Source organism: Schistocerca nitens, chromosome 6 (genome assembly GCF_023898315.1).
Source record: "Schistocerca nitens isolate TAMUIC-IGC-003100 chromosome 6, iqSchNite1.1, whole genome shotgun sequence".
Classification (NCBI taxonomy): Eukaryota; Metazoa; Arthropoda; class Insecta; order Orthoptera; family Acrididae; genus Schistocerca; species Schistocerca nitens.
In genome coordinates this window covers 768,997,121-769,285,478 of record NC_064619.1, presented here as the reverse complement: position 1 = coordinate 769,285,478, position 288,358 = coordinate 768,997,121, and positions in this window count along the sequence as shown.

Here is a 288,358-nt window from a genome sequence, read left to right as displayed (position 1 = left end):
TGCATCGGAATTAAATATAAGAGACACAATGCCGACTTAAGTACAGGAAGACTGAGTCTTCCTACTGTCAATGATTTGAGCGTTTCCTGTGTCACCAGTTTTACATTCCGATGCACCTCTGCAGGTTTACTGTTTCCCTTGGACCTTCCCATTGACGACGAAACACAGAAATTGCATCGAAATTAAATATAAGAGACACAACGCCTACTTAAGTACAAGATAACAGTCTACGTACGGACAATGTTTTGAGCGTTTCCTGTGTCACCAGTTTTACCTTCCGATGCACCTCTGCCGGTTTACTATATCCCTTGGACCTTCCCATTGTCGATGCAACATAGAAATCGCATCGGAATTAAATATAAGAGACACAATGCCGACTTAAGTACAGGAAGACTGAGTCTTCCTACTGTCTATGTTTTGAGCGTTTCCTGTGTCACAAGTTTTACATTATGATGCACCTCTGCAGGTTTACTGTATCCATTGGACCTTCCCATTGACGATGAAACACAGAAATTGCATTGGAGTTAAATATAAGAGACACAATGCCGACTTAAGTACAGGAAGACTGAGTCTTCCTACCGTCTATGATTTAAGCGTTTCCTGAGTCACCAGTTTTACATTCCGATGCACTTCTGCAGGTTTCCTGTATCCCTTGGACCTTCCCATTGACGATGAAACACAGAAATTGCATCGAAATTAAATATAAGAGACACAATGCCGACTTAAGTACAAGAAAACAGTCTTCGTACGGTCAATGCCTTGAGCGTTTCCTGTGTCACCAGTTTTACATTCCGATGCACCTCTGCCGGTTTACTATATCCCTTGGACCTTCCCATTGTCGATGAAACACAGAAATCGCATCGGAATTAAATATAAGAGACACAATGCCGACTTCAGTACAGGAAGACTGAGTCTTCCTACTGTCTATGTTTTGAGCGCTTCCTGTGTCACCAGTTTTACTTTCTGATGCACCTCTGCAGGTTTACTGTATCCCTTGGACCTTCACAGTGACGATGAAACACAGAAAATGCATCGGAGTTAGATTTAAGAGACACAATGCCTACTTAAGCACAGGAAGACTGAGTCTTCCTACTGTCTATAATTTGAGCGTTTCCTGTGTCACCAGTTTTGCATTCCGATGCATCTCTACAGGTTTACTGTATCCCTTGGACCTTCACAGTGACGATGAAACACAGAAATTGCATCGGAATTTAAATATAAGAGACACATCGCCGACTTAAGTACAAGAAAACTGAGTCTTCTTACGGTCTATGTTTTGAGCGTTTCCTGTGTCGCCAGTTTTACATTCCGATGCACCTATGCCGGTTTACTGTATCCCTTGCCCCTTCCCATTGTCGATGAGACACAGAAATCGTATCGGAATTAAATATAAGAGACACAATGCCGACTTAAGTACAGGAAGACTGAGTCTTCCTACTGTCAATGTTTTGAGCATTCCTGTGTCATCAGTTTCACATTCTGATGCACCTCTGCAGGTTTTCTGTATCCATTGGACCCTCCCATTGACGATGAAACACAGAAATTGCATCGGAATTAAATATAAGATTCACAATGCCGACTTAAGTACAGGAAGACTGTGTCTTCCTACTGTCTATGGTTTGAGCGTTTCCTGTGTCACCAGTTTTACATTCCGATGCACCTCTGCAGGTTTACTGTTTCCCTTGGACCTTCCCAGTGACGATGAAACACAGAAATTGCATCGGAATTAAATATAAGAGACACAATGCCGACTTAAGTACAGGAAGACTGAGTCTTCCTACTGTCAATGATTTGAGCGTTTCCTGTGTCACTAGTTTTACATTCCGATGCACCTCTTCAGGTTTACTGTATTCCTTCGACCTTCCCATTGACGATGAAACACAGAAATTGCATCGGAATTAAATATAAGATACACAATGCCGACTTAGTACTGGAAGAATGAGTCTTCCTACTGTCTATGTGTTGAGCGTTTCCTGTGTCACCAGTTTTACATTCAAATGCACCTCTGCAGGTTTACTGTATCCCTTGGACCTTCCCATTGACGATGAAACATAGAAATTTCATCGGAAATAAATATAAGAGACACAATGCCAACCTAAGTACAGGAAGACTGAGTCTTCCTACTGTCTATGTTTTAAGCGTTTCCTGTGTCACCAGTTTTACATTCCGATGCACCTCTGCAAGTTTACTGTTTCCCTTGGACCTTCCCATTGACGATGAAACACAGAAATTGCATCGGAATTAAATATAAGAGACACAATGCGGACTTAAGTACAGGAAGACAGAGTCTTCCTTCTGTCTATGTTTTGAGCGTTTCCTGTGTCACTAGTTTTACATTCCGATGCACCTCTGCAGGTTTACTGTATCCGTTGGACCTTCCCATTGACGATGAAACACAGAAATTGCATCGGAATTAAATATAAGAGACACAATGCCGACTGAAGTACAGGAAGACTGAGTCTTCCTACACTCTATGCTTTGAGCGTTTCCTGTGTCACCAGTTTTACATTCTGATGCACCTCTGCAGGCTTACTGTATCGCTTGGACCTTCCCAATGACAATGAAACAAAGAAATTGCATCGGAATTAAATATAAGAGACACAATGCCGACTTAAGTACAGGAAGACTGAGTCTCCCTTCTGTCTATGCTTTGAGCGTTTCCTGTGTCACCAGTTTTGCATTCTGATGCACCTCTGCAGGTTTTCTGTATCCATTGGACCCTCCCATTGACGATGAAACACAGAAATTGCATCGGAATTAAATATAAGAAACACAATGCCGACTTAAGTACAGGAAGACCGAGTCTTCCTACTGTCTATGTTTTGAGCGTTTCCTGTGTCATCAGTTTTACATTCTGATGCACCTCTGCAGGATTACTGTATCCCTTGGACCTTCCCATTGACGATGAAACACAGAAATTGCATCGGAATTAAGTATAAGAGACACAATGCCGACTAAGTACAGGAAGACTGAGTCTTCCTACTGTCTATGTTTTGAGCGTTTCCTGTGTCACCAGTTTTACATTCCGATGCACCTCAGCAGGTTTACTGTTTCCCTTAGACCTTCCCATTGACGATGAAACACAGAAATTGCATCGGAATTAAATATAAGAAACACAATGCCGACTTAAGTACAGGAAGACTGAGTCTTCCTACTGTCTATGTTTTGAGCGTTTAATGCGTCACTAGTTTTACATTCCGATGCACCTCTGCAGGTTTACTGTATTCCTTCGACCTTCCCAGTGACGATGAAACACAGAAATTGCATCGGAATTAAATATAAGATACACAATGCCGACTTAAGTACTGGAACAATGAGTCTTCCTACTGTCTATGTGTTGAGCGTTTCCTGTGACACCAGTTTTACATTCTGATGCACCTCTGCAGGTTTACTGTATCCCTTGGACCTTCCCATTGACGATGAAACATAGAAATTTCATCGGAAATAAATATAAGAGACACAATGCCGACTTAAGGACAGGAAGACTGAGTGTTCCTACTGTCTATGTTTTGAGCGTTTCCTGTGTCACCAGCATTACATTCCGATGCACCTCTGCAGGTTTACTGTTTCCTTTGGACCTTCCCATTGACGATGAAACACAGAAATTGCATCGGAATTAAATATAAGAGACACAATGCCGACTTAAGTACAGGAAGACAGAGTCTTCCTTCTGTCTATGTTTTGAGCGTTTCCTGTGTCACTAGTTTTACATTCCGATGCACCTCTGCAGGTTTACTGTATCCCTTGGACCTTCCCATTGACGATGAAACACAGAAATTGCATCGGAATTAAATATAAGAGACACAATGCCGACTGAAGTACAGGAAGACTAAGTCTTCCTACACTCTATGCTTTGAGCGTTTCCTGTGTCACCAGTTTTACATTCTGATGCACCTCTGCAGGCTTACTGTATCGCTTGGACCTTCCCATTGACAATGAAACAAGGAAATTGCATCGGAATTAAATATAAGAGACACAATGCCGACTTAAGTACAGGAGGACAGAGTCTTCCTATTGTCTATGTTTTGAGCGTTTCCTGTGTCACCAGTTTTACATTCCGATGCACCTCTGCAGGTTTACTGTATTCCTTGGACCTTCCCATTGACGATGAAACACAGAAATTGCATCGGAATAAAATATAAGAGACACAATGCCGACTTAAGTACAGGAAAAATGACTCTTCCTACTGTCAGTGTGTTGAGCGTTTCCTGTGTCAACAGTTTTACATTCTGATGCACCTCTGCAGGTTTACTGTATCCCTTGGACCTTCCCATTGACGATGAAACATAGAAATTTGATCGGAAATAAATATAAGAGACACAATGCCGACTTAAGTACAGGAAGACTGAGTCTTCCTACTGTCTATGTTTTGAGCGTTTCCTGTGTCACCAGTTTTACATTCCGATGCACCTCTGCAGGTTTACTGTTCCCCTTGGACCTTCCCATTGACGATGAGACACAGAAATTGCATCGGAATTAAATATAAGAGACACAATGCCGACTTAAGTACATGAAGACAGAGTCTTCCTACTGTCTATGTTTTGAGCGTTTCCTGTGTCACTAGTTTTACATTCCGATGCACCTCTACAGGTTTACTGTATCCCTTGGACCTTCACAGTGACGATGAAACACAGAAATTGGATCGGAATTAAATATAAGAGACACAATGCCGACTTAAGTACAGGAAGACTAAGTCTTCCTACTGTCTATGTTTTGAGCGTTCCCTGTGTCATCAGTTTTACTTTCCGATGCAACTCTGCAGGTTTACTAAATCCATTGCACATTCCCATTCACGATGAAAAACAGAAATTTCATCGGAAATAAAAATAAGAGACACAATGCCGACTTAAGTATAGGAAGACTGAGTCTTCCTACTGTCTATGATTTGAGCGTTTCCTGTGTCACCAGATTTACATTCCGATGCACCTCTGCAGGTTTACTGTATCCCGTGGAGCTTCCCATTGACGGTGAAACACAGAAATTGCATCGGAATTAAATATAAGACACACAATGCCGACTTAAGTAAAAAAAAATGGCTCTGAGCACTATGGGACTCAACTGCTGAGGTCATTAGTCCCCTAGAACTTAGAACTAGTTAAACCTTACTAACCTAAGGACATCACAAACATCCATGCCCGAGGCAGGATTCGAACCTGCGACCGTAGCGGACTTGCGGTTCCAGACCGCAGCGCCTTTAACCGCACGGCCACTTCGGCCGGCACGACTTAAGTACGGGAAGACTGAGTCTTCCTACTGTCTATGATTTGAGCGATTCATTTGTCACCAGTTTTACATTCTGATGCACCTCTGCAGGTTTCCTGTATCCCTTGGACCTTCCCATTGACGATGAAACACAGAAATTGCATCGAAATTAAATATAAGAGACACAACGCCTACTTAAGTACAAGATAACAGTCTACGTACGGACAATGTTTTGAGCGTTTCCTGTGTCACCAGTTTTACATTCCGATGCACCTCTGCAGGTTTACTGTATCCCTTGGACCTTCCCATTGTCGATGAAACACAGAAATCGCATCGGAATTAAATATAGGAGACACAATGCCGACTTAAGTACAGAAAGACTAAGCGTTCCTACTGTCTATGTTTTGAGCGTTTCCTGTGTCATCAGTTTTACTTTCCGATGCACCTCTGCAGGTTTACTATATCCCTTGGACCTTCCCATACACGATGAAACACTGAAATTTCATCGGAATTAAAGATAAGAGACACAATGCCGACTTAAGTACAGGAAGACTGAGTCTTCCTACTGTCTTTGTTTTGAGCGTTTCCTGTGTCACCAGTTTTACATTCCGATGCACCTCTGCAGGTTTACTGTATCCATTGGACCTTCCCATTGACGATGAAACACAGAAATTGAATTGGAATAAAATATAAGAGACACAATGCCGACTTAAATACAGGAAGACTGAGTCTTCCTATTGTCTATGTTTTGAGCGTTTCCTGTGTCACTAGTTTTACATTCCGATGCAAATCTGCAGGTTTACTGTATCCCTTGGACCTTCCCATTGAGGATGAAACACAGAAATTGCATCGGAATTAAATATAAGAGACAAAATGCCGTCTTAAGTACAGGAAGACTGAGTCTTCCTACAGTCTATGTTTTGAGCGTTTCCTGTGTCACCAGTTTTACATTCTGATGCACCTCTGCAGGTTTACTGTATCCCTTGGACCTTCCCATTGACGATGAAACACAGAAATTTCATCGGAATTAAATATAAGAGCCACAATGCCGACTTAAGTACAGGAAGACTGAGTCTTCCTAGTGTCTATAATTTGAGCGTTTCCTGTGTCACCAGTTTTACATTCCGATGCACCTCTACAGGTTTACTGTATCCCTTGGACCTTCACAGTGACGATGAAACACAGAAATTGCATCGGAATTAAATATAAGAGACACAATGCCGACATAAGTACAGGAAGACTAAGTCCTCCTACTGTCTATGCTTTGAGCGTTTCCTGTGTCATCACTTTTACTTTCTGACGCACCTCTGCGGGTTTACTATGTCCCTTGGACCTTCCCATTCACGATGAAACACAGACATTTCATCTGAAATAAATATAAGAGACACAATGCCGACTTAAGTATGGGAAGACTGAGTCTTCCTCTGTCTATGTTTTGAGCGTTTCCTGTGTCACCAGTTTTACCTTCCGATGCACCTCTGCCGGTTTACTATATCCCTTGGACCTTCCCATTGTCGATGCAACACAGAAATCGCATCGGAATTAAATATAAGAGACACAATGCCGACTTAAGTACAGGAAGACTGAGTCTTCCTACTGTCTATGTTTTGAGCGTTTCCTGTGTCACAAGTTTTACATTATGATGCACCTCTGCAGGTTTACTGTATCCATTGGACCTTCCCATTGACGATGAAACACAGAAATTGCATTGGAGTTAAATATAAGAGACACAATGCCGACTTAAGTACAGGAAGACTGAGTCTTCCTACCGTCTATGATTTAAGCGTTTCCTGAGTCACCAGTTTTACATTCCGATGCACTTCTGCAGGTTTCCTGTATCCCTTGGACCTTCCCATTGACGATGAAACACAGAAATTGCATCGAAATTAAATATAAGAGACACAATGCCGACTTAAGTACAAGAAAACAGTCTTCGTACGGTCAATGCCTTGAGCGTTTCCTGTGTCACCAGTTTTACATTCCGATGCACCTCTGCCGGTTTACTATATCCCTTGGACCTTCCCATTGTCGATGAAACACAGAAATCGCATCGGAATTAAATATAAGAGACACAATGCCGACTTCAGTACAGGAAGACTGAGTCTTCCTACTGTCTATGTTTTGAGCGCTTCCTGTGTCACCAGTTTTACTTTCTGATGCACCTCTGCAGGTTTACTGTATCCCTTGGACCTTCACAGTGACGATGAAACACAGAAAATGCGTCGGAGTTAGATTTAAGAGACACAATGCCTACTTAAGCACAGGAAGACTGAGTCTTCCTACTGTCTATAATTTGAGCGTTTCCTGTGTCACCAGTTTTGCATTCCGATGCATCTCTACAGGTTTACTGTATCCCTTGGACCTTCACAGTGACGATGAAATACAGAAATTGCATCGGAATTTAAATATAAGAGACACATCGCCGACTTAAGTACAAGAAAACTGAGTCTTCTTACGGTCTATGTTTTGAGCGTTTCCTGTGTCGCCAGTTTTACATTCCGATGCACCTATGCCGGTTTACTGTATCCCTTGCCCCTTCCCATTGTCGATGAGACACAGAAATCGTATCGGAATTAAATATAAGAGACACAATGCCGACTTAAGTACAGGAAGACTGAGTCTTCCTACTGTCAATGTTTTGAGCATTCCTGTGTCATCAGTTTCACATTCTGATGCACCTCTGCAGGTTTTCTGTATCCATTGGACCCTCCCATTGACGATGAAACACAGAAATTGCATCGGAATTAAATATAAGATTCACAATGCCGACATAAGTACAGGAAGACTGTGTCTTCCTACTGTCTATGGTTTGAGCGTTTCCTGTGTCACCAGTTTTACATTCCGATGCACCTCTGCAGGTTTACTGTTTCCCTTGGACCTTCCCAGTGACGATGAAACACAGAAATTGCATCGGAATTAAATATAAGAGACACAATGCCGACTTAAGTACAGGAAGACTGAGTCTTCCTACTGTCAATGATTTGAGCGTTTCCTGTGTCACTAGTTTTACATTCCGATGCACCTCTTCAGGTTTACTGTATTCCTTCGACCTTCCCATTGACGATGAAACACAGAAATTGCATCGGAATTAAATATAAGATACACAATGCCGACTTAGTACTGGAAGAATGAGTCTTCCTACTGTCTATGTGTTGAGCGTTTCCTGTGTCACCAGTTTTACATTCTGATGCACCTCTGCAGGTTTACTGTATCCCTTGGACCTTCCCATTGACGATGAAACATAGAAATTTCATCGGAAATAAATATAAGAGACACAATGCCAACCTAAGTACAGGAAGACTGAGTCTTCCTACTGTCTATGTTTTAAGCGTTTCCTGTGTCACCAGTTTTACATTCCGATGCACCTCTGCAAGTTTACTGTTTCCCTTGGACCTTCCCATTGACGATGAAACACAGAAATTGCATCGGAATTAAATATAAGAGACACAATGCGGACTTAAGTACAGGAAGACAGAGTCTTCCTTCTGTCTATGTTTTGAGCGTTTCCTGTGTCACTAGTTTTACATTCCGATGCACCTCTGCAGGTTTACTGTATCCGTTGGACCTTCCCATTGACGATGAAACACAGAAATTGCATCGGAATTAAATATAAGAGACACAATGCCGACTGAAGTACAGGAAGACTGAGTCTTCCTACACTCTATGCTTTGAGCGTTTCCTGTGTCACCAGTTTTACATTCTGATGCACCTCTGCAGGCTTACTGTATCGCTTGGACCTTCCCAATGACAATGAAACAAAGAAATTGCATCGGAATTAAATATAAGAGACACAATGCCGACATAAGTACAGGAAGACTGAGTCTCCCTTCTGTCTATGCTTTGAGCGTTTCCTGTGTCACCAGTTTTGCATTCTGATGCACCTCTGCAGGTTTTCTGTATCCATTGGACCCTCCCATTGACGATGAAACACAGAAATTGCATCGGAATTAAATATAAGAAACACAATGCCGACTTAAGTACAGGAAGACCGAGTCTTCCTACTGTCTATGTTTTGAGCGTTTCCTGTGTCATCAGTTTTACATTCTGATGCACCTCTGCAGGATTACTGTATCCCTTGGACCTTCCCATTGACGATGAAACACAGAAATTGCATCGGAATTAAGTATAAGAGACACAATGCCGACTAAGTACAGGAAGACTGAGTCTTCCTACTGTCTATGTTTTGAGCGTTTCCTGTGTCACCAGTTTTACATTCCGATGCACCTCAGCAGGTTTACTGTTTCCCTTAGACCTTCCCATTGACGATGAAACACAGAAATTGCATCGGAATTAAATATAAGAAACACAATGCCGACTTAAGTATAGGAAGACTGAGTCTTCCTACTGTCTATGTTTTGAGCGTTTAATGCGTCACTAGTTTTACATTCCGATGCACCTCTGCAGGTTTACTGTATTCCTTCGACCTTCCCAGTGACGATGAAACACAGAAATTGCATCGGAATTAAATATAAGATACACAATGCCGACTTAAGTACTGGAACAATGAGTCTTCCTACTGTCTATGTGTTGAGCGTTTCCTGTGACACCAGTTTTACATTCTGATGCACCTCTGCAGGTTTACTGTATCCCTTGGACCTTCCCATTGACGATGAAACATAGAAATTTCATCGGAAATAAATATAAGAGACACAATGCCGACTTAAGGACAGGAAGACTGAGTGTTCCTACTGTCTATGTTTTGAGCGTTTCCTGTGTCACCAGCATTACATTCCGATGCACCTCTGCAGGTTTACTGTTTCCTTTGGACCTTCCCATTGACGATGAAACACAGAAATTGCATCGGAATTAAATATAAGAGACACAATGCCGACTTAAGTACAGGAAGACAGAGTCTTCCTTCTGTCTATGTTTTGAGCGTTTCCTGTGTCACTAGTTTTACATTCCGATGCACCTCTGCAGGTTTACTGTATCCCTTGGACCTTCCCATTGACGATGAAACACAGAAATTGCATCGGAATTAAATATAAGAGACACAATGCCGACTGAAGTACAGGAAGACTAAGTCTTCCTACACTCTATGCTTTGAGCGTTTCCTGTGTCACCAGTTTTACATTCTGATGCACCTCTGCAGGCTTACTGTATCGCTTGGACCTTCCCATTGACAATGAAACAAGGAAATTGCATCGGAATTAAATATAAGAGACACAATGCCGACTTAAGTACAGGAGGACAGAGTCTTCCTATTGTCTATGTTTTGAGCGTTTCCTGTGTCACCAGTTTTACATTCCGATGCACCTCTGCAGGTTTACTGTATTCCTTGGACCTTCCCATTGACGATGAAACACAGAAATTGCATCGGAATAAAATATAAGAGACACAATGCCGACTTAAGTACAGGAAAAATGACTCTTCCTACTGTCAGTGTGTTGAGCGTTTCCTGTGTCAACAGTTTTACATTCTGATGCACCTCTGCATGTTTACTGTATCCCTTGGACCTTCCCATTGACGATGAAACATAGAAATTTGATCGGAAATAAATATAAGAGACACAATGCCGACTTAAGTACAGGAAGACTGAGTCTTCCTACTGTCTATGTTTTGAGCGTTTCCTGTGTCACCAGTTTTACATTCCGATGCACCTCTGCAGGTTTACTGTTTCCCTTGGACCTTCCCATTGACGATGAGACACAGAAATTGCATCGGAATTAAATATAAGAGACACAATGCCGACTTAAGTACATGAAGACAGAGTCTTCCTACTGTCTATGTTTTGAGCGTTTCCTGTGTCACTAGTTTTACATTCCGATGCACCTCTACAGGTTTACTGTATCCCTTGGACCTTCACAGTGACGATGAAACACAGAAATTGGATCGGAATTAAATATAAGAGACACAATGCCGACTTAAGTACAGGAAGACTAAGTCTTCCTACTGTCTATGTTTTGAGCGTTCCCTGTGTCATCAGTTTTACTTTCCGATGCAACTCTGCAGGTTTACTATATCCCTTGCACATTCCCATTCACGATGAAAAACAGAAATTTCATCGGAAATAAAAATAAGAGACACAATGCCGACTTAAGTATAGGAAGACTGAGTCTTCCTACTGTCTATGATTTGAGCGTTTCCTGTGTCACCAGATTTACATTCCGATGCACCTCTGCAGGTTTACTGTATCCCGTGGAGCTTCCCATTGACGGTGAAACACAGAAATTGCATCGGAATTAAATATAAGACACACAATGCCGACTTAAGTAAAAAAAAATGGCTCTGAGCACTATGGGACTCAACTGCTGAGGTCATTAGTCCCCTAGAACTTAGAACTAGTTAAACCTTACTAACCTAAGGACATCACAAACATCCATGCCCGAGGCAGGATTCGAACCTGCGACCGTAGCGGACTTGCGGTTCCAGACCGCAGCGCCTTTAACCGCACGGCCACTTCGGCCGGCACGACTTAAGTACGGGAAGACTGAGTCTTCCTACTGTCTATGATTTGAGCGATTCATTTGTCACCAGTTTTACATTCTGATGCACCTCTGCAGGTTTCCTGTATCCCTTGGACCTTCCCATTGACGATGAAACACAGAAATTGCATCGAAATTAAATATAAGAGACACAACGCCTACTTAAGTACAAGATAACAGTCTACGTACGGACAATGTTTTGAGCGTTTCCTGTGTCACCAGTTTTACATTCCGATGCACCTCTGCAGGTTTACTGTATCCCTTGGACCTTCCCATTGTCGATGAAACACAGAAATCGCATCGGAATTAAATATAGGAGACACAATGCCGACTTAAGTACAGAAAGACTAAGCGTTCCTACTGTCTATGTTTTGAGCGTTTCCTGTGTCATCAGTTTTACTTTCCGATGCACCTCTGCAGGTTTACTATATCCCTTGGACCTTCCCATACACGATGAAACACTGAAATTTCATCGGAATTAAAGATAAGAGACACAATGCCGACTTAAGTACAGGAAGACTGAGTCTTCCTACTGTCTTTGTTTTGAGCGTTTCCTGTGTCACCAGTTTTACATTCCGATGCACCTCTGCAGGTTTACTGTATCCATTGGACCTTCCCATTGACGATGAAACACAGAAATTGAATTGGAATAAAATATAAGAGACACAATGCCGACTTAAATACAGGAAGACTGAGTCTTCCTATTGTCTATGTTTTGAGCGTTTCCTGTGTCACTAGTTTTACATTCCGATGCAAATCTGCAGGTTTACTGTATCCCTTGGACCTTCCCATTGAGGATGAAACACAGAAATTGCATCGGAATTAAATATAAGAGACAAAATGCCGTCTTAAGTACAGGAAGACTGAGTCTTCCTACAGTCTATGTTTTGAGCGTTTCCTGTGTCACCAGTTTTACATTCTGATGCACCTCTGCAGGTTTACTGTATCCCTTGGACCTTCCCATTGACGATGAAACACAGAAATTTCATCGGAATTAAATATAAGAGCCACAATGCCGACTTAAGTACAGGAAGACTGAGTCTTCCTAGTGTCTATAATTTGAGCGTTTCCTGTGTCACCAGTTTTACATTCCGATGCACCTCTACAGGTTTACTGTATCCCTTGGACCTTCACAGTGACGATGAAACACAGAAATTGCATCGGAATTAAATATAAGAGACACAATGCCGACATAAGTACAGGAAGACTAAGTCCTCCTACTGTCTATGTTTTGAGCGTTTCCTGTGTCATCACTTTTACTTTCTGACGCACCTCTGCAGGTTTACTATGTCCCTTGGACCTTCCCATTCACGATGAAACACAGACATTTCATCTGAAATAAATATAAGAGACACAATGCCGACTTAAGTATGGGAAGACTGAGTCTTCCTCTGTCTATGTTTTGAGCGTTTCCTGTGTCACCAGTTTTACCTTCCGATGCACCTCTGCCGGTTTACTATATCCCTTGGACCTTCCCATTGTCGATCCAACACAGAAATCGCATCGGAATTAAATATAAGAGACACAATGCCGACTTAAGTACAGGAAGACTGAGTCTTCCTACTGTCTATGTTTTGAGCGTTTCCTGTGTCACAAGTTTTACATTCTGATGCACCTCTGCAGGTTTACTGTATCCATTGGACCTTCCCATTGACGATGAAACACAGAAATTGCATTGGAGTTAAATATAAGAGACACAATGCCGACTTAAGTACAGGAAGACTGAGTCTTCCTACCGTCTATGATTTAAGCGTTTCCTGAGTCACCAGTTTTACATTCCGATGCACTTCTGCAGGTTTCCTGTATCCCTTGGACCTTCCCATTGACGATGAAACACAGAAATTGCATCGAAATTAAATATAAGAGACACAATGCCGACTTAAGTACAAGAAAACAGTCTTCGTACGGTCAATGCCTTGAGCGTTTCCTGTGTCACCAGTTTTACATTCCGATGCACCTCTGCCGGTTTACTATATCCCTTGGACCTTCCCATTGTCGATGAAACACAGAAATCGCATCGGAATTAAATATAAGAGACACAATGCCGACTTCAGTACAGGAAGACTGAGTCTTCCTACTGTCTATGTTTTGAGCGCTTCCTGTGTCACCAGTTTTACTTTCTGATGCACCTCTGCAGGTTTACTGTATCCCTTGGACCTTCACAGTGACGATGAAACACAGAAAATGCATCGGAGTTAGATTTAAGAGACACAATGCCTACTTAAGCACAGGAAGACTGAGTCTTCCTACTGTCTATAATTGGAGCGTTTCCTGTGTCACCAGTTTTGCATTCCGATGCATCTCTACAGGTTTACTGTATCCCTTGGACCTTCACAGTGACGATGAAACACAGAAATTGCATCGGAATTTAAATATAAGAGACACATCGCCGACTTAAGTACAAGAAAACTGAGTCTTCTTACGGTCTATGTTTTGAGCGTTTCCTGTGTCGCCAGTTTTACATTCCGATGCACCTATGCCGGTTTACTGTATCCCTTGCCCCTTCCCATTGTCGATGAAACACAGAAATCGTATCGGAATTAAATATAAGAGACACAATGCCGACTTAAGTACAGGAAGACTGAGTCTTCCTACTGTCAATGTTTTGAGCATTCCTGTGTCATCAGTTTCACATTCCGATGCACGTCTGCAGGTTAACTGTATCCCTTGGACCTTCCCATTGACGATGATAAACAGAAATTGCATCGGATTTAAATATAAGAGACACAATGCCGACTTAAGTACAGGAAGACTAAGTCTTCCTACTGTAAATGTTTTGAGCTTTTCCTGTGTCATCAGTTTTACTTTCCGATGCACCTCTGCAGGTTTACTATATCCCTCGGACCTTCCCATTCACGATAAAACACAGAAATTTCATCGGAAATAAATATAAGAGACACAATGCCGACTGAAGTACAGGAAGACTGAGTCTTCCTACTGTCTATGCTTTGAGCGTTTCTAGAGTCACCAGTTTTTCATTCCGATGCACCTCTGCAGGTTTCCTGTATCCCTTGGACCTTCCCATTGACGATGAAACACAGAAATTGCATCGGAATTAAATATAAGAGACACAATACCGACTTAAGTACAGGAAGACTGAGTCTTCCTACTGTCTATGTTTTGAGCGTTTCCTATGTCACTAGTTTGCATTCCGAGGCACCTCTGCAATTTTACTGTTTCTCTTGGACCTTCCCATTGACGATGAAACACAGAAATTGCATCGGAATTAAATATAAGAGACACAATGCCGACTTAAGTACAGGAAGACTAAGTCTTCCTACTGTCTATGTTTTGAGCTTTTCCTGTGTCATCAGTTTTACTTTCCGATGCATCTCTGCAGGTTTACTATATCCCGTGGACCTTCCCATTCACAATGATACACAGAAATTTCATCGGAAAGAAATATAAGGGACACAATGCCGACTTTAGTACAGGAAGACTGAGTTTTCGTAGTGTCTATGTTTTGAGCGTTTCCTGAGTCAGCAGTTTTACATTCCGATGCACCTCTGCAGGTTTCCTGTATCCCTTGGACCTTCCCATTGACGATGAAACACAGAAATTGCATCGAAATTAAAAATAAGAGACACAATGCCGACTTCAGTACAAGAAAACAGTCTTCGTACGGTCAATGTTTTGAGCGTTTCCTGTGTCACCAGTTTTACCTTCCGTTGCACCTCTGCCGGTTTACTATATCCCTTGGACCTTCCCATTGTCGATGAAACACAGAAATCGCATCGGAATTAAATATAAGAGACACAATGCCGACTTAAGTACAGGAAGACTGAGTCTTCCTACTGTCTATGTTCTGAGCGTTTCCTGTGTCACCAGTTTTGCATTCCGATGCATCTCTACAGGTTTACTGTATCCCTTGGACCTTCACAGTGACGATGAAACACAGAAATTGCATCGGAATTTAAATATAAGAGACACATCGCCGACTTAAGTACAAGAAAACTGAGTCTTCTTACGGTCTATGTTTTGAGCGTTTCCTGTGTCGCCAGTTTTACATTCCGATGCACCTATGCCGGTTTACTGTATCCCTTGCCCCTTCCCATTGTCGATGAAACACAGAAATCGTATCGGAATTAAATATAAGAGACACAATGCCGACTTAAGTACAGGAAGACTGAGTCTTCCTACTGTCAATGTTTTGAGCATTCCTGTGTCATCAGTTTTACATTCCGATGCACGTCTGCAGGTTAACTGTATCCCTTGGACCTTCCCATTGACGATGATAAACAGAAATTGCATTGGATTTAAATATAAGAGTCACAATGCCGACTTAAGTACAGGAAGACTAAGTCTTCCTACTGTAAATGTTTGAGCTTTTCCTGTGTCATCAGTTTTACTTTCCGATGCACCTCTGCAGGTTTACTGTATCCCTCGGACCTTCCCATTCACGATAAAACACAGAAATTTCATCGGAAATAAATATAAGAGACACAATGCCGACTGAAGTACAGGGAGACTGAGTCTTCCTACTGTCTATGCTTTGAGCGTTTCTAGAGTCACCAGTTTTTCATTCCGATGCACCTCTGCAGGTTTCCTGTATCCCTTGGACCTTCCCATTGACGATGAAACACAGAAATTGCATCCGAATTAAATATAAGAGACACAATACCGACTTAAGTACAGGAAGACTGAGTCTTCCTACTGTCTATGTTTTGAGCGTTTCCTATGTCACTAGTTTTACATTTCGATGCACCTCTGCAATTTTACTGTATCTCTTGGACCTTCCCATTGACGATGAAACACAGAAATTGCATCGGAATTAAATATAAGAGACACAATGCCGACTTAAGTACAGGAAGACTAAGTCTTCCTACTGTCTATGTTTTGAGCTTTTCCTGTGTCATCAGTTTTACTTTCCGATGCATCTCTGCAGGTTTACTATATCCCGTGGACCTTCCCATTCACAATGATACACAGAAATTTCATCGGAAAGAAATATAAGGGACACAATGCCGACTTTAGTACAGGAAGACTGAGTTTTCGTAGTGTCTATGTTTTGAGCGTTTCCTGAGTCAGCAGTTTTACATTCCGATGCACCTCTGCAGGTTTCCTGTATCCCTTGGACCTTCCCATTGACGATGAAACACAGAAATTGCATCGAAATTAAAAATAAGAGACACAATGCCGACTTCAGAACAAGAAAACAGTCTTCGTACGGTCAATGTTTTGAGAGTTTCCTGTGTCACCAGTTTTACCTTCCGTTGCACTTCTGCCGGTTTACTATATCCCTTGGACCTTCCCATTGTCGATGAAACACAGAAATCGCATCGGAATTAAATATAAGAGACACAATGCCGACTTAAGTACAGGAAGACTGAGTCTTCCTACAGTCTATGTTTTGAGCGTTTCCTGTGTCACCAGTTTTGCATTCCGATGCATCTCTACAGGTTTACTGTATCCCTTGGACCTTCACAGTGACGATGAAACACAGAAATTGCATCGGAATTTAAATATAAGAGACACATCGCCGACTTAAGTACAAGAAAACTGAGTCTTCTTACGGTCTATGTTTTGAGCGTTTCCTGTGTCGCCAGTTTTACATTCCGATGCACCTATGCCGGTTTACTGTATCCCTTGCCCCTTCCCATTGTCGATGAAACACAGAAATCGTATCGGAATTAAATATAAGAGACACAATGCCGACTTAAGTACAGGAAGACTGAGTCTTCCTACTGTCAATGTTTTGAGCATTCCTGTGTCATCAGTTTTACATTCCGATGCACGTCTGCAGGTTAACTGTATCCCTTGGACCTTCCCATTGACGATGATAAACAGAAATTGCATTGGATTCTATATAAGAGACACAATGCCGACTTAAGTACAGGAAGACTAAGTCTTCCTACTGTAAATGTTTTGAGCTTTTCCTGTGTCATCAGTTTTACTTTCCGATGCACTTCTGCAGGTTTACTATATCCCTCGGACCTTCCCATTCACGATAAAACACAGAAATTTCATCGGAAATAAATATAAGAGACACAATGCCGACTGAAGTACAGGGAGACTGAGTCTTCCTACTGTCTATGTTTTCAGCGTTTCCTATGTCACTAGTTTTACATTCCGATGCACCTCTGCAATTTTACTGTATCTCTTGGACCTTCCCATTGACGATGAAACACAGAAATTGCATCGGAATTAAATATAAGAGACACAATGCCGACTTAAGTACAGGAAGACTAAGTCTTCCTACTGTCTATGTTTTGAGCTTTTCCTGTGTCATCAGTTTTACTTTCCGATGCACCTCTGCAGGTTTACTATATCCCGTGGACCTTCCCATTCACAATGATACACAGAAATTTCATCGGAAAAAAATATAAGGGACACAATGCCGACTTTGGTACAGGAAGACTTTTTCCTAGTGTCTATGTTTTGAGCGTTTCCTGAGTCACCAGTTTTAGATTCCGATGCACCTCTGCAGGTTTCCTGTATCCCTTGGACCTTCCCATTGACGATGAAACACAGAAATTGCATCCGAATTAAATATAAGAGACACAATGCCGACTTAAGTACAGGAAGACTGAGTCTTCCTACTGTCTATGTTTTGAGCGTTTCCTATGTCACTAGTTTTACATTCCGATGCACCTCTGCAATTTTACTGTATCTCTTGGACCTTCCCATTGACGATGAAACACAGAAATTGCATCGGAATTAAATATAAGAGACACAATGCCGACTTAAGTACAGGAAGACTAAGTCTTCCTACTGTCTATGTTTTGAGCTTTTCCTGTGTCATCAGTTTTACTTTCCGATGCACCTCTGCAGGTTTACTATATCCCGTGGACCTTCCCATTCACAATGATACACAGAAATTTCATCGGAAAAAAATATAAGGGACACAATGCCGACTTTAGTACAGGAAGACTGAGTTTTCCTAGTGTCTGTGTTTTGAGCGTTTCCTGTGTCACAAGTTTTACATTCTGATGCACCTCTGCAGGTTTACTTATCCATTGGACCTTCCCATTGTCGATGAAACACAGAAATCGCATCGGAATTAAATATAAGAGACACAATGCCGACTTAAGTACAGGAAGACTGAGTCTTCCTACTGTCTATGTTTTGTGCGTTTCCTGTGTCACAAGTTTTACATTCTGATGCACCTCTGCAGGTTTACTGTATCCATTGGACCTTCCCATTGACGATGAAACACAGAAATTGCATTGGAGTTAAATATAAGAGACACAATGCCGACTTAACTACAGGAGGACTGAGTCTTCCTACTGTCTGTGTTTTGAGCGTTTCCTGTGTCACTAGTTTTACATTCCGATGCAAATCTGCAATTTTACTGTATCCCTAGGACCTTCCCATAGACGATGAAACACAGAAATTGCATCGGAATTAAATATAAGAGACACAATGCCGACTTAAGTACAGGAAGACTGAGTCTTCCTACAGTCTATGCTTTGAGCGTTTCCTGTGTCACCAGTTTTACATTCTGATGCACCTCTGCAGGTGTACTGTATCCATTGGACCTTCCCATTGACGATGAAACACAGAAATTGCATTGGAGTTAAATATAAGAGACACAATGCCGACTTAAGTACAGGAAGACTGAGTCTTCCTACCGTCTATGTTTTGAGCGTTTCCTGAGTCACCAGTTTTACATTCCGATGCACCTCTGCAGGTTTCCTGTTTCCCTTGGACCTTCTCATTGACGATGAAACACAGAAATTGCATCGAAATTAAATATAAGATACACAATGCCGACTTAAGTACAAGAAAACAGTCTTCGTACGGTCAATGCCTTGAGCGTTTCCTGTGTCACCAGTTTTACATTCCGATGCACCTCTGCCGGTTTACTATATCCCTTGGACCTTCCCATTGTCGATGAAACACAGAAATCGCATCGGAATTAAATATAAGAGACACAATGCCGACTTCAGTACAGGAAGACTGAGTCTTCCTACTGTCTATGTTTTGAGCGTTTCCTGTGTCACCAGTTTTACATTCCGATGCACCTCTGCAGGTTTACTGTATTCCTTGCACCTTCTCATTGACGATGAAACACAGAAATTGCATGGGAATTAAATATAAGAGACACAATGCCGACTTAAGTACAGGAAGACTAAGTCTTCCTACTGTTTATGTTTTGAACGATTCCTGTGTAATCAGTTTTACTTTCCGATGCACCTCTGCAGGTTCACTATATCCCTTGGACCTCCCCATTCACGATGAAACACAGAAATTTCATCGGAATTAAATATAAGAGACACAATGCCGACTTAACTACAGGAAGACTGAGTCTTCCTACTGTCTATGTTTTGAGCGTTTCCTGTGTCACTAGTTTTACATTCGGATGCAAATCTGCAGGTTTACTATATCCCTCGGACCTTCCCATTGACGATGAAACACAGAAATTGCATCGGAATTAAATATAAGAGACACAATGCCGACATAAGTACAGGAAGACTGAGTCTTCCTACAGTCTATGTTTTGAGCGTTTCCTGTGTCACCAGTTTTACATTCTGATGCACCTCTGCAGGTTTACTGCATCCCTTGGACCTTCCCATTGACGATGAAACACAGAAATTGCCTCGGAATTAAATATAAGAGACACAATGCCGACTTAAGTACAGGAAGACTGAGTCTTCCTACTGTCTATGTTTTGAGCGTTTCCTGTGTCATCAGTTTTACTTTCCGATGCACCTCTGCAGGTTTACTATATCCCTTGGACCTTCCCATTGTCGATGAAATACAGAAATCGCATCGGAATTAAATATAAGAGACACAATGCCGACTTACGTACAGGAAGACTGAGTCTTCCTACTGTCTATGCTTTGAACGATTCCTGTGTCATCAGCTTTACTTTCCGATGCACCTCTGTAGGTTTACTATATCCCTTGGAACTTCCCATTCACGATGAAACACAGAAATTTCATCGGAAATAAATATAAGAGACACAATGCCGACTTAAGTATAGGAAGACTGAGTCTTCCTACTGTCTATGTTTTGAGCGTTTCCTGTGTCACCAGTTTTACATTCTGATGCAGCTCTGCAGGTTTACTGTATCCATTGGACCTTCCCATTGACAATGAAACACAGAAATTGCATTGGAGTTAAATATAAGAGACACAATGCCGACTTAAGTACAGGAAGACTGAGTCTTCCTACTGTCTATGTGTTGAGCGTTTCCTGTGTCACCAGTTTTACATTCCGATGCACCTCTGCAGGTTTACTGTATTCCTTGGAACTTCCCATTTACGATGAAACACAGAAATTGCATCGGAAATAATATAAGAGACACAATGCCGATTTAAGTACAGGAAGACTAAGTCTTCCTACTGTCTATGCTTTGAACGATTACTGTGTCATCAGTTTTACGTTCCGATGCACCTCTGCAGGTTTACTATATCCCTTGGACCTTCCCATTCACGATGAAACACAGAAATTTCATCGGAAGTAAATATAAGAGACACAATGCCGACTTAAGTACAGGAAGACTGAGTTTTCCTACTGTCTATGCTTTGATCGTTTCCTGCGTCACCAGTTTTACATTCCGATGCACCTCTACAGGTTTACTGTATCCCTTGGACCTTCCCATTGACGATGAAACACAGAAATTGCATCGGAATTAAATATAAGAGACACAATGCCGACTTAAGTACAGGAAGACTGAGTCTTCCTACTGTCTATGTTTTGAGCGTTTCCTGTGTCACTAGTTTTACATTCCGATGCAAATCTTCAGGTTTACTATATCCCTTGGACCTTCCCATTGACGATGAAACACAGAAATTGCATCGGAATTAAATATAAGAGACACAATGCCGACTTAAGTACAGGAAGACTGAGTCTTCCTACTGTCTATGTTTTGAGCGTTTCCTGTGTCACTAGTTTTACATTCCGATGCAAATCTTCAGGTTTACTATATCCCTTGGACCTTCCCATTGACGATGAAACACAGAAATTGCATCGCAATTAAATATAAGAGACACAATGCCGACTTAAGTACAGGAAGACTGAGTCTTCCTACTGTCTATGCTTTGAGCGCTTCCTGCGTCACCAGTTTTACTTTCTGATGCACCTCTGCAGGTTTACTGTATCCCTTGGACCTTCACAGTGACGATGAAACACAGAAATTGCATCGGAGTTAGATTTATGGGACACAATGCCTACTTAAGCACAGGAAGACTGAGTCTTCCTACTGTCTATAATTTGAGCGTTTCCTGTGTCATCAGTTTTGCATTCCGATGCATCTCTACAGGTTTACTGTATCCCTTGGACCTTCACAGTGACGATGAAACACAGAAATTGCATCGGAATTTAAATATAAGAGACACATCGCCGACTTAAGTACAAGAAAACTGAGTCTTCTTACGGTCTATGTTTTGAGCGTTTCCTGTGTCGCCAGTTTTACATTCCGATGCACCTATGCCGGTTTACTATATCCCTTGGACCTTCCCATTGACGATGAAACACAGAAATTTCATCGGAAATAAATATAAGCGACACAATGCCGACTTAAGTACAGGAAGACTGAGTCTTCCTACTGTCTATGTTTTGTGCGTTTCCTGAGTCACCAGTTTTATATTCCGATGCACATCTGCAGGTTTCCTGTATCCCTTATACCTTCCCATTGACGATGAAACACAGAAATTGCATCGAAATTAAATATAAGAGACACAATGCCGACATAAGTACAAGAAAACAGTCTTCGTACGGTCAATGCTTTGAGCGTTTCCTGTGTCACCAGTTTTACATTCTGATGCACGTCTGCAGGTTTACTGTATCCCTTGGACCTTCCCATTGACGATGAAACACAGAAATTGCATTGGAGTTAAATATAAGAGACACAATGCCGACTTAAGTACAGGAAGACTGACTCTTTCTACTGTCTATGTTTTGAGCGTTTCCTGTGTCACCAGTTTTACATTCCGATGCACCTCTGCAGGTTTACTGTATTCCTGGGACCTTCCCATTGACGATGAAACACAGAAATTGCATCGGAATTAAATATAAGAGACACAATGCCGACTTAAGTACAGGAAGGCTAAGTCTTCCTACTGTCTATGTTTTGAATGATTCCTGTGTCATCAGTTTTACTTTCCGATGCACCTCTGCAGGTTTGCTATATCCCTTGGACCTTCCCATTCACGATGAAGCACAGAAATTTCATCGGAATTGAATATAAGAGACACAATGCCGACTTAAGTACAGGACGACTGAGTCTTCCTACTGTCTATGTTTTGAGCGTTTCCTGTGTCACCAGTTTTACATTCTGATGCACCTCTGCAGGTTTTCTGTATCCATTGGACCTTCCCATTGACGATGAAACACAGAAATTGCATCGGAATTACATATAAGAAACACAATGCCGACTTAAGTACAGGAAGACTGAGTCTTTCTACTGTCTATGTTTTGAGCGTTTCCTGTGTCAGCAGTTTTACATTCTGATGCACCTCTGCAGGATTACTGTATCCCTTATACCTTCCCATTGACGATGAAACACAGAAATTGTATCGGAATTAAATACAAGAGACACAATGCCGACTTAAGTACAGGAAGACTGAGTCTTCCTACTGTCTATGTTTTGAGCGTTTCCTGTGTCACCAGTTTTACATTCCGATGCACCTCTGCAGGTTTACTGTTTCCCTTGGACCATCCCATTGACGATGAAACACAGAAATTGCATCGGAATTAAATATAAGAGACACAATGCCGACTTAAGTACAGGAAGACTGAGTATTCCTACTGTCTATGTTTTGAGCGTTTCCTGTGTCACTAGTTTTACATTCCGATGCACCTCTGCAGGTTTACTGTATTCCTTGGACCTTCCCATTGACGATGAAACACAGAAATTGCATCGGAATTAAATATAAGAGACACAATGCCGACTTAAATACTGGAAGAATGAGCCTTCCTACTGTCTATGTGTTGAGCGTTTCCTGTGTCACCAGTTTTACATTCTGATGCACATCTGCAGGTTTACTGTATTGCTTGGACCTTCGCATTGACGGTGAAACATAGAAATTACATCGGAAATAAATATAAGAGACACAATACCGACTTAAGTACAGGAAGACTGAGTCTTCCTACTGTCTATGTTTTGAGCGTTTCCTGTGTTACCAGTTTTACATTCCGATGCACCTCTGCAGGTTTACTGTTTCCCTTGGAACTTCCCATTGACGATAAAACACAGAAATTGCATCGCGATTAAATATAAGAGACACACTGCCGACTGAAGTACAGGAAGACTGAGTCTTCCTACACTCTATGCTTTGAGCGTTTCCTGTGTCACCAGTTTTACATTATGATGCACCTCTGCAGGCTTACTGTATCCCTTGGACCTTCCCATTGACGATGAAACACAGAAATTGCATCGGAATTAAATATAAGAGACACAATGCCGACTTAAGTACAGGAAGACTGAGTATTCCTACTGTCTATGTTTTGAGCGTTTCCTGTGTCACTAGTTTTACATTCCGATGCACCTCTGCAGGTTTACTGTATTCCTTGGACCTTCCCATTGACGATGAAACACAGAAATTGCATCGGAATTAAATATAAGAGACACAATGCCGACTTAAATACTGGAAGAATGAGCCTTCCTACTGTCTATGTGTTGAGCGTTTCCTGTGTCACCAGTTTTACATTCTGATGCACATCTGCAGGTTTACTGTATTGCTTGGACCTTCCCATTGACGGTGAAACATAGAAATTTCATCGGAAATAAATATAAGAGACACAATGCCGACTTAAGTACAGGAAGACTGAGTCTTCCTACTGTCTATGTTTTGAGCGTTTCCTGTGTTACCAGTTTTACATTCCGATGCACCTCTGCAGGTTTACTGTTTCCCTTGGACCTTCCCATTGACAATGAAACACAGAAATTGCATCGGAATTAAATATAAGAGACACACTGCCGACTGAAGTACAGGAAGACTGAGTCTTCCTACACTCTATGCTTTGAGCGTTTCCTGTGTCACCAGTTTTACATTCTGATGCACCTCTGCAGGCTTACTGTATCCCTTGGACCTTCCCATTGACGATGAAATACAGAAATTGCATCGGAATTAAATATAAGAGACACAATGCCGACTTAAGTACAGGAAGACAGAGTCTTCCTACTGTCTATGTTTTGAGCGTTTCCTGTGTCACTAGTTTTACATTCCGATGCACCTCTGCAGGTTTACTGTATTCCTTGGACCTTCCCATTGACGATGAAACACAGAAATTGCATCGGAATTAAATATAAGAGACACAATGACGACTTAAGTACAGGAAGAATGAGTCTTCCTACTGTCTATGTGTTGAGCGTTTCCTGTGTCAACAGTATTACATTCTGATGCACCTCCGCAGTTTTACTGTATCCCTTGGACCTTCCCATTGACGATGAAAAACAGAAATTGCATCGGAATTAAATATAAGAGACACAATGACGACTGAAGTACAGGAAGACTAAGTCTTCCTACTGTCTATGTTTTGAGCGTTTCCTGTGTCATCAGTTTTACTTTCAGATGCACCTCTGCAGGATTACTATATCCCTTGGACCTTCCCATTCACGATGAAACACAGAAATTTCATCGGAATTAAATACAAGAGACACAAAGCCGACTTAAGTACAGGAAGACTGAGTCTTCCTACTGTCTATGTTTTGAGCGTTTCCTGTGTCACCGGTTTTACATTCCGATGCACCTCTGCAGGTCTACTGTTTCCCTTGGACCTTCCCATTGACGATGAAACACAGAAATTGCATCGGAATTAAATATAAGAGACACAATGCCGACTTAAGTACAGGAAGACTGAGTCTTCCTAAAGTCTATGTTTTGAGCGTTTCCTGTGTCACTAGGTTTACATTCCGATGCACCTCTGCAGGTTTACTGTATTCCTTGGACCTTCCCACTGACGATGAAACACACAAATTGCATCGGATTTAAATATAAGAGACACAATGCCGACTTAAGTACAGGAAGACTGAGTCTTCCTACTGTCTATGTTTTGAGCGTTTCCTGTGTCACCAGTTTTACATTCCGATGCACCTCTGCAGGTTTACTGTATTCCTTGGAACTTCCCATTTACGATGAAACACAGAAATTGCATCGGAAATAATATAAGAGACACAATGCCGATTTAAGTACAGGAAGACTAAGTCTTCCTACTGTCTATGCTTTGAACGATTACTGTGTCATCAGTTTTACGTTCCGATGCACCTCTGCAGGTTTTCTATATCCCTTGGACCTTCCCATTCACGATGAAACACAGAAATTTCATCGGAAGTAAATATAAGAGACACAATGCCGACTTAAGTACAGGAAGACTGAGTTTTCCTACTGTCTATGCTTTGATCGTTTCCTGCGTCACCAGTTTTACATTCCGATGCACCTCTACAGGTTTACTGTATACCTTGGACCTTCCCATTGACAATGAAACACAGAAATTGCATCGGAATTAAATATAAGAGACACAATGCCGACTTAAGTACAGGAAGACTGAGTCTTCCTACTGTCTATGTTTTGAGCGTTTCCTGTGTCACTAGTTTTACATTCCGATGCAAATCTTCAGGTTTACTATATCCCTTGGACCTTCCCATTCACGATGAATCACAGAAATTTCATCGGAAATAAATATAAGAGACACAATGCCGACTTAAGTATAGGAAGACTGAGTTTCCTTCTGTCTATGTTTTGAGCGTTTCCTGTGTCACCAGTTTTACATTCCGATGCACCTCTGCAGGTTTACTGTATCCCTTGGACCTTCCCATTGACGATGAAACACCGAAATTGCATCGGAATTGAATATAAGAGAGACAATGCCGACTTAAGTACAGGAAGACTGAGTCTTCCTACTGTCTATGTTTTGAGCGCTTCCTGCGTCACCAGTTTTACTTTCTGATGCACCTCTTCAGGTTTACTGTATCCCTTGGACCTTCACAGTGACGATGAAACACAGAAATTGCATCGGAGTTAGATTTATGGGACACAATGCCTACTTAAGCACAGGAAGACTGAGTCTTCCTACTGTCTATAATTTGAGCGTTTCCTGTGTCATCAGTTTTGCATTCCGATGCATCTCTACAGGTTTACTGTATCCCTTGGACCTTCACAGTGACGATGAAACACAGAAATTGCATCGGAATTTAAATATAAGAGACACATCGCCGACTTAAGTACAAGAAAACTGAGTCTTTTACGGGCTATGTTTTGAGCGTTTCCTGTGTCGCCAGTTTTACATTCCGATGCACCTATGCCGGTTTACTATATCCCTTGGACCTTCCCATTGACGATGAAACACAGAAATTTCATCGGAAATAAATATAAGCGACACAATGCCGACTTAAGTACAGGAAGACTGAGTCTTCCTACTGTCTATGTTTTGTGCGTTTCCTGAGTCACCAGTTTTATATTCCGATGCACCTCTGCAGGTTTCCTGTATCCCTTGGACCTTCCCATTGACGATGAAACACAGAAATTGCATCGAAATTAAATATAAGAGACACAATGCCGATATAAGTACAAGAAAACAGTCTTCGTACGGTCAATGCTTTGAGCGTTTCCTGTGTCACCAGTTTTACATTCTGATGCACGTCTGCAGGTTTACTGTATCCCTTGGACCTTCCCATTGACGATGAAACACAGAAATTGCATTGGAGTTAAATATAAGAGACACAATGCCGACTTAAGTACAGGAAGACTGACTCTTCCTACTGTCTATGTTTTGAGCGTTTCCTGTGTCACCAGTTTTACATTCAGATGCACCTCTGCAGGTTTACTGTATTCCTGGGACCTTCCCATTGACGATGAAACACAGAAATTGCATCGGAATTAAATATAAGAGACACAATGCCGACTTAAGTACAGGAAGGCTAAGTCTTCCTACTGTCTATGTTTTGAACGATTCCTGTGTCATCAGTTTTACTTTCCGATGCACCTCTGCAGGTTTGCTATATCCCTTAGACCTTCCCATTCACGATGAAGCACAGAAATTTCATCGGAATTGAATATAAGAGACACAATGCCGACTTAAGTACAGGACGACTGAGTCTTCCTACTGTCTATGTTTTGAGCGTTTCCTGTGTCACCAGTTTTACATTCTGATGCACCTCTGCAGGTATTCTGTATCCATTGGACCTTCCCATTGACGATGAAACACAGAAATTGCATCGGAATTACATATAAGAAACACAATGCCGAATTAAGTACAGGAAGACTGAGTCTTTCTACTGTCTATGTTTTGAGCGTTTCCTGTGTCAGCAGTTTTACATTCAGATGCACCTCTGCAGGATTACTGTATCCCTTATACCTTCCCATTGACGATGAAACACAGAAATTGTATCGGAATTAAATATAAGAGACACAATGCCGACTTAAGTACAGGAAGACTGAGTCTTCCTACTGTCTATGTTTTGAGCGTTTTCTGTGTCATCAGTTTTACATTCAGATGCACCTCTGCAGGTTTACTGTATCCCTTGGACCTTCCCATTGACGATGAAAAACAGAAATTGCATCGGAATTAAATATAAGAGACACAATGCCGACTGAAGTACAGGAAGACTAAGTCTTCCTACTGTCTATGTTTTGAGCGTATCCTGTGTCATCAGTTTTACTTTCCGATGCACCTCTGCAGGATTACTATATCCCTTGGACCTTCCCATTGACGATAAAACACAGAAATTGCATCGGAATTAAATATAAGAGACACAATGCCGACTTAAATACTGGAAGAATGAGCCTTCCTACTGTCTATGTGTTGAGCGTTTCCTGTGTCACCAGTTTTACATTCTGATGCACATCTGCAGGTTTACTGTATCCCTTGGACCTTCCCATTGACGATGAAACATAGAAATTTCATCGGAAATAAATATAAGAGACACAATGCCGACTTAAGTACAGGAAGACTGAGTCTTCCTACTGTCTATGTTTTGAGCGTTTCCTGTGTTACCAGTTTTACATTCCGATGCACCTCTGCAGGTTTACTGTTTCCCTTGGAACTTCCCATTGACGATGAAACACAGAAATTGCATCGCGATTAAATATAAGAGACACACTGCCGACTGAAGTACAGGAAGACTGAGTCTTCCTACACTCTATGCTTTGAGCGTTTCCTGTGTCACCAGTTTTACATTCTGATGCACCTCTGCAGGGTTACTGTATCCCTTGGACCTTCCCATTGACGATGAAACACAGAAATTGCATCGGAATTAAATATAAGAGACACAATGCCGACTTAAGTACAGGAAGACAGAGTCTTCCTACTGTCTATGTTTTGAGCGTTTCCTGTGTCACTAGCTTTACATTCCGATGCACCTCTGCAGGTTTACTGTATTCCTTGGACCTTCCCATTGACGATGAAACACAGAAATTGCATCGGAATTAAATATAAGAGACACAATGACGACTTAAGTACAGGAAGAATGAGTCTTCCTACTGTCTATGTGTTGAGCGTTTCCTGTGTCAACAGTATTACATTCTGAAGCACCTCTGCAGGTTTACTGTATCCCTTGGACCTTGCCATTGACGATGAAAAACAGAAATTGCATCGGAATTAAATATAAGAGACACAATGCCGACTGAAGTACAGGAAGACTAAGTCTTCCTACTGTCTATGTTTTGAGCGTTTCCTGTGTCATCCGTTTTACTTTCCGATGCACCTCTGCAGGATAACTATATCCCTTGGACCTTCCCATTCACGATGAAACACAGAAATTTCATCGGAATTAAATACAAGAGACACAATGCCGACTTAAGTACAGGAAGACTGAGTCTTCCTACTGTCTATGTTTTGAGCGTTTCCTGTGTCACCAGTTTTACATTCCGATGCACCTCTGCAGGTTTACTGTTTCCCTTGGACCTTCCCATTGACGATGAAACACAGAAATTGCATCGGAATTAAATATAAGAGACACAATGCCGACTTAAGTACTGGATGACTGAGTATTCCTACTGTCTATGTTTTGAGCGTTTCCTGTGTCACTAGGTTTACATTCCGATGCACCTCTGCAGGTTTACTGTATTCCTTGGACCTTCCCATTGACGATGAAACACAGAAATTGCATCGGAATTAAATATAAGAGACACAATGCCGACTTAAATACTAGAAGAATGAGCCTTCCTACTGTCTATGTGTTGAGCGTTTCATGTGTCACCAGTTTTACATTCTGATGCACATCTGCAGGTTTACTGTATTGCTTGGACCTTCCCATTGACGGTGAAACATAGAAATTTCATCGGAAATAAATATAAGAGACACAATGCCGACTTAAGTACAGGAAGACTGAGTCTTCCTACTGTCTATGTTTTGAGCGTTTCCTGTGTCACCAGTTTTACATTCCGATGCACCTCTGCAGGTTTACTGTTTCCCTTGGACCTTCCCATTGACGATGAAACACAGAAATTGCATCGGAATTAAATATAAGAGACACAATGCCGACTTAAGTACTGGATGACTGAGTATTCCTACTGTCTATGTTTTGAGCGTTTCCTGTGTCACTAGGTTTACATTCCGATGCACCTCTGCAGGTTTACTGTATTCCTTGGACCTTCCCATTGACGATGAAACACAGAAATTGCATCGGAATTAAATATAAGAGACACAATGCCGACTTAAGTTCAGGAAGACAGAGTCTTCCTACTGTCTATGTTTTGAGCGTTTCCTGTGTCACTAGTTTTACATTCCGATGCACCTCTTCAGGTTTCCTGTATCCCTTGGACCTTCCCATTGACGATGAAACACAGAAATTGCATCGGAATTAAATATAAGAGACACAATGCCGACTTAAGTACAGGAAGACTGAGTCTTCCTACTGTCTATGTTTTGAGCGTTTCCTGTGTCACCAGTTTTACATTCCGATGCACCTCTGCGGGTTTACTGTTTCCCTTGGACCTTCCCATTGACGATCAAACACAGAAATTGCATCGGAATTAAATATAAGAGACACACTGCCGACTGAAGTACAGGGAGACTGAGTCTTAATACACTCTATGCTTTGAGCGTTTCCTGTGTCACCAGTTTTACATTCCGATGCACCTCTACAGGTTTACTGTATCCCTTGGACTTTCACAGTGAGGATGAAACAAAGAAATTGCATCGGAATTAAATATAAGAGTCACAATGCCGACTTAAGTACAGGAAGACTAAGTCCTCCTACTGTCTATGTTTTGAGCGTTTCCTGTGATACCAGTTTGACATTCCAATGCACCTCTGCAGGTTTCGTGTATCCCTTCTTGGACCTTCCCACTGACGATGAAACACAGAAATTGCATCGGAATTAAATATAAGGGTCACAATGCCAACTTAAGTACAGGAAGACTGAGTCTTCCTACTCTCTATGTTTTGAGCGTTTCCTGTGATACCAGTTTGACATTCCGATGCACCTCTGCATGTTTCCTGTATCCCTTCTTGCACCTTCCCATTGACGATGAAACACAGAAATTGCATCGAAATTAAATATAAGAGACACAATGCCGACTTAGGTACAAGAAAACAGTCTTCGTACGGTCAATGTCTTGAGCGTTTCCTGAGTCACCAGTTTTACATTCCGATGCACCTCTGCCGGTTTACTGTATCCCTTGGACCTTCCCCTTGTCGATGAAACACAGAAATCGCATCGGAATTAAATATAAGAGACACAATGCCTACTTAAGTACAAGATAACAGTCTACGTACGGACAATGTTTTGAGCGTTTCCTGTGTCACCAGTTTTACATTCTGATGCACCTCTGCAGGTTTACTGTATCCCTCGGACCTTCCCATTGTCGATGAAACACAGAAATCGCATCGGAATTAAATATAGGAGACACAATGCCGACTTAAGTACAGAAAGACTGAGTCTTCCTACTGTCTATGTTTTGAGCGTTTCCTGTGTCACCAGTTTTACATTCCGATGCACCTCTGCAGGTTTACTGTATCCCTTGGACCTTCCCATTGACGATGAAACACAGAAATTGCATCGGAATTAAATTTAAGAGACACAATGCCGACTTAAGTACAGGAAGACTAAGTCTTCCTACTGTCTATGTTTTGAGCGTTTCCTGTGTCATCATTTTTACTTTACGATGCACCTCTGCAGGTTTACTATATCCCTTGGACCTTCCCATTCACGATGAAACACTGAAATTTCATCAGAATTAGATATAAGAGACACAATGACGACTTAAGTACAGGAAGACTGAGTCTTCCTACTGTCTATGTTTTGAGCGTTTCCTGTGTCACCAGTTTTACATTCCGATGCACCTCTGCACGTTTACTGTATCCCTTGGACCTTCCCATTGACGATGAAACACAGAAATTGCATCGGAATAAAATATAAGAGACACAATGCCGACTTAAGTAGAGGAAGACTGAGTCTTCCTACTGTCTATGTTTTGAGCGTTTCCTGGGTCACTAGTTTTACATTCCGATGCAAATCTGCAAGTTTACTGTATCCCTTGGACCTTCCCATTGACGATGAAACACAGAAATTGCATCGGAATTAAATATAAGAGACACAATGCCGACTTAAGTACAGGAAGACTGAGTCTTCCTAGTGTCTATAATTTGAGCGTTTCCTGTGTCACCAGTTTTACATTCCGATGCACCTCTACAGGTTTACTGTATCCTTTGGACCTTCACAGTGACGATGAAACACAGAAATTGCATCGGAATTAAATATAAGAGACACAATGCCGACTTAAGTACAGGAAGACTATGTCCTCCTACTGTCTATGTTTTGAGCGTTTCCTGTGTCATCAGTTTTACTTTCTGACGCACCTCTGCAGGTTTGCTACGTCCCTTGGACCTTCCCAATCACGATGAAACACAGACATTTCATCGGAAATAAATATAAGAGACACAATGCCGACTTAAGTATGGGAAGACTGAGTCTTCCTCTGTCTATGTTTTGAGTGTTTCCTGTTTCACCAGTTTTACATTCCGATGCAACTCTGCAGGTTTACTGTATCCCTTGGACTTTCCCATTGACGATGAAACACAGAAATTGCATCGGAATTAAATATAAGAGACACAATGCCGACTTAAGTACAGGAAGACTGAGTCTTCCTAGTGTCTATAATTTGAGGGTTTCCTGTGTCACCATTTTTACATTCCGATGCACCTATACAGGTTTAATGTATCCCTTGGACCTTCCCATTGACGATGAAACACAGAAATCGCATCGGAATTAAATATAGGAGACACAATATCGACTTAAGTACAGAAAGACTGAGTCTTCCTACTGTCTATGTTTTGAGCGTTTCCTGTGTCACCAGTTTTACATTCCGATGCACCTCTGCAGGTTTACTGTATCCCTTGGACCTTCCCATTGACGATGATACACAGAAATTGCATCGGAATTAAATTTAAGAGACACAATGCCGACTTAAGTACAGGAAGATAAAGTCTTCCTACTGTCTATGTTTGAGCGTTTCCTGTGTCATCAGTTTTACTTTCCGATGCACCTCTGCAGATTTACTATATCCCTTGGACCTTCCCATTCACGATGAAACACTGAAATTTCATCAGAATTAAATATAAGAGACACAATGCCGACTTATGTACAGGAAGACTGAGTCTTCCTACTGTCTATGTTTTGAGCGTTTCCTGTGTCACCAGTTTTACATCCGATGCACCTCTGCAGGTTTACTGTATCCCTTGGACCTTCCCATTGACGATGAAACACAGAAATTGCATCGGAATTAAATATAAGAGACACAATGCCGACTTAAGTACAGGAAGACTAAGTCTTCCTAGTGTCTATAATTTGAGCGTTTCCTGTGTCACCATTTTTACATTCCGATGCACCTATACAGGTTTACTGTATCCCTTGGACCTTCACAGTGACGATGAAACACAGAAATTGCATCGGAATTAAATATAAGAGACACAATGCCGACATAAGTACAGGAAGACTAAGTCCTCCTACTGTCTATGTTTTGAGCGTTTCCTGTGTCACCAGTTTTACATTCCGATGCACCTCTGCAGGTTTACTGTATCCCTTGGACCTTCCCATTGACGATGAAACACAGAAATTGCTTCGGAATTAAATATAAGAGACACAATGCCGACTTAAGTACAGGAAGACTGTGTTTTCCTACTGTCTATGTTTTGAGCGTTTTCTGTGTCATCAGTTTTACATTCAGATGCACGTCTGCAGGTTAACTGTATCCCTTGGACCTTCACAGTGACGATGAAACACAGAAATTGCATCGGAATTTAAATATAAGAGACACAATGCCGACTTAAGTACAGGAAGACTAAGTCTTCCTAGTGTCTATAATTTGAGCGTTTCCTGTGTCACCATTTTTACATTCCGATGCACCTATACAGGTTTACTGTATCCCTTGGACGTTCACAGTGACGATGAAACACAGAAATTGCATCGGAATTAAATATAAGAGACACAATGCCGACATAAGTACAGGAAGACTAAGTCCTCCTACTGTCTATGTTTTGAGCGTTTCCTGTGTCACCAGTTTTACATTCCGATGCACCTCTGCAGGTTTACTGTATCCCTTGGACCTTCCCATTGACGATGAAACACAGAAATTGCTTCGGAATTAAATATAAGAGACACAATGCCGACTTAAGTACAGGAAGACTGTGTTTTCCTACTGTCTATGTTTTGAGCGTTTTCTGTGTCATCAGTTTTACATTCAGATGCACGTCTGCAGGTTAACTGTATCCCTTGGACCTTCACAGTGACGATGAAACACAGAAATTGCATCGGAATTTAAATATAAGAGACACATCGCCGACTTAAGTACAAGAAAACTGAGTCTTCTTACGGTCTATGTTTTGACCGTTTCCTGTGTCGCCAGTTTTACATTCCGATGCACCTATGCCGGTTTACTGTATCCCTTGCCCCTTACCAATGTCGATGAAACACAGAAATCGTATCGGAATTAAATATAAGAGACACAATGCCGACTTAAGTACAGGAACACTGAGTCTTCCTACTGTCAATGTTTTGAGCATTCCTGTGTCATCAGTTTTACATTCCCATGCACGTCTGCAGGTTAACTGTATCCCTTGGACCTGCCCATTGACGATGAAAAACAGAAATTGCATCGGATTTAAATATAAGAGACACAATGCCGACTTAAGTACAGGAAGACTAAGTCTTCCTACTGTAAATGTTTTGAGCTTTTCCTGTGTCATCAGTTTTACTTTCCGATGCACCTCTGCAGGTTTAATATATCCCTCCGACCTTCCCATTCACGATAAAACACAGAAATTTCATCGGAAATAAATATAAGGGACACAATGCTGACTGAAGTACAGGAAGACTGAGTCTTCCTACTGTCTATGCTTTGAGCGTTTCCTGAGTCACCAGTTTTTCATTGCACCTCTGCAGGTTTCCTGTATCCCTTGGACCTTCCCATTGACGATGAAACACAGAAATTGCATCGACATTAAATATAAGAGACACAATGCCGACTTAAGTACAGGAAGACTGAGTCTAACTACTGTCTATGTTTTGAGCGCTTCCTGTAACACCAGTTTTACTTTCTGATGCACCTCTGCAGGTTTACTGTATCCCTTGGACCTTCACAGTGACGATGAAACACAGAAAATGCATCGGAGTTAGATTTAAGAGACACAATGCCTACTTAAGCACAGGAAGACTGAGTCTTCCTACTGTCTATAATTTGAGCGTTTCCTGTGTCACCAGTTTTGCATTCCGATGCATTTCTACAGGTTTACTGTATCCCTTGGACCTTCACAGTGACGATGAAACAGAGAAATTGCATCGGAATTTAAATATAAGAGACACATCGCCGACTTAAGTACAAGAAAACTGAGTCTTCTTACGGTCTATGTTTTGAGCGTTTCCTGTGTCGCCAGCTTTACATTCCGATGCACCTATGCCGGTTTACTGTATCCCTTGCCCCTTCCCATTGTCGATGAAACACAGAAATCGTATCGGAATTAAATATAAGAGACACAATGCCGACTTAAGTACAGGAAGACTGAGTCTTCCTACTGTCAATGTTTTGAGCATTCCTGTGTCATCAGTTTTACATTCCGATGCACGTCTGCAGGTTAACTGTATCCCTTGGACCTTCCCATTGACGATGATACACAGAAATTGCATCGGAATTAAATATAAGAGACACAATGCCGACTGAAGTACAGGAAGACTAAGTCTTCCTACTGTCTATGTTTTGAGCGTATCCTGTGTCATCAGTTTTACTTTCCGATGCACCTCTGCAGGATTACTATATCCCTTGGACCTTCCCATTCACGATGAAACACAGAAATTTCATCGGAATTAAATACAAGAGACACAATGCCGACTTAAGTACAGGAAGACTGAGTCTTCCTACTGTCTATGTTTTGAGCGTTTCCTGAGTCACCAGTTTTACATTCCGATGCACCTCTGCCGGTTTACTGTATCCCTTGGACCTTCCCCTTGTCGATGAAACACAGAAATCGCATCGGAATTAAATATAAGAGACACAATGCCTACTTAAGTACAAGATAACAGTCTACGTACGGACAATGTTTTGAGCGTTTCCTGTGTCACCAGTTTTACATTCTGATGCACCTCTGCAGGTTTACTGTATCCCTCGGACCTTCCCATTGTCGATGAAACACAGAAATCGCATCGGAATTAAATATAGGAGTCACAATGCCGACTTAAGTACAGAAAGACTGAGTCTTCCTACTGTCTATGTTTTGAGCGTTTCCTGTGTCACCAGTTTTACATTCCGATGCACCTCTGCAGGTTTACTGTATCCCTTGGACCTTCCCATTCACGATGAAACACTGAAATTTCATCAGAATTAGATATAAGAGACACAATGACGACTTAAGTACAGGAAGACTGAGTCTTCCTACTGTCTATGTTTTGAGCGTTTCCCGTGTCACCAGTTTTACATTCCGATGCACCTCTGCAGGTTTACTGTATCCCTTGGACCTTCCCATTGACGATGAAACACAGAAATTGCATCGGAATAAAATATAAGAGACACAATGCCGACTTAAGTAGAGGAAGACTGAGTCTTCCTACTGTCTATGTTTTGAGCGTTTCCTGGGTCACTAGTTTTACATTCCGATGCAAATCTGCAAGTTTACTGTATTCCTTGGACCTTCCCATTGACGATGAAACACAGAAATTGCATCGGAATTAAAAATAAGAGACACAATGACGACTTAAGTACAGGAAGACTGAGTCTTCCTAGTGTCTATAATTTGAGCGTTTCCTGTGTCACCAGTTTTACATTCCGATGCACCTCCACAGGTTTACTGTATCCCTTGGACCTTCACAGTGACGATGAAACACAGAAATTGCATCGGAATTAAATATAAGAGACACAATGCCGACTTAAGTACAGGAAGACTAAGTCCTCCTACTGTCTATGTTTTGAGCGTTTCCTGTGTCATCAGTTTTACTTTCTGACGCACCTCTGCAGGTTTACTACGTCCCTTGGACCTTCCCATTCACGATGAAACACAGACATTTCATCGGAAATAAATATAAGAGACACAATGCCGACTTAAGTATGGGAAGACTGAGTCTTCCTCTGTCTATGTTTTGAGCGTTTCCTGTGTCACCAGTTTTACATTCCGATGCACCTCTGCAGGTTTACTGTTTCCCTTGGACCATCCCATTGACGATGAAACACAGAAATTGCATCGGAATTAAATATAAGAGACACAATGCCGACTTAAGTACAGGAAGTCTGAGTATTCCTACTGTCTATGTTTTGAGCGTTTCCTGTGTCACTAGTTTTACATTCCGATGCACCTCTGCAGGTTTACTGTATTCCTCGGACCTTCCCATTGACGATGAAACACAGAAATTGCATCGGAATTAAATATAAGAGACACAATGCCGACTTAAATACTGGAAGAATGAGCCTTCCTACTGTCTATGTGTTGAGCGTTTCCAGTGTCACCAGTTTTACATTCTGATGCACATCTGCAGGTTTACTGTATTGCTTGGACCTTTCCATTGACGGTGAAACATAGAAATTTCATCGGAAATAAATATAAGAGACACAATGCCGACTTAAGTACAGGAAGACTGAGTCTTCCTACTGTCTATGTTTTGAGCGTTTCCTGTGTTACCAGTTTTACATTCCGATGCACCTCTGCAGGTTTACTGTTTCCCTTGGAACTTCCCATTGACGATGAAACACAGAAATTGCATCGCGATTAAATATAAGAGACACACTGCCGACTGAAGTACAGGAAGACTGAGTCTTCCTACACTCTATGCTTTGAGCGTTTCCTGTGTCACCAGTTTTACATTCTGATGCACCTCTGCAGGCTTACTGTATCCCTTGGACCTTCCCATTGACGATGAAACACAGAAATTGCATCGGAATTAAATATAAGAGACACAATGCCGACTTAAGTACAGGAAGACAGAGTCTTCCTACTGTCTATGTTTTGAGCGTTTCCTGTGTCACTAGTTTTACATTCCGATGCACCTCTGCAGGTTTACTGTATTCCTTGAACCTTCCCATTGACGATGAAACACAGAAATTGCATCGGAATTAAATATAAGAGACACAATGACGACTTAAGTACAGGAAGAATGAGTCTTCCTACTGTCTATGTGTTGAGCGTATCCTGTGTCAACAGTATTACATTCTGATGCACCTCTGCAGGTTTACTGTATCCCTTGGACCTTGCCATTGACGATGAAAAACAGAAATTGCATCGGAATTAAATATAAGAGACACAATGCCGACTGAAGTACAGGAAGACTAAGTCTTCCTACTGTCTATGTTTTGAGCGTTTCCTGTGTCATCCGTTTTACTTTCCGATCCACCTCTGCAGGATAACTATATCCCTTGGACCTTCCCATTCACGATGAAACACAGAAATTTCATCGGAATTAAATACAAGAGACACAATGCCGACTTAAGTACAGGAAGACTGAGTCTTCCTACTGTCTATGTTTTGAGCGTTTCCTGTGTCACCAGTTTTACATTCCGATGCACCTCTGCAGGTTTACTGTTTCCCTTGGACCTTCCCATTGACGATGAAACACAGAAATTGCATCGGAATTAAATATGAGAGACACAATGCCGACTTAAGTACAGGAAGACTGAGTATTCCTACTGTCTATGTTTTGAGCGTTTCCTGTGTCACTAGTTTTACATTCCGATGCACCTCTGCAGGTTTACTGTATTCCTTGGACCTTCCCATTGACGATGAAACACAGAAATTGCATCGGAATTAAATATAAGAGACACAATGCCGACTTAAATACTGGAAGAATGAGCCTTCCTACTGTCTATGTGTTGAGCGTTTCCTGTGTCACCAGTTTTAGATTCTGATGCACATCTGCAGGTTTACTGTATTGCTTGGACCTTCCCATTGACGGTGAAACATAGAAATTTTATCGGAAATAAATATAAGAGACACAATGCCGACTTAAGTACAGGAAGACTGAGTCTTCCTACTGTCTATGTTTTGAGCGTTTCCTGTGTTACCAGTTTTACATTCCGATGCACCTCTGCAGGTTTACTGTTGCCCTTGGAACTTCCCATTGACGATGAAACACAGAAATTGCATCGGAATTAAATATAAGAGACACACTGCCGACTGAAGTACAGGAAGACTGAGTCTTCCTACACTCTATGCTTTGAGCGTTTCCTGTGTCACCAGTTTTACATTCTGATGCACCTCTGCAGGCTTACTGTATCCCTTGGACCTTCCCATTGACGATGAAACACAGAAATTGCATCGGAATTAAATATAAGAGACACAATGCCGACTTAAGTACAGGAAGACAGATACTTCCTACTGTCTATGTTTTGAGCGTTTCCTGTGTCACTAGTTTTACATTCCGATGCACCTCTGCAGGTTTACTGTATTCCTTGGACCTTCCCATTGACGATGAAACACAGAAATTGCATCGGAATTAAATATAAGAGACACAATGACGACTTAAGTACAGGAAGAATGAGTCTTCCTACTGTCTATGTGTTGAGCGTTTCCTGTGTCAACAGTATTACATTCTGATGCACCTCTGCAGGTTTACTGTATCCCTTGGACCTTCCCATTGACGATGAAAAACAGAAATTGCATCGGAATTAAATATAAGAGACACAATGCCGACTGAAGTACAGGAAGACTAAGTCTTCCTACTGTCTATGTTTTGAGCGTTTCCTGTGTCATCAGTTTTACTTTCCGATGCACCTCTGCAGGATTACTATATCCCTTGGACCTTCCCACTCACGATGAAACACAGAAATTTCATCGGAATTAAATACAAGAGACACAATGCCGACTTAAGTACAGGAAGACTGAGTCTTCCTACTGTCTATGTTTTGAGCGTTTCCTGTGTCACCGGTTTTACATTCCGATGCACCTCTGCAGGTCTACTGTTTCCCTTGGACCTTCCCATTGACGATGAAACACAGAAATTGCATCGGAATTAAATATAAGAGACACAATGCCGACTTAAGTACAGGAAGACTGAGTCTTCCTAAAGTCTATGTTTCGAGCGTTTCCTGTGTCACTAGGTTTACATTCCGATGCACCTCTGCAGGTTTACTGTATTCCTTGGACCTTCCCACTGACGATGAAACACACAAATTGCATCGGATTTAAATATAAGAGACACAATGCCGACTTAAGTACTGGAAGAATGAGTCTTCCTACTGTCTATGTTTTGAGCGTTTCCTGTGTCACTAGTTTTACATTCCGATGCACCTCTGCAGGTTTCCTGTATCCCTTGGACCTTCCCATTGACGATGAAACACAGAAATTGCATGGGAATTAAATATAAGAGACACAATGCCGACTTAAGTACAGGAAGACTGAGACTTCCTACTGTCTATGTTTTGAGCGTTTCCTGTGTCACCAGTTTTACATTCCGATGCACCTCTGCGGGTTTACTGTTTCCCTTGGACCTTCCCATTGACGATCAAACACAGAAATTGCATCGGAATTAAATATAAGAGACACACTGCCGACTGAAGTACAGGAAGACTGAGTCTTAATACACTCTATGCTTTGAGCGTTTCCTGTGTCACCAGTTTTACATTCCGATGCACCTCTACAGGTTTACTGTAACCCTTGGACCTTCACAGTGACGATGAAACACAGAAATTGCATCGGAATTAAATATAAGAGTCACAATGCCGACTTAAGTACAGGAAGACTAAGTCCTCCTACTGTCTATGTTTTGAGCGTTTCCTGTGATACCAGTTTGACATTCCGATGCACCTCTGCAGGTTTCCTGTATCCCTTCTTGGACCTTCCCCGTTGACGATGAAACACAGTAATTGCATCGGAATTAAATATAAGGGTCACAATGCCAACTTAAGTACAGGAAGACTGAGTCTTCCTACTCTCTATGTTTTGAGCGTTTCCTGTGATACCAGTTTGACATTCCGATGCACCTCTGCAGGTTTCCTGTATCCCTTCTTGGACCTTCCCATTGACGATGAAACACAGAAATTGCATCGAAATTAAATATAAGAGACACAATGCCGACTTAGGTACAAGAAAACAGTCTTCGTACGGTCAATGTCTTGAGCGTTTCCTGAGTCACCAGTTTTACATTCCGATGCACCTCTGCCGGTTTACTGTATCCCTTGGACCTTCCCCTTGTCGATGAAACACAGAAATCGCATCGGAATTAAATATAAGAGACACAATGCCTACTTAAGTACAAGATAACAGTCTACGTACGGACAATGTTTTGAGCGTTTCCTGTGTCACCAGTTTTACATTCTGATGCACCTCTGCAGGTTTACTGTATCCCTCGGACCTTCCCATTGTCGATGAAACACAGAAATCGCATCGGAATTAAATATAGGAGACACAATGCCGACTTAAGTACAGAAAGACTGAGTCTTCCTACTGTCTATGTTTTGAGCGTTTCCTGTGTCATCAGTTTTACTTTACGATGCACCTCTGCAGGTTTACTATATCCCTTGGACCTTCCCATTCACGATGAAACACTGAAATTTCATCAGAATTAGATATAAGAGACGCAATGACGACTTAAGTACAGGAAGACTGAGTCTTCCTACTGTCTATGCTTTGAGCGTTTCCTGTGTCACCAGTTTTACATTCCGATGCACCTATGCAGGTTTACTGTATCCCTTGGACCTTCCCATTGACGATGAAACACAGAAATTGCATCGGAATAAAATATAAGAGACACAATGCCGACTTAAGTAGAGGAAGACTGAGTCTTCCTACTGTCTATGTTTTGAGCGTTTCCTGGGTCACTAGTTTTACATTCCGATGCAAATCTGCAAGTTTACTGTATCCCTTGGACCTTCCCATTGACGATGAAACACAGAAATTGCATCGGAATTAAATATAAGAGACACAATGCCGACTTAAGTACAGGAAGACTGAGTCTTCCTAGTGTCTATAATTTGAGCGTTTCCTGTGTCACCAGTTTTACATTCCGATGCACCTCTACAGGTTTACTGTATCCCTTGGACCGTCACAGTGACGATGAAACACAGAAATTGCATCGGAATTAAATATAAGAGACACAATGCCGACTTAAGTACAGGAAGACTAAGTCCTCCTACCGTCAATGTTTTGAGCGTTTCCTGTGTCATCAGTTTTACTTTCTGACGCACCTCTGCAGGTTTACTATGTCCCTTGGACCTTCCCATTCACGATGAAACACAGACATTTCATCGGAAATAAATATAAGAGACACAATGCCGACTTAAGTATGGGAAGACTGAGTCTTCCTCTGTCTATGTTTTGAGCGTTTCCTGTGTCACCAGTTTTACATTCCGATGCAACTCTGCAGGTTTACTGTATCCCTTGGACCTTCCCATTGACAATGAAACACAGAAAGTGCATCGGAATTAAATATAAGAGTCACAATGCCAACATATGTACAGGAAGACAGAGTCTTCCTACTCTCTATGTTTTGAGCGTTTCCTGTCTCACCAGTTTTACATTCCGAAGCACCTCTGCAGGTTTACTGTATCCCTTGGACCTTCCCATTGTCGATGAAACACAGAAATCTCATCGGAATTAAATATAGGAGATACAATGCCGACTTAAGTACAGAAAGACTGAGTCTTCCTACTGTCTATGTTTTGAGCGTTTCCTGTGTCACCAGTTTTACATTCCGATGCACCTCTGCAGGTTTACTGTATCCCTTGGACCTTCCCATTGACGATGATACACAGAAATTGCATCGGAATTAAATTTAAGAGACACAATGCCGACTTAACTACAGGAAGACTAAGTCTTCCTACTGTCTATGTTTTGAGCGTTTCCTGTGTCATCAGTTTTACTTTACAATGCACCTCTGCAGGTTTACTATATCCCTTGGACCTTCCCATTGACGATGAAACACTGAAATTTCAACAGAATTAGATATAAGAGACACAATGACGACTTAAGTACAGGAAGACTGAGTGTTCCTACTGTCTATGTTTTGAGCGTTTCCTGTGTCACCAGTTTTACATTCCGATGCACCTCTGCAGGTTTACTGTATCCCTTGGACCTTCCCATTGAAGATGAAACACAGAAATTGCATCGGAATAAAATATAAGAGACACAATGCCGACTTAAGTAGAGGAAGACTGAGTCTTCCTACTGTCTATGTTTTGAGCGCTTCCTGGGTCACTAGTTTTACATTCCGATGCAAATCTGCAAGTTTACTGTATCCCTTGGACCTTCCCATTGACGATGAAACACAGAAATTGCATCGGAATTAAATATAAGAGACACAATGCCGACTTAAGTACAGGAAGACTGAGTCTTCCTAGTGTCTATAATTTGAGCGTTTCCTGTGTCACCAGTTTTACATTCCGATGCACCTCTACAGGTTTACTGTATCCCTTGGACCTTTACAGTGACGATGAAACACAGACATTGCATCGGAATTAAATATAAGAGACACAATGCCGACTTAAGTACAGGAAGACTAAGTCCTCCTACTGTCTATGTTTTGAGCGTTTCCTGTGTCATCAGTTTTACTTTCTGACGCACCTCTGCAGGTTTACTACGTCCCTTGGACCTTCCCATTCACGATGAAAAACAGACATTTCATCGGAAATAAATATAAGAGACACAATGCCGACTTAAGTATGGGAAGACTGAGTCTTCCTCTGTCTATGTTTTGAGCGTTTCCTGTGTCACCAGTTTTACATTCCGATGCATCTCTGCAGGTTTACTGTATCCCTTGGACCTTCCCATTGACAGTGAAACACAGAAATTACATCGGAATTAAATATAAGAGTCACAATGCCAACATATGTACAGGAAGACAGAGTCTTCCTACTCTCTATGTTTTGAGCGTTTCCTGTCTCACCAGTTTTACATTCCGAAGCACCTCTGCAGGTTTACTGTATCCCTTGGACCTTCCCATTGTCGATGAAACACAGAAATCGCATCGGAATTAAATATAGGAGATACAATGCCGACTTAAGTACAGAAAGACTGAGTCTTCCTACTGTCTATGTTTTGAGCGTTTCCTGTGTCACCAGTTTTACATTCCGATGCACCTCTGCAGGTTTACTGTATCCCTTGGACCTTCCCATTGACGATGATACACAGAAATTGCATCGGAATTAAATTTAAGAGACACAATGCCGACTTAAGTACAGGAAGATAAAGTCTTCCTACTGTCTATGTTTTGAGCGTTTCCTGTGTCATCAGTTTTACTTTCCGATGCACCTCTGCAGGTTTACTATATCCCTTGGACCTTCCCATTCACGATGAAACACTGAAATTTCATCAGAATTAAATATAAGAGACACAATGCCGACTTATGTACAGGAAGACTGAGTCTTCCTACTGTCTATGTTTTGAGCGTTTCCTGTGTCACCAGTTTTACATTCCGATGCACCTCTGCAGGTTTACTGTATCCCTTGGACCTTCCCATTGACGATGAAACACAGAAATTGCATCGGAATAAAATATAAGAGACACAATGCCGACTTAAGTACAGAAAGACTGAGTCTTCCTACTGTCTATGTTTTGAGCGTTTCCTGTGTCACCAGTTTTACATTCCGATGCACCTCTGCAGGTTTACTGTATCCCTTGGACCTTCCCATTGAAGATGAAACACAGAAATTGCATCGGAATAAAATATAAGAGACACAATGCCGACTTAAGTACAGGAAGACTGAGTCTTCCTAGTGTCTATAATTTGAGCGTTTCCTGTGTCACCAGTTTTACATTCCGATGCACCTCTACAGGTTTACTGTATCCGTTGGACCTTTACAGTGACGATGAAACACAGACATTGCATCGGAATTAAATATAAGAGACACAATGCCGACTTAAGTACAGGAAGACTAAGTCCTCCTACTGTCTATGTTTTGAGCGTTTCCTGTGTCATCAGTTTTACTTTCTGACGCACCTCTGCAGGTTTACTACGTCCCTTGGACCTTCCCATTCACGATGAAAAACAGACATTTCATCGGAAATAAATATAAGAGACACAATGCCGACTTAAGTATGGGAAGACTGAGTCTTCCTCTGTCTATGTTTTGAGCGTTTCCTGTGTCACCAGTTTTACATTCCGATGCAACTCTGCAGGTTTACTGTATCCCTTGGACCTTCCCATTGACAATGAAACACAGAAATTGCATCGGAATTAAATATAAGAGTCACAATGCCAACATGTGTACAGGAAGACATAGTCTTCCTACTCTCTATGTTTTGAGCGTTTCCTGTCTCACCAGTTTTACATTCCGAAGCACCTCTGCAGGTTTACTGTATCCCTTGGACCTTCCCATTGTCGATGAAACACAGAAATCGCATCGGAATTAAATATAGGAGATACAATGCCGACTTAAGTACAGAAAGACTGAGTCTTCCTACTGTCTATGTTTTGAGCGTTTCCTGTGTCACCAGTTTTACATTCCGATGCACCTCTGCAGGTTTACTGTATCCCTTGGACCTTCCCATTGACGATGATACACAGAAATTGCATCGGAATTAAATTTAAGAGACACAATGCCGACTTAAGTACAGGAAGATAAAGTCTTCCTACTGTCTATGTTTTGAGCGTTTCCTGTGTCATCAGTTTTACTTTCCGATGCACCTCTGCAGGTTTACTATATCCCTTGGACCTTCCCATTCACGATGAAACACTGAAATTTCATCAGAATTAAATATAAGAGACACAATGCCGACTTATGTACAGGAAGACTGAGTCTTCCTACTGTCTATGTTTTGAGCGTTTCCTGTGTCACCAGTTTTACATTCCGATGCACCTCTGCAGGTTTACTGTATCCCTTGGACCTTCCCATTGACGATGAAACACAGAAATTGCATCGGAATAAAATATAAGAGACACAATGCCGACTTAAGTACAGAAAGACTGAGTCTTCCTACTGTCTATGTTTTGAGCGTTTCCTGTGTCACTAGTTTTACATTCCGATGCAAATCTGCCAGTTTACTGTATCCCGTGGACCTTCCCATTGACGATGAAACACAGAAATTGCATCGGAATTAAATATAGGAGACACAATGCCGTCTTAAGTACAGGAAGACTGAGTCTTCCTACAATCTTTGTTTTGAGCGTTTCCTGTGTCACCAGTTTTACATTCTGATGCCACTCTGCAGGTTTACTGTATCCCTTGGACCTTCCCATTGACGATGAAACACAGAAATTGCATCGGAATTAAATATAAGAGACACAATGCCGACTTAAGTACAGGAAGACTGAGTCATCCTAGTGTCTATAATTTGAGGGTTTCCTGTGTCACCATTTTTACATTCCGATGCACCTATACAGGTTTACTGTATCCCTTGGACCTTCACAGTGACGATGAAACACAGAAATTGCATCGGGATTAAATATAAGAGACACAATGCCGACATAAGTACAGGAAGACTAAGTCCTCCTACTGTCTATGTTTTGAGCGTTTCCTGTGTCATCACTTTTACTTTCTGACGCACCTCTGCAGGTTTACTATGTCCCTTGGACCTTCCCATTCACGATGAAACACAGACATTTTATCGGAAATAAATATAAGAGAAACAATGCCGACTTAAGAATGGGAAGACTGAGTCTTCCTCTGTCTATACTTTGAGCGTTGCCAGTGTCACCAGTTTTACATTCCGATGCCCCTCTGCAGGTTTACTGTATCCCTTGGACCTTCCCATTGACGATGAAACACAGAAATCGCATCGGAATTAAATATAGGAGACACAATGCCGACTTAAGTACAGAAAGACTGAGTCTTCCTACTGTCTATGTTTTGAGCGTTTCCTGTGTCACCAGTTTTACATTCCGATGCACCTCTGCAGGTTTACTGTATCCCTTGGACCTTCCCATTGACGATGATACACAGAAATTGCATCGGAATTAAATTTAAGAGACACAATGCCGACTTAAGTACAGGAAGATAAAGTCTTCCTACTGTCTATGTTTTGAGCGTTTCCTGTGTCATCAGTTTTACTTTCCGATGCACCTCTGCAGGTTTGCTATATCCCTTGGACCTTCCCATTCACGATGAAACACTGAAATTTCATCAGAATTAAATATAAGAGACACAATGCCGACTTATGTACAGGAAGACTGAGTCTTCCTACTGTCTATGTTTTGAGCGTTTCCTGTGTCACCAGTTTTACATTCCGATGCACATCTGCAGGTTTACTGTATCCCTTGGACCTTCCCATTGACGATGAAACACAGAAATTGCATCGGAATAAAATATAAGAGACACAATGCCGACTTAAGTACAGAAAGACTGAGTCTTCCTACTGTCTATGTTTTGAGTGTTTCCTGTGTCACTAGTTTTACATTCCGATGCAAATCTGCCAGTTTACTGTATCCCGTGGACCTTCCCATTGACGATGAAACACAGAAATTGCATCGGAATTAAATATAGGAGACACAATGCCGTCTTAAGTACAGGAAGACTGAGTCTTCCTACAGTCTTTGTTTTGAGCGTTTCCTGTGTCACCAGTTTTACATTCTGATGCCACTCTGCAGGTTTACTGTATCCCTTGGACCTTCCCATTGACGATGAAACACAGAAATTGTATCGGAATTAAATATAAGAGACACAATGCCGACTTAAGTACAGGAAGACTGAGTCTTCCTAGTGTCTATAATTTGAGGGTTTCCTGTGTCACCATTTTTACATTCCGATGCACCTATACAGGTTTACTGTATCCCTTGGACCTTCACAGTGACGATGAAACACAGAAATTGCATCGGGATTAAATATAAGAGACACAATGCCGACATAAGTACAGGAAGACTAAGTCCTCCTACTGTCTATGTTTTGAGCGTTTCCTGTGTCATCACTTTTACTTTCTGACGCACCTCTGCAGGTTTACTATGTCCCTTGGACCTTCCCATTCACGATGAAACACAGACATTTTATCGGAAATAAATATAAGAGAAACAATGCCGACTTAAGAATGGGAAGACTGAGTCTTCCTCTGTCTATATTTTGAGCGTTGCCAGTGTCACCAGTTTTACATTCCGATGCCCCTCTGCAGGTTTACTGTATCCCTTGGACCTTCCCATTCACGATGAAACACAGAAATCGCATCGGAATTAAATATAGGAGACACAATGCCGACTTAAGTACAGAAAGACTGAGTCTTCCTACTGTCTATGTTTTGAGCGTTTCCTGTGTCACCAGTTTTACATTCCGATGCACCTCTGCAGGTTTACTGTATCCCTTGGACCTTCCCATTGACGATGATACACAGAAATTGCATCGGAATTAAATTTAAGAGACACAATGCCGACTTAAGTACAGGAAGATAAAGTCTTCCTACTGTCTATGTTTTGAGCGTTTCCTGTGTCATCAGTTTTACTTTCCGATGCACCTCTGCAGGTTTGCTATATCCCTTGGACCTTCCCATTCACGATGAAACACTGAAATTTCATCAGAATTAAATATAAGAGACACAATGCCGACTTATGTACAGGAAGACTGAGTCTTCCTACTGTCTATGTTTTGAGCGTTTCCTGTGTCACCAGTTTTACATTCCGATGCACATCTGCAGGTTTACTGTATCCCTTGGACCTTCCCATTGACGATGAAACACAGAAATTGCATCGGAATAAAATATAAGAGACACAATGCCGACTTAAGTACAGAAAGACTGAGTCTTCCTACTGTCTATGTTTTGAGTGTTTCCTGTGTCACTAGTTTTACATTCCGATGCAAATCTGCCAGTTTACTGTATCCCGTGGACCTTCCCATTGACGATGAAACACAAAAATTGCATCGGAATTAAATATAGGAGACACAATGCCGTCTTAAGTACAGGAAGACTGAGTCTTCCTACAGTCTTTGTTTTGAGCGTTTCCTGTGTCACCAGTTTTACATTCTGATGCCACTCTGCAGGTTTACTGTATCCCTTGGACCTTCCCATTGACGATGAAACACAGAAATTGCATCGGAATTAAATATAAGAGACACAATGCCGACTTAAGTACAGGAAGACTGAGTCTTCCTAGTGTCTATAATTTGAGGGTTTCCTGTGTCACCATTTTTACATTCCGATGCACCTATACAGGTTTACTGTATCCCTTGGACCTTCACAGTGACGATGAAACACAGAAATTGCATCGGGATTAAATATAAGAGACACAATGCCGACATAAGTACAGGAAGACTAAGTCCTCCTACTGTCTATGTTTTGAGCGTTTCCTGTGTCATCACTTTTACTTTCTGACGCACCTCTGCAGGTTTACTATGTCCCTTGGACCTTCCCATTCACGATGAAACACAGACATTTTATCGGAAATAAATATAAGAGAAACAATGCCGACTTAAGTATGGGAAGACTGAGTCTTCCTCTGTCTATATTTTGAGCGTTGCCTGTGTCACCAGTTTTACATTCCGATGCCCCTCTGCAGGTTTACTGTATCCCTTGGTCCTTCCCATTGACGATGAAACACAGAAATCGCATCGGAATTAAATATAGGAGACACAATGCCGACTTAAGTACAGAAAGACTGAGTCTTCCTACTGTCTATGATTTGAGCGTTTCCTGTGTCACCAGTTTTACATTCCGATGCACCTCTGCAGGTTTACTGTATCCCTTGGACCTTCCCATTGACGATGATACACAGAAATTGCATCGGAATTAAATTTAAGAGACACAATGCCGACTTAAGTACAGGAAGATAAAGTCATCCTACTGTCTATGTTTTGAGCGTTTCCTGTGTCATCAGTTTTACTTTCCGATGCACCTCTGCAGGTTTACTATATCCCTTGGACCTTCCCATTCACGATGAAACACTGAAATTTCATCAGAATTAAATATAAGAGACACAATGCCGACTTATGTACACGAAGACTGAGTCTTCCTACTGTCTATGTTTTGAGCTTTTCCTGTGTCACCAGTTTTACATTCCGATGCACCTCTGCAGGTTTACTGTATCCATTGGACCTTCCCATTGACGATGAAACACAGAAATTGCATCGGAATAAAATATAAGAGACACAATGCCGAATTAAGTACAGAAAGACTGAGTCTTCCTACTGTCTATGTTTTGAGTGTTTCCTGTGTCACTAGTTTTACATTCCGATGCAAATCTGCCAGTTTACTGTATCCCTTGGACCTTCCCATTGACGATGAAACACAGAAATTGCTTCAGAATTAAATATAAGAGACACAATGCCGACTTAAGTACAGGAAGACTGTGTTTTCCTACTGTCTATGTTTTGAGCGTTTTCTGTGTCATCAGTTTTACATTCAGATGCACGTCTGCAGGTTAACTGTATCCCTTGGACCTTCACAGCGACGATGAAACACAGAAAATGCATCGGAGTTTGATTTAAGAGACACAATGCCTACTTAAGCACAGGAAGACTGAGTCTTCCTACTGTCTATAATTTGAGCGTTTCCTGTGTCACCAGTTTTGCATTCCGATGCATCTCTACAGGTTTACTGTATCCCTTGGACCTTCACAGTGACGATGAAACACAGAAATTGCATCGGAATTTAAATATAAGAGACACATAGCCGACTTAAGTACAAGAAAACTAAGTCTTCTTACGGTCTATGTTTTGAGCGTTTCCTGTGTCGCCAGTTTTACATTCCGATGCACCTATGCCGGTTTACTGTATCCCTTGCCCCTTTCCATTGTCGATGAAGAGCAGAAATTGCATCGGAATTAAATATAAGAGACACAATGCCGACTTCAGTACAAGAAAACAGTCTTCGTACGGTCAATGTTTTGAGCGTTTCCTGTGTCACCAGTTTTACCTTCCGATGCACCTCTGCCGGTTTACTATATCCCTTGGACCTTGCCATTGTTGATGAAACACAGAAATCGCATCGGAATTAAATATAAGAGACACAATGCAGACTTAAGTACAGGAAGACTGAGTCTTCCTACTGTCTATGTTTTGAGCGTTTCCTGTGTCACAAGTTTTACATTCTGATGCACCTCTGCAGGTTTACTGTATCCATTGGACCTTCCCATTGACGATGAAACACAGAAATTGCATTGGAGTTAAATATAAAAGACACAATGCCGACTTAAGTACAGGAAGACTGAGTCTTCCTACCGTCTATGTTTTGAGCGTTTCCTGTGTCACCAGTTTTACATTCCGATGCACCTCTGCAGGTTTCCTGTATCCCTTGGACCTTCCCATTGACGATGAAACACAGAAATTGCATCGAAATTAAATATAAGAGACACAATGCCGACTTAAGTACAAGAAAACAGTCTTCGTACGGTCAATGCCTTGAGCGTTTCCTGTGTCACCAGTTTTACATTCCGATGCACCTCTGCCGGTTTACTATATCCCTTGGACCTTCCCATTGTCGATGAAACACAGAAATCGCATCGGAATTAAATATAAGAGACACAATGCCGACTTCAGTACAGGAAGACTGAGTCTTCCTACTGTCTATGATTTGAGCGTTTCCTGTGTCACCAGTTTTACATTCCGATGCACCTCTGCAGGTTTACTGTATTCCTTGGACCTTCTCATTGACGATGAAACACAGAAATTGCATCGGAATTAAATATAAGAGACACAATGCCGACTTAAGTACAGGAAGACTAAGTCTTCCTACTGTTTATGTTTTGAACTATTCCTGTGTAATCAGTTTTATTTTCCGATGCACCTCTGCAGGTTCACTATATCCCTTGGACCTTCCCATTCACGATGAAACACAGAAATTTCATCGGAATTAAATATAAGAGACACAATGCCGACTTAACTACAGGAAGACTGAGTCTTCCTACTTTCTATGCTTTGAGCGTTTCCTGTGTCACTAGTTTTACATTCCGATGCAAATCTGCACGTTTACTGTATCCCTAGGACCTTCCCATAGACGATGAAACACAGAAATTGCATCGGAATTAAATATAAGAGACACAATGCTGACTTAAGTACAGGAAGACTGAGTCTTCCTACAGTCTATGCTTTCAGCGTTTCCTGTGTCACCAGTTTTACATTCTGATGCACCTCTGCAGGTGTACTGTATCCCATGGACCTTCCTATTGACGATGAAACACAGAAATTGCATCGGAATTAAATATAAGAGACACAATGCCGACTTAAGTACAGAAAGACTAAGTCTTCCTACTGTCTATGTTTTGAGCGTTTCCTGTGTCACTAGTTTTACATTCCGATGCAAATCTGCAAGTTTACTATATCCCTCGGACCTTCCCATTGACGATGAAATACAGAAATTGCATCGGAATTAAATATAAGAGACACAATGCCGACTTAAGTACAGGAAGACTGAGTCTTCCTACAGTCTATGTTTTGAGCGTTTCCTGTGTCACCAGTTTTACATTCTGATGCACCTCTGCAGGTTTACTGTATCCCTTGGACCTTCCCATTGACGATGAAACACAGAAATTGCCTCGGAATTAAATATAAGAGACACAATGTCGACTTAAGGACAAGAAGACTGAGTCTTCCTACAGTCTATGTTTTGAGCGTTTCCTGTGTCATCAGTTTTACTTTCCGATGCACCTCTGCAGGTTTACTGTATCCCTTGGACCTTCCCATTGTCGATGAAACACAGAAATCGCATCGGAATTAAATATAGGAGATACAATGCCGACTTAAGTACAGAAAGACTGAGTCTTCCTACTGTCTATGTTTTGAGCGTTTCCTGTGTCACCAGTTTTACATTCCGATGCACCTCTGCAGGTTTACTGTATCCCTTGGACCTTCCCATTGACGATGATACACAGAAATTGCATCGGAATTAAATTTAAGAGACACAATGCCGACTTAAGTACAGGAAGACTAAGTCTTCCTACTGTCTATGCTTTGAACGATTACTGTGTCATCAGTTTTACGTTCCGATGCACCTCTGCAGGTTTACTGTATCCCTTGGACCTTCCCATTGACGATGAAACACAGAAATTGCCTCGGAATTAAATATAAGAGACACAATGCCGACTTAAGTACAGGAAGACTAAGTCTTCCTACTGTCTATGTTTTGAGCTTTTCCTGTGTCATCAGTTTTACTTTCCGATGCACCTCTGCAGGTTTACTATATCCCGTGGACCTTCCCATTCACAATGATACACAGAAATTTCATCGGAAAAAAATGTAAGGGACACAATGCCGACTTTAGTACAGGAAGACTGAGTTTTCCTAGTGTCTATGTTTTGAGCGTTTCCTGAGTCACCAGTTTTACATTCCGATTCACCTCTGCAGGTTTCCTGTATCCCTTGGACCTTCCCATTGACGATGAAACACAGAAATTGCATCGAAATTAAATATAAGAGACACAATGCCGGCTTCAGTACAAGAAAACAGTCTTCGTACGGTCAATGTTTTGAGCGTTTCCTGTGTCACCAGTTTTACCTTCCGATGCACCTCTGCCGGTTTACTATATCCCTTGGACCTTGCCATTGTCGATGAAACACAGAAATCGCATCGGAATTAAATATAAGAGACACAATGCCGACTTAAGTACAGGAAGACTGAGTCTTCCTATAGTCTATGCTTTGAGCGTTTCCTGTGTCACCAGTTTTACATTCTGATGCACCTCTGCAGGTGTACTGTATCCATTGGACCTTCCCATTGACGATGAAACACAGAAATCGCATCGGAATTAAATATAAGAGACACAATGCCGACTTCAGTACAGGAAGACTGAGTCTTCCTACTGTCTATGTTTTGAGCGTTTCCTGTGTCACCAGGTTTACATTCCGATGCACCTCTGCAGGTTTACTGTATTCCTTGGACCTTCTCATTGACGATGAAACACAGAAATTGCATCGGAATTAAATATAAGAGACACAATGCCGACTTAAGTACAGGAAGACTAAGTCTTCCTACTGTTTATGTTGTGAACGATTCCTGTGTAATCGTTATACTTTCCGTTGCACCTCTGCAGGTTCACTATATCCCTTGGACCTTCCCATTCACGATGAAACACAGAAATTTCATCGGAATTAAATATAAGAGACACAATGCCGACTTAACTACAGGAAGACTGAGTCTTCCTACTGTCTATGTTTTGAGGGTTTCCTGTGTCACTAGTTTTACATTCCGATGCAAATCTGCAGGTTTACTGTATCCCTAGGACCTTCCCATAGACGATGAAACACAGAAATTGCATCGGAATTAAATATAAGAGACACAATGCTGACTTAAGTACAGGAAGACTGAGTCTTCCTACAGTCTATGCTTTCAGCGTTTCCTGTGTCACCAGTTTTACATTCTGATGCACCTCTGCAGGTGTACTGTATCCCATGGACCTTCCTATTGACGGTGAAACACAGAAATTGCATCGGAATTAAATATAAGAGACACAATGCCGACTTAAGTGCAGGAAGACTAAGTCTTCCTACTGTCTATGTTTTGAGCGTTTCCTGTGTCACTAGTTTTACATTCCGATGCAAATCTGCAAGTTTACTATATCCCTCGGACCTTCCCATTGACGATGAAATACAGAAATTGCATCGGAATTAAATATAAGAGACACAATGCCGACTTAAGTACAGGAAGACTGAGTCTTCCTACAGTCTATGTTTTGAGCGTTTCCTGTGTCACCAGTTTTACATTCTGATGCACCTCTGCAGGTTTACTGTATCCCTTGGATCTTCCCATTGACGATGAAACACAGAAATTGCCTCGGAATTAAATATAAGAGACACAATGCCGACTTAAGGACAAGAAGACTGAGTCTTCCTACAGTCTATGTTTTGAGCGTTTCCTGTGTCATCAGTTTTACTTTCCGATGCACCTCTGCAGGTTTACTATATCCATTGGACCTTCCCATTGTCGATGAAACAGAGAAATCGCATCGGAATTAAATATAAGAGACACAATGCCGACTTACGTACAGGAAGACTGAGTCTTCCTACTGTCTATGCTTTGAACGATTCCTGTGTCATCAGCTTTACTTTCCGATGCACCTCTGTAGGTTTACTATATCCCTTGGAACTTCCCATTCACGATGAAACACAGAAATTTCATCGGAAATAAATATAAGAGACACAATGCCGACTTAAGTATAGGAAGACAGAGTCTTCCTACTGTCTATGTTTTGAGCGTTTCCTGTGTCACCAGTTTTACATTCTGATGCAGCTCTGCAGTTTTACTGTATCCATTGGACCTTCCCATTGACAATGAAACACAGAAATTGCATTGGAGTTAAATATAAGAGACACAATGCCGACTTAAGTACAGGAAGACTGAGTCATCCTACTGTCTATGTTTTGAGCGTTTCCTGTATCACCAGTTTTACATTCCGATGCACCTCTGCAGGTTTACTGTATTCCTTGGAACTTCCCATTTACGATGAAACACAGAAATTGCATCGGAAATAATATAAGAGACACAATGCCGATTTAAGTACAGGAAGACTAAGTCTTCCTACTGTCTATGCTTTGAACGATTACTGTGTCATCAGTTTTACGTTCCGATGCACCTCTGCAGGTTTACTATATCCCTTGGACCTTCCCATTCACGAAGAAAAACACAGAAATTTAATCGGAAGTAAATATAAGAGACACAATGCCGACTTAAGTACAGGAAGACTGAGTTTTCCTACTGTCTATGTTTTGAGCGTTTCCTGTGTCACTAGTTTTACATTCCGATGCAAATCTGCAGGTTTACTATATCCCTTGGACCTTCCCATTGACGATGAAACACAGAAATTGCACCGGAATTAAATATAAGAGACACAATGCCGACTTAAGTACAGGACGACTGAGTCTTCCTACTGTCTATGTTTTGAGCGTTTCCTGTTTCACCAGATTTACATTCCGATGCACCTCTGCAGGTTTACTGTATTCCTTGGACCTTCACCGTGACGATGAAACACAGAAATAGCATCGGAATTAAATATAAGAGACACAATGCCGACTTAAGTACAGCAAGACTGAGTCTTCCTACTGTCTATAATTTGAGCGTTTCCAGTGTCCCCAGTTTTATTTTCCGATGCACCTCTACAGGTTTACTGTATCCCTTGGACCTTCACCGTGACGATGAAACACAGAAATAGCATCGGAATTAAATATAAGAGACACAATGCCGACTTAAGTACAGGAAGACTAAGTCTTCTTACTGTCTATGTTTTGAGCGTTTCCTGTGTCATCAGTTTTACTTTCCGATGCACCTCTGCAGGTTTACTATATCCCTTGGACCTTCCCATTCACGATGAATCACAGAAATTTCATCGGAAATAAATATAAGAGACACAATGCCGACTTAAGTATAGGAAGACTGAGTCTTCCTACTGTCTATGTTTTGAGCGTTTCCTGTGTCAATAGTTTTACATTCCGATGCACCTCTGCAGGTTTACTGTATCCCTTGGACCTTCGCATTGACGATGAAACACCGAAATTGCATCGGAATTGAATATAAGAGACACAATGCCGACTTAAGTACAGGAAGACTGAGTCTTCCTACTGTCTATGTTTTGAGCGCTTCCTGCGTCACCAGTTTTACTTTCTGATGCACCTCTGCAGGTTTACTGTATCCCTTGGACCTTCACAGTGACGATGAAACACAGAAATTGCATCGGAGTTAAATTTATGGGACACAATGCCTACTTAAGCACAGGAAGACTGAGTCTTCCTACTGTCTATAATTTGAGCGTTTCCTGTGTCACCAGTTTTGCATTCCGATGCATCTCTACAGGATTACTGTATCCCTTGGACCTTCACAGTGACGATGAAAGACAGAAATTGCATCGGAATTTAAATATAAGAGACACATCGCCGACTTAAGTACAAGAAAACTGAGTCTTCTTACGGTCTATGTTTTGAGCGTTTCCTGTGTCGCCAGTTTTACATTCCGATGCACCTATGCCGGTTTACTGTATCCCTTGCCCCTTCCCATTGTCGATGAAACACAGAAATCGTATCGGAATTAAATATAAGAGACACAATGCCGACTTACGTACAGGAAGACTGAGTCTTCCTACTGTCTATGTTTTGAGCAATCGTGGGTCATCAGTTTTACATTCCGATGCACGTCTGCAGGTTAACTGTATCGTTTGGACCTTCCCATTAACGATGAAAAACAGAAATTGCATCGGATTTAAATATAAGAGACACAATGCCGACTTAAGTGCAGGAAGACTAAGTCTTCCTACTGCCTATGTTTTGAGCGTTTCCTGTGTCATCAGTTTTACTTTCCGATGCACCTCTGCAGGTTTACTATATCCCTTGGACCTTCCCATTGACGATGAAACACAGAAATGTCATCGGAAATAAATATAAGAGACACAATGCCGATTAAGTACAGGAAGACTGAGTCTTCCTACTGTCTATGTTTTGTGCGTTTCCTGAGTCACCAGTTTTATATTCCGATGCACCTCTGCAGGTTTCCTGTATCCCTTGGACCTTCCCATTGACGATGAAACACAGAAATTGCATTATAGTTAAATATAAGAGACACAATGCCGACTTAAGTACAGGAAGACTGAGTCTTCCTACTGTCTATGTTTTGAGCGTTTCCTGTGTCACCAGTTTTACATTCCGATTCACCTCTGCAGGTTTACTGTATTCCTTGGACCTTCCCATTGACGATGAAACACAGAAATTGCACGGAATTAAATATAAGAGACACAATGCCGACTTAAGTACAGGAAGACAAAGTCTTCCTACTGTCTATGATTTGAACGATTCCTGTGTCATCAGTTTTACTTTCCCATGCACCTCTGCAGGTTTACTATATCCCTTGGACCTTCCCATTCACGATGAAACACAAAAATTTCATCGGAATTAAATATAAGAGACACAATGCCGACTTAAGTACAGGAAGACTGAGTCTTCCTACTGTCTGTGTTTTGAGCGTTTCCTGTGTCACTAGGTTTACATTCCGATGCAAATCTGCAGGTTTACTGTATCCATTGGACCTTCCCATAGACGATGAAACACAGAAATTGCATTGGAATTAAATATAAGAGACACAATGCCGACTTAAGTACAGGAAGAGTGAGTCTTCCTACAGTCTATGTTTTGAGCGTTTCCTGTGTCACCAGTTTTACATTCTGATGCACCTATGCACGTTTACTGCATCCCTTGGACCTTCCCATTGACGCTGAAACACAGAAATTGCATCGGAATTAAATATAAGAGACACAATGCCGACTTAAGTACAGGAAGACTGAGTCTTCCTACTGTCTATAATTTCAGGGTTTCCTGTGTCCCCAGTTTTATTTTCCGATGCTCCTCCACAGGTTTACTGTATCCCTTGGACCTTCCCATTGACGATGAAAAACAGAAATTGCATCGGAATTAAATATAAGAGACACAATGCCGACTTAAGTACAGGAAGACTAAGTCTTCCTACTGTCTATGTTTTGAGCGTTTCCTGTGTCATCATTTTTACTTTCCGATGCACCTCTGCAGGATTACTATATCCCTTGGACCTTCCCATTCACGATGAAACACAGAAATTTCATCGGAAATAAATATAAGAGACACAATGCCGACTTAAGTACAGCAAGACTGACTCTTCCTACTGTCTATGATTTGAGCGTTTCCTGTGTTACCAGTTTGACATTCCGATGCACCTCTGCAGGTTTCCTGTATCCCTTGGACCTTCCCATTGACGATGAAACACAGAAATTGCGTCGAAATTAAATATAAGAGACACAATGCAGACTTAAGTACAAGAAAACAGTCTTCGTACGGTCAATGTTTTGAGCGTTTCCTGTGTCACCAGTTTTACATTCCGATGCATCTCTGCCGGTTTACTGTATCCCTTGGACCTTCCCATTGTCGATGAAACACAGAAATCGCATCGGAGTTAAATATAAGAAACACAATGCCGACTTAAGTACAGGAAGACTGAGTCTTCCTACTGTCTATGTTTTGAGCGATTCCTGTGTCACCAGTTTTACATTCTGATGCACCTCTGCAGGATTTCCGTATCCATTGGACCTTCCCATTGACGATGAAACACAGAAATTGCATCGGAATTAAATATAAGAAACACAATGCCGACTTAAGTACAGGAAGACTGAGTCTTATTACTGTCTATGTTTCGAGCGTTTCCTGAGTCAGCAGTTTTACATTCTGATGCACCTCCGCAGGAATACTGTATCCCTTGAACCTTCCCATTGACGATGAAACACAGAAATTGCATCGGAATTAAATATAAGAGACCAAATGCCGACTTAAGTACAGGAAGACTGAGTCTTCCTAGTGTCTATGTTTTGAGCGTTTCCTGTGTCACCAGTTTTACATTCTGATGCACCTCTGCAGGTTTACTGTATCCATTGGACCTTCCCATTGACGATGAAACACAGAAATTGCATTGGAGTTAAATATAAGAGACACAATGCCGACTTAAGTACAGGAAGACTGAGTCTTCCTACTGTCTATGTTTTGAGCGTTTCCTGTGTCACCAGTTTTACATTCCGATTCACCTCTGCAGGTTTACTGTATCCCTAGGACCTTCCCATAGACGATGAAACACAGAAATTGCATCGGAATTAAATATAAGAGACACAATGCTGACTTAAGTACAGGAAGACTGAGTCTTCCTACAGTCTATGCTTTCAGCGTTTGCTGTGTCACCAGTTTTACATTCTGATGCACCTCTGCAGGTGTACTGTATCCCATGGACCTTCCTATTGACGATGAAACACAGAAATTGCATCGGAATTAAATATAAGAGACACAATGCCGACTTAAGTACAGGAAGACTAAGTCTTCGTACTGTCTATGTTTTGAGCGTTTCCTGTGTCACTAGTTTTACATTCCGATGCAAATCTGCACGTTTACTATATCCCTCGGACCTTCACATTGACGATGAAATACAGAAATTGCATCGGAATTAAATATAAGAGACACAATGCCGACTTAAGTACAGGAAGACTGAGTCTTCCTACAGTCTATGTTTTGAGCGTTTCCTGTGTCACCAGTTTTACATTCTGATGCACCTCTGCAGGTTTACTGTATCCCTTGGACCTTCCCATTGACGATGAAACACAGAAATTGCCTCGGAATTAAATATAAGAGACACAATGCCGACTTAAGGACAAGAAGACTGAGTCTTCCTACAGTCTATGTTTTGAGCGTTTCCTGTGTCATCAGTTTTACTTTCCGATGCACCTCTGCAGGTTTACTATATCCATTGGACCTTCCCATTGTCGATGAAACAGAGAAATCGCATCGGAATTAAATATAAGAGACACAATGCTGACTTACGTACAGGAAGACTGAGTCTTCCTACTGTCTATGCTTTGAACGATTCCTGTGTCATCAGCTTTACTTTCCGATGCACCACTGTAGGTTTACTATATCCCTTGGAACTTCCCATTCACGATGAAACACAGAAATTTCATCGGAAATAAATATAAGAGACACAATGCCGACTTAAGTATAGGAAGACTGAGTCTTCCTACTGTCTATGTTTTGAGCGTTTCCTGTGTCACCAGTTTTACATTCTGATGCAGCTCTGCAGTTTTACTGTATCCATTGGACCTTCCCATTGACAATGAAACACAGAAATTGCATTGGAGTTAAATATAAGAGACACAATGCCGACTTAAGTACAGGAAGACTGAGTCATCCTACTGTCTATGTTTTGAGCGTTTCCTGTGTCACCAGTTTTACATTCCGATGCACCTCTGCAGGTTTACTGTATTCCTTGGAACTTCCCATTTACGATGAAACACAGAAATTGCATCGGAAATAATATAAGAGACACAATGCCGATTTAAGTACAGGAAGACTAAGTCTTCCTACTGTCTATGCTTTGATCGATTACTGTGTCATCAGTTTTACGTTCCGATGCACCTCTGCAGGTTTACTATATCCCTTGGACCTTCCCATTCACGAAGAAAAACACAGAAATTTCATCGGAAGTAAATATAAGAGACACAATGCCGACTTAAGTACAGGAAGACTGAGTTTTCCTACTGTCTATGTTTTGAGCGTTTCCTGTGTCACTAGTTTTACATTCCGATGCAAATCTGCAGGTTTACTATATCCCTTGGACCTTCCCATTGACGATGAAACACAGAAATTGCACCGGAATTAAATATAAGAGACACAATGCCGACTTAAGTACAGGAAGACTGAGTCTTCCTAGAGTCTATGTTTTGAGCGTTTCCTGTGTCACCAGTTTTATATTCGGATGCACCTCTGCAGGTTTACTGTATCCCTTGTACCTTCCCATTGACGATGAAACACAGAAATTGCATCGGAATTAAATATAAGAGACACAATGCCGACTTAAGTACAGCAAGACTGAGTCTTCCTACTGTCTATAATTTGAGCGTTTCCTGTGTCCCCAGTTTTATTTTCCGATGCACCTCTACAGGTTTACTGTATCCCTTGGACCTTCACAGTGACGATGAAACACAGAAATAGCATCGGAATTAAATATAAGAGACACAATGCCGACTTAAGTATAGGAAGACTAAGTCTTCCTACTGTCTATGTTTTGAGCGTTTCCTGTGTCATCAGTTTTACTTTCCGATGCACCTCTGCAGGTGTACTGTATCCCATGGACCTTCCTATTGACGATGAAACACAGAAATTGCATCGGAATTAAATATAAGAGACACAATGCCGACTTAAGTACAGGAAGACTAAGTCTTCCTACTGTCTATGTTTTGAGCGTTTCCTGTGTCACTAGTTTTACATTCCGATGCAAATCTGCAAGTTTACTATATCCCTGGGACCTTCACATTGACGATGAAATACAGAAATTGCATCGGAATTAAATATAAGAGACACAATGCCGACTTAAGTACAGGAAGACTGAGTCTTCCTACAGTCTATGTTTTGAGCGTTTCCTGTGTCACCAGTTTTACATTCTGATGCACCTCTGCAGGTTTACTGTATCCCTTGGACCTTCCCATTGACGATGAAACACAGAAATTGCCTCGGAATTAAATATATAAGACACAATGCCGACTTAAGGACAAGAAGACTGAGTCTTCCTACAGTCTATGTTCTGAGCGTTTCCTGTGTCACCAGTTTTACATTCTGATGCAGCTCTGCAGTTTTTCTGTATCCATTGGACCTTCCCATTGACAATGAAACACAGAAATTGCATTGGAGTTAAATATAAGAGACACAATGCCGACTTAAGTACAGGAAGACTGAGTCATCCTACTGTCTATGTTTTGAGCGTTTCCTGTATCACCAGTTTTACATTCCGATGCACCTCTGCAGGTTTACTGTATTCCTTGGAACTTCCCATTTACGATGAAACACAGAAATTGCATCGGAAATAATATAAGAGACACAATGCCGATTTAAGTACAGGAAGACTAAGTCTTCCTACTGTCTATGCTTTGAACGATTACTGTGTCATCAGTTTTACGTTCCGATGCACCTCTGCAGGTTTACTATATCCCTTGGACCTTCCCATTCACGAAGAAAAACACAGAAATTTCATCGGAAGTAAATATAAGAGACACAATGCCGACTTAAGTACAGGAAGACTGAGTTTTCCTACTGTCTATGTTTTGAGCGTTTCGTGTGTCACTAGTTTTACATTCCGATGCAAATCTGCAGGTTTACTATATCCCTTGGACCTTCCCATTGACGATGAAACACAGAAATTGCACCGGAATTAAATATAAGAGACACAATTCCGACTTAAGTACAGGAAGACTGAGTCTTCCTAGAGTCTATGTTTTGAGCGTTTCCTGTGTCACCAGTTTTATATTCTGATGCACCTCTGCAGGTTTACTGTATCCCTTGTACCTTCCCATTGACGATGAAACACAGAAATTGCATCGGAATTAAATATAAGAGACACAATGCCGACTTAAGTACAGCAAGACTGAGTCTTCCTACTGTCTATAATTTGAGCGTTTCCTGTGTCCCCAGTTTTATTTTCCGATGCACCTCTACAGGTTTACTGTATCCCTTGGACCTTCACAGTGACGATGAAACACAGAAATAGCATCGGAATTAAATATAAGGGACACAATGCCGACTTAAGTACAGGAAGACTAAGTCTTCCTACTGTCTATGTTTTGAGCGTTTCCTGTGTCATCAGTTTTACTTTCCGATGCACCTCTGCAGGTTTACTATATCCCTTGGACCTTCCCATTCACGATGAATCACAGAAATTTCATCGGAATTAAATATAAGAGACACAATGCCGACTTAAGGACAGGAAGACTGAGTCTTCCTACAGTCTATGTTTTGAGCGTTTCCTGTGTCATCAGTTTTACTTTCCGATGCACCTCTGCAGGTTTACTATATCCCTTGGACCTTCCCATTGTCGATGAAACAGAGAAATCGCATCGGAATTAAATATAAGAGACACAATGCCGACTTACGTACAGGAAGACTGAGTCTTCCTACTGTCTATGCTTTGAACGATTCCTGTGTCATCAGCTTTACTTTCCGATGCACCTCTGTAGGTTTACTATATCCCTTGGAACTTCCCATTCACGATGAAACACAGAAATGTCATCGGAAATAAATATAAGACACAATGCCGACTTAAGTATAGGAAGACTGAGTCTTCCTACTGTCTATGTTTTGAGCGTTTCCTGTGTCACCAGTTTTACATTCTGATGCAGCTCTGCAGTTTTACTGTATCCATTGGACCTTCCCAATGACAATGAAACACAGAAATTGCATTGGAGTTAAATATAAGAGACACAATGCCGACTTAAGTACAGGAAGACTGAGTCTTCCTACTGTCTATGTTTTGAGCGTTTCCTGTTTCACCAGTTTTACATTCCGATGCACCTCTGCAGGTTTACTGTATTCCTTGGAACTTCCCATTTACGATGAAACACAGAAATTGCATCGGAAATAATATAAGAGACACAATGCCGATTTAAGTACAGGAAGACTAAGTCTTCCTACTGTCTATGCTTTGAACGATTACTGTGTCATCAGTTTTACGTTCCGATGCACCTCTGCCGGTTTACTATATCCCTTGGACCTTCCCATTCACGAAGAAAAACACAGAAATTTCATCGGAAGTAAATATAAGAGACACAATGCCGACTTAAGTACAGGAAGACTGAGTTTTCCTACTGTCTATGTTTTGAGCGTTTCCTGTGTCACTAGTTTTACATTCCGATTGAAATCTGCAGGTTTACTATATCCCTTGGACCTTCCCATTGACGATGAAACACAGAAATTGCATCGGAATTAAATATAAGAGACACAATGCCGACTTAAGTACAGGAAGACTGAGTCTTCCTACAGTCTATGTTTTGAGCGTTTCCTGTGTCACCAGTTTTATATTATGATGCACCTCTGCAGGTTCACTGTAACCCTTGTACCTTCCCATTGACGATGAAACACAGAAATTGCATCGGAATTAAATATAAGAGACACAATGCCGACTTAAGTACAGCAAGACTGAGTCTTCCTACTGTCTATAATTTGAGCGTTTCCTGTGTCCCCAGTTTTATTTTCCGATGCACCTCTACAGGTTTACTGTATCCCTTGGACCTTCACAGTGACGATGAAACACAGAAATAGCATCGGAATTAAAAATAAGAGACACAATGCCGACTTAAGTACAGGAAGACTAAGTCTTCCTACTGTCTATGTTTTGAGCGTTTCCTGTGTCATCAGTTTTACTTTCCGATGCACCTCTGCAGGTTTACTATATCCCTTGGACCTTCCCATTCACGATGAATCACAGAAATTTCATCGGAAATAAATATAAGAGACACAATGCCGACTTAAGTATAGGAAGACTGAGTCTTCCTACTGTCTATGTTTTGAGCGTTTCCTGTGTCAATAGTTTTACATTCCGATGCACCTCTGCAGGTTTACTGTATCCCTTGGACCTTCGCATTGACGATGAAACACCGAAATTGCATCGGAATTGAATATAAGAGACACAATGCCGACTTAAGTACAGGAAGACTGAGTCTTCCTACTGTCTATGTTTTGAGCGCTTCCTGCGTCACCAGTTTTACTTTCTGATGCACCTCTGCAGGTTTATTGTATCCCTTGGACCTTCACAGTGACGATGAAACACAGAAATTGCATCGGAGTTAAATTTATGGGACACAATGCCTACTTAAGCACAGGAAGACTGAGTCTTCCTACTGTCTATAATTTGAGCGTTTCCTGTGTCACCAGTTTTGCATTCCGATGCATCTCTACAGGTTTACTGTATCCTTTGGACCTTCACAGTGACGATGAAACACAGAAATTGCATCGGAATTTAAATATAAGAGACACATCGCCGACTTAAGTACAAGAAAACAGAGTCTTCTTACGGTCTATGTTTTGAGCGTTTCCTGTGTCGCCAGTTTTACATTCCGATGCACCTATGCCGGTTTACTGTATCCCTTGCCCCTTCCCATTGTCGATGAAACACAGAAATCGTATCGGAATTAAATATAAGAGACACAATGCCGACTTACGTACAGGAAGACTGAGTCTTCCTACTGTCTATGTTTTGAGCATTCGTGGGTCATCAGTTTTACATTCCGATGCACGTCTGCTGGTTAACTGTATCGTTTGGACCTTCCCATTAGCGATGAAAAACAGAAATTGCATCGGATTTAAATATAAGAGACACAATGCCGACTTAAGTACAGGAAGACTAAGTCTTCCTACTGTCTATGTTTTGAGCGTTTCCTGTGTCATCAGTTTTACTTTCCGATGCACCTCTGCAGGTTTACTATATCCCTTGGACCTTCCCATTGACGATGAAACACAGAAATTTCATCGGAAATAAATATAAGAGACACAATGCCGACTTAAGTACAGGAAGACTGAGTCTTCCTACTGTCTATGTTTTGTGCGTTTCCTGAGTCACCAGTTTTATATTCCGATGCACCTCTGCAGGTTTCCTGTATCCCTTGGACCTTCCCATTGACGATGAAACACAGAAATTGCATCGAAATTAAATATAAGAGACACAATGCCGACATAAGTACAAGAAAACAGTCTTCGTACGGTCAATGCTTTGAGCGTTTCCTGTGTCACCAGTTTTACATTCCGATGCACCTCTGCAGGTTTACTATATCCCTTGGACCTTCCCATTCACGATGAAACACAGAAATTTCATCGGAAATAAATATAAGAGACACAATGCCGACTTAAGTACAAGAAAACAGGTCTTCGTACGGTCAATGTTTAGAGCGTTTCCTGTGTCACCAGTTTTACATTCCGATGCACCTCTGCCGGTTTACTATATCCCTTGGACCTTCCCATTGTCGATGAAACACAGAAATCGCATCGGAATTAAATATAAGAGACACATTGCCGACTTAAGTACAGGAAGACTAAGTCTTCCTACTTGTTATGTTTTGAGCGTTTCCTGTGTCACCAGTTTTACATTCTGATGCACCTCTGCAGGTTTACTGTATCCATTGGACCTTCCCATTGACGATGAAACACAGAAATTGCATTGGAGTTAAATATAAGAGACACAATGCCGACTTAAGTACAGGAAGACTGAGTCTTCCTACTGTCTATGTTTTGAGCGTTTCCTGTGTCACCAGTTTTACATTCCGATTCACCTCTGCAGGTTTACTGTATTCCTTGGACCTTCCCATTAATGATGAAACACAGACATTGCACGGAATTAAATATAAGAGACACAATGCCGACTTAAGTACAGGAAGACAAAGTCTTCCTACTGTCTATGATTTGAACGATTCCTGTGTCATCAGTTTTACTTTCCCATGCACCTCTGCAGGTTTACTATATCCCTTGGACCTTCCCATTCACGATGAAACACAAAAATTTCATCGGAATTAAATATAAGAGACACAATGCCGACTTAAGTACAGGAAGACTGAGTCTTCCTACTGTCTGTGTTTTGAGCGTTTCCTGTGTCACTAGGTTTACATTCCGATGCAAATCTGCAGGTTTACTGTATCCCTTGGACCTTCCCATAGACGATGAAACACAGAAATTGCATTGGAATTAAATATAAGAGACACAATGCCGACTTAAGTACAGGAAGACTGAGTCTTCCTACAGTCTATGTTTTGAGCGTTTCCTGTGTCACCAGTTTTACATTCTGATGCACCTCTGCACGTTTACTGCATCCCTTGGACCTTCCCATTGACGATGAAACACAGAAATTGCATCGGAATTAAATATAAGAGACACAATGCCGACTTAAGTACAGGAAGACTGAGTCTTCCTACTGTCTATAATTTCAGGGTTTCCTGTGTCCCCAGTTTTATTTTCCGATGCTACTCCACAGGTTTACTGTATCCCTTGGACCTTCCCATTGACGATGAAAAACAGAAATTGCATCGGAATTAAATATAAGAGACACAATGCCGACTTAAGTACAGGAAGACTAAGTCTTCCTACTGTCTATGTTTTGACCGTTTCCTGTGTCATCATTTTTACTTTCCGATGCACCTCTGCAGGATTGCTATATCCCTTGGACCTTCCCATTCACGATGAAACACAGAAATTTCATCGGAAATAAATATAAGAGACACAATGCCGACTTAAGTACAGCAAGACTGAGTCTTCCTACTGTCTATGTTTTGAGCGTTTCCTGTGTTACCAGTTTGACATTCCGATGCACCTCTGCAGGTTTCCTGTATCCCTTGGACCTTCCCATTGACGATGAAACACAGAAATTGCATCGAAATTAAATATAAGAGACACAATGCAGACTTAAGTACAAGAAAACAGTCTTCGTACGGTCAATGTTTTGAGCGTTTCCTGTGTCACCAGTTTTACATTCCGATGCATCTCTGCCGGTTTACTGTATCCCTTGGACCTTCCCATTGTCGATGAAACACAGAAATCGCATCGGAATTAAATATAAGAAACACAATGCCGACTTAAGTACAGGAAGACTGAGTCTTCCTACTGTCTATGTTTTGAGCGTTTCCTGTGTCACCAGTTTTACATTCTGATGCACCTCTGCAGGTTTTCCGTATCCATTGGACCTTCCCATTGACGATGAAACATAGAAATTGCATCGGAATTAAATATTAGAAACACAATGCCGACTTAAGTACAGGAAGACTGAGTCTTATTACTGTCTATGTTTCGAGCGTTTCCTGAGTCAGCAGTTTTACTTTCTGATGCACCTCCGCAGGATTACTGAACCCCTTGAACCTTCCCATTGACGATGAAACACAGAAATTGCATCGGAATTAAATATAAGAGACCAAATGCCGACTTAAGTACAGGAAGACTGAGTCTTCCTACTGTCTATGTTTTGAGCGTTTTCTGTGTCATCAGTTTTACATTCAGACGCACCTCTGCAGGTTTACTGTATCCCTTGGACCTTCCCATTGTCAATGAAACACAGAAATCGCATCGGAATTAAATATAAGAGACACATTGCCGACTTAAGTACAGGAAGACTGAGTCTTCCTAGTGTCTATGTTTTGAGCGTTTCCTGTGTCACCAGTTTTACATTCTGATGCACCTCTGCAGGTTTACTGTATCCATTGGACCTTCCCATTGACGATGAAACACAGAAATTGCATTGGAGTTAAATATAAGAGACACAATGCCGACTTAAGTACAGGAAGACTGAGTCTTCCTACTGTCTATGTTTTGAGCGTTTCCTGTGTCACCAGTTTTACATTCCGATTCACCTCTGCAGGTTTACTGTATTCCTTGGACCTTCCCATTGACGATGAAACGCAGAAATTGCACGGAATTAAATATAAGAGACACAATGCCGACTTAAGTACAGGAAGACTAAGTCTTCCTACTGTCTATGTTTTGAACGATTCCTGTGCCATCAGTTTTACTTTCCGATGCACCTCTTCAGGGTTACTATATCCCTTGGACCTTCCCATTCACTATGAAACACAAAAATTTCATCGGAATTAAATGTAAGAGACACAATGCCGACCTAAGTACAGGGAGACTGAGTCTTCTTACTGTCTGTGTTTTGAGCGTTTCCTGTGTCACTAGTTTTACATTCCGATGCAAATCTGCAGGTTTACTGTATCCCTTGGACCTTCGCATAGACGATGAAACACAGAAATTGCATCGGAACTAAATATAAGAGACACAATGCCGACATAAGTACAGGAAGACTGAGTCTTCCTACAGTTTATGTTTTGAGCGTTTCCTGTGTCACCAGTTTTACATTCTGATGCACCTCTGCAGGTTTACTGTATCCCTTGGACCTTCCCATTGACGATGAAACACAGAAATTGCATCGGAATTAAATATAAGAGACACAATGCCGACTTAAGTACAGGAAGACTGAACCTTCCTACAGTCAATAGTTTCAGGGTTTCCTGTGTCACCAGTTTTATTTTCCGATGCACATCTACAGGTTTACTCTATCCCTTGGACCTTCACAGTGACGATGAAACACAGAAATTGCATCAGAATTAAATATAAGAGACACAATGCCGACTTAAGTACAGGAAGATTAAGTCTTCCTACTGTCTATGTTTTGAGCGTTTCCTGTGTCATCAGTTTTACTTTCCGATGCACCTCTGCAGGTTTACTATATCCCTTGGACCTTCCCATTCACGATGAAACACAGAAATTTCATCGGAAATATATATAAGAGACACAATGCCGACTTAAGTATAGGAAGACTGAGTCTTCCTACTGTCTATGTTTTGAGCGTTTCCTTAGTGACCAGTTTTACATTCCGATGCACCTCTGCAGGTTTACTGTATCCCTTGGACCTTCCCATTGACGATGAAACACAGAAATTGCATCGGAATAAAATATAAGAGACACAATGCCGTCTTAAGTACAGGAAGACTGAGTCTTCCTACTCCTTATGCGTTGAGCGTTTCCTGTGTTACCAGTTTGACATTCCGATGCACCTCTGCAGGTTTCCTGTATCCCTTGGACCTTCCCATTGACGATGAAACACAGAAATTGCATCGAAATTAAATATAAGAGACACAATGCCGACTTAAGTACAAGAAAACAGTCTTCGTACGGTCAATGTTTTGAGCGTTTCCTGTGTCACCAGTTTTACATTCCGATGCACCTCTGCCGGTTTACTGTATCGATTGGACCTTCCCATTGTCGATGAAACACAGAAATCGCATCGGAATTAAATATAAGAAACACAATGCCGACTTAAGTACAGGAAGACTGAGTATTCCCACTGTCTATGTTTTGAGCGTTTCCTGTGTCATCAGTTTTACTTTCCGATGCACCTCTGCAGGTTTACTATATCCCTTGGACCTTCCCATTCACGATGAAACACAGATATTTCATCGGAAATATATATAAGAGACACAATGCAGACTTATGTATAGCAAGACTGAGTCTTCCTACTGTCTATGTTTTGAGCGTTTCCTGTGTGACCAGTTTTACATTCCGATGCACCTCTGCAGGTTTACTGTATCCCTTGGACCTTCCCATTGACGATGAAAAACAGAAATTGCATCGGAATTAAATATAAGAGACACAATGCCGACTTAAGTACAGGAAGACTAAGTCTTCCTACTGTCTATGTTTTGAGCGTTTCCTGTGTCATCATTTTTACTTTCCGATGCACCTCTGCAGGATTACTATATCCCTTGGACCTTCCCATTCACGATGAAACACAGAAATTTCATCGGAAATAAATATAAGAGACACAATGCCGACTTAAGTACAGGAAGACTGAGTCTTCCTACTGTCTATGTTTTGAGCGTTTCCTGTGTCACCAGTTTTACATTCCGATGCACCTCTGCAGGTTTACTATATTCCTTGGACCTTCCCATTGACGAAGAAACACAGAAATTGCATCGGAATTAAATATAAGAGACACAATGCCGACTTAAGTACAGGAAGACTAAGTCTTCCTACTGTCTATGTTTTGAACGATTCCTGTGTCATCAGTTTTACTTTCCGATGCACCTCTGCAGGTCTACTATATCCCTTGGACCTTCACGATAAAACACAGAAATTTCATCGGCAATAAATATAAGAGACACAATGCCGACTTAAGTACATGAAGACTGAGTCTTCCTACTGTCTATGTTTTGAGCGTTTCCTGTGTCACCAGTTTTACATTCCGATGCACCTCTGCAGGTTTACTGTATCCCTTGGACCTTCCCATTGACGATGAAACACAGAAATCGCATCGGAATTAAATATAAGAAACACAATGCCGACTTAAGTACAGGAAGACTGAGTCTTCCTACTGTCTATGTTTTGATCGTTTCCTGTGTCACCAGTTTTACATTCTGATGCACCTTGCAGGTTTTCTGTATCCATTGGACCTTCCCATTGACTATGAAACACAGAATTTGCATCGGAATTAAATATAAGAAACACAATGCCGACTTAAGTACAGGAAGACTGAGCCTTCCTACTGTCTATGTTTTGAGCGTTTCCTGTGTCAGCAGTTTTACATTCTGATGCACCTCCGCAGGATTACTGTATCCCTTGAACCTTCCCATTGACGATGAAACACAGAAATTGCATCGGAATTAAATATAAGAGACCAAATGCCGACTTAAGTACAGGAAGACTGAGTCTTCCTACTGTCTATGTTTTGAGCGTTTTCTGTGTCATCAGTTTTACATTCAGATGCACCTCTGCAGGTTTACTGTGTCCCTTGGACCTTCCTATTGACGATGAAAAACAGAAATTGCATCGGAATTAAATATAAGAGACAGAATGCCGACTTAAGTACAGGAAGACTAAGTCTTCCTACTGTCTATGTTTTGAGCGTTTCCTGTGTTTTCAGTTTTACTCTCCGATGCACCTCTGCAGGATTACTATATCCCTTGGACCTTCCCATTCACGATAAAACACAGAAATTTCATCGGAAATAAATATAAGAGACACAATGCTGACTTAAGTACAGGAAGACAGAGTCTTCGTACTGTCTATGTTTTGAGCGTTTCCTGTGTCACCAGTTTTACATTCCGATGCACCTCTGCAGGTTTACTGTATCCCTTGGACCTTCCCATTGACGATGAAACATAGAAATTTCATCGGAAATAAGTATAAGAGACACAATGCCGACTTAAGTACAGGAAGACTGAGTCTTCCTACTGTCTATGCTTTGAGCGTTTCCTGTGTCACCAGTTTTACATTCCGATGCACCTCTGCAGGTTTACTGTTTCCCTTGGACCTTTCCATTGACAATGAAACACAGAAATTGCATCGGGATTAAATATAAGAGACACAATGCCGACTTAAGTACAGGAAGGCAGAGTCTTCCTACTGTCTATGTGTTGAGCGTTTCCTGTGTCACCAGTTTTACATTCTGATGCACCTCTGCAGGTTTTCTGCATCCCTTGGACCTTCCCATTGACGATGAAACACAGAAATTGCGTCGGAATTAAATATAAGAGACACAATGCCGACTTAAGTACAGGAAGACTGAGTCTTCCTACTGTCTATGCTTTGAGCGTTTCCTGTGTCACCAGTTTTACAATCTGATGCACCTCTGCAGGTTTTCTGTATCCATTGGACCTTCCCATTGACGATGAAACACAGAAATTGCATCGGAATTAAATATAAGAAACACAATGCCGACTTAAGTACAGGAAGACTGAGTCTTCCTACTGTATATGTTTTGAGCGTTTCCTGTGTCAGCAGTTTCACATTCTGATGCACCTCTGCCGGATTACTGTATCCCTTGGATCGACCCATTGACGATGAAACACAGAAATTGCATCGGAATTAAATATAAGAGACACAACGCCGACTTAAGTACAAGGAAACAGTCTTCGTACGGTCATTGTTTTGAGCGTTTCCTGTGTCACCAGTTTTACATTCCGATGCATGTCTGCCGGTTTACTGTATCCCTTGGACCTTCCCGTTGTCGATGAAACACAGAAATCGCATCGGAATTAAATATAAGAAACACAATGCCGACTTAAGTACGGGAAGACTGAGTCTTCCTTCTGTCTATGCTTTGAGCGTTTCCTGTGTCACCAGTTTTACATTCTGATGCACCTCTGCAGGTATTCTGTATCCATTGGACCCTCCCATTGACGATGAAACACAGAAATTGCATCGGAATTAAATATAAGAAACACAATGCCGACCTAAGTACAGGAAGACTGAGTCTTTCTACTGTCTATGGTTTGAGCGTTTCCTGTGTCATCAGTTTTACATTCTGATGCACCTCTGCAGGATTACTGTATCACTTGGACCTTCCCATTGACGATGAAACACAGAAATTTGCATCGGAATTAAATATAAGAGACACAATGCCGACTTAAGTACAGGAAGACTGAGTGTTCCTACTGTCTATGCTTTGAGCGTTTCCTGTGTCACAAGTTTTACAATCTGATGCACCTCTGCAGGATTTCTGTATCCATTGGACCTTCCCATTGACGATGAAACACAGAAATTGCATCGGAATTAAATATAAGAAACACAATGCCGACTTAAGTACAGGAAGACTGAGTCTTCCTACTGTCTATGCTTTGAGCGTTTCCTGTGTCACCAGTTTTACAATCTGATGCACCTCTGCAGGTTTTCTGTATCCATTGGACCTTCCCATTGACGATGAAACACAGAAATCGGATCGGAATTAAATATAAGAAACACAATGCCGACTTAAGTACAGGAAGGCAGAGTCTTCCTACTGTCTATGTTTTGAGCGTTTCCTGTGTCAGCAGTTTTACATTCTGATGCACCTCTGCAGGATTACTGTATCCCTTGGACCTTCCCATTGACGATGAAACACAGAAATTGCATCGGAATTAAATATAAGAGACACAATGCCGACTTAAGTACAGGAAGACTGAGTCTTCCTACTGTCTATGTTTTGAGCATTTCCCGTGTCACTAGTTTTACGTTCTGATGCACCTCTGCAGGTTTACTGTATTCCTTGGACCTTCCCATTGACGATGGAGCACAGAAATTGCATCGGAATTATATATAAGAGTTACAATGCCGACTTAAGTACAGGAAGAATGAGTCTTCCTACTGTCTATGTGTTGAGCGTTTCCTGTGTCACCAGTTTTAAATTCTGATGCACCTCTCCAGGTTTACTGTATCCCTTGCACCTTCCCGTTGACGATGAAACATAGAAATTTCATCGGAAATAAATATAAGAGACAGAATGCCGACTTAAGTACAGGAAGACTGAGTCTTCCTACTGTCTATGATTTGAGCGTTTCCTGTGTCACCAGTTTTACATTCCGATGCACCTCTGCAGGTTTACTGTATCCCTTGGACCTTCCCATTGACGATGAAACACAGAAATTGCATCGAAATTAATATAAGAGACACAATGCCGACTTAAGTACAAGAAAACAGTCTCCGTACGGTCAATGTTTTGAGCGTTTCCTGTGTCACCAGTTTTACATTTCGATGCACCTCTGCCGGTTTACTGTATCGATTGGACCTTCCCATTGTCGATGAAACACAGAAATCGCATCGGAATTAAATATAAGAAACACAATGCCGACTTAAGTACAGGAAGACTGAGTCTTCCTACTGTCTATGTTTTGAGCGTTTCCTGTGTCATCAGTTTTACTTTCCGATGCACCTCTGCAGGATTACTATATCCCTTGGACCTTCCCATTTACGATGAAACACAGAAATTTCATCGGAAATAAATATAAGAGACACAATGCCGACTTAAGTACAGGAAGACTGAGTGTTCCTACTGTCTATGTTTTGAGCGTTTCCTGTGTCACCAGTTTTACATTCCGATGCACCTCTGCAGGTTTACTATATTCCTTGGACCTTCCCATTGACGAAGAAACACAGAAATTGCATCGGAATTAAATATAAGAGACACAATGCCGACTTAAGTACAGGAAGACTAAGTCTTCCTACTGTCGATGTTTTGAACGATTCCTGTGTCATCAGTTTTACTTTCCGATGCACCTCTTCTGGTCTACTATATCCCTTAGACCTTCACGATAAAACACAGAAATTTCATCGGCAATAAATATAAGAGACACAATGCCGACTTAAGTACAGGAAGACTGAGTCTTCCTACTGTCTATGTTTTGAGCGTTTCCTGTGTCACCAGTTTTACATTCCGATGCACCTCTGCAGGTTTACTGTATCCCTTGGACCTTCCCATTGACGATGAAAAACAGAAATTGCATCGGAATTAAATATAAGAGACAGAATGCCGACGTAAGTACAGGAAGACTAAGTCTTCCTACTGTCTATGTTTTGAGCGTTTCCTGTGTCTTCAGTTTTACTCTCCGATGCACCTCTGCAGGATTACTATATCCCTTGGACCTTCCCATTCACGATAAAACACAGAAATTTCATCGGAAATAAATATAAGAGACACAATGCCGACTTAAGTACAGGAAGACAGAGTCTTCGTACTGTCTATGTTTTGAGCGTTTCCTGTGTCACCAGTTTTACATTCCGATGCACCTCTGCAGGTTTACTGTTTCCCTTGGACCTTCCCATTGACGATGAAACACAGAAATTGCATCGGAATTAAATATAAGAGACACAATGCCGACTTAAGTACAGGAAGACTGAGTCTTCCTACTGTCTATGTTTTGAGCATTTCCTGTGTCACCAGTTTTACATTCTGATGCACCTCTCAGGTTTTCTGTATCCATTGAACCTTCCCATTGACGATGAAACACAGAATTTGCATCGGAATTAAATATAAGAATCACAATGCCGACTTAAGTACAGGAAGACTGAGTCTTCCTACTTTCTATGTTTTGAGCGTTTCCTGTGTCAGCAGTTTTACATTCTGATGCACCTCCGCAGGATTACTGTATCCCTTGAACCTTCCCATTGACGATGAAACACAGAAATTGCATCGGAATTAAATATAAGAGACCAAATGCCGACTTAAGTACAGGAAGACTGAGTCTTCCTACTGTCTATGTTTTGAGCGTTTTCTGTGTCATCAGTTTTACATTCAGATGCACCTCTGCAGGTTTACTGTGTCCCTTGGACCTTCCTATTGACGATGAAAAACAGAAATTGCATCGGAATTAAATATAAGAGACAGAATGCCGACGTAAGTACAGGAAGACTAAGTCTTCCTACTGTCTATGTTTTGAGCGTTTCCTGTGTCTTCAGTTTTACTCTCCGATGCACCTCTGCAGGATTACTATATCCCTTGGACCTTCCCATTCACGATAAAACACAGAAATTTCACCGGAAATAAATATAAGAGACACAATGCCGACTTAAGTACAGGAAGACAGAGTCTTCGTACTGTCTATGTTTTGAGCGTTTCCTGTGTCACCAGTTTTACATTCCGATGCACCTCTGCAGGTTTACTGTTTCCCTTGGACCTTCCCATTGACGATGAAACACAGAAATTGCATCGGAATTAAATATAAGAGACAGAATGCCGACTTAAGTACAGGAAGACTGAGTCTTCCTACTGTCTATGTTTTGAGCGTTTCCTGTGTCACTAGTTTTACATTCTGATACACCTCTGCAGGTTTACTGTACTCCTTGGACCTTCCCATTGACGATGGAACAAAGAAATTGCATTGGAATTAAATATAAGAGACACAATGCCGACTTAAGTACAGGAAGAATGAGTCTTCATACTGTCTATGTGTTGAGCGTTTCCTGTGTCACCAGTTTTAAATTCTGATGCACCTCTGCAGGTTTACTGTATCCCTTGGACCTTCCCATTGACGATGAAACATAGAAATTTCATCGGAAATAAGTATAAGAGACACAATGCCGACTTAAGTACAGGAAGACTGAGTCTTCCTACTGTCTATGCTTTGAGCGTTTCCTGTGTCACCAGTTTTACATTCCGATGCACCTCTGCAGGTTTACTGTTTCCCTTGGACCTTTCCATTGACGATGAAACACAGAAATTGCATCGGAATTAAATATAAGAGACACAATGCCGACTTAAGTACAGGAAGGCAGAGTCTTCCTACTGTCTATGTGTTGAGCGTTTCCTGTGTCACCAGTTTTACATTCTGATGCACCTCTGCAGGTTTTCTGTATCCCTTGGACCTTCCCATTGACGATGAAACACAGAAATTGCGTCGGAATTAAATATAAGAGACACAATGCCGACTTAAGTACAGGAAGACTGAGTCTTCCTACTGTCTATGCTTTGAGCGTTTCCTGTGTCAGCAGTTTTACAATCTGATGCACCTCTGCAGGTTTTCTGTATCCATTGGACCTTCCCATTGACGATGAAACACAGAAATTGCATCGGAATTAAATATAAGAAACACAATGCCGACTTAAGTACAGGAAGACTGAGTCTTCCTACCGTCTATGTTTTGAGCATTTCCTGTGTCACCAGTTTTACATTCTGATGCACCTCTCAGGTTTTCTGTATCCATTGGACCTTCCCATTGACGATGAAACACAGAAATTGCATCGGAATTAAATATAAGAAACACAATGCCGACTTAAGTACAGGAAGACTGAGTCTTCCTACTGTATATGTTTTGAGCGTTTCCTGTGTCAGCAGTTTCACATTCTGATGCACCTCTGCCGGATTACTGTATCCCTTGGATCGACCCATTGACGATGAAACACAGAAATTGCATCGGAATTAAATATAAGAGACACAACGCCGACTTAAGTACAAGGAAACAGTCTTCGTACGGTCATTGTTTTGAGCGTTTCCTGTGTCACCAGTTTTACATTCCGATGCATGTCTGCCGGTTTACTGTATCCCTTGGACCTTCCCGTTGTCGATGAAACACAGAAATCGCATCGGAATTAAATATAAGAAACACAATGCCGACTTAAGTACGGGAAGACTGAGTCTTCCTTCTGTCTATGCTTTGAGCGTTTCCTGTGTCACCAGTTTTACATTCTGATGCACCTCTGCAGGTATTCTGTATCCATTGGACCCTCCCATTGACGATGAAACACAGAAATTGCATCGGAATTAAATATAAGAAACACAATGCCGACCTAAGTACAGGAAGACTGAGTCTTTCTACTGTCTATGGTTTGAGCGTTTCCTGTGTCATCAGTTTTACATTCTGATGCACCTCTGCAGGATTACTGTATCACTTGGACCTTCCCATTGACGATGAAACACAGAAATTTGCATCGGAATTAAATATAAGAGACACAATGCCGACTTAAGTACAGGAAGACTGAGTGTTCCTACTGTCTATGCTTTGAGCGTTTCCTGTGTCACAAGTTTTACAATCTGATGCACCTCTGCAGGATTTCTGTATCCATTGGACCTTCCCATTGACGATGAAACACAGAAATTGCATCGGAATTAAATATAAGAAACACAATGCCGACTTAAGTACAGGAAGACTGAGTCTTCCTACTGTCTATGCTTTGAGCGTTTCCTGTGTCACCAGTTTTACAATCTGATGCACCTCTGCAGGTTTTCTGTATCCATTGGACCTTCCCATTGACGATGAAACACAGAAATCGGATCGGAATTAAATATAAGAAACACAATGCCGACTTAAGTACAGGAAGGCAGAGTCTTCCTACTGTCTATGTTTTGAGCGTTTCCTGTGTCAGCAGTTTTACATTCTGATGCACCTCTGCAGGATTACTGTATCCCTTGGACCTTCCCATTGACGATGAAACACAGAAATTGCATCGGAATTAAATATAAGAGACACAATGCCGACTTAAGTACTGGAAGACTGAGTCTTCCTACTGTCTATGTTTTGAGCGTTTCCCGTGTCACTAGTTTTACATTCTGATGCACCTCTGCAGGTTTACTGTATTCCTTGGACCTTCCCATTGACGATGGAGCACAGAAATTGCATCGGAATTATATATAAGAGTTACAATGCCGACTTAAGTACAGGAAGAATGAGTCTTCCTACTGTCTATGTGTTGAGCGTTTCCTGTGTCACCAGTTTTAAATTCTGATGCACCTCTCCAGGTTTACTGTATCCCTTGCACCTTCCCGTTGACGATGAAACATAGAAATTTCATCGGAAATAAATATAAGAGACAGAATGCCGACTTAAGTACAGGAAGACTGAGTCTTCCTACTGTCTATGATTTGAGCGTTTCCTGTGTCACCAGTTTTACATTCCGATGCACCTCTGCAGGTTTACTGTATCCCTTGGACCTTCCCATTGACGATGAAACACAGAAATTGCATCGAAATTAATATAAGAGACACAATGCCGACTTAAGTACAAGAAAACAGTCTCCGTACGGTCAATGTTTTGAGCGTTTCCTGTGTCACCAGTTTTACATTTCGATGCACCTCTGCCGGTTTACTGTATCGATTGGACCTTCCCATTGTCGATGAAACACAGAAATCGCATCGGAATTAAATATAAGAAACACAATGCCGACTTAAGTACAGGAAGACTGAGTCTTCCTACTGTCTATGTTTTGAGCGTTTCCTGTGTCATCAGTTTTACTTTCCGATGCACCTCTGCAGGTTTACTATATCCCTTGGACCTTCCCATTCACGATGAAACACAGAAATTTCATCGGAAATATATATAAGAGACACAATGCCGACTTAAGTATAGGAAGACTGAGTCTTCCTACTGTCTATGTTTTGAGCGTTTCCTGTGTGACCAGTTTTACATTCCGATGCACCTCTGCAGGTTTACTGTATCCCTTGGACCTTCCCATTGACGATGAAAAACAGAAGTTGCATCGGAATTAAATATAAGAGACACAATGCCGACTCAAGTACAGGAAGACTAAGTCTTCCTACTGTCTATGTTTTGAGCGTTTCCTGTGTCATCATTTTTACTTTCCCATGCACCTCTGCAGGATTACTATATCCCTTGGACCTTCCCATTTACGATGAAACACAGAAATTTCATCGGAAATAAATATAAGAGACACAATGCCGACTTAAGTACAGGAAGACTGAGTGTTCCTACTGTCTATGTTTTGAGCGTTTCCTGTGTCACCAGTTTTACATTCCGATGCACCTCTGCAGGTTTACTATATTCCTTGGACCTTCCCATTGACGAAGAAACACAGAAATTGCATCGGAATTAAATATAAGAGACACAATGCCGACTTAAGTACAGGAAGACTAAGTCTTCCTACTGTCGATGTTTTGAACGATTCCTGTGTCATCAGTTTTACTTTCCGATGCACCTCTTCTGGTCTACTATATCCCTTAGACCTTCACGATAAAACACAGAAATTTCATCGGCAATAAATATAAGAGACACAATGCCGACTTAAGTACAGGAAGACTGAGTCTTCCTACTGTCTATGTTTTGAGCGTTTCCTGTGTCACCAGTTTTACATTCCGATGCACCTCTGCAGGTTTACTGTATCCCTTGGACCTTCCCATTGACGATGAAAAACAGAAATCATCGGAATTAAATATAAGAGACAGAATGCCGACGTAAGTACAGGAAGACTAAGTCTTCCTACTGTCTATGTTTTGAGCGTTTCCTGTGTCTTCAGTTTTACTCTCCGATGCACCTCTGCAGGATTACTATATCCCTTGGACCTTCCCATTCACGATAAAACACAGAAATTTCATCGGAAATAAATATAAGAGACACAATGCCGACTTAAGTACAGGAAGACAGAGTCTTCGTACTGTCTATGTTTTGAGCGTTTCCTGTGTCACCAGTTTTACATTCCGATGCACCTCTGCAGGTTTACTGTTTCCCTTGGACCGTCCCATTGACGATGAAACACAGAAATTGCATCGGAATTAAATATAAGAGACACAATGCCGACTTAAGTACAGGAAGACTGAGTCTTCCTACTGTCTATGTTTTGAGCATTTCCTGTGTCACCAGTTTTACATTCTGATGCACCTCTCAGGTTTTCTGTATCCATTGGACCTTCCCATTGACGATGAAACACAGAATTTGCATCGGAATTAAATATAAGAATCACAATGCCGACTTAAGTACAGGAAGACTGAGTCTTCCTACTTTCTATGTTTTGAGCGTTTCCTGTGTCAGCAGTTTTACATTCTGATGCACCTCCGCAGGATTACTGTATCCCTTGAACCTTCCCATTGACGATGAAACACAGAAATTGCATCGGAATTAAATATAAGAGACCAAATGTCGACTTAAGTACAGGAAGACTGAGTCTTCCTACTGTCTATGTTTTGAGCGTTTTCTGTGTCATCAGTTTTACATTCAGATGCACCTCTGCAGGTTTACTGTGTCCCTTGGACCTTCCTATTGACGATGAAAAACAGAAATTGCATCGGAATTAAATATAAGAGACAGAATGCCGACGTAAGTACAGGAAGACTAAGTCTTCCTACTGTCTATGTTTTGAGCGTTTCCTGTGTCTTCAGTTTTACTCTCCGATGCACCTCTGCAGGATTACTATATCCCTTGGACCTTCCCATTCACGATAAAACACAGAAATTTCACCGGAAATAAATATAAGAGACACAATGCCGACTTAAGTACAGGAAGACAGAGTCTTCGTACTGTCTATGTTTTGAGCGTTTCCTGTGTCACCAGTTTTACATTCCGATGCACCTCTGCAGGTTTACTGTTTCCCTTGGACCTTCCCATTGACGATGAAACACAGAAATTGCATCGGAATTAAATATAAGAGACAGAATGCCGACTTAAGTACAGGAAGACTGAGTCTTCCTACTGTCTATGTTTTGAGCGTTTCCTGTGTCACTAGTTTTACATTCTGATACACCTCTGCAGGTTTACTGTACTCCTTGGACCTTCCCATTGACGATGGAACAAAGAAATTGCATTGGAATTAAATATAAGAGACACAATGCCGACTTAAGTACAGGAAGAATGAGTCTTCATACTGTCTATGTGTTGAGCGTTTCCTGTGTCACCAGTTTTAAATTCTGATGCACCTCTGCAGGTTTACTGTATCCCTTGGACCTTCCCATTGACGATGAAACATAGAAATTTCATCGGAAATAAGTATAAGAGACACAATGCCGACTTAAGTACAGGAAGACTGAGTCTTCCTACTGTCTATGCTTTGAGCGTTTCCTGTGTCACCAGTTTTACATTCCGATGCACCTCTGCAGGTTTACTGTTTCCCTTGGACCTTTCCATTGACGATGAAACACAGAAATTGCATCGGAATTAAATATAAGAGACACAATGCCGACTTAAGTACAGGAAGGCAGAGTCTTCCTACTGTCTATGTGTTGAGCGTTTCCTGTGTCACCAGTTTTACATTCTGATGCACCTCTGCAGGTTTTCTGTATCCCTTGGACCTTCCCATTGACGATGAAACACAGAAATTGCGTCGGAATTAAATATAAGAGACACAATGCCGACTTAAGTACAGGAAGACTGAGTCTTCCTACTGTCTATGCTTTGAGCGTTTCCTGTGTCAGCAGTTTTACAATCTGATGCACCTCTGCAGGTTTTCTGTATCCATTGGACCTTCCCATTGACGATGAAACACAGAAATTGCATCGGAATTAAATATAAGAAACACAATGCCGACTTAAGTACAGGAAGACTGAGTCTTCCTACCGTCTATGTTTTGAGCATTTCCTGTGTCACCAGTTTTACATTCTGATGCACCTCTCAGGTTTTCTGTATCCATTGGACCTTCCCATTGACGATGAAACACAGAATTTGCATCGGAATTAAATATAAGAAACACAATGCCGACTTAAGTACAGGAAGACTGAGTCTTCCTACTGTCTATGTTTTGAGCGTTTCCTGTGTCACCAGTTTTACATTGCGATGCACCTCTGCAGGTTTACTGTATCCCTTGGACCTTCCCATTGACGATGAAAAACAGAAATTGCATCGGAATTAAATATAAGAGACAGAATGCCGACGTAAGTACAGGAAGACTAAGTCTTCCTACTGTCTATGTTTTGAGCGTTTCCTGTGTCTTCAGTTTTACTCTCCGATGCACCTCTGCAGGATTACTATATCCCTTGGACCTTCCCATTCACGATAAAACACAGAAATTTCATCGGAAATAAATATAAGAGACACAATGCCGACTTAAGTACAGGAAGACAGAGTCTTCGTACTGTCTATGTTTTGAGCGTTTCCTGTGTCACCAGTTTTACATTCCGATGCACCTCTGCAGGTTTACTGTTTCCCTTGGACCTTCCCATTGACGATGAAACACAGAAATTGCATCGGAATTAAATATAAGAGACACAATGCCGACTTAAGTACAGGAAGACTGAGTCTTCCTACTGTCTATGTTTTGAGCATTTCCTGTGTCACCAGTTTTACATTCTGATGCACCTCTCAGGTTTTCTGTATCCATTGGACCTTCCCATTGACGATGAAACACAGAATTTGCATCGGAATTAAATATAAGAAACACAATGCCGACTTAAGTACAGGAAGACTGAGTCTTCCTACTGTCTATGTTTTGAGCGTTTCCTGTGTCAGCAGTTTTACATTCTGATGCACCTCCGCAGGATTACTGTATCCCTTGAACCTTCCCATTGACGATGAAACACAGAAATTGCATCGGAATTAAATATAAGAGACCAAATGCCGACTTAAGTACAGGAAGACTGAGTCTTCCTACTGTCTATGTTTTGAGCGTTTTCTGTGTCATCAGTTTTACATTCAGATGCACCTCTGCAGGTTTACTGTGTCCCTTGGACCTTCCTATTGACGATGAAAAACAGAAATTGCATCGGAATTAAATATAAGAGACAGAATGCCGACGTAAGTACAGGAAGACTAAGTCTTCCTACTGTCTATGTTTTGAGCGTTTCCTGTGTCTTCAGTTTTACTCTCCGATGCACCTCTGCAGGATTACTATATCCCTTGGACCTCCCATTCACGATAAAACACAGAAATTTCACCGGAAATAAATATAAGAGACACAATGCCGACTTAAGTACAGGAAGACAGAGTCTTCGTACTGTCTATGTTTTGAGCGTTTCCTGTGTCACCAGTTTTACATTCCGATGCACCTCTGCAGGTTTACTGTTTCCCTTGGACCTTCCCATTGACGATGAAACACAGAAATTGCATCGGAATTAAATATAAGAGACACAATGCCGACTTAAGTACAGGAAGACTGAGTCTTCCTACTGTCTATGTTTTGAGCGTTTCCTGTGTCACTAGTTTTACATTCTGATACACCTCTGCAGGTTTACTGTACTCCTTGGACCTTCCCATTGACGATGGAACAAAGAAATTGCATTGGAATTAAATATAAGAGACACAATGCCGACTAAAGTACAGGAAGAATGAGTCTTCATACTGTCTATGTGTTGAGCGTTTCCTGTGTCACCAGTTTTAAATTCTGATGCACCTCTGCAGGTTTACTGTATCCCTTGGACCTTTCCATTGACGATGAAACATAGAAATTTCATCGGAAATAAGTATAAGAGACACAATGCCGACTTAAGTACAGGAAGACTGAGTCTTCCTACTGTCTATGCTTTGAGCGTTTCCTGTGTCACCAGTTTTACATTCCGATGCACCTCTGCAGGTTTACTGTTTCCCTTGGACCTTTCCATTGACGATGAAACACAGAAATTGCATCGGAATTAAATATAAGAGACACAATGCCGACGTAAGTACAGGAAGGCAGAGTCTTCCTACTGTCTATGTGTTGAGCGTTTCCTGTGTCACCAGTTTTACATTCTGATGCACCTCTGCAGGTTTTCTGTATCCCTTGGACCTTCCCATTGACGATGAAACACAGAAATTGCGTCGGAATTAAATATAAGAGACACAATGCCGACTTAAGTACAGGAAGACTGAGTCTTCCTACTGTCTATGCTTTGAGCGTTTCCTGTGTCACCAGTTTTACAATCTGATGCACCTCTGCAGGTTTTCTGTATCCATTGGACCTTCCCATTGACGATGAAACACAGAAATTGCATCGGAATTAAATATAAGAAACACAATGCCGACTTAAGTACAGGAAGACTGAGTCTTCCTACTGTCTATGTTTTGAGCATTTCCTGTGTCACCAGTTTTACATTCTGATGCACCTCTCAGGTTTTCTGTATCCATTGGACCTTCCCATTGACGATGAAACACAGAATTTGCATCGGAATTAAATATAAGAAACACAATGCCGACTTAAGTACAGGAAGACTGAGTCTTCCTACTGTCTATGTTTTGAGCGTTTCCTGTGTCACCAGTTTTACATTCCGATGCACCTCTGCAGGTTTACTGTATCCCTTGGACCTTCCCATTGACGATGAAAAACAGAAATTGCATCGGAATTAAATATAAGAGACAGAATGCCGACGTAAGTACAGGAAGACTAAGTCTTCCTACTGTCTATGTTTTGAGCGTTTCCTGTGTCTTCAGTTTTACTCTCCGATGCACCTCTGCAGGATTACTATATCCCTTGGACCTTCCCATTCACGATAAAACACAGAAATTTCATCGGAAATAAATATAAGAGACACAATGCCGACTTAAGTACAGGAAGACAGAGTCTTCGTACTGTCTATGATTTGAGCGTTTCCTGTGTCACCAGTTTTACATTCCGATGCACCTCTGCAGGTTTACTGTTTCCCTTGGACCTTCCCATTGACGATGAAACACAGAAATTGCATCGGAATTAAATATAAGAGACACAATGCCGACTTAAGTACAGGAAGACTGAGTCTTCCTACTGTCTATGTTTTGAGCATTTCCTGTGTCACCAGTTTTACATTCTGATGCACCTCTCAGGTTTTCTGTATCCATTGGACCTTCCCATTGACGATGAAACACAGAATTTGCATCGGAATTAAATATAAGAAACACAATGCCGACTTAAGTACAGGAAGACTGAGTCTTCCTACTGTCTATGTTTTGAGCGTTTCCTGTGTCAGCAGTTTTACATTCTGATGCACCTCCGCAGGATTACTGTATCCCTTGAACCTTCCCATTGACGATGAAACACAGAAATTGCATCGGAATTAAATATAAGAGACCAAATGCCGACTTAAGTACAGGAAGACTGAGTCTTCCTACTGTCTATGTTTTGAGCGTTTTCTGTATCATCAGTTTTACATTCAGATGCACCTCTGCAGGTTTACTGTGTCCCTTGGACCTTCCTATTGACGATGAAAAACAGAAATTGCATCGGAATTAAATATAAGAGACAGAATGCCGACGTAAGTACAGGAAGACTAAGTCTTCCTACTGTCTATGTTTTGAGCGTTTCCTGTGTCTTCAGTTTTACTCTCCGATGCACCTCTGCAGGATTACTATATCCCTTGGACCTTCCCATTCACGATAAAACACAGAAATTTCACCGGAAATAAATATAAGAGACACAATGCCGACTTAAGTACAGGAAGACAGAGTCTTCGTACTGTCTATGTTTTGAGCGTTTCCTGTGTCACCAGTTTTACATTCCGAGTCACCTCTGCAGGTTTACTGTTTCCCTTGGACCTTCCCATTGACGATGAAACACAGAAATTGCATCGGAATTAAATATAAGAGACACAATGCCGACTTAAGTACAGGAAGACTGAGTCTTCCTACTGTCTATGTTTTGAGCGTTTCCTGTGTCACTAGTTTTACATTCTGATACACCTCTGCAGGTTTACTGTACTCCTTGGACCTTCCCATTGACGATGGAACAAAGAAATTGCATTGGAATTAAATATAAGAGACACAATGCCGACTTAAGTACAGGAAGAATGAGTCTTCATACCGTCTATGTGTTGAGCGTTTCCTGTGTCACCAATTTTAAATTCTGATGCACCTCTGCAGGTTTACTGTATCCCTTGGACCTTCCCATTGACGATGAAACATAGAAATTTCATCGGAAATAAGTATAAGAGACACAATGCCGACTTAAGTACAGGAAGACTGAGTCTTCCTACTGTCTATGCTTTGAGAGTTTCCTGTGTCACCAGTTTTACATTCCGATGCACCTCTGCAGGTTTACTGTTTCCCTTGGACCTTTCCATTGACGATGAAACACAGAAATTGCATCGGAATTAAATATAAGAGACACAATGCCGACTTAAGTACAGGAAGGCAGAGTCTTCCTACTGTCTATGTGTTGAGCGTTTCCTGTGTCACCAGTTTTACATTCTGATGCACCTCTGCAGGTTTTCTGTATCCCTTGGACCTTCCCATTGACGATGAAACACAGAAATTGCGTCGGAATTAAATATAAGAGACACAATGCCGACTTAAGTACAGGAAGACTGAGTCTTCCTACTGTCTATGCTTTGAGCGTTTCCTGTGTCACCAGTTTTACAATCTGATGCACCTCTGCAGGTTTTCTGTATCCATTGGACCTTCCCATTGACGATGAAACACAGAAATTGCATCGGAATTAAATATAAGAAACACAATGCCGACTTAAGTACAGGAAGACTGAGTCTTCCTACTGTCTATGTTTTGAGCGTTTCCTGTGTCAGCAGTTTTACATTCTGATGCACCTCTGCCGGAATACTGTATCCCTTGGACCGTCCCATTGACGATGAAACACAGAAATTGCATCGGAATTAAATATAAGAGACACAACGCCGACTTAAGTACAAGAAAACAGTCTTCGTACGGTCATTGTTTTGAGCGTTTCCTGTGTCACCAGTTTTAAATTCTGATGCACCTCTGCAGGTTTACTGTATCCCTTGCACCTTCCCATTTTTTTTTGACGATGAAACATAGAAATTTCATCGGAAATAAATATAAGAGACAGAATGCCGACTTAAGTACAGGAAGACTGAGTCTTCCTACTGTCTATGATTTGAGCGTTTCCTGTGTCACCAGTTTTACATTCCGATGCACCTCTGCAGGTTTACTGTATCCCTTGGACCTTCCCATTGACGATGAAACACAGAAATTGCATCGGAATTAAATATAAGAGACACAATGCCGACTGAAGTACAGGAAGACTGAGTCTTCCTACTCTCTATGCTTTGAGCGTTTCCTGTGTCACCAGTTTTACATTCTGATGCACCTCTGCAGGTTTACTGTATCCCTTGGACCTTCCCATTTACGATGAAACACAGAAATAGCATCGGAATTAAATATAAGAGACACAATGCCGACTTAAGTACAGGAAGACTGAGTCTTCCTACAGTCTATGTTTTGAGTGTTTCCTGTGTCACCAGTTTTACATTCTGATGCACCTCTGCAGGTTTACTGTATCCCTTGGACCTTCCCGTTGACGATGAAACACAGAAATTGCATCGGAATTAAATATAAGAGACACAATGCCGGCTTAAGTACAGAAAGACTGAGTCTTCCTACTGTCTATAATTTGAGCGTTTCCTGTGTCACCAGTTTTATTTTCCGATGCACCTCTACAGGTTTACTATATCCCTTGGACCTTCCCATTGACGATGAAACACAGAAATTGCATCGGAATTAAATATAAGAAACACAATGCCGACTTAAGTACAGGAAGCCTGAGTCTTCCTACCGTCTATTTTTTGTGCGTTTCCTGTGTCAGCAGTTTTTCATTCTGATGCACCTCTGCAGGATTACTGTATCCCTTGGACCTTCCCATTGACGATGAAACACAGAAATTGCATCGGAATTAAATATAAGAGACACAATGCCGACTTAAGTACAGGAAGACTGAGTCTTCCTACTGTCTATGGTTTGAGCGTTTCCTGTGTCACCAGTTTTACATTCCGATGCACCTCTGCAGGTTTACTGTTTCCCTTGGACCTTCCCATTGACGATGAAACACAGAAATTGCATCGGAATTAAATATAAGAGACACAATGCCGACTTAAGTACAGGAAGACTGAGTCTTCTTACTGTCTATGTTTTGAGCGTTTCCTGTGTCACTAGTTTTACATTCCGATGCACCTCTGCAGGTTTACTGTATTCCTTCGACCTTCCCATTGACGATGAAACACAGAAATTGCATCGGAATTAAATATAAGATACACAATGCCGACTTAAGTACTGGAAGAATGAGTCTTCCTACTGTCTATGTGTTGAGCGTTTCCTGTGTCACCAGTTTTACATTCTGATGCACATCTGCAGGTTTACTGTATCCCTTGGACCTTCCCATTGACGATGAAACATAGAAATTTCATCGGAAATAAATATAAGAGACACAAAGCCGACTTAAGTACAGGAAGACTGAGTCTTCCTACTGTCTATGTTTTAAGCGTTTCCTGTGTCACCAGTTTTACATTCCGATGCTCCTCTGCAAGTCTACTGTTTCCCTTGGACCTTCCCATTGACGATGAAACACAGAAATTGCATCGGAATTAAATATAAGAGACACAATGCCGACTTAAGTACAGGAAGACAGAGTCTTCCTTCTGTCTATGTTTTGAGCGTTTCCTGTGTCACTAGTTTTACATTCCGATGCGCCTCTGCAGGTTTACTGTATCCCTTGGACCTTCCCATTGACGATGAAACACAGAAATTGCATCGGAATTAAATATAAGAGACACAATGCCGACTTAAGTACAGGAAGACTGAGTCTTCCTACCGTCTATGTTTTGAGCGTTTCCTGTGTCAGCAGTTTTTCATTCTGATGCACCTCTGCAGGATTACTGTATCCCTTGGACATTCCCATTGACGATGAAACACAGAAATTGCATCGGAATTAAATATAAGAGACACAATGCCGTCTTAAGTACAGGAAAATCGAGTCTTCCTACTGTCTATGTGTTGAGCGTTTCCTGTGTCAACTGTTTTACATTCTGATGCACCTCTGCAGGTTTACTGTATCCCTTGGACCTTCCCATTGACGATGAAACATAGAAATTTCATCGGAAATAAATATAAGAGACACAATGCCGACTTTAGTACAGGAAGACTGAGTCTTCCTACTGTGTATAATTTGAGCGTTTCCTGTGTCACCAGTTTTATATTCCGATGCACCTCTACAGGTTTACTATATCCCTTGGACCTTCCCATTGACGATGAAACACAGAAATTGCATCGGAATTAAATATAAGAAACACAATGCCGACTTAAGTACAGGAAGCCTGAGTCTTCCTACCGTCTATGTTTTGAGCGTTTCCTGTGTCAGCAGTTTTTCATTCTGATGCACCTCTGCAGGATTACTGTATCCCTTGGACCTTCCCATTGACGATGAAACACAGAAATTGCATCGGAATTAAATATAAGAAACACAATGCCGACTTAAGTACAGGAAGACTGAGTCTTCCTACTGTCTATGGTTTGAGCGTTTCCTGTGTCACCAGTTTTACATTCCGATGCACCTCTGCAGGTTTACTGTTTCCCTTGGACCTTCCCATTGACGATGAAACACAGAAATTGCATCGGAATTAAATATAAGAGACACAATGCCGACTTAAGTACAGGAAGACTGAGTCTTCCTACTGTCTATGCTTTGAGCGTTTCCTGTGTCACTAGTTTTACATTCCGATGCACCTCTGCAGGTTTACTGTATTCCTTCGACCTTCCCATTGACGATGAAACACAGAAATTGCATCGGAATTAAATATAAGATACACAATGCCGACTTAAGTACTGGAAGAATGAGTCTTCCTACTGTCTACGTGTTGAGCGTTTCCTGTGTCACCAGTTTTACATTCTGATGCACCTCTGCAGGTTTACTGTATCCCTTGGACCTTCCCATTGACGATGAAACATAGAAATTTCATCGGAAATAAATATAAGAGACACAATGCCGACTTAAGTACAGGAAGACTGAGTCTTCCTACTGTCTATGTTTTAAGCGTTTCCTGTGTCACCAGTTTTACATTCCGATGGACCTCTGCAAGTTTACTGTTTCCCTGGGACCTTCCCATTGACGATGAAACACAGATATTGCATCGGAAATAAATATAAGAGACACAATGCCGACTTAAGTACAGGAAGACAGAGTCTTCCTTCTGTCTATGTTTTGAGCGTTTCCTGTGTCACTAGTTTTACATTCCGATGCACCTCTGCAGGTTTACTGTATCCCTTGGACCTTCCCATTGACGATGAAACACAGAAATTGCATCGGAATTAAATATAAGAGACACAATGCCGACTGAAGTACAGGAAGAATGAGTCTTCCTACACTCTATGCTTTGAGCGTTTCCTGTGTCACCAGTTTTACATTCTGATGCACCTCTGCAGGCTTACTGTATCGCTTGGACCTTCCCATTGACAATGAAAGAAGGAAATTGCATCGGAATTTAATATAAGAGACACAATGCCGACTTAAGTACAGGAAGACAGAGTCTTCCTATTGTCTTTGTTTTCAGCGTTTCCTGTGTCACCAGTTTTACATTCCGTTGCACCTCTGCAGGTTTACTGTATTCCTTGGACCTTCCCATTGACTATGAAACACAGAAATTGAATCGGAATAAAATATAAGAGACACAATGCCGACTTAAGAACAGGAAAAATGAGTCTTCCTACTGTCTATGTGTTGAGCGTTTCCTGTGTCAACAGATTTACATTCTGATGCTCCTCTGCAGGTTTACTGTATCCGTTGGACCTTCCCATTGACGATGAAACATAGAAATTTCATCGGAAATAAATATAAGAGACACAATGCCGACTTAAGTACAGGAAGACTGAGTCTTCCTACTGTCTATGTTTTGAGCGTTTCCTGTGTCACCAGTTTTACATTCCGATGCACCTCTGCAGGTTTACTGTTTCCCTTGGACGTTCCCATTGACGATGAAACACAGAAATTGCATCGGAATTATATATAAGAGACACAATGCCGACTTAAGTACATGAAGACAGAGTCTTCCTACTGTCTATGTTTTGAGCGTTTCCTGTGTCACCAGTTTTACATTCTGATGCACCTCTGCAGGCTTACTGTATCGCTTGGACCTTCCCATTGACAATGAAACAAAGAAATTGCATCGGAATTTAATATAAGAGACATAATGCCGACTTAAGTACAGGAAGACAGAGTCTTCCTATTGTCTTTGTTTTCAGCGTTTCCTGTGTCACCAGTTTTACATTCCGTTGCACCTCTGCAGGTTTACTTTATTCCTTGGACCTTCCCATTGACTATGAAACACAGAAATTGAATCGGAATAAAATATAAGAGACACAATGCCGACTTAAGAACAGGAAAAATGAGTCTTCCTACTGTCTATGTGTTGAGCGTTTCCTGTGTCAACAGATTTACATTCTGATGCTCCTCTGCAGGTTTACTGTATCCCTTGGACCTTCCCATTGACGATGAAACATAGAAATTTCATCGGAAATAAATATAAGAGACACAATGCCGACTTAAGTACAGGAAGACTGAGTCTTCCTACTGTCTATGTTTTGAGCGTTTCCTGTGTCACCAGTTTTACATTCCGATGCACCTCTGCAGGTTTACTATTTCCCTTGGACGTTCCCATTGACGATGAAACACAGAAATTGCATCGGAATTATATATAAGAGACACAATGCCGACTTAAGTACATGAAGACAGAGTCTTCCTACTGTCTATGTTTTGAGCGTTTCCTGTGTCATCAGTTTTACATTCTGATGCACCTCTGCAGGATTACTGTATCCCTTGGACCTTCCCATTGACGATGAAACACAGAAATTGCATCGGAATTAAATATAAGAGACACAATGCCGACTTAAGTACAGGAAGACTGAGTCTTCCTACTGACTATGTTTTGAGCGTTTCCTGTGTCACCAGTTTTACATTCCGATGCACCTCTGCAGGTTTACTGTTTCCCTTGGACCTTCCCATTGACGATGAAACACAGAAATTGCATCGGAATTAAATATAAGAGACACAATGCCGACTTAAGTACAGGAAGACTGAGTCTTCCTACTATCTATGTTTTGAGCGTTTCCTGTGTCACTAGTTTTACATTCCGATGCACCTCTACAGGTTTACTGTATCCCTTGGACCTTCACAGTGACGATGAAACACAGAAATTGAATCGGAATTAAATATAAGAGACACAATGCCGACTTAAGTACAGGAAGACTGAGTCTTCCTTCTGTCTATGCTTTGAGCGTTTCCTGTGTCACCAGTTTTACATTCTGATGCACCTCTGCAGGTTTTCTGTATCCATTGTACCCTCCCATTGACGATGAAACACAGAAATTGCATCGGAATTAAATATAAGAAACACAATGCCGACTTAAGTTCAGGAAGACCGAGTCTTCCTACTGTCTATGTTTTGAGCGTTTCCTGTGTCATCAGTTTTACATTCTGATGCACCTCTGCAGGATTACTGTATCCCTTGGACCTTCCCATTGACGATGAAACACAGAAATTGCATCGGAATAAAATATAAGAGACACAATGCCGATTTAAGTACAGGAAGACTGAGTCTTCCTACTGTCTATGGTTTGAGCGTTTCCTGTGTCACCAGTTTTACATTCCGATGCACCTCTGCAGGTTTACTGTTTCCCTTGGACCTTCCCATTGACGATGAAACACAGAAATTGCATCGGAATTAAATATAAGAGACACAATGCCGACTTAAGTACAGGAAGACTGAGTCTTCCTACTGTCTATGTTTTGAGCGTTTCCTGTGTCACTAGTTTTACATTCCGATGCACCTCTGCAGGTTTACTGTATTCCTTCGACCTTCCCATTGACGATGAAGCACAGAAATTGCATCGGAATTAAATATAAGATACACAATGCCGACTTAAGTACTGGAAGAATGAGTCTTCCTACTGTCTATGTGTTGAGCGTTTCCTGTGTCAACAGTTTTACATTCTGATGCACCTCTGCAGGTTTACTGTATCCCTTGGACCTTCCCATTGACGATGAAACATAGAAATTTCAACGGAAAGAAATATAAGAGACACAATGCCGACCTAAGTACAGGAAGACTGAGTCTTCCTACTGTCTATGTTTTAAGCGTTTCCTGTGTCACCAGTTTTACATTCCGATGCACCTCTGCAAAATTACTGTTTCCCTTGGACCTTCCCATTGACGATGAAACACAGAAATTGCATCGGAATTAAATATAAGAGACACAATGCCGACTTAAGTACAGGAAGACAGAGTCTTCCTTCTGTCTATGTTTTGAGCGTTTCCTGTGTCACTAGTTTTACATTCCGATGCACCTCTGCAGGTTTACTGTATCCCTTGGACCTGCCCATTGACGATGAAACACAGAAATTGCATCGGAATTAAATATAAGAGACACAATGCCGACTGAAGTACAGGAAGACTGAGTCTTCCTACACTCTATGCTTTGAGCGTTTCCTGTGTCACCAGTTTTACATTCTGATGCACCTCTGCAGGCTTACTGTATCGCTTGAATTTTCCCATTGACAATGAAACAAAGAAATTGCATCGGAATTAAATATAAGAGACACAATGCCGACTTAAGTACAGGAAGACAGAGTCTTCCTATTGTCTATGTTTTGAGCGTTTCCTGTGTCACCAGTTTTACATTCCGATGCACCTCTGCAGATTTACTGTATTCCTTGGACCTTCCCATTGACGATGAAACACAGAAATTGCATCGGAATAAAATATAGGAGACAGAATGCCGACTTAAGTACAGGAAAAATGAGTCTTCCTACTGTCTATGTGTTGAGCGTTTCCTGTGTCAACAGTTTTACGTTCTGATGCTCCTCTGCAGGTTTACTGTATCCCTTGGACCTTCCCATTGACGATGAAACATAGAAATTTCATCGGAAATAAATATAAGAGACACAATGCCGACTTAAGTACAGGAAGACTGAGTCTTCCTACTGTCTATGTTTTGAGCGTTTCCTGTGTCACCAGTTTTACATTCCGATGCACCTCTGCAGGTTTACTATTTCCCTTGGACGTTCCCATTGACGATGAAACACAGAAATTGCATCGGAATTATATATAAGAGACACAATGCCGACTTAAGTACATGAAGACAGAGTCTTCCTACTGTCTATGTTTTGAGCGTTTCCTGTGTCATCAGTTTTACATTCTGATGCACCTCTGCAGGATTACTGTATCCCTTGGACCTTCCCATTGACGATGAAACACAGAAATTGCATCGGAATTAAATATAAGAGACACAATGCCGACTTAAGTACAGGAAGACTGAGTCTTCCTACTGACTATGTTTTGAGCGTTTCCTGTGTCACCAGTTTTACATTCCGATGCACCTCTGCAGGTTTACTGTTTCCCTTGGACCTTCCCATTGACGATGAAACACAGAAATTGCATCGGAATTAAATATAAGAGACACAATGCCGACTTAAGTACAGGAAGACTGAGTCTTCCTACTATCTATGTTTTGAGCGTTTCCTGTGTCACTAGTTTTACATTCCGATGCACCTCTACAGGTTTACTGTATCCCTTGGACCTTCACAGTGACGATGAAACACAGAAATTGAATCGGAATTAAATATAAGAGACACAATGCCGACTTAAGTACAGGAAGACTGAGTCTTCCTTCTGTCTATGCTTTGAGCGTTTCCTGTGTCACCAGTTTTACATTCTGATGCACCTCTGCAGGTTTTCTGTATCCATTGTACCCTCCCATTGACGATGAAACACAGAAATTGCATCGGAATTAAATATAAGAAACACAATGCCGACTTAAGTTCAGGAAGACCGAGTCTTCCTACTGTCTATGTTTTGAGCGTTTCCTGTGTCATCAGTTTTACATTCTGATGCACCTCTGCAGGATTACTGTATCCCTTGGACCTTCCCATTGACGATGAAACACAGAAATTGCATCGGAATAAAATATAAGAGACACAATGCCGATTTAAGTACAGGAAGACTGAGTCTTCCTACTGTCTATGGTTTGAGCGTTTCCTGTGTCACCAGTTTTACATTCCGATGCACCTCTGCAGGTTTACTGTTTCCCTTGGACCTTCCCATTGACGATGAAACACAGAAATTGCATCGGAATTAAATATAAGAGACACAATGCCGACTTAAGTACAGGAAGACTGAGTCTTCCTACTGTCTATGTTTTGAGCGTTTCCTGTGTCACTAGTTTTACATTCCGATGCACCTCTGCAGGTTTACTGTATTCCTTCGACCTTCCCATTGACGATGAAGCACAGAAATTGCATCGGAATTAAATATAAGATACACAATGCCGACTTAAGTACTGGAAGAATGAGTCTTCCTACTGTCTATGTGTTGAGCGTTTCCTGTGTCAACAGTTTTACATTCTGATGCACCTCTGCAGGTTTACTGTATCCCTTGGACCTTCCCATTGACGATGAAACATAGAAATTTCAACGGAAAGAAATATAAGAGACACAATGCCGACCTAAGTACAGGAAGACTGAGTCTTCCTACTGTCTATGTTTTAAGCGTTTCCTGTGTCACCAGTTTTACATTCCGATGCACCTCTGCAAAATTACTGTTTCCCTTGGACCTTCCCATTGACGATGAAACACAGAAATTGCATCGGAATTAAATATAAGAGACACAATGCCGACTTAAGTACAGGGAGACAGAGTCTTCCTTCTGTCTATGTTTTGAGCGTTTCCTGTGTCACTAGTTTTACATTCCGATGCACCTCTGCAGGTTTACTGTATCCCTTGGACCTGCCCATTGACGATGAAACACAGAAATTGCATCGGAATTAAATATAAGAGACACAATGCCGACTGAAGTACAGGAAGACTGAGTCTTCCTACACTCTATGCTTTGAGCGTTTCCTGTGTCACCAGTTTTACATTCTGATGCACCTCTGCAGGCTTACTGTATCGCTTGAATTTTCCCATTGACAATGAAACAAAGAAATTGCATCGGAATTAAATATAAGAGACACAATGCCGACTTAAGTACAGGAAGACAGAGTCTTCCTATTGTCTATGTTTTGAGCGTTTCCTGTGTCACCAGTTTTACATTCCGATGCACCTCTGCAGATTTACTGTATTCCTTGGACCTTCCCATTGACGATGAAACACAGAAATTGCATCGGAATAAAATATAGGAGACAGAATGCCGACTTAAGTACAGGAAAAATGAGTCTTCCTACTGTCTATGTGTTGAGCGTTTCCTGTGTCAACAGTTTTACGTTCTGATGCACCTCTGCAGGTTTACTGTATCCCTTGGACCTTCCCATTGACGATGAAACATAGAAATTTCATCGGAAATAAATATAAGAGACACAATGCCGACGTAAGTACAGGAAGTCTGAGTCTTCCTACTGTCTATGTTTTGAGCGTTTCCTGTGTCACCAGTTTTACATTCCGATGCACCTCTGCAGGTTTACTGTTTCCCTTGGACCTTCCCATTGACGATGAAACACAGAAATTGCATCGGAATTAAATATAAGAGACACAATGCCGACTTAAGTACATGAAGACAGAGTCTTCCTACTGTCTATGTTTTGAGCGTTTCCTGTGTCACTAGTTTTACATTCCGATGCACCTCTACAGGTTTACTGTATCCCTTGGACCTTCATAGTGACGATGAAACACAGAAATTGAATCGGAATTAAATATAAGAGACACAACGCCGACTTAAGTACAGGAAGACTGAGTCTTTCTTCTGTCTATGCTTTAAGCGTTTCCTGTGTCACCAGTTTTACATTCTGATGCACCTCTGCAGGTTTTCTGTATCCATTGGACCCTCCCATTGACGATGAAACACAGAAATTGCATCGGAATTACATATAAGAGACACAATGCCGACTTAAGTACTGGAACAATGAGTCTTCCTACTGTCTATGTGTTGAGCGTTTCCTGTGTCACCAGTTTTACATTCTGATGCACCTCTGCAGGCTTACTGTATCGCTTGGACCTTCCCATTGACAATGAAACAAAGAAATTGCATCGGAATTTAATATAAGAGACATAATGCCGACTTAAGTACAGGAAGACAGAGTCTTCCTATTGTCTTTGTTTTCAGCGTTTCCTGTGTCACCAGTTTTACATTCCGTTGCACCTCTGCAGGTTTACTTTATTCCTTGGACCTTCCCATTGACTATGAAACACAGAAATTGAATCGGAATAAAATATAAGAGACACAATGCCGACTTAAGAACAGGAAAAATGAGTCTTCCTACTGTCTATGTGTTGAGCGTTTCCTGTGTCAACAGATTTACATTCTGATGCTCCTCTGCAGGTTTACTGTATCCCTTGGACCTTCCCATTGACGATGAAACATAGAAATTTCATCGGAAATAAATATAAGAGACACAATGCCGACTTAAGTACAGGAAGACTGAGTCTTCCTACTGTCTATGTTTTGAGCGTTTCCTGTGTCACCAGTTTTACATTCCGATGCACCTCTGCAGGTTTACTATTTCCCTTGGACGTTCCCATTGACGATGAAACACAGAAATTGCATCGGAATTATATATAAGAGACACAATGCCGACTTAAGTACATGAAGACAGAGTCTTCCTACTGTCTATGTTTTGAGCGTTTCCTGTGTCATCAGTTTTACATTCTGATGCACCTCTGCAGGATTACTGTATCCCTTGGACCTTCCCATTGACGATGAAACACAGAAATTGCATCGGAATTAAATATAAGAGACACAATGCCGACTTAAGTACAGGAAGACTGAGTCTTCCTACTGACTATGTTTTGAGCGTTTCCTGTGTCACCAGTTTTACATTCCGATGCACCTCTGCAGGTTTACTGTTTCCCTTGGACCTTCCCATTGACGATGAAACACAGAAATTGCATCGGAATTAAATATAAGAGACACAATGCCGACTTAAGTACAGGAAGACTGAGTCTTCCTACTATCTATGTTTTGAGCGTTTCCTGTGTCACTAGTTTTACATTCCGATGCACCTCTACAGGTTTACTGTATCCCTTGGACCTTCACAGTGACGATGAAACACAGAAATTGAATCGGAATTAAATATAAGAGACACAATGCCGACTTAAGTACAGGAAGACTGAGTCTTCCTTCTGTCTATGCTTTGAGCGTTTCCTGTGTCACCAGTTTTACATTCTGATGCACCTCTGCAGGTTTTCTGTATCCATTGTACCCTCCCATTGACGATGAAACACAGAAATTGCATCGGAATTAAATATAAGAAACACAATGCCGACTTAAGTTCAGGAAGAACGAGTCTTCCTACTGTCTATGTTTTGAGCGTTTCCTGTGTCATCAGTTTTACATTCTGATGCACCTCTGCAGGATTACTGTATCCCTTGGACCTTCCCATTGACGATGAAACACAGAAATTGCATCGGAATAAAATATAAGAGACACAATGCCGATTTAAGTACAGGAAGACTGAGTCTTCCTACTGTCTATGTTTTGAGCGTTTCCTGTGTCACTAGTTTTACATTCCGATGCACCTCTGCAGGTTTACTGTATTCCTTCGACCTTCCCATTGACGATGAAGCACAGAAATTGCATCGGAATTAAATATAAGATACACAATGCCGACTTAAGTACTGGAAGAATGAGTCTTCCTACTGTCTATGTGTTGAGCGTTTCCTGTGTCAACAGTTTTACATTCTGATGCACCTCTGCAGGTTTACTGTATCCCTTGGACCTTCCCATTGACGATGAAACATAGAAATTTCAACGGAAATAAATATAAGAGACACAATGCCGACCTAAGTACAGGAAGACTGAGTCTTCCTACTGTCTATGTTTTAAGCGTTTCCTGTGTCACCAGTTTTACATTCCGATGCACCTCTGCAAAATTACTGTTTCCCTTGGACCTTCCCATTGACGATGAAACACAGAAATTGCATCGGAATTAAATATAAGAGACACAATGCCGACTTAAGTACAGGAAGACAGAGTCTTCCTTCTGTCTATGTTTTGAGCGTTTCCTGTGTCACTAGTTTTACATTCCGATGCACCTCTGCAGGTTTACTGTATCCCTTGGACCTGCCCATTGACGATGAAACACAGAAATTGCATCGGAATTAAATATAAGAGACACAATGCCGACTGAAGTACAGGAAGACTGAGTCTTCCTACACTCTATGCTTTGAGCGTTTCCTGTGTCACCAGTTTTACATTCTGATGCACCTCTGCAGGCTTACTGTATCGCTTGAATTTTCCCATTGACAATGAAACAAAGAAATTGCATCGGAATTAAATATAAGAGACACAATGCCGACTTAAGTACAGGAAGACAGAGTCTTCCTATTGTCTATGTTTTGAGCGTTTCCTGTGTCACCAGTTTTACATTCCGATGCACCTCTGCAGATTTACTGTATTCCTTGGACCTTCCCATTGACGATGAAACACAGAAATTGCATCGGAATAAAATATAGGAGACAGAATGCCGACTTAAGTACAGGAAAAATGAGTCTTCCTACTGTCTATGTGTTGAGCGTTTCCTGTGTCAACAGTTTTACGTTCTGATGCACCTCTGCAGGATTACTGTATCCCTTGGACCTTCCCATTGACGATGAAACATAGAAATTTCATCGGAAATAAATATAAGAGACACAATGCCGACGTAAGTACAGGAAGTCTGAGTCTTCCTACTGTCTATGTTTTGAGCGTTTCCTGTGTCACCAGTTTTACATTCCGATGCACCTCTGCAGGTTTACTGTTTCCCTTGGACCTTCCCATTGACGATGAAACACAGAAATTGCATCGGAATTAAATATAAGAGACACAATGCCGACTTAAGTACAGGAAGACTGAGTCTTCCTACTGTCTATGTTTTGAGCGTTTCCTGTGTCACCAGTTTTACATTCCGATGCACCTCTGCAGGTTTACTGTTTCCCTTGGACCTTCCCATTGACGATGAAACACAGAAATTGCATCGGAATTAAATATAAGAAACACAATGCCGACTTAAGTACAGGAAGACAGAGTCTTCCTACTGTCTATGTTTTGAGCGTTTAATGCGTCACTAGTTTTACATTCCGATGCACCTCTGCAGGTTTACTGTATTCCTTCGACCTTCCCAGTGACGATGAAACACAGAAATTGCATCGGAATTAAATATAAGATACACAATGCCGACTTAAGTACTGGAACAATGAGTCTTCCTACTGTCTATGTGTTGAGCGTTTCCTGTGACACCAGTTTTACATTCTGATGCACCTCTGCAGGTTTACTGTATTCCTTGGACCTTCCCATTGACGATGAAACATAGAAAGTTCATCGGAAATAAATATAAGAGACACAATGCCGACTTAAGAACAGGAAGACTGAGTCTTCCTACTGTCTATGTGTTGAGCGTTTCCTGTGTCACCATTTTTACATTCCGATGCACCTATACAGGTTTACTGTATCCCTTGGACCTTCCCATTGACGATGAAACACAGAAATTGCATCGGAATTACATATAAGAGACACAATGCCGACTTAAGTACAGGAAGACAGAGTCTTCCTTCTGTCTATGTTTTGAGCGTTTCCTGTGTCACTAGTTTTACATTCCGATGCAGCTCTGCAGGTTTACTGTATCCCTTGGAACTTCCCATTGACGATGAAACACAGAAATTGCATCGGAATTAAATATAAGAGACACAATGCCGACTGAAGTACAGGAAGACTGAGTCTTCCTACACTCTATGCTTTGAGCGTTTCCTGTGTCACCAGTTTTACATTCTGATGCACCTCTGCAGGCTTACTGTATCCCTTGGACCTTCCCATTGACGATGAAACACAGAAATTGCATCGGAATTAAATATAAGAGACACAATGCCGACTTAAGTACAGGAAGACTGAGTCTTCCTACTGTCTATGTTTTGAGCGTTTCCTGTGTCACTAGTATTACATTCTGATGCACCTCTGCAGGTTTACTGTATTCCTTGGACCTTCCCATTGACGATGGAACACAGAAATTGCATCGGAATTATATATAAGAGATACAATGCCGACTTAAGTACAGGAAGAATGAGTCTTCCTACTGTCTATGTGTTGAGCGTTTCCTGTGTTACCAGTTTTAAATTCTGATGCACCTCTGCAGGTTTACTGTATCCCTTGGACCTTTCCATTGACGATGAAACATAGAAATTTCATCGGAAATAAATATAAGAGACAGAATGCCGACTTAAGTACAGGAAGACTGAGTCTTCCTACTGTCTATGATTTGAGCGTTTCCTGTGTCACCAGTTTTACATTCCGATGCACCTCTGCAGGTTTACTTTTTCCCTTGGACCTTTCCATTGACGATGAAACACAGAAATTGCATCGGAATTAAATATACGAGTCACAATGCCGACTTAAGTACAGGAAGACAGAGTCTTCCTACTGTCTATGTTTTGAGCGTTTCCTGTGTCACTAGTTTTACATTCCGATGCACCTCTGCAGGTTTACTGTATCCCTTGGACCTTCCCATTGACGATGAAACACAGAAATTGCATCGGAATTAAATATAAGAGACACAATGCCGGCTTAAGTACAGGAAGACTGAGTCTTCCTACTGTCTATAATTTGAGCGTTTCCTGTGTCACCAGTTTTATTTTCCGATGCACCTCTACAGGTTTACTATATCCCTCGGACCTTCCCATTGACGATGAAACACAGAAATTGCATCGGAATTAAATATAAGAAACACAATGCCGACTTAAGTACAGGAAGCCTGATTCTTCCTACCGTCTATGTTTTGAGCGTTTCCTGTGTCAGCAGTTTTTCATTCTGATGCACCTCTGCAGGATTACTGTATTCCTTGGACCTTCCCATTGACGATGAAAAACAGAAATTGCATCGGAATTAAATATAAGAGACACAATGCCGAATTAAGTACAGGAAGACTGAGTCTTCCTACTGTCTATGTTTTGAGCGTTTCCTGTGTCACTAGTTTTACATTCCGATGCACCACTGCAGGTTTACTGTATCCCTTGGACCTTCCCATTGACGATGAAACACAGAAATTGCATCGGAATTAAATATAAGATACACAATGCCGACTTAAGTACTGGAAGAATGAGTCTTCCTACTGTCTATGATTTGAGCGTTTCCTGTGTCACCAGTTTTACATTCTGATGCACCTCTGCAGGTTTACTGTATCCCTTGGACCTTCCCATTGACGATGAAACATAGAAATTTCATCGGAAATAAATATAAGAGACACAATGCCGACTTAAGTACAGGAAGACTGAGTCTTCCTATTGTCTATGTTTTAAGCGTTTCCTGTGTCACCAGTTTTACATTCCGATGCACCTCTGCAAGTTTACTGTTTCCCTTGGACCTTCCCATTGACGATGAAACACAGAAATTGCATCGGAATTAAATATAAGAGACACAATGCCGACTTAAGTACAGGAAGACAGAGTCTTCCTTCTGTCTATGTTATGAGCGTTTCCTGTGTCACTAGTTTTACATTCCGATGCAACTCTGCAGGTTTACTGTATCCCTTGGACCTTCCCATTGACGATGAAACACAGAAATTGCATCGGAATTAAATATAAGAGACACAATGCCGACTGAAGTACAGGAAGACTTAGTCTTCCTACACTCTATGCTTTGAGCGTTTCCTGTGTCACCAGTTTTACATTCTGATGCACCTCTGCAGGCTTACTGTATCGCTTCGACCTTCCCATTGACAATGAAACAAGGAAATTGCATCGGAATTAAATATAAGAGACACAATGCCGACTTAAGTACAGGAAGACAGAGTCTTCCTATTGCCTATGTTTTGAGCGTTTCCTGTGTCACCAGTTTTACATTCCGATGCACCTCTGCAGGTTTACTGTATTCCTTGGACCTTCCCATTGACGATGAAACACAGAAATTGAATCGGAATAAAATATAAGAGACACAATGCCGACTTAAATACAGGAAGACTGAGTCTTCCTACAGCCTATGTTTTGGGCGTTTCCTGTGTCACCAGTTTTACATTCTGATGCACCTCTGCAGGTTTACTGTATCCCTTGGACCTTCCCCTTGTCGATGAAACACAGAAATCGCATCGGAATTAAATATAAGAGACAGAATGCCGACTGAAGTACAGGAAGACTGAGTCTTCCTACTCTCTATGCTTTGAGCGTATTCTGTGTCATCAGTATTACATTCAGATTCACCTCTGCAGGTTTACTGTATCCCTTGGACCTTCCCATTGACGATGAAAAAGAGAAATTGCATCGGAATTAAATATAAGAGCCACAATGCCGACTGAAGTACAGGAAGACTAAGTCTTCCTACTGTCTATGTTTTGAGCGTATCCTGTGTCATCAGTTTTACTTTCCGATGCACCTCTGCAGGATTACTATATCCCTTGAACCTTCCCATTCACGATGAAACACAGAAATTTCATCGGAATTAAATACAAGAGACACAATGCCGACTTAAGTACAGGAAGACTGAGTCTTCCTACTGTCTATGTTTTGAGCGTTTCCTGTGTCACCAGTTTTACATTCCGATGCACCTCTGCAGGTTTACTGTTTCCCTTGGACCTTCCCATTGACGATGAAACACAGAAATTGCATCGGAATTAAATATAAGAGACACAATGCCGACTTAAGTACAGGAAGACTGAGTCTTCCTACTGTCTATGGTCGAGCGTTTCCTGTGTCACCAGTTTTACATTCCGATGCACCTCTGCAGGTTTACTGTTTCCCTTGGACCTTCCCATTGACGATGAAACACAGAAATTGCATCGGAATTAAATATAAGAGACACAATGCCGACTTAAGTACAGGAAGACTGAGTCTTCCTACTGTCTATGTTTTGAGCGTTTCCTGTGTCACTAGTTTTACATTCCGATGCACCTCTGCAGGTTTACTGTATCCCTTGGACCTTCCCATTGATGATGAAACACAGAAATTGCATCGGAATTAAATATAAGATACACAATGCCGACTTAAGTACTGGAAGAATGAGTCTTCCTACTGTCTATGTTTTGAGCGTTTCCTGTGTCACCAGTTTTACATTCCGATGCACCTCTGCAGATTTACTGTTTCCCTAGGACCTTCCCATTGACGATGAAACAAAGAAATTGCATCGGAATTAAATATAAGAGACACACTGCCGACTGAAGTACAGGAAGACTTAGTCTTCCTACACTCTATGCTTTGAGCGTTTCCTGTGTCACCAGTTTTACATTCTGATGCACCTCTGCAGGATTACTGTATCCCTTGGACCTTCACAGTGACGATGAAACACAGAAATTGAATCGGAATTAAATATAAGAGACACAATGCCGACTTAAGTACAGGAAGACTGAGTCTTCCTACTGTCTATGTTTTGAGCGTTTCCTGTGTCACTAGTTTTACATTCCGATGCACCTCTGCAGGTTTACTGTGTTCATTGGACCTTCCCATTGACGATGAAACACAGAAATTGCATCGGAAGTAAATATAAGAGACACAATGCCGATTTAAGTATTGGAAGAATGAGCCTTCCTATGTCTATGTATTGAGCGTTTCCTGTGTCACCAGTTTCACATTCTGATGCACATCTGCAGGTTTACTGTATCGCTTGGACCTTCCCATTGACGGTGAAACATAGAAATTTCATCGGAAATAAATATAAGAGACACAATGCCGACTTAAGTACAGGAAGACTGAGTCTTCCTACTGTCTATGTTTTGAGCGTTTCCTGTGTCACCAGTTTTACATTCCGATGCACCTCTGCAGGTTTACTGTTTCCCTAGGACCTTCCCAATGACGATGAAACACAGAAATTGCATCGGAATTAAATATAAGAGACACACACTGCCGACTGAAGTACAGGAAGACTTAGTATTCCTACACTCTATGCTTTGAGCGTTTCCTGTGTCACCTGTTTTACATTCTGATGCACCTCTGCAGGCTTAGTGTATCCCTTGGACCTTCCCATTGACGATGAAACACAGAAATTGCATCGGAATTAAATATAAGAGACACAATGCCGACTTAAGTACAGGAAGACAGAGTCTTCCTACTGTCTATGTTTTGAGCGTTTCCTGTGTCACTAGTTTTACATTCCGATGCACCTCTGCAGGTTTACTGTATTCCTTGGACCTTCCCATTGACGATGAAACACAGAAATTGAATCGGAATTAAATATAAGAGACACAATGCCGACTTAAGTACAGGAAGACTGAGTCTTCCTAGTGTCTATAATTTGAGCGTTTCCTGTGTCACCAGTTTTACATTCCGATGCACCTCTACAGGTTTACTGTATCCCTTGGACCTTCACAGTGACGATGAAACACAGAAATTGCATCGGAATTAAATATAAGAGACACAATGCCGACTTAAGTACAGGAATACTAAGTCCTCCTACTGTCTATGTTTTGAGCGTTTCCTGTGTCATCAGTTTAACTTTCTGACGCACCTCTGCAGGTTTACTATATCCCTTGGACCTTCTTAATCACGATGAAACACAGACATTTCATCGGAAATAAATATAAGAGACACTATGCCGACTTAAGTATGGGAAGACTGAGTTTTCCTCTGTCTATGTTTTGAGCGTTTCCTGTGTCACCAGTTTTACATTCCGATGCAACTCTGCAGGTTTCCTGTATCCCTTGGACCTTCCCATTGACGATGAAACACAGAAATTGCATCGGAATTAAATATAAGAGTCACAATGCCAACTTAAGTACAGGAAGACTGAGTCTTCCTACTCTCTATGTTTTGAGCGTTTCCTGTGTTACCAGGTTGACATTCCGATGCACCTCTGCAGGTTTCCTGTATCCCTTGGACCTTCCCATTGACGATGAAACACAGAAATTGCATCGAAATTAAATATAAGAGACACAATGCCGACTTAAGTACAAGAAAACAGTCTTCGTACGGTCAATGTCTTGAGCGTTTCCTGTGTCACCAGTTTTACATTCCGATGCACCTCTGCCGGTTTACTGCATCCCTTGGACCTTCCCCTTGTCGATGAAACACAGAAATCGCATCGGAATTAAATATAAGAGACACAATGCCTACTTAAGTACAAGATAACAGTCTACGTGCGGATGTTTTGAGCGTTTCCTTTGTCACCAGTTTTACACTCCGATGCACCTCTGCAGGTTTACTGTATCCCTTGGACCTTCCCATTGTCGATGAAACACAGAAATCACATTGGTATTAGATATAGGAGACACAATGGCGACTTAAGTACAGAAAGACTGAGCCTTCCTACTGTCTATGTTTTGAGCGTTTCCTGTGTCACCAGTTTTACATTCCGATGCACCTCTGCAGGTTTACTGTATCCCTTGGACCTTACCATTCACGACGAAACACAGAAATTGCATCGGAATTAAATATAAGAGACACAATGCCGACTTCAGTACAGGAAGACTGAGTCTTCCTACTCTCTATGCTTTGAGCGTTTCCTGTGTCAGCAGTTTTACATTCTGATGCACCTCTGCAGGCTTACTGTATGCCTTGGACCCTCCCATTGACGATGAAACACAGAAATTGCATCGGAATTAAATATAAGAGACACAATGCCGACTTAAGTACAGGAAGACAGAGTCTTCCTACTGTCTATGATTTGAGCGTTTCCTGTGTCACTAGTTTTACATTCCGATGCACCTCTGCAGGTTTACCGTATTCCTTGGACCTTCCCATTGACGATGAAACACAGAAATTGCATCGGAATTAAATATAAGAGACACAAAGCCGACTTAAGTACAGGGAGAATGAGTCTTCCTACTGTCTATGTGTTGAGCGTTTCCTGTGTCACCAGTTTTACATTCTGATGCACCTCTGCAGGTTTACTGTATCCCTTGGACCTTCCCATTGACGATGAAACACAGAAATTGCATCGGAAATAAATATAAGAGACACAATGCCGACTTAAGTACAGGAAGACTGAGTCTTCCTACAGTCTATGTTTTGAGCGTTTCCTGTGTTACCAGTTTTACATTCTGATGCACCTCTGCAGGTTTACTGTATCCCTTGGACCTTCCCATTGACGATGAAACACAGAAATTGCATCGGAATTAAATATAAGAGACACAATGCCGACTTAAGTACAGGAAGACTGAGTCTTCCTACTGTCTATAATTTGAGCGTTTCCTGTGTCACCAGTTTCATTTTCCGATGCACCTCTACAGGTTTACTATATCCCTTGGACCTTCCCATTCACGATGAAACACAGAAATTTCATCGGAAATAAATATAAGAGACACAATGCCGACTTAAATACTGGAAGAATGAGCCTTCCTACTGTCTATGTGTTGATCGTTTCCTGTGTCACCAGTTTTACATTCTGATGCACCTCTGCAGGTTTACTGTATCCCTTGGACTTTCCCATTGACGATGAAACACAGAAATTGCATCGGAATTAAATATAAGAGTCACAATGCCAACTTAAGTACAGGAAGACTGAGTCTTCCTACTCTCTATGTTTTGAGCGTTTCCTGTGTTACCAGGTTGACATTCCGATGCACCTCTGCAGGTTTCCTGTATCCCTTGGACCTTCCCATTGACGATGAAACACAGAAATTGCATCGAAATTAAATATAAGAGACACAATGCCGACTTAAGTACAAGAAAACAGTCTTCGTACGGTCAATGTCTTGAGCGTTTCCTGTGTCACCAGTTTTACATTCCGATGCACCTCTGCCGGTTTACTGCATCCCTTGGACCTTCCCCTTGTCGATGAAACACAGAAATCGCATCGGAATTAAATATAAGAGACACAATGCCTACTTAAGTACAAGATAACAGTCTACGTGCGGATGTTTTGAGCGTTTCCTTTGTCACCAGTTTTACACTCCGATGCACCTCTGCAGGTTTACTGTATCCCTTGGACCTTCCCATTGTCGATGAAACACAGAAATCGCATTGGTATTAGATATAGGAGACACAATGGCGACTTAAGTACAGAAAGACTGAGCCTTCCTACTGTCTATGTTTTGAGCGTTTCCTGTGTCACCAGTTTTACATTCCGATGCACCTCTGCAGGTTTACTGTATCCCTTGGACCTTACCATTCACGACGAAACACAGAAATTGCATCGGAATTAAATATAAGAGACACAATGCCGACTTCAGTACAGGAAGACTGAGTCTTCCTACTCTCTATGCTTTGAGCGTTTCCTGTGTCAGCAGTTTTACATTCTGATGCACCTCTGCAGGCTTACTGTATGCCTTGGACCCTCCCATTGACGATGAAACACAGAAATTGCACGGAATTAAATATAAGAGACACAATGCCGACTTAAGAACAGGAAGACAGAGTCTTCCTACTGTCTATGATTTGAGCGTTTCCTGTGTCACTAGTTTTACATTCCGATGCACCTCTGCAGGTTTACCGTATTCCTTGGACCTTCCCATTGACGATGAAACACAGAAATTGCATCGGAATTAAATATAAGAGACACAAAGCCGACTTAAGTACAGGGAGAATGAGTCTTCCTACTGTCTATGTGTTGAGCGTTTCCTGTGTCACCAGTTTTACATTCTGATGCACCTCTGCAGGTTTACTGTATCCCTTGGACCTTCCCATTGACGATGAAACACAGAAATTGCATCGGAAATAAATATAAGAGACACAATGCCGACTTAAGTACAGGAAGACTGAGTCTTCCTACAGTCTATGTTTTGAGCGTTTCCTGTGTTACCAGTTTTACATTCTGATGCACCTCTGCAGGTTTACTGTATCCCTTGGACCTTCCCATTGACGATGAAACACAGAAATTGCATCGGAATTAAATATAAGAGACACAATGCCGACTTAAGTACAGGAAGACTGAGTCTTCCTACTGTCTATAATTTGAGCGTTTCCTGTGTCACCAGTTTCATTTTCCGATGCACCTCTACAGGTTTACTATATCCCTTGGACCTTCCCATTCACGATGAAACACAGAAATTTCATCGGAAATAAATATAAGAGACACAATGCCGACTTAAATACTGGAAGAATGAGCCTTCATACTGTCTATGTGTTGATCGTTTCCTGTGTCACCAGTTTTACATTCTGATGCACATCTGCAGGTTTACTGTATCCCGTGGAGCTTCCCATTGACGATGAAACACAGAAATTGCATCGGAATTAAATATAAGACACACAATGCCGACTTAAGTAAAAAAAAAATGGCTCTGAGCACTATGGGACTCAACTGCTGAGGTCATTAGTCCCCTAGAACTTAGAACTAGTTAAACCTAACTAACCTAAGGACATCACAAACATCCATGCCCGAGGCAGGATTCGAACCTGCGACCGTAGCGGACTTGCGGTTCCAGACTGCAGCGCCTTTAACCGCACGGCCACTTCGGCCGGCCCGACTTAAGTACGGGAAGACTGAGTCTTCCTACTGTCTATGATTTGAGCGATTCATGTGTCACCAGTTTTACATTCTGATGCACCTCTGCAGGTTTCCTGTATCCCTTGGACCTTCCCATGGACGATGAAACACAGAAATTGCATCGAAATTAAATATAAGAGATACAACGCCTACTTAAGTACAAGATAACAGTCTACGTACGGACAATGTTTTGAGCGTTTCCTGTGTCACCAGTTTTACATTCCGATGCACCTCTGCAGGTTTACTGTATCCCTTGGACCTTCCCATTGTCGATGAAACACAGAAATCGCATCGGAATTAAATATAGGAGACACAATGCCGACTTAAGTACAGAAAGACTGAGTCTTCCTACTGTCTATGTTTTGAGCGTTTCCTGTGTCACCAGTTTTACATTCCGATGCACCTCTGCAGGTTTACTGTATCCCTTGGACCTTCCCATTGATGATGAAACACAGAAATTGCATCGGAATTAAATTTAAGAGACACAATACCGACTTAAGTACAGGAAGACTAAGCGTTCCCACTGTCTATGTTTTGAGCGTTTCCTGTGTCATCAGTTTTACTTTCCGATGCACCTCTGCAGGTTTACTATATCCCTTGGACCTTCCCATTCACGATGAAACACTGAAATTTCATCGGAATTAAGAGACACAATGCCGACTTAAGTACAGGAAGACTGAGTCTTCCTACTGTCTTTGTTTTGAGCGTTTCCTGTGTCACCAGTTTTACATTCCGATGCACCTCTGCAGGTTTACTGTATCCTTTGGACCTTCCCATTGACGATGAAACACAGAAATTGAATCGGAATAAAATATAAGAGACACAATGCCGACTTAAATACAGGAAGACTGAGTCTTCCTATTGTCTATGTTTTGATCGTTTCCTGTGTCACTAGTTTTACATTCCGATGCAAATCTGCAGGTTTACTGTATCCCTTGGACCTTCCCATTGACGATGAAACACAGAAATTGCATCGGAATTAAATATAAGAGACACAATGCCGTCTTAAGTACAGGAAGACTGAGTCTTCCTACAGTCTATGTTTTGAGCGTTTCCTGTGTCACCAGTTTTACATTCTGATGTACCTCTGCAGGTTTACTGTATCCCTTGGACCTTCCCATTGACGATGAAACACAGAAATTGCATCGGAATTAAATATAAGAGACACAATGCCGACTTAAGTACAGGAAGACTGAATCTTCCTAGTGTCTATAATTTTAGAGTTTCCTGTGTCACCAGTTTTACATTCCGATGCACCTCTACAGGTTTACTGTATCCCTTGGACCTTCACAGTGACGATGAAACACAGAAATTGCATCGGAATTAAATATAAGAGACACAATGCGGACTTAAGTACAGGAAGACTGAGTCCTCCTACTGTCTATGTTTTGAGCGTTTCCTGTGTCATCAGTTTAACTTTCTGACGCACCTCTGCAGGTTTACTATATCCCTTGGACCTTCCCATTCACGATGAAACACAGACATTACATCGGAAATAAATTTAAGAGACACTATGCCGACTTAAGTATGGGAGGACTGAGTCTTCCTCTGTCTATGTTTTGAGCGTTTCCTGTGTCACCAGTTTTACATTCCGATGCAACTCTGCAGGTTTACTGTATCCCTTGGACCTTCCCATTGACGATGAAACACAGAAATTGCATCGGAATTAAATATAAGAGTCACAATGCCAACATAAGTACAGGAAGACTGAGTCTTCCTACTCTCTATGTTTTGAGCGTTTCCTGTGTTACCAGGTTGACATTCCGATGCACCTCTGCAGGTTTCCTGTATCCCTTGGACCTTCCCATTGACGATGAAACACAGAAATTGCAACGAAATTAAATATAAGAGACACAATGCCGACTTAAGTACAAGAAAACAGTCTTCGTAAGGTCAATGTCTTGAGCGTTTCCTATGTCACCAGTTTTACATTCCTATGCACCTCTGCCGGTTTACTGTATCCCTTGGACCTTCCCCTTGTCGATGAAACACAGAAATCACATCGGAATTAAATATAAGAGACAGAATGCCGACTGAAGTACAGGAAGACTGAGTCTTCCTACTCTCTATGCTTTGAGCGTATTCTGTGTCATCAGTTTTACATTCAGATTCACCTCTGCAGGTTTACTGTATCCCTTGGACCTTCCCATTGACGATGAAAAAGAGAAATTGCATCGGAATTAAATATAAGAGACACAATGCCGACTGAAGTACAGGAAGACTAAGTCTTCCTACTGTCTATGTTTTGAGCGTATCCTGTGTCATCAGTTTTACTTTCCGATGCACCTCTGCAGGATTACTATATCCCTTGGACCTTCTTAATCACGATGAAACACAGACATTTCATCGGAAATAAATATAAGAGACACTATGCCGACTTAAGTATGGGAAGACTGAGTTTTCCTCTGTCTATGTTTTGAGCGTTTCCTGTGTCACCAGTTTTACATGCCGATGCAACTCTGCAGGTTTACTGTTTCCCTTGGACCTTCCCATTGACGATGAAACACAGAAATTGCATCGGAATTAAATATAAGAGTCACAATGCCAACTTAAGTACAGGAAGACTGAGTCTTCCTACTCTCTATGTTTTGAGCGTTTCCTGTGTTACCAGGTTGACATTCCGATGCACCTCTGCAGGTTTCCTGTATCCCTTGGACCTTCCCATTGACGATGAAACACAGAAATTGCATCGAAATTAAATATAAGAGATACAATGCCGACTTAAGTACAAGAAAACAGTCTTCGTACGGTCAATGTCTTGAGCGTTTCCTGTGTCACCAGTTTTACATTCCGATGCACCTATGCCGGTTTACTGCATCCCTTGGACCTTCCCCTTGTCGATGAAACACAGAAATCGCATCGGAATTAAATATAAGAGACACAATGCCTACTTAAGTACAAGATAACAGTCTACGTGCGGATGTTTTGAGCGTTTCCTTTGTCACCAGTTTTACATTCCGATGCACCTCTGCAGGTTTACTGTATCCCTTGGACCTTCCCATTCACGATGAAACACAGAAATTGCATCGGAATTAAATATAAGAGACACAATGCCGACTTCAGTACAGGAAGACTGAGTCTTCCTACTCTCTATGCTTTGAGCGTTTCCTGTGTCAGCAGTTTTACATTCTGATGCACCTCTGCAGGCTTACTGTATGCCTTGGACCCTCCCATTGACGATGAAACACAGAAATTGCATCGGAATTAAATATAAGAGACACAATGCCGACTTAAGTACAGGAAGACTGAGTCTTCCTACTGTCTATAATTTGAGCGTTTCCTGTGTCACCAGTTTTATTTTCCGATGCACCTCTACAGGTTTACTATATCCCTTGGACCTTCCCATTCACGATGAAACACAGAAATTTCATCGGAAATAAATATAAGAGACACAATGCCGACTTAAATACTGGAAGAATGAGCCTTCCTACTGTCTATGTGTTGATCGTTTCCTGTGTCACCAGTTTTACATTCTGATGCACATCTGCAGGTTTACTGAATCCCGTGGAGCTTCCCATTGACGATGAAACACAGAAATTGCATCGGAATTAAATATAAGACACACAATGCCGACTTAAGTAAAAAAAAAATGACTCTGAGCACTATGGGACTCAACTGCTGAGGTCATTAGTCCCCTAGAACTTAGAACTAGTTAAACCTAACTAACCTAAGGACATCACAAACATCCATGCCCGAGGCAGGATTCGAACCTGCGACCGTAGCGGACTTGCGGTTCCAGACTGCAGCGCCTTTAACCGCACGGCCACTTCGGCCGGCCCGACTTAAGTACGGGAAGACTGAGTCTTCCTACTGTCTATGATTTGAGCGATTCATGTGTCACCAGTTTTACATTCTGATGCACCTCTGCAGGTTTCCTGTATCCCTTGGACCTTCCCATGGACGATGAAACACAGAAATTGCATCGAAATTAAATATAAGAGATACAACGCCTACTTAAGTACAAGATAACAGTCTACGTACGGACAATGTTTTGAGCGTTTCCTGTGTCACCAGTTTTACATTCCGATGCACCTCTGCAGGTTTACTGTATCCCTTGGACCTTCCCATTGTCGATGAAACACAGAAATCGCATCGGAATTAAATATAGGAGACACAATGCCGACTTAAGTACAGAAAGACTGAGTCTTCCTACTGTCTATGTTTTGAGCGTTTCCTGTGTCACCAGTTTTACATTCCGATGCACCTCTGCAGGTTTACTGTATCCCTTGGACCTTCCCATTGATGATGAAACACAGAAATTGCATCGGAATTAAATTTAAGAGACACAATGCCGACTTAAGTACAGGAAGACTAAGCGTTCCTACTGTCTATGTTTTGAGCGTTTCCTGTGTCATCAGTTTTACTTTCCGATGCACCTCTGCAGGTTTACTATATCCCTTGGACCTTCCCATTCACGATGAAACACTGAAATTTCATCGGAATTAAGAGACACAATGCCGACTTAAATACAGCAAGACTGAGTCTTCCTATTGTCTATGTTTTGAGCGTTTCCTGTGTCACTAGTTTTACATTCCGATGCAAATCTGCAGGTTTACTGTATCCCTTGGACCTTCCCATTGACGATGAAACACAGAAATTGCATCGGAATTAAATATAAGGGACACAATGACGTCTTAAGTACAGGAAGACTGAGTCTTCCTACAGTCTATGTTTTGAGCGTTTCCTGTGTCACCAGTTTTACATTCTGATGCACCTCTGCAGGTTTACTGTATCCCTTGGGCCTTCCCATTGACGATGAAACACAGAAATTGCATCGGAATTAAATATAAGAGACACAATGCCGACTTAAGTACAGGAAGACTGAATCTTCCTAGTGTCTATAATTTTAGAGTTCCTGTGTCACCAGTTTTACATTCCGATGCACCTCTACAGGTTTACTGTATCCCTTGGACCTTCACAGTGACGATGAAACACAGAAATTGCATCGGAATTAAATATAAGAGACACAATGCGGACTTAAGTACAGGAAGACTGAGTCCTCCTACTGTCTATGTTTTGAGCGTTTCCTGTGTCATCAGTTTAACTTTCTGACGCACCTCTGCAGGTGTACTATATCCCTTGGACCTTCCCATTCACGATGAAACACAGACATTACATCGGAAATAAATTTAAGAGACACTATGCCGACTTAAGTATGGGAAGACTGAGTCTTCCTCTGTCTATGTTTTGAGCGTTTCCTGTGTCACCAGTTTTACATTCCGATGCAACTCTGCAGGTTTACTGTATCCCTTGGACCTTCCCATTGACGATGAAACACAGAAATTGCATCGGAATTAAATATAAGAGTCACAATGCCAACATAAGTACAGGAAGACTGAGTCTTCCTACTCTCTATGTTTTGAGCGTTTCCTGTGTTACCAGGTTGACATTCCGATGCACCTCTGCAGGTTTCCTGTATCCCTTGGACCTTCCCATTGACGATGAAACACAGAAATTGCATCGAAATTAAATATAAGAGACACAATGCCGACTTAAGTACAAGAAAACAGTCTTCGTAAGGTCAATGTCTTGAGCGTTTCCTGTGTCACCAGTTTTACATTCCTATGCACCTCTGCCGGTTTACTGTATCCCTTGGACCTTCCCCTTGTCGATGAAACACAGAAATTGCATCGGAATTAAATATAAGAGACAGAATGCCGACTGAAGTACAGGAAGACTGAGTCTTCCTACTCTCTATGCTTTGAGCGTATTCTGTGTCATCAGTTTTACATTCAGATTCACCTCTGCAGGTTTACTGTATCCCTTGGACCTTCCCATTGACGATGAAAAAGAGAAATTGCATCGGAATTAAATATAAGAGACACAATGCCGACTGAAGTACAGGAAGACTAAGTCTTCCTACTGTCTATGTTTTGAGCGTATCCTGTGTCATCAGTTTTACTTTCCGATGCACCTCTGCAGGATTACTATATCCCTTGGACCTTCCCATTCACGATGAAACACAGAAATTTCATCGGAATTAAATACAAGAGACACAATGCCGACTTAAGTACAGGAAGACTGAGTCTTCCTACTGTCTATGTTTTGAGCGTTTCCTGTGTCACTAGTTTTACATTCCGATGCACCTCTGCAGGTTTACTGTATTCATTGGACCTTCCCATTGACGATGAAACACAGAAATTGCATCGGAAGTAAATATAAGAGACACAATGCCGACTTAAGTACTGGAAGAATGAGCCTTCCTATGTCTATGTATTGAGCGTTTCCCGTGTCACCAGTTTCACATTCTGATGCACATCTGCAGGTTTACTGTATCGCTTGGACCTTCCCATTGACGGTGAAACATAGAAATTTCATCGGAAATAAATATAAGAGACACAATGCCAACTTAAGTACAGGAAGACTGAGTCTTCCTACTGTCTATGTTTTGAGCGTTTCCTGTGTCACCAGTTTTACATTCCGATGCACCTCTGCAGGTTTACTGTTTCCCTAGGACCTTCCCAATGACGATGAAACACAGAAATTGCATCGGAATTAAACATAAGAGACACACACTGCCGACTGAAGTACAGGAAGACTTAGTATTCCTACACTCTATGCTTTGAGCGTTTCCTGTGTCACCTGTTTTACATTCTGATGCACATCTGCAGGCTTAGTGTATCCCTTGGACATTCCCATTGACGATGAAACACAGAAATTGCATCGGAATTAAATATAAGAGACACAATGCCGACTTAAGTACAGGAAGACTGAATCTTCCTAGTGTCTATAATTTGAGCGTTTCCTGTGTCACCAGTTTTACATTCCGATGCACCTCTACAGGTTTACTGTATCCCTTGGACCTTCACAGTGACGATGAAACACAGAAATTGCATCGGAATTAAATATAAGAGACACAATGCCGACTTAAGTACAGGAATACTGAGTCTTCCTACTCTCTATGTTTTGAGCGTTTCCTGTGTTACCAGGTTGACATTCCGATGCACCTCTGCAGGTTTCCTGTATCCCTTGGACCTTCCCATTGACGATGAAACACAGAAATTGCATCGAAATTAAATATAAGAGACACAATGCCGACTTAAGTACAAGAAAACAGTCTTCGTACGGTCAATGTCTTGAGCGTTTCCTGTGTCACCAGTTTTACATTCCGATGCACCTCTGCCGGTTTACTGCATCCCTTGGACCTTCCCCTTGTCGATGAAACACAGAAATCGCATCGGAATTAAATATAAGAGACACAATGCCTACTTAAGTACAAGATAACAGTCTACGTACGGACAATGTTTTGAGCGTTTCCTTTGTCACCAGTTTTACACTCCGATGCACCTCTGCAGGTTTACTGTATTCCTTGGACCTTCCCATTGACGATGAAACACAGAAATTGCATCGGAATTAAATATAAGAGACACAAAGCCGACTTAAGTACAGGGAGAATGAGTCTTCCTACTGTCTATGTGTTGAGCGTTTCCTGTGTCACCAGTTTTACATTCTGATGCACCTCTGCAGGTTTACTGTATGCCTTGGACCTTCCCATTGACGATGAAACACAGAAATTGCATCGGAATTAAATATAAGAGACACAATGCCGACTTAAGTACAGGAAGACTGAGTCTTCCTACAGTCTATGTTTTGAGCGTTTCCTGTGTTACCAGTTTTACATTCTGATGCACCTCTGCAGGTTTACTGTATCCCTTGGACCTTCCCATTGACGATGAAACACAGAAATTGCATCGGAATTAAATATAAGAGACACAATGCCGACTTAAGTACAGGAAGACTGAGTCTTCCTACTGTCTATAATTTGAGCGTTTCCTGTGTCACCAGTTTTATTTTCCGATGCACCTCTACAGGTTTACTATATCCCTTGGACCTTCCCATTCACGATGAAACACAGAAATTTCATCGGAAATAAATATAAGAGACACAATGCCGACTTAAGTATAGGAAGACTGAGTCTTCCTACTGTCTATGTTTTGAGCGTTTCCTGTGTCACCAGTTTTACATTCCGATGCACCTCTGCAGGTTTACTGTATCCCTTGGACCGTCCCATTGACGATGAAACACAGAAATTGCATCGGAATTAAATATAAGAGACACAATGCCGACTTATGTACAGGAAGACTGAGTCTTCCTACTCTCTATGCTTTGAGCGTTTCCTGTGTTACCAGTTTGACATTCCGATGCACCTCTGCAGGTTTCCTGTATCCCTTGGACCTTCCCATTGACGATGAAACACAGAAATTGCATCGAAATTAAATATAAGAGACACAATGCCGACTTAAGTACAAGAAAACAGTCTTCGTACGGTCAATGTTTTGAGCGTTTCCTGTGTCACCAGTTTTACATTCCGATGCATCTCTGCCGGTTTACTGTATCCCTTGGACCTTCCCATTGTCGATGAAACACAGAAATCGCATCGGAATTAAATATAAGAGACACAATGCCGACTGAAGTAAAGGAAGACTGAGTCTTCCTACTGCCTATGTTTTGAGCGTTTCCTGTGTCACCAGTTTTACATTCTGATGCACCTCTGCAGGTTTTCTGTATCCATTGGACCTTCCCATTGACGATGAAACACAGAAATTGCATCGGAATTACATATAAGAAACACAATGCCGACTTAAGTACAGGAAGACTGAGTCTTTCTACTGTCTATGTTTTGAGCGTTTCCTGTGTCAGCAGTTTTACATTCTGATGCACCTCTGCAGGATTACTGTATTTCTTGGACCTTCCCATTGACGATGAAACAGAGAAATTGCATCGGAATTAAATATAAGAGACACAATGCCGACTTAAGTACAGGAAGACTGAGTCTTCCTACTGCCTATGTTTTGTGCGTTTTCTGTGTCATCAGTTTTACATATAGATGCACCTCTGCAGGTTTACTGTATCCCTTGGACCTTCCCATTGACGATGAAAAACAGAAATTGCATCGGAATTAAATATAAGAGACACAATGCCGACTGAAGTACAGGAAGACTAAGTCTTCCTATTGTCTATGTTTTGAGCGTATCCTGTGACATCAGTTTTACATTCCGATGCACGTCTGCAGGTTTACTGTTTCCCTTGGACCTTCCCATTCACGATGAAACACAGAAATTTCATCGGAATTAAATACAAGAGACACAATGCCGACTTAAGTACAGGAAGACTGAGTCTTCCTACTGTCTATGTTTTGAGCGTTTCCTGTGTCACCAGTTTTACATTCCGATGCACCTCTGCAGGTTTACTGTTTCCCTTGGACCTTCCCATTGACGATGAAACACAGAAATTGCATCGGAATTAAATATAAGAGACACAATGCCGACTTAAGTACAGGAAGACTGAGTCTTCCTACTGTCTATGTTTTGAGCGTTTCCTGTGTCACTAGTTTTACATTCCGATGCACCTCTGCAGGTTTACTGTATTCCTTGGACCTTCCCATTGACGATGAAACACAGAATTTGCATCGGAATTAAATATAAGAGACACAATGCCGACTTAAATACTGGAAGAATGAGCCTTCCTACTGTCTATGTGTTGATCGTTTCCTGTGTCACCAGTTTTACATTCTGATGCACATCTGCAGGTTTACTGTATCGCTTGGACCTTCCCATTGACGGTGAAACATAGAAATTTCATCGGAAATAAATATAAGAGACACAATGCCGACTTAAGTACAGGAAGACTGAGTCTTCCTACTGTCTATGTTTTGAGCGTTTCCTGTGTTACCAGTTTGACATTCCGATGCACCTCTGCAGGTTTACTGTATCCCTTGGACCTTCCCATTGACGATGAAACACAGAAATTGCATCGGAAATAAATATAAGAGACACAATGCCGACTTAAGTACAAGAAAACAGTCTTCGTACGGTCAATGTTTTGAGCGTTTCCTGTGTCACCAGTTTTACATTCCGATGCATCTCAGCCGGTTTACTGTATCCCTTGGACCTTCCCATTGTCGATGAAACACAGAAATCGCATCGGAATTAAATATAAGAGACACAATGCCGACTTAAGAACAGGAAGACTGAGTCTTCCTACTGTCTATGTTTTGAGCGTTTCCTGTGTCACTAGTTTTACATTCCGATGCACCTCTGCAGGTTTACTGTATTCATTGGACCTTCCCATTGACGATGAAACACAGAAATTGCATCGGAAGTAAATATAAGAGACACAGTGCCGACTTAAGTACTGGAAGAATGAGCCTTCCTATGTCTATGTATTGAGCGTTTCCTGTGTCACCAGTTTCACATTCTGAGGCACATCTGCAGGTTTACTGTATCGCTTGGACCTTCCCATTGACGGTGAAACATAGAAATTTCATCGGAAATAAATATAAGAGACACAATGCCGACTTAAGTACAGGAAGACTGAGTCTTCCTACTGTCTATGTTTTGAGCGTTTCCTGTGTCACCAGTTTTACATTCCGATGCACCTCTGCAGGTTTACTGTTTCCCTAGGACCTTCCCAATGACGATGAAACACAGAAATTGCATCGGAATTAAACATAAGAGACACACACTGCCGACTGAAGTACAGGAAGACTTAGTATTCCTACACTCTATGCTTTGAGCGTTTCCTGTGTCACCTGTTTTACATTCTGATGCACCTCTGCAGGCTTAGTGTATCCCTTGGACATTCCCATTGACGATGAAACACAGAAATTGCATCGGAATTAAATATAAGAGACACAATGCCGACTTAAGTACAGGAAGACTGAGTCTTCCTAGTGTCTATAATTTGAGCGTTTCCTGTGTCACCAGTTTTACATTCCGATGCACCTCTACAGGTTTACTGTATCCCTTGGACCTTCACAGTGACGATGAAACACAGAAATTGCATCGGAATTAAATATAAGAGACACAATGCCGACTTAAGTACAGGAATACTAAGTCCTCCTACTGTCTATGTTTTGAGCGTTTCCTGTGTCATCAGTTTAACTTTCTGACGCACCTCTGCAGGTTTACTATATCCCTTGGACCTTCTTATTCACGATGAAACACAGACATTTCATCGGAAATAAATATAAGAGACACTATGCCGACTTAAGTATGGGAAGACTGAGTTTTCGTCTGTCTATGTTTTGAGCGTTTCCTGTGTCACCAGTTTTACATTCCGATGCAACTCTGCAGGTTTACTGTTTCCCTTGGACCTTCCCATTGACGATGAAACACAGAAATTGCATCGGAATTAAATATAAGAGTCACAATGCCAACTTAAGTACAGGAAGACTGAGTCTTCCTACTCTCTATGTTTTGAGCGTTTCCTGTGTTACCAGGTTGACATTCCGATGCACCTCTGCAGGTTTCCTGTATCCCTTGGACCTTCCCATTGACGATGAAACACAGAAATTGCATCGAAATTAAATATAAGAGACACAATGCCGACTTAAGTACAGGAAGACTGAGTCTTCCTACAGTCTATGTTTTGAGCGTTTCCTGTGTTACCAGTTTTACATTCTGATGCACCTCTGCAGGTTTACTGTATCCCTTGGACCTTCCCATTGACGATGAAACACAGAAATTGCATCGGAATTAAATATAAGAGACACAATGCCGACTTAAGTACAGGAAGACTGAGTCTTCCTACTGTCTATAATTTGAGCGTTTCCTGTGTCACCAGTTTTATTTTCCGATGCACCTCTACAGGTTTACTATATCCCTTGGACCTTCCCATTCACGATGAAACACAGAAATTTCATCGGAAATAAATATAAGAGACACAATGCCGACTTAAGTATAGGAAGACTGAGTCTTCCTACTGTCTATGTTTTGAGCGTTTCCTGTGTCACCAGTTTTACATTCCGATGCACCTCTGCAGGTTTACTGTATCCCTTGGACCGTCCCATTGACGATGAAACACAGAAATTGCATCGGAATTAAATATAAGAGACACAATGCCGACTTATGTACAGGAAGACTGAGTCTTCCTACTCTCTATGCTTTGAGCGTTTCCTGTGTTACCAGTTTGACATTCCGATGCACCTCTGCAGGTTTCCTGTATCCCTTGGACCTTCCCATTGACGATGAAACACAGAAATTGCATCGAAATTAAATATAAGAGACACAATGCCGACTTAAGTACAAGAAAACAGTCTTCGTACGGTCAATGTTTTGAGCGTTTCCTGTGTCACCAGTTTTACATTCCGATGCATCTCTGCCGGTTTACTGTATCCCTTGGACCTTCCCATTGTCGATGAAACACAGAAATCGCATCGGAATTAAATATAAGAGACACAATGCCGACTGAAGTAAAGGAAGACTGAGTCTTCCTACTGCCTATGTTTTGAGCGTTTCCTGTGTCACCAGTTTTACATTCTGATGCACCTCTGCAGGTTTTCTGTATCCATTGGACCTTCCCATTGACGATGAAACACAGAAATTGCATCGGAATTACATATAAGAAACACAATGCCGACTTAAGTACAGGAAGACTGAGTCTTTCTACTGTCTATGTTTTGAGCGTTTCCTGTGTCAGCAGTTTTACATTCTGATGCACCTCTGCAGGATTACTGTATTTCTTGGACCTTCCCATTGACGATGAAACAGAGAAATTGCATCGGAATTAAATATAAGAGACACAATGCCGACTTAAGTACAGGAAGACTGAGTCTTCCTACTGCCTATGTTTTGTGCGTTTTCTGTGTCATCAGTTTTACATATAGATGCACCTCTGCAGGTTTACTGTATCCCTTGGACCTTCCCATTGACGATGAAAAACAGAAATTGCATCGGAATTAAATATAAGAGACACAATGCCGACTGAAGTACAGGAAGACTAAGTCTTCCTATTGTCTATGTTTTGAGCGTATCCTGTGACATCAGTTTTACATTCCGATGCACGTCTGCAGGTTTACTGTTTCCCTTGGACCTTCCCATTCACGATGAAACACAGAAATTTCATCGGAATTAAATACAAGAGACACAATGCCGACTTAAGTACAGGAAGACTGAGTCTTCCTACTGTCTATGTTTTGAGCGTTTCCTGTGTCACCAGTTTTACATTCCGATGCACCTCTGCAGGTTTACTGTTTCCCTTGGACCTTCCCATTGACGATGAAACACAGAAATTGCATCGGAATTAAATATAAGAGACACAATGCCGACTTAAGTACAGGAAGACTGAGTCTTCCTACTGTCTATGTTTTGAGCGTTTCCTGTGTCACTAGTTTTACATTCCGATGCACCTCTGCAGGTTTACTGTATTCCTTGGACCTTCCCATTGACGATGAAACACAGAATTTGCATCGGAATTAAATATAAGAGACACAATGCCGACTTAAATACTGGAAGAATGAGCCTTCCTACTGTCTATGTGTTGATCGTTTCCTGTGTCACCAGTTTTACATTCTGATGCACATCTGCAGGTTTACTGTATCGCTTGGACCTTCCCATTGACGGTGAAACATAGAAATTTCATCGGAAATAAATATAAGAGACACAATGCCGACTTAAGTACAGGAAGACTGAGTCTTCCTACTGTCTATGTTTTGAGCGTTTCCTGTGTTACCAGTTTGACATTCCGATGCACCTCTGCAGGTTTACTGTATCCCTTGGACCTTCCCATTGACGATGAAACACAGAAATTGCATCGGAAATAAATATAAGAGACACAATGCCGACTTAAGTACAAGAAAACAGTCTTCGTACGGTCAATGTTTTGAGCGTTTCCTGTGTCACCAGTTTTACATTCCGATGCATCTCAGCCGGTTTACTGTATCCCTTGGACCTTCCCATTGTCGATGAAACACAGAAATCGCATCGGAATTAAATATAAGAGACACAATGCCGACTTAAGAACAGGAAGACTGAGTCTTCCTACTGTCTATGTTTTGAGCGTTTCCTGTGTCACTAGTTTTACATTCCGATGCACCTCTGCAGGTTTACTGTATTCATTGGACCTTCCCATTGACGATGAAACACAGAAATTGCATCGGAAGTAAATATAAGAGACACAGTGCCGACTTAAGTACTGGAAGAATGAGCCTTCCTATGTCTATGTATTGAGCGTTTCCTGTGTCACCAGTTTCACATTCTGAGGCACATCTGCAGGTTTACTGTATCGCTTGGACCTTCCCATTGACGGTGAAACATAGAAATTTCATCGGAAATAAATATAAGAGACACAATGCCGACTTAAGTACAGGAAGACTGAGTCTTCCTACTGTCTATGTTTTGAGCGTTTCCTGTGTCACCAGTTTTACATTCCGATGCACCTCTGCAGGTTTACTGTTTCCCTAGGACCTTCCCAATGACGATGAAACACAGAAATTGCATCGGAATTAAACATAAGAGACACACACTGCCGACTGAAGTACAGGAAGACTTAGTATTCCTACACTCTATGCTTTGAGCGTTTCCTGTGTCACCTGTTTTACATTCTGATGCACCTCTGCAGGCTTAGTGTATCCCTTGGACATTCCCATTGACGATGAAACACAGAAATTGCATCGGAATTAAATATAAGAGACACAATGCCGACTTAAGTACAGGAAGACTGAGTCTTCCTAGTGTCTATAATTTGAGCGTTTCCTGTGTCACCAGTTTTACATTCCGATGCACCTCTACAGGTTTACTGTATCCCTTGGACCTTCACAGTGACGATGAAACACAGAAATTGCATCGGAATTAAATATAAGAGACACAATGCCGACTTAAGTACAGGAATACTAAGTCCTCCTACTGTCTATGTTTTGAGCGTTTCCTGTGTCATCAGTTTAACTTTCTGACGCACCTCTGCAGGTTTACTATATCCCTTGGACCTTCTTATTCACGATGAAACACAGACATTTCATCGGAAATAAATATAAGAGACACTATGCCGACTTAAGTATGGGAAGACTGAGTTTTCGTCTGTCTATGTTTTGAGCGTTTCCTGTGTCACCAGTTTTACATTCCGATGCAACTCTGCAGGTTTACTGTTTCCCTTGGACCTTCCCATTGACGATGAAACACAGAAATTGCATCGGAATTAAATATAAGAGTCACAATGCCAACTTAAGTACAGGAAGACTGAGTCTTCCTACTCTCTATGTTTTGAGCGTTTCCTGTGTTACCAGGTTGACATTCCGATGCACCTCTGCAGGTTTCCTGTATCCCTTGGACCTTCCCATTGACGATGAAACACAGAAATTGCATCGAAATTAAATATAAGAGACACAATGCCGACTTAAGTACAAGAAAACAGTCTTCGTACGGTCAATGCCATGAGCGTTTCCTGTGTCACCAGTTTTACATTCCGATGCACCTCTGCCGGTTTACTGCATCCCTTGGACCTTCCCCTTGTCGATGAAACACAGAAATCGCATCGGAATTAAATATAAGAGACACAATGCCTACTTAAGTACAAGAAAACAGTCTTCGTACGGTCAATGTTTTGAGCGTTTCCTGTGTCACCAGTTTTACATTCCGATGCATCTCAGCCGGTTTACTGTATCCCTTGGACCTTCCCATTGTCGATGAAACACAGAAATCGCATCGGAATTAAATATAAGAGACACAATGCCGACTTAAGAACAGGAAGACTGAGTCTTCCTACTGTCTATGTTTTGAGCGTTTCCTGTGTCACTAGTTTTACATTCCGATGCACCTCTGCAGGTTTACTGTATTCATTGGACCTTCCCATTGACGATGAAACACAGAAATTGCATCGGAAGTAAATATAAGAGACACAGTGCCGACTTAAGTACTGGAAGAATGAGCCTTCCTATGTCTATGTATTGAGCGTTTCCTGTGTCACCAGTTTCACATTCTGATGCACATCTGCAGGTTTACTGTATCGCTTGGACCTTCCCATTGACGGTGAAACATAGAAATTTCATCGGAAATAAATATAAGAGACACAATGCCGACTTAAGTACAGGAAGACTGAGTCTTCCTACTGTCTATGTTTTGAGCGTTTCCTGTGTCACCAGTTTTACATTCCGATGCACCTCTGCGGGTTTACTGTTTCCCTAGGACCTTCCCAATGACGATGAAACACAGAAATTGCATCGGAATTAAACATAAGAGAGACACACTGCCGACTGAAGTACAGGAAGACTTAGTATTCCTACACTCTATGCTTTGAGCGTTTCCTGTGTCACCTGTTTTACATTCTGATGCACCTCTGCAGGCTTAGTGTATCCCTTGGACATTCCCATTGACGATGAAACACAGAAATTGCATCGGAATTAAATATAAGAGACACAATGCCGACTTAAGTACAGGAAGACTGAGTCTTCCTAGTGTCTATAATTTGAGCGTTTCCTGTGTCACCAGTTTTACATTCCGATGCACCTCTACAGGTTTACTGTATCCCTTGGACCTTCACAGTGACGATGAAACACAGAAATTGCATCGGAATTAAATATAAGGGACACAATGCCGACTTAAGTACAGGAATACTAAGTCCTCCTACTGTCTATGTTTTGAGCGTTTCCTGTGTCATCAGTTTAACTTTCTGACGCACCTCTGCAGGTTTACTATATCCCTTGGACCTTCTTATTCACGATGAAACACAGACATTTCATCGGAAATAAATATAAGAGACACTATGCCGACTTAAGTATGGGAAGACTGAGTTTTCGTCTGTCTATGTTTTGAGCGTTTCCTGTGTCACCAGTTTTACATTCCGATGCAACTCTGCAGGTTTACTGTTTCCCTTGGACCTTCCCATTGACGATGAAACACAGAAATTGCATCGGAATTAAATATAAGAGTCAGAATGCCAACTTAAGTACAGGAAGACTGAGTCTTCCTACTCTCTATGTTTTGAGCGTTTCCTGTGTTACCAGGTTGACATTCCGATGCACCTCTGCAGGTTTCCTGTATCCCTTGGACCTTCCCATTGACGATGAAACACAGAAATTGCATCGAAATTAAATATAAGAGACACAATGCCGACTTAAGTACAAGAAAACAGTCTTCGTACGGTCAATGTCATGAGCGTTTCCTGTGTCACCAGTTTTACATTCCGATGCACCTCTGCCGGTTTACTGCATCCCTTGGACCTTCCCCTTGTCGATGAAACACAGAAATCGCATCGGAATTAAATATAAGAGACACAATGCCTACTTAAGTACAAGATAACAGTCTACGTACGGACAATGTTTTGAGCGTTTCCTTTGTCACCAATTTTACACTCCGATGCACCTCTGCAGGTTTACTGTATTCCTTGGACCTTCCCATTGACGATGAAACACAGAAATTGCATCGGAATTAAATATAAGAGACACAAAGCCGACTTAAGTACAGGGAGAATTAGTCTTCCTACTGTCTATGTGTTGAGCGTTTCCTGTGTCACCAGTTTTACATTCTGATGCACCTCTGTAGGTTTACTGTATGCCTTGGACCTTCCCATTGACGATGAAACACAGAAATTGCATCGGAATTAAATATAAGAGACACAATGCCGACTTAAGTACAGGAAGACTGAGTCTTCCTACAGTCTATGTTTTGAGCGTTTCCTGTGTTACCATTTTTACATGCTGATGCACCTCTGCAGGTTTACTGTATCCCTTGGACCTTCCCATTGACGATGAAACACAGAAATTGCATCGGAATTAAATATAAGAGACACAATGCCGACTTAAGTACAGGAAGACTGAGTCTTCCTACTGTCTATAATTTGAGCGTTTCCTGTGTCACCAGTTTTATTTTCCGATGCACCTCTACAGGTTTACTATATCCCTTGGACCTTCCCATTCACGATGAAACACAGAAATTTCATCGGAAATAAATATAAGAGACACAATGCCGACTTAAGTATAGGAAGACTGAGTCTTCCTACTGTCTATGTTTTGAGCGTTTCCTGTGTCACCAGTTTTACATTCCGATGCACCTCTGCAGGTTTACTGTATCCCTTGGACCGTCCCATTGACGATGAAAAACAGAAATTGCATCGGAATTAAATATAAGAGACACAATGCCGACTTATGTACAGGAAGACTGAGTCTTCCTACTCTCTATGCTTTGAGCGTTTCCTGTGTTACCAGTTTGACATTCCGATGCACCTCTGCAGGTTTCCTGTATCCCTTGGACCTTCCCATTGACGATGAAACACAGAAATTGCATCGAAATTAAATATAAGAGACACAATGCCGACTTAAGTACAAGAAAACAGTCTTCGTACGGTCAATGTTTTGAGCGTTTCCTGTGTCACCAGTTTTACATTCCGATGCATCTCTGCCGGTTTACTGTATCCCTTGGACCTTCCCATTGTCGATGAAACACAGATATCGCATCAGAATTAAATATAAGAGACACAATGCCGACTGAAGTAAAGGAAGACTGAGTCTTCCTACTGCCTATGTTTTGAGCGTTTCCTGTGTCACCAGTTTTACATTCTGATGCACCTCTGCAGGTTTTCTGTATCCATTGGACCTTCCCATTGACGATGAAACACAGAAATTGCATCGGAATTACATATAAGAAACACAATGCCGACTTAAGTACAGGAAGACTGAGTCTTTCTACTGTCTATGTTTTGAGCGTTTCCTGTGTCAGCAGTTTTACATTCTGATGCACCTCTGCAGGATTACTGTATTTCTTGGACCTTCCCATTGACGATGAAACAGAGAAATTGCATCGGAATTAAATATAAGAGACACAATGCCGACTTAAGTACAGGAAGACTGAGTCTTCCTACTGCCTATGTTTTGTGCGTTTTCTGTGTCATCAGTTTTACATATAGATGCACCTCTGCAGGTTTACTGTATCCCTTGGACCTTCCCATTGACGATGAAAAACAGAAATTGCATCGGAATTAAATATAAGAGACACAATGCCGACTGAAGTACAGGAAGACTAAGTCTTCCTATTGTCTATGTTTTGAGCGTATCCTTTGTCATCAGTTTTACATTCCGATGCACGTCTGCAGGTTTACTGTTTCCCTTGGACCTTCCCATTCACGATGAAACACAGAAATTTCATCGGAATTAAATACAAGAGACACAATGCCAACTTAAGTACAGGAAGACTGAGTCTTCCTACTGTCTATGTTTTGAGCGTTTCCTGTGTCACCAGTTTTACATTCCGATGCACCTCTGCAGGTTTACTGTTTCCCTTGGACCTTCCCATTGACGATGAAACACAGAAATTGCATCGGAATTAAATATAAGAGACACAATGCCGACTTAAGTACAGGAAGACTGAGTCTTCCTACTGTCTATGTTTTGAGCGTTTCCTGTGTCACTAGTTTTACATTCCGATGCACCTCTGCAGGTTTACTGTATTCCTTGGACCTTCCCATTGACGATGAAACACAGAATTTGCATCGGAATTAAATATAAGAGACACAATGCCGACTTAAATACTGGAAGAATGAGCCTTCCTACTGTCTATGTGTTGATCGTTTCCTGTGTCACCAGTTTTACATTCTGATGCACATCTGCAGGTTTACTGTATCGCTTGGACCTTCCCATTGACGGTGAAACATAGAAATTTCATCGGAAATAAATATAAGAGACACAATGCCGACTTAAGTACAGGAAGACTGAGTCTTCCTACTGTCTATGTTTTGAGCGTTTCCTGTGTTACCAGTTTGACATTCCGATGCACCTCTGCAGGTTTACTGTATCGCTTGGACCTTCCCATTGACGATGAAACACAGAAATTGCATCGGAAATAAATATAAGAGACACAATGCCGACTTAAGTACAAGAAAACAGTCTTCGTACGGTCAATGTTTTGAGCGTTTCCTGTGTCACCAGTTTTACATTCCGATGCATCTCAGCCGGTTTACTGTATCCCTTGGACCTTCCCATTGTCGATGAAACACAGAAATCGCATCGGAATTAAATATAAGAAACACAATGCCGACTTAAGTACAGGAAGACTGAGTCTTCCTACTGTCTACGTTTTGAGCGTTTCCTGTGTCACCAGTTTTACATTCTGATGCACCTCTGCAGGTTTACTGTATCCCTTGGACCTTCCCATTGTCGATGAAACACAGAAATCGCATTGGAATTAAATATAGGAGACACAATGCCGACTTAAGTACAGAAAGACTGAGTCTTCCTACTGTCTATGTTTTGAGCGTTTCCTGTGTCACCAGTTTTACATTCCGATGCACCTCTGCAGGTTTGCTGTATCCCTTGGACCTTCCCATTGACGATGAAACACAGAAATTGCATCGGAATTAAATATAAGAGACACAATGCCGACTTAAGTACAGGAAGACTGAGTCTTCCTACAGTCTATGTTTTGAGCGTTTCCTGTGTTACCAGTTTTACACTCTGATGCACCTCTGCAGGTTTACTGTATCCCTTGGACCTTCCCGTTGACGATGAAACACAGAAATTGCATCGGAATTAAATATAAGAGACACAATGCCGACTTAAGTACAGGAAGACTGAGTCTTCCTACTGTCTATAATTTGAGCGTATCCTGTGTCACAAGTTTTCTTTTCCGATGCACCTCTACAGGTTTATTATATCCCTTGGACCTTCCCATTCACGATGAAACACAGAAATTTCATCGGAAATAAATATAAGAGACACAATGCCGACTTCTGTATAGGAAGACTGAGTGTTCCTACTGTCTATGTTTTGAGCGGTTCCTGTGTCACCAGTTTTACATTCCGATGCACCTCTGCAGGTTTACTGTATCCCTTGGACCGTCCCATTGACGATGAAACACAGAAATTGCATCGGAATTAAATATAAGAGACACAATGCCGACTTAAGTCCAGGAAGACTGAGTCTTCCTACTCTCTATGCTTTGAGCGTTTCCTGTGTTACCAGTTTTACATTCCGATTCACCTCTGCAGGTTTCCTGTATCCCTTGGACCTTCCCATTGACGATGAAACACAGAAATTGCATCGAAATTAAATATAAGAGACACAATGCCGACTTAAGTACAAGAAAACAGTCTTCGTACTGTCAATGTTTTGAGCGTTTCCTGTGTTACCAGGTTTACATTCCGATGCATCTCTGCCGGTTTACTGTATCCCTTGGACCTTCCCATTGTCGATGAAACACAGAAATCGCATCGGAATTAAATATAAGAAACACAATGCCGACTTAAGAACAGGAAGACTGAGTCTTCCTACTGCCTATGTTTTGAGCGTTTCCTGTGTCACCAGTTTTACATTCTGATGCACCACTGCAGGTTTTCTGTATCCACTGGACCTTCCCATTGACGATGAAACACAGAAATTGCATCGGAATTACATATAAGAAACACAATGCCGACTTAAGTACAGGAAGACTGAGTCTTTCTACTGTCTATGTTTTGAGCGTTTCCTGTGTCAGCAGTTTTACATTCTGATGCACCTCTGCAGGATTACTGTATCCCTTGGACCTTCCCATTGACGATGAAACACAGAAATTGCATCGGAATTAAATATAAGAGACACAATGCCGACTTAAGTACAGGAAGACTGAGTCTTCCTACTGCCTATGTTTTGTGCGTTTTCTGTGTCATCAGTTTTACATTCAGATGCACCTCTGCCGGTTTACTGTATCCCTTGGACCTTCCCATTGACGATGAAAAACAGAAATTGCATCGGAATTAAATATAAGAGACACAATGCCGACTGAAGTACAGGAAGACTAAGTCTTCCTATTGTCTATGTTTTGAGCGTATCCTGTGTCATCAGTTTTACATTCCGATGCACCTCTGCAGGTTTACTGTTTCCCTTGGACCTTCCCATTCACGATGAAACACAGAAATTTCATCGGAATTAAATACAAGAGACACAATGCCGACTTAAGTACAGGAAGACTGAGTCTTCCTACTGTCTATGGTCGAGCGTTTCCTGTGTCACCAGTTTTACATTCCGATGCACCTCTGCAGGTTTACTGTTTCCCTTGGACCTTCCCATTGACGATGAAACACAGAAATTGCATCGGAATTAAATATAAGAGACACAATGCCGACTTAAGTACAGGAAGACTGAGTCTTCCTACTGTCTATGGTCGAGCATTTCCTGTGTCACCAGTTTTACATTCCGATGCACCTCTGCAGGTTTACTGTTTCCCTTGGACCTTCCCAGTGACGATGAAACACAGAAATTGAATCGGAATTAAATATAAGAAACACAATGCCGACTTAAGTACAGGAAGACTGAGTCTTCCTACTGTCTATGTTTTGAGCGTTTCCTGTGTCACTAGTTTTACATTCCGATGCACCTCTGCAGGTTTACTGTATTCATTGGACCTTCCCATTGACGATGAAACACAGAAATTGCATCGGAAGTAAATATAAGAGACACAATGCCGACTTAAGTACTGGAAGAATGAGCCTTCCTATGTCTATGTATTGAGCGTTTCCTGTGTCACCAGTTTCACATTCTGATGCACATCTGCAGGTTTACTGTATCGCTTGGACCTTCCCATTGACGGTGAAACATAGAAATTTCATCGGAAATAAATATAAGAGACACAATGCCGACTTAAGTACAGGAAGACTGAGTCTTCCTACTGTCTATGTTTTGAGCGTTTCCTGTGTCACCAGTTTTACATTCCGGTGCACCTCTGCAGGTTTACTGTTTCCCTAGGACCTTCCCAATGACGATGAAACACAGAAATTGCATCGGAATTAAACATAAGAGACACACACTGCCGACTGAAGTACAGGAAGACTTAGTATTCCTACACTCTATGCTTTGAGCGTTTCCTGTGTCACCTGTTTTACATTCTGATGCACCTCTGCAGGCTTTGTGTATCCCTTGGACATTCCCATTGACGATGAAACACAGAAATTGCATCGGAATTAAATATAAGAGACACAATGCCGACTTAAGTACAGGAAGACAGAGTCTTCCTACTGTCTATGTTTTGAGCGTTTCCTGTGTCACTAGTTTTACATTCCGATGCACCTCTGCAGGTTTACTGTATTCCTTGGACCTTCCCATTGACGATGAAACACAGAAATTGAATCGGAATTAAATATAAGAGACACAATGCCGACTTAAGTACAGGAAGACTGAGTCTTCCTAGTGTCTATAATTTGAGCGTTTCCTGTGTCACCAGTTTTACATTCCGATGCACCTCTACAGGTTTACTGTATCCCTTGGACCTTCACAGTGACGATGAAACACAGAAATTGCATCGGAATTAAATATAAGAGACACAATGCCGACTTAAGTACAGGAATACTAAGTCCTCCTACTGTCTATGTTTTGAGCGTTTCCTGTGTCATCAGTTTAACTTTCTGACGCACCTCTGCAGGATTACTATATCCCTTGGACCTTCTTATTCACGATGAAACACAGACATTTCATCGGAAATAAATATAAGAGACACTATGCCGACTTAAGTATGGGAAGACTGAGTTTTCCTCTGTCTATGTTTTGAGCGTTTCCTGTGTCACCAGTTTTACATTCCGATGCAACTCTGCAGGTTTACTGTTTCCCTTGGACCTTCCCATTGACGATGAAACACAGAAATTGCATCGGAATTAAATATAAGAGTCACAATGCCAACTTAAGTACAGGAAGACTGAGTCTTCCTACTCTCTATGCTTTGAGCGTTTCCTGTGTTACCAGGTTGACATTCCGATGCACCTCTGCAGGTTTCCTGTATCCCTTGGACCTTCCCATTGACGATGAAACACAGAAATTGCATCGAAATTAAATATAAGAGACACAATGCCTACTTAAGTACAAGATAACAGTCTACGTACGGACAATGTTTTGAGCGTTTCCTTTGTCACCAGTTTTACACTCCGATGCACCTCTGCAGGTTTACTGTATTCCTTGGACCTTCCCATTGACGATGAAACACAGAAATTGCATCGGAATTAAATATAAGAGACACAAAGCCGACTTAAGTACAGGGAGAATGAGTCTTCCTACTGTCTATGTGTTGAGCGTTTCCTGTGTCACCAGTTTTACATTCTGATGCACCTCTGCAGGTTTACTGTATGCCTTGGACCTTCCCATTGACGATGAAACACAGAAATTGCATCGGAATTAAATATAAGAGACACAATGCCGACTTAAGTACAGGAAGACTGAGTCTTCCTACAGTCTATGTTTTGAGCGTTTCTTGTGTTACCATTTTTACATTCTGATGCACCTCTGCAGGTTTACTGTATCCCTTGGACCTTCCCATTGACGATGAAACACAGAAATTGCATCGGAATTAAATATAAGAGACACAATGCCGACTGAAGTACAGGAAGACTAAGTCTTCCTATTGTCTATGTTTTGAGCGTATCCTGTGTCATCAGTTTTACATTCCGATGCACCTCTGCAGGTTTACTGTTTCCCTTGGACCTTCCCATTCACGATGAAACACAGAAATTTCATCGGAATTAAATACAAGAGACACAATGCCGACTTAAGTACAGGAAGACTGAGTCTTCCTACTGTCTATGGTCGAGCGTTTCCTGTGTCACCAGTTTTACATTCCGATGCACCTCTGCAGGTTTACTGTTTCCCTTGGACCTTCCCATTGACGATGAAACACAGAAATTGCATCGGAATTAAATATAAGAGACACAATGCCGACTTAAGTACAGGAAGACTGAGTCTTCCTACCGTCTATGGTCGAGCATTTCCTGTGTCACCAGTTTTACATTCCGATGCACCACTGCAGGTTTACTGTTTCCCTTGGACCTTCCGAGTGACGATGAAACACAGAAATTGAATCGGAATTAAATATAAGAAACACAATGCCGACTTAAGTACAGGAAGACTGAGCCTTCCTATGTCTATGTATTGAGCGTTTCCTGTGTCACCAGTTTCACATTCTGATGCACATCTGCAGGTTTACTGTATCGCTTGGACCTTCCCATTGACGGTGAAACATCGAAATTTCATCGGAAATAAATATAAGAGACACAATGCCGACTTAAGTACAGGAAGACTGAGTCTTCCTACTGTCTATGTTTTGAGCGTTTCCTGTGTCACCAGTTTTACATTCCGATGCACCTCTGCAGGTTTACTGTTTCCCTAGGACCTTCCCAATGACGATGAAACACTGAAATTGCATCGGAATTAAACATAAGAGACACACACTGCCGACTGAAGTACAGGAAGACTTAGTTTTCCTACACTCTATGCTTTGAGCGTTTCCTGTGTCACCTGTTTTACATTCTGATGCACCTCTGCAGGCTTAGTGTATCCCTTGGACATTCCCATTGACGATGAAACACAGAAATTGCATCGGAATTAAATATAAGAGACACAATGCCGACTTAAGTACAGGAAGACAGAGTCTTCCTACTGTCTATGTTTTGAGCGTTTCCTGTGTCACTAGTTTTACATTCCGATGCACCTCTGCAGGTTTACTGTATTCCTTGGACCTTCCCATTGACGATGAAACACAGAAATTGAATCGGAATTAAATATAAGAGACACAATGCCGACTTAAGTACAGGAAGACTGAGTCTTCCTAGTGTCTATAATTTGAGCGTTTCCTGTGTCACCAGTTTTACATTCCGATGCACCTCTACAGGTTTACTGTATCCCTTGGACCTTCACAGTGACGATGAAACACAGAAATTGCATCGGAATTAAATATAAGAGACACAATGCCGACTTAAGTACAGGAATACTAAGTCCTCCTACTGTCTATGTTTTGAGCGTTTCCTGTGTCATCAGTTTAACTTTCTGACGCACCTCTGCAGGTTTACTATATCCCTTGGACCTTCTTATTCACGATGAAACACAGACATTTCATCGGAAATAAATATAAGAGACACTATGCCGACTTAAGTATGGGAAGACTGAGTTTTCCTCTGTCTATGTTTTGAGCGTTTCCTGTGTCACCAGTTTTACATTCCGATGCAACTCTGCAGGTTTACTGTTTCCCTTGGACCTTCCCATTGACGATGAAACACAGAAATTGCATCGGAATTAAATATAAGAGTCACAATGCCAACTTAAGTACAGGAAGACTGAGTCTTCCTACTCTCTATGTTTTGAGCGTTTCCTGTGTTACCAGGTTGACATTCCGATGCACCTCTGCAGGTTTCCTGTATCCCTTGGACCTTCCCATTGACGATGAAACACAGAAATTGCATCGAAATTAAATATAAGAGACACAATGCCTACTTAAGTACAAGAGAACAGTCTACGTACGGACAATGTTTTGAGCGTTTCCTTTGTCACCAGTTTTACACTCCGATGCACCTCTGCAGGTTTACTGTATTCCTTGGACGTTCCCATTGACGATGAAACACAGAAATTGCATCGGAATTAAATATAAGAGACACAAAGCCGACTTAAGTACAGGGAGAATGAGTCTTCCTACTGTCTATGTGTTGAGCGTTTCCTGTGTCACCAGTTTTACATTCTGATGCACCTCTGCAGGTTTACTGTATGCCTTGGACCTTCCCATTGACGATGAAACACAGAAATTGCATCGGAATTAAATATAAGAGACACAATGCCGACCTAAGTACAGGAAGACTGAGTCTTCCTACAGTCTATGTTTTGAGCGTTTCCTGTGTTACCATTTTTACATTCTGATGCACCTCTGCAGGTTTACTGTATCCATTGGACCTTCCCATTGACGATGAAACACAGAAATTGCATCGGAATTAAATATAAGAGACACAATGCCGACTTAAGTACAGGAAGACTGAGTCTTCCTACTGTCTATAATTTGAGCGTTTCCTGTGTCACCAGTTTTATTTTCCGATGCACCTCTACAGGTTTACTATATCCCTTGGACCTTCCCATTCACGATGAAACACAGAAATTTCATCGGAAATAAATATAAGAGACACAATGCCGACTTAAGTATAGGAAGACTGAGTCTTCCTACTGTCTATGTTTTGAGCGTTTCCTGTGTCACCAGTTTTACATTCCGATGCACCTCTGCAGGTTTACTGTATCCCTTGGACCGTCCCATTGACGATGAAACACAGAAATTGCATCGGAATTAAATATAAGAGACACAATGCCGACTTATGTACAGGAAGACTGAGTCTTCCTACTCTCTATGCTTTGAGCGTTTCCTGTGTTACCAGTTTGACATTCCGATGCACCTCTGCAGGTTTCCTGTATCCCTTGGACCTTCCCATTGACGATGAAACACAGAAATTGCATCGAAATTAAATATAAGAGACACAATGCCGACTTAAGTACAAGAAAACAGTCTTCGTACGGTCAATGTTTTGAGCGTTTCCTGTGTCACCAGTTTTACATTCCGATGCATCTTAGCCGGTTTACTGTATCCCTTGGACCTTCCCATTGTCGATGAAACACAGATATCGCATCGGAATTAAATATAAGAGACACAATGCCGACTGAAGTAAAGGAAGACTGAGTCTTCCTACTGCCTATGTTTTGAGCGTTTCCTGTGTCACCAGTTTTACATTCTGATGCACCTCTGCAGGTTTTCTGTATCCATTGGACCTTCCCATTGACGATGAAACACAGAAATTGCATCGGAATTACATATAAGAAACACAATGCCGACTTAAGTACAGGAAGACTGAGTCTTTCTACTGTCTATGTTTTGAGCGTTTCCTGTGTCAGCAGTTTTACATTCTGATGCACCTCTGCAGGATTACTGTATTTCTTGGACCTTCCCATTGACGATGAAACAGAGAAATTGCATCGGAATTAAATATAAGAGACACAATGCCGACTTAAGTACAGGAAGACTGAGTCTTCCTACTGCCTATGTTTTGTGCGTTTTCTGTGTCATCAGTTTTACATATAGATGCACCTCTGCAGGTTTACTGTATCCCTTGGACCTTCCCATTGACGATGAAAAACAGAAATTGCATCGGAATTAAATATAAGAGACACAATGCCGACTGAAGTACAGGAAGACTGAGTCTTCCTACTGTCTATGTTTTGAGAGTTTCCTGTGTCACCAGTTTTACATTCCGATGCACGTCTGCAGGTTTACTGTTTCCCTTGGACCTTCCCATTCACGATGAAACACAGAAATTTCATCGGAATTAAATACAAGAGACACAATGCCGACTTAAGTACAGGAAGACTGAGTCTTCCTACTGTCTATGTTTTGAGAGTTTCCTGTGTCACCAGTTTTACATTCCGATGCACCTCTGCAGGTTTACTGTTTCTCTTGGACCTTCCCATTGACGATGAAACACAGAAATTGCATCGGAATTAAATATAAGAGACACAATGCCGACTTAAGTACAGGAAGACTGAGTCTTCCTACTGTCTATGTTTTGAGCGTTTCCTGTGTCACTAGTTTTACATTCCGATGCACCTCTGCAGGTTTACTGTATTCCTTGGACCTTCCCATTGACGATGAAACACAGAATTTGCATCGGAATTAAATATAAGAGACACAATGCCGACTTAAATACTGGAAGAATGAGCCTTCCTACTGTCTATGTGTTGATCGTTTCCTGTGTCACCAGTTTTACATTCTGATGCACATCTGCAGGTTTACTATATCGCTTGGACCTTCCCATTGACGGTGAAACATAGAAATTTCTTCGGAAATAATTATAAGAGACACAATGCCGACTTAAGTACAGGAAGACTGAGTCTTCCTACTATCTATGTTTTCAGCGTTTCCTGTGTTACCAGTTTGACATTCCGATGCACCTCTGCAAGTTTACTGTATCCCTTGGACCTTCCCATTGACGATGAAACACAGAAATTGCATCGGAAATAAATATAAGAGACACAATGCCGACTTAAGTACAAGAAAACAGTCTTCGTACGGTCAATGTTTTGAGCGTTTCCTGTGTCACCAGTTTTACATTCCGATGCATCTCAGCCGGTTTACTGTATCCCTTGGACCTTCCCATTGTCGATGAAACACAGAAATCGCATCGGAATTAAATATAAGAAACACAATGCCGACATAAGTACAGGAAGACTGAGTCTTCCTACTGTCTATCATTTGAGCGTTTCCTGTGTCACCAGTTTTACATTCTGATGCACCTCTGCAGGTTTACTGTATCCCTTGGACCTTCCCATTGTCGATGAAACACAGAAATCGCATTGGAATTAAATATAGGAGACACAATGCCGACTTAAGTACAGAAAGACTGAGTCTTCCTACTGTCTATGTTTTGAGCGTTTCCTGTGTCACCAGTTTTACATTCCGATGCACCTCTGCAGGTTTGCTGTATCCCTTGGACCTTCCCATTGACTATGAAACACAGAAATTGCATCGGAATTAAATATAAGAGACACAATGCCGACTTAAGTACAGGAAGACTGAGTCTTCCTATAGTCTATGTTTTGAGCGTTTCCTGTGTTACCAGTTTTACACTCTGATGCACCTCTGCAGGTTTACTGTATCCCTTGGACCTTCCCGTTGACGATGAAACACAGAAATTGCATCGGAATTAAATATAAGAGACACAATGCCGACTTAAGTACAGGAAGACTGAGTCTTCCTACTGTCTATAATTTGAGCGTATCCTGTGTCACAAGTTTTCTTTTCCGATGCACCTCTACAGGTTTATTATATCCCTTGGACCTTCCCATTCACGATGAAACACAGAAATTTCATCGGAAATAAATATAAGAGACACAATGCCGACTTCTGTATAGGAAGACTGAGTGTTCCTACTGTCTATGTTTTGAGCGGTTCCTGTGTCACCAGTTTTACATTCCGATGCACCTCTGCAGGTTTACTGTATCCCTTGGACCGTCCCATTGACGATGAAACACAGAAATTGCATCGGAATTAAATATAAGAGACACAATGCCGACTTAAGTACAGGAAGACTGAGTCTTCCTACTCTCTATGCTTTGAGCGTTTCCTGTGATACCAGTTTTACATTCCGATTCACCTCTGCAGGTTTCCTGTATCCCTTGGACCTTCCCATTGACGATGAAACACAGAAATTGCATCGAAATTAAATATAAGAGACACAATGCCGACTTAAGTACAAGAAAACAGTCTTCGTACGGTCAATGTTTTGAGCGTTTCCTGTGTTACCAGGTTTACAATCCGATGCATCTCTGCCGGTTTACTGTATCCCTTGGACCTTCCCATTGTCGATGAAACACAGAAATCGCATCGGAATTAAATATAAGAAACACAATGCCGACTTAAGAACAGGAAGACTGAGTCTTCCTACTGCCTATGTTTTGAGCGTTTCCTGTGTCACCAGTTTTACATTCTGATGCACCTCTGCAGGTTTTCTGTATCCATCGGACCTTCCCATTGACGATGAAACACAGAAATTGCATCGGAATTACATATAAGAAACACAATGCCGACTTAAGTACAGGAAGACTGAGTCTTTCTACTGTCTATGTTTTGAGCGTTTCCTGTGTCAGCAGTTTTACATTCTGATGCACCTCTGCAGGATTACTGTATCCCTTGGACCTTCCCATTGACGATGAAACACAGAAATTGCATCGGAATTAAATATAAGAGACACAATGCCGACTTAAGTACAGGAAGACTGAGTCTTCCTACTGCCTATGTTTTGTGCGTTTTCAAAATGGTTCAAATGGCTCTGAGCACTATGGGACTCAACTGCTGTGGTCATAAGTCCCCTAGAACTTAGAACTACTTAAACCTAACTAACCTAAGGACAGCACACAACACCCAGACATCACGAGGCAGAGAAAATCCCTGACCCCGCCGGGAATCGAACCCGGGAACCCGGGCGTGGGAAGCGAGAACGCTACCGCACGACCATTTGTGCGTTTTCTGTGTCATCAGTTTTACATTCAGATGCACCTCTGCCGGTTTACTGTATCCCTTGGACCTTCCCATTGACGATGAAAAACAGAAATTCCATCGGAATTAAATATAAGAGACACAATGCCGACTTAAGTACAGGAAGACTGAGTCTTCCTACTGCCTATGTTTTGAGCGTTTCCTGTGTCACCAGTTTTACATTCCGATGCACCTCTGCAGGTTTACTGTTTCCCTTGGACCTTCCCATTGACGATGAAACACAGAAATTGCATCGGAATTAAATATAAGAGACACAATGCCGACTTAAGTACAGGAAGACGGAGTCTTCCTACTGTCTATGTTTTGAGCGTTTCCTGTGTCACTAGTTTTTCATTCCGATGCACCTCTGCAGGTTTACTGTGTTCCTTGGACCTTCCCATTGACGATGAAACACAGAATTTGCATCGGAATTAAATATAAGAGACACAATGCCGACTTAAATACTGGAAGAATGAGCCTTCCTACTGTCTATGTGTTGAGCGTTTCCTGTGTCACCAGTTTTACATTCTGATGCACATCTGCAGGTTTAATGTATCGCTTGGACCTTCCCATTGACGGTGAAACATAGAAATTTCATCGGAAATAAATATAAGAGACACAATGCCGACTTAAGTACAGGAAGACTGAGTCTTCCTACTGTCTATGTTTTGAGCGTTTCCTGTGTTACCAGTTTGACATTCCGATGCACCTCTGCAGGTTTACTGTATCCCTTGGACCTTCCCATTGACGATGAAACACAGAAATTGCATTGGAAATAAATATAAGAGACACAATGGCGACTTAAGTACAAGAAAACAGTCTTCGTACGGTCAATGTTTTGAGCGTTTCCTGTGACACCAGTTTTACATTCTGATGCACCTCTGCAGGTTTACTGTATCCCTTGGACCTTCCCATTGACGATGAAACACAGAAATCGCATTGGAATTAAATAGAGGAGACACAATGCCGACTTAAGTACAGAAAGACTGAGTCTTCCTACTGTCTATGTTTTGAGCGTTTCCTGTGTCACCAGTTTTACATTCCGATGCACCTCTGCAGGTTTACTGTATCCCTTGGACCTTCCCATTGACGATGAAACACAGAAATTGCATCGGAATTAAATATAAGAGACACAATGCCGACTGAAGTACAGGAAGTCTGAATCTTCCTACTCTCTATGCTTTGAGCGTTTCCTGTGTCACTAGTTTTACATTCCGATGCACCTCTGCAGGTTTACTGTATTCCTTGGACCTTCCCATTGACGATGAAACACAGAATTTGCATCGGAATTAAATATAAGAGACACAATGCCGACTTAAATACTGGAAGAATGAGCCTTCCTACTGTCTATGTGTTGATCGTTTCCTGTGTCACCAGTTTTACATTCTGATGCACATCTGCAGGTTTACTGTATCGCTTGGACCTTCCCATTGACGGTGAAACATAGAAATTTCATCGGAAATAAATATAAGAGACACAATGCCGACTTAAGTACAGGAAGACTGAGTCTTCCTACTGTCTATGTTTTGAGCGTTTCCTGTGTTACCAGTTTGACATTCCGATGCACCTCTGCAAGTTTACTGTATCCCTTGGACCTTCCCATTGACGATGAAACACAGAAATTGCATCGGAAATAAATATAAGAGACACAATGCCGACTTAAGTACAAGAAAACAGTCTTCGTACGGTCAATGTTTTGAGCGTTTCCTGTGTCACCAGTTTTACATTCCGATGCATCTCAGCCGGTTTACTGTATCCCTTGGACCTTCCCATTGTCGATGAAACACAGAAATCGCATCGGAATTAAATATAAGAAACACAATGCCGACATAAGTACAGGAAGACTGAGTCTTCCTACTGTCTACGTTTTGAGCGTTTCCTGTGTCACCAGTTTTACATTCTGATGCACCTCTGCAGGTTTACTGTATCCCTTGGACCTTCCCATTGTCGATGAAACACAGAAATCGCATTGGAATTAAATATAGGAGACACAATGCCGACTTAAGTACAGAAAGACTGAGTCTTCCTACTGTCTATGTTTTGAGCGTTTCCTGTGTCACCAGTTTTACATTCCGATGCACCTCTGCAGGTTTGCTGTATCCCTTGGACCTTCCCATTGACGATGAAACACAGAAATTGCATCGGAATTAAATATAAGAGACACAATGCCGACTTAAGTACAGGAAGACTGAGTCTTCCTACAGTCTATGTTTTGAGCGTTTCCTGTGTTACCAGTTTTACACTCTGATGCACCTCTGCAGGTTTACTGTATCCCTTGGACCTTCCCGTTGACGATGAAACACAGAAATTGCATCGGAATTAAATATAAGAGACACAATGCCGACTTAAGTACAGGAAGACTGAGTCTTCCTACTGTCTATAATTTGAGCGTATCCTGTGTCACAAGTTTTCTTTTCCGATGCACCTCTACAGGTTTATTATATCCCTTGGACCTTCCCATTCACGATGAAACACAGAAATTTCATCGGAAATAAATATAAGAGACACAATGCCGACTTCTGTATAGGAAGACTGAGTGTTCCTACTGTCTATGTTTTGAGCGGTTCCTGTGTCACCAGTTTTACATTCCGATGCACCTCTGCAGGTTTACTGTATCCCTTGGACCGTCCCATTGACGATGAAACACAGAAATTGCATCGGAATTAAATATAAGAGACACAATGCCGACTTAAGTACAGGAAGACTGAGTCTTCCTACTCTCTATGCTTTGAGCGTTTCCTGTGTTACCAGTTTTACATTCCGATTCACCTCTGCAGGTTTCCTGTATCCCTTGGACCTTCCCATTGACGATGAAACACAGAAATTGCATCGAAATTAAATATAAGAGACACAATGCCGACTTAAGTACAAGAAAACAGTCTTCGTACGGTCAATGTTTTGAGCGTTTCCTGTGTTACCAGGTTTACATTCCGATGCATCTCTGCCGGTTTACTGTATCCCTTGGACCTTCCCATTGTCGATGAAACACAGAAATCGCATCGGAATTAAATATAAGAAACACAATGCCGACTTAAGAACAGGAAGACTGAGTCTTCCTACTGCCTATGTTTTGAGCGTTTCCTGTGTCACCAGTTTTACATTCTGATGCACCTCTGCAGGTTTTCTGTATCCATCGGACCTTCCCATTGACGATGAAACACAGAAATTGAATCGGAATTACATATAAGAAACACAATGCCGACTTAAGTACAGGAAGACTGAGTCTTTCTACTGTCTATGTTTTGAGCGTTTCCTGTGTCAGCAGTTTTACATTCTGATGCACCTCTGCAGGATTACTGTATCCCTTGGACCTTCCCATTGACGATGAAACACAGAAATTGCATCGGAATTAAATATAAGAGACACAATGCCGACTTAAGTACAGGAAGACTAAGTCTTCCTACTGCCTATGTTTTGTGCGTTTTCAAAATGGTTCAAATGGCTCTGAGCACTATGGGACTCAACTGCTGTGGTCATAAGTCCCCTAGAACTTAGAACTACTTAAACCTAACTAACCTAAGGACAGCACACAACACCCAGCCATAACGAGGCAGAGAAAATCCCTGACCCCGCCGGGAATCGAACCCGGGAACCCGGGCGTGGGAAGCGAGAACGCTACCGCACGACCATTTGTGCGTTTTCTGTGTCATCAGTTTTACATTCAGATGCACCTCTGCCGGTTTACTGTATCCCTTGGACCTTCCCATTGACGATGAAAAACAGAAATTGCATCTTAATTAAATATAAGAGACACAATGCCGACTTAAGTACAGGAAGACTGAGTCTTCCTACTGTCTATGTTTTGAGCGTTTCCTGTGTCACCAGTTTTACATTCCGATGCACCTCTGCAGGTTTACTGTTTCCCTTGGACCTTCCCATTGACGATGAAACACAGAAATTGCATCGGAATTAAATATAAGAGACACAATGCCGACTTAAGTACAGGAAGACGGAGTCTTCCTACTGTCTATGTTTTGAGCGTTTCCTGTGTCACTAGTTTTTCATTCCGATGCACCTCTGCAGGTTTACTGTATTCCTTGGACCTTCCCATTGATGATGAAACACAGAATTTGCATCGGAATTAAATATAAGAGACACAATGCCGACTTAAATACTGGAAGAATGAGCCTTCCTACTGTCTATGTGTTGAGCGTTTCCTGTGTCACCAGTTTTACATTCTGATGCACATCTGCAGGTTTAATGTATCGCTTGGACCTTCCCATTGACGGTGAAACATAGAAATTTCATCGGAAATAAATATAAGAGACACAATGCCGACTTAAGTACAGGAAGACTGAGTCTTCCTACTGTCTATGTTTTGAGCGTTTCCTGTGTTACCAGTTTGACATTCCGATGCACCTCTGCAGGTTTACTGTATCCCTTGGACCTTCCCATTGACGATGAAACACAGAAATTGCATCGGATATAAATATAAGAGACACAATGCCGACTTAAGTACAAGAAAACAGTCTTCGTACGGTCAATGTTTTGAGCGTTTCCTGTGTCACTAGTTTTACATTCCGGTGCACCTCTGCAGGTTTACTGTATTCCTTGGACCTTCCCATTGACGATGAAACACAGAAATTGCATCGGAATTAAATATAAGAGACACAAAGCCGACTTAAGTACAGGAAGAATGAGTCTTCCTACTGTCTATGTGTTGAGCGTTTCCTGTGTCACCAGTTTTACATTCTGACGCACCTCTGCAGGTTTACTGTATCCCTTGGACCTTCCCATTGACGATGAAACACAGAAATTGCATCGGAATTAAATATAAGAGACACAATGCCGACTTAAGTACAGGAAGACTGAGTCTTCCTACAGTCTATGTTTTTAGCGTTTCCTGTGTTACCAGTTTTACATTCTGATGCACCTCTGCAGGTTTACTGTATCCCTTGGACCTTCCCGTTGACGATGAAACACAGAAATTGCATCGGAATTAAATATAAGAGACACAATGCCGACTTAAGTACAGGAAGACTGAGTCTTTCTACTGTCTATAATTTGAGCGTATCCTGTGTCACAAGTTTTCTTTTCCGATGCACCTCTACAGGTTTATTATATCCCTTGGACCTTCCCATTCACGATGAAACACAGAAATTTCATCGGAAATAAATATAAGAGACACAATGCCGACTTCTGTATAGGAAGACTGAGTCTTCCTACTGTCTATGTTTTGAGCGTTTCCTGTGTCACCATTTTTACATTCCGATGCACCTCTGCAGGTTTACTGTATCCCTTGGACCGTCCTATTGACGATGAAACACAGAAATTGCATCGGAATTAAATATAAGAGACACAATGCCGACTTAAGTACAGGAAGACTGAGTCTTCCTACTCTCTATGCTTTGAGCGTTTCCTGTGTTACCAGTTTTACATTCCGATGCACCTCTGCAGGTTTCTTGTATGCCTTGGACCTTCCCATTGACGATGAAACACAGAAATTGCATCGAAATTAAATATAAGAGACACAATGCCGACTTAAGTACAAGAAAACAGTCTTCGTACGGTCAATGTTTTGAGCGTTTCCTGTGTTACCAGTTTTACATTCCGATGCATCTCTGCCGGTTTACTGTATCCCTTGGACCTTCCCGTTGACGATGAAACACAGAAATTGCATCGGAATTAAATATAAGAGACACAATGCCGACTTAAGTACAGGAAGACTGAGTCTTTCTACTGTCTATAATTTGAGCGTATCCTGTGTCACAAGTTTTCTTTTCCGATGCACCTCTACAGGTTTATTATATCCCTTGGACCTTCCCATTCACGATGAAACACAGAAATTGCATCGGAATTAAATATAAGAGACACAAAGCCGACTTAAGTACAGGAAGAATGAGTCTTCCTACTGTCTATGTGTTGAGCGTTTCCTGTGTCACCAGTTTTACATTCTGATGCACCTCTGCAGGTTTACTGTATCCCTTGGACCTTCCCATTGACGATGAAACACAGAAATTGCATCGGAATTAAATATAAGAGACACAATGCCGACTTAAGTACAAGAAAACAGTCTTCGTACGGTCAATGTTTTGAGCGTTTCCTGTGTTCCCAGTTTTACATTCCGATGCATCTCTGCCGGTTTACTGTATCCCTTGGACCTTCCCATTGTCGATGAAACACAGAAATCGCATCGGAATCAAATATAAGAAACACAATGCCGACTTAAGAACAGGAAGACTGAGTCTTTCTACTGTCTATGTTTTGAGCGTTTCCTGTGTCAGCAGTTTTACATTCAGATGCACTTCTGCAGGATTACTGTATCCCTTGGACCTTCCCATTGACGATGGAACACAGAAATTGCATCGGAATTAAATATAAGAGACACAATGCCGACTGAAGTACAGGAAGACTAAGTCTTCCTACTGTCTATGTTTTGAGCGTATCCTGTGTCATCAGTTTTACTTTCCGATGCACCTCTGCAGGATTACTATATCCCTTGGACCTTCCCATTCACAATGAAACACAGAAATTTCATCGGAATTAAATACAAGAGACACAATGCCGACTTAAGTACAGGAAGACTGAGTCTTCCTACTGTCTATGTTTTGAGCGTTTCCTGTGTCACCAGTTTTACATTCCGATGCACCTCTGCAGGTTTACTGTTTCCCTTGGACCTTCCCATTGACGATGAAACACAGAAATTGCATCGGAATTAAATATAAGAGACACAATGCCGACTTAAGTACAGGAAGACTGAGTATTCCTACTGTCTATGTTTTGAGCGTTTCATGTGTCACTAGTTTTACATTCCGATGCAGCTCTGCAGGTTTACTGTATCCCTTGGACCTTCCCATTGACGATGAAACACAGAAATTGCATCGGAATTAAATATAAGAGACACAATGCCGACTTAGGTACAGGAAGAATGAGTCTTCCTACTGTCTATTTGTTGAGCGTTTCCTGTGTCAACAGTTTTACATTCTGATACACCTCTGCAGGTTTACTGTATCCCTTGGACATTCCCATTGACGATGAAAAACAGAAATTGCATCGGAATTAAATATAAGAGACACAATGCCGACTGAAGTACAGGAAGACTGAGTCTTCCTATTGTCTATGTTTTGAGCGTTTCCTGTGTCACCAGTTTTACATTCCGATGCACCTCTGCAGGTTTACTGTTTCCCTTGGACCTTCCCATTGACGATGAAACACAGAAATTGCATCGGAATTAAATATAAGAGACACAATGCCGACTTAAGTACAGGAAGACTGAGTCTTCCTACTGCCTATGTTTTGTGCGTTTTCTGTGTCATCAGTTTTACATTCAGATGCACCTCTGCCGGTTTACTGTATCCCTTGGACCTTCCCATTGACGATGAAAAACAGAAATTGCATCGGAATTAAATATAAGAGACACAATGCCGACTGAAGTACAGGAAGACTAAGTCTTCCTATTGTCTATGTTTTGAGCGTATCCTGTGTCATCAGTTTTACATTCCGATGCACCTCTGCAGGTTTACTGTTTCCCTTGGACCTTCCCATTCACGATGAAACACAGAAATTTCATCGGAATTAAATACAAGAGACACAATGCCGACTTAAGTACAGGAAGACTGAGTCTTCCTACTGTCTATGTTTTGAGCGTTTCCTGTGTCACCAGTTTTACATTCTGATGCACCTCTGCAGGTTTTCTCTATCCATTGGACCTTCCCATTGACGATGAAACACAGAAATTGCATCGGAATTACATATAAGAAACACAATGCCGACTTAAGTACAGGAAGACTGAGTCTTTCTACTGTCTATGTTTTGAGCGTTTCCTGTGTCAGCAGTTTTACATTCTGATGCACTTCTGCAGGATTACTGTATCCCTTGGACCTTCCCATTGACGATGGAACACAGAAATTGCATCGGAATTAAATATAAGAGACACAATGCCGACTGAAGTACAGGAAGACTAAGTCTTCCTACTGTCTATGTTTTGAGCGTATCCTGTGTCATCAGTTTTACTTTCCGATGCACCTCTGCAGGATTACTATATCCCTTGGACCTTCCCATTCACGATGAAACACAGAAATTTCATCGGAATTAAATACAAGAGACACAATGCCGACTTAAGTACAGGAAGACTGAGTCTTCCTACTGTCTATGTTTTGAGCGTTTCCTGTGTCACCAGTTTTACATTCCGATGCACCTCTGCAGGTTTACTGTTTCCCTTGGACCTTCCCATTGACGATGAAACACAGAAATTGCATCGGAATTAAATATAAGAGACACAATGCCGACTTAAGTACAGGAAGACTGAGTATTCCTACTGTCTATGTTTTGAGCGTTTCATGTGTCACTAGTTTTACATTCCGATGCAGCTCTGCAGGTTTACTGTATCCCTTGGACCTTCCCATAGACGATGAAACACAGAATTTGCATCGGAATTAAATATAAGAGACACAATGCCGACTTAAATAGTGGAAGAATGAGCCGTCCTACTGTCTATGTGTTGAGCGTTTCCTGTGTCACCAGTTTTACATTCTGATGCACATCTGCAGGTTTAATGTATCGCTTGGACCTTCCCATTGACGGTGAAACATAGAAATTTCATCGGAAATAAATATAAGAGACACAATGCCGACTTAAGTACAGGAAGACCGAGTCTTCCTACTGTCTATGTTTTGAGCGTTTCCTGTGTTACCTGTTTGACATTCCGATGCACCTCTGCAGGTTTACTGTATCCCTTGGACCTCCCCATTGACGATGAAACACAGATATTGCATCGGAAATAAATATAAGAGACACAATGCCGACTTAAGTACAAGAAAACAGTCTTCGTACGGTCAATGTTTTGAGCGTTTCCTGTGACACCAGTTTTACATTCTGATGCACCTCTGCAGGTTTACTGTATCCCTTGGACCTTCTCATTGTCGATGAAACACAGAAATCGCATTGGAATTAAATATAGGAGACACAATGCCGACTTAAGTACAGAAAGACTGAGTCTTCCTACTGTCTATGCTTTGAGCGTTTCCTGAGTCACCAGTTTTACATTCCGATGCACCTCTGCAGGTTTACTGTATCCCTTGGACCTTCCCATTGACGATGAAACACAGAAATTGCATCGGAATTAAATATAAGAGACACAATGCCGACTTAAGTACAGGAAGACTGAGTCTTTCTACTGTCTATAATTTGAGCGTATCCTGTGTCACAAGTTTTCTTTTCCGATGCACCTCTACAGGTTTATTATATCCCTTGGACCTTCCCATTCACGATGAAACACAGAAATTTCATCGGAAATAAATATAAGAGACACAATGCCGACTTCTGTATAGGATGACTGAGTCTTCCTACTGTCTATGTTTTGAGCGTTTCCTGTGTCACCAGTTTTACATTCCGATGCACCTCTGCAGGTTTACTGTATCCCTTGGACCTTCCCATTGACGATGAAAAACAGAAATTGCATCGGAATTAAATATAAGAGACACAATGCCGACTTAAGTACAAGAAAACAGTCTTCGTACGGTCAATGTTTTGAGCGTTTCCTGTGACACCAGTTTTACATTCTGATGCACCTCTGCAGGTTTACTGTTTCCCTTGGACCTTCCCATTGACGATGAAACACAGAAATTGCATCGGAATTAAATATAAGAGACACAATGCCGACTTAAGTACAGGAAGACTGAGTCTTCCTACTGCCTATGTTTTGTGCGTTTTCTGTGTCATCAGTTTTACATTCAGATGCACCTCTGCCGGTTTACTGTATCCCTTGGACCTTCCCATTGACGATGAAAAACAGAAATTGCATCGGAATTAAATATAAGAGACACAATGCCGACTGAAGTACAGGAAGACTAAGTCTTCCTATTGTCTATGTTTTGAGCGTATCCTGTGTCATCAGTTTTACATTCCGATGCACCTCTGCAGGTTTACTGTTTCCCTTGGACCTTCCCATTCACGATGAAACACAGAAATTTCATCGGAATTAAATACAAGAGACACAATGCCGACTTAAGTACAGGAAGACTGAGTCTTCCTACTGTCTATGTTTTGAGCGTTTCCTGTGTCACCAGTTTTACATTCTGATGCACCTCTGCAGGTTTTCTCTATCCATTGGACCTTCCCATTGACGATGAAACACAGAAATTGCATCGGAATTACATATAAGAAACACAATGCCGACTTAAGTACAGGAAGACTGAGTCTTTCTACTGTCTATGTTTTGAGCGTTTCCTGTGTCAGCAGTTTTAGATTCTGATGCACTTCTACAGGATTACTGTATCCCTTGGACCTTCCCATTGACGATGGAACACAGAAATTGCATCGGAATTAAATATAAGAGACACAATGCCGACTGAAGTACAGGAAGACTAAGTCTTCCTACTGTCTATGTTTTGAGCGTATCCTGTGTCATCAGTTTTACTTTCCGATGCACCTCTGCAGGATTACTATATCCCTTGGACCTTCCCATTCACGATGAAACACAGAAATTTCATCGGAATTAAATACAAGAGACACAATGCCGACTTAAGTACAGGAAGACTGAGTCTTCCTACTGTCTATGTTTTGAGCGTTTCCTGTGTCACCAGTTTTACATTCCGATGCACCTCTGCAGGTTTACTGTTTCCCTTGGACCTTCCCATTGACGATGAAACACAGAAATTGCATCGGAATTAAATATAAGAGACACAATGCCGACTTAAGTACAGGAAGACTGAGTATTCCTACTGTCTATGTTTTGAGCGTTTCATATGTCACTAGTTTTACATTCCGATGCAGCTCTGCAGGTTTACTGTATCCCTTGGACCTTCCCATTGACGATGAAACACAGAATTTGCATCGGAATTAAATATAAGAGACACAATGCCGACTTAAATAGTGGAAGAATGAGCCGTCCTACTGTCTATGTGTTGAGCGTTTCCTGTGTCACCAGTTTTACATTCTGATGCACATCTGCAGGTTTAATGTATCGCTTGGACCTTCCCATTGACGGTGAAACATAGAAATTTCATCGGAAATAAATATAAGAGACACAATGCCGACTTAAGTACAGGAAGACCGAGTCTTCCTACTGTCTATGTTTTGAGCGTTTCCTGTGTTACCTGTTTGACATTCCGATGCACCTCTGCAGGTTTACTGTATCCCTTGGACCTCCCCATTGACGATGAAACACAGATATTGCATCGGAAATAAATATAAGAGACACAATGCCGACTTAAGTACAAGAAAACAGTCTTCGTACGGTCAATGTTTTGAGCGTTTCCTGTGACACCAGTTTTACATTCTGATGCACCTCTGCAGGTTTACTGTATCCCTTGGACCTTCTCATTGTCGATGAAACACAGAAATCGCATTGGAATTAAATATAGGAGACACAATGCCGACTTAAGTACAGAAAGACTGAGTCTTCCTACTGTCTATGCTTTGAGCGTTTCCTGAGTCACCAGTTTTACATTCCGATGCACCTCTGCAGGTTTACTGTATCCCTTGGACCTTCCCATTGACGATGAAACACAGAAATTGCATCGGAATTAAATATAAGAGACACAATGCCGACTTAAGTACAGGAAGACTGAGTCTTTCTACTGTCTATAATTTGAGCGTATCCTGTGTCACAAGTTTTCTTTTCCGATGCACCTCTACAGGTTTATTATATCCCTTGGACCTTCCCATTCACGATGAAACACAGAAATTTCATCGGAAATAAATATAAGAGACACAATGCCGACTTCTGTATAGGATGACTGAGTCTTCCTACTGTCTATGTTTTGAGCGTTTCCTGTGTCACCAGTTTTACATTCCGATGCACCTCTGCAGGTTTACTGTATCCCTTGGACCTTCCCATTGACGATGAAAAACAGAAATTGCATCGGAATTAAATATAAGAGACACAATGCCGACTGAAGTACAGGAAGACTAAGTCTTCCTATTGTCTATGTTTTGAGCGTATCCTGTGTCATCAGTTTTACATTCCGATGCACCTCTGCAGGTTTACTGTTTCCCTTGGACCTTCCCATTCACGATGAAACACAGAAATTTCATCGGAATTAAATACAAGAGACACAATGCCGACTTAAGTACAGGAAGACTGAGTCTTCCTACTGTCTATGTTTTGAGCGTTTCCTGTGTCACCAGTTTTACATTCCGATGCACCTCTGCAGGTTTACTGTTTCCCTTGGACCTTCCCATTGACGATGAAACACAGAAATTGCATCGGAATTAAATATAAGAGACACAATGCCGACTTAAGTACAGGAAGACTGAGTCTTGCTACTGTCTATGTTTTGAGCGTTTCCTGTGTCACTAGTTTTTCATTCCGATGCACCTCTGCAGGTTTACTGTATTCCTTGGACCTTCCCATTGACGATGAAACACAGAATTTGCATCGGAATTAAATATAAGAGACACAATGCCGACTTAAATAGTGGAAGAATGAGCCGTCCTACTGTCTATGTGTTGAGCGTTTCCTGTGTCACCAGTTTTACATTCTGATGCACATCTGCAGGTTTAATGTATCGCTTGGACCTTCCCATTGACGGTGAAACATAGAAATTTCATCGGAAATAAATATAAGAGACACAATGCCGACTTAAGTACAGGAAGACCGAGTCTTCCTACTGTCTATGTTTTGAGCGTTTCCTGTGTTACCTGTTTGACATTCCGATGCACCTCTGCAGGTTTACTGTATCCCTTGGACCTCCCCATTGACGATGAAACACAGATATTGCATCGGAAATAAATATAAGAGACACAATGCCGACTTAAGTACAAGAAAACAGTCTTCGTACGGTCAATGTTTTGAGCGTTTCCTGTGACACCAGTTTTACATTCTGATGCACCTCTGCAGGTTTACTGTATCCCTTGGACCTTCTCATTGTCGATGAAACACAGAAATCGCATTGGAATTAAATATAGGAGACACAATGCCGACTTAAGTACAGAAAGACTGAGTCTTCCTACTGTCTATGCTTTGAGCGTTTCCTGAGTCACCAGTTTTACATTCCGATGCACCTCTGCAGGTTTACTGTATCCCTTGGACCTTCCCATTGACGATGAAACACAGAAATTGCATCGGAATTAAATATAAGAGACACAATGCCGACTTAAGTACAGGAAGACTGAGTCTTTCTACTGTCTATAATTTGAGCGTATCCTGTGTCACAAGTTTTCTTTTCCGATGCACCTCTACAGGTTTATTATATCCCTTGGACCTTCCCATTCACGATGAAACACAGAAATTTCATCGGAAATAAATATAAGAGACACAATGCCGACTTCTGTATAGGATGACTGAGTCTTCCTACTGTCTATGTTTTGAGCGTTTCCTGTGTCACCAGTTTTACATTCCGATGCACCTCTGCAGGTTTACTGTATCCCTTGGACCGTCCTATTGACGATGAAACACAGAAATTGCATCGGAATTAAATATAAGAGACACAATGCCGACTTAAGTACAGGAAGACTGAGTCTTCCTACTCTCTATGCTTTGAGCGTTTCCTGTGTTACCAGTTTTACATTCCGATGCACCTCTGCAGGTTTCTTGTATCCCTTGGACCTTCCCATTGACGATGAAACACAGAAATTGCATCGAAATTAAATATAAGAGACACAATGCCGACTTAAGTAAAAGAAAACAGTCTTCGTACGGTCAATGTTTTGAGCGTTTCCTGTGTTACCAGTTTTACATTCCGATGCATCTCTGCCGGTTTACTGTATCCCTTGGACCTTCCCATTGTCGATGAAACACAGAAATCGCATCGGAATTAAATATAAGAAACACAATGCCGACTTAAGAACAGGAAGACTGAGTCTTCCTACTGCCTATGTTTTGAGCGTTTCCTGTGTTACCAGTTTCACATTCTGATGCACCTCTGCAGGTTTTCTGTATCCATTGGACCTTCCCATTGACGATGAAACACAGAAATTGCATCGGAATTACATATAAGAAACACAATGCCGACTTAAGTACAGGAAGACTGAGTCTTTCTACTGTCTATGATTTGGGCGTTTCCTGTGTCAGCAGTTTTACATTCTGATGCACCTCTGCAGGATTACTGTATCCCTTGGACCTTCCCATTGACGATGAAACACAGAAATTGCATCGGAATTAAATATAAGAGACACAATGCCGACTTAAGTACAGGAAGACTGAGTCTTCCTACTGCCTATGTTTTGTGCGTTTTCTGTGTCATCAGTTTTACATTCAGATGCACCTCTGCCGGTTTACTGTATCCCTTGGACCTTCCCATTGACGATGAAAAACAGAAATTGCATCGGAATTAAATATAAGAGACACAATGCCGACTGAAGTACAGGAAGACTAAGTCTTCCTATTGTCTATGTTTTGAGCGTATCCTGTGTCATCAGTTTTACATTCCGATGCACCTCTGCAGGTTTACTGTTTCCCTTGGACCTTCCCATTCACGATGAAACACAGAAATTTCATCGGAATTAAATACAAGAGACACAATGCCGACTTAAGTACAGGAAGACTGAGTCTTCCTACTGTCTATGTTTTGAGCGTTTCCTGTGTCACCAGTTTTACATTCCGATGCACCTCTGCAGGTTTACTGTTTCCCTTGGACCTTCCCATTGACGATGAAACACAGAAATTGCATCGGAATTAAATATAAGAGACACAATGCCGACTTAAGTACAGGAAGACTGAGTCTTCCTACTGTCTATGTTTTGAGCGTTTCCTGTGTCACTAGTTTTACATTCCGATGCACCTCTGCAGGTTTACTGTATTCCTTGGACCTTCCCATTGACGATGAAACACAGAATTTGCATCGGAATTAAATATAAGAGACACAATGCCGACTTAAATACTGGAAGAATGAGCCTTCCTACTGTCTATGTGTTGAGCGTTTCCTGTGTCACCAGTTTTACATTCTGATGCACATCTGCAGGTTTACTGTATCGCTTGGACCTTCCCATTGACGGTGAAACATAGAAATTTCATCGGAAATAAATATAAGAGACACAATGCCGACTTAAGTACAGGAAGACTGAGTCTTCCTACTGTCTATGTTTTGAGCGTTTCCTGTGTTACCAGTTTGACATTCCGATGCACCTCTGCAGGTTTACTGTATCCCTTGGACCGTCCCATTGACGATGAAACACAGAAATTGCATCGGAAATAAATATAAGAGTCACAATGCCGACTTAAGTACAAGAAAACAGTCTTCGTACGGTCAATGTTTTGAGCGTTTCCTGTGTCACCAGTTTTACATTCCGATGCATCTCAGCCGGTTTACTGTATCCCTTGGACCTTCCCATTGTCTATGAAACACAGAAATCGCATCGGAATTAAATATAAGAATCACAATGCCGACTTAACTACAGGATGTCTGAGTCTTCCTACTCTCTATGTTTGAGCGTTTCCTGTGTCACCAGTTTTACATTCTGATGCACCTCTGCAGGCTTACTGTATGCCTTGGACCTTCCCATTGACGATGAAACACAGAAATTGCATCGGAATTAAATATAAGAGACACAATGGCGACTTAAGTACAGGAAGACAGAGTCTTCCTACTGTCTATGATTTGAGCGTTTCCTGTGTCACTAGTTTTACATTCCGATGCACCTCTGCAGGTTTACTGTATCCCTTGGACCGTCCTATTGACGATGAAACACAGAAATTGCATCGGAATTAAATATAAGAGACACAATGCCGACTTAAGTACAGGAAGACTGAGTCTTCCTACTCTCTATGCTTTGAGCGTTTCCTGTGTTACCAGTTTTACATTCCGATGCACCTCTGCAGGTTTCTTGTATCCCTTGGACCTTCCCATTGACGATGAAACACAGAAATTGCATCGAAATTAAGTATAAGAGACACAATGCCGACTTAAGTACAAGAAAACAGTCTTCGTACGGTCAATGTTTTGAGCGTTTCCTGTGTTACCAGTTTTACATTCCGATGCATCTCTGCCGGTTTACTGTATCCCTTGGACCTTCCCATTGTCGATGAAACACAGAAATCGCATCGGAATTAAATATAAGAAACACAATGCCGACTTAAGAACAGGAAGACTGAGTCTTCCTACTGCCTATGTTTTGAGCGTTTCCTGTGTTACCAGTTTCACATTCTGATGCACCTCGGCAGGTTTTCTGTATCCATTGGACCTTCCCATTGACGATGAAACACAGAAATTGCATCGGAATTACATATAAGAAACAGAATGCCGACTTAAGTACAAGAAAACAGTCTTCGTACGGTCAATGTTTTGAGCGTTTCCTGTGTCACCAGTTTTACATTCCGATGCATCTCAGCCGGTTTACTGTATCCCTTGGACCTTCCCATTGTCTATGAAACACAGAAATCGCATCGGAATTAAATATAAGAATCACAATGCCGACTTAACTACAGGATGTGTGAGTCTTCCTACTCTCTATGTTTGAGCGTTTCCTGTGTCACCAGTTTTACATTCTGATGCACCTCTGCAGGCTTACTGTATGCCTTGGACCTTCCCATTGACGATGAAACACAGAAATTGCATCGGAATTAAATATAAGAGACACAATGGCGTCTTAAGTACAGGAAGACAGAGTCTTCCTACTGTCTATGATTTGAGCGTTTCCTGTGTCACTAGTTTTACATTCCGATGCACCTCTGCAGGTTTACTGTATTCCTTGGACCTTCCCATTGACGATGAAACACAGAAATTGCATCGGAATTAAATATAAGAGACACAAAGCCGACTTAAGTACAGGAAGAATGAGTCTTCCTACTGTCTATGTGTTGAGCGTTTCCTGTGTCACCAGTTTTACATTCTGATGCACCTCTGCAGGTTTACTGTATCCCTTGGACCTTCCCATTGACGATGAAACACAGAAATTGCATCGGAATTAAATATAAGAGACACAATGCCGACTTAAGTACAAGAAAACAGTCTTCGTACGGTCAATGTTTTGAGCGTTTCCTGTGTTCCCAGTTTTACATTCCGATGAATCTCTGCCGGTTTACTGTATCCCTTGGACCTTCCCATTGTCGATGAAACACAGAAATCGCATCGGAATTAAATATAAGAAACACAATGCCGACTTAAGAACAGGAAGACTGAGTCTTCCTACTGCCTATGTTTTGAGCGTTTCCTGTGTCACCAGTTTTACATTCTGATGCACCTCTGCAGGTTTTCTGTATCCATTGGACCTTCCCATTGACGATGAAACACAGAAATTGCAACGGAATTACATATAAGAAACACAATGCCGACTTAAGTACAGGAAGACTGAGTCTTTCTACTGTCTATGTTTTGAGCGTTTCCTGTGTCAGCAGTTTTACATTCTGATGCACCTCTGCAGGATTACTGTATCCCTTGGACCTTCCCATTGACGATGGAACACAGAAATTGCATCGGAATTAAATATAAGAGACACAATGCCGACTGAAGTACAGGAAGACTAAGTCTTCCTACTGTCTATGTTTTGAGCGTATCCTGTGTCATCAGTTTTACTTTCCGATGCACCTCTGCAGGTTTACTGTATCCCTTGGACCTTCCCATTGACGATGAAACACAGAAATTGCATCGGAATTAAATATAAGAGACACAATGCCGACTTAGGTACTGGAAGAATGAGTCTTCCTACTGTCTATTTGTTGAGCGTTTCCTGTGTCAACAGTTTTACATTCTGATACACCTCTGCAGGTTTACTGTATCCCTTGGACCTTCCCATTGACGATGAAAAACAGAAATTGCATCGGAATTAAATATAAGAGACACAATGCCGACTGAAGTACAGGAAGATTGGGTCTTCCTACTGTCTATGTTTTGAGCGTTTCCTGTGTCAAAAGTTTTACATTCCGATGCACCTCTGCAGGTTTACTGTTTCCCTTGGACCTTCCCATTGACGATGAAACACAGAAATTGCATCGGAATTAAATATAAGAGACACAATGCCGACTTAAGTACAGGAAGACTGAGTCTTCCTACTGCCTATGTTTTGTGCGTTTTCTGTGTCATCAGTTTTACATTCAGATGCACCTCTGCCGGTTTACTGTATCCCTTGGACCTTCCCATTGACGATGAAAAACAGAAATTGCATCGGAATTAAATATAAGAGACACAATGCCGACTGAAGTACAGGAAGACTAAGTCTTCCTATTGTCTATGTTTTGAGCGTATCCTGTGTCATCAGTTTTACATTCCGATGCACCTCTGCAGGTTTACTGTTTCCCTTGGACCTTCCCATTCACGATGAAACACAGAAATTTCATCGGAATTAAATACAAGAGACACAATGCCGACTTAAGTACAGGAAGACTGAGTCTTCCTACTGTCTATGTTTTGAGCGTTTCCTGTGTCACCAGTTTTACATTCCGATGCACCTCTGCAGGTTTACTGTTTCCCTTGGACCTTCCCATTGACGATGAAACACAGAAATTGCATCGGAATTAAATATAAGAGACACAATGCCGACTTAAGTACAGGAAGACTGAGTCTTCCTACTGTCTATGTTTTGAGCGTTTCCTGTGTCACTAGTTTTTCATTCCGATGCACCTCTGCAGGTTTACTGTATTCCTTGGACCTTCCCATTGACGATGAAACACAGAATTTGCATCGGAATTAAGTATAAGAGACACAATGCCGACTTAAATACTGGAAGAATGAGCCTTCCTACTGTCTATGTGTTGAGCGTTTCCTGTGTCACCAGTTTTACATTCTGATGCACATCTGCAGGTTTAATGTATCGCTTGGACCTTCCCATTGACGGTGAAACATAGAAATTTCATCGGAAATAAATATAAGAGACACAATGCCGACTTAACTACAGGATGTCTGAGTCTTCCTACTCTCTATGTTTGAGCGTTTCCTGTGTCACCAGTTTTACATTCTGATGCACCTCTGCAGGCTTACTGTATGCCTTGGACCTTCCCATTGACGATGAAACACAGAAATTGCATCGGAATTAAATATAAGAGACACAATGGCGACTTAAGTACAGGAAGACAGAGTCTTCCTACTGTCTATGATTTGAGCGTTTCCTGTGTCACTAGTTTTACATTCCGATGCACCTCTGCAGGTTTACTGTATTCCTTGGACCTTCCCATTGACGATGAAACACAGAAATTGCATCGGAATTAAATATAAGAGACACAAAGCCGACTTAAGTACAGGAAGAATGAGTCTTCCTACTGTCTATGTGTTGAGCGTTTCCTGTGTCACCAGTTTTACATTCTGATGCACCTCTGCAGGTTTACTGTATCCCTTGGACCTTCCCATTGACGATGAAACACAGAAATTGCATCGGAATTAAATATAAGAGACACAATGCCGACTTAAGTACAAGAACACAGTCTTCGTACGGTCAATGTTTTGAGCGTTTCCTGTGTTCCCAGTTTTACATTCCGATGAATCTCTGCCGGTTTACTGTATCCCTTGGACCTTCCCATTGTCGATGAAACACAGAAATCGCATCGGAATTAAATATAAGAAACACAATGCCGACTTAAGAACAGGAAGACTGAGTCTTCCTACTGCCTATGTTTTGAGCGTTTCCTGTGTCACCAGTTTTACATTCTGATGCACCTCTGCAGGTTTTCTGTATCCATTGGACCTTCCCATTGACGATGAAACACAGAAATTGCATCGGAATTACATATAAGAAACACAATGCCGACTTAAGTACAGGAAGACTGAGTCTTTCTACTGTCTATGTTTTGAGCGTTTCCTGTGTCAGCAGTTTTACATTCTGATGCACCTCTGCAGGATTACTGTATCCCTTGGACCTTCCCATTGACGATGGAACACAGAAATTGCATCGGAATTAAATATAAGAGACACAATGCCGACTGAAGTACAGGAAGACTAAGTCTTCCTACTGTCTATGTTTTGAGCGTATCCTGTGTCATCAGTTTTACTTTCCGATGCACCTCTGCAGGATTACTATATCCCTTGGACCTTCCCATTCACGATGAAACACAGAAATTGCATCGGAATTAAATATAAGAGACACAATGCCGACTTAAGTACAGGAAGACTGAGTATTCCTACTGTCTATGTTTTGAGCGTTTCATGTGTCACTAGTTTTACATTCCGATGCAGCTCTGCAGGTTTACTGTATCCCTTGGACCTTCCCATTGACGATGAAACACAGAAATTGCATCGGAATTAAATATAAGAGACACAATGCCGACTTAGGTACAGGAAGAATGAGTCTTCCTACTGTCTATTTGTTGAGCGTTTCCTGTGTCAACTGTTTTACATTCTGATACACCTCTGCAGGTTTACTGTATCCCTTGGACCTTCCCATTGACGATGAAAAACAGAAATTGCATCGGAATTAAATATAAGAGACACAATGCCGACTGAAGTACAGGAAGATTGGGTCTTCCTACTGTCTATGTTTTGAGCGTTTCCTGTGTCACCAGTTTTACATTCCGATGCACCTCTGCAGGTTTACTGTTTCCCTTGGACCTTCCCATTGACGATGAAACACAGAAATTGCATCGGAATTAAATATAAGAGACACAATGCCGACTTAAGTACAGGAAGACTGAGTCTTCCTACTGCCTATGTTTTGTGCGTTTTCTGTGTCATCAGTTTTACATTCAGATGCACCTCTGCCGGTTTACTGTATCCCTTGGACCTTCCCATTGACGATGAAAAACAGAAATTGCATCGGAATTAAATATAAGAGACACAATGCCGACTGAAGTACAGGAAGACTAAGTCTTCCTATTGTCTATGTTTTGAGCGTATCCTGTGTCATCAGTTTTACATTCCGATGCACCTCTGCAGGTTTACTGTTTCCCTTGGACCTTCCCATTCACGATGAAACACAGAAATTTCATCGGAATTAAATACAAGAGACACAATGCCGACTTAAGTACAGGAAGACTGAGTCTTCCTACTGTCTATGTTTTGAGCGTTTCCTGTGTCACCAGTTTTACATTCCGATGCACCTCTGCAGGTTTACTGTTTCCCTTGGACCTTCCCATTGACGATGAAACACAGAAATTGCATCGGAATTAAATATAAGAGACACAATGCCGACTTAAGTACAGGAAGACTGAGTCTTCCTACTGTCTATGTTTTGAGCGTTTCCTGTGTCACTAGTTTTTCATTCCGATGCACCTCTGCAGGTTTACTGTATTCCTTGGACCTTCCCATTGACGATGAAACACAGAATTTGCGTCGGAATTAAATATAAGAGACACAATGCCGACTTAAATACTGGAAGAATGAGCCTTCCTACTGTCTATGTGTTGAGCGTTTCCTGTGTCACCAGTTTTACATTCTGATGCACATCTGCAGGTTTAATGTATCGCTTGGACCTTCCCATTGACGGTGAAACATAGAAATTTCATCGGAAATAAATATAAGAGACACAATGCCGACTTAAGTACAGGAAGACTGAGTCTTCCTACTGTCTATGTTTTGAGCGTTTCCTGTGTTACCAGTTTGACATTCCGATGCACCTCTGCAGGTTTACTGTATCCCTTGGACCTTCCCATTGACGATGAAACACAGATATTGCATCGGAAATAAATATAAGAGACACATTGCCGACTTAAGTACAAGAAAACAGTCTTCGTACGGTCAATGTTTTGAGCGTTTCCTGTGACACCAGTTTTACATTCTGATGCACCTCTGCAGGTTTACTGTATCCCTTGGACCTTCTCATTGTCGATGAAACACAGAAATCGCATTGGAATTAAATATAGGGGACACAATGCCGACTTAAGTACAGAAAGACTGAGTCTTCCTACTGTCTATGTTTTGAGCGTTTCCTGTGTCACCAGTTTTACATTCCGATGCACCTCTGCAGGTTTACTGTATCCCTTGGACCTTCCCATTGACGATGAAACACAGAAATTGCATCGGAATTAAATATAAGAGACACAATGCCGACTGAAGTACAGGAAGTCTGAGTCTTCCTACTCTCTATGTTTGAGCGTTTCCTGTGTCACCAGTTTTACATTCTGATGCACCTCTGCAGGCTTACTGTATGCCTTGGACCTTCCCATTGACGATGAAACACAGAAATCGCATCGGAATTAAATATAAGAGACACAATGGCGACTTAAGTACAGGAAGGCAGAGTCTTCCTACTGTCTATGATTTGAGCGTTTCCTGTGTCACTAGTTTTACATTCCGATTCACCTCTGCAGGTTTACTGTATTCCTTGGACCTTCCCATTGACGATGAAACACAGAAATTGCATCGGAATTAAATATAAGAGACACAAAGCCGACTTAAGTACAGGAAGAATGAGTCTTCCTACTGTCTATGTGTTGAGCGTTTCCTGTGTCACCAGTTTTACATTCTGATGCACCTCTGCAGGTTTACTGTATCCCTTGGACCTTCCCATTGACGATGAAACACAGAAATTGCATCGGAATTAAATATAAGAGACACAATGCCGACTTAAGTACAGGAAGACTGAGTCTTCCTACAGTCTATGTTTTTAGCGTTTCCTGTGTTACCAGTTTTACATTCTGATGCACCTCTGCAGGTTTACTGTATCCCTTGGACCTTCCCGTTGACGATGAAACACAGAAATTGCATCGGAATTAAATATAAGAGACACAATGCCGACTTAAGTACAGGAAGACTGAGTCTTTCTACTGTCTATAATTTGAGCGTATCCTACGTCACAAGTTTTCTTTTCCGATGCACCTCTACAGGTTTATTATATCCCTTGGACCTTCCCATTCACGATGAAACACAGAAATTTCATCGGAAATAAATATAAGAGACACAATGCCGACTTCTGTATAGGAAGACTGAGTCTTCCTACTGTCTATGCTTTGAGCGTTTCCTGTGTCACCAGTTTTACATTCCGATGCACCTCTGCAGGTTTACTGTATCCCTTGGACCGTCCTATTGACGATGAAACACAGAAATTGCATCGGAATTAAATATAAGAGACACAATGCCAACATAAGTACAGGAAGACTGAGTCTTCCTACTCTCTATGCTTTGAGCGTTTCCTGTGTTACCAGTTTTACATTCCGATGCACCTCTGCAGGTTTCCTGTATCCCTTGGACCTTCCCATTGACGATGAAACACAGAAATTGCATCGAAATTAAATATAAGAGACACAATGCCGACTTAAGTACAAGAAAACAGTCTTCGTACGGTCAATGTTTTGAGCGTTTCCTGTGTTACCAGTTTTACATTCCGATGCATCTCTGCCGGTTTACTGTATCCCTTGGACCTTCCCATTGTCGATGAAACACAGAAATCGCATCGGAATTAAATATAAGAAACACAATGCCGACTTAAGAACAGGAAGACTGAGTCTTCCTACTGCCTATGTTTTGAGCGTTTCCTGTGTCACCAGTTTTACATTCTGATGCACCTCTGCAGGTTTTCTGTATCCATTGGACCTTCCCATTGACGATGAAACACAGAAATTGCATCGGAATTAAATATAAGAGACACAATGCCGACTTAAGTACAGGAAGACTGAGTCTTCCTACTGTCTATGTTTTGAGCGTTTCCTGTGTCACTAGTTTTTCATTCCGATGCACCTCTGCAGGTTTACTGTATTCCTTGGACCTTCCCATTGACGATGAAACACAGAATTTGCATCGGAATTAAATATAAGAGACACAATGCCGACTTAAATACTGGAAGAATGAGCCTTCCTACTGTCTATGTGTTGAGCGTTTCCTGTGTCACCAGTTTTACATTCTGATGCACATCTGCAGGTTTAATGTATCGCTTGGACCTTCCCATTGACGGTGAAACATAGAAATTTCATCGGAAATAAATATAAGAGACACAATGCCGACTTAAGTACAGGAAGACTGAGTCTTCCTACTGTCTATGTTTTGAGCGTTTCCTGTGTTACCAGTTTGACATCCCGATGCACCTCTGCAGGTTTACTGTATCCCTTGGACCTTCCCATTGACGAAGAAACACAGAAATTGCATCGGAATTAAATATAAGAGACACAAAGCCGACCTAAGTACAGGAAGAATGAGTCTTCCTACTGTCTATGTGTTGAGCGTTTCCTGTGTCACCAGTTTTACATTCTGATGCACCTCTGCAGGTTTACTGTATCCCTTGGACCTTCCCATTGACGATGAAACACAGAAATTGCATCGGAATTAAATATAAGAGACACAATGCCGACTTAAGTACAAGAAAACAGTCTTCGTACGGTCAATGTTTTGAGCGTTTCCTGTGTTCCCAGTTTTACATTCCGATGAATCTCTGCCGGTTTACTGTATCCCTTGGACCTTCCCATTGTCGATGAAACACAGAAATCGCATCGGAATTAAATATAAGAAACACAATGCCGACTTAAGAACAGGAAGACTGAGTCTTCCTACTGCCTATGTTTTGAGCGTTTCCTGTGTCACCAGTTTTACATTCTGATGCACCTCTGCAGGTTTTCTGTATCCATTGGACCTTCCCATTGACGATGAAACACAGAAATTGCATCGGAATTACATATAAGAAACACAATGCCGACTTAAGTACAGGAAGACTGAGTCTTTCTACTGTCTATGTTTTGAGCGTTTCCTGTGTCAGCAGTTTTACATTCTGATGCACCTCTGCAGGATTACTGTATCCCTTGGACCTTCCCATTGACGATGGAACACAGAAATTGCATCGGAATTAAATATAAGAGACACAATGCCGACTGAAGTACAGGAAGACTAAGTCTTCCTACTGTCTATGTTTTGAGCGTATCCTGTGTCATCAGTTTTACTTTCCGATGCACCTCTGCAGGATTACTATATCCCTTGGACCTTCCCATTCACGATGAAACACAGAAATTGCATCGGAATTAAATATAAGAGACACAATGCCGACTTAAGTACAGGAAGACTGAGTATTCCTACTGTCTATGTTTTGAGCGTTTCATGTGTCACTAGTTTTACATTCCGATGCAGCTCTGCAGGTTTACTGTATCCCTTGGACCTTCCCATTGACGATGAAACACAGAAATTGCATCGGAATTAAATATAAGAGACACAATGCCGACTTAGGTACAGGAAGAATGAGTCTTCCTACTGTCTATTTGTTGAGCGTTTCCTGTGTCAACAGTTTTACATTCTGATACACCTCTGCAGGTTTACTGTATCCCTTGGACCTTCCCATTGACGATGAAAAACAGAAATTGCATCGGAATTAAATATAAGAGACACAATGCCGACTGAAGTACAGGAAGATTGGGTCTTCCTACTGTCTATGTTTTGAGCGTTTCCTGTGTCACCAGTTTTACATTCCGATGCACCTCTGCAGGTTTACTGTTTCCCTTGGACCTTCCCATTGACGATGAAACACAGAAATTGCATCGGAATTAAATATAAGAGACACAATGCCGACTTAAGTACAGGAAGACTGAGTCTTCCTACTGCCTATGTTTTGTGCGTTTTCTGTGTCATCAGTTTTACATTCAGATGCACCTCTGCCGGTTTACTGTATCCCTTGGACCTTCCCATTGACGATGAAAAACAGAAATTGCATCGGAATTAAATATAAGAGACACAATGCCGACTGAAGTACAGGAAGACTAAGTCTTCCTATTGTCTATGTTTTGAGCGTATCCTGTGTCATCAGTTTTACATTCCGATGCACCTCTGCAGGTTTACTGTTTCCCTTGGACCTTCCCATTCACGATGAAACACAGAAATTTCATCGGAATTAAATACAAGAGACACAATGCCGACTTAAGTACAGGAAGACTGAGTCTTCCTACTGTCTATGTTTTGAGCGTTTCCTGTGTCACCAGTTTTACATTCCGATGCACCTCTGCAGGTTTACTGTTTCCCTTGGACCTTCCCATTGACGATGAAACACAGAAATTGCATCGGAATTAAATATAAGAGACACAATGCCGACTTAAGTACAGGAAGACTGAGTCTTCCTACTGTCTATGTTTTGAGCGTTTCCTGTGTCACTAGTTTTTCATTCCGATGCACCTCTGCAGGTTTACTGTATTCCTTGGACCTTCCCATTGACGATGAAACACAGAATTTGCATCGGAATTAAATATAAGAGACACAATGCCGACTTAAATACTGGAAGAATGAGCCTTCCTACTGTCTATGTGTTGAGCGTTTCCTGTGTCACCAGTTTTACATTCTGATGCACATCTGCAGGTTTAATGTATCGCTTGGACCTTCCCATTGACGGTGAAATATAGAAATTTCATCGGAAATAAATATAAGAGACACAATGCCGACTTAAGTACAGGAAGACTGAGTCTTCCTACTGTCTATGTTTTGAGCGTTTCCTGTGTTACCAGTTTGACATTCCGATGCACCTCTGCAGGTTTACTGTATCCCTTGGACCTTCCCATTGACGATGAAACACAGATATTGCATCGGAAATAAATATAAGAGACACAATGCCGACTTAAGTACAAGAAAACAGTCTTCGTACGGTCAATGTTTTGAGCGTTTCCTGTGACACCAGTTTTACATTCTGATGCACCTCTGCAGGTTTACTGTATCCCTTGGACCTTCTCATTGTCGATGAAACACAGAAATCGCATTGGAATTAAATATAGGAGACACAATGCCGACTTAAGTACAGAAAGACTGAGTCTTCCTACTGTCTATGTTTTGAGCGTTTCCTGTGTCACCAGTTTTACATTCCGATGCACCTCTGCAGGTTTACTGTATCCCTTGGACCTTCCCATTGACGATGAAACACAGAAATTGCATCGGAATTAAATATAAGAGGCACAATGCCGACTGAAGTACAGGAAGTCTGAGTCTTCCTACTCTCTATGTTTGAGCGTTTCCTGTGTCACCAGTTTTACATTCTGATGCACCTCTGCAGGCTTACTGTATGCCTTGGACCTTCCCATTGACGATGAAACACAGAAATCGCATCGGAATTAAATATAAGAGACACAATGGCGACTTAAGTACAGGAAGACAGAGTCTTCCTACTGTCTATGATTTGAGCGTTTCCTGTGTCACTAGTTTTACATTCCGATGCACCTCTGCAGGTTTACTGTATTCCTTGGACCTTCCCATTGACGATGAAACACAGAAATTGCATCGGAATTAAATATAAGAGACACAAAGCCGACTTAAGTACAGGAAGAATGAGTCTTCCTACTGTCTATGTGTTGAGCGTTTCCTGTGTCACCAGTTTTACATTCTGATGCACCTCTGCAGGTTTACTGTATCCCTTGGACCTTCCCATTGACGATGAAACACAGAAATTGCATCGGAATTAAATATAAGAGACACAATGCCGACTTAAGTACAGGAAGACTGAGTCTTCCTACAGTCTATGTTTTTAGCGTTTCCTGTGTTACCAGTTTTACATTCTGATGCACCTCTGCAGGTTTACTGTATCCCTTGGACCTTCCCGTTGACGATGAAACACAGAAATTGCATCGGAATTAAATATAAGAGACACAATGCCGACTTAAGTACAGGAAGACTGAGTCTTTCTACTGTCTATAATTTGAGCGTATCCTACGTCACAAGTTTTCTTTTCCGATGCACCTCTACAGGTTTATTATATCCCTTGGACCTTCCCATTCACGATGAAACACAGAAATTTCATCGGAAATAAATATAAGAGACACAATGCCGACTTCTGTATAGGAAGACTGAGTCTTCCTACTGTCTATGCTTTGAGCGTTTCCTGTGTCACCAGTTTTACATTCCGATGCACCTCTGCAGGTTTACTGTATCCCTTGGACCGTCCTATTGACGATGAAACACAGAAATTGCATCGGAATTAAATATAAGAGACACAATGCCAACATAAGTACAGGAAGACTGAGTCTTCCTACTGTCTATGCTTTGAGCGTTTCCTGTGTTACCAGTTTTACATTCCGATGCACCTCTGCAGGTTTCCTGTATCCCTTGGACCTTCCCATTGACGATGAAACACAGAAATTGCATCGAAATTAAATATAAGAGACACAATGCCGACTTAAGTACAAGAAAACAGTCTTCGTACGGTCAATGTTTTGAGCGTTTCCTGTGTTACCAGTTTTACATTCCGATGCATCTCTGCCGGTTTACTGTATTCCTTGGACCTTCCCATTGTCGATGAAACACAGAAATCGCATCGGAATTAAATATAAGAAACACAATGCCGACTTAAGAACAGGAAGACTGAGTCTTCCTACTGCCTATGTTTTGAGCGTTTCCTGTGTCACCAGTTTTACATTCTGATGCACCTCTGCAGGTTTTCTGTATCCATTGGACCTTCCCATTGACGATGAAACACAGAAATTGCATCTGAATTACATATAAGAAACACAATGCCGACTTAAGTACAGGAAGACTGAGTCTTTCTACTGTCTATGATTTGAGCGTTTCCTGTGTCAGCAGTTTTACATTCTGATGCACCTCTGCAGGATTACTGTATCCCTTGGACCTTCCCATTGACGATGAAACACAGAAATTGCATCGGAATTAAATATAAGAGACACAATGCCGACTTAAGTACAGGAAGACTGAGTCTTCCTACTGTCTATGTTTTGTGCGCTTTCTGTGTCATCAGTTTTACATTCAGATGCACCTCTGCCGGTTTACGGTATCCCTTGGACCTTCCCATTGACGATGAAAAACAAAAATTGCATCTGAATTAAATATAAGAGACACAATGCCGACTGAAGTACAGGAAGACTAAGTCTTCCTATTGTCTATGTTTTGAGCGTATCCTGTGTCATCAGTTTTACATTCCGATGCACCTCTGCAGGTTTACTGTTTCCCTTGGACCTTCCCATTCACGATGATACACAGAAATTTCATCGGAATTAAATAGAAGAGACACAATGCCGACTTAAGTACAGGAAGACTGAGTCTTCCTACTGTCTATGTTTTGAGCGTTTCCTGTGTCACCAGTTTTACATTCCGATGCACCTCTGCAGGTTTACTGTTTCCCTTGGACCTTCCCATTGACGATGAAACACAGAAATTGCATCGGAATTAAATAAAAGAGACACAATGCCGACTTAAGTACAGGAAGACTGAGTCTTCCTACTCTCTATGTTTTGAGCGTTTCCTGTGTCACTAGTTTTACATTCCGATGCACCTCTGCAGGTTTACTGTATTCCTTGGACCTTCCCATTGACGATGAAACACAGAATTTGCATCGGAATTAAATATAAGAGACACAATGCCGACTTAAGTACAGGAAGACTGAGTCTTCCTACTGTCTATGTTTTGAGCGTTTCCTGTGTCACTAGTTTTTCATTCCGATGCACCTCTGCAGGTTTACTGTATTCCTTGGACCTTCCCATTGACGATGAAACACAGAATTTGCATCGGAATTAAATATAAGAGACACAATGCCGACTTAAATACTGGAAGAATGAGCCTTCCTACTGTCTATGTGTTGAGCGTTTCCTGTGTCACCAGTTTTACATTCTGATGCACATCTGCAGGTTTAATGTATCGCTTGGACCTTCCCATTGACGGTGAAACATAGAAATTTCATCGGAAATAAATATAAGAGACACAATGCCGACTTAAGTACAGGAAGACTGAGTCTTCCTACTGTCTATGTTTTGAGCGTTTCCTGTGTTACCAGTTTGACATCCCGATGCACCTCTGCAGGTTTACTGTATCCCTTGGACCTTCCCATTGACGAAGAAACACAGAAATTGCATCGGAATTAAATATAAGAGACACAAAGCCGACCTAAGTACAGGAAGAATGAGTCTTCCTACTGTCTATGTGTTGAGCGTTTCCTGTGTCACCAGTTTTACATTCTGATGCACCTCTGCAGGTTTACTGTATCCCTTGGACCTTCCCATTGACGATGAAACACAGAAATTGCATCGGAATTAAATATAAGAGACACAATGCCGACTTAAGTACAAGAAAACAGTCTTCGTACGGTCAATGTTTTGAGCGTTTCCTGTGTTCCCAGTTTTACATTCCGATGAATCTCTGCCGGTTTACTGTATCCCTTGGACCTTCCCATTGTCGATGAAACACAGAAATCGCATCGGAATTAAATATAAGAAACACAATGCCGACTTAAGAACAGGAAGACTGAGTCTTCCTACTGCCTATGTTTTGAGCGTTTCCTGTGTCACCAGTTTTACATTCTGATGCACCTCTGCAGGTTTTCTGTATCCATTGGACCTTCCCATTGACGATGAAACACAGAAATTGCATCGGAATTACATATAAGAAACACAATGCCGACTTAAGTACAGGAAGACTGAGTCTTTCTACTGTCTATGTTTTGAGCGTTTCCTGTGTCAGCAGTTTTACATTCTGATGCACCTCTGCAGGATTACTGTATCCCTTGGACCTTCCCATTGACGATGGAACACAGAAATTGCATCGGAATTAAATATAAGAGACACAATGCCGACTGAAGTACAGGAAGACTAAGTCTTCCTACTGTCTATGTTTTGAGCGTATCCTGTGTCATCAGTTTTACTTTCCGATGCACCTCTGCAGGATTACTATATCCCTTGGACCTTCCCATTCACGATGAAACACAGAAATTGCATCGGAATTAAATATAAGAGACACAATGCCGACTTAAGTACAGGAAGACTGAGTATTCCTACTGTCTATGTTTTGAGCGTTTCATGTGTCACTAGTTTTACATTCCGATGCAGCTCTGCAGGTTTACTGTATCCCTTGGACCTTCCCATTGACGATGAAACACAGAAATTGCATCGGAATTAAATATAAGAGACACAATGCCGACTTAGGTACAGGAAGAATGAGTCTTCCTACTGTCTATTTGTTGAGCGTTTCCTGTGTCAACAGTTTTACATTCTGATACACCTCTGCAGGTTTACTGTATCCCTTGGACCTTCCCATTGACGATGAAAAACAGAAATTGCATCGGAATTAAATATAAGAGACACAATGCCGACTGAAGTACAGGAAGATTGGGTCTTCCTACTGTCTATGTTTTGAGCGTTTCCTGTGTCACCAGTTTTACATTCCGATGCACCTCTGCAGGTTTACTGTTTCCCTTGGACCTTCCCATTGACGATGAAACACAGAAATTGCATCGGAATTAAATATAAGAGACACAATGCCGACTTAAGTACAGGAAGACTGAGTCTTCCTACTGCCTATGTTTTGTGCGTTTTCTGTGTCATCAGTTTTACATTCAGATGCACCTCTGCCGGTTTACTGTATCCCTTGGACCTTCCCATTGACGATGAAAAACAGAAATTGCATCGGAATTAAATATAAGAGACACAATGCCGACTGAAGTACAGGAAGACTAAGTCTTCCTATTGTCTATGTTTTGAGCGTATCCTGTGTCATCAGTTTTACATTCCGATGCACCTCTGCAGGTTTACTGTTTCCCTTGGACCTTCCCATTCACGATGAAACACAGAAATTTCATCGGAATTAAATACAAGAGACACAATGCCGACTTAAGTACAGGAAGACTGAGTCTTCCTACTGTCTATGTTTTGAGCGTTTCCTGTGTCACCAGTTTTACATTCCGATGCACCTCTGCAGGTTTACTGTTTCCCTTGGACCTTCCCATTGACGATGAAACACAGAAATTGCATCGGAATTAAATATAAGAGACACAATGCCGACTTAAGTACAGGAAGACTGAGTCTTCCTACTGTCTATGTTTTGAGCGTTTCCTGTGTCACTAGTTTTTCATTCCGATGCACCTCTGCAGGTTTACTGTATTCCTTGGACCTTCCCATTGACGATGAAACACAGAATTTGCATCGGAATTAAATATAAGAGACACAATGCCGACTTAAATACTGGAAGAATGAGCCTTCCTACTGTCTATGTGTTGAGCGTTTCCTGTGTCACCAGTTTTACATTCTGATGCACATCTGCAGGTTTAATGTATCGCTTGGACCTTCCCATTGACGGTGAAATATAGAAATTTCATCGGAAATAAATATAAGAGACACAATGCCGACTTAAGTACAGGAAGACTGAGTCTTCCTACTGTCTATGTTTTGAGCGTTTCCTGTGTTACCAGTTTGACATTCCGATGCACCTCTGCAGGTTTACTGTATCCCTTGGACCTTCCCATTGACGATGAAACACAGATATTGCATCGGAAATAAATATAAGAGACACAATGCCGACTTAAGTACAAGAAAACAGTCTTCGTACGGTCAATGTTTTGAGCGTTTCCTGTGACACCAGTTTTACATTCTGATGCACCTCTGCAGGTTTACTGTATCCCTTGGACCTTCTCATTGTCGATGAAACACAGAAATCGCATTGGAATTAAATATAGGAGACACAATGCCGACTTAAGTACAGAAAGACTGAGTCTTCCTACTGTCTATGTTTTGAGCGTTTCCTGTGTCACCAGTTTTACATTCCGATGCACCTCTGCAGGTTTACTGTATCCCTTGGACCTTCCCATTGACGATGAAACACAGAAATTGCATCGGAATTAAATATAAGAGGCACAATGCCGACTGAAGTACAGGAAGTCTGAGTCTTCCTACTCTCTATGTTTGAGCGTTTCCTGTGTCACCAGTTTTACATTCTGATGCACCTCTGCAGGCTTACTGTATGCCTTGGACCTTCCCATTGACGATGAAACACAGAAATCGCATCGGAATTAAATATAAGAGACACAATGGCGACTTAAGTACAGGAAGACAGAGTCTTCCTACTGTCTATGATTTGAGCGTTTCCTGTGTCACTAGTTTTACATTCCGATGCACCTCTGCAGGTTTACTGTATTCCTTGGACCTTCCCATTGACGATGAAACACAGAAATTGCATCGGAATTAAATATAAGAGACACAAAGCCGACTTAAGTACAGGAAGAATGAGTCTTCCTACTGTCTATGTGTTGAGCGTTTCCTGTGTCACCAGTTTTACATTCTGATGCACCTCTGCAGGTTTACTGTATCCCTTGGACCTTCCCATTGACGATGAAACACAGAAATTGCATCGGAATTAAATATAAGAGACACAATGCCGACTTAAGTACAGGAAGACTGAGTCTTCCTACAGTCTATGTTTTTAGCGTTTCCTGTGTTACCAGTTTTACATTCTGATGCACCTCTGCAGGTTTACTGTATCCCTTGGACCTTCCCGTTGACGATGAAACACAGAAATTGCATCGGAATTAAATATAAGAGACACAATGCCGACTTAAGTACAGGAAGACTGAGTCTTTCTACTGTCTATAATTTGAGCGTATCCTACGTCACAAGTTTTCTTTTCCGATGCACCTCTACAGGTTTATTATATCCCTTGGACCTTCCCATTCACGATGAAACACAGAAATTTCATCGGAAATAAATATAAGAGACACAATGCCGACTTCTGTATAGGAAGACTGAGTCTTCCTACTGTCTATGCTTTGAGCGTTTCCTGTGTCACCAGTTTTACATTCCGATGCACCTCTGCAGGTTTACTGTATCCCTTGGACCGTCCTATTGACGATGAAACACAGAAATTGCATCGGAATTAAATATAAGAGACACAATGCCAACATAAGTACAGGAAGACTGAGTCTTCCTACTGTCTATGCTTTGAGCGTTTCCTGTGTTACCAGTTTTACATTCCGATGCACCTCTGCAGGTTTCCTGTATCCCTTGGACCTTCCCATTGACGATGAAACACAGAAATTGCATCGAAATTAAATATAAGAGACACAATGCCGACTTAAGTACAAGAAAACAGTCTTCGTACGGTCAATGTTTTGAGCGTTTCCTGTGTTACCAGTTTTACATTCCGATGCATCTCTGCCGGTTTACTGTATTCCTTGGACCTTCCCATTGTCGATGAAACACAGAAATCGCATCGGAATTAAATATAAGAAACACAATGCCGACTTAAGAACAGGAAGACTGAGTCTTCCTACTGCCTATGTTTTGAGCGTTTCCTGTGTCACCAGTTTTACATTCTGATGCACCTCTGCAGGTTTTCTGTATCCATTGGACCTTCCCATTGACGATGAAACACAGAAATTGCATCTGAATTACATATAAGAAACACAATGCCGACTTAAGTACAGGAAGACTGAGTCTTTCTACTGTCTATGATTTGAGCGTTTCCTGTGTCAGCAGTTTTACATTCTGATGCACCTCTGCAGGATTACTGTATCCCTTGGACCTTCCCATTGACGATGAAACACAGAAATTGCATCGGAATTAAATATAAGAGACACAATGCCGACTTAAGTACAGGAAGACTGAGTCTTCCTACTGTCTATGTTTTGTGCGCTTTCTGTGTCATCAGTTTTACATTCAGATGCACCTCTGCCGGTTTACGGTATCCCTTGGACCTTCCCATTGACGATGAAAAACAAAAATTGCATCTGAATTAAATATAAGAGACACAATGCCGACTGAAGTACAGGAAGACTAAGTCTTCCTATTGTCTATGTTTTGAGCGTATCCTGTGTCATCAGTTTTACATTCCGATGCACCTCTGCAGGTTTACTGTTTCCCTTGGACCTTCCCATTCACGATGATACACAGAAATTTCATCGGAATTAAATAGAAGAGACACAATGCCGACTTAAGTACAGGAAGACTGAGTCTTCCTACTGTCTATGTTTTGAGCGTTTCCTGTGTCACCAGTTTTACATTCCGATGCACCTCTGCAGGTTTACTGTTTCCCTTGGACCTTCCCATTGACGATGAAACACAGAAATTGCATCGGAATTAAATAAAAGAGACACAATGCCGACTTAAGTACAGGAAGACTGAGTCTTCCTACTCTCTATGTTTTGAGCGTTTCCTGTGTCACTAGTTTTACATTCCGATGCACCTCTGCAGGTTTACTGTATTCCTTGGACCTTCCCATTGACGATGAAACACAGAATTTGCATCGGAATTAAATATAAGAGACACAATGCCGACTTAAGTACAGGAAGACTGAGTCTTCCTACTGTCTATGTTTTGAGCGTTTCCTGTGTCACTAGTTTTTCATTCCGATGCACCTCTGCAGGTTTTCTGTATTCCTTGGACCTTCCCATTGACGATGAAACACAGAATTTGCATCGGAATTAAATATAAGAGACACAATGCCGACTTAAATACTGGAAGAATGAGCCTTCCTACTGTCTATGTGTTGAGCGTTTCCTGTGTCACCAGTTTTACATTCTGATGCACATCTGCAGGTTTAATGTATCGCTTGGACCTTCCCATTGACGGTGAAATATAGAAATTTCATCGGAAATAAATATAAGAGACACAATGCCGACTTAAGTACAGGAAGACTGAGTCTTCCTACTGTCTATGTTTTGAGCGTTTCCTGTGTTACCAGTTTGACATTCCGATGCACCTCTGCAGGTTTACTGTATCCCTTGGACCTTCCCATTGACGATGAAACACAGATATTGCATCGGAAATAAATATAAGAGACACAATGCCGACTTAAGTACAAGAAAACAGTCTTCGTACGGTCAATGTTTTGAGCGTTTCCTGTGACACCAGTTTTACATTCTGATGCACCTCTGCAGGTTTACTGTATCCCTTGGACCTTCTCATTGTCGATGAAACACAGAAATCGCATTGGAATTAAATATAGGAGACACAATGCCGACTTAAGTACAGAAAGACTGAGTCTTCCTACTGTCTATGTTTTGAGCGTTTCCTGTGTCACCAGTTTTACATTCCGATGCACCTCTGCAGGTTTACTGTATCCCTTGGACCTTCCCATTGACGATGAAACACAGAAATTGCATCGGAATTAAATATAAGAGGCACAATGCCGACTGAAGTACAGGAAGTCTGAGTCTTCCTACTCTCTATGTTTGAGCGTTTCCTGTGTCACCAGTTTTACATTCTGATGCACCTCTGCAGGCTTACTGTATGCCTTGGACCTTCCCATTGACGATGAAACACAGAAATCGCATCGGAATTAAATATAAGAGACACAATGGCGACTTAAGTACAGGAAGACAGAGTCTTCCTACTGTCTATGATTTGAGCGTTTCCTGTGTCACTAGTTTTACATTCCGATGCACCTCTGCAGGTTTACTGTATTCCTTGGACCTTCCCATTGACGATGAAACACAGAAATTGCATCGGAATTAAATATAAGAGACACAAAGCCGACTTAAGTACAGGAAGAATGAGTCTTCCTACTGTCTATGTGTTGAGCGTTTCCTGTGTCACCAGTTTTACATTCTGATGCACCTCTGCAGGTTTACTGTATCCCTTGGACCTTCCCGTTGACGATGAAACACAGAAATTGCATCGGAATTAAATATAAGAGACACAATGCCGACTTAAGTACAGGAAGACTGAGTCTTTCTACTGTCTATAATTTGAGCGTATCCTACGTCACAAGTTTTCTTTTCCGATGCACCTCTACAGGTTTATTATATCCCTTGGACCTTCCCATTCACGATGAAACACAGAAATTTCATCGGAAATAAATATAAGAGACACAATGCCGACTTCTGTATAGGAAGACTGAGTCTTCCTACTGTCTATGCTTTGAGCGTTTCCTGTGTCACCAGTTTTACATTCCGATGCACCTCTGCAGGTTTACTGTATCCCTTGGACCGTCCTATTGACGATGAAACACAGAAATTGCATCGGAATTAAATATAAGAGACACAATGCCAACATAAGTACAGGAAGACTGGTCTTCCTACTGTCTATGCTTTGAGCGTTTCCTGTGTTACCAGTTTTACATTCCGATGCACCTCTGCAGGTTTCCTGTATCCCTTGGACCTTCCCATTGACGATGAAACACAGAAATTGCATCGAAATTAAATATAAGAGACACAATGCCGACTTAAGTACAAGAAAACAGTCTTCGTACGGTCAATGTTTTGAGCGTTTCCTGTGTTACCAGTTTTACATTCCGATGCATCTCTGCCGGTTTACTGTATCCCTTGGACCTTCCCATTGTCGATGAAACACAGAAATCGCATCGGAATTAAATATAAGAAACACAATGCCGACTTAAGAACAGGAAGACTGAGTCTTCCTACTGCCTATGTTTTGAGCGTTTCCTGTGTCACCAGTTTTACATTCTGATGCACCTCTGCAGGTTTTCTGTATCCATTGGACCTTCCCATTGACGATGAAACACAGAAATTGCATCTGAATTACATATAAGAAACACAATGCCGACTTAAGTACAGGAAGACTGAGTCTTTCTACTGTCTATGATTTGAGCGTTTCCTGTGTCAGCAGTTTTACATTCTGATGCACCTCTGCAGGATTACTGTATCCCTTGGACCTTCCCATTGACGATGAAACACAGAAATTGCATCGGAATTAAATATAAGAGACACAATGCCGACTTAAGTACAGGAAGACTGAGTCTTCCTACTGTCTATGTTTTGTGCGTTTTCTGTGTCATCAGTTTTACATTCAGATGCACCTCTGCCGGTTTACGGTATCCCTTGGACCTTCCCATTGACGATGAAAAACAAAAATTGCATCTGAATTAAATATAAGAGACACAATGCCGACTGAAGTACAGGAAGACTAAGTCTTCCTATTGTCTATGTTTTGAGCGTATCCTGTGTCATCAGTTTTACATTCCGATGCACCTCTGCAGGTTTACTGTTTCCCTTGGACCTTCCCATTCACGATGATACACAGAAATTTCATCGGAATTAAATACAAGAGACACAATGCCGACTTAAGTACAGGAAGACTGAGTCTTCCTACTGTCTATGTTTTGAGCGTTTCCTGTGTCACCAGTTTTACATTCCGATGCACCTCTGCAGGTTTACTGTTTCCCTTGGACCTTCCCATTGACGATGAAACACAGAAATTGCATCGGAATTAAATATAAGAGACACAATGCCGACTTAAGTACAGGAAGACTGAGTCTTCCTACTGTCTATGTTTTGAGCGTTTCCTGTGTCACTAGTTTTACATTCCGATGCACCTCTGCAGGTTTACTGTATTCCTTGGACCTTCCCATTGACGATGAAACACAGAATTTGCATCGGAATTAAATATAAGAGACACAATGCCGACTTAAATACTGGAAGAATGAGCCTTCCTACTGTCTATGTGTTGAGCGTTTCCTGTGTCACCAGTTTTACATTCTGATGCACATCTGCAGGTTTACTGTATCGCTTGGACCTTCCCATTGACGGTGAAACATAGAATTTTCATCGGAAATAAATATAAGAGACACAATGCCGACTTAAGTACAGGAAGACTGAGTCTTCCTACTGTCTATGTTTTGAGCGTTTCCTGTGTTACCAGTTTGACATTCCGATGCACCTCTGCAGGTTTACTGTATCCCTTGGACCTTCCCATTGACGATGAAACACAGAAATTGCATCGGAATTAAATATAAGAGACACAATGCCGACTTAAGTACAAGAAAACAGTCTTCGTACGGTCAATGTTTTGAGCGTTTCCTGTGTCACCAGTTTTACATTCCGATGCATCTCAGCCGGTTTACTGTATCCCTTGGACCTTCCCATTGTCTATGAAACACAGAAATCGCATCGGAATTAAATATAAGAAACACAATGCCGACTTAACTACAGGAAGTCTGAGTCTTCCTACTCTCTATGCTTTGAGCGTTTCCTGTGTCACCAGTTTTACATTCTGATGCACCTCTGCAGGCTTACTGTATGCCTTGGACCTTCCCATTGACGATGAAACACAGAAATTGCATCGGAATTAAATATAAGAGACACAATGGCGACTTAAGTACAGGAAGACAGAGTCTTCCTACTGTCTATGATTTGAGCGTTTCCTGTGTCACTAGTTTTACATTCCGATGCACCTCTGCAGGTTTACTGTATTCCTTGGACCTTCCCATTGACGATGAAACACAGAAATTGCATCGGAATTAAATATAAGAGACACAAAGCCGACTTAAGTACAGGAAGAATGAGTCTTCCTACTGTCTATGTGTTGAGCGTTTCCTGTGTCACCAGTTTTACATTCTGATGCATCTCTGCAGGTTTACTGTATCCCTTGGACCTTCCCATTGACGATGAAACACAGTAATTGCATCGGAATTAAATATAAGAGACACAATGCCGACTTAAGTACAAGAAAACAGTCTTCGTACGGTCAATTTTTTGAGCGTTTCCTGTGTTACCAGTTTTACATTCCGATGCATTTCTGCCGGTTTACTGTATACCTTGGACCTTCCCATTGTCGATGAAACACAGAAATCGCATCGGAATTAAATATAAGAAACACAATGCCGACTTAAGAACAGGAAGACTGAGTCTTCCTACTGCCTATGTTTTGAGCGTTTCCTGTGTCACCAGTTTTACATTCTGATGCACCTCTGCAGGTTTTCTGTATCCATTGGACCTTCCCATTGACGATGAAACACAGAAATTGCATCGGAATTACATATAAGAAACACAATGCCGACTTAAGTACAGGAAGACTGAGTCTTTCTACTGTCTATGTTTTGAGCGTTTCCTGTGTCAGCAGTTTTACATTCTGATGCACCTCTGCAGGATTACTGTATCCCTTGGACCTTCCCATTGACGATGGAACACAGAAATTGCATCGGAATTAAATATAAGAGACACAATGCCGACTGAAGTACAGGAAGACTAAGTCTTCCTACTGTCTATGTTTTGAGCGTATCCTGTGTCATCAGTTTTACTTTCCGATGCACCTCTGCAGGATTACTATATCCCTTGGACCTTCCCATTCACGATGAAACACAGAAATTTCATCGGAATTAAATACAAGAGACACAATGCCGACTTAAGTACAGGAAGACTGAGTCTTCCTACTGTCTATGTTTTGAGCGTTTCCTGTGTCACCAGTTTTACATTCCGATGCACCTCTGCAGGTTTACTGTTTCCCTTGGACCTTCCCATTGACGATGAAACACAGAAATTGCATCGGAATTAAATATAAGAGACACAATGCCGACTTAAGTACAGGAAGACTGAGTATTCCTACTGTCTATGTTTTGAGCGTTTCATGTGTCACTAGTTTTACATTCCGATGCAGCTCTGCAGGTTTACTGTATCCCTTGGACCTTCCCATTGACGATGAAAAACAGAAACTGCATCGGAATTAAATATAAGAGACACAATGCCGACTGAAGTACAGGAAGACTGAGTCTTCCTACTGTCTATGTTTTGAGCGTTTCCTGTGTCACCAGTTTTACATTCCGATGCACCTCTGCAGGTTTACTGTTTCCCTTGGACCTTCCCACTGACGATGAAACACAGAAATTGCATCGGAATTAAATATAAAAGACACAATGCCGACTTAAGTACAGGAAGACTGAGTCTTCCTACTGTCTATGTTTTGAGCGTTTCCTGTGTCACTAGTTTTACATTCCGATGCACCTCTGCAGGTTTACTGTATCCCTTGGACCTTCCCATTGACGATGAAACATAGAAATTTCATCGGAAATAAATATAAGAGACACAATGCCGACTTAAGTACAGGAAGACTGAGTCTTCCTACTGTCTATGTTTTGAGCGTTTCCTGTGTCACCAGTTTTGCATTCCGATGTACCTCTGCAGGTTTACTCTTTCCCTTGGACCTTCCCATTGACGATCAAACACAGAAATTGCATCGGAATTAAATATAAGAGACACACTGCCGACTGAAGTACAGGAAGACTGAGTCTTAATACACTCTATGCTTTGAGCGTTTCCTGTGTCACCAGTTTTACATTCCGATGCACCTCTACAGGTTTACTGTATCCCTTGGACCTTCACAGTGACGATGAAACACAGAAATTGCATCGGAATTAAATTTAAGAGACACAATGCCGACTTAAGTACAGGAAGATAGAGTCTTCCTACTGTCTATGTTTTGAGCGTTTCCTGTGTCATCAGTTTTCCTTTCCGATGGACCTCTGCAGGTTTACTATATCCCTTTGACCTTCCCATTCACGATGAAACACTGAAATTTCATCAGAATTAAATATAAGAGACACAATGCCGACTTATGTACAGGAAGACTGAGTCTTCCTACTGTCTATGTTTTGAGTGTTTCCTGTGTTACTAGTTTTACATTCCGATGCAAATCTGCCAGTTTACTGTATCCCTTGGACCTTCCCATTGACGATGAAACACAGAAATTGCATCGGAATTAAATATAAGAGACACAATGCCGATTTAAGTACAAGAAAACAGTCTTGGTACGGTCAATGTTTTGAGCGTTTCCTGTGTCACCAGTTTTACATTCCTATGCATCTCTGCAGGTTTACTGTATCCCTTGGACCTTCCCATTGTCGATGAAACACAGAAATCGCATCGGAATTAAATATAAGAAACACAATGCCGACTTAAGTACAGGAAGACTGAGTCTTCCTACGGCCTATGTTTTGAGCGCTTCCTGTGTCACCAGTTTTACATTCTGATGCACCTCTGCAGGTTTTCTGTATCCATTGGACCTTCCCATTAACGATGAAACACAGAAATTGCATCGGAATTACATATAAGAGACACAATGCCGACTTAAGTACAGGAAGACTGAGTCTTTCTACTGTCTATGTTTTGAGCGTTTCCTGTGTCAGCAGTTTTACATTCTGATGCACCTCTGCATGATTACTGTATCCCTTGGACCTTCCCATTGACGATGAAACACAGAAATTGCTTCGGAATTAAATATAAGAGACACAATGCCGACTTAAGTACAGGAAGACTGAGTCTTCCTACTGTCTATGTTTTGAGCGTTTTCTGTGTCATCAGCTTTACATTCAGATGCACCTCTGCAGGTTTATTGTATCCCTTGGACCTTCCCATTGACGATGAAAAAGAGAAATTGCATCGGAATTAAATATAAGAGACACAATGCCGACTGAAGTACAGGAAGACTAAGTCTGCCTACTGTCTATGTTTTGAGCGTATCCTGTGTCATCAGTTTTACTTTCCGATGCACCTCAGCAGGATTACTATATCCCTTGGACCTTCCCATTCACGATGAAACACATAAATTTCATCGGAATTAAATACAAGAGACACAATGCCGACTTAAGTACAGGAAGACTGAGTCTTCCTACTGTCTATGTTTTGAGCGTTTCCTGTGTCACCAGTTTTACATTCCGATGCACCTCTGCAGGTTTGCTGTTTCCCTTGGACCTTCCCATTGACGATGAAACAGAGAAATTGCATCGGAATTAAATATAAGAGACACAATGCCGACTTAAGTACAGGAGGACTGAGCCTTCCTACTGTCTATATGTTGAGCGTTTCCTGTGTCACCAGTTTTACATTCTGATGCACATCTGCAGGTTTACTGTATCGCGTGGACCTTCCCATTGACGGTGAAACATAGAAATTTCATCGGAAATAAATATAAGAGACACAATGCCGACTTGAGTACAGGAAGACTGAGTCTTCCTAGTGTCTATAATTTGAGCGTTTCCTGTGTCACCAGTTTTACATTCCGATGCACCTCTACAGGTTTACTGTTTCCCTTGAACCTTCCCATTGACGATGAAACACCGAAATTGCATCGGAATTAAATATAAGAGACACAATGCCGACATAAGTACAGGAAGACTAAGTCCTCCTACTGTCTATGTTTTGAGCGTTTCCTGTGTCATCACTTTTACTTTCTGACGCACCTCTGCAGGTTTACTATGTCCCTTGGACCTTCCCATTCACGATGAAACACAGACATTTCATCGGAAATAAATATAAGAGAAGCAATGCCGACTTAAGTATGGGAAGACTGAGTCTTCCTCTGTCTATGTTTTGAGCGTTTTCTGTGTCACCAGTTTTACATTGCGATGCACCTCTGCAGGTTTACTGTATCCCTTGGACCTTCCCATTGACGATGAAACACAGAAATCGCATCGGAATTAAATATAGGAGACACAATGCCGACTTAAGTACAGAAAGACTGAGTCTTCCTACTGTCTATGTTTTGAGCGTATCCTGTGTCATCAGTTTTACTTTCCGATGCACCTCTGCAGGATTACTATATCCCTTGGACCTTCCCAGTCACGATGAAACACAGAAATTTCATCGGAATTAAATACAAGAGACACAATGCCGTCTTAAGTACAGGAAGACTGAGTCTTCCTACTGTCTACGTTTTGAGCGTTTCCTGTGTCACCAGTTTTACATTCCGATGCACCTCTGCAGGTTTACTGTTTCCCTTGGACCTTCCCATTGACGATGAAACACAGAAATTGCATCGGAATTAAATATAAGAGACACAATGCCGACTTAAGTACTGGAAGAATGAGCCTTCCTACTGTCTATGTGTTGAGCGTTTCCTGTGTCACCATTTTTACATTTTGATGCACATCGGCAGGTTTACTGTATCGCTTGGACCTTCCCATTGACGGTGAAACATAGAAACTTCATCGGAAATAAATACAAGAGACACAATGCCGACTTAAGTACAGGAAGAATGAGTCTTCCTACTGTCTATGTGTTGAGCGTTTCCTGTGTCAACAGTTTTACATTCTGATGCACCTCTGCAGGTTTACTGTATCCCTTGGACCTTCCCATTGACGATGAAAAACAGAAATTGCATCGGAATTAAATATAAGAGACACAATGCCGACTGAAGTACAGGAAGACTAAGGCTTCCTACTGTCTATGATTTGAGCGTTTCCTGTGTCATCAGTTTTACTTTCCGATGCACCTCTGCAGGATTACTATACCCCTTTGACCTTCCCATTCACGATGAAACACAGAAATTTCATCGGAATTAAATACAAGAGACACAATGCCGACTTAAGTACAGGAAGACTGAGTCTTCCTACTGTCTATGTTTGAGCGTTTCCTGTGTCACCAGTTTTTCATTCCGATGCACCTCTGCAGGTTTACTGTTTCCCTTGGACCTTCCCATTGACGATGAAACACAGTAATTGCATCGGAATTAAATATAAGAGACACAATGCCGACTTAAGTACAAGAAGACTGAGTCTTCCTACTGTCTATGTTTTGAGCGTTTCCTGTGTCACTAGATTTACATTCCGATGCACCTCTGCAGGTTTACTGTATTCCTTGGACCTTCCCATTGACGATGAAACACAGAAATTGCATCGGAATTAAATATAAGAGACACAATGCCGACTTAAGTACTGGAAGAATGAGTCTTCCTACTGTCTATGTGTTGAGCGTTTCCTGTGTCACCAGTTTTACATTCTGATGCACCTCTGCAGGTTTACTGTATCCCTTGGACCTTCCCATTGACGATGAAACATAGAAATTTCATCGGAAATAAATATAAGAGACACAATGCCGACTTAAGTACAGGAAGACTGAGTCTTCCTACTGTCTATGTTTTGAGCGTTTCCTGTGTTACCAGTTTTACATTCCGATGCACCTCTGCAGGTTTACTGTTTCCCTTGGATCTTCCCATTGACGATGAAACACAGAAATTGCATCGGAATTAAATATAAGAGACACACTGCCGACTGAAGTACAGGAAGACTGAGTCTTCCTACACTCTATGCTTTGAGCGTTTCCTGTGTCACCAGTTTTACATTCTGATGCCCCTCTGCAGGCTTACTGTATCCCTTGGACCTTCCCATTGACGATGAAACACAGAAATTGCATCGGAATTAAATATAAGAGACACAATGCCGACTTAAGTACAGGAAGACAGAGTCTTCCTACTGTCTATGTTTTGAGCGTTTCCTGTGTCACTAGTTTTACATTCCGATGCACCTCCGCAGGTTTACTGTATTCCTTGGACCTTCCCATTGACGATGAAACACAGAAATTGAATCGGAATTAAATATAAGAGACACAATGCCGACCTAAGTACAGGAAGAATGAGTCTCTTCAAGAGACACAATGCCGACTTAAGTACAGGAAGACTGAGTCTTCCTACTGTCTATGTTTTGAGCGTTTCCTGTGTCACCAGTTTTACATTCCGATGCACCTCTGCAGGTTTACTGTTTCCCTTGGACCTTCCCATTGACGATGAAACACAGAAATTGCATCGGAATTAAATATAAGAGACACAATGCCGACTTAAGTACTGGAAGAATGAGTCTTCCTACTGTCTATGTGTTGAGCGTTTCCTGTGTCACCAGTTTTACATTCTGATGCACCTCTGCAGGTTTACTGTATCCCTTGGACCTTCCCATTGACGATGAAACATAGAAATTTCATCGGAAATAAATGTAAGAGACACAATGCCGACTTAAGTACAGGAAGACTGAGTCTTCCTACTGTCTATGTTTTGAGCGTTTCCTGTGTCACCAGTTTTACATTCTGATGCACCTCTGCAGGTTTACTGTTTCCCTTGGACCTTCTCATCGACGATCAAACACAGAAATTGCATCGGAATTAAATATAAGAGACACACTGCCAACTGAAGTACAGGAAGACTGTGTCTTATTTCACTCTATGCTTTGAGCGATTCCTGTGTCACCAGTTTTACATTCCGATGCACCTCTACAGGTTTACTGTATCCCTTGGACCTTCACAGTGACGATGAAACACAGAAATTGCATCGGAATTAAATATAAGAGACACAATGCCGACTTAAGTACAGGAAGACTAAGTCCTCCTACTGTCTATGTTTTGAGCGTTTCCTGTGTCATCAGATTTACTTTCTGACGCACCTCTGCAGGTTTACTATATCCCTTGGACCTTCCCATTCACGATGAAACACAGACATTTCATCGGAAATAAATACAAGAGACCCAATGCCAACTTAAGTATGGGACGACTGAGTGTTCCTCTGTCTATGTTTTGAGCGTTTCCTGTGTCACCAGTTTTACATGCCGATGCAACTCTGCAGGTTTACTGTATCCCTTGGACCTTCCCATTGACGATGAAACACAGAAATTGCATCGGAATTAAATTTAAGAGACACAATGCCGACTTAAGTACAGGAAAACTGAGTCTTCCTACTGTCTATGTTTTGAGCGTTCCCTATGTCATCAGTTTTACTTTCCGATGCACTTCTGCAGGTTTACTATATCCCTTGGACCTTCCCATTCACGATGAAACACTGACATTTCATCGGAAATAAATATAAGAGACACAATGCCGACTTAAGTATGGGGAGACTGAGTCTTCCTATGTCGATGTTTTGAGCGTTTCCTGTGTCACCAGTTTTACATTCCGATGCAACTCTGCAGGTTTACTGTATCCCTTGGACCTTCCCATTGACGATGAAACACAGAAATTTCATCGGAATTAAATATAAGAGACACAATGCCAACTTAAGTACAGGAAGACAGAGTCTTCCTACTCTCTATGTTTTGAGCGTTTCCTGTGTTACCAGTTTGACATTCCGATGCACCTCTGCAGGTTTCCTGTATCCCTTGGACCTTCCCATTGACGATGAAACACAGAAATTTCATCGAAATTAAATATAAGAGACACAATGCCGACTTAAGTACAAGAAAACAGTCTTCGTACGGTCAATGTTTTGAGCGTTTCCTGTGTCACCAGTTTTACATTCCGATGCACCTCTGCCGGTTTACTGTATCCCTTGGACCTTCCCCTTGTCGATGAAACACAGAAACCGCATCGGAATTAAATATAAGAGACACAATGCCGACTTAAGTACAGGAAGATTGAATCTTCCTAGTGTCTATAATTTGAGCGTTTCCTGTGTCACCAGTTTTACATTCCGATGCACCTCTACAGGTTTACTGTATCCCTTGGACCTTCACAGTGACGATGAAACACAGAAATTGCATCGGAATTAAATATAAGAGACACAATGCTGTCTTAAGTACAGGAAGACTGAGTCTTCCTACAGTCTATGTTTGGAGCGTTTCCTGTGTCACCAGTTTTACATTCTGATGCCACTCTGCAGGTTTACTGTATCCCTCGGACCTTCCCATTGACGTTGAAACACAGAAATTGCATCGGAATTAAATATAAGAGACACAATGCCGACTTAAGTACAGGAAGATTGAATCTTCCTAGTGTCTATAATTTGAGCGTTTCCTGTGTCACCAGTTTTATTTCCGATGCACCTCTACAGGTTTACTGTATCCCTTGGACCTTCACAGTGACGATGAAACACAGAAATTGCAAGGGAATTAAATATAAGAGACACAATGCCGACTTAAGTACAGGAAGACTAAGTCCTCCTAGTGTCTATGTTTTGAGCGTTTCCTGTATCATCAGTTTTACTTTCTCACGCACCTCTGCAGGTTTACTATATCCCTTGGACCTTCCCATTCACGATGAAACACAGACATTTCATCGGAAATAAATATAAGAGACACAATGCCGACTTAAGTATGGGAAGACTGAGTCTTCCTCTGTCTATGTTTTGAGCGTTTCCTGTGTCACCAGTTTTACATTCCGATGCAACTCTGCAGATTTACTGTATCCCTTGGACCTTCCCATTGACGATGAAACACAGAAATTGCATCGGAATTAAATATAAGAGACACAATGCCAACTTAAGTACAGGAAGACAGAGTCTTCCTACTCTCTATGTTTTGAGCGTTTCCTGTGTTACCAGTTTGACATTCAGATGCACCTCTGCAGGTTTCCTGTATCCCTTGGACCTTCCCATTGACGATGAAACACAGAAATTGCATCGAAATTAAATATAAGAGACACAATGCCGACTTAAGTACAAGAAAACAGTCTTCGTACGGTCAATGTTTTGAGCGTTTCCTGTGTCACCAGTTTTACATTCCGATGCACCTCTGCCGGTTTACTGTATCCCTTGGACCACCCCCTTGTCGATGAAACACAGAAATCGCATCGGAATTAAATATAAGAGACACAATGCCGACTTAAGTATAGGAAGACTGAGTCTTCCTACTGTCTATGTTTTTAGCGTTTCCTGTGTCACCAGTTTTACATTCTGATGCTCCTCTGCAGGTCTTCTGTATCCATTGGACCTTCCCATTGACGATGAAACACAGATATTGCATCGGAATTAAATATAAGAGACACAATGCCGTCTTAAGTACAGGAAAACTGAGTCTTCCTACTGTCTATGTTTTGAGCGTTTCCTGTGACACCAGTTTTACATTCTGATGCACATCTGCAGGTTTTCTGTATCCATTGGACCTTCCCATTGACGATGAAACACAGAAATTGCATCGGAATTATATATAAGAGACACAATGCCGACTTAAGTACAGGAAGACTGAGTCTTCCTACTGTCTATGTTTTGAGCGTTTCCTGTGTCAGCAGTTTTACATTCTGATGCACCTCTGCAGGATTACTGTATCCCTTGGACCTTCCCATTGACGATGAAACACAGAAATTGCATCGGAATTAAATATAAGAGACACAATGCCGACTTAAGTACAGGAAGACTGAGTCTTCCTACTGTCTATGTTTTGAGCGTTTTCTGTGTCATCAGTTTTACATTCAGATGCATCTCTGCAGGTTTACTGTATCCCTTGGACTTTCCCATTGACGATGAAAAACAGAAATTGCATCGGAATTAAATATAAGAGACACAATGCCGACTTAAGTACAGGAAGACTAAGTCTTCCTACTGTCTATGCTTTGAGCGTTTCCTGTGTCATCAGTTTTACTTTCCGCTGCACCTGTGCAGGATTACTATATCCCTTGGACCTTCCCATTCACGATGAAACACAGAAATTTCATCGGAAATAAATATAAGAGACACAATGCCAACTTAGGTACAGGAAGACTGAGTCTTCCTACTGTCTACGTTTTGAGCGTTTCCTGTGTCACCAGTTTTACATTCCGATGCACCTCTGCAGGTTTACTGTTTCCCTTGGACCTTCCCATTGACGATGAAACACAGAAATTGCATCGGAATTAAATATAAGAGACACAATGCCGACTTAAGTACAGGAAGACTGAGTCTTCCTACTGTCTATGTTTTGAGCGTTTCCTGTGTCGCTAGTTTTACATTCCGATGCACCTCTGCAGGTTCACTGTATCCCTTGGACCTTCCCATTGACGATGAAAAACAGAAATTGCATCGGAATTAAATATAAGAGACACAATGCCGACTTAAGTACAGGAAGAATGAGTCTTCCTACTGTCTATGTTTTGAGCGTTTCCTGTGTCACTAGTTTTACATTCCGATGCACCTCTGCAGGCTTACTGTATTCCTTGGACCTTCCCATTGACGATGAAACACAGAAATTGAATCGGAATTAAATATAAGAGACACAATGCCGACTTAAGTACAGGAAGACAGAGTCTTATTACTGTCTATCATTTGAGCGTTTCCTGTGTCACTAGTTTTACATTCCGATGCACCTCTGCAGGTTTACTGTATTCCTTGGACCTTCCCATTGACGATGAAACACAGAAATTGCATCGGAATTAAATATAAGAGACACAAAGCCGACTTAAGTACAGGAAGACTGAGTCTTCCTACTGTCTATGTTTTGAGCGTTTCCTGTGTTACCAGTTTTACATTCCGATGCACCTCTGCAGGTTTACTGTTTCCCTTGGAACTTCCCATTGACGATGAAACACAGAAATTGCATCGGAATTAAATATAAGAGACACACTGCCGACTGAAGTACAGGAAGACTGAGTCTTCCTACACTCTATGCTTTGAGCGTTTCCTGTGTCACCAGTTTTACATTCTGATGCACCTCTGCAGGCTTACTGTATCCCTTGGACCTTCCCATTGACGATGAAACACAGAAATTGCATCGGAATTAAATATAAGAGACACAATGCCGACTTAAGTACAGGAAGACAGAGTCTTCCTACTGTCTATGTTTTGAGCGTTTCCTGTGTCACTAGTTTTACATTCCGATGCACCTCCGCAGGTTTACTGTATTCCTTGGACCTTCCCATTGACGATGAAACACAGAAATTGAATCGGAATTAAATATAAGAGACACAATGCCGACCTAAGTACAGGAAGAATGAGTCTCTTCAAGAGACACAATGCCGACTTAAGTACAGGAAGACTGAGTCTTCCTACTGTCTATGTTTTGAGCGTTTCCTGTGTCACCAGTTTTACATTCCGATGCACCTCTGCGGGTTTACTGTTTCCCTTGGACCTTCCCATTGACGATGAAACACAGAAATTGCATCGGAATTAAATATAAGAGACACAATGCCGACTTAAGTACTGGAAGAATGAGTCTTCCTACTGTCTATGTGTTGAGCGTTTCCTGTGTCACCAGTTTTACATTCTGATGCACCTCTGCAGGTTTACTGTATCCCTTGGACCTTCCCATTGACGATGAAACATAGAAATTTCATCGGAAATAAATGTAAGAGACACAATGCCGACTTAAGTACAGGAAGACTGAGTCTTCCTACTGTCTATGTTTTGAGCGTTTCCTGTGTCACCAGTTTTACATTCTGATGCACCTCTGCAGGTTTACTGTTTCCCTTGGACCTTCTCATTGACGATCAAACACAGAAATTGCATCGGAATTAAATATAAGAGACACACTGCCAACTGAAGTACAGGAAGACTGTGTCTTATTTCACTCTATGCTTTGAGCGTTTCCTGTGTCACCAGTTTTACATTCCGATGCACCTCTACAGGTTTACTGTATCCCTTGGACCTTCACAGTGACGATGAAACACAGAAATTGCATCGGAATTAAATATAAGAGACACAATGCCGACTTAAGTACAGGAAGACTAAGTCCTCCTACTGTCTATGTTTTGAGCGTTTCCTGTGTCATCAGATTTACTTTCTGACGCACCTCTGCAGGTTTACTATATCCCTTGGACCTTCCCATTCACGATGAAACACAGACATTTCATCGGAAATAAATACAAGAGACCCAATGCCAACTTAAGTATGGGACGACTGAGTGTTCCTCTGTCTATGTTTTGAGCGTTTCCTGTGTCACCAGTTTTACATGCCGATGCAACTCTGCAGGTTTACTGTATCCCTTGGACCTTCCCATTGACTATGAAAGACAGAAATTGCATCGGAATTAAATATAAGGGTCACAATGCCAACTTATGTACAGGAAGAATGAGTCTTCCTACTCTCTATGTTTTGAGCCTTTCCTGTGTTACCAGTTTGACATTCCGATGCACCTCTGCAGGTTTCCTGTATCCCTTCTTGGACCTTCCCATTGACGATGAAACACAGAAATTGCATCGAAATGAAATAAAAGAGACACAATGCCGACTTAGGTACAAGAAAACAGTCTTCGTACGGTCAATGTCTTGAGCGTTTCCTGTGTCACCAGTTTTACATTCCGATGCACCTCTGCCGGTTTACTGTATCCCTTGGACCTTCCCCTTGTCGATGAAACACAGAAATCGCATCGGAATTAAATATAAGAGACACAATGCCTACTTAAGTACAAGATAACAGTCTACGTACGGACAATGTTTTGAGCGTTTCCTTTGTCACCAGTTTTACATTCTGATGCACCTCTGCAGGTTTACTGTATCCCTTGGACCTTCCCATTGTCGATGAAACACAGAAATCGCATCGGAATTAAATATTGGAGACACAATGCCGACTTAAGTACAGAAAGACTGAGTCTTCCTACTGTCTATGTTTTGAGCGTTTCCTGTGTCACCAGTTTTACATTCCGATGCACCTCTGCAGGTTTACTGTATCCCTTGGACCTTCCCATTGATGATGAAACACAGAAGCTGCATCGGAATTAAATTTAAGAGACACAATGCCGACTTAAGTACAGGAAGTCTAAGTCTTCCTACTGTCTATGTTTTGAGCGTTTCCTGTGTCATCAGTTTTACTTTACGATGCACCTCTGCAGGTTTACTATATCCCTTGGACCTTCCCATTCACGATGAAACACTGAAATTTCATCAGAATTAAATATAAGAGTCACAATGCCGACTTAAGTACAGGAAGACTGAGTCTTCCTACTCGCTATGTTTTGAGCGTTTCCTGTCTCACCAGTTTTACATTCCGATGCACAACTGCAGGTTTACTGTATCCCTTGGAACTTCCCATTGTCGATGAAACACAGAAATCGCATCGGAATTAAATATAGGAGACACAATGCCGACTTAAGTACAGAAAGACTGAGTCTTCCTACTGTCTATGTTTTGAGCGTTTCCTGTGTCACCAGTTTTACATTCCGATGCACCTCTGCAGGTTTACTGTATCCCTTGGACCTTCCCATTGACGATGAAACACAGAAATTGCATCGGAATTAAATTTAAGAGACACAATGCCGACTTAAGTACAGGAAGATAAAGTCTTCCTACTGTCTATGTTTTGAGCGTTTCCTATGTCATCAGTTTTACTTTCCGATGCACTTCTGCAGGTTTACTATATCCCTTGGACCTTCCCATTCACGATGAAACACTGACATTTCATCGGAAATAAATATAAGAGACACAATGCCGACTTAAGTATGGGGAGACTGAGTCTTCCTATGTCGATGTTTTGAGCGTTTCCTGTGTCACCAGTTTTACATTCCGATGCAACTCTGCAGGTTTACTGTATCCCTTGGACCTTCCCATTGACGATGAAACACAGAAATTTCATCGGAATTAAATATAAGAGACACAATGCCAACTTAAGTACAGGAAGACAGAGTCTTCCTACTCTCTATGTTTTGAGCGTTTCCTGTGTTACCAGTTTGACATTCCGATGCACCTCTGCAGGTTTCCTGTATCCCTTGGACCTTCCCATTGACGATGAAACACAGAAATTGCATCGAAATTAAATATAAGAGACACAATGCCGACTTAAGTACAAGAAAACAGTCTTCGTACGGTCAATGTTTTGAGCGTTTCCTGTGTCACCAGTTTTACATTCCGATGCACCTCTGCCGGTTTACTGTATCCCTTGGACCTTCCCCTTGTCGATGAAACACAGAAACCGCATCGGAATTAAATATAAGAGACACAATGCCGACTTAAGTACAGGAAGATTGAATCTTCCTAGTGTCTATAATTTGAGCGTTTCCTGTGTCACCAGTGTTACATTCCGATGCACCTCTACAGGTTTACTGTATCCCTTGGACCTTCACAGTGACGATGAAACACAGAAATTGCATCGGAATTAAATATAAGAGACACAATGCTGTCTTAAGTACAGGAAGACTGAGTCTTCCTACAGTCTATGTTTGGAGCGTTTCCTGTGTCACCAGTTTTACATTCTGATGCCACTCTGCGGGTTTACTGTATCCCTCGGACCTTCCCATTGATGTTGAAACACAGAAATTGCATCGGAATTAAATATAAGAGACACAATGCCGACTTAAGTACAGGAAGATTGAATCTTCCTAGTGTCTATAATTTGAGCGTTTCCTGTGTCACCAGTTTTATTTCCGATGCACCTCTACAGGTTTACTGTATCCCTTGGACCTTCACAGTGACGATGAAACACAGAAATTGCATCGGAATTAAATATAAGAGACACAATGCCGACTTAAGTACAGGAAGACTAAGTCCTCCTAGTGTCTATGTTTTGAGCGTTTCCTGTATCATCAGTTTTACTTTCTCACGCACCTCTGCAGGTTTACTATATCCCTTGGACCTTCCCATTCACGATGAAACACAGACATTTCATCGGAAATAAATATAAGAGACACAATGCCGACTTAAGTATGGGAAGACTGAGTCTTCCTCTGTCTATGTTTTGAGCGTTTCCTGTGTCACCAGTTTTACATTCCGATGCAACTCTGCAGATTTACTGTATCCCTTGGACCTTCCCATTGACGATGAAACACAGAAATTGCATCGGAATTAAATATAAGAGACACAATGCCAACTTAAGTACAGGAAGACAGAGTCTTCCTACTCTCTATGTTTTGAGCGTTTCCTGTGTTACCAGTTTGACATTCCGATGCACCTCTGCAGGTTTCCTGTATCCCTTGGACCTTCCCATTGACGATGAAACACAGAAATTGCATCGAAATTAAATATAAGAGACACAATGCCGACTTAAGTACAAGAAAACAGTCTTCGTACGGTCAATGTTTTGAGCGTTTCCTGTGTCACCAGTTTTACATTCCGATGCACCTCTGCCGGTTTACTGTATCCCTTGGACCACCCCCTTGTCGATGAAACACAGAAATCGCATCGGAATTAAATATAAGAGACACAATGCCGACTTAAGTATAGGAAGACTGAGTCTTCCTACTGTATATGTTTTTAGCGTTTCCTGTGTCACCAGTTTTACATTCTGATGCTCCTCTGCAGGTCTTCTGTATCCATTGGACCTTCCCATTGACGATGAAACACAGATATTGCATCGGAATTAAATATAAGAGACACAATGCCGTCTTAAGTACAGGTAAAACTGAGTCTTCCTACTGTCTATGTTTTGAGCGTTTCCTGTGACACCAGTTTTACATTCTGCTGCACATCTGCAGGTTTTCTGTATCCATTGGACCTTCCCATTGACGATGGAACACAGAAATTGCATCGGAATTAAATATAAGAGACACAATGCCGAATTAAGTACAGGAAGACTGAGTCTTCCTACTGTCTATGTTTTGAGCGTTTCCTGTGTCAGCAGTTTTACATTCTGATGCACCTCTGCAGGATTACTGTATCCCTTGGACCTTCCCATTGACGATGAAAGACAGAAATTGCATCGGAATTAAATATAAGAGACACAATGCCGACTTAAGTACAGGAAGACTGAGTCTTCCTACTGTCTATGTTTTGAGCGTTTTCTGTGTCATCAGTTTTACATTCAGATGCATCTCTGCAGGTTTACTGTATCCCTTGGACTTTCCCATTGACGATGAAAAACAGAAATTGCATCGGAATTAAATATAAGAGACACAATGCCGACTTAAGTACAGGAAGACTAAGTCTTCCTACTGTCTATGTTTTGAGCGTTTCCTGTGTCATCAGTTTTACTTTCCGCTGCACCTGTGCAGGATTACTATATCCCTTGGACCTTCCCATTCACGATGAAACACAGAAATTTCATCGGAAATAAATATAAGAGACACAATGCCGACTTAGGTACAGGAAGACTGAGTCTTCCTACTGTCTACGTTTTGAGCGTTTCCTGTGTCACCAGTTTTACATTCCGATGCACCTCTGCAGGTTTACTGTTTCCCTTGGACCTTCCCATTGACGATGAAACACAGAAATTGCATCGGAATTAAATATAAGAGACACAATGCCGACTTAAGTACAGGAAGACTGAGTCTTCCTACTGTCTATGTTTTGAGCGTTTCCTGTGTCACTAGTTTTACATTCCGATGCACCTCTGCAGGTTTACTGTATCTCTTGGACCTTCCCATTGACGATGAAAAACAGAAATTGCATCGGAATTAAATATAAGAGACACAATGCCGACTTAAGTACAGGAAGAATGAGTCTTCCTACTGTCTATGTTTTGAGCGTTTCCTGTGTCACTAGTTTTACATTCCGATGCACCTCTGCAGGGTTACTGTATTCCTTGGACCTTCCCATTGACGATGAAACACAGAAATTGAATCGGAATTAAATATAAGAGACACAATGCCGACTTAAGTACAGGAAGACAGAGTCTTATTACAGTCTATCATTTGAGCGTTTCCTGTGTCACTAGTTTTACATTCCGATGCACCTCTGCAGGTTTACTGTATTCCTTGGACCTTCCCATTGACGATGAAACACAGAAATTGCATCGGAATTAAGTATAAGAGACACAAAGCCGACTTAAGTACAGGAAGAATGAGTCTTCCTACTTTCTATGTGTTGAGCGTTTCCTGTGTCACCAGTTTTACATTCTGATGCACCTCTGCAGGTTTACTGTATCCCTTGGACCTTCCCATTGACGATGAAACACAGAAATTTCATCGGAATTAAATATAAGAGACACAATGCCGACTTAAGTACAGGAAGACTGAGTCTTCCTACTGTCTATAATTTGAGCGTTTCCTGTGTCACCAGTTTTATTTTCCGATGCACGTCTACAGGTTTACTGTATCCCTTGGACCTTCCCATTGTCGATGAAACACAGAAATCGCATCGGAATTAAATATAAGGAACACAATGCCGAATTAAGTACAGGAAGACTGAGTCTTCCTACTGCCTATGTTTTGAGCGTTTCCTGTGTCACCAGTTTTACATTCTGATGCACCTCTGCAGGTTTTCTGTATCCATTGGACCTTCCCATTGACGATGAAACACAGAAATTGCATCGGAATTACATATAAGAAACACAATGCCGACTTAAGTACAGGAAGACTAAGTCCTCCTACTGTCTATGTTTTGAGCGTTTCCTGTGTCATCAGTTTAACTTTCTGACGCACCTCTGCAGGTTTACTATATCCCTTGGACCTTCCCATTCACGATGAAACACAGACATTTCATCGGAAATAAATATAAGAGACACAATGCCGACTTAAGTATGGGAAGACTGAGTCTTCCTCTGTCTATGTTTTGAGCGTTTCCTGTGTCACCAGTTTTACATTCCGATGCAACTCTGCAGATTTACTGTATCCCTTGGACCTTCCCATTGACGATGAAACACAGAAATTGCATCGGAATTAAATATAAGAGACACAATGCCAACTTAAGTACAGGAAGACAGAGTCTTCCTACTCTCTATGTTTTGAGCGTTTCCTGTGTTACCAGTTTGACATTCCGATGCACCTCTGCAGGTTTCCTGTATCCCTTGGACCTTCCCATTGACGATGAAACACAGAAATTGCATCGAAATTAAATATAAGAGACACAATGCCGACTTAAGTACAAGAAAACAGTCTTCGTACGGTCAATGTTTTGAGCGTTTCCTGTGTCACCAGTTTTACATTCCGATGCACCTCTGCCGGTTTACTGTATCCCTTGGACCACCCCCTTGTCGATGAAACACAGAAATCGCATCGGAATTAAATATAAGAGACACAATGCCGACTTAAGTATAGGAAGACTGAGTCTTCCTACTGTATATGTTTTTAGCGTTTCCTGTGTCACCAGTTTTACATTCTGATGCTCCTCTGCAGGTCTTCTGTATCCATTGGACCTTCCCATTGACGATGAAACACAGATATTGCATCGGAATTAAATATAAGAGACACAATGCCGTCTTAAGTACAGGTAAAACTGAGTCTTCCTACTGTCTATGTTTTGAGCGTTTCCTGTGACACCAGTTTTACATTCTGATGCACATCTGCAGGTTTTCTGTATCCATTGGACCTTCCCATTGACGATGGAACACAGAAATTGCATCGGAATTAAATATAAGAGACACAATGCCGAATTAAGTACAGGAAGACTGAGTCTTCCTACTGTCTATGTTTTGAGCGTTTCCTGTGTCAGCAGTTTTACATTCTGATGCACCTCTGCAGGATTACTGTATCCCTTGGACCTTCCCATTGACGATGAAAGACAGAAATTGCATCGGAATTAAATATAAGAGACACAATGCCGACTTAAGTACAGGAAGACTGAGTCTTCCTACTGTCTATGTTTTGAGCGTTTTCTGTGTCATCAGTTTTACATTCAGATGCATCTCTGCAGGTTTACTGTATCCCTTGGACTTTCCCATTGACGATGAAAAACAGAAATTGCATCGGAATTAAATATAAGAGACACAATGCCGACTTAAGTACAGGAAGACTAAGTCTTCCTAGTGTCTATGTTTAGAGCGTTTCCTGTGTCATCAGTTTTACTTTCCGCTGCACCTGTGCAGGATTACTATATCCCTTGGACCTTCCCATTCACGATGAAACACAGAAATTTCATCGGAAATAAATATAAGAGACACAATGCCGACTTAGGTACAGGAAGACTGAGTCTTCCTACTGTCTACGTTTTGAGTGTTTCCTGTGTCACCAGTTTTACATTCCGATGCACCTCTGCAGGTTTACTGTTTCCCTTGGACCTTCCCATTGACGATGAAACACAGAAATTGCATCGGAATTAAATATAAGAGACACAATGCCGACTTAAGTACAGGAAGACTGAGTCTTCCTACTGTCTATGTTTTGAGCGTTTCCTGTGTCACTAGTTTTACATTCCGATGCACCTCTGCAGGTTTACTGTATCTCTTGGACCTTCCCATTGACGATGAAAAACAGAAATTGCATCGGAATTAAATATAAGAGACACAATGCCGACTTAAGTACAGGAAGAATGAGTCTTCCTACTGTCTATGTTTTGAGCGTTTCCTGTGTCACTAGTTTTACATTCCGATGCACCTCTGCAGGGTTACTGTATTCCTTGGACCTTCCCATTGACGATGAAACACAGAAATTGAATCGGAATTAAATATAAGAGACACAATGCCGACTTAAGTACAGGAAGACAGAGTCTTATTACTGTCTATCATTTGAGCGTTTCCTGTGTCACTAGTTTTACATTCCGATGCACCTCTGCAGGTTTACTGTATTCCTTGGACCTTCCCATTGACGATGAAACACAGAAATTGCATCGGAATTAAGTATAAGAGACAAAAAGCCGACTTAAGTACAGGAAGAATGAGTCTTCCTACTTTCTATGTGTTGAGCGTTTCCTGTGTCACCAGTTTTACATTCTGATGCACCTCTGCAGGTTTACTGTATCCCTTGGACCTTCCCATTGACGATGAAACACAGAAATTTCATCGGAATTAAATATAAGAGACACAATGCCGACTTAAGTACAGGAAGACTGAGTCTTCCTACTGTCTATAATTTGAGCGTTTCCTGTGTCACCAGTTTTATTTTCCGATGCACGTCTACAGGTTTACTGTATCCCTTGGACCTTCCCATTGTCGATGAAACACAGAAATCGCATCGGAATTAAATATAAGGAACACAATGCCGAATTAAGTACAGGAAGACTGAGTCTTCCTACTGCCTATGTTTTGAGCGTTTCCTGTGTCACCAGTTTTACATTCTGATGCACCTCTGCAGGTTTTCTGTATCCATTGGACCTTCCCATTGACGATGAAACACAGAAATTGCATCGGAATTACATATAAGAAACACAATGCCGACTTAAGTACAGGAAGACTAAGTCCTCCTACTGTCTATGTTTTGAGCGTTTCCTGTGTCATCAGTTTAACTTTCTGACGCACCTCTGCAGGTTTACTATATCCCTTGGACCTTCCCATTCACGATGAAACACAGAAATTTCATTGGAAATAAATATAAGGGACACTATGCCGACTTAAGTATGGGAAGACTGAGTCTTCCTCTGTCTATGTTTTGAGCGTTTCCTGTGTCACCAGTTTTACATTCCGATGCAACTCTGCAGGTTTACTGTATCCCTTGGACCTTCCCCTTGACGATGAAACACAGAAATTGCATCGGAATTAAATGTAAGAGTCACAATGCCAACTTAAGTACAGGAAGACTGAGTCTTCCTACTCTCTATATTTTGAGCGTTTCCTGTGTTACCAGGTTGACATTCCGATGCACCTCTGCAGGTTTCCTGTATCCCTTGGACCTTCCCATTGACGATGAAACACAGAAATTGCATCGAAATTAAATACAAGAGACACAATGCCGACTTAAGTACAAGAAAACAGTCTTCGTACGGTCAATGTCTTGAGCGTTTCTGTGTCACCAGTTTTACATTCCGATGCACCTCTGCCGGTTTACTGTATCCCTTGGGCCTTCCCCTTGTCGATGAAGCACTGAAATCGCATCGGAATTAAATATAAGAGACACAATGCCTACTTAAGTACAAGATAACAGTCTACGTACGGACAATGTTTTGAGCGTTTCCTGTGTCACCAGTTTTACATTCCGATGCACCTCTGCAGGTTTACTGTATCCCTTGGACCTTCCCTTTGACGATGAAACACAGAAATTGCATCGGAATTAAATATAAGAGACACAATGCCGACTGAAGTACAGGAAGACTGAGTCTTCCTACTCTCTATGCTTTGAGCGTTTCCTGTGTCACCAGTTTTACATTCTGATGCACCTCTGCAGGCTTACTGTATGCCTTGGACCTTCCCATTGACGATGAAACACAGAAATTGCATCGGAATTAAATATAAGAGACACAATGCCGACTTAAGTACAGGAAGACAGAGTCTTCATACTGTCTATCATTTGAGCGTTTCCTGTGTCACTAGTTTTACATTCCGATGCACCTCTGCAGCTTTACTGTATTCCTTGGACCTTCCCATTGACGATGAAACACAGAAATTGCATCGGAATTAAATATAGGAGACACTAAGCCGACTTAAGTACTGGAAGAATGAGTCTTCCAACTGTCTATGTGTTGAGCGTTTCCTGTGTCACCAGTTTTACATTCTGATGCACCTCTGCAGGTTTACTGTATCCCTTGGACCTTCCCATTGACGATGAAACACAGAAATTGCATCGGAATTAAATATAAGAGACACAATGCCGACTTAAGTACAGGAAGAATGAGTCTTCCTACAGTCTATGTTTTGAGCGTTTCCTGTGTTACCAGTTTTACATTCTGATGCACCTCTGCAGGTTTACTGTATCCCTTGGACCTTCTCGTTGACGATGAAACACAGAAATTGCATCGGAATTAAATATAAGAGACACAATGCCGACCTAAGTACAGGAAGACTGAGTCTTTCTACTGTCTATAATTTGAGCGTTTCCTGTGTCACCAATTTTATTTTCCGATGCACCTCTACAGGTTTACTATATCCCTTGGACCTTCCCATTCACGATGAAACACAGAAATTTCATCGGAAATAAATATAAGAGACACAATGCCGACTTAAGTACAGGAGGACTGAGCCTTCCTACTGTCTATGTGTTGAGCGTTTCCTGTGTCACCAGTTTTACATTCTGATGCACATCTGCAGGTTTACTGTATCGCGTGGACCTTCCCATTGACGGTGAAACATAGAAATTTCATCGGAAATAAATATAAGAGACACAATGCCGACTTGAGTACAGGAAGACTGAGTCTTCCTAGTGTCTATAATTTGAGCGTTTCCTGTGTCACCAGTTTTACATTCCGATGCACCTCTACAGGTTTACTGTATCCCTTGAACCTTCCCATTGACGATGAAACACAGAAATTGCATCGGAATTAAATATAAGAGACACAATGCCGACTTAAGTACAGGAAGACTGAGTCTTCCTACTGTCTATGTTTTGAGCGTTTCCTGTGTTACCAGTTTTACATTGCGATGCACCTCTGCAGGTTTACTGTTTCCCTTGGGACTTCCCATTGACGATGAAACACAGAAATTGCATCGGAATTAAATATAAGAGACACACTGCCGACTGAAGTACAGGAAGACTGAGTCTTCCTACAATCTATGCTTTGAGCGTTTCCTGTGTCACCAGTTTTACATTCTGATGCACCTCTGCAGGCTTACTGTATCCCTTGGACCTTCCCATTGACGATGAAACACAGAAATTGCATCGAAATTAAATATAAGAGACACAATGCCGACTAAAAAACAGGAAGACAGAGTCTTCCTACTGTCTATGTTTTGAGCGTTTCCTGTGTCACTAGCTTTACATTCCGATGCACCTCTGCAGGTTTACTGTATTCCTTGGACCTTCCCATTGACGATGAAACACAGAAATTGCATCGGAATTAAATATAAGAGACACAATGCCGACTTAAGTACAAGAAAACAGTCTTCGTACGGTCAATGTTTTGAGCGTCTCCTGTGTCACCAGTTTTACATTCCGATGCACCTCTGCCGGTTTACTGTATCCCTTGGACCTTCCCCTTGTCGATGAAACACAGAAATTGCATCGGAATTAAATATAAGAGACACAATGCCGACTTAAGTACAGGAAGACTAAGTCTTCCTACTGTCTATGTTTTGAGCGTTTCCTGTGTCATCAGTTTTACTTTCCGCTGCACCTCTGCAGGATTACTATATCCCTTGGACCTTCCCATTCACGATGAAACACAGAAATTTCATCGGAAATAAATATAAGAGACACAATGCCGACTTAGGTACAGGAAGACTGAGTCTTCCTACTGTCTACGTTTTGAGCGTTTCCTGTGTCACCAGTTTTACATTCCGATGAACCTCTGCAGGTTTACTGTTTCCCTTGGACCTTCCCATTGACGATGAAACACAGAAATATGCATCGGAATTAAATATAAGAGACACAATGCCGACTTAAGTACAGGAAGACTGAGTCTTCCTACTGTCTATGTTTTGAGCGTTTCCTGTGTCACTAGTTTTACATTCCGATGCACCTCTGCAGGTTTACTGTATCCCTTGGACAGTCCCATTGACGATGAAAAACAGAAATTGCATCGGAATTAAATATAAGAGACACAATGCCGACTTAAGTACAGGAAGAATGAGTCTTCCTACTGTCTATGTTTTGAGCGTTTCCTGTGTCACTAGTTTTACATTCCGATGCACCTCTGCAGGCTTACTGTATTCCTTGGACCCTCCCATTGACGATGAAACACAGAAATTGAATCGGAATTAAATATAAGAGACACAATGCCGACTTAAGTACAGGAAGACAGAGTCTTATTACTGTCTATCATTTGAGCGTTTCCTGTGTCACTAGTTTTACATTCCGATGCACCTCTGCAGGTTTACTGTATTCCTTGGACCTTCCCATTGACGATGGAACACAGAAATTGCATCGGAATTAAATATAAGAGACACAAAGCCGACTTAAGTACAGGAAGAATGAGTCTTCCTACTTTCTATGTGTTGAGCGTTTCCTGTGTCACCAGTTTTACATTCTGATGCACCTCTGCAGGTTTACTGTATCCCTTGGACCTTCCCATTGACGATGAAACACAGAAATTGCATCGGAATTAAATATAAGAGACACAATGCCGACTTAAGTACAGGAAGACTGAGTCTTCCTACTGTCTATAATTTGAGCGTTTCCTGTGTCACCAGTTTTACATTCCGATGCACGTCTACAGGTTTACTGTATCCCTTGGACCTTCCCATTGTCGATGAAACACAGAAATCGCATCGGAATTAAATATAAGGAACACAATGCCGAATTAAGTACAGGAAGACTGAGTCTTCCTACTGCCTATGTTTTGAGCGTTTCCTGTGTCACCAGTTTTACATTCTGATGCACCTCTGCAGGTTTTCTGTGTCCATTGGACCTTCCCATTGACGATGAAACACAGAAATTGCATCGGAATTACATATAAGAAACACAATGCCGACTTAAGTACAGGAAGACTAAGTACTCCTACTGTCTATGTTTTGAGCGTTTCCTGTGTCATCAGTTTAACTTTCTGACGCACCTCTGCAGGTTTACTATATCCCTTGGACCTTCCCATTCGCGATGAAACACAGAAATTTCATTGGAAATAAATATAAGAGACACTATGCCGACTTAAGTATGGGAAGACTGAGTCTTCCTCTGTCTATGTTTTGAGCGTTTCCTGTGTCACCAGTTTTACATTCCGATGCAACTCTGCAGGTTTACTGTATCCCTTGGACCTTCCCATTGACGATGAAACACAGAAATTGCATCGGAATTAAATGTAAGAATCACAATGCCAACTTAAGTACAGGAAGACTGAGTCTTCCTACTCTCTATGTTTTGAGCGTTTCCTGTGTTACCAGGTTGACATTCCGATGCACCTCTGCAGGTTTCCTGTATCCCTTGGACCTTCCCATTGACGATGAAACACAGAAATTGCATCGAAATTAAATACAAGAGACACAATGCCGACTTAAGTACAAGAAAACAGTCTTCGTACGGTCAATGTCTTGAGCGTTTCTGTGTCACCAGTTTTACATTCCGATGCACCTCTGCCGGTTTACTGTATCCCTTGGACCTTCCCCTTGTCGATGAAGCACAGAAATCGCATCGGAATTAAATATAAGAGACACAATGCCTACTTAAGTACAAGATAACAGTCTACGTACGGACAATGTTTTGAGCGTTTCCTGTGTCACCAGTTTTACATTCCGATGCACCTCTGCAGGTTTACTGTATCCCTTGGACCTTCCCATTGTCGATGAAATACAGAAATCGCATTGGAATTAAATATAGGAGACACAATGCCGACTTAAGTACAGAAAGACTGAGTCTTCCTACTGTCTATGCTTTGAGCGTTTCCTGTGTCACCAGTTTTACATTCCGATGCACCTCTGCAGGTTTACTGTATCCCTTGGACCTTCCCTTTGACGATGAAACACAGAAATTGCATCGGAATTAAATATAAGAGACACAATGCCGACTGAAGTACAGGAAGACTGAGTCTTCCTACTCTCTATGCTTTGAGCGTTTCCTGTGTCACCAGTTTTACATTCTGATGCACCTCTGCAGGCTTACTGTATGCCTTGGACCTTCCCATTGACGATGAAACACAGAAATTGCATCGGAATTAAATATAAGAGACAGAATGCCGACTTAAGTACAGGAAGACAGAGTCTTCCTACTGTCTATCATTTGAGCGTTTCCTGTGTCACTAGTTTTACATTCCGATGCACCTCTGCAGCTTTACTGTATTCCTTGGACCTTCCCATTGACGATGAAACACAGAAATTGCATCGGAATTAAATATAAGAGACACTAAGCCGACTTAAGTACAGGAAGAATGAGTCTTCCTACTGTCTATGTGTTGAGCGTTTCCTGTGTCACCAGTTTTACATTATGATGCACCTCTGCAGGTTTACTGTATCCCTTGGACGTTCCCATTGACGATGAAACACAGAAATTGCATCGGAATTAAATATAAGAGACACAATGCCGACTTAAGTACAGGAAGAATGAGTCTTCCTACAGTCTATGTTTTGAGCGTTTCCTGTGTTACCAGTTTTACATTCTGATGCACCTCTGGAGGTTTACTGTATCCCTTGGACCTTCCCGTTGACGATGAAACACAGAAATTGCATCGGAATTAAATATAAGAGACACAATGCCGACCTAAGTACAGGAAGACTGAGTCTTCCTACTGTCTATAATTTGAGCGTTTCCTGTGTCACCAATTTTATTTTCCGATGCACCTCTACAGGTTTACTATATCCCTTGGACCTTCCCATTCACGATGAAACACAGAAATTTCATCGGAAATAAATATAAGAGACACAATGCCGACTTAAGTATAATAAGACTGAGTCTTCCTACTGTCTAAGTTTTGAGCGTTTCCTGTGTCACCAGTTTTACATTCCGATGCACCTCTGCAGGTTTACTGTATCCCTTGGACCGTCCCATTGACGATGAAACACAGAAATTGCATCGGAATTAAATATAAGAGACCCAATGCCGACTTAAGTACAGGAAGACTGAGTATTCCTACTCTCTATGCTTTGAGCGTTTCCTGTGTTACCAGTTTGACATTCCGATGCACCTCTGCAGTTTTCCTGTATCACTTGGACCTTCCCATTGACGGTGAAACACAGAAATTGCATCGAAATTAAATATAAGAGACACAATGCCGACTTAAGTACAAGAAAACAGTCTTCGTACGGTCAATGTTTTGAGCGTTTCCTGTGTCACCAGTTTTACATTCCGATGCATCTCTGCCGGTTTACTGTATCCCTTGGAACTTCCCATTGTCGATGAAACACAGAAATCGCTTTGGAATTAAATATAAGAAACACAATGCCGACTTAAGTACAGGAAGACTGAGTCTTCCTACTGCCTATGGTTTGAGCGTTTCCTGTGTCACCAGTTTTACATTCTGATGCACCTCTGCAGGTTTTCTGTATCCATTGGACCTTCCCATTGACGATGAAACACAGAAATTGCATCGGAATTAAATATAAGAGACACAATGCCGACTTAAGTACTGGAAGAATGAGCCTTCCTACTGTCTATCTGTTGAGCGTTTCCTGTGTCACCAGTTTTACATTCTGATGCACCTCTGCAGGCTTACTGTATCCCTTGGACCTTCCCATTGACGATGAAACACAGAAATTGCATCGGAATTAAATATAAGAGACACAATGCCGACTTAAGTACAGGAAGACTGAGTCTTCCTACTGTCTATGTTTTGAGCGTTTCCTGTGTTACCAGTTTTACATTCCGATGCACCTCTGCAGGTTTACTGTTTCCCTTGGAACTTCCCATTGACGATGAAACACAGAAATTGCATCGGAATTAAATATAAGAGACACACTGCCGACTGAAGTACAGGAAGACTGAGTCTTCCTACAATCTATGCTTTGAGCGTTTCCTGTGTCACCAGTTTTACATTCTGATGCACCTCTGCAGGCTTACTGTATCCCTTGGACCTTCCCATTGACGATGAAACACAGAAATTGCATCGGAATTAAATATAAGAGACACAATGAAGACTAAAAAACAGGAAGACAGAGTCTTCCTACTGTCTATGTTTTGAGCGTTTCCTGTGTCACTAGTTTTACATTCCGATGCACCTCTGCAGGCTTACTGTATTCCTTGGACCTTCCCATTGACGATGAAACACAGAAATTGCATCGGAATTAAATATAAGAGACACAATGCCGACTTAAGTACAGGAAGACAGAGTCTTCCTACTGTCTATGTTTTGAGCGTTTCCTGTGTCACTAGTTTTACATTCCGATGCACCTCTGCAGGTTTACTGTATTCCTTGGACCTTCCCATTGACGATGAAACACAGAAATTGCATCGGAATTAAATATAAGAGACACAATGCCGACTTAGGTACAGGAAGAATGAGTCTTCCTACTGTCTATGTGTTCATCGTTTCCTGTGTCAACAGTTTTACATTCTGATGCACCTCTGCAGGTTTACTGTATCCCTTGGACCTTCCCATTGGCGATGAAAAACAGAAATTGCTACGGAATTAAATATAAGAGACACAATGCCGACTGAAGTACAGGAAGACTAAGTCTTCCTACTGTCTATGTTTTGAGCGTTTCCTGTGTCATCAGTTTTACTTTCCGATGCACCTCTGCAGGATTACTATATCCCTTGGACCTTCCCATTCACGATGAAACACAGAAATTGCATCGGAATTAAATACAAGAGACACAATGCCGACTTAAGTACAGGAAGACTGAGTCTTCCTACTGTCTATGTTTTGAGCGTTTCCTGTGTTACCAGTTTGACATTCCGATGCATCTCTGCAGGTTTACTGTATCCCTTGGACCTTCCCATTGACGATGAAACACAGAAATTGCATCGGAATTAAATATAAGAGTCACAATGCCAACTTAAGTACAGGAAGACTGAGTCTTCCTACTCCCTATGTTTTGTGCGTTTCCTGTGTTACCAGTTTGACATTCCGATGCACCTCTGCAGGACTGAGTCTTCCTCTGTCTATGTTATGAGCGTTTCCTGTGTCACCAGTTTTACATTCCGATGCAACTCTGCAGGTTTACTGTATCCCTTGGACCTTCTCATTGACGATGAAACACAGAAATTGCATCGGAATTAATTATAAGAGACACTAAGCCGACTTAAGTACAGGAAGAATGAGTCTTCCTACTGTCTATGTGTTGAGCGTTTCCTGTGTCACCAGTTTTACATTATGATGCACCTCTGCAGGTTTACTGTATCCCTTGGACGTTCCCATTGACGATGAAACACAGAAATTGCATCGGAATTAAATATAAGAGACACAATGCCGACTTAAGTACAGGAAGAATGAGTCTTCCTACAGTCTATGTTTTGAGCGTTTCCTGTGTTACCAGTTTTACATTCTGATGCACCTCTGGAGGTTTACTGTATCCCTTGGACCTTCCCGTTGCCGATGAAACACAGAAATTGCATCGGAATTAAATATAAGAGACACAATGCCGACCTAAGTACAGGAAGACTGAGTCTTCCTACTGTCTATAATTTGAGCGTTTCCTGTGTCACCAATTTTATTTTCCGATGCACCTCTACAGGTTTACTATATCCCTTGGACCTTCCCATTCACGATGAAACACAGAAATTTCATCGGAAATAAATATAAGAGACACAATGCCGACTTAAGTATAATAAGACTGAGTCTTATTACTGTCTATGTTTTGAGCGTTTCCTGTGTCACCAGTTTTACATTCCGATGCACCTCTGCAGGTTTACTGTATCCCTTGGACCGTCCCATTGACGATGAAACACAGAAATTGCATCGGAATTAAATATAAGAGACCCAATGCCGACTTAAGTACAGGAAGACTGAGTATTCCTACTCTCTATGCTTTGAGCGTTTCCTGTGTTACCAGTTTGACATTCCGATGCACCTCTGCAGTTTTCCTGTATCACTTGGACCTTCCCATTGACGGTGAAACACAGAAATTGCATCGAAATTAAATATAAGAGACACAATGCCGACTTAAGTACAAGAAAACAGTCTTCGTACGGTCAATGTTTTGAGCGTTTCCTGTGTCACCAGTTTTACATTCCGATGCATCTCTGCCGGTTTACTGTATCCCTTGGAACTTCCCATTGTCGATGAAACACAGAAATCGCTTTGGAATTAAATATAAGAAACACAATGCCGACTTAAGTACAGGAAGACTGAGTCTTCCTACTGCCTATGGTTTGAGCGTTTCCTGTGTCACCAGTTTTACATTCTGATGCACCTCTGCAGGTTTTCTGTATCCATTGGACCTTCCCATTGACGATGAAACACAGAAATTGCATCGGAATTAAATATAAGAGACACAATGCCGACTTAAGTACTGGAAGAATGAGCCTTCCTACTGTCTATCTGTTGAGCGTTTCCTGTGTCACCAGTTTTACATTCTGATGCACCTCTGCAGGCTTACTGTATCCCTTGGACCTTCCCATTGACGATGAAACACAGAAATTGCATCGGAATTAAATATAAGAGACACAATGCCGACTTAAGTACAGGAAGACTGAGTCTTCCTACTGTCTATGTTTTGAGCGTTTCCTGTGTTACCAGTTTTACATTCCGATGCACCTCTGCAGGTTTACTGTTTCCCTTGGAACTTCCCATTGACGATGAAACACAGAAATTGCATCGGAATTAAATATAAGAGACACACTGCCGACTGAAGTACAGGAAGACTGAGTCTTCCTACAATCTATGCTTTGAGCGTTTCCTGTGTCACCAGTTTTACATTCTGATGCACCTCTGCAGGCTTGCTGTATCCCTTGGACCTTCCCATTGACGATGAAACACAGAAATTGCATCGGAATTAAATATAAGAGACACAATGCCGAGTTAAGTACAGGAAGACTGAGTCTTCCTACTGTCTATGTTTTGAGCGTTTCCTGTGTTACCAGTTTTACATTCCGATGCACCTCTGCAGGTTTACTGTTTCCCTTGGAACTTCCCATTGACGATGAAACACAGAAATTGCATCGGAATTAAATATAAGAGACACACTGCCGACTGAAGTACAGGAAGACTGAGTCTTCCTACAATCTATGCTTTGAGCGTTTCCTGTGTCACCAGTTTTACATTCTGATGCACCTCTGCAGTCTTGCTGTATCCCTTGGACCTTCCCATTGACGATGAAACACAGAAATTGCATCGGAATTAAATATAAGAGACACAATGCCGACTTAAGTACAGGAAGACTGAGTCTTCCTACTGTCTATGTTTTGAGCGTTTCCTGTGTTACCAGTTTTACATTCCGATGCACCTCTGCAGGTTTACTGTTTCCCTTGGAACTTCCCATTGACGATGAAACACAGAAATTGCATCGGAATTAAATATAAGAGACACACTGCCGACTGAAGTACAGGAAGACTGAGTCTTCCGACAATCTATGCTTTGAGCGTTTCCTGTGTCACCAGTTTTACATTCTGATGCACCTCTGCAGGCTTACTGTATCCCTTGGACCTTCCCATTGACGATGAAACACAGAAATTGCATCGAAATTAAATATAAGAGACACAATGCCGACTAAAAAACAGGAAGACAGAGTCTTCCTACTGTCTATGTTTTGAGCGTTTCCTGTGTCACTAGCTTTACATTCCGATGCACCTCTGCAGGTTTACTGTATTCCTTGGACCTTCCCATTGACGATGAAACACAGAAATTGCATCGGAATTAAATATAAGAGACACAATGCCGACTTAAGTACAAGAAAACAGTCTTCGTACGGTCAATGTTTTGAGCGTCTCCTGTGTCACCAGTTTTACATTCCGATGCACCTCTGCCGGTTTACTGTATCCCTTGGACCTTCCCCTTGTCGATGAAACACAGAAATTGCATCGGAATTAAATATAAGAGACACAATGCCGACTTAAGTACAGGAAGACTAAGTCTTCCTACTGTCTATGTTTTGAGCGTTTCCTGTGTCATCAGTTTTACTTTCCGCTGCACCTCTGCAGGATTACTATATCCCTTGGACCTTCCCATTCACGATGAAACACAGAAATTTCATCGGAAATAAATATAAGAGACACAATGCCGACTTAGGTACAGGAAGACTGAGTCTTCCTACTGTCTACGTTTTGAGCGTTTCCTGTGTCACCAGTTTTACATTCCGATGAACCTCTGCAGGTTTACTGTTTCCCTTGGACCTTCCCATTGACGATGATACACAGAAATATGCATCGGAATTAAATATAAGAGACACAATGCCGACTTAAGTACAGGAAGACTGAGTCTTCCTACTGTCTATGTTTTGAGCGTTTCCTGTGTCACTAGTTTTACATTCCGATGCACCTCTGCAGGTTTACTGTATCCCTTGGACCTTCCCATTGACGATGAAAAACAGAAATTGCATCGGAATTAAATATAAGAGACACAATGCCGACTTAAGTACAGGAAGAATGAGTCTTCCTACTGTCTATGTTTTGAGCGTTTCCTGTGTCACTAGTTTTACATTCCGATGCACCTCTGCAGGCTTACTGTATTCCTTGGACCCTCCCATTGACGATGAAACACAGAAATTGAATCGGAATTAAATATAAGAGACACAATGCCGACTTAAGTACAGGAAGACAGAGTCTTATTACTGTCTATCATTTGAGCGTTTCCTGTGTCACTAGTTTTACATTCCGATGCACCTCTGCAGGTTTACTGTATTCCTTGGACCTTCCCATTGACGATGAAACACAGAAATTGCATCGGAATTAAATATAAGAGACACAAAGCCGACTTAAGTACAGGAAGAATGAGTCTTCCTACTTTCTATGTGTTGAGCGTTTCCTGTGTCACCAGTTTTACATTCTGATGCACCTCTGCAGGTTTACTGTATCCCTTGGACCTTCCCATTGACGATGAAACACAGAAATTGCATCGGAATTAAATATAAGAGACACAATGCCGACTTAAGTACAGGAAGACTGAGTCTTCCTACTGTCTATAATTTGAGCGTTTCCTGTGTCACCAGTTTTATTTTCCGATGCACGTCTACAGGTTTACTGTATCCCTTGGACCTTCCCATTGTCGATGAAACACAGAAATCGCATCGGAATTAAATATAAGGAACACAATGCCGAATTAAGTACAGGAAGACTGAGTCTTCCTACTGCCTATGTTTTGAGCGTTTCCTGTGTCACCAGTTTTACATTCTGATGCACCTCTGCAGGTTTTCTGTGTCCATTGGACCTTCCCATTGACGATGAAACACAGAAATTGCATCGGAATTACATATAAGAAACACAATGCCGACTTAAGTACAGGAAGACTAAGTCCTCCTACTGTCTATGTTTTGAGCGTTTCCTGTGTCATCAGTTTAACTTTCTGACGCACCTCTGCAGGTTTACTATATCCCTTGGACCTTCCCATTCGCGATGAAACACAGAAATTTCATTGGAAATAAATATAAGAAACACTATGCCGACTTAAGTATGGGAAGACTGAGTCTTCCTCTGTCTATGTTTTGAGCGTTTCCTGTGTCACCAGTTTTACATTCCGATGCAACTCTGCAGGTTTACTGTATCCCTTGGACCTTCCCATTGACGATGAAACACAGAAATTGCATCGGAAATTAATGTAAGAATCACAATGCCAACTTAAGTACAGGAAGACTGAGTCTTCCTACTCTCTATGTTTTGAGCGTTTCCTGTGTTACCAGGTTGACATTCCGATGCACCTCTGCAGGTTTCCTGTATCCCTTGGACCTTCCCATTGACGATGAAACACAGAAATTGCATCGAAATTAAATACAAGAGACACAATGCCGACTTAAGTACAAGAAAACAGTCTTCGTACGGTCAATGTCTTGAGCGTTTCTGTGTCACCAGTATTACATTCCGATGCACCTCTGCCGGTTTACTGTATCCCTTGGACCTTCCCCTTGTCGATGAAGCACAGAAATCGCATCGGAATTAAATATAAGAGACACAATGCCTACTTAAGTACAAGATAACAGTCTACGTACGGACAATGTTTTGAGCGTTTCCTGTGTCACCAGTTTTACATTCCGATGCACCTCTGCAGGTTTACTGTATCCCTTGGACCTTCCCATTGTCGATGAAATACAGAAATCGCATTGGAATTAAATATAGGAGACACAATGCCGACTTAAGTACAGAAAGACTGAGTCTTCCTACTGTCTATGCTTTGAGCGTTTCCTGTGTCACCAGTTTTACATTCCGATGCACCTCTGCAGGTTTACTGTATCCCTTGGACCTTCCCTTTGACGATGAAACACAGAAATTGCATCGGAATTAAATATAAGAGACACAATGCCGACTGAAGTACAGGAAGACTGAGTCTTCCTACTCTCTATGCTTTGAGCGTTTCCTGTGTCACCAGTTTTACATTCTGATGCACCTCTGCAGGCTTACTGTATGCCTTGGACCTTCCCATTGACGATGAAACACAGAAATTGCATCGGAATTAAATATAAGAGACAGAATGCCGACTTAAGTACAGGAAGACAGAGTCTTCCTACTGTCTATCATTTGAGCGTTTCCTGTGTCACTAGTTTTACATTCCGATGCACCTCTGCAGCTTTACTGTATTCCTTGGACCTTCCCATTGACGATGAAACACAGAAATTGCATCGGAATTAAATATAAGAGACACTAAGCCGACTTAAGTACAGGAAGAATGAGTCTTCCTACTGTCTATGTGTTGAGCGTTTCCTGTGTCACCAGTTTTACATTATGATGCACCTCTGCAGGTTTACTGTATCCCTTGGACGTTCCCATTGACGATGAAACACAGAAATTGCATCGGAATTAAATATAAGAGACACAATGCCGACTTAAGTACAGGAAGAATGAGTCTTCCTACAGTCTATGTTTTGAGCGTTTCCTGTGTTACCAGTTTTACATTCTGATGCACCTCTGGAGGTTTACTGTATCCCTTGGACCTTCCCGTTGACGATGAAACACAGAAATTGCATCGGAATTAAATATAAGAGACACAATGCCGACCTAAGTACAGGAAGACTGAGTCTTCCTACTGTCTATAATTTGAGCGTTTCCTGTGTCACCAATTTTATTTTCCGATGCACCTCTACAGGTTTACTATATCCCTTGGACCTTCCCATTCACGATGAAACACAGAAATTTCATCGGAAATAAATATAAGAGACACAATGCCGACTTAAGTATAATAAGACTGAGTCTTCCTACTGTCTATGTTTTGAGCGTTTCCTGTGTCACCAGTTTTACATTCCGATGCACCTCTGCAGGTTTACTGTATCCCTTGGACCGTCCCATTGACGATGAAACACAGAAATTGCATCGGAATTAAATATAAGAGACCCAATGCCGACTTAAGTACAGGAAGACTGAGTATTCCTACTCTCTATGCTTTGAGCGTTTCCTGTGTTACCAGTTTGACATTCCGATGCACCTCTGCAGTTTTCCTGTATCACTTGGACCTTCCCATTGACGGTGAAACACAGAAATTGCATCGAAATTAAATATAAGAGACACAATGCCGACATAAGTACAAGAAAACAGTCTTCGTACGGTCAATGTTTTGAGCGTTTCCTGTGTCACCAGTTTTACATTCCGATGCATCTCTGCCGGTTTACTGTATCCCTTGGAACTTCCCATTGTCGATGAAACACAGAAATCGCTTTGGAATTAAATATAAGAAACACAATGCCGACTTAAGTACAGGAAGACTGAGTCTTCCTACTGCCTATGGTTTGAGCGTTTCCTGTGTCACCAGTTTTACATTCTGATGCACCTCTGCAGGTTTTCTGTATCCATTGGACCTTCCCATTGACGATGAAACACAGAAATTGCATCGGAATTAAATATAAGAGACACAATGCCGACTTAAGTACTGGAAGAATGAGCCTTCCTACTGTCTATCTGTTGAGCGTTTCCTGTGTCACCAGTTTTATATTCTGATGCACCTCTGCAGGCTTACTGTATCCCTTGGACCTTCCCATTGACGATGAAACACAGAAATTGCATCGGAATTAAATATAAGAGACACAATGCCGACTTAAGTACAGGAAGACTGAGTCTTCCTACTGTCTATGTTTTGAGCGTTTCCTGTGTTACCAGTTTTACATTCCGATGCACCTCTGCAGGTTTACTGTTTCCCTTGGAACTTCCCATTGACGATGAAACACAGAAATTGCATCGGAATTAAATATAAGAGACACACTGCCGACTGAAGTACAGGAAGACTGAGTCTTCCTACAATCTATGCTTTGAGCGTTTCCTGTGTCACCAGTTTTACATTCTGATGCACCTCTGCAGGCTTACTGTATCCCTTGGACCTTCCCATTGACGATGAAACACAGAAATTGCATCGGAATTAAATATAAGAGACACAATGAAGACTAAAAAACAGGAAGACAGAGTCTTCCTACTGTCTATGTTTTGAGCGTTTCCTGTGTCACTAGTTTTACATTCCGATGCACCTCTGCAGGCTTACTGTATTCCTTGGACCTTCCCATTGACGATGAAACACAGAAATTGCATCGGAATTAAATATAAGAGACACAATGCCGACTTAAGTACAGGAAGACAGAGTCTTCCTACTGTCTATGTTTTGAGCGTTTCCTGTGTCACTAGTTTTACATTCCGATGCACCTCTGCAGGTTTACTGTATTCCTTGGACCTTCCCATTGACGATGAAACACAGAAATTGCATCGGAATTAAATATAAGAGACACAATGCCGACTTAGGTACAGGAAGAATGAGTCTTCCTACTGTCTATGTGTTGAGCGTTTCCTGTGTCAACAGTTTTACATTCTGATGCACCTCTGCAGGTTTACTGTATCCCTTGGACCTTCCCATTGGCGATGAAAAACAGAAATTGCTACGGAATTAAATATAAGAGACACAATGCCGACTGAAGTACAGGAAGACTAAGTCTTCCTACTGTCTATGTTTTGAGCGTTTCCTGTGTCATCAGTTTTACTTTCCGATGCACCTCTGCAGGATTACTATATCCCTTGGACCTTCCCATTCACGATGAAACACAGAAATTGCATCGGAATTAAATACAAGAGACACAATGCCGACTTAAGTACAGGAAGACTGAGTCTTCCTACTGTCTATGTTTTGAGCGTTTCCTGTGTTACCAGTTTGACATTCCGATGCATCTCTGCAGGTTTACTGTATCCCTTGGACCTTCCCATTGACGATGAAACACAGAAATTGCATCGGAATTAAATATAAGAGTCACAATGCCAACTTAAGTACAGGAAGACTGAGTCTTCCTACTCCCTATGTTTTGAGCGTTTCCTGTGTTACCAGTTTGACATTCCGATGCACCTCTGCAGGACTGAGTCTTCCTCTGTCTATGTTATGAGCGTTTCCTGTGTCACCAGTTTTACATTCCGATGCAACTCTGCAGGTTTACTGTATCCCTTGGACCTTCCCATTGACGATGAAACACAGAAATTGCATCGGAATTAAATATAAGAGACACTAAGCCGACTTAAGTACAGGAAGAATGAGTCTTCCTACTGTCTATGTGTTGAGCGTTTCCTGTGTCACCAGTTTTACATTATGATGCACCTCTGCAGGTTTACTGTATCCCTTGGACGTTCCCATTGACGATGAAACACAGAAATTGCATCGGAATTAAATATAAGAGACACAATGCCGACTTAAGTACAGGAAGAATGAGTCTTCCTACAGTCTATGTTTTGAGCGTTTCCTGTGTTACCAGTTTTACATTCTGATGCACCTCTGGAGGTTTACTGTATCCCTTGGACCTTCCCGTTGACGATGAAACACAGAAATTGCATCGGAATTAAATATAAGAGACACAATGCCGACCTAAGTACAGGAAGACTGAGTCTTCCTACTGTCTATAATTTGAGCGTTTCCTGTGTCACCAATTTTATTTTCCGATGCACCTCTACAGGTTTACTATATCCCTTGGACCTTCCCATTCACGATGAAACACAGAAATTTCATCGGAAATAAATATAAGAGACACAATGCCGACTTAAGTATAATAAGACTGAGTCTTCCTACTGTCTATGTTTTGAGCGTTTCCTGTGTCACCAGTTTTACATTCCGATGCACCTCTGCAGGTTTACTGTATCCCTTGGACCGTCCCATTGACGATGAAACACAGAAATTGCATCGGAATTAAATATAAGAGACCCAATGCCGACTTAAGTACAGGAAGACTGAGTATTCCTACTCTCTATGCTTTGAGCGTTTCCTGTGTTACCAGTTTGACATTCCGATGCACCTCTGCAGTTTTCCTGTATCACTTGGACCTTCCCATTGACGGTGAAACACAGAAATTGCATCGAAATTAAATATAAGAGACACAATGCCGACTTAAGTACAAGAAAACAGTCTTCGTACGGTCAATGTTTTGAGCGTTTCCTGTGTCACCAGTTTTACATTCCGATGCATCTCTGCCGGTTTACTGTATCCCTTGGAACTTCCCATTGTCGATGAAACACAGAAATCGCTTTGGAATTAAATATAAGAAACACAATGCCGACTTAAGTACAGGAAGACTGAGTCTTCCTACTGCCTATGGTTTGAGCGTTTCCTGTGTCACCAGTTTTACATTCTGATGCACCTCTGCAGGTTTTCTGTATCCATTGGACCTTCCCATTGACGATGAAACACAGAAATTGCATCGGAATTAAATATAAGAGACACAATGCCGACTTAAGTACTGGAAGAATGAGCCTTCCTACTGTCTATCTGTTGAGCGTTTCCTGTGTCACCAGTTTTACATTCTGATGCACCTCTGCTGGCTTACTGTATCCCTTGGACCTTCCCATTGACGATGAAACACAGAAATTGCATCGGAATTAAATATAAGAGACACAATGCCGACTTAAGTACAGGAAGACTGAGTCTTCCTACTGTCTATGTTTTGAGCGTTTCCTGTGTTACCAGTTTTACATTCCGATGCACCTCTGCAGGTTTACTGTATTCCTTGGACCTTCCCATTGACGATGAAACACAGAAATTGCATCGGAATTAAAAATAAGAGACACAATGAAGACTAAAAAACAGGAAGACAGAGTCTTCCTACTGTCTATGTTTTGAGCGTTTCCTGTGTCACTAGTTTTACATTCCGATGCACCTCTGCAGGCTTACTGTATTCCTTGGACCTTCCCATTGACGATGAAACACAGAAATTGCATCGGAATTAAATATAAGAGACACAATGCCGACTTAAGTACAGGAAGACAGAGTCTTCCTTCTGTCTATGTTTTGAGCGTTTCCTGTGTCACTAGTTTTACATTCCGATGCACCTCTGCAGGTTTACTGTATTCCTTGGACCTTCCCATTGACGATGAAACACAGAAATTGCATCGGAATTAAATATAAGAGACACAATGCCGACTTAGGTACAGGAAGAATGAGTCTTCCTACTGTCTATGTGTTGAGCGTTTCCTGTGTCAACAGTTTTACATTCTGATGCACCTCTGCAGGTTTACTGTATCCCTTGGACCTTCCCATTGGCGATGAAAAACAGAAATTGCTACGGAATTAAATATAAGAGACACAATGCCGACTGAAGTACAGGAAGACTAAGTCTTCCTACTGTCTATGTTTTGAGCGTTTCCTGTGTCATCAGTTTTACTTTCCGATGCACCTCTGCAGGATTACTATATCCCTTGGACCTTCCCATTCACGATGAAACACAGAAATTGCATCGGAATTAAATACAAGAGACACAATGCCGACTTAAGTACAGGAAGACTGAGTCTTCCTACTGTCTATGTTTTGAGCGTTTCCTGTGTTACCAGTTTGACATTCCGATGCATCTCTGCAGGTTTACTGTATCCCTTGGACCTTCCCACTGACGATGAAACACAGAAATTGCATCGGAATTAAATATAAGAGTCACAATGCCAACTTAAGTACAGGAAGACTGAGTCTTCCTACTCCCTATGTTTTGAGCGTTTCCTGTGTTATCAGTTTGACATTCCGATGCACCTCTGCAGGACTGAGTCTTCCTCTGTCTATGTTATGAGCGTTTCCTGTGTCACCAGTTTTACATTCCGATGCAACTCTGCAGGTTTACTGTATCCCTTGGACCTTCCCATTGACGATGAAACACAGAAATTGCATCGGAATTAAATATAAGAGACACTAAGCCGACTTAAGTACAGGAAGAATGAGTCTTCCTACTGTCTATGTGTTGAGCGTTTCCTGTGTCACCAGTTTTACATTATGATGCACCTCTGCAGGTTTACTGTATCCCTTGGACGTTCCCATTGACGATGAAACACAGAAATTGCATCGGAATTAAATATAAGAGACACAATGCCGACTTAAGTACAGGAAGAATGAGTCTTCCTACAGTCTATGTTTTGAGCGTTTCCTGTGTTACCAGTTTTACATTCTGATGCACCTCTGGAGGTTTACTGTATCCCTTGGACCTTCCCGTTGACGATGAAACACAGAAATTGCATCGGAATTAAATATAAGAGACACAATGCCGACCTAAGTACAGGAAGACTGAGTCTTCCTACTGTCTATAATTTGAGCGTTTCCTGTGTCACCAATTTTATTTTCCGATGCACCTCTACAGGTTTACTATATCCCTTGGACCTTCCCATTCACGATGAAACACAGAAATTTCATCGGAAATAAATATAAGAGACACAATGCCGACTTAAGTATAATAAGACTGAGTCTTCCTACTGTCTATGTTTTGAGCGTTTCCTGTGTCACCAGTTTTACATTCCGATGCACCTCTGCAGGTTTACTGTATCCCTTGGACCGTCCCATTGACGATGAAACACAGAAATTGCATCGGAATTAAATATAAGAGACCCAATGCCGACTTAAGTACAGGAAGACTGAGTATTCCTACTCTCTATGCTTTGAGCGTTTCCTGTGTTACCAGTTTGACATTCCGATGCACCTCTGCAGTTTTCCTGTATCACTTGGACCTTCCCATTGACGGTGAAACACAGAAATTGCATCGAAATTAAATATAAGAGACACAATGCCGACTTAAGTACAAGAAAACAGTCTTCGTACGGTCAATGTTTTGAGCGTTTCCTGTGTCACCAGTTTTACATTCTGATGCATCTCTGCCGGTTTACTGTATCCCTTGGAACTTCCCATTGTCGATGAAACACAGAAATCGCTTTGGAATTAAATATAAGAAACACAATGCCGACTTAAGTACAGGAAGACTGAGTCTTCCTACTGCCTATGGTTTGAGCGTTTCCTGTGTCACCAGTTTTACATTCTGATGCACCTCTGCAGGTTTTCTGTATCCATTGGACCTTCCCATTGACGATGAAACACAGAAATTGCATCGGAATTAAATATAAGAGACACAATGCCGACTTAAGTACTGGAAGAATGAGCCTTCCTACTGTCTATCTGTTGAGCGTTTCCTGTGTCACCAGTTTTACATTCTGATGCACCTCTGCAGGCTTACTGTATCCCTTGGACCTTCCCATTGACGATGAAACACAGAAATTGCATCGGAATTAAATATAAGAGACACAATGCCGACTTAAGTACAGGAAGACTGAGTCTTCCTACTGTCTATGTTTTGAGCGTTTCCTGTGTTACCAGTTTTACATTCCGATGCACCTCTGCAGGTTTACTGTTTCCCTTGGAACTTCCCATTGACGATGAAACACAGAAATTGCATCGGAATTAAATATAAGAGACACACTGCCGACTGAAGTACAGGTAGACTGAGTCTTCCTACAATCTATGCTTTGAGCGTTTCCTGTGTCACCAGTTTTACATTCTGATGCACCTCTGCAGGCTTACTGTATCCCTTGGACCTTCCCATTGACGATGAAACACAGAAATTGCATCGGAATTAAATATAAGAGACACAATGCCGACTAAAAAACAGGAAGACAGAGTCTTCCTACTGTCTATGTTTTGAGCGTTTCCTGTGTCACTAGTTTTACATTCCGATGCACCTCTGCAGGTTTACTGTATTCCTTGGACCTTCCCATTGACGATGAAACACAGAAATTGCATCGGAATTAAATATAAGAGACACAATGCCGACTTAAGTACAGGAAGACAGAGTCTTCCTACTGTCTATGTTTTGAGCGTTTCCTGTGTCACTAGTTTTACATTCCGATGCACCTCTGCAGGTTTACTGTATTCCTTGGACCTTCCCATTGACGATGAAACACAGAAATTGCATCGGAATTAAATATAAGAGACACAATGCCGACTTAGGTACAGGAAGAATGAGTCTTCCTACTGTCTATGTGTTGAGCGTTTCCTGTGTCAACAGTTTTACATTCTGATGCACCTCTGCAGGTTTACTGTATCCCTTGGACCTTCCCATTGGCGATGAAAAACAGAAATTGCTACGGAATTAAATATAAGAGACACAATGCCGACTGAAGTACAGGAAGACTAAGTCTTCCTACTGTCTATGTTTTGAGCGTTTCCTGTGTCATCAGTTTTACTTTCCGATGCACCTCTGCAGGATTACTATATCCCTTGGACCTTCCCATTCACGATGAAACACAGAAATTGCATCGGAATTAAATACAAGAGACAATATGCCGACTTAAGTACAGGAAGACTGAGTCTTCCTACTGTCTATGTTTTGAGCGTTTCCTGTGTCACCAGTTTTACATTCCGATGCAACTCTGCAGGTTTACTGTATCCCTTGGACCTTCCCATTGACGATGAAACACAGAAATTGCATCGGAATTAAATATAAGAGTCACAATGCCAACTTAAGTACAGGAAGACTGAGTCTTCCTACTCCCTATGTTTTGAGCGTTTCCTGTGTTACCAGTTTGACATTCCGATGCACCTCTGCAGGACTGAGTCTTCCTCTGTCTATGTTATGAGCGTTTCCTGTGTCACCAGTTTTACATTCCGATGCAACTCTGCAGGTTTACTGTATCCCTTGGACCTTCCCATTGACGATGAAACACAGAAATTGCATCGGAATTAAATATAAGAGACACAATGCCGACTTAAGTACAGGAAGACAGAGTCTTCCTACTGTCTATGTTTTGAGCGTTTCCTGTGTCACTAGTTTTACATTCCGATGCACATCTGCAGGTTTACTGTATTCCTTGGACCTTCCCATTGACGATGAAACACAGAAATTGCATCGGAATTAAATATAAGAGACACAATGCCGACTTAGGTACAGGAAGAATGAGTCTTCCTACTGTCTATGTGTTGAGCGTTTCCTGTGTCACCAGTTTTACATTCTGATGCACCTCTGCAGGCTTTCTGTATCCATTGGACCTTCCCATTGACGATGAAACACAGAAATTGCATCGGAATTAAATATAAGAGACACAATGCCGACTTAAGTACTGGAAGAATGAGTCTTCCTACTGTCTATGTGTTGAGCGTTTCCTGTGTCACCAGTTTTACATTCTGATGCACCTCTGCAGGTTTACTGTATCCCTTGGACCTTCCCATTGACGATGAAACATAGAAATTTCATCGGAAATAAATATAAGAGACACAATGCCGACTTAAGTACAGGAAGACAGAGTCTTCCTACTGTCTATGTTTTGAGCGTTTCCTGTGTCACCAGTTTTACATTCCGATGCACCTCTGCAGGTTTACTGTTTCCCTTGGACCTTCCCATTGACGATCAAACACAGAAATTGCATCGGAATTAAATATAAGAGACACAATGCCGACTTAAGTACAGGAAGAGTAAGTCCTCCTACTGTCTATGTTTTGAGCGTTTCCTGTGTCATCAGTTTTACTTTCTGACGCACCTCTGCAGGTTTACTATATCCCTTGGACCTTCCCATTCACGATGAAACACAGACATTTCATCGGAAATAAATATAAGAGACCCAATGCCGACTTAAGTATGGGACGACTGAGTGTTCCTCTGTCTATGTTTTGAGCGTTTCCTGTGTCACCAGTTTTACATTCCGATGCAACTCTGCAGGTTTACTGTATCCCTTGGACCTTCCCATTGACGATGAAACACAGAAATTGCATCGGAATTAAATATAAGAGTCACAATGCCAACTTAAGTACAGGAAGACTGAGTCTTCCTACTCCCTATGTTTTGAGCGTTTCCTGTGTTACCAGTTTGACATTCCGATGCACCTCTGCAGGACTGAGTCTTCCTCTGTCTATGTTATGAGCGTTTCCTGTGTCACCAGTTTTACATTCCGATGCACCTCTGCAGGTTTACTGTATCCCTTGGACCGTCCCATTGACGATGAAACACAGAAATTGCATCGGAATTAAATATAAGAGACCCAATGCCGAATTAAGTACAGGAAGACTGAGTATTCCTACTCTCTATGCTTTGAGCGTTTCCTGTGTTACCAGTTTGACATTCCGATGCACCTCTGCAGGTTTCCTGTATCACTTGGACCTTCCCATTGACGGTGAAACACAGAAATTGCATCGAAATTAAATATAAGAGACACAATGCCGACTTAAGTACAGGAAGACTAAGTCCTCCTACTGTCTATGTTTTGAGCGTTTCCTGTGTCATCAGTTTAACTTTCTGACGCACCTCTGCAGGTTTACTATATCCCTTGGACCTTCCCATTCACGATGAAACACAGAAATTTCATTGGAAATAAATATAAGAGACACTATGCCGACTTAAGTATGGGAAGACTGAGTCTTCCTCTGTCTATGTTTTGAGCGTTTCCTGTGTCACCAGTTTTACATTCCGATGCAACTCTGCAGGTTTACTGTATCCCTTGGACCTTCCCATTGACGATGAAACACAGAAATTGCATCGGAATTAAATGTAAGAATCACAATGCCAACTTAAGTACAGGAAGACTGAGTCTTCCTACTCTCTATGTTTTGAGCGTTTCCTGTGTTACCAGGTTGACATTCCGATGCACCTCTGCAGGTTTCCTGTATCCCTTGGACCTTCCCATTGACGATGAAACACAGAAATTGCATCGAAATTAAATACAAGAGACACAATGCCGACTTAAGTACAAGAAAACAGTCTTCGTACTGTCAATGTCTTGAGCGTTTCTGTGTCACCAGTTTTACATTCCGATGCACCTCTGCCGGTTTACTGTATCCCTTGGACCTTCCCCTTGTCGATGAAGCACAGAAATCGCATCGGAATTAAATATAATAGACACAATGCCTACTTAAGTACAAGATAACAGTCTACGTACGGACAATGTTTTGAGCGTTTCCTGTGTCACCAGTTTTACATTCCGATGCACCTCTGCAGGTTTACTGTATCCCTTGGACCTTCCCATTGTCGATGAAACACAGAAATCGCATTGGAATTAAATATAGGAGACACAATGCCGACTTAAGTACAGAAAGACTGAGTCTTCCTACTGTCTATGCTTTGAGCGTTTCCTGTGTCACCAGTTTTACATTCCGATGCACCTCTGCAGGTTTACTGTATCCCTTGGACCTTCCCTTTGACGATGAAACACAGAAATTGCATCGGAATTAAATATAAGAGACACAATGCCGACTGAAGTACAGGAAGACTGAGTCTTCCTACTCTCTATGCTTTGAGCGTTTCCTGTGTCACCAGTTTTACATTCTGATGCACCTCTGCAGGCTTACTGTATGCCTTGGACCTTCCCATTGACGATGAAACACAGAAATTGCATCGTTATTAAATATAAGAGACAGAATGCCGACTTAAGTACAGGAAGACAGAGTCTTCCTACTGTCTATCATTTGAGCGTTTCCTGTGTCACTAGTTTTACATTCCGATGCACCTCTGCAGCTTTACTGTATTCCTTGGACCTTCCCATTGACGATGAAACACAGAAATTGCATCGGAATTAAATATAAGAGACACTAAGCCGACTTAAGTACAGGAAGAATGAGTCTTCCTACTGTCTATGTGTTGAGCGTTTCCTGTGTCACCAGTTTTACATTATGATGCACCTCTGCAAGTTTACTGTATCCCTTGGACGTTCCCATTGACGATGAAACACAGAAATTGCATCGGAATTAAATATAAGAGACACAATACCGACTTAAGTACAGGAAGAATGAGTCTTCCTACAGTCTATGTTTTGAGCGTTTCCTGTGTTACCAGTTTTACATTCTGATGCACCTCTGCAGGTTTACTGTATCCCTTGGACCTTCCCGTTGACGATGAAACACAGAAATTGCATCGGAATTAAATATAAGAGACACAATGCCGACCTAAGTACAGGAAGACTGAGTCTTCCTACTGTCTATAATTTGAGCGTTTCCTGTGTCACCAATTTTATTTTCCGATGCACCTCTACAGGTTTACTATATCCCTTGGACCTTCCCATTCACGATGAAACACAGAAATTTCATCGGAAATAAATATAAGAGACACAATGCCGACTTAAGTATAATAAGACTGAGTCTTCCTACTGTCTATGTTTTGAGCGTTTCCTGTGTCACCAGTTTTACATTCCGATGCACCTCTGCAGGTTTACTGTATCCCTTGGACCGTCCCATTGACGATGAAACACAGAAATTGCATCGGAATTAAATATAAGAGACCCAATGCCGACTTAAGTACAGGAAGACTGAGTATTCCTACTCTCTATGCTTTGAGCGTTTCCTGTGTTACCAGTTTGACATTCCGATGCACCTCTGCAGGTTTCCTGTATCACTTGGACCTTCCCATTGACGGTGAAACACAGAAATTGCATCGAAATTAAATATAAGAGACACAATGCCGACTTAAGTACAAGAAAACAGTCTTCGTACGGTCAATGTTTTGAGCGTTTCCTGTGTCACCAGTTTTACATTCTGATGCATCTCTGCCGGTTTACTGTATCCCTTGGACCTTCCCATTGACGATGAAACACAGAAATTGCATCGGAATTAAATATAAGAGACACAATGCCGACTTAGGTACAGGAAGAATGAGTCTTCCTACTGTCTATGTGTTGAGCGTTTCCTGTGTCAACAGTTTTACATTCTGATGCACCTCTGCAGGTTTACTGTATTCCTTGGACCTTCCCATTGACGATGAAACACAGAAATTGCATCGGAATTAAATATAAGAGACACAATGCCGACTTAAGTACAGGAAGACAGAGTCTTCTTACTGTCTATGTTTTGAGCGTTTCCTGTGTCACTAGTTTTACATTCCGATGCACCTCTGCAGGTTTACTGTATTCCTTGGACCTTCCCATTGACGATGAAACACAGAAATTGCATCGGAATTAAATATAAGAGACACAATGCCGACTTAGGTACAGGAAGAATGAGTCTTCCTACTGTCTATGTGTTGAGCGTTTCCTGTGTCACCAGTTTTACATTCTGATGCACCTCTGCAGGCTTTCTGTATCCATTGGACCTTCCCATTGACGATGAAACACAGAAATTGCATCGGAATTAAATATAAGAGACACAATGCCGACTTAAGTACAGGAAGAGTAAGTCCTCCTACTGTCTATGTTTTGAGCGTTTCCTGTGTTACCAGTTTGACATTCCGATGCACCTCTGCAGGACTGAGTCTTCCTCTGTCTATGTTATGAGCGTTTCCTGTGTCACCAGTTTTACATTCCGATGCACCTCTGCAGGTTTACTGTATCCCTTGGACCGTCCCATTGACGATGAAACACAGAAATTGCATCGGAATTAAATATAAGAGACCCAATGCCGAATTAAGTACAGGAAGACTGAGTATTCCTACTCTCTATGCTTTGAGCGTTTCCTGTGTTACCAGTTTGACATTCCGATGCACCTCTGCAGGTTTCCTGTATCACTTGGACCTTCCCATTGACGGTGAAACACAGAAATTGCATCGAAATTAAATATAAGAGACACAATGCCGACTTAAGTACAAGAAAACAGTCTTCGTACGGTCAATGTTTTGAGCGGTTCCTGTGTCACCAGTTTTACATTCCGATGCATCTCTGCCGGTTTACTGTATCCCTTGGACTTTCCCATTGTCGATGAAACACAGAAATCGCATTGGAATTAAATATAAGAAACACAATGCCGACTTAAGTACAGGAAGACTGAGTCTTCCTACTGCCTATTATTTGAGCGTTTCCTGTGTCACCAGTTTTACATTCTGATGCACCTCTGCAGGTTTTCTGTATCCATTGGACCTTCCCATTGACGATGAAACACAGAAATTGCATCGGAATTAAATATAAGAGACACAATGCCGACTTAAGTACAGGAAGACTGAGTCTTCCTACTGTCTATGTTTTGAGCGTTTCCTGTGTCATTAGTTTTACTTTCCGATGCACCACTGCAGGTTTACTATATCCCTTGAACCTTCCCATTCACGATGAAACACAGAAATTTCATCGGAAATAAATATAAGAGACACAATGCCGACTTAAGTATAGGAAGACTGAGTCTTCCTACTGTCTATGTTTTGAGCGTTTCCTGGGTCACCAGTTTTACATTCTGATGCGCCTCTGCAGGTCTTCTCTATCCATTGGACCTTCCCATTGACGATAAAACACAGAAATTGCATCGGAATTAATATAAGAGACACAATGCCGACTTAAGTACAGGAAGACTGAGTCTTCCTACTGTCTATGTTTTGAGCGTTTCCTGTGCAGCAGTTTTACATTCTGATGCACCTCTGCAGGTTTTTCTGTATCCCTTGGACCTTCCCATTGACGATGAAACACAGAAATTGCATCGGAATTAAATATAATAAACACAATGCCGACTTAAGTACAGGAAGACTGAGTCTTCCTACTGTCTATGTGTTGAGCGTTTCCTGTGTCAACAGTTTTACATTCTGATGCACCTCTGCAGGTTTACTGTATCCCTTGGACCTTCCCATTGACGATGAAAAACAGAAATTGCTACGGAATTAAATATAAAAGGCACAATGCCGACTGAAGTACAGGAAGACTGAGTCTTCCTACTGTCTATGTTTTGAGCGTTTCCTGTGTCATCAGTTTTACTTTCCGATGCACCTCTGCAGGATTACTATATCCCTTGGACCTTCCCATTCACGATGAAACACAGAAATTGCATCGGAATTAAATACAAGAGACACAATGCCGACTTAAGTACAGGAAGACTGAGTCTTCCTACTGTCTATGTTTTGAGCGTTTCCTGTGTCACTAGTTTTACATTCCGATGCACCTCTGCAGGTTTACTGTATTCCTTGGACCTTCCCATTGACGATGAAACACAGAAATTGCATCGGAATTAAATATAAGAGACACAATGCCGACTTAAGTACTGGAAGAATGAGTCTTCCTACTGTCTATGTGTTGAGCGTTTCCTGTGTCACCAGTTTTACATTCTGATGCACATCTGCAGGTTTACTGTATCCCTTGGACCTTCCCATTGACGATGAAACATAGAAATTTCATCGGAAATAAATATAAGAGACACAATGCCGACTTAAGTACAGGAAGACAGAGTCTTCCTACTGTCTATGTTTTGAGCGTTTCCTGTGTCACCAGTTTTACATTCCGATGCACCTCTGCAGGTTTACTGTTTCCCTTGGACCTTCCCATTGACGATCAAACACAGAAATTGCATCGGAATTAAATATAAGAGACACAATGCCGACTTAAGTACAGGAAGAGTAAGTCCTCCTACTGTCTATGTTTTGAGCGTTTCCTGTGTCATCAGTTTTACTTTCTGACGCACCTCTGCAGGTTTACTATATCCCTTGGACCTTCCCATTCACGATGAAACAGACATTTCATCGGAAATAAATATAAGAGACCCAATGCCGACTTAAGTATGGGACGACTGAGTGTTCCTCTGTCTATGTTTTGAGCGTTTCCTGTGTCACCAGTTTTACATTCCGATGCAACTCTGCAGGTTTACTGTATCCCTTGGACCTTCCCATTGACGATGAAACACAGAAATTGCATCGGAATTAAATATAAGAGTCACAATGCCAACTTAAGTACAGGAAGACTGAGTCGTCCTACTCCCTATGTTTTGAGCGTTTCCTGTGTTACCAGTTTGACATTCCGATGCACCTCTGCAGGACTGAGTCTTCCTCTGTCTATGTTATGAGCGTTTCCTGTGTCACCAGTTTTACATTCCGATGCATCTCTGCCGGTTTACTGTATCCCTTGGACTTTCCCATTGTCGATGAAACACAGAAATCGCATTGGAATTAAATATAAGAAACACAATGCCGACTTAAGTACAGGAAGACTGAGTCTTCCTACTGCCTATGGTTTGAGCGTTTCCTGTGTCACCAGTTTTACATTCTGATGCACCTCTGCAGGTTTTCTGTATCCATTGGACCTTCATATTGACGATGAAACACAGAAATTGCATCGGAATTAAATATAAGAGACACAATGCCGACTTAAGTACTGGAAGAATGAGCCTTCCTACTGTCTATCTGTTGAGCGTTTCCTGTGTCACCAGTTTTACATTCTGATGCACCTCTGCAGGCTTACTGTATCCCTTGGACCTTCCCATTGACGATGAAACACAGAAATTGCATCGGAATTAAATATAAGAGACACAATGCCGACTTAAGTACAGGAAGACTGAGTCTTCCTACTGTCTATGTTTTGAGCGTTTCCTGTGTTACCAGTTTTACATTCCGATGCACCTCTGCAGGTTTACTGTTTCCCTTGGAACTTCCCATTGACGATGAAACACAGAAATTGCATCGGAATTAAATATAAGAGACACACTGCCGACTGAAGTACAGGAAGACTGAGTCTTCCTACAATCTATGCTTTGAGCGTTTCCTGTGTCACCAGTTTTACATTCTGATGCACCTCTGCAGGCTTACTGTATCCCTTGGACCTTCCCATTGACGATGAAACACAGAAATTGCATCGGAATTAAATATAAGAGACACAATGCCGACTAAAAAACAGGAAGACAGAGTCTTCCTACTGTCTATGTTTTGAGCGTTTCCTGTGTCACTAGTTTTACATTCCGATGCACCTCTGCAGGTTTACTGTATTCCTTGGACCTTCCCATTGACGATGAAACACAGAAATTGCATCGGAATTAAATATAAGAGACACAATGCCGACTTAGGTACAGGAAGAATGAGTCTTCCTACTGTCTATGTGTTGAGCGTTTCCTGTGTCAACAGTTTTACATTCTGATGCACCTCTGCAGGTTTACTGTATCCCTTGGACCTTCACATTGACGATGAAAAACAGAAATTGCTACGGAATTAAATATAAGAGACACAATGCCGACTGAAGTACAGGAAGACTAAGTCTTCCTACTGTCTATGTTTTGAGCGTTTCCTGTGTCATCAGTTTTACTTTCCGATGCACCTCTGCAGGATTACTATATCCCTTGGACCTTCCCATTCGCGATGAAACACAGAAAATGCATCGGAATTAAATACAAGAGACACAATGCCGACTTAAGTACAGGAAGACTGAGTCTTCCTACTGTCTATGTTTTGAGCGTTTCCTGTGTCACTAGTTTTACATTCCGATGCACCTCTGCAGGTTTACTGTATTCCTTGGACCTTCCCATTGACGATGAAACACAGAAATTGCATCGGAATTCAATATAAGAGACACAATGCCGACTTAAGTACTGGAAGAATGAGTCTTCCTACTGTCTATGTGTTGAGCGTTTCCTGTGTCACCAGTTTTACATTCTGATGCACCTCTGCAGGTTTACTGTATCCCTTGGACCTTCCCATTGACGATGAAACATAGAAATTTCATCGGAAATAAATATAAGAGACACAATGCCGACTTAAGTACAGGAAGACTGAGTCTTCCTACTGTCTATGTTTTGAGCGTTTCCTGTGTCACCAGTTTTAAATTCCGATGCACCTCTGCAGGTTTACTGTTTCCCTTGGACCTTCCCATTGACGATCAAACACAGAAATTGCATCGGAATTAAATATAAGAGACACAATGCCGACTTCAGTACAGGAAGACTAAGTCCTCCTACTGTCTATGTTTTGAGCGTTTCCTGTGTCATCAGTTTTACTTTCTGACGCACCTCTGCAGGTTTACTATATCCCTTGGACCTTCCCATTCACGATGAAACACAGACATTTCATCGGAAATAAATATAAGAGACCCAATGCCGACTTAAGTATGGGACGACTGAGTGTTCCTCTGTCTATGTTTTGAGCGTTTCCTGTGTCACCAGTTTTACATTCCGATGCAACTCTGCAGGTTTACTGTATCCCTTGGACCTTCCCATTGACGATGAAACACAGAAATTGCATCGGAATTAAATATAAGAGTCACAATGCTAACTTAAGTACAGGAAGACTGAGTCTTCATACTCCCTATGTTTTGAGCGATTCCTGTGTTACCAGTTTGACATTCCGAAGCACCTCTGCAGGACTGAGTCTTCCTCTGTCTATGTTATGAGCGTTTCCTGTGTCACCAGTTTTACATTCCGATGCATTCCTTGGACCTTCCCATTGACGATGAAACACAGAAATTGCATCGGAATTAAATATAAGAGACACAATGCCGACTTAGGTACAGGAAGAATGAGTCTTCCTACTGTCTATGTGTTGAGCGTTTCCTGTGTCAACAGTTTTACATTCTGATGCACCTCTGCAGGTTTACTGTATCCCTTGGACCTTCCCATTGGCGATGAAAAACAGAAATTGCTACGGAATTAAATATAAGAGACACAATGCCGACTGAAGTACAGGAAGACTAAGTCTTCCTACTGTCTATGTTTTGAGCGTTTCCTGTGTCATCAGTTTTACTTTCCGATGCACCTCTGCAGGATTACTATATCCCTTGGACCTTCCCATTCACGATGAAACACAGAAATTGCATCGGAATTAAATACAAGAGACAATATGCCGACTTAAGTACAGGAAGACTGAGTCTTCCTACTGTCTATGTTTTGAGCGTTTCCTGTGTCACCAGTTTTACATTCCGATGCAACTCTGCAGGTTTACTGTATCCCTTGGACCTTCCCATTGACGATGAAACACAGAAATTGCATCGGAATTAAATATAAGAGTCACAATGCCAACTTAAGTACAGGAAGACTGAGTCTTCCTACTCCCTATGTTTTGAGCGTTTCCTGTGTTACCAGTTTGACATTCCGATGCACCTCTGCAGGACTGAGTCTTCCTCTGTCTATGTTATGAGCGTTTCCTGTGTCACCAGTTTTACATTCCGATGCAACTCTGCAGGTTTACTGTATCCCTTGGACCTTCCCATTGACGATGAAACACAGAAATTGCATCGGAATTAAATATAAGAGACACAATGCCGACTTAAGTACAGGAAGACAGAGTCTTCCTACTGTCTATGTTTTGAGCGTTTCCTGTGTCACTAGTTTTACATTCCGATGCACATCTGCAGGTTTACTGTATTCCTTGGACCTTCCCATTGACGATGAAACACAGAAATTGCATCGGAATTAAATATAAGAGACACAATGCCGACTTAGGTACAGGAAGAATGAGTCTTCCTACTGTCTATGTGTTGAGCGTTTCCTGTGTCACCAGTTTTACATTCTGATGCACCTCTGCAGGCTTTCTGTATCCATTGGACCTTCCCATTGACGATGAAACACAGAAATTGCATCGGAATTAAATATAAGAGACACAATGCCGACTTAAGTACTGGAAGAATGAGTCTTCCTACTGTCTATGTGTTGAGCGTTTCCTGTGTCACCAGTTTTACATTCTGATGCACCTCTGCAGGTTTACTGTATCCCTTGGACCTTCCCATTGACGATGAAACATAGAAATTTCATCGGAAATAAATATAAGAGACACAATGCCGACTTAAGTACAGGAAGACAGAGTCTTCCTACTGTCTATGTTTTGAGCGTTTCCTGTGTCACCAGTTTTACATTCCGATGCACCTCTGCAGGTTTACTGTTTCCCTTGGACCTTCCCATTGACGATCAAACACAGAAATTGCATCGGAATTAAATATAAGAGACACAATGCCGACTTAAGTACAGGAAGAGTAAGTCCTCCTACTGTCTATGTTTTGAGCGTTTCCTGTGTCATCAGTTTTACTTTCTGACGCACCTCTGCAGGTTTACTATATCCCTTGGACCTTCCCATTCACGATGAAACACAGACATTTCATCGGAAATAAATATAAGAGACCCAATGCCGACTTAAGTATGGGACGACTGAGTGTTCCTCTGTCTATGTTTTGAGCGTTTCCTGTGTCACCAGTTTTACATTCCGATGCAACTCTGCAGGTTTACTGTATCCCTTGGACCTTCCCATTGACGATGAAACACAGAAATTGCATCGGAATTAAATATAAGAGTCACAATGCCAACTTAAGTACAGGAAGACTGAGTCTTCCTACTCCCTATGTTTTGAGCGTTTCCTGTGTTACCAGTTTGACATTCCGATGCACCTCTGCAGGACTGAGTCTTCCTCTGTCTATGTTATGAGCGTTTCCTGTGTCACCAGTTTTACATTCCGATGCACCTCTGCAGGTTTACTGTATCCCTTGGACCGTCCCATTGACGATGAAACACAGAAATTGCATCGGAATTAAATATAAGAGACCCAATGCCGAATTAAGTACAGGAAGACTGAGTATTCCTACTCTCTATGCTTTGAGCGTTTCCTGTGTTACCAGTTTGACATTCCGATGCACCTCTGCAGGTTTCCTGTATCACTTGGACCTTCCCATTGACGGTGAAACACAGAAATTGCATCGAAATTAAATATAAGAGACACAATGCCGACTTAAGTACAGGAAGACTAAGTCCTCCTACTGTCTATGTTTTGAGCGTTTCCTGTGTCATCAGTTTAACTTTCTGACGCACCTCTGCAGGTTTACTATATCCCTTGGACCTTCCCATTCACGATGAAACACAGAAATTTCATTGGAAATAAATATAAGAGACACTATGCCGACTTAAGTATGGGAAGACTGAGTCTTCCTCTGTCTATGTTTTGAGCGTTTCCTGTGTCACCAGTTTTACATTCCGATGCAACTCTGCAGGTTTACTGTATCCCTTGGACCTTCCCATTGACGATGAAACACAGAAATTGCATCGGAATTAAATGTAAGAATCACAATGCCAACTTAAGTACAGGAAGACTGAGTCTTCCTACTCTCTATGTTTTGAGCGTTTCCTGTGTTACCAGGTTGACATTCCGATGCACCTCTGCAGGTTTCCTGTATCCCTTGGACCTTCCCATTGACGATGAAACACAGAAATTGCATCGAAATTAAATACAAGAGACACAATGCCGACTTAAGTACAAGAAAACAGTCTTCGTACTGTCAATGTCTTGAGCGTTTCTGTGTCACCAGTTTTACATTCCGATGCACCTCTGCCGGTTTACTGTATCCCTTGGACCTTCCCCTTGTCGATGAAGCACAGAAATCGCATCGGAATTAAATATAATAGACACAATGCCTACTTAAGTACAAGATAACAGTCTACGTACGGACAATGTTTTGAGCGTTTCCTGTGTCACCAGTTTTACATTCCGATGCACCTCTGCAGGTTTACTGTATCCCTTGGACCTTCCCATTGTCGATGAAACACAGAAATCGCATTGGAATTAAATATAGGAGACACAATGCCGACTTAAGTACAGAAAGACTGAGTCTTCCTACTGTCTATGCTTTGAGCGTTTCCTGTGTCACCAGTTTTACATTCCGATGCACCTCTGCAGGTTTACTGTATCCCTTGGACCTTCCCTTTGACGATGAAACACAGAAATTGCATCGGAATTAAATATAAGAGACACAATGCCGACTGAAGTACAGGAAGACTGAGTCTTCCTACTCTCTATGCTTTGAGCGTTTCCTGTGTCACCAGTTTTACATTCTGATGCACCTCTGCAGGCTTACTGTATGCCTTGGACCTTCCCATTGACGATGAAACACAGAAATTGCATCGTTATTAAATATAAGAGACAGAATGCCGACTTAAGTACAGGAAGACAGAGTCTTCCTACTGTCTATCATTTGAGCGTTTCCTGTGTCACTAGTTTTACATTCCGATGCACCTCTGCAGCTTTACTGTATTCCTTGGACCTTCCCATTGACGATGAAACACAGAAATTGCATCGGAATTAAATATAAGAGACACTAAGCCGACTTAAGTACAGGAAGAATGAGTCTTCCTACTGTCTATGTGTTGAGCGTTTCCTGTGTCACCAGTTTTACATTATGATGCACCTCTGCAAGTTTACTGTATCCCTTGGACGTTCCCATTGACGATGAAACACAGAAATTGCATCGGAATTAAATATAAGAGACACAATGCCGACTTAAGTACAGGAAGAATGAGTCTTCCTACAGTCTATGTTTTGAGCGTTTCCTGTGTTACCAGTTTTACATTCTGATGCACCTCTGCAGGTTTACTGTATCCCTTGGACCTTCCCGTTGACGATGAAACACAGAAATTGCATCGGAATTAAATATAAGAGACACAATGCCGACCTAAGTACAGGAAGACTGAGTCTTCCTACTGTCTATAATTTGAGCGTTTCCTGTGTCACCAATTTTATTTTCCGATGCACCTCTACAGGTTTACTATATCCCTTGGACCTTCCCATTCACGATGAAACACAGAAATTTCATCGGAAATAAATATAAGAGACACAATGCCGACTTAAGTATAATAAGACTGAGTCTTCCTACTGTCTATGTTTTGAGCGTTTCCTGTGTCACCAGTTTTACATTCCGATGCACCTCTGCAGGTTTACTGTATCCCTTGGACCGTCCCATTGACGATGAAACACAGAAATTGCATCGGAATTAAATATAAGAGACCCAATGCCGACTTAAGTACAGGAAGACTGAGTATTCCTACTCTCTATGCTTTGAGCGTTTCCTGTGTTACCAGTTTGACATTCCGATGCACCTCTGCAGGTTTCCTGTATCACTTGGACCTTCCCATTGACGGTGAAACACAGAAATTGCATCGAAATTAAATATAAGAGACACAATGCCGACTTAAGTACAAGAAAACAGTCTTCGTACGGTCAATGTTTTGAGCGTTTCCTGTGTCACCAGTTTTACATTCTGATGCATCTCTGCCGGTTTACTGTATCCCTTGGACCTTCCCATTGACGATGAAACACAGAAATTGCATCGGAATTAAATATAAGAGACACAATGCCGACTTAGGTACAGGAAGAATGAGTCTTCCTACTGTCTATGTGTTGAGCGTTTCCTGTGTCAACAGTTTTACATTCTGATGCACCTCTGCAGGTTTACTGTATTCCTTGGACCTTCCCATTGACGATGAAACACAGAAATTGCATCGGAATTAAATATAAGAGACACAATGCCGACTTAAGTACAGGAAGACAGAGTCTTCTTACTGTCTATGTTTTGAGCGTTTCCTGTGTCACTAGTTTTACATTCCGATGCACCTCTGCAGGTTTACTGTATTCCTTGGACCTTCCCATTGACGATGAAACACAGAAATTGCATCGGAATTAAATATAAGAGACACAATGCCGACTTAGGTACAGGAAGAATGAGTCTTCCTACTGTCTATGTGTTGAGCGTTTCCTGTGTCACCAGTTTTACATTCTGATGCACCTCTGCAGGCTTTCTGTATCCATTGGACCTTCCCATTGACGATGAAACACAGAAATTGCATCGGAATTAAATATAAGAGACACAATGCCGACTTAAGTACAGGAAGAGTAAGTCCTCCTACTGTCTATGTTTTGAGCGTTTGCTGTGTTACCAGTTTGACATTCCGATGCACCTCTGCAGGACTGAGTCTTCCTCTGTCTATGTTATGAGCGTTTCCTGTGTCACCAGTTTTACATTCCGATGCACCTCTGCAGGTTTACTGTATCCCTTGGACCGTCCCATTGACGATGAAACACAGAAATTGCATCGGAATTAAATATAAGAGACCCAATGCCGAATTAAGTACAGGAAGACTGAGTATTCCTACTCTCTATGCTTTGAGCGTTTCCTGTGTTACCAGTTTGACATTCCGATGCACCTCTGCAGGTTTCCTGTATCACTTGGACCTTCCCATTGACGGTGAAACACAGAAATTGCATCGAAATTAAATATAAGAGACACAATGCCGACTTAAGTACAAGAAAACAGTCTTCGTACGGTCAATGTTTTGAGCGGTTCCTGTGTCACCAGTTTTACATTCCGATGCATCTCTGCCGGTTTACTGTATCCCTTGGACTTTCCCATTGTCGATGAAACACAGAAATCGCATTGGAATTAAATATAAGAAACACAATGCCGACTTAAGTACAGGAAGACTGAGTCTTCCTACTGCCTATTATTTGAGCGTTTCCTGTGTCACCAGTTTTACATTCTGATGCACCTCTGCAGGTTTTCTGTATCCATTGGACCTTCCCATTGACGATGAAACACAGAAATTGCATCGGAATTAAATATAAGAGACACAATGCCGACTTAAGTACTGGAAGAATGAGCCTTCCTACTGTCTATCTGTTGAGCGTTTCCTGTGTCACCAGTTTTACATTCTGATGCACCTCTGCAGGCTTACTGTATCCCTTGGACCTTCCCATTGACGATGAAACACAGAAATTGCATCGGAATTAAATATAAGAGACACAATGCCGACTTAAGTACAGGAAGACTGAGTCTTCCTACTGTCTATGTTTTGAGCGTTTCCTGTGTTACCAGTTTTACATTCCGATGCACCTCTGCAGGTTTACTGTATCCCTTGGAACTTCCCATTGACGATGAAACACAGAAATCGCATCGGAATTAAATATAAGAGACACAATGCCGACTTAAGTACAGGAAGACTAAGTCTTCCTACTGTCTATGTTTTGAGCGTTTCCTGTGTCATTAGTTTTACTTTCCGATGCACCACTGCAGGTTTACTATATCCCTTGAACCTTCCCATTCACGATGAAACACAGAAATTTCATCGGAAATAAATATAAGAGACACAATGCCGACTTAAGTATAGGAAGACTGAGTCTTCCTACTGTCTATGTTTTGAGCGTTTCCTGGGTCACCAGTTTTACATTCTGATGCGCCTCTGCAGGTCTTCTCTATCCATTGGACCTTCCCATTGACGATAAAACACAGAAATTGCATCGGAATTAATATAAGAGACACAATGCCGACTTAAGTACAGGAAGACTGAGTCTTCCTACTGTCTATGTTTTGAGCGTTTCCTGTGCAGCAGTTTTACATTCTGATGCACCTCTGCAGGTTTTTCTGTATCCCTTGGACCTTCCCATTGACGATGAAACACAGAAATTGCATCGGAATTAAATATAATAAACACAATGCCGACTTAAGTACAGGAAGACTGAGTCTTCCTACTGTCTATGTGTTGAGCGTTTCCTGTGTCAACAGTTTTACATTCTGATGCACCTCTGCAGGTTTACTGTATCCCTTGGACCTTCCCATTGACGATGAAAAACAGAAATTGCTACGGAATTAAATATAAAAGGCACAATGCCGACTGAAGTACAGGAAGACTGAGTCTTCCTACTGTCTATGTTTTGAGCGTTTCCTGTGTCATCAGTTTTACTTTCCGATGCACCTCTGCAGGATTACTATATCCCTTGGACCTTCCCATTCACGATGAAACACAGAAATTGCATCGGAATTAAATACAAGAGACACAATGCCGACTTAAGTACAGGAAGACTGAGTCTTCCTACTGTCTATGTTTTGAGCGTTTCCTGTGTCACTAGTTTTACATTCCGATGCACCTCTGCAGGTTTACTGTATTCCTTGGACCTTCCCATTGACGATGAAACACAGAAATTGCATCGGAATTAAATATAAGAGACACAATGCCGACTTAAGTACTGGAAGAATGAGTCTTCCTACTGTCTATGTGTTGAGCGTTTCCTGTGTCACCAGTTTTACATTCTGATGCACATCTGCAGGTTTACTGTATCCCTTGGACCTTCCCATTGACGATGAAACATAGAAATTTCATCGGAAATAAATATAAGAGACACAATGCCGACTTAAGTACAGGAAGACAGAGTCTTCCTACTGTCTATGTTTTGAGCGTTTCCTGTGTCACCAGTTTTACATTCCGATGCACCTCTGCAGGTTTACTGTTTCCCTTGGACCTTCCCATTGACGATCAAACACAGAAATTGCATCGGAATTAAATATAAGAGACACAATGCCGACTTAAGTACAGGAAGAGTAAGTCCTCCTACTGTCTATGTTTTGAGCGTTTCCTGTGTCATCAGTTTTACTTTCTGATGCACCTCTGCAGGTTTACTATATCCCTTGGACCTTCCCATTCACGATGAAACAGACATTTCATCGGAAATAAATATAAGAGACCCAATGCCGACTTAAGTATGGGACGACTGAGTGTTCCTCTGTCTATGTTTTGAGCGTTTCCTGTGTCACCAGTTTTACATTCCGATGCAACTCTGCAGGTTTACTGTATCCCTTGGACCTTCCCATTGACGATGAAACACAGAAATTGCATCGGAATTAAATATAAGAGTCACAATGCCAACTTAAGTACAGGAAGACTGAGTCGTCCTACTCCCTATGTTTTGAGCGTTTCCTGTGTTACCAGTTTGACATTCCGATGCACCTCTGCAGGACTGAGTCTTCCTCTGTCTATGTTATGAGCGTTTCCTGTGTCACCAGTTTTACATTCCGATGCATCTCTGCCGGTTTACTGTATCCCTTGGACTTTCCCATTGTCGATGAAACACAGAAATCGCATTGGAATTAAATATAAGAAACACAATGCCGACTTAAGTACAGGAAGACTGAGTCTTCCTACTGCCTATGGTTTGAGCGTTTCCTGTGTCACCAGTTTTACATTCTGATGCACCTCTGCAGGTTTTCTGTATCCATTGGACCTTCATATTGACGATGAAACACAGAAATTGCATCGGAATTAAATATAAGAGACACAATGCCGACTTAAGTACTGGAAGAATGAGCCTTCCTACTGTCTATCTGTTGAGCGTTTCCTGTGTCACCAGTTTTACATTCTGATGCACCTCTGCAGGCTTACTGTATCCCTTGGACCTTCCCATTGACGATGAAACACAGAAATTGCATCGGAATTAAATATAAGAGACACAATGCCGACTTAAGTACAGGAAGACTGAGTCTTCCTACTGTCTATGTTTTGAGCGTTTCCTGTGTTACCAGTTTTACATTCCGATGCACCTCTGCAGGTTTACTGTTTCCCTTGGAACTTCCCATTGACGATGAAACACAGAAATTGCATCGGAATTAAATATAAGAGACACACTGCCGACTGAAGTACAGGAAGACTGAGTCTTCCTACAATCTATGCTTTGAGCGTTTCCTGTGTCACCAGTTTTACATTCTGATGCACCTCTGCAGGCTTACTGTATCCCTTGGACCTTCCCATTGACGATGAAACACAGAAATTGCATCGGAATTAAATATAAGAGACACAATGCCGACTAAAAAACAGGAAGACAGAGTCTTCCTACTGTCTATGTTTTGAGCGTTTCCTGTGTCACTAGTTTTACATTCCGATGCACCTCTGCAGGTTTACTGTATTCCTTGGACCTTCCCATTGACGATGAAACACAGAAATTGCATCGGAATTAAATATAAGAGACACAATGCCGACTTAGGTACAGGAAGAATGAGTCTTCCTACTGTCTATGTGTTGAGCGTTTCCTGTGTCAACAGTTTTACATTCTGATGCACCTCTGCAGGTTTACTGTATCCCTTGGACCTTCACATTGACGATGAAAAACAGAAATTGCTACGGAATTAAATATAAGAGACACAATGCCGACTGAAGTACAGGAAGACTAAGTCTTCCTACTGTCTATGTTTTGAGCGTTTCCTGTGTCATCAGTTTTACTTTCCGATGCACCTCTGCAGGATTACTATATCCCTTGGACCTTCCCATTCGCGATGAAACACAGAAAATGCATCGGAATTAAATACAAGAGACACAATGCCGACTTAAGTACAGGAAGACTGAGTCTTCCTACTGTCTATGTTTTGAGCGTTTCCTGTGTCACTAGTTTTACATTCCGATGCACCTCTGCAGGTTTACTGTATTCCTTGGACCTTCCCATTGACGATGAAACACAGAAATTGCATCGGAATTCAATATAAGAGACACAATGCCGACTTAAGTACTGGAAGAATGAGTCTTCCTACTGTCTATGTGTTGAGCGTTTCCTGTGTCACCAGTTTTACATTCTGATGCACCTCTGCAGGTTTACTGTATCCCTTGGACCTTCCCATTGACGATGAAACATAGAAATTTCATCGGAAATAAATATAAGAGACACAATGCCGACTTAAGTACAGGAAGACTGAGTCTTCCTACTGTCTATGTTTTGAGCGTTTCCTGTGTCACCAGTTTTAAATTCCGATGCACCTCTGCAGGTTTACTGTTTCCCTTGGACCTTCCCATTGACGATCAAACACAGAAATTGCATCGGAATTAAATATAAGAGACACAATGCCGACTTCAGTACAGGAAGACTAAGTCCTCCTACTGTCTATGTTTTGAGCGTTTCCTGTGTCATCAGTTTTACTTTCTGACGCACCTCTGCAGGTTTACTATATCCCTTGGACCTTCCCATTCACGATGAAACACAGACATTTCATCGGAAATAAATATAAGAGACCCAATGCCGACTTAAGTATGGGACGACTGAGTGTTCCTCTGTCTATGTTTTGAGCGTTTCCTGTGTCACCAGTTTTACATTCCGATGCAACTCTGCAGGTTTACTGTATCCCTTGGACCTTCCCATTGACGATGAAACACAGAAATTGCATCGGAATTAAATATAAGAGTCACAATGCTAACTTAAGTACAGGAAGACTGAGTCTTCATACTCCCTATGTTTTGAGCGATTCCTGTGTTACCAGTTTGACATTCCGAAGCACCTCTGCAGGACTGAGTCTTCCTCTGTCTATGTTATGAGCGTTTCCTGTGTCACCAGTTTTACATTCCGATGCAACTCTGCAGGTTTACTGTATCCCTTGGACCTTCCCATTGACGATGAAACACAGAAATTGCATCGGAATTAAATATAAGGGTCACAATGCCAACTTAAGTACAGGAAGACTGAGTCTTCCTACTCTCTATGTTTTGAGCGTTTCCTGTGTTACCAGTTTGACATTACGATGCACCTCCGCAGGTTTCCTGTATCCCTTCTTGGACCTTCCCATTGACGATGAAACACAGAAATTGCATCGAAATTAAATATAAGAGACACAATGCCGACTTAGGTACAAGAAAACAGTCTTCGTACGGTCAATGTCTTGAGCGTTTCCTGTGTCACCTGTTTTACATTCCGATGCACCTCTGCCAGTTTACTGTATCCCTTGGACCTTCCCCTTGTCGATGAAACACAGAAATCGCATCGGAATTAAATATAAGAGACACAATGCCTACTTAAGTACAAGATAACAGTCTACGTACGGACAATGTTTTGAGCGTTTCCTGTGTCACCAGTTTTACATTCTGATGCACCTCTGCAGGTTTACTGTATCCCTTGGACCTTCCCATTGTCGATGAAACACAGAAATCGCATCGGAATTAAATATAGGAGACACAATGCCGACTTAAGTACAGGAAGACTAAGTCTTCCTACTGTCTATGTTTTGAGCGTTTCCTGTGTCATCAGTTTTACTTTACGATGCACCTCTGCAGGTTTACTATATCCCTTGGACCTTCCCATTCACGATGAACACAGAAATTGCATCGGAATTAAATATAAGAGACACAATGCCGACTTAAGTACAGGAAGACTGAGTCTTCCTACTGTCTATGTTTTGAGCGTTTCCTGTGTCACCAGTTTTACATTCCGATGCACCTCTGCAGGTTTACTGTATCCCTTGGACCTTCCCATTGACGATGAAACACAGAAATTGCATCGGAATAAAATATAAGAGACACAATGCCGACTTAAGTACAGGAAGACTGAGTCTTCCTACTGTCTATGTTTTGAGCGTTTCGTGTGTCACTAGTTTTACATTCCGATGCAAATCTGCAAGTTTACTGTATTCCTTGGACCTTCCCATTGACGATGAAACACAGAAATTGCATCGGAATTAAATATAAGAGACACAATGCCGTCTTAAGTACAGGAAGACTGAGTCTTCCTACAGTCTTTGTTTTGAGCGTTTCCTGTGTCTCCAGTTTTACATTCTGATGCCACTCTGCAGGTTTACTGTATCCCTTGGACCTTCCCATTGACGATGAAACACAGAAATTGCATCGGAATTAAATATAAGAGACACAATGCCGACTTAAGTACTGGAAGACTGAGTCTTCCTAGTGTCTATAATTTGAGCAATTCCTGTGTCACCAGTTTTACATTCCGATGCACCTCTACAGGTTTACTGTATCCCTTGGACCTTCACAGTGACGATGAAACACAGAAATTGCATCGGAATTAAATATAAGAGACACAATGCCGACTTAAGTACAGGAAGACTATGTCCTCCTACTGTCTATGTTTTGAGCGTTTCCTGTGTCATCAGTTTTACTTTCTGACGCACCTCTACAGGTTTACTATGTCCCTTGGACCTTCCCATTCACGATGAAACACAGACATTTCATCGGAAATAAATATAAGAGACACAATGCCGACTTAAGTATGGGAAGACTGAGTCTTCCTCTGTCTATGTTTTGAGCGTTTCCAGTGTCACCAGTTTTACATTCCGATGCAACTCTGCAGGTTTACTGTATCCCTTGGACCTTCCCATTGACAATGAAACACAGATATTGCATCGGAATTAAATATAAGAGTCACAATGCCAACTTATGTACAGGAAGACAGAGTCTTCCTACTCTCTATGTTTTGAGCGTTTCCTGTGTCACCAGTTTTACATTCCGATGCACCTCTGCAGGTTTACTGTATCCCTTGGACCTTCCCATTGTCGATGAATCACTGAAATCGCATCGGAATTAAATATAGGAGACACAATGCCGAATTAAGTACAGAAAGACTGAGTCTTCCTACTGTCTATGTTTTGAGCGTTTCCTGTGTCACCAGTTTTACATTCCGATGCACCTCTGCAGGTTTACTGTATCCCTTGGACCTTACCATTGACGATGAAACACAGAAATTGCATCGGAATTAAATTTAAGAGACACAATGCCGACTTAAGTACAGGAAGATAAAGTCTTCCTACCGTCTATGTTTTGAGCGTTTCCTGTGTCATCAGCTTTACTTTCCGATGCACCTCTGCAGGTTTACTATATCCCTTGGACCTTCCCATTCACGATGAAACACAGACATTTCATCGGAAATAAATATAAGAGACACAATGCCGACTTAAGTATGGGAAGACTGAGTCTTCCTCTGTCTATGTTTTGAGCGTTTCCTGTGTCACCAGTTTTACATTCCGATGCAACTCTGCAGGTTTACTGTATCCCTTGGACCTTCCCATTGACGATGAAACACAGAAATTGCATCGGAATTAAATATAAGAGACACAATGCCAACTTAAGTACAGGAAGACAGAGTCTTCCTACTCTCTATGTTTTGAGCGTTTCCTGTGTTACCAGTTTGACATTCCGATGCACCTCTGCAGGTTTCCTGTATCCCTTGGACCTTCCCACATACGATGAAACACAGAATTTGCATCGGAATTAAATATAAGAGACACAATGCCGACTTAAGTACAAGAAAACAGTCTTCGTACGTTCAATGTTTTGAGCGTTTCCTGTGTCACCAGTTTTACATTCCGATGCACCTCTGCAGGTTTACTGTTTCCCTTGGACCTTCCCATTGACGATGAAACACAGAAATTGCATCGGAATTAAATATAAGAGACACAATGCCGACTTAAGTACAGGAAGACTGAGTCTTCCTACTGTCTATGTTTTGAGCGTTTCCTGTGTCACTAGTTTTACATTCCGATGCACCTCTGCAGGTTTACTGTATCCGTTGGACCTTCCCATTGACGATGAAACACAGAAATTGCATCGGAATTAAATATAAGAGACACAATGCCGACTTAAGTACAGGTAGAATGAGTCTTCCTACTGTCTATGTGTTGAGCGTTTCCTGTGTCACCAATTTTACATTCTGATGCACCTCTGCAGGTTTACTGTATCCCTTGGACCTTCCCATTGACGATGAAAAACAGAAATTGCATCGGAGTTAAATATAAGAGACACAATGCCGACTTAAGTACAGGAAGACTGAGTCTTCCTACTGTCTATGTTTTGAGCGTTTCCTGTGTCACTAGTTTTACATTCAGATACACCACTGCAGGTTTACTGTATCCCTTGGACCTTCCCATTGACGATAAAACACAGAAATTGCATCGGAATTAAATATAAGAGACACAATGCCGACTTAAGTACAGGAAGAATGAGTCTTCCTACTGTCTATGTGTTGAGCGTTTCCTGTGTCACCAGTTTTACATTCTGATGCACCTCTGCATGTTTACTGTATCCCTTGGACATTCCCATTGACGATGAAACACAGAAATTGCATCGGAATTAAATATAAGGGACACAAAGCCGACTTAAGTACAGGAAGACTGAGTCTTCCTACTGTCTATGTTTTGAGCGTTTCCTGTGTCACCAGTTTTACATTCCGAAGCACCTCTGCAGGTTTACTGTATCCCTTGGACCTTCCGATTGACGCGAAACACAGAAATTGCATCGGAATTAAATATAAGAGACACAATGCCGACTTAAGTACAGGAAGACTGAGTCTTCCTACCGTCTATAATTTGAGCGTTTCCTGTGTCACCAGTTTTACATTCCGATACACCTCTACAGGTGTACTGTATTCGTTGGACCTTCACAGTGACGATGAAACACAGAAATTGCATCGGAATTAAATATAAGAGACACAATGCCGACTTAAGTACAGGAAGACTAAGTCTTTCTACTGTCTATGTTTTGAGCGTTTCCTGTGTCATCAGTTTTACTTTCCGATGCACCTCTGCTGGTTTACTATATCCCTTGGACCTTCCCATTCACGATGAAACACAGAAATTTCATCGGCAATAAATATAAGAGACACAATGCCGACTTAAGTATAGGAAGTCAGAGTCTTCCTACTGTCTATGTTTTGAGCGTTTCCTGTGTCACTAGTGTAAAGGATGAGCCAGACAATACGGGATTTTACTTTATTATATGAGCCTCCAACCGGTAACTTCATTTTTCCATTACGGCCAAGCCACGGCCGGCAGTGTTAGCTGGCTGTAAATTCTTTCGTCCCACGGTCTAGTAACAGGAAGTCAGCACCGAGGAAGGGCACCTTGTTCACGCGCCTCTCTCGTGTGCTGACGAGGTAACCCCGTCCCAGGCGTCGCTTAGCAGGCAACGCTCTGGAAAGTTCCATGCCGCCCGCACGGTTTGCTCGGTCCTGACCAATCAGGGTGGAGGAAGCCGCGTGGTGCGTCGAATATACCCGGCCGCCCGTCGCCGGGCCCGCTCTCTTGTATTCTTGCTCACCCGCGAGTCGGATGCGCGCCCTGTAGCATTGAACATCTCCCGCTTCTCCCGGTGCTACGGCACTGCGGACTTAGTTTTGGCAGACAACCACTTTCGGTAGCTTCGCGAACAATGTTCGCCAAATTGCAAGCTCTGGCTCACCCTCACCTCCCTAGGCCTATGTAGCCCCGTTCAACATGCTTTAGCCAATAAATGGCCTTTCTCTAAAAATTACTCTATTATTCCATAACGCCCACCGCCTGCCCATACCCGCCATCCTGTACAAATTGGTGTCAGAAGTGGGATTCCGTTCCCGTAGTGACTTTGTCGCTACACTAAATTTCTCCCGGCAAGACGCCGTACACTTCGCGCATGGAATGCGCCAACCGGCCGCCACGTTTGCTCCACGTGGGCCGTGGCTGCTCCACTAAACACGCACAGGGCGCGCGCTGCAGCGAGGCAGCCCACGCTAGTCAGCCACGTGAGCCGGACGCCGCCGCGCTGCCCGCTGCCTGAGTTCGAGGGGCCAGCACTGCGCTGCGCGACCGGCCGGGCCGCCGTCATCCGCCGCCGCGCCAGCCGCCGCCGCGCCAGCCGCCGCCGGCGCGCCGCCCACCGTCGCCCTCCGCCCACCGTCGCCCGCCGCCAACACATCTGCCGCCGCCCGAGGGTCCGGACGCCGCCGCCGCCGCCCGCTGCCGCCCACCGACCACCGACCACCGCCGCCGCAGCCACTGCTCCACGCCGTCGCCGCCACCACTGCGTCGCACCACGTCCATCGCCATGTAAGTCGCCGCGATGCTTACAACTATAGCTTCGACGATCTTCCGCCGCTGGATTGAGAATCTTTGTGGCCGTCCTTTTTTTGTAACAATCATTACTTTTTTCTGGTCACTAGCGTCCCATAAAATTGTAAACATGCCGATAGGGACACGAGCGACGGAACGGGATACCCCCGTAGAGGCACATGTCTCACAAGACCCGCTCGAGGCCATAAATGCACAAATGCGCCAGTTATTCGCACAAAATCAGGAGCTACTTGAGCAAAACCGCGTCTTGAAACAGACGCTGGAAGCTAGTGCGCGAACTTCCATACCTGTGGCTAGCTCCGCCCCTGTAACAAATGCTCAAACAGAGGCAACTAACACTAATTCTGTCTCTAATACAAACGCCACAATTTCTGCTAACATGGCGACTGTAAGCAATTTTCCTGCGGCTGATTTCATTCCCACCTTTTCTGGGAAGTCCCACAAAAATGTGGCTATGTTTTTAGAAAATATTCGTGATGTGGGTCGCACGTGTGCCTGGCCGGATGATCTACTGGTCAATGTAGCCAGACTGAAGTTGACAGGGGAAGCCCGAATGTTCATAGAAACGGTGGACGAATTGCGTGACACGCACGAATTTGAAGTATTGGCCCGCGGATTGACTACGCGTTATTCCGATACCAGAGGTACCGCATATTACAGAGATCAATTATCAACCCTTAGGCAGAAGCCTAACGAGGATTTTGATGCCTTTGCAGATCGCATACGAGCAGTATCCTGTCGTACATATAAGCTAGGTGAAAATGCCAGTGAAAACAGAATTTTGCGCTCAGAAGCGGAAGCGCGTGCAATTGATGCATTTGTTCGCGGTATTGACCCCCGCATCGGAGGAGAAGTCAAAGCAGCCTCCCCCACTTCTCTGTTTGAAGCTGTTCGTTTGGCAATGCTTCGCGAAGAGGTGTTGCGCTTTTGCGCTGCCGCACCGCGCCCGCCGGACCCAGTACCGGTCCCAGGAAAAGAAGTATTTTGTCAGCGTTGTGGGAAGCCCAAACATACGGCAATGCGCTGTCGCGCGCCGTATTGCACCATTTGCCAGACAGTAGGTCATCCTAATAATGTTTGCCCCACAAAGTCACCATTTTCAAATCAGATGCGCGGCCACCGCCGCAACGCGGGGTCGAATCAGGGAAACGCTTGGGGGGCAGGTTCCGCCACCCACCCGCGCCCCCGACAAAAGTAATACACCCGGTTAGGACCGAAAAATGTAAAGAGGTGGAACACGTTAGTCTATTTGGCGTACTCGGGAACAAATTAGTTACAATTTTAGTTGATACTGGTGCTGAAGTTAGTGTACTGTTTGTGGAGAAAAATGATCGAAGGGTGTTACAGCCACCCCGGTACCATATCAGTGGCCTTGGAGAGGAAGTAATTGTCCCTGCAGGTTCGTGTGTAGTGAATCTGCAAATCGACGAGGGTAAATACAGTCAGAGGATGGAGGTAGTAAGGCTAAAGAAGGGTGAATTTGACATCATACTAGGGAATGACTTCCTGCACCGTTATCAGGGGATAGTGGATTATCGAACGCGAACTGTGCAGTTCGGCGAAGCAATTCATCGATTTGGCAGTGCGCACCCCCGTCAGACGCGAGGGAGCTGCGAAAGGCGCCGTTCGCAGTCTCCCATAAAACCGCAGATGGGGGCGATAAAAACCACTGACCCTGTGAGGATAAAAGGCGGAAGTGGAAAGATTCTCTGGATAGATGTCAAAAATCAAGAACAGCCCAAGACAGACATTCTGGTTGACCCGCTCACCCAGAATGATGTTTTATTTCGTCAGTCAGTACTTATAAAGAGAAGTATCTGCCGACCGGAAAGGAGACAGAAGGGTTTTGCGATACCAGTGAGTATAGATAATTTTGGTGTAGAAGATGTTGTGATACCGAAGGGTACTATTGTTGCCAGTGGTCAGGAAATTTTTGAGGAAATAAGAGGAGCTGAGAAGCAGCGAGATAAAGATGAGAAAGGAAGGAAAGGAAAGAAATGTTCAGTTAGGGAAGTGCGATATGTCGCGTCGACGTTAAGGAGTAAGTTAGCAGAGAAGTTAGGTCATTTAAACAGTGAGGAGAAAAGAATGTTGCAGCCAGTATTAGAGGAATTTTCGTGGTTGTTTGAAGAGAGGCAGTTTCTACCGGCTACGGATTTGGTTCAGCACGAAATTCCGACCGGAGAAGCTCGGCCAATTGCACAAAAACCTTACCGTATACCATATCATTTGCAGTCTGTAGTTGAAGATACGATTCAGCAGCAATTAGCTGCAGGAATCATACAACCCTCCTCGAGTGCGTGGGCGTCCCCTGTGGTCGTTGTGCCAAAGAAATCAGTAAATGGGGAGAAAGCCTATCGCCTATGTGTCGATATGCGGGCAGTAAATCGGGTAACGACACCAGACACATATCCGTTACCGCGCATTGATGAAACATTGGACCGATTGGGCAACTGTAAGTATTTTACCACCCTTGATTTGCGTTCTGGGTACCATCAAATCCCTGTTGCACCCCAGGACCGCCATAAAACTGCTTTTGTTGTACCTACAGGATTGTATGAATTTGTAAGGATGCCGTTTGGATTGAGAAACGCCCCTGCCACTTTTCAAAGATTTGCAGACTTGCTGCTGCGTGGGTTGAAACCTACAACATGCTTGGTGTATTTAGATGACATTATTATTTTTTCTAAAACGATAAAAGAACATGCAGAAAGACTGAGGGATGTTTCGCAAAGGTTAAAAGGAGCTCATTTGAGTGTAAAATTAGAAAAGTGTGCTTTCGCCCAGTCACAAGTACAATATTTAGGTCATATAATAAGTGGAGAAGGTGTCAAACCGGACCCCCGTTTGACCACCGCAGTAAAGGAATTTCCAACACCGACAAATGTCAAGGAACTACAGTCATTTTTAGGCCTTGCAAACTACTACAGACGTTTTGTGAATAAATATGCCACCCTTGCTAAGCCCCTGACTAATTTATTGAAAAAAGGAGTTAGTTTTATTTGGACCAAAGAATGTGATAAAGCTATGCAACAAATTCAACATGTTTTAACTAGAGCCCCTGTACTAGCGTACCCGGATTTTGAAAAACCATTCATACTGTCAGTGGACGCCTCAGATTATGCTGTAGGAGCCATCCTGTCACAAGAGATAGATGGCGAAGAACGACCAATTGGTTATGCGTCTCGACAGCTAAATAAAGCAGAGTCAAATTACAGCACAACTGAGAAGGAACTACTAGCACTCATGTTTGGTGTAACTTATTTCCGATGTTATTTGTATGGGAGAAAATTCACTGTCATCACTGATCACGCCGCGTTACAGTGGATGTGGAGCTTAAAAGACCCTAGTAGTAGGCTAACTCGTTGGGCTTTGAAATTGAGCGAATTTGAGTATGAGGTGAAACACAAACCGGGCAAGTTACATCAAAACGCCGACGCATTAAGCCGAAAAGTCAGAGTGATCGTAGCTAATGACGTTTCTATTGAAGAATTAAGGGAGGCACAGCAAAGAGACGTCGAATGTCACAAATATGTGGCTTTGCCTGAATTTTCCGTTGAAGATGGAATTTTATATCGAAAGACCCACTTGGGTAAACAGGCAGTAATCCCGAAAGAATTACGTTCCAAGATTATCGCACAGTGTCACGATAGCCTGCAGGCATGTCATAACGGCCTTCGCGCCACAAATTGCCGAATAGCCGCCCGTTATTTCTGAGCAGGAAGACGGAAAGACGTGCAAAAGTATATACAAAATTGTCTACCTTGCGTTAAGAGGTCATTACCACCTCGAACGAAAGTGCCTTTACAGCAGGTACCAGAAGCCACTTATCCCTGGGCAGTAGTAGCAGCAGATATTGTCGGTCCTTTCCCTGTGAGCCCCCAAAATAATCGGTATATTCTGTCCCTTATAGATCATTTCTCTAGGTTCTTGATTCTCATTCCTATACCAGATATGTCCGCTGAAACAGTAGCGCGTGCTTTTGTCACCCATTTGGTGTTACCATACGGAAGCCCTGAAGCTGTACTCACAGACCAGGGTACGAATTTCATGTCTGCGGTATTTACCGAAGTTTGTCGGTTATTGCGAATTAAAAAGTGGCGAACGACGCCGTTCCACCCAAAAGCAAACGGTCGCCTGGAGCGAGTCCACCGCACCGTTATGCGCATGCTGTCTTACTATGTTAATAAACATCACTCTGACTGGGATAAGTATGTTCAATACGTTACGTCAGCATATAACAGCCGTGTCCATGAAGCTACAGGGTACTCACCTTATGAAGCAGTATATGGCCGCCCTATGAATTCGCCTTTTGAAATTGACAAACTGCCCCCTGGAATTAAATCCAAAGATGTGAAAGGTCTAGCTCGACGTCTAAAATCCATTTGGAAAAAAGTAAGAGGGAACAATGCCCGAGCCACCGCCCAACAGTTAAAGAGAAGTAATCAAAAAGCAAAAATGCCAGAGTACAAAGTAGGAGACCTAGTTATGTTGAGCAATCCAGTCGTAAAAAAGGGAAGAACCAAAAAGTTTACACCTACTTACGAAGGACCGTACCGTATCATCCGGCTTACTTCACCAGTAAATGCGGAAATTCAGTTAGCGGAACGGACAGTGATCGTTCATTTTGACAGATTGAAACTGTATAAAGGACCCGAGCCACCCCCACCTAATAGTGAAACCGGGCCTATTAAGCCAGTAGTTCCACCCAAAAAAGCAAGAAAGAAGGTAATACAACCGCCTAGACAGCAACGTAGATATGCTCTAAGGTCAAACCCCTATGATTTGCGTTCCTGAAAGTAGGTCTGGAATGGTATGTAAACAGTTGGAAAAGTCCTGCATGCAGCAAGAGAATTAATTGACGGAAAACACCGTAGTTACTATACATTTAATTAAATTGTGCATGTTAGTTATAAGTAGACATAAGAATTGGCAACCATTGGTAACTGGTAATAGAATTTATGATGTCACATGTTAATGGAAGAGATGAAAGTTATGTAATCATTTTGTCTTGTCATTTAACGTCTCCAGTAACGTTATCGTAGCAGTCGAGAATTAAAAACACAAACATTCTTTAATCATGGAATTAAGGGGAAAGTTGTCCTTGTCAAAAGAACACGTAGAGAAAGAATCAGTTAATCTTGTATATTTCAAAGGGATTCACATTTAACTTGTTGATTTAGTGTATAGTGAACAAAAACAGCTATTAAAGCTTTACCATAAACGCATGATAGTAACACGCCTTCGTAACTACCAGTAGATCAGTGACTACATGCTGCCGTCTACCTGTCCTTTGAAATACGCCCAATTACATGTATGTTTTGCTAAATGATCACACAACGATAATAACAAGAATAAATACGTCCAAGTTAAACAACAAATAGGCTACTCTAAAGTAAAAGGAGTCTTCCTCAAGTGCTATTTTATTGTTTTCATGATGCGATGTGAACAGACAAGGTAAGTTTTCTTGGTACCACGTATTTCTGTATATTAAATGCCACGGAAAGAGTTGCATCGGAATTAAATATAAGAGACACAATGCCGACTTAAGTACAGGAAGACTGTCTTCCTACTGTCTATGTTTTGAGAGTTTCCTGTGTCACTAGTTTTACATTCCGATGCACCTCTGCAGGTTTACTGTATCCCTTGGACCTTCCCATTGACGATGAAACACAGAAATTAGATCAGAATTAAATATAAGAGACACAATGCCGACTTAAGTACAGGAAGACTGAGTCTTCCTACTCTCTATGTTTTGAGCGTTTCCTGTGTCACCAGTTTTACATTCTGATGCACCTCTGCAGGCTTACTGTATCCCTTGGACCTTCCCATTGACGCGAAACACAGAAATTGCATCGGAATTAAATATAAGAGACACAATGCCGACTTAAGTACAGGAAGACTGAGTCTTCCTACTGTCTATAATTTGAGCGTTTCCTGTGTCACCAGTTTTATATTCCGATGCACCTCTACAGGTTTACTGTATAAGTTGGACCTTCACAGTGACGATGAAACACAGAAATTGCATCGGAATTAAATATAAGAGACACAATGCCGACTTAAGTACAGGAAGACTAAGTCTTCCTACTGTCTATGTTTTGAGCGTTTCCTGTGTCATTAGTTTTACTTTCCGATGCACCACTGCAGGTTTACTATATCCCTTGAACCTTCCCATTCACGATGAAACACAGAAATTTCATCGGAAATAAATATAAGAGACACAATGCCGACTTAAGTATAGGAAGACTGAGTCTTCCTACTGTCTATGTTTTGAGCGTTTCCTGGGTCACCAGTTTTACATTCTGATGCGCCTCTGCAGGTCTTCTGTATCCATTGGACCTTCCCATTGACGATAAAACACAGAAATTGCATCGGAATTAATATAAGAGACACAATGCCGACTTAAGTACAGGAAGACTGAGTCTTCCTACTGTCTATGTTTTGAGCGTTTCCTGTGCAGCAGTTTTACATTCTGATGCACCTCTGCAGGTTTTTCTGTATCCCTTGGACCTTCCCATTGACGATGAAACACAGAAATTGCATCGGAATTAAATATAATAGACACAATGCCGACTTAAGTACAGGAAGACTGAGTCTTCCTACTGTCTATGTTTTGAGCGTTTTCTGTGTCATCAGTTTTTCATTCAGATGCACCTCTGCAGGTTTACTGTATCCCTTGGACCTTCCCATTGACGATGAAAAACAGAAATTGCATCGGAATTAAATATAAGAGACACAATGCCGACTTAAGTACAGGAAGACTAAGTCTTCCTACTGTCTATGTTTTGAGCGTTTCCTGTGTCATCAGTTTTACTTTCCGATGCACCTCTGCAGGATTACTATATCCCTTGGACCTTCCCATTCACGATGAAACACAGAAATTTCATCGGAAATAAATATAAGAGACACAATGCCGACTTAAGTACAGGAAGACTGAGTCTTCCTACTGTCTATGTTTTGAGCATTTCCAATGTCACCAGTTTTACATTCCGATGCACCTCTGCAGGTTTACTGTTTCCCTTGGACCTTCCAATTGAAGATGAAACACAGAAATTGCATCGGAATTAAATATAAGAGACACAATGCCGACTTATGTACAGGAAGACTGAGTCTTCCTACTGTCTAAGTTTTGAGCGTTTCCTGTGTCACTAGTTTTACATTCCGATGCACCTCTGCAGGTTTACTGTATCCCTTGGACTTCCCATTTACGATGAAACACAGAAATAGCATCGGAATTAAACATAAGAGACACAATGCCGACTTATGTACAGGAAGACTGAGTCTTCCTACTGTCTGTGTTTTGAGCGTTTCCTGTGTCACTAGTTTTACATTCCGATGCACCACTACAGGTTTACTGTATCCCTTGGACCTCCCCATTGACGATGAAACACAGAAATTGCATCGGAATTCAATATAAGAGACACAATGCCGACTTAAGTACCAGAAAACAATCTTCTTACGGTCTATATTTTGAGCGTTTCCTGTGTCACAAGTTTTACATTCCGATGCACCTCTGCAGGATTACTATATCCCTTGGACCTTCCCATTGACGATGAAACACAGAAATTGAATCGGAATTAAATATAAGAGACACAATGCCGACTTACGTATAGGAAGACTAAGTCATCATACTATCTATGTTTTGAGCGTTTCCTGTGTCATCAGTTTTACTTTCCGATGCACCTCTGCAGGTTTACTATATCCCTTGGACCTTCCCATTCACGATGAAACACAGAAATTTCATCAGAAATAAATATAAGAGACACAATGCCGACTTAAGTATAGGAAGACTGAGTCTTCCTACTGTCTATGTTTTGAGCGTTTCCTGTGTCACCAGTTTTACATTCTGATGCTCCTCTGCAGGTCTTCTGTATCCATTGGACCTTCCCATTGACGATGAAACACAGAAATTGCATCGGAATTAAATATAAGAGAAACAATGCCGACTTAAGTACAGGAAAACTGAGTCTTCCTACTGTCTATGTTTTGAGCGTTTCCTGTGTCACCAGTTTTACATTCTGATGCACCTCTGCAGGCTTTCTGTATCCATTGGACCTTCCCATTGACGATGAAACACAGAAATTGAATCGGACTTAAATATAAGAGACACAATGCCGACTTACGTACAGGAAGACTAAATCATCATACTGTCTATGTTTTGAGCGTTTCCTGTGTCATCAGTTTTACTTTCCGATGCACCTCTGCAGGTTCACTATATCCCTTGGACCTTCCCATTCACGATGAAACACAGAAATTTCATCGGAAATAAATATAAGAGACACAATGCTGGCTTAAGTATAGGAAGACTGAGTCTTCTTACTGTCTATGATTTGAGCGTTTCCTGTGTCACAAGATTTACATTCCGATGCACCTCTGCAGGTTTACTGTATCCCGTGGAGCTTCCCATTGACCATGAAACACAGAAATTGCATCGGAATTAAATATAAGACACACAATGCCGACTTAAGTACAGGAAGACGGAGTCTTCCTAATGTCTGTGATTTGAGCTTTTCCTGTGTCACCAGTTTTACATTCTGATGCTCCTCTGCAGGTTTACTGTATCCCTTGGACCTTCCCATTGACGATGAAACAAAGAAATTGCATCGGAATTAAATATAAGAGACACAATGCCGACTTAAATACAGGAAGAATGAGTCTTCCTACTGTCTACGTTTTGAGCGTTTCCTGTGTAACCAGTTTTACATTCCGATGCACCTCTGCAGGTTTACTGTATCCCTTGGACCTTCCCATTGACGATGAAACACAAAAATTGCATCGGAATTAAATATAAGAGACACAATGCCGACTTAAGTACAGGAAGACTGAGTCTTCCTACTGTCTATGTTTTGAGCGTTTCCTGTGTCACCAGTTTTACATTCTGATGCACCTCTGCAGGCTTTCTGTATCCATTGGACCTTCCCATTGACGATGAAACACAGAAATTGAATCGGAATTAAATATAAGAGACACAAGGCCGACTTACGTATAGGAAGACTAAGTCATCATACTATCTATGTTTTGAGCGTTTCCTGTGTCATCAGTTTTACTTTCCGATGCACCTCTGCAGGTTTACTATATCCCTTGGACCTTCCCATTCACGATGAAACACAGAAATTGCATCGGAATTAAATATAAGAGACACAATGCCGACTTAAGTACAGGAAAACTAAGTCTTCCTACTGTCTATGTTTTGAGCGTTTCCTGTGTCATCAGTTTTCCTTTCCGATGCACCTCTGCAGGTTTACTATATCCCTTGGACCTTTCCATTCACGATGAAACACAGAAATTTCATCAGAAATAAATATAAGAGACACAATGCCGACTTAAGTATAGGAAGACTGAGTCTTCCTGCTGTCTATGTTTTGAGCGTTTCCTGTGTCACCAGTTTTACATTCTGATGCTCCTCTGCAGGTCTTCTGTATCCATTGGACCTTCCCATTGACGATGAAACACAGAAATTGCATCGGAATTAAATATAAGAGACACAATGCCGACTTAAGTACAGGAAGACTGAGTCTTCCTACTGTCTATGTTTTGAGCGTTTCCTGTGCAGCAGTTTTACATTCTGATGCACCTCTGCGGGTTTTTCTGTATCCCTTGGACCTTCCCATTGACGATGAAACACAGAAATTGCATCGGAATTAAATATAATAGACACAATGCCGACTTAAGTACAGGAAGACTGAGTCTTCCTACTGTCTATGTTTTGAGCGTTTTCTGTGTCATCAGTTTTTCATTCAGATGCACCTCTGCAGGTTTACTGTATCCCTTGGACCTTCCCATTGACGATGAAAAACAGAAATTGCATCGGAAATAAATATAAGAGACACAATGCCGACTTAAGTACAGGAAGACTAAGTCTTCCTACTGTCTATTTTTGAGCGTTTCCTGTGTCATCAGTTTTACTTTCCGATGCACCTCTGCAGGATTACTATATCCCTTGGACATTCCCATTCACGATGAAACACAGAAATTTCATCGGAAATAAATATAAGAGACACAATGCCGACTTAAGTACAGGAAGACTGAGTCTTCCTACTGTCTATGTTTTGAGCGTTTCCAATGTCACCAGTTTTACATTCCGATGCACCTCTGCAGTTTTACTGTTTCCCTTGGACCTTCCAATTGAAGATGAAACACAGAAATTGCATCGGAATTAAATATAAGAGACACAATGCCGACTTATGTACAGGAAGACTGAGTCTTCCTACTGTCTAAGTTTTGAGCGTTTCCTGTGTCACTAGTTTTACATTCCGATGCACCTCTGCAGGTTTACTGTATCCCTTGGACCTTCCCATTTACGATGAAACACAGAAATAGCATCGGAATTAAATATAAGAGACACAATGCCGACTTATGTACAGGAAGACTGAGTCTTCCTACTGTCTGTGTTTTGAGCGTTTCCTGTGTCACCAGTTTTACATTCTGATGCACCTCTGCAGGCTTTCTGTATCCATTGGACCTTCCCATTGACGATGAAACACAGAAATTGAATCGGAATTAAATATAAGAGACACAATGCCGACTTACGTACAGGAAGACTAAGTCATCATACTGTCTATGTTTTGAGCGTTTCCTGTGTCATCAGTTTTACTTTCCGATGCACCTCTGCAGGTTCACTATATCCCTTGGACCTTCCCATTCACGATGAAACACAGAAATTTCATCGGAAATAAATATAAGAGACACAATGCTGGCTTAAGTATAGGAAGACTGAGTCTTCTTACTGTCTATGATTTGAGCGTTTCCTGTGTCACCAGATTTACATTCCGATGCACCTCTGCAGGTTTACTGTATCCCGTGGAGCTTCCCATTGACCATGAAACACAGAAATTGCATCGGAATTAAATATAAGACACACAATGCCGACTTAAGTACAGGAAGACGGAGTCTTCCTAATGTCTGTGATTTGAGCTTTTCCTGTGTCACCAGTTTTACATTCTGATGCTCCTCTGCAGGTTTACTGTATCCCTCGGACCTTCCCATTGACGATGAAACAAAGAAATTGCATCGGAATTAAATATAAGAGACACAATGCCGACTTAAATACAGGAAGAATGAGTCTTCCTACTGTCTATGTGTTGAGCGTTTCCTGTGTCACCAGTTTTACATTCTGATGCACCTCTGCAGGTTTACTGTATCCCTTGGACCTTCCCATTGACGATGAAACACAGAAATTGCATCGGAATTAAGTATAAGAGACACAATGCCGACATAAGTACAGTAAGACTGAGTCTTCCTACTGTCTACGTTTTGAGCGTTTCCTGTGTAACCAGTTTTACATTCCGATGCACCTCTGCAGGTTTACTGTATCCCTTGGACCTTCCCATTGACGATGAAACACAAAAATTGCATCGGAATTAAATATAAGAGACACAATGCCGACTTAAGTACAGGAAGACTGAGTCTTCCTACTGTCTATGTTTTGAGCGTTTCCTGTGTCATCAGTTTTCCTTTCCGATGCACCTCTGCAGGTTTACTATATCCCTTGGACCTTTCCATTCACGATGAAACACAGAAATTTCATCAGATATAAATATAAGAGACACAATGCCGACTTAAGTATAGGAAGACTGAGTCTTCCTGCTGTCTATGTTTTGAGCGTTTCCTGTGTCACCAGTTTTACATTCTGATGCTCCTCTGCAGGTCTTCTGTATCCATTGGACCTTCCCATTGACGATGAAACACAGAAATTGCATCGGAATTAAATATAAGAGACACAATGCCGACTTAAGTACAGGAAAACTGAGTCTTCCTACTGTCTATGTTTTGAGCGTTTCCTGTGTCACCAGTTTCACATTCTGATGCACCTCTGCAGGCTTTCTGTATCCATTGGACCTTCCCATTGACAATGAAACACAGAAATTGAATCGGAATTAAATATAAGAGACACAATGCCGACTTACGTACAGGAAGACTAAGTCATCATACTATCTATGTTTTGAGCGTTTCCTGTGTCATCAGTTTTACTTTCCGATGCACCTCTGCAGGTTTACTATATCCCTTGGACCTTCCCATTCACGATGAAACACAGAAATTTCATCGGAAATAAATATAAGAGACACAATGCCGACTTAAGTATAGGAAGACTGAGTCTTCTTACTGTCTATGATTTGAGCGTTTCCTGTGTCACCAGATTTACATTCCGATGCACCTCTGCAGGTTTACTGTATCCCGTGGAGCTTCCCATTGACCATGAAACACAGAAATTGCATCGGAATTAAATATAAGACACACAATGCCGACTTAAGTACAGGAAGACGGAGTCTTCCTACTGTCTGTGATTTGAGCTTTTCCTGTGTCACCAGTTTTACATTCTGATGCGCCTCTGCAGGTTTACTGTATCCCTTGGACCTTCCCATTGACGATGAAAAACAGAAATTGCATCGGAATTAAATATAATAGACACAATGCCGACTTAAGTACAGGAAGACTGAGTCTTCCTACTGTCTATGTTTTGAGCGTTTCCTGTGTCACCAGTTTTACATTCTGATGCACCTCTGCAGGTTTTCTGTATCCATTGGACCTTCCCATTGACGATGAAACACAGAAATAGCATCGGAATTAAATATAAGAGACACAATGCCGACTTAAGTACAGGAAGACTAAGTCTTCCTACTGTCTATGTTTTGAGCGTTTCCTGTGTCATCAGTTTTCCTTTCCGATGCACCTCTGCAGGGTTAGTATATCCCTTGGACCTTCCCATTCACGATGAAACACAGAAATTTCATCAGAAATAAATATAAGAGACACAATGCCGACTTAAGTATAGGAAGACTGAGTCTTCCTGCTGTCTATGTTTTGAGCGTTTCCTGTGTCACCAGTTTTACATTCTGATGCTCCTCTGCAGGTCTTCTGTATCCATTGGACCTTCCCATTGACGATGAAACACAGAAATTGCATCGGAATTAAATATAAGAGACACAATGCCGACTTAAGTACAGGAAAACTGAGTCTTCCTACTGTCTATGTTTTGAGCGTTTCCTGTGTCACCAGTTTTACATTCTGATGCACCTCTGCAGGCTTTCTGTATCCATTGGACCTTCCCATTGACGATGAAACACAGTAATTGAATCGGAATTAAATATAAGAGACACAATGCCGATTTACGTACAGGAAGACTAAGCCATCATACTGTCTATGTTTTGAGCGTTTCCTGTGTCACCAGTTTTACATTCCGATGCACCTCTGCAGGTTCACTGTTTCCCTTGGACCTTCCCATTGACGATGAAACACAGAAATTGCATCGGAATTAAATATAAGAGACACAATGCCGACTTAAGTACAGGAAGACAGAGTCTTCCTACTGTCTATCTTTTGAGCGTTTCCTGTGTCACTAGATTTACATTCCGATGCACCACTGCAGGTTTACTGTATCCCTTGGACCTTCCCATTGACGATGAAACAAAGAAATTGCATCGGAATTAAATATAAGAGACACAATGCCGACTTAAATACAGGATGAATGAGTCTTCCTACTGTCTATGTGTTGAGCGTTTCCTGTGTCACCAGTTTTACATTCTGATGCACCTCTGCAGGTTTACTGTATCCCTTGGACCTTCCCATTGACGATGAAACACAGAAATTGCATCGGAATTAAGAGACACAATGCCGACTTAAGTACAGGAAGACTGAGTCTTCCTACTGTCTACGTTTTGAGCGTTTCCTGTGTAACCAGTTTTTCATTCCGATGCACCTCTGCAGGTTTACTGTATCCGTTGGACCTTCCCATTGACGATGAAACACAAAAATTGCAACGGAATTAAATATAAGAGACACAATGCCGAGGTAAGTACAGGAAGACTAAGTCTTCCTACTGTCTATGTTTTGAGCGTTTCCTGTGTCATCAGTTTTCCTTTCCGATGCACCTCTGCAGGTTTACTATATCCCTTGGACCTTCCCATTCACGCTGAAACACAGAAATTTCATCGGAAATAAATATAATAGACACAATGCCGACTTAAGTATAGGAAGACTGAGTCTTCCTGCTGTCTATGATTTGAGCGTTTCCTGTGTCACCAGTTTTACATTCTGATGCTCCTCTGCAGGTCTTCTGTATCCATTGGACCTTCCCATTGACGATGAAACACAGAAATTGCATCGGAAATAAATATAAGAGACACAATGCCGACTTAAGTACAGGAAAACTGAGTCTTCCTACTGTCTATGTTTTGAGCGTTTCCTGTGTCACCAGTTTTACATTCTGATGCACCTCTGCAGGCTTTCTGTATCCATTGGACCTTCCCATTGACGATGAAACACAGAAATTGAATCGGAATTAAATATAAGAGACACAATGCCGACTTACGTACGGGAAGACTAAGTCATCATACTGTCTATGTTTTGAGCGTTTCCTGTGTCATCAGTTTTACATTCCGATGCACCTCTGCAGGTTTACTATATCCCTTGGACCTTCCCATTCACGATGAAACACAGAAATTTCATCGGAAATAAATGTAAGAGACACAATGCCGACATAAGTATAGGAATACTGAGTCTTCCTACTGTCTATGATTTGAGCGTTTCCTGTGTCACCAGATTTACATTCCGATGCACCTCTGCAGGTTTACTGTATCCCGTGGAGCTCCCCATTGACCATGAAACACAGAAATTGCATCGGAATTAAATATAAGACACACAATGCCGACTTAAGTACAGGAAGACGGAGTCTTCCTACTGTCTGTGATTTGAGCTTTTCCTGTGTCACCAGTTTTACATTCTGATGCTCCTCTACAGGTTTACTGTATCCCTTGGACCTTCCCATTGACGATGAAAAACAGAAATTGCATCGGAATTAAATATAAGAGACACAATGCCGACATAAGTACAGGAAGACTGAGTCTTCCTACTGTCTATGTTTTGAGCGTTTCCTGTGTCATCAGTTTTACTTTCCGATGCACCTCTGCAGGTTTACTGTATCCCTTGGACCTTCCCATTGACGATGTAACACAGAAATTTCATCGGAAATAAATATAAGAGACACAATGCCGACTTAAGTACAGTAAGACTGAGTCTTCCTACTGTCTACGTTTTGAGCGTTTCCTGTGTAACCAGTTTTACATTCCGATGCACCTCTGCAGGTTTACTGTATCCCTTGGACCTTCCCATTGACGATGAAACACAAAAATTGCATCGGAATTAAATATAAGAGACACAATGCCGACTTAAGTACAGGAAGACTGAGTCTTCCTACTGTCTATGTTTTGAGCGTTTAATGCGTCACTAGTTTTACATTCCGATGCACCTCTGCAGGTTTACTGTATTCCTTCGACCTTCCCAGTGACGATGAAACACAGAAATTGCATCGGAATTAAATATAAGATACACAATGCCGACTTAAGTACTGGAACAATGAGTCTTCCTACTGTCTATGTGTTGAGCGTTTCCTGTGTCACCAGTTTTACATTCTGATGCACCTCTGCAGGTTTACTGTATCCCTTGGACCTTCCCATTGACGATGAAACATAGAAATTTCATCGGAAATAAATATAAGAGACACAATGCCGACTTAAGAACAGGAAGACTGAGCCTTCCTACTGTCTATGTTTTGAGCGTTTCCTGTGTCACCAGCTTTACATTCCGATGCACCTCTGCAGGTTTACTGTATCCCTTGGACCTTCCCATTGACGATGAAACACAGAAATTGCATCGGAATTGAAAATAAGGGACGCAATGCCGACTTAAGTACAGGAAGACTGAGTCTTCCTACTCTCTTTGTTTTGAGCGTTTCCTGTGTCACCAGTTTTACATTCTGATGCACCTCTGCAGGCTTACTGTATCCATTGGACCTTCCCATTGACAATGAAACACAGAAATTGAATCGGAATTAAATATAAGAGACACAATGCCGACTTACGTACAGGAAGACTAAGTCATCATACTATCTATGTTTTGAGCGTTTCCTGTGTCATCAGTTTTACTTTCCGATGCACCTCTGCAGGTTTACTGTATCCCGTGGAGCTTCCCATTGACCATGAAACACAGAAATTGCATCGGAATTAAATATAAGAGACACAATGCCGACTTAAGTACAGGAAGACGGAGTCTTCCTACTGTCTGTGATTTGAGCTTTTCCTGTGTCACCAGTTTTACATTCTGATGCGCCTCTGCAGGTTTACTGTATCCCTTGGACCTTCCCATTGACGATGAAAAACAGAAATTGCATCGGAATTAAATATAAGAGACACAATGCCGACTTAAGTACAGGAAGACTGAGTCTTCCTACTGTCTATGTTTTGAGCGTTTCCTGTGTCACCAGTTTTACATTCTGATGCACCTCTGCAGGTTTTCTGTATCCATTGGACCTTCCCATTGACAATGAAACACAGAAATAGCATCGGAATTAAATATAAGAGACACAATGCCGACTTAAGTATAGGAAGACTGAGTCTTCTTACTGTCTATGATTTGAGCGTTTCCTGTGTCACCAGATTTACATTCCGATGCACCTCTGCAGGTTTACTGTATCCCGTGGAGCTTCCCATTGACCATGAAACACAGAAATTGCATCGGAATTAAATATAAGACACACAATGCCGACTTAAGTACAGGAAGACGGAGTCTTCCTACTGTCTGTGATTTGAGCTTTTCCTGTGTCACCAGTTTTACATTCTGATGCGCCTCTGCAGGTTTATTGTATCCCTTGGACCTTCCCATTGACGATGAAAAACAGAAAGTGCATCGGAATTAAATATAATAGACACAATGCCGACTTAAGTACAGGAAGACTGAGTCTTCCTACTGTCTATGTTTTGAGCGTTTCCTGTGTCACCAGTTTTACATTCTGATGCACCTCTGCAGGTTTTCTGTATCCATTGGACCTTCCCATTGACGATGAAACACAGAAATAGCATCGGAATTAAATATAAGAGACACAATGCCGACTTAAGTACAGGAAGACTAAGTCTTCCTACTGTCTATGTTTTGAGCGTTTCCTGTGTCATCAGTTTTCCTTTCCGATGCACCTCTGCAGGTTTAGTATATCCCTTGGACCTTCCCATTCACGATGAAACACAGAAATTTCATCAGAAATAAATATAAGAGACACAATGCCGACTTAAGTATAGGAAGACTGAGTCTTCCTGCTGTCTATGTTTTGAGCGTTTCCTGTGTCACCAGTTTTACATTCTGATGCTCCTCTGCAGGTCTTCTGTATCCATTGGACCTTCCCATTGACGATGAAACACAAAAATTGCATCGGAATTAAATATAAGAGACACAATGCCGACTTAAGTACAGGAAAACTGAGTCTTCCTACTGTCTATGTTTTGAGCGTTTCCTGTGTCACCAGTTTTACATTCTGATGCACCTCTGCAGGCTTTCTGTATCCATTGGACCTTCCCATTGACGATGAAACACAGTAATTGAATCGGAATTAAATATAAGAGACACAATGCCGACTTACGTACAGGAAGACTAAGCCATCATACTGTCTATGTTTTGAGCGTTTCCTGTGTCATCAGTTTTACTTTCCGATGCACCTCTGCAGGTTTACTGTATCCCTTGGACCTTCCCATTCACGATGAAACACAGAAATTTCATCGGAAATAAATATAAGAGACACAATGCCGACTTAAGTATAGGAAGACTGAGTCTTCCTACTGTCTATGATTTGAGCGTTTCCTGTGTCACCAGATTTACATTCCGATGCACCTCTGCAGGTTTACTGTATCCCGTGGAGCTTCCCATTGACCATGAAACACAGAAATTGCATCGGAATTAAATATAAGACACACAATGCCGACTTAAGTACAGGAAGACGGAGTCTTCCTGCTGTCTGTGATTTGAGCTTTTCCTGTGTCACCAGTTTTACATTTTGATGCGCCTCTGCAGGTTTACTGTATCCCTTGGACCTTCCCATTGACGATGAAAAACAGAAATTGCATTGGATATAATATAATAGACACAATGCCGACTTAAGTACAGGAAGACTGAGTCTTCCTACTGTCTATGTTTTGAGCGTTTCCTGTGTCATCAGTTTTACTTTCCGATGCACCTCTGCAGGATTACTATATCCCTTGGACCTTCCCATTGACGATGTAACACAGAAATTTCATCGGAAATAAATATAAGAGACACAATGCCGACTTAAGTACAGGAAGTCTGAGTCTTCCTACTGTCTATGTTTTGAGCGTTTCCTGTGTCACCAGTTTTACATTCCGATGCACCTCTGCAGGTTCACTGTTTCCCTTGGACCTTCCCATTGACGATGAAACACAGAAATTGCATCGGAATTAAATATAAGAGACACAATGCCGACTTAAGTACAGGAAGACAGAGTCTTCCTACTGTCTATCTTTTGAGCGTTTCCTGTGTCACTAGATTTACATTCCGATGCACCACTGCAGGTTTACTGTATCCCTTGGACCTTCCCATTGACGATGAAACAAAGAAATTGCATCGGAATTAAATATAAGAGACACAATGCCGACTTAAATACAGGATGAATGAGTCTTCCTACTGTCTATGTGTTGAGCGTTTCCTGTGTCACCAGTTTTACATTCTGATGCACCTCTGCAGGTTTACTGTATCCCTTGGACCTTCACATTGACGATGAAACACAGAAATTGCATCGGAATTAAGAGACACAATGCCGACTTAAGTACAGGAAGACTGAGTCTTCCTACTGTCTACGTTTTGAGCGTTTCCTGTGTAACCAGTTTTTCATTCCGATGCACCTCTGCAGGTTTACTGTATCCCTTGGACCTTCCCATTGACGATGAAACACAAAAATTGCAACGGAATTAAATATAAGAGACACAATGCCGAGGTAAGTACAGGAAGACTAAGTCTTCCTACTGTCTATGATTTGAGCGTTTCCTGTGTCATCAGTTTTCCTTTCCGATGCACCTCTGCAGGTTTACTATATCCCTTGGACCTTCCCATTCACGCTGAAACACAGAAATTTCATCGGAAATAAATATAATAGACACAATGCCGACTTAAGTATAGGAAGACTGAGTCTTCCTGCTGTCTATGTTTTGAGCGTTTCCTGTGTCACCAGTTTTACATTCTGATGCTCCTCTGCAGGTCTTCTGTATCCATTGGACCTTCCCATTGACGATGAAACACAGAAATTGCATCGGAATTAAATATAAGAGACACAATGCCGACTTAAGTACAGGAAAACTGAGTCTTCCTACTGTCTATGTTTTGAGCGTTTCCTGTGTCACCAGTTTTACATTCTGATGCACCTCTGCAGGCTTTCTGTATCCATTGGACCTTCCCATTGACGATGAAACACAGAAATTGAATCGGAATTAAATATAAGAGACACAATGCCGACTTACGTACAGGAAGACTAAGTCATCATACTGTCTATGTTTTGAGCGTTTCCTGTGTCATCAGTTTTACATTCCGATGCACCTCTGCAGGTTTACTATATCCCTTGGACCTTCCCATTCACGATGAAACACAGAAATTTCATCGGAAATAAATGTAAGAGACACAATGCCGACATAAGTATAGGAATACTGAGTCTTCCTACTGTCTATGATTTGAGCGTTTCCTGTGTCACCAGATTTACATTCCGATGCACCTCTGCAGGTTTACTGTATCCCGTGGAGCTCCCCATTGACCATGAAACACAGAAATTGCATCGGAATTAAATATAAGACACACAATGCCGACTTAAGTACAGCAAGACTGAGTCTTCCTACTGTCTGTGATTTGAGCTTTTCCTGTGTCACCAGTTTTACATTCTGATGCTCCTCTGCAGGTTTACTGTATCCCTTGGACCTTCCCATTGACGATGAAAAACAGAAATTGCATCGGAATTAAATATAAGAGACACAATGCCGACATAAGTACAGGAAGACTGAGTCTTCCTACTGTCTATGTTTTGAGCGTTTCCTGTGTCATCAGTTTTACTTTCCGATGCACCTCTGCAGGTTTACTGTATCCCTTGGACCTTCCCATTGACGATGTAACACAGAAATTTCATCGGAAATAAATATAAGAGACACAATGCCGACTTAAGTACAGTAAGACTGAGTCTTCCTACTGTCAACGTTTTGAGCGTTTCCTGTGTAACCAGTTTTACATTCCGATGCACCTCTGCAGGTTTACTGTATCCCTTGGACCTTCCCATTGACGATGAAACACAGAAATTGAATCGGAATTAAATATAAGAGACACAATGCCGACTTACGTATAGGAAGACTAAGTCATCATACTATCTATGTTTTGAGCGTTTCCTGTGTCATCAGTTTTACTTTCCGATGCACCTCTGCAGGTTACTATATCCCTTGGACGTTCCCATTCACGATGAAACACAGAAATTGCATCGGAATTAAATATAAGAGACACAATGCCGACTTAAGTACAGGAAAACTAAGTCTTCCTACTGTCTATGTTTTGAGCGTTTCCTGTGTCATCAGTTTTCCTTTCCGATGCACCTCTGCAGGTTTACTTTATCCCTTGGACCTTTCCATTCACGATGAAACACAGAAATTTCATCAGAAATAAATATAAGAGACACAATGCCGACTTAAGTATAGGAAGACTGAGTCTTCCTGCTGTCTATGTTTTGAGCGTTTCCTGTGTCACCAGTTTTACATTCTGATGCTCCTCTGCAGGTCTTCTGTATCCATTGGACCTTCCCATTGACGATGAAACACAGAAATTGCATCGGAATTAAATATAAGAGACACAATGCCGACTTAAGTACAGGAAAACTGAGTCTTCCTACTGTCTATGTTTTGAGCGTTTCCTGTGTCACCAGTTTTACATTCTGATGCACCTCTGCAGGCTTTCTGTATCCATTGGACCTTCCCATTGACAATGAAACACAGAAATTGAATCGGAATTAAATATAAGAGACACAATGCCGACTTACGTACAGGAAGACTAAGTCATCATACTATCTATGTTTTGAGCGTTTCCTGTGTCATCAGTTTTACTTTCCGATGCACCTCTGCAGGTTTACTATATCCCTTGGACCTTCCCATTCACGATGAAACACAGAAATTTCATCGGAAATAAATATAAGAGACACAATGCCGACTTAAGTATAGGAAGACTGAGTCTTCTTACTGTCTATGATTTGAGCGTTTCCTGTGTCACCAGATTTACATTGCGATGCACCTCTGCAGGTTTACTGTATCCCGTGGAGCTTCCCATTGACCATGAAACACAGAAATTGCATCGAAATTAAATATAAGACACACAATGCCGACTTAAGTACAGGAAGACGGAGTCTTCCTACTGTCTGTGATTTGAGCTTTTCTTGTGTCACCAGTTTTACATTCTGATGCGCCTCTGCAGGTTTACTGTATCCCTTGGACCTTCCCATTGACGATGAAAAACAGAAATTGCATCGGAATTAAATATAATAGACACAATGCCGACTTAAGTACAGGAAGACTGAGTCTTCCTACTGTCTATGTTTTGAGCGTTTCCTGTGTCACCAGTTTTACATTCTGATGCACCTCTGCAGGTTTTCTGTATCCATTGGACCTTCCCATTGACGATGAAACACTGAAATAGCATCGGAATTAAATATAAGAGACACAATGCCGACTTAAGTACAGGAAGACTAAGTCTTCCTACTGTCTATGTTTTGAGCGTTTCCTGTGTCATCAGTTTTCCTTTCCGATGCACCTCTGCAGGTTTACTATATCCCTTGGACCTTCCCATTCACGATGAAACACAGAAATTTCATCAGAAATAAATATAAGAGACACAATGCCGACTTAAGTATAGGAAGACTGAGTCTTCCTGCTGTCTATGTTTTGAGCGTTTCCTGTGTCACCAGTTTTACATTCTGATGCTCCTCTGCAGGTCTTCTGTATCCATTGGACCTTCCCATTGACGATGAAACACAGAAATTGCATCGGAATTAAATATAAGAGGCACAATGCCGACTTAAGTACAGGAAAACTGAGTCTTCCTACTGTCTATGTTTTGAGCGTTTCCTGTGTCACCAGTTTTACATTCTGATGCACCTCTGCAGGCTTTCTGTATCCATTGGACCTTCCCTTTGACGATGAAACACAGAAATTCAATCGGAATTAAATATAAGAGACACAATGCCGACTTACGTACAGGAAGACTAAGCCATCATACTGTCTATGTTTTGAGCGTTTCCTGTGTCATCAGTTTTACTTTCCGATGCACCTCTGCAGGTTTACTATATCCCTTGGACCTTCCCATTCACGATGAAACACAGAAATTTCATCGGAAATAAATATAAGAGACACAATGCCGACTTAAGTATAGGAAGACTGAGTCTTCCTACTGTCTATGATTTGAGCGTTTCCTGTGTCACCAGATTTACATTCCGATGCACCTCTGCAGGTTTACTGTATCCCGTGGAGCTTCCCATTGACCATGAAACACAGAAATTGCATCGGAATTAAATATAAGACACACAATGCCGACTTAAGTACAGGAAGACGGAGTCTTCCTACTGTCTGTGATTTGAGCTTTTCCTGTGTCACCAGTTTTACATTTTGATGCGCCTCTGCAGGTTTACTGTATCCCTTGGACCTTCCCATTGACGATGAAAAAAAGAAATTGCATTGGATATAATATAATAGACACAATGCCGACTTAAGTACAGGAAGACTGAGTCTTCCTACTGTCTATGTTTTGAGCGTTTCCTGTGTCATCAGTTTTCCTTTCCGATGCACCTCTGCAGGTTTACTATATCCCTTGGACCTTCCCATTCACGCTGAAACACAGAAATTTCATCGGAAATAAATATAATAGACACAATGCCGACTTAAGTATAGGAAGACTGAGTCTTCCTGCTGTCTATGTTTTGAGCGTTTCCTGTGTCACCAGTTTTACATTCTGATGCTCCTCTGCAGGTCTTCTGTATCCATTGGACCTTCCCATTGACGATGAAACACAGAAATTGCATCGGAATTAAATATAAGAGACACAATGCCGACTTAAGTACAGGAAAACTGAGTCTTCCTACTGTCTGTGTTTTGAGCGTTTCCTGTGTCACCAGTTTTACATTCTGATGCACCTCTGCAGGCTTTCTGTATCCATTGGACCTTCCCATTGACGATGAAACACAGAAATTGAATCGGAATTAAATATAAGAGACACAATGCCGACTTACGTACAGGAAGACTAAGTCATCATACTGTCTATGTTTTGAGCGTTTCCTGTGTCATCAGTTTTACTTTCCGATGCACCTCTGCAGGTTTACTATATCCCTTGGACCTTCCCATTCACGATGAAACACAGAAATTTCATCGGAAATAAATATTAGAGACACAATGCCGACATAAGTATAGGAAGACTGAGTCTTCCTACTGTCTATGATTTGAGCGTTTGCTGTGTCACCAGTTTTACATTCCGATGCACCTCTGCAGGTTTACTGTATCCCTTGGACCTTCCCATTGACGATGAAACACAAAAATTGCATCGGAATTAAATGTAAGAGACACAATGCCGACTTAAGTACAGGAAGACTGAGTCTTCCTACTGTCTATGTTTTGAGCGTTTAATGCGTCACTAGTTTTACATTCCGATGCACCTCTGCAGGTTTACTGTATTCCTTCGACCTTCCCAGTGACGATGAAACACAGAAATTGCATCGGAATTAAATATAAGATACACAATGCAGACTTAAGTACTGGAACAATGGGTCTTCCTACTGTCTATGTGTTGAGCGTTTCCTGTGTCACCAGTTTTACATTCTGATGCACCTCTGCAGGTTTACTGTATCCCTTGGACCTTCCCATTGACGATGAAACATAGAAATTTCATCGGAAATAAATATAAGAGACACAATGCCGACTTAAGAACAGGAAGACTGAGCCTTCCTACTGTCTATGTTTTGAGCGTTTCCTGTGTCACCAGCTTTACATTCCGATGCACCTCTGCAGGTTTACTGTATCCCTTGGACCTTCCCATTGACGATGAAACACAGAAATTGCATCGGAATTAAATATAAGAGACACAATGCCGACTTAAGTACAGGAAGACAGAGTCTTCCAACTGTCTATCTTTTGAGCGTTTCCTGTGTCACTAGATTTACATTCCGATGCACCACTGCAGGTTTACTGTATCCCTTGGACCTTCCCATTGACGATGAAACAAAGAAATTGCATCGGAATTAAATATAAGAGACACAATGCCGACTTAAATACAGGATGAATGAGTCTTCCTACTGTCTATGTGTTGAGCGTTTCCTGTGTCACCAGTTTTACATTCTGATGCACCTCTGCAGGTTTACTGTATCCCTTGGACCTTCCCATTGACGATGAAACACAGAAATTGCATCGGAATTAAGAGACACAATGCCGACTTAAGTACAGGGAGACTGAGTCTTCCTACTGTCTACGCTTTGAGCGTTTCCTGTGTAACCAGTTTTTCATTCCGATGCACCTCTGCAGGTTTACTGTATCCCTTGGACCTTCCCATTGTCGATGAAACACAAAAATTGTAACGGAATTAAATATAAGAGACACAATGCCGAGGTAAGTACAGGAAGACTAAGTCTTCCTACTGTCTATGTTTTGAGCGTTTCCTGTGTCATCAGTTTTCCTTTCCGATGCACCTCTGCAGGTTTACTATATCCCTTGGACCTTCCCATTCACGCTGAAACACAGAAATTTCATCGGAAATAAATATAATAGACACAATGCCGACTTAAGTATAGGAAGACTGAGTCTTCCTGCTGTCTATGTTTTGAGCGTTTCCTGTGTCACCAGTTTTACATTCTGATGCTCCTCTGCAGGTCTTCTGTATCCATTGGACCTTCCCATTGACGATGAAACACAGAAATTGCATCGGAATTAAATATAAGAGACACAATGCCGACTTAAGTACAGGAAAACTGAGTCTTCCTACTGTCTGTGTTTTGAGCGTTTCCTGTGTCACCAGTTTTACATTCTGATGCACCTCTGCAGGCTTTCTGTATCCATTGGACCTTCCCATTGACGATGAAACACAGAAATTGAATCGGAATTAAATATAAGAGACACAATGCCGACTTACGTACAGGAAGACTAAGTCATCATACTGTCTATGTTTTGAGCGTTTCCTGTGTCATCAGTTTTACTTTCCGATGCACCTCTGCAGGTTTACTATATCCCTTGGACCTTCCCATTCACGATGAAACACAGAAATTTCATCGGAAATAAATGTAAGAGACACAATGCCGACATAAGTATAGGAATACTGAGTCTTCCTACTGTCTATGATTTGAGCGTTTCCTGTGTCACCAGATTTACATTCCGATGCACCTCTGCAGGTTTACTGTATCCCGTGGAGCTCCCCATTGACCATGAAACACAGAAATTGCATCGGAATTAAATATAAGACACACAATGCCGACTTAAGTACAGGAAGACGGAGTCTTCCTACTGTCTGTGATTTGAGCTTTTCCTGTGTCACCAGTTTTACATTCTGATGCTCCTCTGCAGGTTTACTGTATCCCTTGGACCTTCCCATTGACGATGAAAAACAGAAATTGCATCGGAATTAAATATAAGAGACACAATGCCGACATAAGTACAGGAAGACTGAGTCTTCCTACTGTCTATGTTTTGAGCGTTTCCTGTGTCATCAGTTTTACTTTCCGATGCACCTCTGCAGGTTTACTGTATCCCTTGGACCTTCCCATTGACGATGTAACACAGAAATTTCATCGGAAATAAATATAAGAGACACAATGCCGACTTAAGTACAGTAAGACTGAGTCTTCCTACTGTCAACGTTTTGAGCGTTTCCTGTGTAACCAGTTTTACATTCCGATGCACCTCTGCAGGTTTACTGTATCCCTTGGACCTTCCCATTGACGATGAAACACAAAAATTGCATCGGAATTAAATATAAGAGACACAATGCCGACTTAAGTACAGGAAGACTGAGTCTTCCTACTGTCTATGTTTTGAGCGTTTCCTGTGTCACCAGTTTTACATTCTGATGCACCTCTGCAGGCTTTCTGTATCCATTGGACCTTCCCATTGACGATGAAACACAGAAATTGAATCGGAATTAAATATAAGAGACACAATGCCGACTTACGTATAGGAAGACTAAGTCATCATACTATCTATGTTTTGAGCGTTTCCTGTGTCATCAGTTTTACTTTCCGATGCACCTCTGCAGGTTTACTATATCCCTTGGACCTTCCCATTCACGATGAAACACAGAAATTGCATCGGAATTAAATATAAGAGACACAATGCCGACTTAAGTACAGGAAAACTAAGTCTTCCTACTGTCTATGTCTTGAGCGTTTCCTGTGTCATCAGTTTTTCTTTCCGATGCACCTCTGCAGGTTTACTATATCCCTTGGACCTTTCCATTCACGATGAAACACAGAAATTTCATCAGAAATAAATATAAGAGACACAATGCCGACTTAAGTATAGGAAGACTGAGTCTTCCTGCTGTCTATGTTTTGAGCGTTTCCTGTGTCGCCAGTTTTACATTCTGATGCTCCTCTGCAGGTCTTCTGTATCCATTGGACCTTCCCATTGACGATGAAACACAGAAATTGCATCGGAATTAAATATAAGAGACACAATGCCGACTTAAGTACAGGAAAACTGAGTCTTCCTACTGTCTATGTTTTGAGCGTTTCCTGTGTCACCAGTTTTACATTCTGATGCACCTCTGCAGGCTTTCTGTATCCATTGGACCTTCCCATTGACAATGAAACACAGAAATTGAATCGGAATTAAATATAAGAGACACAATGCCGACTTACGTACAGGAAGACTAAGTCATCATACTATCTATGTTTTGAGCGTTTCCTGTGTCATCAGTTTTACTTTCCGATGCACCTCTGCAGGTTTACTATATCCCTTGGACCTTCCCATTCACGATGAAACACAGAAATTTCATCGGAAATAAATATAAGAGACACAATGCCGACTTAAGTATAGGAAGACTGAGTCTTCTTACTGTCTATGATTTGAGCGTTTCCTGTGTCACCAGATTTACATTGCGATGCACCTCTGCAGGTTTACTGTATCCCGTGGAGCTTCCCATTGACCATGAAACACAGAAATTGCATCGGAATTAAATATAAGACACACAATGCCGACTTAAGTACAGGAAGACGGAGTCTTCCTACTGTCTGTGATTTGAGCTTTTCCTGTGTCACCAGTTTTACATTCTGATGCGCCTCTGCAGGTTTACTGTATCCCTTGGACCTTCCCATTGACGATGAAAAACAGAAATTGCATCGGAATTAAATATAATAGACACAATGCCGACTTAAGTACAGGAAGACTGAGTCTTCCTACTGTCTATGTTTTGAGCGTTTCCTGTGTCACCAGTTTTACATTCTGATGCACCTCTTCAGGTTTTCTGTATCCATTGGACCTTCCCATTGACGATGAAACACAGAAATAGCATCGGAATTAAATATAAGAGACACAATGCCGACTTAAGTACAGTAAGACTGAGTCTTCCTACTGTCAACGTTTTGAGCGTTTCCTGTGTAACCAGTTTTACATTCCGATGCACCTCTGCAGGTTTACTGTATCCCTTGGACCTTCCCATTGACGATGAAACACAAAAATTGCATCGGAATTAAATATAAGAGACACAATGCCGACTTAAGTACAGGAAGACTGAGTCTTCCTACTGTCTATGTTTTGAGCGTTTCCTGTGTCACCAGTTTTACATTCTGATGCACCTCTGCAGGCTTTCTGTATCCATTGGACCTTCCCATTGACGATGAAACACAGAAATTGAATCGGAATTAAATATAAGAGACACAATGCCGACTTACGTATAGGAAGACTAAGTCATCATACTATCTATGTTTTGAGCGTTTCCTGTGTCATCAGTTTTACTTTCCGATGCACCTCTGCAGGTTTACTATATCCCTTGGACCTTCCCATTCACGATGAAACACAGAAATTGCATCGGAATTAAATATAAGAGACACAATGCCGACTTAAGTACAGGAAAACTAAGTCTTCCTACTGTCTATGTTTTGAGCGTTTCCTGTGTCATCAGTTTTTCTTTCCGATGCACCTCTGCAGGTTTACTATATCCCTTGGACCTTTCCATTCACGATGAAACACAGAAATTTCATCAGAAATAAATATAAGAGACACAATGCCGACTTAAGTACAGTAAGACTGAGTCTTCCTGCTGTCTATGTTTTGAGCGTTTCCTGTGTCACCAGTTTTACATTCTGATGCTCCTCTGCAGGTCTTCTGTATCCATTGGACCTTCCCATTGACGATGAAACACAGAAATTGCATCGGAATTAAATATAAGAGACACAATGCCGACTTAAGTACAGGAAAACTGAGTCTTCCTACTGTCTATGTTTTGAGCGTTTCCTGTGTCACCAGTTTTACATTCTGATGCACCTCTGCAGGCTTTCTGTATCCATTGGACCTTCCCATTGACAATGAAACACAGAAATTGAATCGGAATTAAATATAAGAGACACAATGCCGACTTACGTACAGGAAGACTAAGTCATCATACTATCTATGTTTTGAGCGTTTCCTGTGTCATCAGTTTTACTTTCCGATGCACCTCTGCAGGTTTACTATATCCCTTGGACCTTCCCATTCACGATGAAACACAGAAATTTCATCGGAAATAAATATAAGAGACACAATGCCGACTTAAGTATAGGAAGACTGAGTCTTCTTACTGTCTATGATTTGAGCGTTTCCTGTGTCACCAGATTTACATTGCGATGCACCTCTGCAGGTTTACTGTATCCCGTGGAGCTTCCCATTGACCATGAAACACAGAAATTGCATCGGAATTAAATATAAGACACACAATGCCGACTTAAGTACAGGAAGACGGAGTCTTCCTACTGTCTGTGATTTGAGCTTTTCCTGTGTCACCAGTTTTACATTCTGATGCGCCTCTGCAGGTTTACTGTATCCCTTGGACCTTCCCATTGACGATGAAAAACAGAAATTGCATCGGAATTAAATATAATAGACACAATGCCGACTTAAGTACAGGAAGACTGAGTCTTCCTACTGTCTATGTTTTGAGCGTTTCCTGTGTCACCAGTTTTACATTCTGATGCACCTCTGCAGGTTTTCTGTATCCATTGGACCTTCCCATTGACGATGAAACACAGAAATAGCATCGGAATTAAATATAAGAGACACAATGCCGACTTAAGTACAGGAAGACTAAGTCTTCCTACTGTCTATGTTTTGAGCGTTTCCTGTGTCATCAGTTTTCCTTTCCGATGCACCTCTGCAGGTTTACTATAGCCCTTGGACCTTCCCATTCACGATGAAACACAGAAATTTCATCAGAAATAAATATAAGAGACACAATGCCGACTTAAGTATAGGAAGACTGAGTCTTCCTGCTGTCTATGTTTTGAGCGTTTCCTGTGTCACCAGTTTTACATTCTGATGCTCCTCTGCAGGTCTTCTGTATCCATTGGACCTTCCCATTGACGATGAAACACAGAAATTGCATCGGAATTAAATATAAGAGACACAATGCCGACTTAAGTACAGGAAAACTGAGTCTTCCTACTGTCTATGTTTTGAGCGTTTCCTGTGTCACCAGTTTTACATTCTGATGCACCTCTGCAGGCTTTCTGTATCCATTGGACCTTCCCATTGACGATGAAACACAGAAATTGAATCGGAATTAAATATAAGAGACACAATGCCGACTTACGTACAGGAAGACTAAGCCATCATACTGTCTATGTTTTGAGCGTTTCCTGTGTCATCAGTTTTACTTTCCGATGCACCTCTGCAGGTTTACTATATCCCTTGGACCTTCCCATTCACGATGAAACACAGAAATTTCATCGGAAATAAATATAAAAGACACAATGCCGACTTAAGTATAGGAAGACTGAGTCATCCTACTGTCTATGATTTGAGCGTTTCCTGTGTCACCAGATTTACATTCCGATGCACCTCTGCAGGTTTACTGTATCCCGTGGAGCTTCCCATTGACCATGAAACACAGAAATTGCATCGGAATTAAATATAAGACACACAATGCCGACTTAAGTACAGGAAGACGGAGTCTTCCTACTGTCTGTGATTTGAGCTTTTCCTGTGTCACCAGTTTTACATTCTGATGCTCCTCTGCAGGTTTACTGTATCCCTTGGACCTTCCCATTGACGATGAAAAAGAGAAATTGCATCGGAATTAAATATAAGAGACACAATGCCGACATAAGTACAGGAAGACTGAGTCTTCCTACTGTCTATGTTTTGAGCGTTTCCTGTGTCATCAGTTTTACTTTCCGATGCACCTCTGCAGGTTTACTGTATCCCTTGGACCTTCCCATTGACGATGTAACACAGAAATTTCATCGGAAATAAATATAAGAGACACAATGCCGACTTAAGTACAGGAAGACTGAGTCTTCCTACTGTCTATGTTTTGAGCGTTTCCTGTGTCACCAGTTTTACATTCCGATGCACCTCTGCAGGTTCACTGTTTCCCTTGGACCTTCCCATTGACGATGAAACACAGAAATTGCATCGGAATTAAATATAAGAAACACAATGCCGACTTAAGTACAGGAAGACAGAGTCTTCCTACTGTCTATGTTTTGAGCGTTTCCTGTGTCACTAGATTTACATTCCGATGCACCACTGCAGGTTTACTGTATCCCTTGGACCTTCCCATTGACGATGAAACAAAGAAATTGCACGGAATTAAATATAAGAGACACAATGCCGACTTAAACACAGGAAGAATGAGTCTTCCTACTGTCTATGTGTTGAGCGTTTCCTGTGTCACCAGTTTTACATTCTGATGCACCTCTGCAGGTTTACTGTATCCCTTGGACCTTCCCATTGACGATGAAACACAGAAATTGCATCGGAATTAAGTATAAGAGACACAATGCCGACTTAAGTACAGGAAGACTGAGTCTTCCTACTGTCTACCTTTTGAGCGTCTGCTGTGTAACCAGTTTTACATTCCGATGCACCTCTGCAGGTTTACTGTATCCCTTGGACCTTCCCATTGACGATGAAACACAAAAATTGCATCGGAATTAAATATAAGAGACACAATGCCGACTTAAGTACAGGAAGACTGAGTCTTCCTACTGTCTATGTTTTGAGCGTTTCCTGTGACACTAGTTTTACATTCCGTTGCACCTCTGCAGGTTTACTGTATCCCTTGGACCTTCCCATTGACGATGAAACACAGAAATTGCATCGGAATTGAATATAAGGGACACAATGCCGACTTAAGTACAGGAAAACTGAGTCTTCCTACTCTCTTTGTTTTGAGCGTTTCCTGTGTCACCAGTTTTACATTCTGATGCACCTCTGCAGGCTTACTGTATCCCTTGGACCTTCCCATTGACGATGAAACACAGAAATTGCATCGGAATTAAATATAAGAGACACAATGCCGACTTAAGTACAGGAAGACTGAGTCTTTCTACTGTCTATGTTTTGAGGGTTTCCTGTGACACTAGTTCTACATTCCGATGCACCTCTGCAGGTTTACTGTATCCCTTGGACCTTCGCACTGACGATGAAACACAGAAATTGCATCGGAATTGAATATAAGGGACACAATGCCGACTTAAGTACAGGAAGACCGAGTCTTCCTACTCTCTTTGTTTTGAGCGTTTCCTGTGGCACCAGTTTTACATTCTGATGCACCTCTGCAGGCTTACTGTATCCCTTGGACCTTCCCATTGACGATGAAACACAGAAATTGCATCGGAATTAAGTATAAGAGACACAATGCCGACTTAAGTACAGGAAGACTGAGTCTTCCTATAATTTGAGCGTTTCCTGTGCCACCAGTTTTACATTTCGATGCACCTCTACATGTTTACTGTATCCGTTGGACCTTCACAGTGACGATGAAACACAGAAATTGCATCGGAATTAAATATAAGAGACACAATGCCGACATAAGTACAGGAAGACTAAGTCTTCCTACTGTCTATATTTTGAGCGTTTCCTCTATCATCAGTTTTCCTTTCCGATGCACCTCTGCAGGTTTACTATATCCCTTGGACCTTCCCATTCACGATGAAACACAAAATTTCATCGGAAATAAATATAAGAGACACAATACCGACTTAAGTATAGGAAGACTGAGTCTTCCTGCTGTCTATGTTTTGAGCGTTTCCTGTGTCACCAGTTTTACATTCTGATGCTCCTCTGCAGGACTTCAGTATCCATTGGACCTTCCCATTGACGATGAAACACAGAAATTGCATCGGAATTAAATAAAAGAGACACAATGCCAACTTAAGTACAGGAAAACTGAGTCTTCCTACTGTCTATGATCTGAGCGTTTCCTGTGTCACTAGATTTACATTCCGATGCACATCTGCAGGTTTACTGTATCCCGTGGAGCTTCCCATTGGCCATGAAACACAGAAATTGCATCGGAATTAAATATAAGAGACACAATGCCGACTTAAGTACAGGAAGACTGAGTCTTCCTACTGTCTATGTTTTGAGCGTTTCCTGTGTCATCAGTTTTACTTTCCGATGCACCTCTGCAGGATTACTATATCCCTTGCACCTTCCCATTGACGATGTAACACAGAAATTTCATCGGAAATAAATATAAGAGACACAATGCCGACTTAAGTACAGGAAGACTGAGTCTTCCTACTGTCTATGTTTTGAGCGTTTCCTGTGTCACCAGTTTTACATTCCGATGCACCTCTGCAGGTTCACTGTTTCCCTTGGACCTTCCCATTGACGATGAAACACAGAAATTGCATCGGAATTAAATATAAGAGACACAATGCCGACTTAAATACAAGAAGAATGAGTCTTCCTACTGTCTATGTGTTGAGCGTTTCCTGTGTCACCAGTTTTACATTCTGATGCACCTCTGCAGGTTTACTGTATCCCTTGAACCTTCCCATTGACGATGAAACACAGAAATTGCATCGGAATTAAGTATAAGAGACACAATGCCGACTGAAGTCCAGGAAGACTGAGTCTTCCTACTGTCTACGTTTTGAGCGTTTCCTGTGTAACCAGTTTTTCATTCCGATGCACCTCTGCAGGTTTACTTTTATCCCTTGGACCTTCCCATTGACGATGAAACACAAAAATTGCATCGGAATTAAATATAAGAGACACAATGCCGACTTAAGTACAGGAAGACTGAGTCTTCCTACTGTCTATGTTTTGAACGTTTCCTGTGACACTAGTTTTACATTCCGATGCACCTCTGCAGGTTTACTGTATCCCTTGGACCTTCCCATTGACGATGAAACACAGAAATTGCATCGGAATTGAATATAAGGGACGCAATGCCGACTTAAGTACAGGAAGACTGAGTCTTCCTACTCTCTTTGTTTTGAGCGTTTCCTGTGTCACCAGTTTTACATTCTGATGCACCTCTACAGGGTTACTGTATCCCTTGGACCATCCCATTGACGATGAAACACAGAAATTGCATCGGAATTAAATATAAGAGACACAATGCCGACTTAAGTACAGGAAGACTGAGTCTTCCTATAATTTGAGCGTTTCCTGTGTCACCAGTTTTACATTTCGATGCACCTCTACATGTTTACTGTATCCGTTGGACCTTCACAGTGACGATGAAACACAGAAATTGCATCGGAATTAAATATAAGAGACACAATGCCGACTTAAGTACAGGAAGACTAAGTCTTCCTACTGTCTATGTTTTGAGCGTTTCCTGTGTCATCAGTTTTCCTTTCCGATGCACCTTTGCAGGTTTACTATATCGCTTGGACCTTCCCATTCACGATGAACCACAGAAATGTCATCGGAAATAAATATTAGAGACACAATGCCGACTTAAGTAAAGGAAGACTGAGTCTTCCTGCTGTCTATGTTTTGAGCGTTTCCTGTGTCACCAGTTTTACATTCTGATGCTCCTCTGCAGGACTCCAGTATCCATTGGACCTTCCCATTGACGATGAAACACAGAAATTGCATCGGAATTAAGTATAAGATTCACAATGCCGACTTAAGTACAGGAAGACTGAGTCTTCCTACTGTCTACGTTTTGAGCGTTTCCTGTGTAACCAGTTTTTCATTCCGATGCACCTCTGCAGGTTTACTGTATCCCTTGGACCTTCCCATTGACGATGAAACACAAAAATTGCATCGGAATTAAATATAAGAGACACAATGCCGACTTAAGTACAGGAAGACTGAGTCTTCCTACTGTCTATGCTTTGAGCGTTTCCTGTGACACTAGTTTTACATTCCGATGCACCTCTGCAGGTTTACTGTATCCCTTGGACCTTCCCATTGACGATGAAACACAGAAATTGCATCGGAATTGAATATAAGGGACGCAATGCCGACTTAAGTACAGGAAGACTGAGTCTTCCTACTCTCTTTGTTTTGAGCGTTTCCTGTGTCACCAGTTTTACATTCTGATGCACCTCTGCAGGCTTACTGTATCCCTTGGACCATCCCATTGACGGTGAAACACAGAAATTGCATCGAAATTAAATATAAGAGACACAATGCCGACTTAAGTACAGGAAGGCTGAGTCTTCCTATAATTTGAGCGTTTCCTGTGTCACCAGTTTTACATTCTGATGCACCTCTGCAGGCTTTCTGTATCCATTGGACCTTCCCATTGACGATGAAACACAGAAATTGAATCGGAATTAAATATAAGAGACACAATGCCGACTTACGTACAGGAAGACAAAGTCATCATACTGTCTATGTTTTGAGCGTTTCCTGTGTCATCAGTCTTACTTTCCGATGCACCTCTGCAGGTTTACTATATCCCTTGGACCTTCCCATTGACGATGAAACACAGAAATTTCATCGGAAATAAATATAAGAGACACAATGCCGACATAAGTATAGGAAGACTGAGTCTTCCTACTGTCTATGATTTGAGCGTTTCCTGTGTCACCAGATTTACATTCCGATGCACCTCTGCAGGTTTACTGTATCCCGTGGAGCTTCCCATTGACCATGAAACACAGAAATTGCATCGGAGTTAAATATAAGACACACAATGCCGACTTAAGTACAGGAAGACGGAGTCTTCCTACTGTCTGTGATTTGAGCTTTTCCTGTGTCACCAGTTTTACATTCTGATGCTCCTCTGCAGGTTTACTGTATCCCTTGGACCTTCCCATTGACGATGAAAAACAGAAATTGCATCGGAATTAAATATAAGAGACACAATGCCGACTTTAGTACAGGAAGACAGAGTCTTCCTACTGTCTATGTTTTGAGCGTTTCCTGTGTCACTAGATTTACATTCCGATGCACCACTGCAGGTTTACTGTATCCCTTGGACCTTCCCATTGACGATGAAACAAAGAAATTGCATCGGAATTAAATATAAGAGACACAATGCCGACTTAAATACAGGAAGAATGAGTCTTCCTACTGTCTATGTGTTGAGCGTTTCCTGTGTCACCAGTTTTACATTCTGATGCACCTCTGCTGGTTTACTGTATCCCTTGGACCTTCCCATTGACGATGAAACACAGAAATTGCATCGGAATTAAGTATAAGAGACACAATGCCGACTTAAGGACAGGAAGACTGAGTCTTCCTACTGTCTACCTTTTGAGCGTTTCCTGTGTAACCAGTTTTACATTCCGATGCACCTCTGCAGGTTTACTGTATCCCTTGGACCTTCCCATTGACGATGAAACACAAAAATTGCATCGGAATTAAATATAAGAGACACAATGCCGACTTAAGTACAGGAAGACTGAGTCTTCCTACTGTCTATGTTTTGAGCGTTTCCTGTGACACTAGTTTTACATTCCGATGCACCTCTGCAGGTTTACTGTATCCCTTGGACCTTCCCATTGACGATGAAACACAGAAATTGCATCGGAATTGAATATAAGGGACACAATGCCGACTTAAGTACAGGAAGACTGAGTCTTCCTACTGTCTATGTTTTGAGCGTTTCCTGTGTCACCAGTTTTACATTCTGATGCACCTCTGCAGGCTTTCTGTATCCATTGGACCTTCCCATTGTCAATGAAACACAGAAATTGAATCGGAATTAAATATAAGAGACACAATGCCGACTTACGTACAGGAAGACTAAGTCATCATACTATCTATGTTTTGAGCGTTTCCTGTGTCATCAGTTTTACTTTCCGATGCACCTCTGCAGGTTTACTATATCCCTTGGACCTTCCCATTGACGATGAAACACAGAAATTGCATCGGAATTGAATATAAGGGACACAATGCCGACTTAAGTACAGGAAGACTGAGTCTTCCTACTGTCTATGTTTTGAGCGTTTCCTGTGTCACCAGTTTTACATTCTGATGCACCTCTGCAGGCTTTCTGTATCCATTGGACCTTCCCATTGACAATGAAACACAGAAATTGCATCGAAATTAAATATAAGAGACACAATGCCGACTTAAGTACAGGAAGGCTGAGTCTTCCTATAATTTGAGCGTTTCCTGTGTCACCAGTTTTACATTCTGATGCACCTCTGCAGGCTTTCTGTATCCATTGGACCTTCCCATTGACGATGAAACACAGAAATTGAATCGGAATTAAATATAAGAGACACAATGCCGACTTACGTACAGGAAGACTAAGTCATCATACTGTCTATGTTTTGAGCGTTTCCTGTGTCATCAGTCTTACTTTCCGATGCACCTCTGCAGGTTTACTATATCCCTTGGACCTTCCCATTGACGATGAAACACAGAAATTTCATCGGAAATAAATATAAGAGACACAATGCCGACATAAGTATAGGAAGACTGAGTCTTCCTACTGTCTATGATTTGAGCGTTTCCTGTGTCACCAGATTTACATTCCGATGCACCTCTGCAGGTTTACTGTATCCCGTGGAGCTTCCCATTGACCATGAAACACAGAAATTGCATCGGAATTAAATATAAGACACACAATGCCGACTTAAGTACAGGAAGACGAGGTCTTCCTACTGTCTGTGATTTGAGCTTTTCCTGTGTCACCAGTTTTACATTCTGATGCTCCTCTGCAGGTTTACTGTATCCCTTGGACCTTCCCATTGACGATGAAAAACAGAAATTGCATCGGAATTAAATATAAGAGACACAATGCCGACTTTAGTACAGGAAGACAGAGTCTTCCTACTGTCTATGTTTTGAGCGTTTCCTGTGTCACTAGATTTACATTCCGATGCACCACTGCAGGTTTACTGTATCCCTTGGACCTTCCCATTGACGATGAAACAAAGAAATTGCATCGGAATTAAATATAAGAGACACAATGCCGACTTAAATACAGGAAGAATGAGTCCTCCTACTGTCTATGTGTTGAGCGTTTCCTGTGTCACCAGTTTTACATTCTGATGCACCTCTGCTGGTTTACTGTATCCCTTGGACCTTCCCATTGACGATGAAACACAGAAATTGCATCGGAATTAAATATAAGAGACACAATGCCGACTTAAGTACAGGAAGACTGAGTCTTCCTACTGTCTATGTTTTGAGCGTTTCCTGTGACACTAGTTTTACATTCCGATGCACCTCTGCAGGTTTACTGTATCCCTTGGACCTTCCCATTGACGATGAAACACAGAAATTGCATCGGAATTGAATATAAGGGACGCAATGCCGACTTAAGTACAGGAAGACTGAGTCTTCCTACTCTCTTTGTTTTGAGCGTTTCCTGTGTCACCAGTTTTACATTCTGATGCACCTCTGCAGGCTTACTGTATCCCTTGGACCATCCCATTGACGGTGAAACACAGAAATTGCATCGAAATTAAATATAAGAGACAGAATGCCGACTTAAGTACAGGAAGGCTGAGTCTTCCTATAATTTGAGCGTTTCCTGTGTCACCAGTTTTACATTCTGATGCACCTCTGCAGGCTTTCTGTATCCATTGGACCTTCCCATTGACGATGAAACACAGAAATTGAATCGGAATTAAATATAAGAGACACAATGCCGACTTACGTACAGGAAGACTAAGTCATCATACTGTCTATGTTTTGAGCGTTTCCTGTGTCATCAGTCTTACTTTCCGATGCACCTCTGCAGGTTTACTATATCCCTTGGACCTTCCCATTGACGATGAAACACAGAAATTTCATCGGAAATAAATATAAGAGACACAATGCCGACATAAGTATAGGAAGACTGAGTCTTCCTACTGTCTATGATTTGAGCGTTTCCTGTGTCACCAGATTTACATTCCGATGCACCTCTGCAGGTTTACTGTATCCCGTGGAGCTTCCCATTGACCATGAAACACAGAAATTGCATCGGAATTAAATATAAGACACACAATGCCGACTTAAGTACAGGAACACGGAGTCTTCCTACTGTCTGTGATTTGAGCTTTTCCTGTGTCACCAGTTTTACATTCTGATGCTCCTCTGCAGGTTTACTGTATCCCTTGGACCTTCCCATTGACGATGAAAAACAGAAATTGCATCGGAATTAAATATAAGAGACACAATGCCGACTTTAGTACAGGAAGACAGAGTCTTCCTACTGTCTATGTTTTGAGCGTTTCCTGTGTCACTAGATTTACATTCCGATGCACCACTGCAGGTTTACTGTATCCCTTGGACCTTCCCATTGACGATGAAACAAAGAAATTGCATCGGAATTAAATATAAGAGACACAATGCCGACTTAAATACAGGAAGAATGAGTCTTCCTACTGTCTATGTGTTGAGCGTTTCCTGTGTCACCAGTTTTACATTCTGATGCACCTCTGCTGGTTTACTGTATCCCTTGGACCTTCCCATTGACGATGAAACACAGAAATTGCATCGGAATTAAGTATAAGAGACACAATGCCGACTTAAGGACAGGAAGACTGAGTCTTCCTACTGTCTACCTTTTGAGCGTTTCCTGTGTAACCAGTTTTACATTCCGATGCACCTCTGCAGGTTTACTGTATCCCTTGGACCTTCCCATTGACGATGAAACACAAAAATTGCATCGGAATTAAATATAAGAGACACAATGCCGACTTAAGTACAGGAAGACTGAGTCTTCCTACTGTCTATGTTTTGAGCGTTTCCTGTGTCACCAGTTTTACATTCTGATGCACCTCTGCAGGCTTACTGTATCCCTTGGACCTTCCCATTGACGATGAAACACAGAAATTGCATCGGAATTAAATATAAGAGACACAATGCCGACTTAAGTACAGGAAGACTGAGTCTTCCTACTGTCTATGTTTTGAGCGTTTCCTGTGTCACTAGATTTACATTCCGATGCACCACTGCAGGTTTACTGTATCCCTTGGACCTTCCCATTGACGATGAAAAACAGAAATTGCATCGGAATTAAATATAAGAGACACAATGCCGACTTAAGTACAGGAAGACTGAGTCTTCCTACTGTCTATGTTTTGAGCGTTTCCTGTGTCACCAGTTTTACATTCCGATGCACCTCTGCAGGTTCACTGTTTCCCTTGGACCTTCCCATTGACGATGAAACAAAGAAATTGCTTCGGAATTAAATATAAGAGACACAATGCCGACTTAAATACAGGAAGAATGAGTCTTCCTACTGTCTATGTGTTGAGCGTTTCCTGTGTCACCAGTTTTACATTCTGATGCACCTCTGCAGGTTTACTGTATCCCTTGGACCTTCCCATTGACGATGAAACACAGAAATTGCATCGGAATTAAGTATAAGAGACGCAATGCCGACTTAAGTACAGGAAGACTGAGTCTTCCTACTGTCTACGTTTTGAGCGTTTCCTGTGTAACCAGTTTCACATTCCGATGCACCTCTGCAGGTTTACTGTATCCCTTGGACCTTCCCATTGACGATGAAACACAAAAATTGCGTCGGAATTAAATATAAGAGACACAATGCCGACTTATGTACAGGAAGACTGAGTCTTCCTACTGTCTATGTTTTGAGCGTTTCCTGTGACACTAGATTTACATTCCGATGCACCTCTGCAGGTTTACTGTATCCCTTGGACCTTCCCATTGACGATGAAACACAGAAATTGCATCGGAATTGAATGTAAGGGACACAATGCCGACTTAAGTACAGGAAGACTGAGTCTTCCTACTGTCTACGTTTTGAGCGTTTCCTATGTAACCAGTTTTTCATTCCGATGCATCTCTGCAGGTTTACTGTATCCCTTGGACCTTCCCATTGACGATGAAACACAAAAATTGCATCGGAATTAAATATAAGAGACACAATGCCGACTTAAGTACAGGAAGACTGAGTCTTCCTACTGTCTATGTTTGAGCGTTTCCTGTGACACTAGTTTTACATTCCGATGCACCTCTGCAGGTTTACTGTATCCCTTGGACCTTCCCATTGACGATGAAACACAGAAATTGCATCGGAATTGAATATAAGGGACGCAATGCCGACTTAAGTACAGGAAGACTGAGTCTTCCTACTCTCTTTGTTTTGAGCGTTTCCTGTGTCACCAGTTTTACATTCTGATGCACCTCTGCAGGCTTACTGTATCCCTTGGACCATCCCATTGACGGTGAAACACAGAAATTGCATCGAAATTAAATATAAGAGACACAATGCCGACTTAAGTACAGGAAGACTGAGTCTTCCTATAATTTGAGCGTTTCCTGTGTCACCAGTTTTACATTCTGATGCACCTCTGCAGGCTTTCTGTATCCATTGGACCTTCCCATTGACGATGAAACACAGAAATTGAATCGGAATTAAATATAAGAGACACAATGCCGACTTACGTACAGGAAGACTAAGTCATCATACTGTCTATGTTTTGAGCGTTTCCTGTGTCATCAGTCTTACTTTCCGATGCACCTCTGCAGGTTTACTATATCCCTTGGACCTTCCCATTGACGATGAAACACAGAAATTTCATCGGAAATAAATATAAGAGACACAATGCCGACATAAGTATAGGAAGACTGAGTCTTCCTACTGTCTATGATTTGAGCGTTTCCTGTGTCACCAGATTTACATTCCGATGCACCTCTGCAGGTTTACTGTATCCCGTGGAGCTTCCCATTGACCATGAAACACAGAAATTGCATCGGAATTAAATATAAGACACACAATGCCGACTTAAGTACAGGAAGACGGAGTCTTCCTACTGTCTGTGATTTGAGCTTTTCCTGTGTCACCAGTTTTACATTCTGATGCTCCTCTGCAGGTTTACTGTATCCCTTGGACCTTCCCATTGACGATGAAAAACAGAAATTGCATCGGAATTAAATATAAGAGACACAATGCCGACTTAAGTACAGGAAGACAGAGTCTTCCTGCTGTCTATGTTTTGAGCGTTTCCTGTGTCACTAGATTTACATTCCGATGCACCACTGCAGGTTTACTGTATCCCTTGGACCTTCGCATTGACGATGAAACAAAGAAATTGCATCGGAATTAAATATAAGAGACACAATGCCGACTTAAATACAGGAAGAATGAGTCTTCCTACTGTCTATGTGTTGAGCGTTTCCTGTGTCACCAGTTTTACATTCTAATGCACCTATGCTGGTTTACTGTATCCCTTGGACCTTCCCATTGACGATGAAACACAGAAATTGCATCGGAATTAAGTATAAGAGACACAATGCCGACTTAAGGACAGGAAGACTGAGTCTTCCTACTGTCTACCTTTTGAGCGTTTCCTGTGTAACCAGTTTTACATTCCGATGCACCTCTGCAGGTTTACTGTATCCCTTGGACCTTCCCATTGACGATGAAACACAAAAATTGCATCGGAATTAAATATAAGAGACACAATGGCGACTTAAGTACAGGAAGACTGAGTCTTCCTACTGTCTATGTTTTAAGCGTTTCCTGTGACACTACTTTTACATTCCGATGCACCTCTGCAGGTTTACTGTATCCCTTGGACCTTCCCATTGACGATGAAACACAGAAATTGCATCGGAATTGAATATAAGGGACACAATGCCGACTTAAGTACAGGAAGACGGAGTCTTCCTACTGTCTGTGATTTGAGCGTTTCCTGTGTCACCAGTTTTACATTCTGATGCACCTCTGCAGGCTTACTGTATCCCTTGGACCTTCCCATTGACGATGAAACACAGAAATTGCATCGGAATGAAATATAAGAGACACAATGCCGACTTAAGTACAGGAAGACTGAGTCTTCCTATAATTTGAGCGTTTCCTGTGTCACCAGTTTTACATTTCGATGCACCTCTACATGTTTACTGTATCCGTTGGACCTTCACAGTGACGATGAAACACAGAAATTGCATCGGAATTAAATATAAGAGACACAATGCCGACTTAAGTACAGGAAGACTAAGTCTTCCTACTGTCTATGTTTTGAGCGTTTCCTGTGTCACCAGTTTTACATTCTGATGCTCCTCTGCAGGTCTTCTGTATCCATTGGACCTTCCCATTGACGATGAAACACAGAAATCGCATCGGAATTAAATATAAGAGACACAATGCCAACGTAAGTACAGGAAAACTGAGTCTTCATACTGTCTATGTTTTGAGCGTTTCCTGTGTCACCAGTTTTACATTCTGATGCACCTCTGCAGGTTTACTGTATCCCTTGGACCTTCACAGTGACGATGAAACACAGAAATTGCATCGGAATTAAGTATAAGAGACACAATGCCGACTTAAGGACAGGAAGACTGAGTATTCCTACTGTCTACGTTTTGAGCGTTTCCTGTGTAACCAGTTTTTCATTCCGATGCACCTCTGCAGGTTTTCTGTATCCCTTGGACCTTCCCATTGACGATGAAACACAAAAATTGCATCGGAATTAAATATAAGAGACACAATGCCGACTTAAGTACAGGAAGACTGAGTCTTCCTACTGTCTATGTTTTGAGCGTTTCCTGTGACACTAGTTTTACATTCCGATGCACCTCTGCAGGTTTACTGTATCCCTTGGACCTTCCCATTGACGATGAAACACAGAAATTGCATCTGAATTGAATATAAGGGACGCAATGCCGACTTAAGTACAGGAAG